Source organism: Perca fluviatilis, chromosome 13, assembly GCF_010015445.1.
Source record: "Perca fluviatilis chromosome 13, GENO_Pfluv_1.0, whole genome shotgun sequence".
Classification (NCBI taxonomy): Eukaryota; Metazoa; Chordata; class Actinopteri; order Perciformes; family Percidae; genus Perca; species Perca fluviatilis.
This window is the reverse complement of record NC_053124.1, coordinates 19,243,114-19,531,471: the sequence shown is the minus strand read 5'-3', so window position 1 is coordinate 19,531,471 and position 288,358 is coordinate 19,243,114. Positions and strand designations below refer to the sequence as shown.

The 288,358-nt window shown below is 38.5% G+C and overlaps 15 protein-coding genes and 1 non-coding gene across 26 annotated transcripts in view; 5 read left to right on the top strand and 11 right to left on the bottom strand.

Moving 5' to 3' along the window:
* Positions 1-7,294, top strand: part of tshz1 (teashirt zinc finger homeobox 1) — a 165,829-nt gene extending 158,535 nt beyond the window's left edge. For both annotated transcript variants that reach the window (XM_039820951.1, XM_039820950.1), the window contains one exon: positions 2,686-7,294. In XM_039820951.1, coding sequence (XP_039676885.1) covers positions 2,686-6,029 — 3,344 coding nt within the window. In that variant the 3' untranslated portion in view covers positions 6,030-7,294. The remainder of the gene's footprint in view (positions 1-2,685) is intronic.
* A 51,063-nt stretch (positions 7,295-58,357) lies between these two features.
* LOC120571714 (zinc finger protein 516-like) lies at positions 58,358-76,732 on the bottom strand. The gene is made up of 5 exons (XM_039820790.1): positions 76,458-76,732; positions 65,612-67,139; positions 63,238-64,515; positions 62,630-62,694; positions 58,358-60,867 (listed from the first exon to the last, which is right to left on the bottom strand). The coding sequence occupies exons 2-5, from the start codon at positions 66,954-66,956 to the stop codon at positions 60,817-60,819; spliced, it is 2,739 nt and encodes a 912-aa protein (XP_039676724.1). The 5' UTR covers positions 66,957-67,139; positions 76,458-76,732; the 3' UTR covers positions 58,358-60,816.
* A 10,169-nt stretch (positions 76,733-86,901) lies between these two features.
* LOC120571723 (relaxin-3 receptor 1-like) lies at positions 86,902-89,556 on the top strand. The gene is made up of 2 exons (XM_039820796.1): positions 86,902-86,975; positions 87,929-89,556. The coding sequence occupies exon 2, from the start codon at positions 88,028-88,030 to the stop codon at positions 89,240-89,242; it is 1,215 nt and encodes a 404-aa protein (XP_039676730.1). The 5' UTR covers positions 86,902-86,975; positions 87,929-88,027; the 3' UTR covers positions 89,243-89,556.
* Positions 89,557-108,264: 18,708 nt separating this feature from the next.
* LOC120571458 (ras/Rap GTPase-activating protein SynGAP-like) lies at positions 108,265-160,473 on the bottom strand. Of its 7 annotated transcripts, none has more exons than XM_039820401.1 (21): positions 159,454-160,473; positions 159,182-159,302; positions 155,464-155,567; positions 144,999-145,087; positions 144,638-144,768; positions 135,906-136,059; positions 135,075-135,173; positions 134,727-134,966; positions 134,298-134,633; positions 134,010-134,154; positions 130,890-131,034; positions 130,128-130,364; positions 126,938-127,139; positions 126,022-126,212; positions 123,288-123,492; positions 121,693-122,277; positions 119,056-119,727; positions 118,741-118,902; positions 117,620-117,831; positions 114,850-114,922; positions 108,265-113,017 (listed from the first exon to the last, which is right to left on the bottom strand). In XM_039820401.1, the coding sequence occupies exons 3-21, from the start codon at positions 155,561-155,563 to the stop codon at positions 112,982-112,984; spliced, it is 4,014 nt and encodes a 1,337-aa protein (XP_039676335.1). In that variant the 5' UTR covers positions 155,564-155,567; positions 159,182-159,302; positions 159,454-160,473; the 3' UTR covers positions 108,265-112,981. The 7 variants fall into 7 exon arrangements, with proteins under 7 accessions (XP_039676335.1, XP_039676336.1, XP_039676330.1 ...); XM_039820396.1 differs by lacking the exon at positions 108,265-113,017 and having other exon boundaries at positions 113,389-114,922; positions 159,454-159,668; positions 160,120-160,473; XM_039820397.1 differs by lacking the exon at positions 108,265-113,017 and having other exon boundaries at positions 113,389-114,922; positions 159,454-159,668; positions 160,279-160,473.
* Positions 160,474-171,669: 11,196 nt separating this feature from the next.
* On the bottom strand, positions 171,670-182,261 carry vps72a (vacuolar protein sorting 72 homolog a). Its single transcript, XM_039820403.1, has 6 exons — positions 181,787-182,261; positions 177,620-177,772; positions 177,146-177,266; positions 176,486-176,662; positions 173,052-173,196; positions 171,670-172,880 (listed from the first exon to the last, which is right to left on the bottom strand). Exons 1-6 carry the CDS (start codon positions 181,901-181,903, stop codon positions 172,490-172,492), a joined length of 1,104 nt encoding a protein of 367 aa, XP_039676337.1. The 5' UTR covers positions 181,904-182,261; the 3' UTR covers positions 171,670-172,489.
* Positions 182,262-183,796: 1,535 nt separating this feature from the next.
* Positions 183,797-191,181, bottom strand: LOC120570778 (leucine-rich repeat and immunoglobulin-like domain-containing nogo receptor-interacting protein 1). 3 transcript variants are annotated; one of them, XM_039819303.1, is made up of 4 exons: positions 191,134-191,181; positions 190,997-191,036; positions 188,479-188,683; positions 183,798-186,436 (listed from the first exon to the last, which is right to left on the bottom strand). In XM_039819303.1, the coding sequence occupies exon 4, from the start codon at positions 186,422-186,424 to the stop codon at positions 184,595-184,597; it is 1,830 nt and encodes a 609-aa protein (XP_039675237.1). In that variant the 5' UTR covers positions 186,425-186,436; positions 188,479-188,683; positions 190,997-191,036; positions 191,134-191,181; the 3' UTR covers positions 183,798-184,594. The 3 variants fall into 3 exon arrangements, with proteins under 3 accessions (XP_039675238.1, XP_039675237.1, XP_039675236.1); XM_039819302.1 differs by having other exon boundaries at positions 190,997-191,179; XM_039819304.1 differs by lacking the exons at positions 190,997-191,036; positions 191,134-191,181 and having other exon boundaries at positions 183,797-186,463; positions 188,479-188,846.
* Positions 191,182-193,727: 2,546 nt separating this feature from the next.
* Positions 193,728-200,963, top strand: LOC120571929 (procathepsin L-like). The gene is made up of 9 exons (XM_039821081.1): positions 193,728-193,853; positions 194,655-194,775; positions 195,466-195,588; positions 197,968-198,120; positions 198,217-198,441; positions 198,716-198,881; positions 199,852-199,957; positions 200,079-200,207; positions 200,943-200,963. Exons 2-8 carry the CDS (start codon positions 194,656-194,658, stop codon positions 200,176-200,178), a joined length of 993 nt encoding a protein of 330 aa, XP_039677015.1. The 5' UTR covers positions 193,728-193,853; position 194,655; the 3' UTR covers positions 200,179-200,207; positions 200,943-200,963.
* On the top strand, positions 200,961-203,464 carry LOC120571928 (cathepsin S-like). The gene is made up of 8 exons (XM_039821080.1): positions 200,961-200,999; positions 201,467-201,594; positions 201,902-202,024; positions 202,159-202,308; positions 202,422-202,646; positions 202,740-202,905; positions 203,015-203,117; positions 203,296-203,464. Exons 1-8 carry the CDS (start codon positions 200,990-200,992, stop codon positions 203,393-203,395), a joined length of 1,005 nt encoding a protein of 334 aa, XP_039677014.1. The 5' UTR covers positions 200,961-200,989; the 3' UTR covers positions 203,396-203,464.
* A 2,844-nt stretch (positions 203,465-206,308) lies between these two features.
* On the bottom strand, positions 206,309-225,644 carry LOC120571733 (synaptic vesicle glycoprotein 2A-like). The gene is made up of 13 exons (XM_039820807.1): positions 225,290-225,644; positions 220,173-220,919; positions 219,323-219,503; positions 218,285-218,436; positions 216,903-217,036; positions 216,624-216,713; positions 215,826-215,933; positions 214,831-214,919; positions 214,570-214,734; positions 214,283-214,416; positions 211,820-212,026; positions 211,568-211,727; positions 206,309-209,447 (listed from the first exon to the last, which is right to left on the bottom strand). Exons 2-13 carry the CDS (start codon positions 220,780-220,782, stop codon positions 209,264-209,266), a joined length of 2,214 nt encoding a protein of 737 aa, XP_039676741.1. The 5' UTR covers positions 220,783-220,919; positions 225,290-225,644; the 3' UTR covers positions 206,309-209,263.
* A 1,064-nt stretch (positions 225,645-226,708) lies between these two features.
* On the bottom strand, positions 226,709-231,833 carry sf3b4 (splicing factor 3b, subunit 4). Its single transcript, XM_039821154.1, has 6 exons — positions 231,740-231,833; positions 230,543-230,671; positions 229,873-230,415; positions 228,947-229,114; positions 228,071-228,232; positions 226,709-227,038 (listed from the first exon to the last, which is right to left on the bottom strand). The coding sequence occupies exons 1-6, from the start codon at positions 231,771-231,773 to the stop codon at positions 226,869-226,871; spliced, it is 1,206 nt and encodes a 401-aa protein (XP_039677088.1). The 5' UTR covers positions 231,774-231,833; the 3' UTR covers positions 226,709-226,868.
* An 844-nt stretch (positions 231,834-232,677) lies between these two features.
* On the bottom strand, positions 232,678-240,874 carry lix1l (limb and CNS expressed 1 like). Its single transcript, XM_039819739.1, has 6 exons — positions 240,312-240,874; positions 237,821-237,984; positions 237,378-237,518; positions 236,742-236,837; positions 236,356-236,433; positions 232,678-235,541 (listed from the first exon to the last, which is right to left on the bottom strand). Exons 1-6 carry the CDS (start codon positions 240,655-240,657, stop codon positions 235,290-235,292), a joined length of 1,077 nt encoding a protein of 358 aa, XP_039675673.1. The 5' UTR covers positions 240,658-240,874; the 3' UTR covers positions 232,678-235,289.
* LOC120571040 (type-4 ice-structuring protein LS-12-like) lies at positions 238,336-248,668 on the top strand. The gene is made up of 5 exons (XM_039819740.1): positions 238,336-238,352; positions 245,688-245,770; positions 247,389-247,457; positions 247,548-247,671; positions 248,313-248,668. Coding segments are annotated over exons 1-5 (486 nt in total). The 5' UTR covers positions 238,336-238,350; the 3' UTR covers positions 248,521-248,668.
* Positions 248,669-248,863: 195 nt separating this feature from the next.
* Positions 248,864-257,533, bottom strand: pabpc1b (poly A binding protein, cytoplasmic 1 b). Of its 2 annotated transcripts, none has more exons than XM_039819736.1 (14): positions 256,843-257,533; positions 255,432-255,625; positions 254,849-254,964; positions 252,746-252,885; positions 252,517-252,611; positions 252,111-252,248; positions 251,640-251,735; positions 251,166-251,532; positions 250,942-251,052; positions 250,671-250,816; positions 250,467-250,551; positions 250,014-250,144; positions 249,616-249,715; positions 248,864-249,257 (listed from the first exon to the last, which is right to left on the bottom strand). In XM_039819736.1, the coding sequence occupies exons 1-13, from the start codon at positions 257,033-257,035 to the stop codon at positions 249,623-249,625; spliced, it is 1,905 nt and encodes a 634-aa protein (XP_039675670.1). In that variant the 5' UTR covers positions 257,036-257,533; the 3' UTR covers positions 248,864-249,257; positions 249,616-249,622. The 2 variants fall into 2 exon arrangements, with proteins under 2 accessions (XP_039675670.1, XP_039675671.1); XM_039819737.1 differs by having other exon boundaries at positions 250,671-250,813; positions 256,843-257,035.
* On the bottom strand, positions 251,853-251,989 carry LOC120572103. The gene has a single exon (XR_005641358.1). It is a non-coding gene; the product is annotated as a small nucleolar RNA SNORA5 (small nucleolar RNA).
* A 1,285-nt stretch (positions 257,534-258,818) lies between the features above and the next one.
* Positions 258,819-270,006, bottom strand: ywhaz (tyrosine 3-monooxygenase/tryptophan 5-monooxygenase activation protein, zeta polypeptide). The gene is made up of 6 exons (XM_039820687.1): positions 269,871-270,006; positions 267,560-267,870; positions 263,973-264,096; positions 262,052-262,215; positions 260,509-260,604; positions 258,819-260,315 (listed from the first exon to the last, which is right to left on the bottom strand). The coding sequence occupies exons 2-6, from the start codon at positions 267,854-267,856 to the stop codon at positions 260,241-260,243; spliced, it is 756 nt and encodes a 251-aa protein (XP_039676621.1). The 5' UTR covers positions 267,857-267,870; positions 269,871-270,006; the 3' UTR covers positions 258,819-260,240.
* A 5,046-nt stretch (positions 270,007-275,052) lies between these two features.
* On the bottom strand, positions 275,053-278,256 carry znf706 (zinc finger protein 706). Its single transcript, XM_039821206.1, has 3 exons — positions 278,135-278,256; positions 276,202-276,347; positions 275,053-275,978 (listed from the first exon to the last, which is right to left on the bottom strand). The coding sequence occupies exons 2-3, from the start codon at positions 276,334-276,336 to the stop codon at positions 275,883-275,885; spliced, it is 231 nt and encodes a 76-aa protein (XP_039677140.1). The 5' UTR covers positions 276,337-276,347; positions 278,135-278,256; the 3' UTR covers positions 275,053-275,882.
* Positions 278,257-288,358: the final 10,102 nt, after the last annotated feature.

The following is a 288,358-nucleotide window of genomic DNA, read 5'->3' as shown; positions in this document are numbered from 1 at the left end:
GTCACCTGTCTCCAGCAGGAAATCCTGGACTCTGGGCACAACAATAGTGACAGGCTCCTCTCCAGACGCAGATGGCTTCGCTTTCCCCCCGCCAGCCACATTGCATCCCTGCATGCACCTGACACACCGTGACACTTGACACACACAAGTGATCAGCCACACCTATCCTACACACACTTACAAACGTGCGCAGCAGAAATTTCATTACTTTCTCTCTCCTGATATTTTGTACATAGTTTGTTGGCTGTTGTTTAACTTGTTTCCCTGTCACGTGAAATATGTGCACACACCACACACATAATACACACCTCTTGTTCGCTGGCCTAAACACATCTTTTCTTCTCTCTTTTCAAAACTTCCCCTCTTTTCCCTATCCTCCCTGACAGCACAAAGTGGGCTTACGTTTTTGACTGACAACCACAACAGACACCTTCCCCTACCCCCCCCCCCCTCGTTTTAATCCTCTCCCTCCCTCCCTACCTCCCTCTCCTCTTCGTCTTTTGTTCTGTATGACGCTCGAAAGCCGCCGTGTCAGCATCTTTTCCATCTCTGATTGCCTTATTAGCCGGCGGTGGCACCCGCAGCTTTTCTGACACAGATGGTGAAGAAGAAGCTCGAGCAGGGGGGTGAAAAAAATGGCTGACTTGTGTTTGTTGTTGTTACTTTCCCCTCCCACCTCTTCTTGAGCTTGTTTGCGTGGACACTGACACCTTGGGCTGACACTGACACACTCCTGACACTGATGCCTGTCAAGGCAACATACGGAGGATGGCAGGGAAAGACTAAAATTTAGTGTCAGTGTTTCCGTGTGTGAATGAATGTGTGTGTGTGTGTGTGTTTGCACTGCTGTCAGGCTTCTCTCACTTTATCAGCCAAGCTGCTTTGTCTTTAACTACTTTCACCACATTGACTTTGAATAGGTTCAGGTTGGCATGGGCTGCATCTTGATAGGGAGGACTAGACAGGTTGAAAGAAAGCTGTGCAGCTGCATTAGCAAAAGATTAAAATCTTCTAATTTAGTGACTAACTGAAGTAAATGCTTTCCGTGTAGCCTGTGTATAATTACAAGCTTACAGTTAAGAGCAAAACTGGCACAGGAATAGTTCAATTAAGAAGAGGAAGGGTGTACATTTGAGCATGTACATTCTCTCTCACTCACTCACTCTCTCTCTCTCTCTCACACACACACACACACACACACACACACACACACACACACACACACACACACACACACACACACACACACACACACACACACACACACACACTTTCACATACATACGAGGCTGAGAGTTGCAGCTGTTGGACCTCAAGCTTTTCCCAGGCAGCAGTAACTGGCACCTCGCAAACATCAGGTATTACGTCCATTCCGATTATGGGATAGAGAGCTACATGCTGTTTGAAGCTGACAGCACATCTGCCTCCTCACTGGAGACTGATTCTGGCACCTCAGACAAGCATCTTACAAGGAATGGATTGGGGGAGCTGCCTTAGCATATTTAACCCTCTATTTGTCCCTCTCCCTGCTTCTGTAATATTTCTCTCTTAATCTGGTTCTTCTATTGTAGAGAATTATTCCTTTTAATTTATAATTTTTTCAGTTTAAAATGAATTGTAATGCAGATTTTATCATTTTCTAAACTAGTTATTTGTAAAAACAGTTACCAAGAGTGGGCAGCCATTTTCCATTGATACTCTAAAGCTCTCTCTTTTTTTTCTTTTAAAATGGCACACTTGAAGCTGTGGGTACTCTGGGAGCATAGGCAGTAACAACACGGCTTGTCATGTCCACTGGCCGTTTCCTAGCATCACGCTGTGAGGACTTCCACAGCCGATGCCAAGTTGACTCCAGCCAACCATGGCTTGGCAAGGCTGATGCAGCTGGCATTTTCCTCCACTATCTCTTACTTGTGAATCCATAGTATGTGCGGCATGTTGGAAGAATAGAGCAAATCAATGTCAGGAAAAGATCTATGTTGGTTATACAGCAGCAAAATAGACAATGAAATACTCTGAGTATGTAGCTGTATGTAGACTGCTCTGGCATTTCAATTTGCTGATAAGGGAAAATGTTTTATATTTGATAAATATACTGAAATGTTTGCACCTATGCAGTAAATTTATCTTATTAATTCATTTTTAACACTCAGTATATATTGTGAACGAAACATCAAAGTGAGTCTTTAACAGCGCAATAAGTGAGGCATGTTTTCCTCTTTCCTGTTAATTTTTTTTTCAATTGTGAAGAGACAAAAATATCTTCATATTCTATTGGGATCTAACAGCTCTCACCACATGATTAATAAGTATCATCTTCACTGAGGATTTGTTCTCTATATAATTTGAAATGTTGCTTGTTTTTAGTTTTTAAACTAAGCGGAAACATTTCTGTGTCTCATCTCTGCTCTCTACCCTTGCTGAGCTGTAGTGTTCAATAGCTTCATTAGGCAGCGCAGTGAAGAGGACTATCCGTCATTGTCAAGATATGGATGTTTGCCACTTTATTATTTTAAACCTGTGTCCTCTGCTGGGACAATTGACAAAAATCTATTTAGGATTATTGCACATACCACCTTCATACAGTATGAGGGATAGATGCATAACTGATGTAATTCTAATGTATAAAAAATATATTTATAAACAATATTTAATGTCAATTTCCTGCTCTTTTGTGTTTTCCAGCTTATGGACCTGAAGACGAATTTAAAGCGGATAAGATTGATGAAGAGGAACATCTTCAAGATGATGGCCTTTCCCTGGATGGTCAAGATGCAGACTATCTTTTCAATGATGACGAGGATGCAGGAGATCGTTACAGCTGCCAAAACTCTCCACTCAGCAATGGCACCAACCCAGACGCTGGGTACGCCTCTCCACTCAGCACCACCAGTGATCATCTGGCCGACCTTAAGACCATGTCCTCCTTTAATGATCAGGACAAGGTAGGGGAGAAGCTAGGGGAGAGCACGGAGTCCATCAATGGCCTCTCACTACAAGACAGTCTGGCAAAAATGAAATCTGTCTATGCAAACCTGATCTCGGATGCCTCCTGGTCCAGTATTGCTCTGGACATGCTTAAAAGTAAACAAAGTAAAAATTACGCAGCTAACAACGACAATGGGAGCAATCACAAAGAGAGCAATGGGTTCCTTAACAGTCACAGCCCAGGCAACATCCATCTGAAGAGCAGATGTAGTACTAGCAATGCCTCAGCCACTACTAATATTACCATCAGCAGTACCACTACCAGAGCAGTGTCAAGCAACAGCAACAGTGGCACCAGTGTAAGCTCTGGAAGCACAGGAGGATTATCTTATGATTGGCACCAGGCAGCATTGGCCAAAACCCTACAGCATACCCCATACCAGCTCCTTCCTGAAGCAAGCCTTTTCAGCACTGTGCAGCTTTACAGGCAAAACAATAAGCTCTATGGCCCTGTGTTTACAGGTGCCAGCAAGTTCAGGTGCAAGGACTGTAGTGGCGCATATGACACTTTGGTTGGCCTGACGGTGCACATGAACGAGACGGGCCACTACCGTGATGACAATAAAGATACTGAGGATGATCGAAGCAAGAGGTGGTCCAAGCCACGTAAGCGTTCTCTGCTAGAGATGGAAGGCAAAGAAGATGCCCAGAAAGTTCTTAAATGCATGTACTGTGGCCACTCTTTTGAATCCTTGCAAGACCTTAGTGTTCACATGATCAAAACTAAACACTATCAGAAAGTGCCTCTAAAAGAACCAATGCCAGCCCTTACCTCAAAGCTGGTACCCCCAACCAAAAAAAGAGCATTTCAAGACTTGATGTCCCCGAGCTCGCCAGAGTCTGTCTCATCTGGCATACTCTTGGGAGAGTCTCCCAAAGACCAAAAAGTGGCCAATCCTTATGTCACTCCAAACAATCGATACGGTTACCAAAACGGTGCCAGTTATACTTGGCAGTTTGAGGCACGCAAGGCACAAATTCTCAAATGCATGGAATGTGGCAGTTCACATGACACCTTGCAACAACTGACAGCCCATATGATGGTCACAGGGCACTTTCTTAAAGTAACCAATTCAGCCTCTAAAAAGGGTAAGCAGTTAGTTTTTGATCCTGTCATTGAGGAGAAATTTCAGTCAATTCCTCTGCCACCGACTACAACAAGACTACCAGCACCCAATGGGAAGTCACAGCCTGACTCCCCATTGCAGCCAACTAGCCCTGAGGAGAAAAACGAAGAAACAAATGATGAAGAGGCAGAGGAGGAAAAAATGGACATGATGGAACCAGAGAAAAAAATAAAAGAGGAGAAAGAAGATCTTCCTGAAAAAGCTGATAAACCTAGAAAGGCCAGATCTTACCAATATCTAAGAGAAGAAGACTTGGAAGAGGCGCCTAAAGGTGGCTTGGACATCCTAAAATCTTTAGAGAATACAGTTTCAAGTGCAATCAGCAAGGCCCAAACAGGCACACCAACCTGGGGTGGATACCCCAGCATTCATGCCGCCTATCAGCTCCATGGATCCTTGAAGTCTACTTTGCCGTCATGTGCACAAGTTCAACCTTTGTTCAGCAGCAACAGTTTAAAGTTACTGTCCTCTGATTTAGGCACTCTGATCCATTCACCAAATAGCCCCTCTCCACCTCCCAGTCACAAGAGCAATGTCCTGGCCATGGAGGAGCTAGTTGAGAAAGTGACAGGAAAAACTTCTGTAAAGATTGAAAAAGAAGAAAAACCTTTACAGAGTAAGTGCAGGTCTGCGAAGTCGCCATTGCCAAATCCTAAGGACAAACATGCTTCACCCAATCCAGAAAACCGCTCAAAGGCAGTGACAAATCCTGTAGTAAAGGACCAGAGTCGAGGCAAAGAAGGAGAGCAGACAGAAAGTAAAGGAGAGACCCCAATAAAGAGTGAAGTCGATTCACCAAAAAAGCCTGTAAGCAACGGCTGCAATAACCTGAGCATCATCACTGATCACTCACCTGAACAACCACTTGTCAACCCTCTCAGTGCTTTGCAGTCTATCATGAACAACCACTTGGGGAAAGCTACAAAAGCGGCCACCCCCTTCGTAGACCCCTTTGCAATGCTTTATAAGATCAACAGCAACTCTGCTCAGACTAAGTCAGCAGAGCCTGTGAGTCAGTACTATGATGATGATGATCAGCCCATGGACTTGACAAAATCCAAAAACACCAATGGAAGTACACCTAAGGGTACTTCTACAACAAACAACAATGGCAGCATAAACAACAGCAAACCAGCCTTCAAAGATTTCTCACAGTCTTCATCTCCACCTCTACGGGAGAATGCGTTGATGGATATTTCAGACATGGTAAAAAATCTGACGGGCCATTTAACACCAAAGTCTACGACCCCTTCTTCCATCTCTGAGAAATCAGACATTGATGGCTGTACTTTTGAGGACAGCTTGGAGGAGCTGTCTCCCATCCAAAGACGAAAGGGCCGACAGTCGAACTGGAATCCACAGCACCTCCTGATTCTCCAGGCCCAGTTTGTCTCTAGTCTTATGGAGACTCCTGAGGGAAAGTTTGTTATCAGTGACTTGGGACCCCAGGAACGAGTCCACATCTGTAAATTCACTGGTCTCTCCATGACTACTATCTCACATTGGCTGGCCAATGTTAAATACCAGTTAAAGCGGACAGGTGGCACAAAGTTCCTAAAAAATATTGACTCTGGCCAACCTCTGTTTTTGTGCAATGACTGTGCTTCCCAGTTCAGGACTCCTTCTTCCTACATTCACCATTTGGAGTCCCACCTTGGGTTTACCCTGAAGGACCTCTCAAAGCTTTCCATAGATTTAATAGAGCAGCAAGCAGTCAACAGAATAGAGGACAAGACTTTCAGTTCCTCTGGACTTACAGAAGAAGACACTGGCTCAATATATCAGTGCAAACTGTGCAATCGAACATTTGTGAGCAAACATGCAATCAAATTGCACCTTTGCAAAACACATGGAAAGTCGCCAGAGGACCATCTTATCTTTGTGAAAAAGTTGGAAAGGTTTGACAAACAATGAAGCTAAAGCTGATGGCATGACAGATTACTGTTGCACTATAACTCTAAACTACATTCATAGCTACAGTCATAACAGATAGTGCCACAACTGTATTGAGCATTGTTAAGACAGATATTGTAATGAAAACATGGTAGCTTTAATACCACATTCTGTAATTATTCAGTTATCCATAAATGGCAGGGCCTTGCACTGCAGAGGCTCAAAGCTACATTGTAGGAGTTGAATTTTTGGTGACAAAAACGTACCAAATTGGTGCAGCAGCCATGGCACTATATAGTCACTGACTGATTCTTGCTTTCCTAATGCACTGCATCTCATCTGAGCCTTTGGGAAAAGTCCATCTGTTGTTTTAAAACTGGACCACGCTCTTATTTTAATCACTCATTTTGAATGATTTTTTCAAGATGAATATATTTCAACACAACTTGCATATTATTTATGAGACCGTTTGTGCATGTTTTTTTTATGTAAAACAGTGAGCATATTATGTCTAATGAACTTTCAACCAGGAAGAAAAAACTGATATCCCTGTTTAACAAATTGCAGGTATAGCCATTTATATGAAGGTATATGGTTGTAGCTATGTGAAAGAAAATATTAAGATGACATCAGCACTTTAAGGAAGTGTAAATTGATGAAGAAATGTGTGGGTAAAAATGACAACACATCACCCTTTTGAGTTTTAATTCCCTTGATTAATATGGCAATTTGGGGGTATAACTATAATGTTGTTTTGTATTTGCCATTAAATCACAAAAATTCTTACAAAATGTTTAGAATATTTGTTTCTCTAGTAAAATATAATTTCCTGGTTGTTTCAACATGTACAGTATTTGCGTTAGTAGGCTACCAATTTTATTATTGTGAAGACAGTTGTAAAATAATGAAGTTTAAAAGTTATTGTATGAATAATCAGCAAGTATGTATACATGTATGTCAGCATATCTTGCTCTTTACAGTTCAACATTATTTGTACTGTGTGCATTTTTATAATGTTATTTTCTAGACAAATATGTATAAAACTACAGAATATTGTCGGACCACAATGTCATTTTTCAGTGAAAAGTAGGTCCTTCAATGTGGTTTACATAAAATGACACAATTTTACTGGCATCTGCTCTGATGCATGGTCCTGTACATACATAACATTGAAAAAATAAATTCTCACCGAATGATAGATTTCCAGGTTTTATCATCAACCCAATTATTCAGAATGGCAATCTGCTATCCTCAGTTGTAAAATAAACTCCATTTCCTGGATTAAATTGTCGTGTTGTTTGAGTGATTTTGGGAGATTGTGAAATCCAGACTGACCTAAAACACAATATCATACTGCAAACTCTTGCCAATATTTTTTTCCAACAATGTTTGTTCTGTTGTCCTTTTAAATGCTTATTTTTAGGTGCTATGAATGGTTTTCTAAATAAGACTTTCTTAGAAGATTTTTAACAGACAGTATTTCTCTGCTGCATTTATATATTTTAGGACAAACTATATGACAATATCCGAAGTAAGTTCTGTGAAGCTGAAAAAAACAAGTTTATTAGTTAGTTTATTAGTTGTGAGTTGTTGCTTTATGCTCCACATCAAAATCATAATCTTTTTGTATTTTATACAAACAGGTGTCAAACAGACTTTTTCTGGATGTGTGTATAATGGAACTCTTCCTGGGGGATTGAAAGGCTCAAAATGGGCGAGTTTGAACAACTCTGGGCATTTTGGGGGAGGAACACTAGGTTCATATCTGGCATTCACCCCTCCCATTTTCAGGTAGGATTTAATTGCAATGCACCAAGAGAGCCACCTTCTTGGCTGGCTTTATTGGGACTAAGCAACAGCTTAGCTGCAGCTTTTCCACTGTAAACCACAGCTATTCTTAATCTGAGCAACTTCCATAAGAACTGAAGTGTATTTGAAACCGTGTCTCCTGCAACAGTTTTCAAAGATCACCCTGCAGGCTTGTGATCTTTGACTCTGACATAGTTACGAGTTCAGTCTCCTCAGGTGCCAGACAGAGCTTGAGTCCCTTGGGTGAGGATGATAGCAGCTTCTTCCAGACTGCACACCCTCATTACTTTTTAAGGGGAAGCAGACTGCAGGGTTCAAGTCCACTGCTGTGCCACTGAATCAAAGCTGAGGAGGGAGGTGAGCCAGCTCAGAGCTCCAAAGAATTATCCACGTCCTTTTAAAATTACGTAACTAGCAGAGGCCATATGCATGAATATGGACGGTTTAAACTAAATCCATTTATTTCAGGGCTGTCGATTTTTGATGAATCTTAAGTATCTTTCAGTTAACTTTCAGAGTAATTTAAAAAACCAACAACTTTTTTTTTTTTTTTTTTACGGGAGGTTATGTGCTGGACTATTTCTTGTCAAGACGCAGTGACTTCCTGGAGTGTGGTATCCATCTTCTCATCTAGCTCTCGTAAAGAAAGCTAATAAGCATATTTCCCAAACTGTTAAACTATTCCTTTTTGGTATTAGCTTTCTGTTTTTTATGTTGGTCTGTTACAGTAATGTACCGGCAGGTGCTACGAGAGAAAAGGCAATTTTGCAAAGTATATGAAGCAGACATCACTTGCTGCATTAATGAGTAAGCAAAATTATTAAATTTTTGCTTTTACAGGGTAGAGCAAAATGTCTAGTTTAATGGGCTGGTAGGATGATGGTCAAAAATACTCTGTAGCATATACAGTATATGCTCAGCACAAATGCTCTAATGCAGCCTGGAAGCTTGTGAGAACGAACATCTTTTGCATAGTTCTTTTACTACATGGCATCTTGTTAGTATGACACATTTTGTGAGCGAATGTGAGTTTTTTTAAAAGTTCAGACACTATGATGAGCCCCAATTCAATGAATGTATATGAGCAATTTCAAATAGAGACATAATAATTTTTAGGGGAAAAAAAGTGAATAAAACATTGTCATAAAAAAACAGGATTTGACTTTATGGTTTAACATAGAGCTAAGCTTTATAGTTCAGCTAGTGAGACACCTGATAAGAGAGGCCATGGCATGTCTCCACTGAAGGTATTTAAGTCGACATGCTCCCACCCTACGCAGCTCTTGAACACTAGCCTAAGGCATTTTCCCCAAGAAACAATAGCGTTCCAGTGCCTCACAGCGCGCTCTCTGTGGCAGGGAAACATAAGAAGCAGCAGTGAGAAATACAGAGAAGAGTCACATACAATAGAAGTCACATGATAGATGATAGACTGCAGCGTGCAGGAGCTAATGTACAGAAAATTAACAAATGTGTGGAACAAGGAAGACTGATTACCAGAAACATGATACAAAGGATATGAAACGATTTGGGAGGACCTTCAACTTCTTTTTCATTAATTCTTGTCTCTATAAAGAAACTTTGAAGTTTAGAAAAACTTCAGACAGTCAGAAAAGAGCATAATCCACTTTTAACTTTGAGGCTTTTTCTAGTTTACTTTTTGTGCATGACTTTCTCCATTTATTTTTTATTTTTTTATGTGCTGTTGGGCTGAATTTTGCAGTGAAGACTGTCAATGTGGCAAACAGTATACATTTAAAAAACACAAACAAAACATGTTTCAATTTACATAGAAATGAAAATCATTGATTAATTGATCACTTTTGAATGAAAGAATAATTAGTTGCCACCTTGACCTTCAATGACCCCTCTATTTTGCCTTTATAATCAGGCAAAAAAGTAACTACAAGGCTTATAAATTCAAAGTTTGAACATGTAGTGCACATACTACACCATTACATAGGATTACACACAATCTACTTTATAGCTGCTTTGGTAGAGTAACTACTTTGAGGTGTCCGATTCAGGATTGTTCAGTCAATACGTTTATTATGATGTCGTCTCATACATGGTCTCTAAAACAAGCCATCTTTGTCTTGTCACAACTGATAGAAAAGCTCCATGTACGACATTGTCAGGCAATCAACGTTTTGTTTGTTTTCTCTCGACTCTCGTTCGCTTTAAGAGCAAACACAAAATAAATTGGCTCCATGTCATCACCATTATCAGGTGAGCAGAGGCTCACGAGACAGCAGCACAAATCTAAACTTAAACAAAAGGATGTTTATGACAAGAGGTGTCGTGATGCAGGGTGTTATCCATGTATAATAGCCATAATGGAAAGCTTCGAGTCGCAGTAAGCTGCTCTGCTACTGAGTGGTAACATCTGTACATCCATGAAGTATTACTTCACACACGATGGTGCGGGGCAGTGTTTGAATCCTTGTGACATGCATATTGTGTGTAATCATGCCGACAGCAGGGATTTGATGAATTGGCATCATGCTCTCTTGTGCCCCCTCACTGCTTTCTGGACAACTTTGTGTTGATCACAGTTCTTTACAACAAGACCTCACTTTCAAAACATGTGTGCTCTCTAGAGGGAAGGATATCTAGAGACATTTCTCTCCTGATGTGGAGAACATGCGGCTCAACAAAATGCTTTCATATAAGCTGTTTCAGAGTGAAAAAAGTTTCTGGAGCCAAATGTCTGTGTTTCTAATTCTTCTTTTAGAGCTAGGCTATAAGCTATTCAGTAATGAATCAAGTACTCGTCAGCACTAGTTCATTCTAAATAAGCATTTATCTATTATTTTATTGTCAGTGTTCGTTGTTCTTACTCTTGCTGGTTGCTACGCTCAGCCTGTAGTCAATAGTCTGGTGGTCAAGCTAAGTGTTAAAGAATATTCAGCTGTTGTTGATCGTTCATTCTTTGATATTAGCATGAATCACTTCATCCCAGGTGACGACTCTACCTTGATGGTGTCTGAAGTTGTAAGGCGTCAGTCAGAAGTGAACTTACTTGTTTCTCACATAAAAAAGTATTATTCCTGAAGTGGCAGACTCATTTCATTTTGCTGCAGACATTCTGACAGCAAAACAATATAGCACCTTAAATTTTTGTAAAAAACATTAAGCAGGATTTGAAGAGAAGCTGAAGGTTTCAAATCACCCGAGACATCTCATCATGGACAGAGAGTTCAATCCGATTGCTTGTTGACACGTTTGTCCCCGCTGAGATCTGCAGGCAGTCAAAACCGTCTTGTAAAGTGTTGTGTACCTGTCAGGAATGAGCCTTGTTTTGGAAGATACAGACGACATAATTCATCAGGCCGAGGGAGAGGCTCTTGAAGAATGGAGAAGTGACAAAGTCGATTCTTTCGAGAATAATGACGGCTGCCAGCATGCTGAATGGATGGAGTGTCTTTTAGGATCTATCAAAGCCTTTTACCATTGCTGTAAAGCCCACAGGTGTGATGTGAAGCGCCGTCACTGTTGTGTCAAAGTATCTGAAATATTTAGACATTATATATAAATGCATTGTTTTTGTGGATGCCGTAATTTCACCATTATATCATTTCATTTAATCATTCGATGGAGTGGACCTACTGCAAAAAAGTGGGCACACAATAAAAGAGCACTTGAGAAAAGAGCTGTAGTGGAAGAAGTATTTAAATCACACTATAAAAATACTCCATTACAAGTAAAAGTACAGAATTTAGCAACAAAATGTACCTTAAGTATCAAAGCCCCTGTCAGTGTTATATTATGCATAGCCATATTATGCGCCATTATTATGAATAAATGTGTAAGAGGTACTTCAATGTCATAACTTAGTAAGTTAATAATGTTAACTACCTCATGTACCTTAGATTGTATTTAGTCATATCATTGTTATGCAAACTGTACATTTTGAAAAGTAACTATAGTTGAAAAATAAATATAGTGAAGTAAAAAGTACAATATTTCTCTCTGAAATGTAGTGAAGTAGAAGTATAAAGTACCATAAAATGGATTTACTCAAGTACCTCAAATTTGTACTGAAGTACAGTACTTGAGTAAATGTACTGCTTTCACTGCAAAAGAGACACTTCTTTAGTATGGTTTCCACTACAGGGTTAAACAGATCTGTTTTCAATTTGTAAGACTTCTTCATGACCATAACATAGGTTTGATTCCATCTTCTTGCCAATATATACTGTATTTATTTCTTTATATGAGCTAAAGCTATAAAAATGCTTTCTATTTTATGTGATTTACAATTTCTGAATCAGCTTTTGTGAATAAAGGGTAACTCTCTAACAGCAGGGTGCATGTGCTTCTATGTGTTTAGTAACGGACTCTGCATGTTCCTATTGGAGTTCGGCTATGTGCTCTTTAGGACCTAAGAAAAAGTAAATATTAATGTTGGAATTTATTTCATCTTGAGCTGTGGGAGAACCCACTGTCATGTGGTTGGGTTTAGACCCGTGGACAGTGTGACGAGTCTCATTCACATTCTGTCCAAACCTGACATCATTTGCATGAGAATAAGCCCAAACTCTGCAAACGTGACACTTCCCAGACAAGGGATCACAACTTGGCTGTCATATTAGGCCGGTAAATTCAGGTGACACGGATCCTGTGTCCTCATCTGGGCCAACCTGACAGTGGTTCATGTTCCCTGCTGTCTTTTTCTGAGGGGCTTTGTGAGGAGGGGGTTGCTTTTAATCAGCATGACGAACCCTGCCACCCCCTGCGCGCGAACAACCACACACACACACACACACACACACACACACACACACACACACACACACACACACACACACACACACACACACACACACTCTTACATTCACACACATATGTGAGGGTGGGCATATGCTGAGGGGCAGTGGGCTGGCCGTTGTGCCATCATTAGTCCAAGCCTACACGGCAAGCTTCTGACACATGTCGAAGGCGCTTCATTCGACCTACAGAAGGTGCATCCGCATTATGCAAAGGTAGCAGTGTCTTTATGTGCAGCACTACTGTCAGAGGCTCGAAGGAAGAACTGAGGAAGGAAGTACAGGGACCTAAGGAGGGGGTGAGAGAGAGAGAGGGGGGGGGGGAGGAACAGACATGGAGAGAGAGAAGCTGAAATCAATGAGAGAAGTGGAGCGATCTGTTTTAAGTGATAATTATGTGCTGCAAAATCATATTTTATAAATATATGAAAATAAATGGCTGATTTCACTTGTTTCTGATTCAAATAGGTTAAACAATATTCTTGAATCCAGTGAAACACAAATTATACCTTATTTGAAGGTGTTATTTTAACAGAGCATGAAATTATCTATCCTCATTGTCTCAATTTCTTTAGACTTTTGACTCGAGATTGGACTGAGGGTTCTTTTTTTTAATGATGTAGCAGTGAGGGGGCGTTTGTAGTGGCGAAGACAATAGGTTTGTTTTTTTTTGTCACCTGTGCCCTCTGGCATTTTGATGACTCACTCTGAATTGGACTGTGTTCAAGTTACAGGCATAGTAGGACACGTGTCAGTGATGATCAAATGCTGCAGTGCAGCAACATTAGTGTCATGGACTGCATGACGCCTGCTCACGCCAGGGAAAAGTGCACACGGTTGTGTTTATTAAGTATTTTTGTGGCTTTAGTGTGTAATACATGCATGAAGCAATCTTATTGGATTGCTTCCAGACTATTTGTGATCACACTTGTATCTCTTCAGCAGAAAAATATGACCTTTCTTATTGTAATTGTATACATACAGTATGTGGCTGTGACCCAGCAATATATAAAATAATTAACATTAGCTACACCTTTACCAGCTGCAAGATGAAAGTGATGTACACTTTAAAGCGTCAATAATTATAAACCAGTTATATAGTGTGTACGATTCTGAAATGGGTCATTCTGCATAATTAGTGTAATTTTGGTTCTTTTACTTGAGTACGATTTTGAATGCAAGACTTTTATTTATAAAAGAGTATTTTTTCACTGTAGTATTTTTACTTTCAATTAAGTAAAAGATCTGAATACTTCTTCCACCACTGCCTACGACCAACTATTGCAACACGTTCTCATACCTAAACGACAGAATAGGTATTCGTGGAATATTTACTTTAATGTAAGGTGCTATTCACTTCTCATCCTGCATGGCCCAGTGCGCCTTGAGTGTCTTGAACTATGGACTAAACTTTGCATTATTTCATATATATATATATATATATATAAACACCTTTTTCTCATCTTTTGTAGTTTTTCCAACACTGTCCCTTTAAAATCCATTTTAATTTAATGAACAAGTTAAAAGCAGCTACTTTATTTGGTTATTTTTCTACTGTTCTATTTACTTTGTACAAATGAATTATTGGCTCACAAAGAACATTTCTTACTGTAATATCATCTTACCAATGAGTGCATTTGTAAAAGAACATAAATAAGAGTGTCACAGATGTGAGGCTGCCTTTGTCGCAGTAGACGCTGATAATTACAAAGTCTCTTTAATTTTGATGCTTTTTTTAAATGATTGGCTGACTGGAGGTCGACTGCCATCCCATCTGATGCATGCAGGACAAAATGCTCTCATCTGTACAGACAGACAGGTAAAAGTTTAAAGGGGCAAGAAGCAAAAGGAGTCATAAATTATCACGTCATCTGTGTTCCTCTTTCGCCTGGCTTCAAACAGACGCTCAACGACTTACTCGTCTTTAAGAGATGTGTTAATAGAAGAACCAACAATCCACTTAATGCCCAAAGTGAAGGGTAGAGTCATTTTACAAGTCCAGAGATGAGATTCTGCTTTCATTGCCCACGTCAGTATAATGATTTAGTACCAGGCCCTGCCAGTCCTTTGTCACTTGGGCACTGCAATCTTTCTCTGTCAGTTGCCAGGGGGAAGGACTGAGATTCCGTTTTTCCAATAACACTAAATGCATCGCCAACAGTGCATGGTCCAATACCTCATGAATATGAATATACATATAAATAGACAAGTTGAGGAGGCGGATGGATGTTGGCCTGTCACTTTTGCCTTGCCTAACATCTCCACTGAGGGTAAGTTGTGTCCTGGATTCACAGCAAAACCAACTTCCTGCAAAGGCACACCAAGGCTTACCTCCTTGTCTCTTGTACTGTGTTAAAGGCATTGCATGTAGCACTGTTTTATTTTCACGCCCCAAATTAAGTTACAATCATTATCAGTGAGTTAGTCAGCTCTTTAATTAGCAGTTATCCAACAATCATGATCACAGTCGGAATAGAGTGATAGAGAAATGACAGGAGGAGAGCGGTGGAGGAGTGACACACGCTGTGTGGACTTTGTTCTAAACTGTATTAATATGATGAGTTAGTTTGATGAGCACACCCAAACACACCCAAACAGCTGTTTTCATACAGAGGGGCCGCCTACATCTGGGTGGATCTAATCTGAGACCATTACAACCCAGATAAGAGATTGAATATGAGATGTTTATATTGTGACTTAAGGGGAACTCCGCTTTATTAAAGAATGAGAACTGACAACTAGTGTGTGTGGGTTTATTAGATTAATTACTGTGTTGTGCTCTCTCTGGGAAAATTATGTTCATCTTTCACTAGTTTCTTTCTTCCTCACATGAGAGATTATATTACTAATTTGACAGCTAGTCTATACTTTTGGGAATCCAGTTTCCTCTTTTGTGTATTAATTCATTATACAAAACCAAATGGCATCTCATCTTTTTCTGATATGTAATCAATATCAGTAGAATCACTTCTTTTTTTTTCAGTGAAGACTCCAAAGAACATCTCCTGTCTTCACCCTGTTATTGGAAGTGTGTTTAGTTACTGGGTAACTGGGCACTTAAGCTAAGCAGCAATAAATTAATTTCCATCCAACTGTTTTTTTGCATATTCATATTCTCAATTTATGCATAAACAACCTGAGTGTTAATGCAGAAAAAAAGAAAATATCACAAAAACATATTAACGCTTGGCTGAGGTGGTGAAGTTGGGGTATCAATAAAAAAATCAGAACAGACTTATAATAAATGATATATGTCTATTTAAGTTTAGGCTTTACTGGGGAGACGAAAAATAGCAGCAATCGAAAACATCAGATCTGTGTGGACTGACACAAACATAAATGCCATATTTTCATCTTGTTTTCCATTGTTTAATGTTGACGTGCTTTTACAGTAATTATATATTCTAGTTGCACCACCTCTTCTGCAATGGATTAATGGCACCTGACTGAAAAATTAGTGCCACCAACTGCTTATCTCGATGTGCTCAACATAATATTCTCTTAAAGCTATAGTGCGTATTTTCTGTCACCCCCATAAGGAATTCTAAGTAATGACGACAACACTGTCGGCGTGTCCGCATTATACAAGCCTTCTGTGATCGCGCACCACCCCCACCCCTCCTCCACGCAGTTGCTAGTAGCCAAGGAGGACATGGAGGATTAAAAAAAACATGATGGACTCTTCAGAAGAGGTAATTATCTTCACTTGAGGTTCTGCGTGCGAAAGTCGCCTGACGACACAATCTTTTGAACATACTGAGAAATACAGAGAGAGTTGCGTGAAGCTGATAGTCTAAATTAACTATGTAGCAACTAATTTGGCAATGGCTTGAATGTAACGGACATTTATTAATATCAAAAGGTTACGCACTAAAGCTTTAACAGCAGCAGATGGAAATGCACATTAATTAGCCTTTTCTTTTGCAGACCTTATGAAAAATGTATTAAAATGTGCGCTTCATTTGGATGAAAACCTGGCTATTGTAACAAACCGCAAGTTTGTTAGAACTTATGTCGATGAAGCTCTGTCATTTGATGAATGAAAGGAAGTCTTCTGAAGGTCCTATAAATAGATATTGCAGTCATCTCTGTTAGATGGCCTATAAAGGCTTAATTTGATGCTATTCAAACAGCGCTGTTCAATGCAATGTAGTACACTCAAATTCAGACACTATGTATGTTCTCAAAAACTGATGAATTCCTGTCTGTTGATCTTTGCCAGGATGCTCGTTGAAAAATGTGTAAATTGATAACATACTTTGTTCAAAAACTATGCTGCAGGAGAGGATAGTAGTTGACTAATTCAGAAAACTTAAGTACTAAAATTGCAGAACAAAAACATAGCTTCTCTATAGATCACCTGTCAGCTCCATTAAAATCCTTTATCAAATTGGAGGGCATCGAATAGTCGTAACACCACTCAATCCTCTGAATAAAAGAGGAACTTTATTGTGAAATGTATCTGTGGGTGCACCGGTGAAGCTTTTGATTTGAGCCTCCTTCCAGTGAAACTACACATATTGCTCTTGTCATACCTATCCAGCACACAATGCAAGGAGAGCTTTGTTTGTCAAGACACTCACCAAACTTGGCTCTCCAACTCCTGGTTTTACTCCCACACTGTCACTATCTGGCTCGCTTCTCCACCGCCGTGGGAGTATTAACGCGTGACATTTACAATGGCCTTAACACAACACGCTGAGATTGAGTTCCTCATTCTGCCTATACGCGTCTCCTCTTACCTTCACTCTGAGTTAGGCCAACCCCACTGCTGGGAAAGAGATGTGACAAAACCAGGGGGAAGGCAAGTGGAAAATAAGGAAGCGCCAAAGCCTAGCTGCCACTCAGCGACAGGCGTTTTGACAATCATAGGCTGTCATCACTTTCTGATCAGACCTGTCAGCAAGAAATGCGGCAACAAGACAGCGCTGCAGAAAAGAACATCCGCATGTCTCCCTCCTTACTGTACACACACACACACACACACACACACACACACGTTCAGAGTTGTGTTATTTATGTACACACACATCACACCGAGACATGCAAACATCAAACGTTTCAGAAAGTGCTACGTACCGACCCTAAGAATAAAACAAGTTTGGTTACACAGTGAATTGGCTGCGCTTCCTGCCAGTGCTGCAGGGATTTCCCCCAAAAAAAGCCCAGAAAGGCTGCGTACAGTGGCTTTGCAAACTGACAGCTGATGAAAAAAAATATTTTTGATACAATTGGAAGAATAATTTCAGTATTGAGCTTGATTAATGTGACACTATGGTCAGCAATCAACTCCATGAATCCTTTAGGTGCAGCTTTCTTACTTAAGACATATTTAATTGAATGAATCCAGTGTTGGAATGTAACTAAGTACATTTACTTAAGTTCAAGTTTATTAGCCATTTCAACAATGCAGCTGATAGGAATTTATCTTGGTGTGCCCACATATACCACCTCATTGACAACACCGACATAACAACACATTGCACACATTTACCTCACATATTGACATCAAATGCACAGACATAAACTTAAACAACACATATTGCAATTTAAAGTGTGTAAACGGGTTGTGGACCAGTCCATAAAGTACTTGGTGCAGGAGGCACAAGCCAGAGCTCATAGTGCAATGGCGAGTACTGTACTTAAGTACAAATTTGAGGTACTTGTACTGTACTTGAGTTTTTTTTCTTTTCGTGCCACTTTCTACTTGTACTCCACTACATTTCAGAGAGATATATTGTATTTTTTACTCCACTACATTTATCTGACAGCTTTAGTTACAAGTTTCCTTACAAATAAGATTTTTGCACACAAAACACATGTATTTATTTTATAAAATATGATGTTTTATTACAACTTAAGCTACCCAACAATATAACAGCCTACAAGTCCAGCTGAAAATATAGACCACACAGTTTGGATCGTTTCCAGTTTCTAAACTGTGAGTACTTTTACTTTTAGTAACACACTTAAAGTACATTTTCCTGATGATACTTACACATATTTACTTAAGTAACATTTTCAATGCAGGACTTTTACTTGTAACAGAGTATTTTTACAGTATGATATTAGTGCTTTTACTTAAAAAAGTAAAGGATCTGAGTACTTCTTCCACCACTGAGTGAATCACATAGAATCACTCTCTTGTGCTTGTTGTTCTCTGTCTTAGCCACAGTGTTAAATCCTGAAATTTAAAGAGTAACCAAAACGCTGCAGCAGTTTGAAAACAAAATAGAGCTAAAACAGACTTATGAGGCAAACTGAGAGAGTTGTACGAAATTCCATCCAATAGATCCCATTATCATTCTCCGTCCAAACAGAGGAAAACAAGAAACAGAGAAATGAAATAACATCTGTCATGTCATCTGAGTCTAACTGCCAGTCAAAGGAGCCAAGCTGCCATCTGCGTGAATAATGGAAATGAAAGGGGATGTCTAAAGCATTATTTATTTGAATTTTTTTTAAAGACACAAAGTGGCGGGAGGACATTGTCTCACTTGCTTCATCATTTATTAAGAATTTAAAAAAATGTGAAGAGTCCATCATTACACTGCAGCTATGGCGTTTTTGAAACCAGTGATGACATCAAAAGAGACTCCAGCTTCATGATTTATATTTATTTATATGCTGCTGCTGTTCATTAGCTGCACATATGTCACTGCTGATGATCATTATAACACTAACTGCCACTAGAGCTGGAAAATTATGCTGGAGCTCCGAAAGACATCAGAGAGGCCTGAGTGGCAGCTGTCAACCCAAAACGACATCTGAAACGAAACAGTCTTAACACACAAGTCATGTCAGCGTAAAGTGGTTTACCCAATGAATAAAACACTAGAAGTGTCTAATGTTTGGATCCAAAGTGTGCTTTAAACCTCAATCAGCTTTCCCCTTTTTTATGGTTGAAATGACAATTCAGTGGCCGGGTTAGCTCAGTTGGTAGAGCAGGCGCACATGTACAGAGGTTTACTCCTCGAAGCAGTGGCCGAGGGTTGGACTCCGACCTGCAGCCCTTTGCTGCAAGTCATTCCCCCTCTCTCTCCCCTTTCATGTCTTCAGCTGTCCTGTGGAAATAAAGGCCTAAAAATGCCCAAAAAATTATCTTAAAAAAGAAAAATAAAGACAATACTATTAAACTTGAACTTTAATAATGAACTCATTTAAGCAATCATTAAAATGTAATATAAAATGCATGGTATATCTGTGTAACAAAATTAAGTGCAGAGATTCAAACTTAAAAATCAAACCAGCAAGTTTGTCTGGCTTCTTTCTTATTTTCATTTGTTGTATGTCAACACCAGTATGTCAAGCTGCCATTTCTTCAACAAAATCCTTTGAATAAAAAAATCTAAATAAATACAGTGTACTGTAAATAATATTTTCTGAGTTCTTGGCACGACTCATTGGATTTTTTTTTAACCCATCTTTTATTTATCTCGCTTTCTTTATTTTGCACACCATACTAGATCTTTTTATGAAACATTGAGAGGCATAAATTCAATTCAAACAGAAATGGTGCTCAATCCCAAACACAACATTTAAAATTTACAACATGTGACCAGACAGTTGATTTCTTATTTTCTATAACATTAAATATTATACCTTTTTCATTCAGCCCTTCTTGCACAATTTCCACTGTCACTTTTTTCTTTTGTTTCCAATGTTATATTATTCCCCTGCTGGTTTTGTCATTTGCACAACCTCGACCTGGTTCGGAATCTAATGGGGTCCTTTAATAAACTTGTTACGTCTTTACCATGTAAATTATGGAATAGTTATTGGAGATGGAATAGAGAGTACATTTCACACTAGAGGTTAACAGAGAGAAAATAAAGCAAATAGTGCTGATGAGTTTGCACTGTAACTGTACAGGACTAGGGGTATTAGTAAAGTATATTACAATTTGTGCAGATAGATTGTAAAGAACAGGTGCAGATTAGGGAAGTTTTTTGTGTGTTAATTGTATGGTCCCATACAAGGAGTAGGATATACATGTCGGGACATTTTTACCAGCTCCTGAGAGGAAAGGTTGTATCCTTGTCAGAACTCTCATCTTTCTGTAAGTAGTTTACTGCAGATTGTGTCATCAGTGCAAGCTCAGGTGTACATACAGGTGTATACTTTTCTTAAAATAAAAAAAATATGTAATTTGTCATTTGTTGTCCTCTTCAAGCTGCTGCAGCTACATTGTAGAAAAAAATGACTTTTCACTTGAAATCAAGGTGGTTCTTCCTGCCAACTTCACATTATTAGAAACCTCTTTTCCTGGGCGCCGCGAGCCTGCCTCGGCCCGAAGCTCCACACGGTACTGTCCTGGATTACATTTTTCACACACCCACCCCCCCGCCATCCCATGAGGTACCATTGTGCTCCAGGATGATTATGACAAGAGAAACAAGGAAACAAGAGGGGATGGTCCAGTGCTGTGGCAGGCGAGGACCAATAGTCTTTCCTGTCAACATCTAGCAGGAAATAAACAACAAACAAGACAACACTGGGATGATCTAAATCAGGGCTACTGCAACAGCTTCCTGTTCTTGTTTTTGTTCCTTGCACTAACAACTAAACAAACACAGCTCCCACAACCTTGTGAGTGACTGTTAGCCTTCATCGTGTTTCTCTTTTTTCTTCTTTAGCTCTGTTCCTCCCACTCAGACATCACTCCGACACACATCAGTGTTGTGTAACTTCCCTGCTGCTTGATGAACCCATGGTAAGTGTGCAGCATCTGAGGACGTGTTTGTGGCAGCTCTTGGTGTCAAGGTGTTTGCAGATATTAAGTGATTGTTACACTAGACTAATTAAAAAGGTGCATTTCAAAAGCAGTAAATGAATATGCAAATGGTTTGTGTCTGCGCCTCGTTTTCTGAAGCAGTGATAACAATGTGGCTCTAAGCTCTTCTCTTAACTGTAATTTCTTGATCCACCGTGACAAACAAACAGAAACGATAATCCTATTATATTTTTAATGGTACAGTTTTGTTTTCTCGAGGCAGTCTGTGAGAGATGTTGTGTTTTTGTGTGCAGTTGTGTTCTTCACCGTCACTGACAGAACTTGAAATCAATTTTCAGCCACTTCTGTTTGAGTCTGCACAGTTTTGTTCAGCTTATTCCTGCTTCTTTATGTCTTCATTGTTGTGATGTGTTTACATCCTTGTACCGGTCAACTAAAGAAAGCACCGTTTTCTTCTCCAGGGCAGAATTTACATTAAGTAGCTTAGCATCACTCTGGGTTTATTATATGCTGCCATTTTTCATTACTGTGAGAAAGATACGTCCATTTGTTTTGGAAGGTTTTACAAAAATTGACATTTGGAATATTCTGTTGTCTTTCTTATTAAAGCATTTGAATTAATGTCTCTTCAGTGAAAAGTTGTTTTATCCACATGATGCACTCTGCTTTATTAACATCAAACATAACAGGCTGTGTTGTGTACTTGTAGCTGACAAGAAAGTCAAACCAAATATAATTCAACTGCCTCCCATTGCTATACATTAGAGGCAGGAATAAGCCATCTGTAATAGTGGTGGAGAAATAATTTACATTTTTAACCTGCATGGACTATAAATTATCTACTTATACCATATTATAGCTATGTCATAAATTACTGCATATTAGAGGAATGTGCAAATTATTCAAATGTAGTAAAATGTAAATATATATATATATATATATATATGCATACTGTTGACGAAAAGAATTCAGCCAGTCAAAAAAGTAGTCAAAGCATCCCAATGTGCACCGCATCAGTTCCATTGCAACAATCTAGTCAGAGGACAATTGTTAAATAAGAACAGACAACAAGGTCAGAGGTAAGTGTTGTTTTTTAATATTCCTGATAAAGTACGCTTTAAGCAAAGTAAATGATCTACTGTAAATCAGAAATTATTTATCTTGAGAACAACATTAAAAAAGAACCACTCCTTTTAAACCCAAATAAATGTTGATTCCTTCCTACATTCTTTATTAAACATAAATATATCACAATTAGCTGACCTGCTGTGCACTGCCTTCTAAGACTCCCTAGCTTACATTAGCAATGAATTTGGATTATTATTGATAGAGTACCTTTTGGACACTGTCTCTATTTCTACCCATAATTAGTACCCAATTACATTATTCTTTCAAGGAAATTGATTATTGGGATTTTTTTTGGAAAAAACAGACCCCTAAAATAAAGTGTTAACTTGACATTTATGTGGTATTGGCATCTCTTAATAATTACTCTGATAATAAGCATACATTTGCACATTCAATCTGTGGTTCTGTACAAAAATACCAGCCCAGTATAAGAATTACATCTCACTATTTACATCCAATGTCAATTGTTAGTGCAGGAAGTAGTAATTTGCGCTAAGTGACAGAACAATCTCAGGGTCCACTTACTGGCAAGTTCTGGAGCTTTTAACCACATTGCACGGTCTTCATCAGCAGATGGAGTTTGCTCAGACTGCGTGATATGGCTGAAGTGGACCTTGGGTTGAGATTGTTTCGTCAGACTGCTGTTTTAAAAGTCAAGATAATGTCAAAACACTATGAAATGCCATCATTATTTGTCAGTATTTTTCCCTGAAGAACTTTTCTACACCGTATGTGCATCTCTCTCTCCTCAAACCAGGTTTTGACAGTCACCTCTCAGCCTGCCAAGTTCATACAAATGGCCACTCATGTTTGCATTCAGCAGCACCAGTCACAGCTGCTTGGACGTCTGACAGGCCGTCTGGAGTTCAGCCACCCTGTCTGTGTTGACAGCTTCTGCTATTAAGGACACCAGCAGTCCACGGCTTCCCACTGAGCTACTGACTGGTTAAGAGAACACCGTGTGTGAGTATGTTTTCCTTCTAAACTCTCCAGCTTTAAAGTCTTCAACGTGAAACTTGAGTGCAGTTATATTATAATATTTGTCTATCTGCAGCGAGGTCAGAGGTCATAGCTGGATGAAGGATTTTGTTTGCTTAAAGACACAACAGACAGAAAAAGAAAGAGAAACCCCAGGTCTTTCAGATATAAGTAACTTTCAGTGTGTGCATTAAGACCGAGAAGAGCTAAAAATGGCAAATTAAGCACACAATGTCAACGCTATAAGCAGGATAGCTTCAAGAAACAACTTTGACAACCAATGGCACATTCATTTCCCAACTAATACCTGAACTAAATACCCTATTCCTCTTAAACTCCAAAGGCGTATTATGTTTTTTTATGCCATGTGTCCTAATCAGTGAATAATAGTAAAAAAAAAAATCATCTTGAATAAACAGCACAGGGTACTTATGTTGACAATGTAGGAGTTTTATTTGAAAATGTGTTACCTTCTCCTCTAGCAATCAAGAAAAGTCAACTTGTAATTATTGTGGAAGTGTTTGTTTGAATCTTAGTCGACAGAGGTATTTAAGAGTCTGAGCCAAATCCTCATGCAGTCTCCCTTGAACCCGACAGAAGACACCGAGACCCCTTTAATCTTGGCGGTAATGCACTGACAAGCTCTTCTGACGCACCTTTCATTTGAAATGTTTTAATGTCTCTTCACATTCTGCTCCTGTCGTCTTCCTCTCCTTTGCTTCTTCATTCTCCTCATCCCTCTTTCTGGAGGTAGGCGTTGTCAAACATATGAAAAAAAAAGAAGTTTGAACTAACTTCTGAGGAGCATCAGTCCAGCTTTAATCAGAATTTAGTGCAGCTTTTTTGGAGAAGTTCATTTATTAAAGTGATGGCATTTGTAACATCCTGCTCTGCACCTGTTTTTGCATTCCCAAGAGAGGACAAACCCAATCATTCCCAGTTCTCCTCCGTTAGAAGCTGGCATGTACAGTATTGTATCCATTGCATGAACATCCAAGCGCAGATAATGAGATAATGGGCCCCTGGGCACAGACATGCAAAAGGCCCCACCATCTTCCCAACATAGACTTTGTGATGCTTTTGCCTTTCTTTTCTTGTTGTTTTGCTTTGTAGTCGTGTATTTGTGGTTTTGCGTCTCTTTACAGTCATTCTATGTTTCATTGTGCTCATTTTGTGTCTCTTTGTGGTTACTTTGTCCCTTTTTTTTAATTATTTTGCGTTTCTTCGCAGTTGCTTTGTGTCCCCTTGTATTCATTTTACGTTTCTTTTAAGGTCATTTTGTGTTTCTTTGTGGTTGGTATGGGTCTCTTCGAGTGACATTTTGCAGGTAAAGCCCAGGGGGCACCCTTGGGTCTCTTCAAGTTACATTTTGCAGGTAAAACCCCATTTTTGTGAGTGGTGAGGGTCAGGAGACTGGATGTTTTTGTGATGCACAATCTCATGATGTAGTCCTGCCTGGCATTGGTTTAATGCAAGGCAGCCAAAGATTTATCACAATTTCCATTTTCGCCATGTGTCTATCCAAGAGGCTTATTGTGTAGTGGTGTAATAATGGCTTTTGTTTGGCCATTCCAATCTTCTGTCTGTTTCCAGTTATACTTTTATGAAAACCTTTAGTGCAGTATGAAGCTTTGAAGATGATTAGATTTTTCTATGATGAAACTATAAGCAAAAGAGAAAAAGAAAAGTTTCAAGGTTTACTTTTCTCTTGTACTAATAAAGCGATGAAATTGACCTATAACATTAATTACCAGTCTCTGTTTCCTCCCTGAGGCTACGTAATGTACTTATTAAACAGTGATCCTTAATCTCATGCACTTTGTTAATTGGAGCTTCTTAATTGTCTGTTTCTTTTCAGACATCAGACTTGTGTAAGAGGATTGAAATCCTTCACGTACTGTACTTTTGAAACTGATTTGTCTTAATACCAAACTAGACAGCTGAAAGATTTTGAGGGCTGTGTAGCTGAAGGTATGAGGGGTTATGGGGTCTAAACTGTCAGCGTCCCACTGTGTCCACCACAGGGGTGCACAACTTGCCATATGGAGAGGAATTCAGATGTTTTAACATGAGACATTTGGATGCTGCTTTAATCCAAAGCACATCACAGTATTATAGTGATATATGGAGGGTATCAAGAGTATGCATAGCTGCCAGGAGAACCTGGGTTCATTCAACTTTTTCTCTTGACTGTATGAGGATTTTGATGTTCATTTGGGCCCTCAATTTTCTCAATACTTTCTTAGTATTTTCCAAGACGTAAATAGAAATAAATTAGAATTAATTAAATTTTACTTGAGTGTAAGTGGACCTTTTCTTTCAAGTGCATTGCTATTCCCCCTATTATTTGTACCATATCACATGGTTCTTTTCAGGAAACTGGAAATTATTCCTTTCCCAATTACCTTGTGGTGAAAAACATAATCCCTGCCTGTATATTCCGAGGTAACATTTTCTTTTGAGTGTTTCGGCAGTACTTTGGTTAAGGTTGGGGAAAGATTGTGGTTTCAGTTAGATGTTAATAAACACATTGTACTTTTTCTGTATTAAATATTAAACAAGACCATGATCTTCGCTTATCTTACCTATCCTATCCTATTTTTAATACTATCCTAAGTATTGCCTAAACAAACATAAACATACCATATAAAAGTTTAATAATTCTGTAATCACTATGAGCAGATATTGTATTGCAAGATCAGATAATTGGGCAGAAAACCAATTAAATACAGGAATTACCTTACCTTCAAAATGTATTTTAAGTTGTTTTAGTTGGTTGTTTAGTTCTTCTTTAATCAATACAAATATTATGTTGGAGTCAGATCAGCTACAGCCAGAGTCAACACACAGAGCAGTGACATTACTAGAAGTGTATTGTGCTTGTAGACATCGAATTTCTGCAGATTAGAGAGAGACAACCATTAGAATTTGTGCCTCATCCGCTCTGACCTAAGCAGAACCATGTACTACAAATATAGATGGTTTTACTTTGTAACAGTAAGGATAACGATCCAATAGTTCAAACACGTTACACTGTATTCCACAGCTTCAAGTGTCATTCCATTGTCATTTTCTATGGTCATAAATATTGATATACTGCAAATCCTGCCCATTAAGAATCTGAAGACACTTAAGAAAGTTAGATCTCTGAGCATTTTGTTGCACAATAGTTTATCTTTTAGTGCTTGTAGGAATCAAAACACAACTGATTTGAGGCCCTCAATGCTGCCCAATAAAACTTGTTGGAACATTTTTACAACACTCCCTGCCTTGAGAAGTTCAAAAATAGAAAATGTTATATCCTGAAGACAATGATTGTTGGGCTGATGTAATTTAGTGGCAATTAAAGGCTGTAGCATCTTGACCTCGTCTGCAAACATACACAAATGCACAGATGCACACACACCCACACACTCACAAAAGCATCATTAATGTATTTCACTTCAAAGTCTTGGCAATTTTCTGATGACATTCACACTCCTCCAGGGTCAAACAACATCTCACTGACTCCGTATCAATTATTAAATATTTTAAGCAGCATCCCGCCTCCACCTCCGTCACCCCCTTGAGACAGATGCCGTTATCATTTTTGTCACAGTCACTTTCCATCTGCATTTGTCATCCCCGCACACATTTACGAGTTATCAATCGCTGTGTCAGGATGCAAAATAACTGATGTTCTTTGGGGCGGGACTGGATGGGACTATCTGGGGCTTTCAATCAATGCATATTCTCTCTCTCTCTCTCTCTCTCTCTCTCTCTCTCTCTCTCTCTCTCTCTCTCTCTCTCTCTTTTCCTATGCCAATACTCCCTCATAAATCTCAAAGCATTGTGGGGCTGTAATGTATTTGTGGGGGGTGGAGGCTCGGCTGTGGGGTGCAGATGGGGTGGGGGGTCCTGGTGACAGAAGCAGTAGTTATATTATCAAACATTACACCTTAGGGCGAACACGGTATCAAGGGCTTTCAGACTGTGTAAGCTCGGCACGGCGGCAAAGGAGGAGGCACAACTACAGCACGCAGGACAAGAAGGGATTACTTTCTGTCGTCCATAAATCAACTCTCCAGCTAAACTAATCTCTCTGGCTGGATGGCAGAGTAAATACTCAGGGTATAGGGATGTAATGTGTGCTTGATGCATCTGGTTATGGCTGCCTGGCTGCACACAGGAAGGGTGAGAAGCACTCCGCAAGCAGTTACAAGTTTGTTAATGTATACTTTCCTGCCTGCTATATCCTTCTCTATCTTGTTTTAGATGATTGTGGTGGGTCGGCCAGCTGCACAGTGGTGATAGTGTGTGTGTGTGTGTGTGTGTGTGTGTGTGTGTGTGTGTGTGTGTGTGTGTGTGTGTGTGTGTGTGTGTGTGTGTGTGTGTGTCATCTCCCATTACTGAATATTGGTAATATATAACAATAAAGCATTTAAGCTGTCCAATGAGTTGATGATGATTTGACAGGGCATGCAGATGACCGGATGATGTTGAATGAAACGTATAGGGAAAATTCAGTTTTTGCATGTATTGTATGTATTTATTTAATTTAGTTATCACAACCTCAGTACCTCAGGCCTCAGTACGGTAATTCAGACAAAGTCTATATCTTAGCTGAGCAAGTTGTCCGCTGGTTGCTGGTAACCTCCCTGTGAGAACAAGACTCCAGGAAGTAACTTTGCGTGGCCCATGTCTCCAGTCTTTAAGCAATGCATGCTATGCTATGCTAAGATAAACTAAACCATATATTGGCTATAGCTTCTTACTTGAAATATAATCATTTGTTCAGTTTAATTATGGCAAAAAAATTGATTTGGTTCATAACTAACAAGATTGTAAAATTGTAAGTTTTTGCAATAATAATATCAGTCTGTGCAGTGTAAAATGTCCTTCAAATGTAATGTCGCCATTTTTAGAAATTTTCTAAAACTGTGCTTCTCAGCTTTTACTTCTCGTCTGCTTTATGATGACCTGGAATTTAAAACGTCCTCAGCAGTTTGACAGATGGTTGCATAGTGCATAGTACAGCAGAGTACATGAGGCTCCTTAATGTTCGAGCAGTAGGAGGGGCAACATAATGAGAAGCCAAGCCGAGTCTTCACAGTAGCAATTTAAGTTCAAATCAGACCTCAGGGAAACAAAGAAAGCCCTGGTGACATGTAGCCCGCTCAGAGTAAATCACCTCTTACATTGTGTCTGGGCTCACCTGATAACTCGGTAGGTTTCTACATTTCCCTTTTGAAAAGGATTTTGTCACTCAGGTTGAGGACACCACTGGGGCCTCAGAACCCTAAATGACTATTTGAAATTGTAGCACGGACAATTGTGCATCATTTTGCACTCCCTGTGGAAAACAATAATTGACCCAGAAGATGCATAAATGACTGAATGTTTTTTGTTAGAAATGATTTGAACAGATGTACAGATGTATTTCATTGTGTCTGGTTCAGTTTAAAATCAAATAAACCAAATCAGAGTTACAGCTTGTGTTACATTGTAAGGAGCAGACTTTAAATAATTAGTTGATTAATTAATTAGGTAACCAAAAGAAGATTAACCGTCATATTTCAAGCAAAAAAATAATGCCCAAAAAAGCCAAATGTTTGATGGTATCAACCTCTCAGTTATGGGGAATTGCTGCTTTTTCTTGTCATAAATGAAAGTAATGTGAATATCTTTGGGGTTTGGACTTTTGGTTGGATTTCACATTAGCCTGAAAAATTACCTTTTTCTTACAGTTTTTTGACATTTTATAGACAAAGTGATTAATCAAGATTAATTGGCAGATTAATTGATAATAAAAAAAAAACATCTGTTATAAAAACAGGATGGACTATTTATGGCATAGAGCAGACAAGGATGGTTTAGCATTAGTTTAACATGTTAGCATGAAAACATTTGCTAGTTGCACAACGTACAATTGAGGCTGATGGAAATGTCATTCATTTTTGGTTTAAAAACCAAAGTACCCAACAAATTCAAATTTGATAATTGCGCTAGAGGAATCACAAACTGATTCCAGGGGATCACCGAAGTCATTAGGAAGTTTTAGTTAACATTTGAAATGTGTAGACAACATGATATTGGATGCTCTTGAATGCAGGCTAAAAGGATTTCGGGAGCTGGGAACCTACACTCCCCCTCATCTTTGCCTTCTCTGCTGAACTTTTGCGAATACTAGTTAAATGCTGTCTGTACGTGTGATATTATTACGAGTGATAAAATAGACCAGGAAGTGAAGCATCAACATGGTCTCCAGGACACTGAGATGTGGCATATGCTGTAGTGAAACCCCAATAGCATCTCTTGACCTTCCTTGTGAATGCTAACACGCATTTACCTCCTTTTCATTCCAGCAAACAGAGCTGTTTGCTTGTATGTCGACTTATATATGTCTGAATGTCACTGCCCAGATCCAGCTGGCCAGTCGCAATATTGCATTATTCATAAAACATAAACACACAAAATAGATTCCATTGGTCCACTCCCTCCAAAGTCAGAAGATTAATGAGTCACTCTTTAGGTTATAATTCAAAGTTCATCCTCACATACATCATATTTTGAAGCACATAGATTATAAGAGAGAGAACATTTATCATATGACAGGGCATACACAAGCTCTCCTGCACACGTAACACACACTCAGACATGCACACACAGGACTCCCGTCTCCCGCTACACACACACACACACACACACACACACACACACACACACACACACACACACACACACACACACACACACACACAACAGACGCACACACACACACTCATGCACACACAATTTGTTTTAACACAAGGCCCCACCAGAGTGAACCTCCTCTTTCACATCCAGTTATTCTAATTTTATTCAGACACATCGCCTCTGAAGCATTAAAGTGCCGTTTGCAAAAACAGATGAGAGATAATAGTCTAAGAAACTGGTCATTCCTATACTCTGCTGCCCTGTGAGAGCAAGAAAGATGATAATCATTCATCACAATAATCAAACCATGAGACAAACGCAGGATTTGATGCAGCTCCTGCAACACCTGAATAAATACACTGGCACTTTTAAGTTAAGAATGTATGAACAGAAAACTGCAATTTGCCTGTGGAATAATTTAAAATAAAATGCAATACAATGCTATTTGTAAGCTTCTCTAGCCTTGTGTCTTTCATAGCATTTGCGTGACATGCCTGTTAGCAGCCATTCACATACTGTGTCTATCTTAATGTCAGTACAAAGAACTGTTCCTTAAAGTTTTCTTTGTGATTGTATGTGTCTGTTATGCTGACTTGTTTTAGTAACTATCTGGTAAGTAACTATTTCCTTGCTGAATTTCAGTTTAGTTGTCATTGTTTTATTTCAATTTTTTGTGAGATGTCTTTATAAACCAACATAAAGGCATATTTGTTAGAGAAATAGTTAGACATAGAAAGGGCGGCTGTGGCTCAGGTGGTAGAGCGGCCGTCTACTGAAGGTCGGTGGTTCGATCCCTGGTCCCTGCAGTCTACATTTTTTTTAGATTCATTTTATTTAAAACAGGGACAATGCACAAGTTAACATTAACCTTGTATAAAAACAAGGAGAGATGCATTGTGCCAGGTTGTAGCACAAGTGCTATTTTCCGCCCGTAGTCCCTTAACAGGTCATTAACACAATAAAAATGCCATGAAAGTGAAATACAAAACATTAAAATATACAATTTTACAACAACAATTGTTCCCCCTTACTAAAACCAACCCCCCCCCCCCCACACACACACACACACACACACACCAACAAAGCTATGCACTCAAAATCCTTATATCTCCCAACACACACACACACACACACACACACACACACACACACACACACACACCTTCCATTGGCCCGCTGAGGCTGAGGCACACACACACCTCATAAATTTGTGCAATTTTGTTGTGACAGTAACCATGCTTTTGTCAAACTCGAAAAGGTTTGAGAATTTGTACACATAATGAGATGTGTGGGGAGAGTATTCCACTGACTTACATGTTGAAGCGTCCTTGGGCAAGACACTGAACCCTGAATTGCCCCCGATGTTGCGCCATTGGTGTATGAATGTTTATCTAATAAGCAGGTGGCACCTGGTATGGCAGCCTCTGCCACCAGTGTATGAATGTGTGTGTGTGTGTGTGTGTGTGTGTGTGTGTGTGTGTGTGTGAATGGTTCCTGTAGTGTGTAAAGCGCTTTGAGTAGTTGTTAAGACTAGAAAAGCACTATATAATGCAGTGCATTTTCAAACTTCAGGAAATGTGCATATTCTGCGTAGACTGGAGGAGTTAAACACCAGCCTGGCTCTGTCCAGTGTGCAGTGACTTCCTGGTTGTTTGGCTACTGCTCCCGGCCAAGTAATAGTGCAACACTTAACTAACTTAAAACCACAATTTGTCAGATTAATCAAACAAGATACAATATGTTCATTTGTGAGCTTTAGAGGTGGTGAAAGGCGGATCTTGTTACCATTGGACATAGCCAGGGTAGTCTATATCCTCGACGTTCCACTTCCGGGATTGCTCCGGTGCTGCAAGAAATTCTTGCTGGATGCATGTATTTTCGCCGATGTCCGTTTCCTTCCGCTTTCTTTGTGTTGGAATTTTAATCTCCGGTGGATTTATGAGGACTATGGTTACCTGCTCCTCAGATCTCTGCAGGGTAAATCCAGACAGTTAGCTAGACTATCTGTCCAACCTGAGTTTTCTCTTGCACGACTAAAACAACTTTTGATCGTACACGTTACACCAAAACAAGTTTTTGCAGTGGCTCCGCACGGAGCTTAGCGCCACCCATGACAATTGTGATTGGTTTAAAGAAATGCCAATAAACCAGAGCATGTTTTTTCTCCCATCCCGGAATGCTATGTGGACTAGACTCTCCTTCGCACTGTGGAGGAGAGTCTGGCAAAGCGAGACTGCAGCCAGGGTAGCGGTTTCCCAGCATCAAACTTCTCATCTAATTCTTGGCAAGAAAGTAAGGAAGTGTATTTGTAAAATGTACCATGTTGTTTGTAAAAGATCCATATATTTTTGGAACAAAACTTAATAGTAGCAGGCATTGAGAAAAAAATGGCAAAACCCTGACAGTGACAGTTACATTCATGGAGCGCATAAACATGTATGAAAATGACAAAAAAGGGATGACAGGCTCATCAAAAATAATTCATCTCAGAATACAAATCGGGTACATTGGATTAACTGCTGGTCACAAATGAAACACAGACTTCATCAACTTTCTAGCAATTTGTACTGACAGCTGATAACCTCTCAAACATCCGAGCAAACATTAACCCTGCCTCTCAAAATGATAGACTGTATTATGTTCTAATCTTCCCTCAAATACTTGATAAGAAAGGCTAATTTGAGTGCTGATGGAGTTGAGAATACAGCTGAAGCTCAAGAATAAATACAGATATCGTATCATAATCACAAAGAGGCCTGACTGCACACATTTAGAAACAAATTGGTCTCTTCACAAGTCCAATCACAGTTTTAGAGAGTTGATGCCGGCAGATTGAATTCTCTCTAAATTGGCATGGCAATGTCACAGATGCCACTTCAAATGAGGTTTGAACATATATTCATTCTGTAGCTCATTGGCTCATGTTAATCCTCTCCATTTGCCACTTGTCAGAGGCAAGTGTCATTTAGCGTTGCCATCATCGCACAGTATTTCAGCCTTTCATCAACTCACACAAGACAGTGTCAGTCTTTCAATCAGGCAAAGAGGTTTCAGATCAGCTTAAACTTTTTTTGGACACTGATTAGATAATAAATTATGCCAGAAATGTATCCTATTTGGCAAAATATGAAGGCTTTGTAAAATGATTTATAGCTCAAGAGTTTGTGGTGTTTGGATGTAGTTTACAAATCCTCAAGCACTGATGGACTTCTCCACACCACCATACATACTACAAGGGCATGCAACTGAGCATACTCTGTCCTTACTGGCATATACTATTAAAAAATGTGCCTTACCACAATGTGTCACGCTGCAGTGGGGGCAAATCGGCTCTGATTGAAAGCTCCAGAACAGCTACTAAATGGACCTTGAGGTGAGATTGTTTGGTCAACTCTTATTTCTAAGGTCAAGAATGACATTTAAAACTCAACTTGTGAGCCCACATGGTCGAGAACAAGTCCTTAAAGTGCTGAAATTTGGAAAATGTTATTTTTGTGGGAATTAGACAAACTCCATCTGCTAATGAAGATCATGGAATGGATGTTAAGGGAGGTATAAAAGAACCAGAACAGCTACTAAATGGACCTTAAAGTGAGATTATTTTGTCAAGGATCCTTGTTCTGCTCATCCAACATCACACCTATCTGCATTGTTATCCCCATCATGGCACTTATTATAGAGCTCACCAGCTCCAATGAGAGGCTCCAGAGATGTAGGTGAGAGAGACTAGACACAGTACATTCAACCCCAACATCAAACAGAAGCCAAACAACAGCAAGCACATTGTGAACCAACTCTTGCAAAACACATCATCCCACACAAACATATGCTACGTTTAATGACCTGACGCCTGTAAGTGCACTTCAACACTCACATTACAAACTCTCCTGGCTGCAACATAGATTAGCCTATATCAAATTACTTCAAATACTGCTAAATATGCTGTAAAGCTGCGGCAACTCTTGCTGTTGTTTATACAGCGTTTCTAAAGGAATCATGTTTGCAAACTGTGCACACATGTCACTTTAGGGTTGCTTTCGGAAGGAAATGTTACCGTTTGTTTCTGGTTCTGAAATCAGCTGAAGGCTTCCCTAAACACTTCAAACCACTAGTGGAGTTTTTTTTTTTTCACTCCTGTCGCTGCAGAATGGGATTACATAATATCAGATCATACTCTACAGCTTCCCTTCATAGATGTAGGCTAAGTGTTTGCTGCTCCTGCTAACATGCATATTGTGAGTTGTTCTCTTGGCTCTGTTTAGTTGGTGTTTGCATGCAGGAACTTGAAGCTATGAGGCTGCTGACCTGCTGATGTGCTCTTCTGACATCTGACGTCTGCTGTGTATTTCTGCTGTCACGCTGCTGCTGTCTGTGTGGATTATTTTCTTCGGCATTATTTCTTTGGTGGTGGTAATGTAATGTGTTGCAATGAAAAAGGAAATTCACATTTGAGTATTCATAATGGGTTGTGTGACATATTTGCTCCTTGGCTGCTTGCTGTTTTGCAGTTTTGCTATTGTCTCAATGCAAACTTTGAGTTTCCAGTAGAGGATTTAATTGTATGTTGGATTTAGGGATCTAAATATAAATATTGTTTTGCAGCATTTTTTCCTGTGATGTGTCTGGGGAAACACTTTTTGACACTTTCTTGATTCTACCCATTTCCTCCACCTCATGTTCAGTGAAGTATTCGAGAAACATTCAAACTCAAAGCGTGGGTTGTATGTCAGCTTGCTTTATACACTAGGTGCATTTAACTGATGAGCTCCTGATCTGTGCTTTATGCTGCTGCTAAACCCAGCTGCACTCATTTCTCATTTTAAGATTACAGTATACCCATGTACTCTTGGTCATCTGATGCTTATTTGGAGTTTATGAAGTTTATAATTATCTGCTGCATAATTGATGCTTATGTCTTAGCCTGCTGCTGCTGCATACTGTACCAGGTCAAGATCTTTCTAACTCCATTTACTACACTATATTCCTATTCAATAGTTGGAAGTACTTTGTTAGGTAATAGCCACATAGATATTACACATAATAGTTGATGTTGGGCTTTGTATTTAATGAGTTATGAGGTAGATATTACATTCACAAATATTAAAGGTGCTCTAAGCGATGTTGTGTGACGTCACTTCTTTTGTCAAACAAAACGGAGGCTAGCTCGCCCCTCCCTCCTCCTCGTCCCGTCCACTCCCTTCCGCGCACTAACCCCCCACCCCCACCCCCAAATCCTTCTAGTCGGTTATTGGCTGGAACACTGTTATGTTTCGTGGTGCAGGTTGGCGCAGTTTGTTTTTCTTGCCGTTTGTGGAGCCTGGGCTGTCAAGAGACCGCGTTTTTTTTACAGTGTGTTCAGGGGACCGGCAGCTCGTGGATAGTAAGGAGAGGTTTGCTGTATGTGACAAAAAAGGTTGTTGCCTAAAAAACGCGTGACATCGCTTAGAGCACCTTTTAATTTTGGACATAATAGATCTGTTCCACATAAGTTAAAAGACAAGTTAAGTTATACGGAAGCTGTCTTTTCTTCACACATGTAATGCTTCCTTTATTTATTTGCAGTTTATATCTGTAATGGCCAGTTTAGTCAGTCTCATGCATGCACTCTAACCACAGGATTATTCGTGAAATCTGAAATTCATAAATGTTCAGTTTGCCGCGTCAAAACAAACCAAACAAAAAAGTTATCAACAATCCAAACATTTCCCATCAGTTTTTTTAAAACAAAAGCAGGTGGCGGCTGCCTGTTAACTGTTTAAATGTTGTTACAAAAATTAAGATTATTTTCTTTTGGTTCATATCTCAGGATTAAACGTCACAAAACATAAACTGTTCAGTTCAGGCTTAAACTTCAATCTTCACTCTCAGCATGAGACAATAAAGGCACAAACACAGATCATATTTTTGCTATTACAAACAATTATCTTATTATTGTAACACGTATCTCATCTCGTTTATCCGGCCTGCTCAATGAAAAAATGTTTTAATTTTTTCCCCCCATGCTTTCATTGGCTGCCTCACACACTTGATTGTGCTCCTCAGTTCCCCTGAGGAGCATTGTGGGTAGGTCATGTGATCTCGCACTACTCATCATCTTCCCTTTGATGAACAAACGAGAAGTCCTGTGCCCTTTGAAGCATTTTTGTGTGGCACGTTCAGGCAATTAATGCGCACGTGAAAAGCCAAAGTGAGAATAGATGAGACACGATGACGAGGACGCAGGAAGGAAACGAGGGACGGGTTTCAAGCTTCATCATCTCTTTCCAGGTGTCTCTGCCCGCATGATTTCATCTGTGAACTGCAATCAACTTCCGTAATGAAATAAGTAATTAACATATTATAATTGTGCTACAGTTTGATTTGACAGAAATCATTTTCCATATCTAATACTATGCTAATTTAATCTGTTCCTTACTCGCCAACATGACCTTTTGTGATTAAGTTTCATAGCAGATTTTGTGTGTGTGTGTATTTTAGAGATGGAAATGTACAGATCTTACTACAGCAGATGGATGTGTGTGTGTATGTATGTATGTATGTATATATATATATATATACACATATATTTATATATATATTTTTTTTAATCTGCGGAGAGAGTGTGAGATAAACTAGCAGATTCTTTTCTGTACGTTGACTAGTATCTCCTCCAACGAGTGTACATTAATCACATAGTGGATGTTGGGATCGGTATCCATGCGAGTCTGACCTTTTATTAAGCAGGTGAGGTATTGGGCATATACTTGATGTAAATTAAATGCACTTTTTCCATCTATGTTCATAAAATTCAGTGTTTCCACTATCAGTTACATTTGTTCTGTCATGACGGGCCACTGACTTGTAAAGAGGTCAAGCCACAGCTGATACTGTCTCATCACACCAGCATGTGCTTTATAATGTGAAGTGAGCGTTTTCCAATTTAGAGTGATGTACGGACATTGCCTCTCTTGGTTTGATCATTTTACCAAACCTTTTCTAAAAACACAAAAAAAGGAAAGAAATATGCCTTCATCCATGTGCACGGTGTGGCTTAATACAATCCAATTCCAGACACTCCACCAGGCAAAGCACTGATGTAGTTTTAATATTATATGGGCCATATTCATAATGCACTGGCCCATATCAATTAAAGGTTTTAAAAACTTTTTAATCAGACTCTTTAGTGACTAGAGATTTCTTTCATTCCACACCCTAACCATGGATAAAGGCATATTTTCTGCTGTTTTTGTTGAAAGTCATTTTGAAATATTATTGGAAAAAATATATTTTAGTAAAATGTTTTGATAAAAGAGTAAGTCGGAGATTAATGAGGCCTGATGTTACATGTTATTCACAATTTGTTAGTTAAAGAAAAGAAGCAAAAACTGGGCATGTTATATATGGTAAAAATGTATTGCCAAAAAAAAAAAAAATAGCCAGCATCACTCAGATTTGGAAGGCCGCTGTTTGTTTCCTGACTGTCAAGGTTAGTTTCTTTTAAACGCGATCGTTTCCTAACCGGAACCAAGTCGCTTTTATTTTAACCATGATGACGGATTAACTCAACCAAGTTGTTATTTTGCCTCAAGCTAAACAAACCTTTACTGTAGCTGTGTGTGACTTATAAAACATTTTTATTTTTGCAACAATGATTTGTAAGGATTTTCAAAGGCACAGAAAATTGATGTTGTCTTGCCGATAGGGGCATCCAATCAGAAAAATGTGTCATCCTGGAGGGCAATTACAGATCATGTATTTATTTCTGTTGTCAAAACAAATACTCTGCAAAAGAACACATTGATACAAGATCAAAAACACAAGCGATAATGTGACTACATCTTAAATATTCCCAGGGTTTCCAGACAGCAGCAGAGCCCCCTTCCTCTCCTGGCTGAGAATCAAACTCATCAGAGTCCGTTCTCTCTGAGAAAACGAGCTGCCTTTAGCTATGAACACTAGCAATCATGCTCATGAGAGACTGTAGTCATGATGATCACATGAGACTCAAGCTATCATGATCACAAGTTTTCATGTTCCTGAAATTTACCCTCCAGAAAGAGCAAAAATAAATATCATTTTACATAATTACAAAAGGTCAAGCAGTCTGCGAAGGATGCAGGAAGTGGAGAGGAAGTAATCAGAGCAGCAGTCTGGCATTAGGAAGACTGACAGAATATGTGCCAGCCAGTAACGAGACAGCGCACCGCAGAGCTTCTTGTTTTGCTGTATGATGGCTCCAGGCCTCGGGGTGCACTGACAACATTACCATACTCTTCACCTCCTGTGTACAATACTCGTGTCATCATCGCCTTGGTGTGGCAATGCCCATTTGAGACTTGACACTGTTGCTATTTTAGAGTGTCACTTAAGGTTTCAGGCATGAGCTTATTAGTTCAATCAGACTCAGTGTGGATGCTTAGTGTGTGCCAACTTAAAATCAAATCTGAGCATGTTGCTCTTGAATGCCAACTTCTCCCTGTGTGGCTCTCACAGTTAAGTGTAAAATCTGATTTCTTAGAATAGAAGGTGGTTTACGGCAGTCACAGTGACGGATTTGTTGGAGACTTTTAATTTAATATTGTGTTCAGGGAATGTTGCATTTTTAGGTAGATTTTACAGTTAAGAGAAGATGCAAAAGGTAACATTCATATTACTGAGGCACAAGTGTCTGCTGTTGTCATGCACAGTCTGTCCATTTTGATTTGTGTCTGCTTAGCGTTATTCCCCAGGGATTTCCTTTACTGTCACAATACTTCCTTTCATCTTCCCCATTTCTCACTCTCCACTTTCTTGCACAGTTGAGTCAGTCGCCACCATAATCACCACCTGGCTTTTAAATCTTGTGTGAATGCGACCAAGCCAAACAACCAAGGTGAAAATAAATTTGTTTTGTGGCTGAGGCAAAAAGCTCGTATCTGCAGGCACATGATTTATTTCTTTCTACAAACTGTGAAAACTGCTTGATTTTATTCTTTTTCCAGAGATGTCCATGTCATATTAGTTTGATTCCACACACACACATATATATATAAAACCTACAACACTATTTATGTCAAGCACCATTTACTTTAAACTTTTTATTGTGTTAAACAATTGGAATATAAATCAGACCCAGGCACAATTGTAGTAAATGGCCTTGCTTTAAAAGCTTATTTGATGATTGTGTGGGTTTTCATAGAATTCCAAACATGCCAGAAACATTATTATTATTTATAGACTTTATATTATTTAAAGACTTCCCCCTGACATCTCACCAGTTCAAAACTGATATAGCCTACCAGAAATAGAAGAAATATTTTAATACACTATCATAGCAAAGTGTGGCCCTATAAGTACTAATGCTCATACTCCCTATAAGTGTGAGTGACAAAATAATAGTAAACCAAACTAGGGCTGAAACTAATGATTGTATTCTTCATCAAACAGCCGATTATTTCCTCAATTGCTCGTTTAGTCTGTAAATGTCAGAAATTTGTGAAATTTATTCATCCCAGTTCCTCTGAGTCTATGGTTACATTTATATTTTTTACATAAAGCAGAGTAAATCAGCAAACATTCACTATTTAGAACATTTTTGCTTGAAAAAAAAATATTTCAATGATTGATCTATTTGCAAAAAAAGTTGCCAAATATTTTTCTGCCAATCAGTTAATCAACTAGGCTATTTATTTATTTTTCAGCTCTACACCAAACTGAATACAAAATGACACACAGTGGTATGATGGCAACCAAAAACCTTTTCTGGCCATGATGAAGATTGGACAGGAGCCAGTTTTTTAACAAGAGAGAATTTCTAAATTGTGTTACATTATAATCAATATTTCAAAATGTAGGAATCACTGACCTTTTTACATCCTTTAGGCTAGTTTGCTTTCATTTGGCTCTTACTTCAAACTGAAATGTAAAACTGAAGGTTGTAGCTCAGTTTGTAAAGTGAGAGATTAATCCCAAATGTACATTTCTATACATAAGTTTCAGCCAAAGGAAAAAATATCATCTAATATATCCAGCATGTTGTTGCCCTCTGCAGCGGTGAGAGACATGTAGCTCAGATGGAGTTTTGTAGACGGATGCTCTTTATTTCCATCATTTACTGCAAAATATGCCAACTGAAGTTTGACACCACTTGGCTTGAACTGTTGATGCATGATGATACAGACGTGGTGTGTGAAATGCTTTGCTTGCATTATCCTTGCTCCATTTTGCATTTGCATTATTGGCACTGACAGAAAAGCAGGTGCAAGCCAACAAGCCCATCAGCATTTGTCAACGGCAGAGCAGAAAGATCTTCTCTCTCCATCATGCCAGTGGATATATTAACAATCTTTTGATAATGTAAGAAGCATTAATGCAGAAAATTAACGCAAACATTAACGTATTTACATTTATACTCCAGCCTCTCCCATTTTACATGCAAAATGATTTTGTTGATATCAGGGATCAGACATTGCCCTCTGATGCATCCTCATATTGTCAGAACTGAGGACTGTAAATATCTCCACATTCACAAGTTGAATGTGTTGGCATGAATGTTGGCATATTCACAACTATCATAATTATCATGACAACATGTTAAAACTTCTGGCATATAAGTGATCAAGAAAACAAAGAGTGTTTGATTAATAAGCACACATACCTAAAATAAATTACTGAAGAACTGGAATCTCACTTTCAATTTCACATTTTGCTGCTCATCACTTTGAGTTCCTTTTAGGTCACCTGCAAAACCTGAGCACAAATAGATCATTAAATATGACTAGAAAGTTTTGTCCAATCTGTATGTTGTTGGTAATAAGGAGTTATTATCTATATTAAAAAGTAAGATATTTATGTCTGTAATTGTATTAGAAATGTTGTTGTTTTTCTTTGCAGTACTGTGTGGGCATGTGCGTGCGTGTGCTTGCGCTCACTCACTTGTTCATGTTTGTGTCTTGGAAAGAGAAAAGAGCTTCAGGTTGGCCTGACAAAAGCTTGTTATTCTACCCAGCACTCAATCACACAACAGCCCCATGAAAAGAGAATAATGCTGGAGAATCATCCTCCTTGGCGCTTTCCCCTTCGTCGACCTCTGATTTTCTCTCTCTCTCTCTCTCTCTCTCTCTCTCTCTCTCTCTCTCTCTCTCTCTCTCTCTCTCTCTCTCTCATCTATCTCTCTCTCTCCCTCCCTCCCTGTAGCTCTCTCTCTTCCTCTCTCTCTCTCTCCCCCTGCGGTGTGTGTGAGTGGTATCCATCTGTCAGTTGTCAGTGCCAGGGAGTGATACAGAGAGCTGTCGCTTCTCGTCAGCCCGCATTGGTGAGGCCTTTTGCAGCTGCCCTGCTTTCCTCGGGGCTAGAGGAAGTGTGTGTGTGTGTGTGTGTGTGTGTGTGTGTGTGTGTGTGTGTGTGGACACAAAGAGAGAAGGGTATTCAGAGGGCAGTAAAGCATTTAAACTGGAGACAATTGAAGGAAAGCTGGAGATAGATTGGAACCAGTGCAGGACACACGACAGATTGTAAATATCACATTACCTTAATATGTTCAGCGCTGTATCACTATGTGCTCTACAGGAAATGAAGTCATCCATGACCTTTATCAACCTCTGTTGGTGACCAACAGGAAATGCAACAACACTTAAAGACGCTGTGTAAGTGTCTGGTACAGGCTAAAAAATGTTGATTCTTCAGGTTGCAAACCTGACATTTCTTCTGTGCAAACATACCCAATTAAATTTGAAATACATTGTTAGCCTAATCACTCCTCGCGTCCTCACAATATTTTACAGGAGCTTATGTATTAATTGATTTAGAGGTACAATGATTTTAGTAAATGTAGTGTAACTCATGATTTTAGTAAATGTAGGGTAACTCATGATGCTAAATGTGGAGCAGGTGGAAGTGTGGAGACCATACCTGTCAAGTATCCCGTTTTGGCCGGGAAAGTCCCGTATTTTACCCTTCTTTCCCGCCGTCCTCCCGTATTAGTATTTTCCCGTAAATCTCCCGTACTTTAACCTGCGTTATTAAAAAATAATACCCCGGGCCTGGGCGGAGTAAAACTAGTCACTAGCCTCGCGATAACTGCCACCTGCAGTAGCCTACTACAGGTAGTGTAGGTAGCAGTTGTCGCGAGGTTAGTGTGTGAGGTCAGATGATGAGTGACAACCTGTCTATGGTGACAATGCGGGGAAAAAAAAAAAAAAAACAGAGACGGATGATGGACGCTACGACAGAGACGGTGCGCTGCCAAAACTTATGAAGGCTTTACTATGCATTCCCCATAGCAATGCAAGTTGAGAAAGGGTGTTTAGCATGATACGAAAGATTGTTACAGAGAATAGGAAGACGTTAGACAACAGAACTGTTTGCGCTCTACTCTCATGTAACATGAACCACTCTGGCCCCGCCCACAAATACACTCCTTCCAAAACAGTCTTAAAGAATGCAAAGTCTGCAACACATTTGTACAATAACTCACTAAAAGAGTAAAGAAAAGTTATGTGAAATGAAAAGAAAAACTGTAAAAGAAAAGCAATATGAAATGAAAAGAATGTGTGGAATGAAAATAAAATAAAGACAAGCAATGTTATAAATGTTTTCAGCATTCTGCATCAAGTGGTGATTTTAGCTGTAAGGGATACTGGAGCTTGGTTGGGGTGGTGGGACTGCTCGCGGTGGGCGCCGGAAAATTTCCCTTATTTTCAAATGCAAAACTTGACAGGTATGGTGGAGACTGGGAGTGACCTGACATTCAACTAGTTTGTTCTAAAAAATTAAAAATAAAGTTGCAGGCATTTTTGACCATAAAGCTCCAGAAACTATGGCACCAGTGGAACCAAACTCAAGAATTAAAGCAGGAACTAAAAGTCCCTTCTACACATTTCCTGTTTGCATTTTCATCACACCTGAAGAACCATAAAGATCAGGCAAATAAAAAAAATAAAAAACTGCAGCATTTATAACCCAAAAAGAAAGAAATGTCTTTGTACTGTATGTACTGTTGCGCAACTCTTACTCTATTTGAGTTGGATGTATTAAAAGTCCGACATCTTAGCACTCACATAAAAAAAAACCAATAATCATACTCACTTTTTACATTAAAGCAGCATGACATGCTGGAGGTTCCTGCTGCTTGTAAAAGGGAAAAGACTGAAACAACATACCCTAATATATCTATTCTATACTGAGCTTGAATGACCAGTATAATTTAAAAGATTTCATGTTTCCGTGTAAATGAATAGGACAGACTAAACAGCCATGCGACAGTCCTCCTTGTTTAGCTTCTTTTTTTGGTAACACTTCCGGGCTTTCCCCCGTGTTTAACATCACAACGCTATGAATTGTGGGTTATTCCCTCAGGCAAGGTCTGCAGAAATGAGAACTCACAGAAAGTGTGCATAAAGGGCTCAAAATTTCTCAGAGGGAGCCCTCAAGCACTTGACAATTTGACAGAAGTACAGGCCTAAGCCCTCGCAGACTTACCGGGAACATGCCTTTAAAGTCCGTGAGTGTGGACATTGGGATTGAGCCGAAGGCTGGAGTAGATATAGCATGCTTTGTATTATGAGCTGTCCAAGACAGCCAATATGGTACACACACTTTAGACAACAATAATAGTCTTTGACTATTCAGCGTCATTCCTTGATTTGTCAGCGTCACTGTCTCTTAGAAACAGCTGCATGACTCAGATGACATTTATACTGCACTGCAAAAGATATTTATTAGATGAAAATGAACAAAGTTTGCTGTGTTTGACTTTTTCTAACTTGTTTTCCTCTGACACAAATCCAATATACAGGACAAGAAATTACAAGTTTATTAGTTTTCATATTCATCACGTTTATTTAGAAGAACTACACACTGTGCAACATGGACACACTCACACAAATCATGTGAACAAGCAACATGAATATCTTTATTATGAGGATAGATACATTAGTTTTTTGTACATTGAGGATAATGATTATTAGTTGGCGATATAGTTTCATTTACAAAACTGTTACTTGTACATGCTTGACAGTAGATCAATATTAACCTTAAATACTACTTAGCATTCAGTATTCATTTTATCTGATCTCATTTTATTAAATGTTCTCTTTCTTAAACAGCTGTCTACTTGTGCTTGTAGACGCGATTGTCTTTTACATGTTAGACCCTTCGTTCGATAATTGCAAGTAAATCAAAACAAATGTGTTTGTTTACACGCACATAATAGTGATGATATGTAAATGGCTCCATCTTACATTGTGATTCATTTAACACTCTGACAGCAGTGAATATTTCTTCACCTCTTTCCCTCCTGGCCTTTCAGAGGAAGCAACCTTCAGCAACATTGAAATGACGTGTCCTGTGTCCTGTTGAGGGATCCGAGAGCCGTGCCTTTTCTTTCACTTTACCTTTCATCTCTCAGATGAGTCATTTCAAATTACGATCGATAAAGAAACAAAGATAATCTACAGCTGCTACAGCTTCGGTATTGATTGATGTAATGCAGTTTAAAAACAGTTGCATTGATTTGCAGTTTCACTGAGAGAGTGTGTGCAGAGACAGAGAGAGATGTGCAGGGTTTCTTTTAGAGCGATACTGAATTCATAAAGAAGTGCATGGATGCCACAGCGGAAGCTCTTTTCTGCTGAAGTGAGACTTGTGTTGTCATTCTTTGTCCTTTCACCTTTTCTTTGTCAAATTAGGATGACTAATTTGGCAACATGATTGCCACCTTCAGCAACGCTATAATTCAGGATGGAGCTATTATGGTGAACATTTCAGGAGAAAAATGTCCACATTCAGGCAAAGTGCAGACTCAGCAGAGTTTATGAATCATTTGGTAACAGGAACACAGTCTGAGCACCTGAGTTGGACAGCCAGAACTCACCGCTGTGATGAATAACACGTATCAGGGGAAAAATGTGTGTTTATTGTGCATGACCTGGAAAGTGTATGTTCAGTAGTGTTTTATAGTTGGGTCAGAAGGACATGTTTGCAGGAAAAGTCTAGAAACCACGCAGATTTGTGTCAAATTTGAGAGGTTAACAAATAAATGTAGAGTTTATGATTGATTGTGTAACGTGTGACGCCAGCAGGCCCTTTTCAACATAATTCATTGCTTAATTTAGCTGGTTGATGGAAATGCAGCAGGCTGGCCACGAGCCATCTGTTCCCATGCAGTTTTTCTCAAATCACAAAATAGAGGTGGAAAAGACGAATCACTGATTCTGACAGTCTTCATTTCAGTCATGTTGCTTGTTCAAACTGCAACAGAGTTATCTATCACGATTGTTTCTGTGGCTTTCAGTAAGCTTTTAACCAGGAAGTAATCAGGGCTGAGCTGACGACGTGAGAAGCTCCACTTCTACCCAGTGGTATATGCTGTATATTCTGTCTTATCATTTCTCTGATCTAAGTATGTTTTTGAGCGTGTGTGCATTTTTGTGTGTGCGCCTGATACGTGACATTAGTAGGATAAATAAAAATCAAATGCTGTTTCGACACAAGAAAAAAATTGCACACCTTTTTAAGAAAACTCTCTTCAAAGCCTCACCACCAAAGCTAGAAATTCCTTCCTGAGGCAGCAGTGAAATCAAAAACAACAAACATCGCACTTATGCTCCTCTTTAGTTACTCAAATGTTGTTTTTTTTCTGCTTAAAAGGAGCTATGCTCAAACACTATCAAAAAAGTTTCAAAGCACAAACACGTACACCCCACCCTGTAAAAATGTATCTGTTTTTGTCTTTCTAATCTCGGCGCGCTCAAGGCAGACGCATGCAGAGTTTGTTTTTTCTGCAATGTGGATTTGTGACAAAAGGTTGGCAAATTTTGACAAATTGCTTTACCCTGAATTTACCTCGTCTTTGTTGGGTTGCACCAAAAAGAAAAGATTTTAACTAAAGATTTGTTTAACTATGCTTTTAAAAGTATACATAATTGTATAACATGCTGTGATGCAAGAATTTAGATTAAACCATGTCAAACTTTTATAAAGTTACATTTTCTCAAGCAACACTGTGCAGACTGGAGTTTGTTTCAGTGATGGAGAGAAATGCTGTTACATGTGGTTACAAATAGAGAGAGAGAGAGAGAGAGAGAGAAAGAGAGAGAGAGAGAGAGAGAGAGAGAGAGAGAGCTTCTCTTTGATTAGACATTTTGTCATGTTTTTATACCATTCAACTAATAAAACACAAGTCCTTGAAAGACTTGGGACTCCCTTATGGACGTCTGCTCTACATTGGCAGCAATTGTTTTCCTTAAACGCACACTCTCTTCCCACATCGGCAATTACTTAATGCACTGTTTACTGCCTAAACATGTTCATTTACCATACGTTAGGAATACTTGATGCTGTTGTAAATGATGATTTTAAATCTCACCATCCAAGACAATTAATGCCATTTGTTCTTTAAAGACATGGTTTGACTGTTTTAGTTACTTTCATATAAAATCAGTCTCATATAAAATCAGAAAAAGCTGAACAAACTTACCGAAGACATTCCAAACAGAGATGATTACTTTGTTACTTTTTTAATATAAAATCTGCTTCTGTAATGATGGAGGGGGGAAAAATAAGACTTTAAAACTTAAAAAATGTACATGAACAGTTGTACTTAAAGGTGCAGTAGGTAAAGCTAACTTTCTGTCATATTTGCATGAAATGACCCTATGTTCAAGTAGAACTACATGAAGCAGGTCATTTAAAAAAAAAAAAATCTGGCTCCTCTGGCACCACCTACAGCCTGTAGTGCGATTTGCAAAAATCAGCTCCCTGTTCAGATGCAGCAATCAGGGCCGGGGGGGGGTGTCTAACTGTGTGTCAATCACTGCTCATGCACACACATTCATTCTCCCTTGTGGGGGGGAGGGACATAGGAGACTGTTTTGGGCTTTAGCGGAAAGGGGGAAGGGACTGAGAAGTTGTCGATGTTCAATTTTTTGGTTAAGTCCTGGATCTTCGCAATCCTACCTACAGCACCTTTTAAACAACACTAAGAGTCTACAGCCATGCTAACAGCTTTGTGAGGTTATGTTTAGGCACAGCGGTGCTTTGAGCTACATGCTAATGCCAGCATGCTACCATGCTCACAATGGCAACAGTAGCACGCTGATCTTTAACAGGTATTATCTTTACAATGTTTACCATCTTAGTTTAGCGTGTTAGTATGCTAACATTTGCTAATTAGCACTAAATGCGGAGTACAGTTAAGAATGTCAAGGGAATGCCATTGGAATTGCAGGTATTATGTCCTAAACCAAAGTATTGGCAAAATACAAATTTCATTACATGCAACACATCTTTGCTTTATACTAATTAAGACACATTTTAGGGACTACAAATGTGAATGTATTATCCTGAATCCGTAACACCCACGGCGGTCTCGTTACCTCTCAGGCATTTTTAAAGGTAACGAAAAAAAAAAAGAGACTTGAATGGTGTTTAATAATCAAGAACACAATATTAAACCGAGATGGAAGATCAATACAGCAAGGTAGAGAGGAGGCGCATCTCTGTCACTGTGATGTGTTATTAGTGCCCGACAGTGGCGAGATGGCTTCTTTCCAGTCCCTGGGCCTTGTCGTGTACTTTGCTCTACAGCAATTAAACCAAAACCCCTCTTTCCACTCTGTGCTACAGATTCAAAGCCTGTAAATAGCCATTTCATAAATTACAAAAGCATTAACAAGTGTCGGCGTGCAATCAGATCTTTGACATAACAAATAATACCTTTAGCTGAGAGATTTATTTTGGCACCATCGAGATAATATTCTCTGTCTTTTTAACAACGGCAGTATATGACTGCGATACCTTCAAGGTCTTGGATGATGCAGACAGACTCTCTCATATTCATGTCCACAGTCAGTTTACTTTTTATCTTGTTAGAGATGCTATTTATTTCTCCACCTATTGTTCCTTTAACAGCCAAATGCATCTCTATTCCAGAGTTCCTTGAGGTGAAATAGTGCAGTGTTGTGGAGTAGGCTAACTGTACATTTAGAGTGCCTTACATGTTGTTAATATTTTCCTAAATAAATGAGTAGTGCTTCAGCAAGCTGGATAATGTCTGCATATCCACTCTTTTTTTCACTGAAAACGTTTTCCAGCAGTGTAAGAGGAAAGAGTAGTTAATGAAACTTTAAAAGATGCAAATCACTGAAAATGCATTTTCTTTTTTGTCTTTGATTTGAGTGAGTGCTCTAAATTGAGATGACCAGCTGTTTAAAGGACAATTCCAGCGCAAAACGAACCTAGGGGTTATTAACAGATGTGTACCCACTTGATTGCTCTCTGGGACATGTTTTCATGCTAATCAAATGTGTTTGTAGCTTGAAAGAAGCTAGCACGGAGCGCTGATTAGCTTACAACGCTAGTATTCGGGGCACAGGGAAAGTAAAATTATTGATACCACTAAAAAGGCTCAAAATATCACCAAACTTCAACTGTAGCATAGTGAGGGTCCCTAAATGCCGCATATTAACTTGCATGTATACGAGGAGCTAAGAAAAGCTCAGAGAGCAAGAGTAAGCTCCATTATGTTACAGTCCCAACCTTTTTGTATGCAAAATGTTTGAAATGGGTTCTTCTTTTACAGATATTGTTGAACAAATAGAACTTTTCTTCAACTTTTAGTTCATTTATAGCTCTGGCATGTGTTTTGAAACTGTGGAACAAAAATGATATTCTGCTTTCCTCAATGTCACACTCGTTCAATTTTCTGTTGTCCCTGACTTTAAGAACTTATTGCAACTGGTCTATTTTGTTACCTTTTCAGGAACTGCTGAAGGAAGCAGAATAAGTAATGTGTAGCAAGATGGTGAATTACACAGTTCAAGAGCAAGATGAAATTAATTTCCAATTTTCTCACCTCAGGTCGATCACGAGTGAAACCACACACTTTGATTATACTGTGTTTATACAGTTGTCTTACCATGCACATACCTTAAATAAGTATTTAAAAAAAAAAATTAGATATGGTGATGTCTTGTTAATTGAAAACTTAGTATAGTGCAGTATATTCAGGTGCTTCATCTAACTACAGTTATTATGTAAACATTCATCATGTTTTTCACTTTTAAATAACGTTTTACACAAATTAACTTACAGATATTTTCATGTGTGGGATACATGAAGTGCATTGTAGATAACTAGAGAGTGGAAATTGGCTGTTATTTGAGAGTGTCTTATGTCTTATGACCAAATATGTGAGTGTGTTTTACAACTTGAAGATTAAAGCAGGACTAATTATAGTGACAGTATTACCTCAGGTTAAAAAAAAAAAAAATTATTTCATTTCTCCCTATTGACACAGGGAAATAACATTGGTTTGGGCAGAAACAACAAACTCGGGACATGTTTCATTCAAGGAAATCACCCAAAGATGTACAATACAACATTGAGTATCTAGTGTGCTGCCGCAGGGTTTCTCCTACTACATAAATCTAAAGCATGGCCTGTGTTGTGTTTCACTGTCTTCTCACTTCCATGTTTTCCAACAGTATATCACTGTCAACTATAAAATAAAGGCAAAATATGGTTTTAAAAATGTTTTAAAAACAATAAAATAGTATATTTAGACCCAACTTTAAAGAGATTTTTTGTGCTTTCGGAGTTCCATCTTAGTGTATATGAAAAACCAAACACCACAGTATGATACAATACGGCCAAGTAAAGCAGGTCACAGTATAATTCATAGTTCTGTACTATATTCTATAGTTTATTGGCACAAATACGAAACGATATAGGTCAAAGAGCAAAACTCCTATAAACACACAAATATATAGGCTATGAGCATTCAAACAAAAACCGAGCATGCCAGGTTGCTTACAAGGGATCGAGATCAACAACGGTTAAAGTTACCCATCACTTACAGATGAGCACAATCATTTCTCAGTACAATTAAGACAACAAATGTGAGGGTCACGTATCAACAAACCAGACTAGATGGGAACATCTTTTTTTCTTTGAGTTTAAGTGAATAAAGTTTTTGTTATTGCGATGCCACGCTTCGATGGTGATGGCAGGAATAGCATGCATGCCAGTATTTTTAGTGAATTAGTGATTAATCACCCTCATGCATGAATCATACATCAAATATAGTTTAAATATACACATGATTCCTGATGATGATGATGATGAAGATACAGAAAAATAGAAATGCATGGCAAAAATATAGCATATTGTCAATATTTTATACCATGGTCTGGATGAATACTCGATTCGGATTGGCTGCAGAGTGTCCATAAAAAAGTGATGTAGGACACTTTCTAAAGGAGTTCTGGAAACTGACTGTTTACTGTTCTAAATTAATGCGCTATATTAAAACAAAAAGGAAATGTGAATCTGTTATTTTTAACACTGTGCTGCTTTAGTGCCTCGTCCTCAACACCAACGGATGGCGCTAACACACACGCTGTAAGAAGTAAGTTATACTGCCCCTCTTAACTGACTTTGTTTCACAGCGAATAACGTTATCTCACATCCCGTTCGCTGTTCAGGTCGCCACTTCAGGCTGCGGCCGACAGTAACGTTACACATTGCGGATAAAATTGTTCGTAAAAGTCGTTGTATTGTTTTGGGGATAATGACATGGCTGAATAGCTAGCTTGTCTTGTTGTTCAACATACTGTCAGGTTATTTTACTGATTGCCAACTGTACACAATGTAATTGACTTCGGATCTTGCTAGCATAGCGTTAGCTTTCTGGCTTTTGGCTGAGCGGACTATAAATATCTCCCGTTGCTAAGGGAGGCAAGTCGTATCTAAGGTCCCTCCTAGTTCCTGGAGGAGTGAACAACGTTTGCATTGCATAAGAACCTTAGCAAGGGGGTAAGTGTCTATCCACAACGCGTACCTCCTATGGCGCCATTTTGATGCTAACAAGTACTCACCCGCCGTTAGCATTCCAATGATTGCCATTCATTTTGACATAATTTTGACGTCACTTTGACAGCAAATAACTTTACATTTAAAGCGTTTAAAGACTTTATTTGTCCATTGTTTATTTCTAAAGAAGCATGAAAATGTATAAAAGGCTCCATTATCTTGTATCTCACATTATGGCTCCGTAGCAGACGTTTTTGTAAAAATAGGCTAACTATTGTGTCATAACCACGTGCCTTACTGTCGCATAGTAGAGGAATTACCGTATAGTACTATATAGTAGAATATATATAGTAGAAGCTCGCAGGCAGTTTCGACTCACATTAGCTGTTTAAGTTTAATTACTAATGTTAACTAGCATTTTAGTTAGCAATAATTAGCCTGTGCCAGTTATAATAATAATAATAATAAATTGAATTTATATAGCGCTTTTCATGGACTCAAAGTCGCTTTACAGGGCAGGGTACATTATAAAAACATAACAAAACAAAACGAGCAAACAAAACAAGTAGAACAAAACAAGATTCGAGATCTTTTGAATTCACCCTAGGGTCCTTTGCACCATGACCTCGAGCCAAACACCCTCCCAGAAGCTTTTTTCACCTGGGTCTAACATTGGGAGAGTTAGCTAGAGTAGCGTTATCAGCTGAATAGCTTAGCGCAGGGGCTAATGGACCCACGTTTGTATCTTGTAAGTTACCCCACTAATAATGCCCGAAATGATACCAAACGTCTACAAGTAGTACAAATAGGTTATGCTCTCATAAAACAATTGATTGGAAAGTTTGTAAGTACACCAGAAGTTTATGAACACTTGCCTGCTCTCTTCAGCTCTCTGTTGCTGCTCTGTTAGGGCCGTCTACAAATTACTACACTGAAAAGAGTTACAACAAAAATATGTATTAATTCAATGCTTAAATAATAATAATAATAATAATAAATTGAATTTATATAGCGCTTTTCATGGACTCAAAGTCGCTTTACAGGGCAGGGTAGATTATAAAAACATAACAAAACAAAACGAGCAAACAAAACAAGTAGAACAAAACAAGATACAGATGAAAAAGGGAGGGGGGCAGGTGGACTATGGGTAGGCTGAGGTGAAGAGATGGGTCTTGAGGCGGGACTGGAAGATGGTGAGGGACTCAGAGGTGCGGATCTCTTGGGGGAGGGAGTTCCAGAGCCTGGGAGCTGCTCTGGAGAAGGCTCTGTCCCCAAAACAAGCGCAGGTTGGACTTTTGGATGGAGAGGGAGACCGGCTGAGGTGGATCTGAGGGACCGTGAGGGTTGGTAGGGGAGAGGAGGTCAGTGAGGTATGAGGGGGGCCAGATGGTGGAGGGCTTTGTAGGTGAGGACCAGGATTTTGTAGGTGATCCGTTGGGAAATAGGAAGCCAGTGGAGTTGTTTTAGGACTGGAGTGATGTGGTGCCAGGATTTGGAGCAGGTAATAGAGGGCGGGGCTGAGTTCTGGACCAGTTGGAGTCGGTTGATGTTGGTAGAGCTGATGCCGAGGAGAAGTGAGTTGCAGTAGTCCAGTCGGGAGGAGATGAAGGCGTGAATGAGTCTTTCAGCAGCGGGGGGTGTGAGAGAGGGTCTGATTTTGGCGATGTTGCGGAGGTGAAAGAAGGAGGTTTTAATGACTTGACGGATGTGAGGCTCAAGGGAGAGTGTGGAATCAAAGATAACGCCATGGTTGCGGGCCTGGGGAGATCGGGAGACAATGGTGCCGTCGATGGTGATAGTGGGGTTATTGGTTTTGCTGAGTGTGGATTTGGAGCCGATCAGAAGGAATTCTGTTTTGTCGCTGTTGAGTTTGAGGAAGTTGTGTTGCATCCAGGTTTTAATAGCTGACAGACAGGAGTTGATGTGGGAGAAGGGAGGATTGTGGGGGGATTTGGTGCTGAGGTAGATCTGGGTGTCGTCAGCATAGCAGTGGAAGTCCAGGTTGAAGTGGCGGAGTATCTGACCAAGAGGGAGGATGTAGATGATGAAGAGGAGGGGGCCAAGTACGGAGCCTTGGGGAACACCTTGAGTGACTGTGGCTGTGGCAGAGGTGTGGTTGTGGAGAGAGATGAAATGGGATCTATTGGAAAGGTAGGAGTGGAGCCAGCTGAGTGCAGTACCTTCGATACCGAGGTCTTTGAGTCTGGTGAGCAGGATGTTATGGCTCACAGTATCGAAGGCTGCACTCAGGTCGAGGAGGATGAGGATGTTGAGGGAACCGGTGTCAGCAAAGGTGAGGAGGTCGTTGAGGACTTTGAGGAGAGCGGTTTCTGTGCTGTGTAGGGGGCGAAAACCAGATTGGAGAGGTTCGAATAGGTTATTGGCATGAAGATGGGTTTGTAGTTGTGAGGCGACTATGCGTTCCAGATAAGGTAATGTCTCGTAATGCGTATCCAAATAAGGTAATGTCTCCAAACTTACCTCAATTATTACTTGTCTCCTGCTAGTTATACTACAGCACTTACTTAAAAAAAAAAAATTTAATTAATAAATATTTTTGTTGCATCTCTTTTCGGTGTTGTAATTTGTAGACGGCCCTAAGCACTCGTCTTACAGCAGCAACAACAGCAGAGAGTAGAAGCCAGCAGGCAAGTGTTATTTACATAAACTTCTGGTGTACTTACAAACTTTCCAATCCATCGTTTTATGAGAGCATAACCTATTTGTACTACTTGTAGACGTTTGGTATCATTTCGGGCATTATTAGTGGGGTAATTTACGAGATACAAACGTGGGTCCGTTAGCCCCTGCGCTAAGCTATTCAGCTGATAACGCTACTCTACGCTAACTCTCCCAATGTTAGACCCAGGTGAAAAAAGCTTCTGGGGGGGTGTTTGGCTCGAGGTCATGGTGCAAAGGACCCTAGGGTGAATTACTCCGAACCATCACTTTAAAAGGAGCTAAGCTCTCCCTGGCTGCCCTGTTTGCACCCAGACCTTATCCTTTGAGGAAGCCACATTACTACTGGTTCTCTATCCAACAAGTTGAGTACTGCAGTGTTCACCTTGTATCCTGGGTGCAAATCATACCTGATTAGTAGAAACCATACTGTGCTAGTGGTTGTACAAATGGGTATTAATAAATACATTCTAAAATATATAATGTAATAATCCAAGACATAAGAATAGTATATTTTAGGTAAGATTTAAGCTTTTACAAGACATGGGTGAAGGTTTTAGCATTAAAAGTGTGATTATCAATATGACTTTCAAAGTAGCTGAGGGGATTCAATTTGAATTTATTGTATGCATCTTTGTCACCAAACTGCATGATATTGACTTTGCCAACCAACTCTATAAGTGATGAATGTCTATGATGACTGTCTGGCTTTGATATCTTTTTGTGGGACCGTGAGTATCAGTATTTTTAATGGACTGTTCGGACATTTGTGTGTGGTGTTGTGGCGGCGATCTATTTGATGAAATGTAAGGTTGTAACATGATTTTAACCGTGCAGTAACATTATACAACAAATCACTGGATTTTGTCTGTTTGTTGTTGTATTTTACCATCTTGAAGCCGTGCCCATTGATTTTCTTCTTCTTCTTTAAAAGAGTGTTGTAACTGAGAGTGCAGTTACTGTGCGAGTTTGTCCTCCAGATGTCTCTGTGAACTCCAGATGCTCTCAAACGCTGTCTCGTACAATCATCCTTCTTCATTCCCACTAACAATTAGGTAATGAAATATTGATTTTTAGTTAGATTCATATTGATGCTATTAGCTTTGCATTGATAAATCACTGATCCTGGGAGCCAGACCAGGAAGACATTACTGTGTGTTAATCTGATGGATATGCCTTCTTCTTCCTGCATGTCTCTCTCTCTCTACCTGGGCTGTCACACTTCATCTTTACGGTTTAAGGTTTAAAGCAGGTTCATAATGATGCTCTCACAAACTTCTTTTCCCACTATATCTAAGGTATCATTCTTGGTTGTGAAATGATGATTGACTTTTTGATGAAGATGAAAACTTTAAAAGCATTTTTAATATGAATTGCAATGTTTGAAAACGACAAACAAAAGTACCTGAAATTTATATGTGAGAAAACGACCTCTTCTTAAGCTTATAATTATCCTTAATTTGATATTTTCCAAATATTTCTTGCAATAAATAAATGATATTGCATTTAGTGGTTGCTTGTATTTAAAGCATCATATTTTGCACTGGCGCAGGTAGGAATCTTTGACCCTAGCAATTGTAATGCCATGCTCTAACAATCATAGTATACAGAACAACATTTCCAGTCACATGCATGCTGTGACTGCTGGGAAATCTCCTTATCACCAGTGTCCACCTGTCTGAGACGGCGCTCAGAATTTCAGCCTGCTGTCTAATCATTACTGTCACAGTAGGGCCTCAGTATCGAAAACCTGAGACTGCAATACACTTTAAGTACCTGAAACAAATTCAAATGAACTTTTATATGGAAATATAACTACATGCATAACTAAAGAAAAAATATACAGATTTTTAAATATACCTATTTTAAGAAAACACATAAACATATGGATATTTGATGAAAAGTAATGTAAAGCAGTCAGAGGTAGAAACAGGAGGTCGGTCATTTAATGCAGAAGGTCGACAGCTTATTAAAAAACGTCTTATTACGACCCCTCGTGACAGAGTTGAGTGTGATTTTTGCCTTCTTAGATTGCTTATTTTAATATATTGTAGAGGTCTGAGGAGGTAAAACTATAAAGCTATCACAAGAAGAGAAAATAAGAAAAATAAACAATTTTGTGTAGGAGGACTCCTGTCCAAGGTTTTTTGTTTTTTGAGTTTCTCATTACCCGGATTTAGGGTCTAAGCATTTGGATGTTTGCCCTTTTGAGGCAAATTTGTGATTTTGGGCTTTACAAACAACACTTTTTAACTCATTTTAATGTCCCATCCTGAAGGAGAGCTGTAGCCTGAATTTTAGAAATACTGAGACTTTAAGCTCAATTTCCCCTCCGCAGAGCCCCACCCACCCATGACAATTTTGAAAAGCCACGTGCCAAACTCTATTTATGAACATCACAATTTATACTGATTCTAAATGTATTTTCTATCACATTATATTGTGGTGTGTAACTGGCAGAGAACGATTCCTTTCATTTTAATACAATTTAAATATCATTTTGGCCAAAAATAATATTATATTATTTTTATATGCGTACAAACTCCTATTCATGCAATGATAAACCCCTCAAAATCTCCTGTGATATTACTAAGGACATGACTTCAAACTACCTTTTTGCTTTTACTTTGACATTAAAGCCAAATCCTAATTCTGATTTATCTCCTAAACCTGAATTCTAACCTTAAAGCACACCGTAAGTAAAAAGTAAAGACCACCTCCCAAAATAAGGTCACTTTACAATACTGTCTTCACTTGCGTGTGCGCACACACACACACACACACACACACACACACACACACACACACACACACACACACACACACACACACACACACACACACACACACACACACCGTCTGTCCTGACAGCTGTCACTCCAATCGGCCACTAGTCCGTCTCTCCTCTCCGCTTGACAACAGCCAGTCGTTTCCCTGTCATACAACATATGCCACTGCAATTCTCCTGCTCCCAGCTGCCTGACAGTATCCACTCCCAGACCCTGTGGCCGGCACCAACTCTCAGCCCTCTTGCTGGTGGCGCTGCAAACTCTGTGTTTCAGGCAGCTAACTGATGCTGTCACTGAACGATCTAACACGACCCACTGACAAACACATTGTGACAAGGACATACAGACAGAAATGCGCTCAGTTGCACAAGTACTCATGCCTCGCCGATGTGCTACACAACAGTTGCTGCAAGTACAACCTTTTACAGTATTTATTTTCTTCTCTGGGTTTAAGCAACCAGATACGGTCAGCTGCAAATTATGTCTACAGTCAAACAAAAAAAAAAAACAGTTAAACTGCTTTTTTGTGATGTATTTAAAATGCCATAAGTTGCCTGTGGATTCAGTTTGGCCAAACTTTGTGATTCACCACGTGATAATATCTCAATCCTGCCTGCAGGCAAGTAGCTGTCTGATGATGGGAAAAAATGTCTCCTCCATAATTTGAAGCTTTGTCTTTGTACTATGTCAATCTATATAGAGGGTCAGGTTATAGAGGAGGTTTTAGTGCAAACAGTTTAATGGGTAAGTGGTTAAAAACAGAAGAAATACAGTATAATGCCACATTAAGAAGTCATATAGCTAGCAACCCCCCAAAAGACAAGGGGCGGATTTGTAACAAAACAGCGCCTCTATTTAGCTAATCTATTTCTTGGCATTGCCTACCATCTACTGGTAGAAGCTGTAAACTGCAGCAAGGATAAGGCCAGATTTTTTTTATTATTAACTTTATTTAATCACAGATCAAAACCCGGGCTTTGGGTATTGGCCGATTCTAGTCTTTATTGATAAGCTGTATGCCTCACTGTGTTCAAGTGTCTGGGAACATCCTTTACGTGTAAGCCAACATCAGACTTCACTTTAACGTTGATTTAAACAAATAAATACATAGATATAAATTTACTGAATTGTTTATTATTAAAATGATAAATCATGCACCAGCAACTTTGTAAAAAAAAATCTTAGAAATGAACAGGAATTACAATTCAAGTGTAAACCTTTCAAAATCCAGCAACAAATCAGTCAAAAAAGGAATTACAATTCCATTATATAGTATATAAACATAGAATTGAATGGATCCCCCTATTGCCACCGATCTATTTGTGTCAGCTATTTAAGTCAGTATCGTCCCATCCATCCATCTTCAACCACTTATCTGATATTGGATCGGTGCATTCTGGGTAGTTAGTTTAGTCAGTCAGTCCTGGGCTCTGCTCTGATGAGCTGTGGTTTTAAATGTTAGGAGGGATGTGCATTAATAAACAAAAATAATAGTATATTTATCTTGTTTTTCATAAAGTACAAAGTGATGAGTACAGTATTTATCTCCTGTAATGCAACAAAGGGCAGAGTGGTAAACTGCATCAAGTTGTTTTAAGGTGGAATGAGCATATTCAGCTCAGATGTCCTGTTTGTTCAGAAAGCATGGTCTGAATAATACAACATATTCAATCCTTTATTCCTCTATTCTCTATGTAAAAGTTACTGTCTAGATTCTACTAAAATAATAATTTGAAGTTAAGTGTGACCGCTCAAAATAAACCACAAAGAGGCATTTTTGGCTTTTGACCCCTTAAAATGAAGCAATGTCTATGTGCAATGCCTCATCGTAGTTTGCATATGTCTATTAGTGGTGGTTCAACCAGAGTGGATCTCAGGTTGGTTTATTTAGCATTTTGGGCACATTATGTGAAATTACACATTAAATCCAAGTAAAGAGCAATTATTAGAAAAAATAATGACGATCAGAATCTGTGGGTGTATGTGATGCGCGGTAAAAACAACACTAATACCATGATATAAATCTACATTGACCAACTTTATTTGTATATTGTAACAGTCAGACAAAACGTGTAACTGGTGAAAATAGAAATTCTGATACCAACATAATTATTAACAATGTTAAAACTGTTTTGTCTACATAGTCACAAAAATGAACCCAGTGAGAGCTCAAATTTAAGCTTTAGGTTTGCATAAAAGTTCAGGCTTGCATAAACATCGCTGTCTCACTGTTTCCTGTCACTCCTCTGCTAAGCTGTCTCTTTACAGACAGCTCTTAGATCACAGGCTCAATGCAGGAGCATCACTCCTTACTGACCCTGCACTCTGACCTCAAGTGTGTCACTGATTTCTTTTTTCTTTTTTTTTTTACATTTTCTGTTGTTACTACAAATATCAAGTACTTAGGAGTGTTACAATTCAATTCTTATCAAACAAAAATACCATTAAATAAAACAATCATTTACAATATTTATCAAAAAACAGGTTTTCCGCACCGATCAAAGTCAATAATCAAATAATAAATTATGTATTCTCAAGATCTCCCAAGAATCCATAAGTTGATGGCTTTTTATCAAATGCATAGACTACTTCTCTATGGGAGATGAATACACTGAATCGGAACTAAAATATAGACATGCTAAACAAATCTGCAAACAGAAAACACACAATAACAAATTTGAGAACGAGGTGAATTTCAAAAACAAAATATTCTGCAATCTCTTTAGTAGCTTGACTGGCAGATGTAAGTCAGGGCCACGTCAGTAGAAATTGTTATCGCTACAGTTTCTACATCTAAAAATCACAGCATTAAATTGCTACATCACTAGCACAATGTGAAATGAGTGCAGATGTTTACTTTATATTTCTGATATGAGAAAAAAAAAAGGACAAATTATAGCATTTAAATTTCAAAATTGGAATCATAAAACGGGACACCACATTTCCTTGTAAATCGGCACATTTGTACACACACGTTTGACAGACTGGCTACAACTATGGCCACCAGTTTAGGTATATTTCTGTGGTTTTCTCACATGAATTGATTATCCATTCTGGATCTTAGGTTTGGCGGTAGCTATGGATTTGCCATAGAGTGATAAAGACCATGGTGCTGCTCCCGCTGTTTGACATGGATATAAAACCGGTCAAAAACACAAGGAGTGGTGTAGTGGTATAATCTATAGAAGCTGTAAACTGGAACTGGTTAGTTAACTTGGTCACTAGAACTGCAGATTGTAGCAGAAGACAACTGATGATGCCCTTCAGCATGTATGTGGGTATATTTGAGTATATACTAATCAAGAGTGAATTTACATGAAGAAAATCCAATTTCCTTGAGATGTTCATTTTCTGTCAAAAGTATGACTATGTTTTGTAGTATACCAAGTCTCTGTGTAGCAAACGTAATTGAAATATTTCTGCCAGTTATTTGAGTTGAAGTCAATCCACAACTTGTGATTGTGGGCTGAAGAGCTTTTAGATCACAACATTTTCTCACAACTGTTTTCTTAATGTGTGTGGGGTGATGAGATAATAGTGCTAAAGCCTGATTTAGCTCTAATTAAGCCACCCCATAGTGACTTACAGAGGGATCATTGTTCATTTGTAGTTGAAAACGGTGAAAGCTAACTTTTGCTAGACTTTGCTTTTGATATTACCGGCACTATACTTGTCATAGCATAGTGATGGATGACAACTGTCTACTGTAAGATCAGGATTTTAATTATTATGTGAATATGGGCTTAAAACCGAAAAGTGACAACAAGCTGCAATTTATATTTAATTGCTCCACTGCATATTCTGTCTATATCTATGTTGAGATGATCAAATACAGTACTAACCTAAAACCCAAAGCGGACATTTAATAAGCTTGTAGATTACATAAAAACAACAAACTGAAACTTATATAGAGAGGTAAAAGTGAAGTAAAATGTTCAGGTCACAGTTTACATCTTTGAAGTACTTCTAAATGTTTCTAGTGGCATCCTGGTTTTTCATGTTTGATGGTGAATATGGAGGGGGGAGGGGGGGTTGTATTGTTTTGCTAGATCTCACCAGCTAGAGCACTTTTTTTTTTTTTTTTACACAAAACCAGCAGTTATCTCCTGCGCTTTAGCCAATATGTCCTCTTTATCCTTTAGCAAATGTAGCTTCTCATTTCAATTCCACCGACATCCCCCCTAAATGTTTATGTTTACAAAAAGCTCAAACAGGTTTACCTCATTTCCATTGAACATATCTTCATGTGTGTTTTGGTAACTAACATATCTACACTCTTAACAAACAAAAACCATGCGTAACACTTCAAATTAAATCATATTACAAAATAACAGTCCACCTCATTGCTTTGCATATAATGTGCATTATCCAGTGCCTCTGTCCTTTAGGAGTTATGGCTGGTTCCTTTTTAAGAACAGCAGGCCTCTTTGATCAGCAGTATCATGCAGGCTGGAAGCCAACAGGAACACAATGTCACTTCACGTTCCTTTGTGAAGAGACCCTGAGGAGGAAGTGGAGCGGCTATTCACCTGCAGGGAGACAAGTGTCAAGCACACTAGTTAGATTTTATCTAACAACACTGAGGGGAATGTGTGTATATGCACACTGTTATACTATCAGTTAATGAGCTAGCAGCGCATAACCAAATATTTGAATGTTCAAAATCACACACAGTTAAAGGGAAACAATGCTATCTGAAATCACAATATTTAGATTTCTTAATATCATTACTTGACAGTTTTCTTTTGTTCATAACAGCTACTCGGTTATCATTTAATGACTACATGAATTTTCGACAAGAGCTATCAATTTGAATCAGAGTTACTTATTATGGCTTAGAATATTTAACTGGAAATTTATTTTACAAAGTTTATTTTTTATTTTAGAATGATATTCCTTTCATTTATTAAACATGTAAAGCAAATTTAGCGTCACATGTAGGTTTAGGCTTATACATTTAAGATTTTCTGATGAATTTTGCAAAACAACGTACATTTTAACAACACTGGCTAACTTTTTGGCCACCATATAAAGAATAATGACTACCTGCTCAATTTAAACAACAGAACTAAATACATGGGGAATTGTTTACTGATTAATTTGTGTTAATGCTCTTAATTAAATACCATATAAATAACCAGTTTTGGGATATGTGGTGCAGTATACCTCTACACTTAGATGATAATCGAATGTCTGATGACATGATGTTGTCTAGTGCAGGCCCTGTCACAATATGCTAATATTGTATGCAGTACCTATAGATATACTACTTATATTATGTATAAGGTGTCAGTAATGTAGAGCTACACATAAATAGGCTTCATGTTGTGGTATATGCGCATATCATGGACAGAGTGAAGCTGGTGCCTTCTTAAAAATGAAAGTTTAAAGACCAGAAGACAAAAGAAACAATGAAAATGAAACTATAATTTCTAATTTGTCAAAACAAAATATGGTTTAATATAACTGCCCCCACCATTTTATCCATATTGGATAATCTGATTTGTAATTCCTCACCCAGATTGAGCTATTGCCCATCTCTCGTGTTTAAAAAGTTGCCCACATATTACTCTAGGGGGAAAGAGGAGGAAGCAAGAACTGTTGTAGATAGCATCAGGGTAGGCCTGACTGACACACCATATGGAGATGCTGGGCGAGTTTTACCCTGAGGGGGACAACAGTGTTTTTGTTATTTGTTTGCCTCATCCCTGTCAGCCTCTCTTACGGAAACGAGAAGGAAGAGACAGCCAGGTTGGGGAAGTTGACAGCATTGCACGCAAACGCATGAAAATACGCAGACGCACGTGTGCACAGAAGTGACAGACTGTATTCAGACAAGGTACAGAGATGAGGACAGGAACACAGTTGGCGAAGACATGCTGTACATTGTAAATTGATGGATCTTTAGAGTTATATATTTCAGTTTAACTGTAAATACGACCAACATCTCTGATGTAAATTGACTGGCATTTCCTTTAGTACAATAACATACAGTAAATGACAAATTTAAGCTATAATGCTTTCTTACACACTCTAGGAAACCCTGGCAGCAGTTACAGGTTTATATTTTCAATTCTGTTAACTTTAGGAACTTAAAATGGTGATTTTTTTATCTAAATGTAAAACTCTTCAATTATACATATAAATATATCCATAATATAAATAGTAAAAATGGCATGATTTGGCCTTTTGTTTATTAAAATAAAGTCTGCTCATTTACTTGTCTGTAGGCTGAAGACTAGGACACAATGTCTTACAAACTACAATATCAGTGGCTGCAAGACAACATACTTGTTTGGAAGCTTCAGAGGTGGGGTGGACTTCTTTTCCAAAATTTTCATTTAACTGCAACATTGCTGTAAAAAAAAAGAAGCATGTAAACATAAATATCATGGTCATGTCTCATTCTGATTTGCACAAGACATTAAAAGGCTACTGCTGACTCATCCTTCAGTGTAAAACATCATAACATTAGAGGTCCCTTATCCTGGGTTGCCAGTGGGTAAACAGGAATTGTTGTTTAATCCATTCTAATTTTAATTTTAGCAATCAGACAGCTTGAAAAATCAATATTCAGTTGTTCATCAGCCCATTAATATGGAATCCCATTTCCACCAGTAAAAGAAAAAAAATAAGGTTAAAACGTAGCCTTGTGTTGAAGAAAGAAAAAAAAAAAAAGATCCTGTCAGTCATTATGAAAAACCTTCTCAAAAATAATGACTTAGTATGTCAAAATAAAAATAAACTTTAATCAAAAGTTATTATTTTTTAGATTCTTTGTAATTATTTCAAGAAGGTTTCTCATCTTGAGTTGAAAGATCTTTTTCCCATCACAATGGCGGTAATGGGCTTCCATACATTTACAGTAAATTTATCACAAAAACAAAGCTCCTGCTCACCTTGTGGATCAATCCTGGGATCAACAAACCCCCAGTGCTGGTAAAGAGCAGCCAGATCGTGGGGACTGTAGTTTTTCAGGAGACTCAAAATATCAATGTCCATTGGCATTTCTCCTGTTGATTGATTTTTTACCTGAGCAAAACGGAGTGGTTCTAAATATGCTTTGTGGCCCCACATGTTCATGGCAGCCCACAGATCAGGATCCTTAGGAACAGAAGAGGAGTCGCATGACAGCCTGCAGGGATGGGGTCTATCTGCAGAAGCGTTAGATGAAGTCCCGCCATGATTTCTGGCCAACATGAAACCTAAACCCTCCTGAGGAAAGTTTCCTTCCACTGCAGCTCTGTGGCTTCTGTGTTTAGGGCTGCTTGTAGGCTGGGAACTAGGGGCACTCTTGCTGTGCACAATACTGCTTGATGAAGTAGCTTGAGTGCTGGAGCTTTTACTTCCCCCCTTTTCTGCCTGGTTATGTTCAACAGACTTCTTCTGAGGTAGGCGTCCCATCCTCCCACTAGACTGTGTCCCATCTGAAGAACGTGAGTCCTTAGACTGATGCTTGGACTTAGGGACGATTGATTTGGTCTTGGGGGCTGAGTGCTTGCTGCTGCTGCTGCCGCCAGTTGTCAAAGCTGGAGGCTGTGTGCGTTGAGTTCTTGGAGCAGGTAAAGCAGGGCAGTCCTTGCCTTCGAGAAATGGTGGCGGCCCTGTGCGTCTCCACTGGGTAGCACCTGCCTTTAAAATCTTGGGGCTGTTAGTGCAGGGTGCCCACTTGGGTGCCATGGAGCTGCTGTTATCCACCCTGTGTGCAACCCGCTGGTGGATCCACAGTACTTCTGGGTAGTTGGTAGTGTGGGAGCAGTATGGGCACTGATGTCTCACCAGGCCCTCTGTCTTTATTGGATAATTTACAGTGCCGTCTCCTTCACTTATGGGTAATGAAGACAGATTAAGAAGACTATCAGCATCATCAGTAGTATGTCCCTGCCCTTTAAACTCAGTACCATTTGACTTCGTTTTAATGTTGGACTCTGCTGACCCCTGGTCAGGCGGACATGTGTAAGGATTCCAGAATGGCTGACTGAGCAATTCACTCCTGTTTCTGAGGTAGTCCATGTATCTTGAGGCCTTGGAACCACTTGGGTTAATGTTGTCCAAAATGGTGCTTTGTTTGCAGTAGGGACCCAGGAAGTCCTGGTGCTGCCTGTGCAGGTGAGACCTGAGTAGTGAGGCGTCGACAGTGTGGAAATCACAGTGCTCGCAGAAGTATGTTTTTTTATCTGTAGGTAAGAGCAAAAAAGAAATGTGAAGGACATACATAGAAATTAAGTGTTGTGTCATTATGTGTATGCATGTGCTTATACGATGCCCCTATATGTGTGTTATGTTTCACCATCCAATTGGTGTCTGCCTGGTCTTACATTTTTTTTATTTATTATAATGTCAAGAATTTGGCTTTAAATTCCTGATTATTGACTTTTCTGCATTGAGACAAAATCTTTCAAGATAGAACCGCAATGCATCTAAGAATTTTTTTTCCCACCCCTAGTATATAACATAATCATTAGCAGTAATTATATTAGCAAGAAAAGCATTGTTTAGGCCATCAGGGGTCTGAAGTTACATTGGCTTATAGAAACCATACTAAGAAACCATAGTAAATTTCATAGTGAAATAAACATCTGCTCTAAGTACATGTGAATGAGTAAATATGTTTCATTGCTGACATTGATGTTAGCTCTTCATCTTAAGGTGGCAGATTTTGACACATTTTAATGAACCTTTTGAAAAATATGAATAAATCTGGGTCTTATAATAAATGTTAAATGTCTTAAGGCACCTGTTCTCAGTACAGCTGTTTCAAGTGTTAAAATCATCAGATCTTTAGCTAACAAAACAGCTAAAGGTGCTAAACTTAATACGTCCCTTTAAAATCTTCTGAAGCAGGAGCCTTAATGGGCATGCATTTTCAAAGTATAAACAAGTGCAATAACAGTTGCTGAAATTCAGTTACAAATTCACTAGAGGTCTCCCTTTTCCATAGTACAATGTTAAATTCTAACAGATTTCTTAGTGTTGAATTTCCACATAAATGGCCTGGTAAGTTTAACTGACCTGGCAGCAATATCAGAGAGTCTGATCTTGGTCTGTCTATATTAAAGTCAGCTGTTTACTAGCAAAAGTGGCACATCCGCATGTCCACAAACAAAACCTTTTGATATCTTAATTTAAATAAAAAGGGTACACTATTCAATACAAAGCAAATGCCCACCTCACAAGCTGGGCCTGGTAATTTATTCCTATTTTCAAGGTTTTTCAACTGTTGTCTTGTCTAAACTGTAGCACAGATATTGTAGTGTGGTGTATATGGCTTACCCTCCTGGTCTTGGCTCCTGGTGCTGTTGGTCTGTTTAGGTGTGAGGTGAACATCTTTGACTTTCTTAGTCTGCAGTGCCTCATAAAACGCATGGCCAAGTCCGTTCAACAAAATACGGTCTTTCTGGGAAATCTTTTTGTCAACACCTTTAGTGTGAGTCAAGGTGTTTGATGTGTGATCAAGGCCTGTGTCACCCTTAATCTTCTTAATGTTGGAGCTGGAGGTGTGGATTTGCTTCCTCTTCTTCTCCTGCTTCAGGGGTACATACTCGCCCTTTTCTGTGTTATATGCCACCTCAGCATCTGCTAGCCTCTCCTCCCATCCCAGACATTTCTCTGTGGCCTCCACTAGTCGTCCTCTTGTGGCCAACTGCCACGCTTGGTAACTGCAAACTGGATCCAGCTCTGGAATTCGCCTGCCCAGGCTCTTTTCCTCAGGAGTTTCCCTTGGTCCAGCACATGTGAGGTTCAGGCTTTCCAAAAAATAACTCTTAGCAATGTGCAGCTCAGGGGCTTTAATGTCTTCCTGTGGTGGCTTTTGTGTCTGAGTGCGGCAGTGGTTCGGTTTATGTAGCTTTTCATGTATTCGTAATGTCTTGCGGTCATAGAAGAAGTTACCACAGCCAGCACAGAGCTCATAGAGGCACTCTTCATTTGTCAGCAATGCTGGGTCCTGAGGAACTCCATTGATGGTGGCAGGCAGCTCATTGCTTTTGCCACCTCTTAGCTGGGCTTTGACCCGGTGAATGCGCATATGACTTTGGAGGAACCATGCTTGGCGGAAACGGCGTCCGCAAATCCGGCAACCGTGATCCTGGGAGCTGCGGTGCCTTTTCATGTGAGATTTAAGGAGTAGGAGCTGAGGGAAAACCTGGCCACAAATGCTGCAGGTACAGGACCCATCATCAGCCCCATCACCGGCCTCAACACCATCTTTACTCTTAACTTTTTTCTTGGTTCCTTTCTTCTTCACTTTCCCGTTGACATTATGAACTTTGTCAGATGTGCTGACAATTTCAGGAGGGTCAGGTGTCTCAGCGTTATCTTTCTGCCCTTGATCTCTTTCCTTCTCCTTGTCACTGAGGTTATGGCTGAATAGGCCCAGTTTATGGCTTCGAATGTGGGCCTTCAGACTGCCCTTCTGAGCCGTTCTGTGGTCACAGTATGGACACTTGTACGGCTTCTCCCGTGTGTGTCTTCTCATGTGCTGCGACAAAGAGCTGAGAAGAGGAAAGCTGCGGCCACACACCCCACAGGTGTGGCCAGAAGTCACATCTTCCTCTGTCTCTGCCTTTATATTAGCTGTGGCTTTTTTTGGTACATCCTCCTTCTCTTCTGTCTCCATTACTTTTCCTGGAGCACTGGTACGTCAAAAGCCACAGCTGTGTTATAAAATCCCCTAACTATGCAAAGTTTATCTTCCAAAAGTTAGTGAGTTCTCAGAAAAGGCATTTCACAGCTTTAGTGTCCATCCTGATTTTTGAAAAGATGTTCTTTTTCAGGTTGCATACTGTTTTGGCAAGAATACCTGAAAAAATATAAAAAGAAATTTAAAAATTACACTTATGATCCAAATTCCCAAATGACATCAAAAAAGTCAATCAAATAATATATATATATAAAAACATTCTATAATATGGCTAAACAAATCTCTTTTTAATAACGATGAATGCCAAAATCATTAATTATTAAAACACATCCTCATATATGCAAAGTTAAAATAAGATAGGCCTAAACCTTTTTGAGCTTAGTTTAACTGCATTCCTCCAGATATACTTAGCACTATACAATAAAATACATACTTTGCATTATGGCAATGTTTATACATTCAACAGTAAAAACCAATAAAACCACAAAGAACATACAATTCATAAAATGTAAGCAGACAATACTTATGGCAACCTTTTTGGCGATAACTGTAAAAAGCTGGCGCTATGCAAAGAGCACCGAACTGTTATTTATTTTTAACAATGACAATACATATAAAGAGTATGATATATGTGGTGCTTTCAGCACACTACAGGCTGTCATGCCTATAAGCTTTAAAGTCACCTTTCGAATTCAGAATAGTAAGAGAAATGGTGACAATTCTGCCTAAAACGCACTGTTTTGTTTTCCCAAATCAAAGAACTGCGATTGATAATTTTCTGTCAAACACTTATTTTTTTGTTTCCTTTTGCTTATACGTAGGTACACAGAACCTATCCAGATAGGCAGAGACTGGTTTAGCTATGAATAAACTAACAATGAAAGCTAAAGTTGCTTATATGTAAGGTAGTTTCACCCAGTATGTGTAAAAACTACAAACTGAGGCCATTTGCATCACACAGATTTTAGAATAACCTTTGTCCCTCAGTGGATGAGCGACGCCTGTCTGTGCATATTAGAGCGCGGGTCAGTGTCTCAACATGCGTGTGTGTCAGTCCTTTGGTTTACTATGCCTAAATTGAGTGTGTGAGGTGAAGCATGAAGAGATGTATTCATTCCTGGCCAACAAGGATGAGCCCTGAGGGGCAGTCTACTCTAATTCACGATCAATACTCCATTATCAACAAACTTAGCTCACATCAAGGACACACACAGCCCTGATTCTGGGGTAAGTGCTTACATAAAATTGTGGGTAATGGTAACAAGGTACATTTCTAAATATTACTGATGACGAGAAATATCTCATTGTCACTAATTGTGCCTTGCTTATGACAATGTGTGTTAACCTTTATCTTTTTAATGCTATTGCTTTAACATTACATTTAAATGTAAGGAAACTCACTGAAAGCCAGGAAGAAATTATATATATGAGGCTCTAATAGTTCTTGAACTATTGTACTCTACATGGAAAAATAGTAAATGGCGCAGGCAGGGGGTGATGTGGTTAAACATGTTCCTCAGGCAAACATGAATATTTGTTGGATTTTAATGGAGAAAGAAAGTACTCGATGGCATATAGCCAGCCAGGCAGTCAAAAGAAAAACCTGCCATTGTGTCGGCCGCACCAGAACTGTCACATCGCCTCATGTCTGGCCCTCCACCCCTCATTGGGAGGTCGAGAGAGTTATTGTTAAAGCAAGGAAGCCTGGGCCTACACATCCCTGTCTTCGAATACATGTCTGGGCAAAGAGGCAGGACAAAAAGAGACTCTGGTTTGTCTTGTCAGTCTTTGAGTGTGAGGAAAAACTAGGTGCACATAACGCATAAAGGCTAGAAAAAGAGATGGTGACTCTGGTATGATTTTCAGGGGAATGAGGTTTGCTGTCTAATTATCTGTATCTGCCTCCAAGGTCGCATCTGCCTGCATGCATGCCTGCCTGCGGTCATGTGTGCTGATCCGCTCACGCTGGAATGGGTGTTGTATCTGGAATATGGGAGGAGTTTAGAAGGTTTTTCGGCACATGGCAGGTGCTTGGTAGGCAGACGCCATCAGATTAGTGCATGGGCAATGTGGCACACTGTCTCCAAGAGGGGGAGGATGTGCAAGGAAAACTGAAGGGTGGCAATTAAGGGGTTAAGGTTAAGGCGAATGTAATGAGTTAACACAATGGGGATGAAGTCAGAGAGCTGAGGGCAACAGATGGGAATAAACCGGCCATTAGTATGGAGTTAGCCGCCTCTACAGTATGAGCTTATGCCTTTGTCAAAGCAGCCTACGTGCTTAGCGTGTGCTATATATTTGCATCTGCAGTATTCTACTTTTGCTCAATCACACAAAGAAAATGCATTTGAAAAGTGTTTGTGTTAAATAAGAAATTAGTTTACTGCATTTCTTACAAGAAAAATCAATCTTATGGAATAATTTGAACCATCCAGTTTTCTCTTTCTTCCCCTCCCCTCTCTGTGTGTCACTATGTTTTCCACCTTGTCTGCTTTCATCCCATAACTACTGAAAGCCATTTGGAAGATCTGTTAAGTAATGCAAATAGCCAAACATGTTGCTGCAGGGGCTTAACTCATTTCTTTTAGAATCCCTCGCTCCCTTTTTCTCTCTCTTTTCTTTGGCAGATGAATAGGCATGTCCAGTCAGCTGTCCTCGCATTGATTCATCCTGACGTCCCAACCAGCTCAGCACAAACTCCCTATGGTCAGGGCACTGATGCTGAGAGTGTGTGCCTGTGTGTGTGTGTGTGTGTGTGTGTGTGTGTGTGTGTGTGTGTGTGTGTTTGTGTGTCGTGTGTGTGTGTGTGTGTGTGTGGGTTGTGTCGGTGTGTTTATCCACTGTTGGTGTGTCATATGTGGGTGAACTGCCTGTGTGCCTGTTTGCTGCACCGAAACTGTGGGTGTAATTTCCTGCCGGGATCTGGAAATAGCATTTCCCCAGAATTTACTTGGCAAGATACTATAGCATCCAACACAAGATGCTTTCTAAGCAAGATATGTCCACTTAATAGCTAATATCTGCAAAAATTCTGCAACTGTAGACTGGTAGAAGCAAGTATGTGTGAACCCCATGTGTATGTGCCTGAGTGTGTGTATGTGCTGAAGTCATCCAAATATTCTCAACAACCAGCAACAAGCATGTGCCAACATACCCCTGACTGGAGATAGCATGTGACTGTCCTTATGCTAGTGTTCAAAGCCATAGTCACTCACTAAGCCTCAGCTCGCATCTACCGTTTTGTGTCCAATAATCCTGTCTGTTTCCACCAACTACAAACACAACTGAGGCATAAAACAAAATTATTACACAAACTGAGGTTTTTTTTTTGTTTTTTTTTCCTGGGCTGGTTGAAGGTAGTAATTCGTTAAACACAAAATAAACTTTTAGGAAAACTTTATAATATTGTTTCAGCTATTAAATAATTACAGAAAATATTCAATCATAAAAATGGCAAAGTCAAGTTCCTGGAGGGGATGTTCCAGAGAAAATATTAAACTGCATACTGAAGGTAAAGTCACCGCTAAAAAACTAGATTTTTACTGATTTCTAATATTCTGCCGGGACATGTTGCTGGTTACAATTTAGAGTAGGTGATGTGCAATGGTTAATTCCTATTTTTATAGCAACTTCCATACACTGTATACAGTATGCATTCCCTCACTCCAAAGTGTGGAGCATCATTATATTTACTGACAGATTTAGTTGTGTGAAAAATCTTTTATTTCTCTTTTATATTCAATGTCTGAAACACATTTGTTTAACTCTAGCCTGCATTTTAACCTATAGTGTGCCTAAAGGACCAATAACACATGAGCTTTCTGAAATAAATCATAAATCCTTTATTTTTCAGTAACTCATACTGGACCATCTAAAATAAAAGTCAGAGACTATAGCCATATTGAACATCTGTACAGAATGATGCTCTAGCAAAGGACAAAATGTGTTTCTTTGTACTTGTGTTTTGGAGCAAGTATGCAGAAAATGTAATCTTGGTTTATGCAGTTGACGACGACTCCTTCCAGATGTAGGGGAGTCGACGCACATTCCCAGGTGCTTGCATAAGACGACATGTTTAATGACTATCCAACAACACAAGTTAGCATGCTCAGCATTCAGGTCTGTAAGCTAAATAAGCTTCCACTTGAAATTCACAAAAAATGACTTGTATTACTGTGTATTACTCAAAGACCCCACTGTCAAGGTAATGTCCTTACAACATCCCTATGACCACAGAACTATGTTATTATATGTTAATTCAATAATCTTGCATTATTTCCATTATTATAAGACACACTGTTCTGTGTTGTTCATGCTGACAATATAATGAGCGCAATTGATTTGACACATTTTAATATACCTGAACAGAACCTGGTACCAGTGTATGATTTAGGCATAACGTGTATTCAATACCAACACTGTTCCAAGAATGAGTTAGCCTAATTGTATAAAAAAAAAACACAGTACTGACTAACCGCCTAATGTACCTAAGAGATTAGACATCCATCACCTCAACAATCACAATCATGGACAAACTTACGCACATTCGTACCCATCCCCCTCCTTGTGCAACTCTGCACTCGGTTACACAACATATACAGGGATTACTCTTCATAGCATGAGATGAGCTGCTCAATGAGTGGCCTTTTATCATGGATGCCCCTTGGTGCTATAAAGCACACACAGGGAAGGGAAACTGACAAAGCGAAGAGAGATTCTTGGCAGAGATTTTACCTGTTGTGAAAATGTGAACAGTTACTCTAAATAATACACAAGATGTTGCATGCAGGCCCAAATGCAGACATCAAAAACTAACTGAACAATGCAACTGAAAGCAGAAAGGCAAAGATGAAGAGATGTGATTTTTGGAGACCTGTTCAAATGACTTGTAATTTTAGCTTCTATTTATGATGTTAATTTATCTGCTATGGTAAGCCTGAGAATCCACTGTGGACCTACTCTCTTTTCAGTGTGGATTGGCTAGTGTTGGAGACACTGGAGTATAATCTGCTGGCATTAACTTGCTCTCTAAAAAAAGCACTCTCGACAGGGATTAGATTATCATTGCAAGGTCAACTCAGACTTGCTGTGACTGTCTCCCTTTATGTCTTTCTATCATTTTGCTTCCTGTCTTCACATGATCAGTTTTTCTGTGATCCTGTGTTCTACCTACTACACCTCTGTCAGGTGTAAATTGTAAACACTGACATTCACTTCAGTCTCACCTTAAGTATAGAGCACGCTGCCAATGCAACATAAAACATACCAGATTAACACAGATTAAATATACAGGACGTTGTAGTACGTGTCCTCCTCCAAAGCTTGACGCCACAGAAAAACTAAAACTTCAAATACCCACACCATGTTTGATAGATTAAAGTGAGATTAGATTACATTAAGAAAAAGTTGTGCTTATTTGGTTTGACCTGGAAAATGAGACTGGTAGTCACACTTAATTATTAGCAATTCCAGGATTAAACCCCTGATGACACCTTCAGTTTGAGTGAAAGTTCTTGATGTTGTCAATTTGGTTGACATGGTAATATAGCTGCAGCTGATGGTTATTTTCATTATCTATTAAAATGCTGATTATTTTTTCAGTATATTGTTTGGTCTACAAAACATAAACAAATTCACCAGAGCCCAATTTGACACATATAAATAGCTTTTGTTTGTCTGACTAACAAAAAGTCCAAAACCAAAGGTTTTCAGTTTGTCATCACGGCACAGAAAGAGGCTGGAACAAGTCATGTTTGCTCAACTTCTTTTAAATTTTGATCGACTCATCAATTGATGAAGTAATTGTTTCAGCTATACATGTAAATTAAGTATCGAACCTTGAATAGAAATTGCTTAATTCAATATGTTCCTTTTTATCTTAACCATCTTGATCTTTTGTGATATAGGTATTTCATCTCAATAGTGGGCATAGGCTGGCTGTGGTTTACACTCATAAAATACTAGGTAAAGAAAACTTTTGTCACACACAAAGGTAATGTGTCAATGATTTGAGCGTTTACACTTCTCTCCTGAGATTTGGATAAGAATTTCATGAGGACAACCGGTACTTGTAAGAAGTTTTGAAATTGACTTTGCCTATTAATTGCTCTTTTGTGATATGTAGATTTTGCACAAGATGAATGCACTAGATCAAAATTCTGAAATTACATAGAAGAAGTTGAGTTGTAGTACAGAACAACGTGTGCAATTTCCTATTTCCTGCTATGATTAAGGTAAGGATTGAAGGGTAAGGCGATACCTGCGATTTTACCCTGGAGCAAAAGAATGACAGCTGGCAGCAGGGTCTGGATTAGGTTTCCCATAGGGGGTATTGCATCTTTTACACCACCGCTCCTTTGGAGTAGAATGGGCCCATAAGTAACCTGACTCCCTCAGACTCATCCAATCTCGTCTCCCTCTGTCTCAATGGGGCCAAACAGAAGGGATCTGTGAACGCCTTACTCATCCCTCCCATCTTCCATCTGGACATTTTGCCAATGTTTGCACTACAGTTCCTCCACTGGAGCCTTAAAGGGCTAGTTCTTTTTTATCTGATTCATCACAAAACCTATTCAGTACTTGCACTATATTTTGTTTTGGTGGGTGAGATGTTTACAAAAAAGCTGCCTCATGACCAGAGAGGAACACTGCACTGTATTAGTCCAGTACCTTACTTTAATTAGATTACAATGCAATTCTTAAAAACAAATACTATTGTAATTAACAATGGTAGGCACACACTGTTTCACACACAGCTTCACACACTGAAACAGTTCCTACAGTAAATGCAAATGTTCCCCATTTTCAATATACACAGAGTAGTTATTTTTGACAGAATGTATTGACAGATCTTAACATTAACTAGAATACCTGTTATTTTTATTAGCGGATAATTCTAATTTCTTAACTTAATAGATCGGTCTATCAAATGCCAGAAAGTAGTGAAAAAGTGCCAATGTCGGCATATTTAAACATAAAAATGCAAATATTCATATTTAGAAGCTGAAACCACAGACTGATTGTTTTGGCTCTAATTAAATCCAATTGCTTTTCATGGCATGCAGCAACTAGGTAAATCCTCTTTTGTCATTCAAAAAGACATTATTTTTTATTTTATTTTTTGGAGTGCTTCCATTCGCCTTTGTTTACCTGTAGTCACTTTAAGTTGTTTAATATGTTAGACTCCCCAAGGTCCAGCTTGAACAACACACCCCATACAGACAAAAACAACATGGGAGAGACAGGTAGCATATGTTAACATTGCACTAAATCCAGTATGTGGTCCATCTGTATGCTCTGCTGTTAGGTGATAACTTCAGAAGAGAGGATGCACACTAAGCAAGAATGTCCACGTTTTCCAAAATTTGCAGACTTGTGGCCCTGTGCAGTTAAATTTAAGTGTAATTATTACTGTTTAAAACATGATATATATTTAGTATTGAACCTGCTCATGTTTTTTATTGTAACTTTGCTTTTGATCACAAAAACGACACGAGACAGGGAAAACATACCTCAAGATATAAGTGTAATAACAAAGGTATTCAACTGTTAAATACTTAATAATTACAGTAAAATAAATTAAGCTTTTGAGATATCGGCAGCAAGTGTTGACCTACTGTAGCTTTTGAAGAAATCAATTTTGTTGATATAATGGCTGTAACTGACTGGGATGTTTGTGCTTTCAAATGGTGATGGATGAAAAAAAGAAGATCGGTATACAAGATATTTTGAATGTGAGCCACCGGCACATGCTGTGTTTTAATGACTTCACAATGCATTCACAGGAACAACAGCACAATGACTCTGACATGTTTTGAACACCGATTTCTCTGGGGTTTTCTCCTTTTACAATGCCCTCTCCCTGAAGTGCCTTGCAGGACTTTAAAGACTCAAAATGTAATTTGTCGGGGTCGGTCATCTCCACAATTTCTTTTTTTGAGAATTTTTATTATTATTATTAAATGCTGTTAACAAAGCTGTTTTCATTTACTCCAGACTAAGGAGAACAAAATGTCTCAGCCCATTGTCACACAAGGGAGCTGCCCAAAGTAGAGATGGCCTTACCCCCTCACATCTTCCTGTCTGCGCCCCTCCCCCCCTTCCAGCAACAAGCCCCTGTCCAGACCCCAGTCTCCTGACCTAATCTAGATGATTAAATCATTTTTCTTTAGCACAAATTTTGTCCCCCGCTACTCTTGTCTAATAGTCATCGCACACCCTCCCCTATTGATCGTCATGCTGAGGAGATTACCCTAATAGCTGGGATTACCTCCCCACATGTTGGTTGGCCACATACAAGGGGGGAAGGGGGGAGAGCTGGGGATGGTGCATGTTGTGCATGATGTGCAAGTGTATGGAAGGAGGGTGGGAGGGGTGGAGGAGTAAGAAATAGAAAATCTGGGTTTGTTTATTGTCTTTAAGTACTAGAACATAACAGAGCTACAACCTCTATCATGTGTGATTGCCTGTGGGATGTAATTAGACTTTTAACAGCCTACATAATTTATCCTTCAATGCTAACACTGATGATAAGTCATGAGACAACAGCAGGCAGACAAACAACACCCTGAAGACCTATTTGACAAATATTGTCCTCTGTGCTCATTAACTCTATACATCCCGGGTTTAAGGGCCAGTGGCATCACCTTGCAATGCTGCTTACTGGATATGAAACAATTGGTAGTTGATTAATCGAATGACAGAAACTTAATCACCCACAATTTTGATAACTGGTTAATCGTATCTTTTTATAGACTAAACAATTAATCAATCAATAATTAATATAACTTTTACTTAAAGCCCTACATGGCCTCATGATAATAACTACAACAATATGCTGTCCAGCTCTATCCCATCCACGTTTCACAATGGCTCAGCTGGACATCTCTGGTTTGGTGGCTGCTGGCTGTGAGGTGTTTTAGTTTACTGTTTCTAACAAGTGCCAGCGGTGGAAGAAGCTAGAAATCAAGATGTTATACCCACAGAGGGAGGCAGGCAGTGTGAGAGAGAGACTGGAGGCCATTGAGACAGTGCAGAGAAAAGGAATTCCGTTAATCCGCTGCTGATCTGGTAGGCTACAATGGCAGCCTTGTTGTCTGTCCCGTTTGCACTCACTTACCACAAGTTTGCGTGCGTTGACAATGTTCACTGATAGCCAGTTCACAGCCGTGCCAAACCACAGTAAAGATTATAATATTAGCACATGGTGATGATAATGTGGGGAGCGAGGAGACTTGTCGTTAGTAGCAGCCTGCTGCAACACGAGATCCAGCGGACACTTGGCCGAGTGTTTTACTATGAATGACATCCATATTACTGACTCACTAACCGACGGGATGTTGTAGTTAACTTTCGCCACATAAACTCCTAAAAACAGAGCACCCGCACTTACAACACACTGACTGAGCCACTAGAGCACCCTACCTATCCTGTGTGCCACACTATCTTTTGTTAGTTAACCGTCGTTTAGCGTCTTACCTTAGAGGGGTTAACGTTTGGCGGCAGGTTGCTCCCGAAGGCATCCCATCACCGATAAAAAACGATGGCGAGCTTCGTTTAACAGATTAACACTTGTCGAAATCAGGGCGCCTTCCGTCCGCTGTGGGTTCATCTCTTTTCTTCTCGGTAGCGTTAAAACTTCTCCGTCTCTCAATGACAGCGGTGCACCTGGACCGCAGTCCCGTCCTCCTCCTGCGCAGCGGCAGCAGTTGTTGTTGGGGACATGAGTGACGCGAGAGATAACGTTATTAACGTTAATAACAAGTGACGCCGAGTGATCTCTGCGTGCGCGCGGCTCTGCCCCATTCACTTCAACTGAGCTGGAGGTGACCAATGGACGCGCGCGCGCGGACATTATCTTAGATTGTATACATTTAGTCGTAGCCTAAATTATACAGTATAAAGGTGAATGTGCTCTAACAATGACATCCAATAGATTAGGCATGGAACAGGATGCGAATACAGTAAACAAAGTCTAATCAAAACCATAAGTAAAATAATTTTAGTTTAAGGTTTTAGACAAGTACACAAATTCCTTCAATGTCGCGTGACTATTCATGGAGGTATACAAATGGCAACATAAGCAGTGGTGGAATGTAAATTGACTCAAGTAGCCTACTGTAGCCTACTTCAGTATCCTACAAATTTGAGGCTACTTCTACTCAGCTATTGTACATTTTGAAAACCAAAATTGACGTGTTTACTGCACTTTGTTTATTTAAACAATTAGTTAGGCATACTTAGCAGATTCAGATTATTAATGCAAAATATAGGCTAAATCAATACATTATTATTGATTAAGCTACCAAGCAGTATATAAAGTTGTTAAAATTAGCACCATTTTTTACCAGCTGCAACATTAGTGATGTTTCCACCTGAATGCAGGACCTTTACTTATAACACTGTGGTACATAAATTACCGTATGGGAGCCACAGCATAGGGAGAACATAGATAAATCCAAATGAAATGAGCAAAGCATCATCAGCCCTTGACCAGTGGCTTCAAAATAAAAGCAAAGATCTGACTTGGCTTCCTTTTTATAATGTGATTTAATTTTAATTTTCTCATATAAATGGGAGATAAACAACAAAAATGAAGTAATATGAAACAGAAAATCATAGGCAACAATAATTCAATTCAATTTTATTTATAGTATGAAATCAAAACAAGAATTGTCTCAAGACACTTTACAGATAGAGTAGGTGTGGACCACACTATAATTTACAATAGACCCAACAATTCCAGTAATTCCCCCAAGAGCAAGCATTTAGTGCGACAGTGGCGAGGAAACACTCCCTTTAGGAAAAAACCTTGGGTGGTGAGTAAAACTTCCTTTTAGGGAGAAACCTTGGACAGACCCAGGCTCTTGGTAGGCGGTGTCTGACGGTGCCGGTTGGGGGGCGTGATGAACAGTGGCAATAATAGTCACAATAAAGATAATGTAACTATGACTGGAAATAGTAGTTGTAGTAGTTAATGGCGTAGCAGGGCACTGCAGGGCATTACAGGGTGTGGCAGGGCATAGCAGGACGTAGCAGAGCACTGCAGGTCAAAGAAGGGCATAGCAGGGAACTGCAGGGCATAGCAGGGTGTAGCAGAGCATAGCAGGGCGTGGAGAAGGACCACGACAGCTGCAACCATGATTTAGGTGCCACCCTAATCCAAGGAAAACTGCTGGACGAAAAATACATAAGGACTCTGGAGAATAAGCTCCCCAGAGCTAAGTTAGTAACAAGCATTTCTGGGACATGGATGCACACAGATGGAAAGAGAGAGGAGCTCAGTGTGTCAAAGGAAGTCCCTCGGCAGTCTAAAACTATAACAGCATAATTAAGAGCTGGTGCAAGGCAAACCTGAGCCAGTTCTATAAGGGTTGGTAGATGAATCTGACTACTATGAAGAGAAGGGGTGCCGTTTCTGAAACTATACACCCTCCCCCGCCGGTCTAGACGAACACTGCAACTCCTCACTCCCTAACTATAAGCTTTATCAAAGAGGAGAGTCTGCCTCATGAACCCAGACTGGGAGCTGGTTCCACAGGAGAGGAGCCTGATAGCTGAAGGCTCTGGCTCCCATTCTACTTTTAGAAACTCTGGGAACCACAAGTAACTCTGCATTCTGGGAGCGCAGTGCTCTAGTGGGATAGGGTGACCAGACGTCCCGGTTTGACTGGGACAGTCCCGATTTGACCGGGACAGATTTTGAGTTGCATGTCCCGAGTCCCGACAAAAGCCTGTCGGGATGCTAAAATGTCCCGGTTTACACCAACCACTATGAAATTGTCCCGGTTGTCAGCGATTACATAGCCAACATGGTCTTATTATAGCCCGATCATTAACCTAACCCATACAGAAAGATGTCCAGAGCGTCCAGTGTATGATTTTTGTGTGTGTGTGTGTGTGTGTGTGTGTGTGTGTGTGTGTGTGTGTGTGTGTGTGTGTGTCAGTCAATCGTAGCGGTCTGTGTCTGCATAATCTGTGCAGCCAGCATTACAATGTACAGTATATTTGTAAACATTGTTGCAATGCCTCTTCTTATCTGTCTCGTTTTAACCATAGACAGTGAAAGGGTTTTAACCTGGCACAAATGCTCCCATTGAGCGGATCTTTTCGCTCATGAAAAATACATGGACTGACGAGAGGAACCGCATGACCATTCCCACCTTAAAGGCGCTACTCGTCACATTGGCCCATTTTGCTGACACCTGTGCTGGTTAAAATAACACTGGTAACACTTTACGGTAAGGGCACACAAATTATCATGAATTCATGCATGAATTAATTGATGTATGTATTATTATGCATTTTGTAAGTAATGATTTATGTATTACTGCATTCATTAATATCCCATGAATCATCAGGAATTAACGTGAATACATAGTCTGTCATTCGTGACCTCATACATGAACAACACAACTAAAGCATTAGGTAGGTGGAAACATCATTATGAATTATGATCATGATTATTTATTTTTCTGCAAATAAAATCTGAAAAAGAGAATGTGGTCCTCACTGCGCAAATTCTGATTTGAACACAACTTGTGGATAATGATGTACCCACCTTACCTCATGCTTTAGTTGATGTGTTGTTCATGCATAAGGTCATGAATGAGAGGCTATGAACTCATGTCAATTGCTGATGATTCATAAGATATAAAGGAATGAAATAATACATAAATCATGAATTAATTCATGCATGAATTCATAATTCATGTACCCTTACCGTAAAGTGTTGCCATGACTTTAGTTCAAGCCTGTGGCAGCAGTTCGATGGACTAGTTTTTCAGCATGTTTTGAGACAGGATGTGCCTAATTTTGACAATGTTACAAAGGCGAAAAAAGGCTGTTCTTGGGGTTTCTTTTAAGTCGGCGTTAAAGGATTGTGTGTGTTCTTTTTTATGTATGAGCTATTCTTTCCCTGAGCAACGTCTCTCCCCATCATAGAGTAAATGGGCTTGTTGTTAGGTCAGACATCTGTCACCAGAGGGCTCACTTTCAGAGAGAGACGTAAACATATAAGGAAGCCTGTTCCAGACCGCCTCCTCCACTTGACACAGTGTGTTAAGTGTTGTATTCTTACTTTTACAAAGGGTGGCGACAAAGTCACATCACTACAATTTCACCCTTTTCATAGACCTCGCTAATTCACCATGGCAAGCAACACAACTCAGCTGGTATGCTCATGCACACACCATGGTGGTGTAGCATGAATCCAAGTATGTAATCCATTTATAAAAGTGGAACAGATACATCGGACCATCTCATTTGTCTTTTGCATAAGTAAATTTATGACATGACTGACCCAACTGTGGGTTTCAATTAGCATATTTTATTAAATTACCATATTTGTCTTTGTTTAACATTTTGGGTGTTTTTTTATAATTTATTGACACTTACAGTTATTATTTTAGAGGTGAAGGGGCCTTTACAGTGATACATTGTCAGAAAAAACAAAACATAACTTTGGAGACAAAAGTCAAAATCACTATTTGTTTTTTGAGAATAAGATTCAATGTTGACCTTACCATCAAAAAAGTGAAGCTGTCTGTTTTTCTATTTATATATATATAAATGCTGTGTCCCAGCATCTAAACGAGCAAGAAGTTTATCGGTGTTTTAAGGCCCCAACGTCTCCTTCCAGGCAGGGCTGCCTGGAAGGCACTAGGATTAGGCAATGGTTATGGTTATGGTTATGGTTAAGGTTAGGGTTAGGTGCCTTGAAGTCAACGGTTGCAGCTCTTCCTGGAAGGAGACGTTGGGGGCTTAAACACCATTGAGCTCTAATGAATCATTTACAGATAAAATGAATTTATAATAAAGGATTTATAGCATTTATAAAATGTAGTAATGAACACCCCACAGCTGACTCTGTTTCACATCTTTTAAAGCAACACTAAGTAACTTTTCCCACTTCGGTCCCTCTACAGGTTGGAAGCAGAATTATCCATTACATTACATTGTGCAAGTTTGCCAAATCGGGTTGCCTCGGATCTGAATGTTCAAAAGAACTGGACGATAGTGTTGCTTTAATCAAACATTTGTGGAAGATCATAATTTTCTTGCAGGGAAGAGTCATAATGTTAAAGGTGCTGATGTTTCCACTCTTGGTGCTAAGCTAGCTGTTTTTTTTGTGTGTTCGGTGTCGGTGCTTAAAGTTGAAGACTAAAATATCAAATTCTTGTTTGTGTCCAAGTAGTTGCAGTATGGTAAAGTAAAAACAGGGGGAATGAGAGCAAAAAGCCAAACTGTTACCGTTAAAAAAAGCACAATGCTGAACAAGATAATAATACATCTGTCAGTTTGTAGATGCAACAAAGATCATCGGGTCAAAACATCTGTTTATTAAATAAAATGTTGCAAGTTAAAATATTTAGACAGTTTCTTCATTATGATAAAGCTGTGCAACAGAGGAAAACATTCAGTTTGGAATTAACCTATTTTTTAGCCTGTTGTTGCCAATGAAAACATGAACACTCGGGGAGTTGCATGTTTTGTTCAGCAGGGCTATGAAGATGGCTCAGTTTGGACAGACCAGCATTCATCAACTTCCCCACTCTTCCGCCTAATCCAAGATAATCTCATTTAGTCATTCATTGCTGATGTTCTTTCCACTATCAACGATTTATAATGAAGAATCATCTCTGCGGGTCAATCTAATCTTGAAGCAACGCCCCACATATAAATAGAAGAGAAAAAAAAACTAATTGGCTTTGGTCCATTTTTATTTTCTGTCAAAGTCTTCTCATTTTTTCACCTGCATGTAAGGTCCAAGTGCCTTAACACTACCATCAATATGTTAAGCACATTGTTACTTAAAGCCTAATTAAACCTTTAATGTGAACTGTTTTCCCTGTAGAAAGAATTGTAGTATGTGCTCTATTTAATTAGGTCAGAGGCAAATAATAGTAAGCAGTAAATGTTGAAAATGTAGTAACAACCTTCATTAACCTTTCCTGACAGATACTGAACTAGATTTGATTTGTTTTAGTCAAGACTAAATAATACTTTTTGAGAAACCATATAAAAAGGGATGGTTGAATAAGGACAAGAAAAACTGTGATTTTCAGTTGAACAAATATAAAAAATTATAACAGGATTAAATATCCAAAACAAAAATAAACTGGACAAGCCCCCCTCTTACTTTTTCATTTTGTCATGTAGCACTTTTCAAAACACAATGTTACGAAGTGCTTTACAACTAGATAAAATCAGACAACAAAACCAAACCCAACAGTTAATTAAAGCTGCACACAGCGATGGACGATGGTCGGGGTTACTGCCGGACGCCGCTCCTTGCGACCGTGCATTTGCGCGGCACTCAGACACTGCAAATCGTCAACAATGAAAAGGGAACTCCCTGCCGAGTTCAACGATACCTCACACAAGACTCTACGTCATACAGTTCATTAGCTGTGAAAAGGGGCGTGGCTAAAGCATAGGGGGCGGGCCAAACCATCACCAATGAATAAGGAAGTCTCTGCGGAGTTCAATGATACCTCACACAAGACTCTACCTTAAACGGTTCAAATGTTATGAAAGGGGGCGTGGTCTGAGTAAGTGGGCGTGGTTAAAGTATAGGGGGCGACTCAGTATCACATGTAGACCAAACATAAGTTTCATGTAAATCGGATGATGTTTGTCATATAAGGCACATTTCCTGTTGCCAGCGGGGGGCGCTATGACCAAAAGTCAATTTTGGCCTGTAAGTGTCCTCAGGCCTGGACCCTTGTCAATCGTGACAAATTTTGGGCAGATACGACAACGTACACTCAAGTTACAACAATTTCTTTGTTCATCGCTAAACACTCAAAATGGCCGCCACGCCACGCCCACACCGTCTGATGAAAGGTTTTTGTTTTAATAACTTTTTATAACCAAATTTGAAGTCCATCGGATAAAATCTCTAGGAGGAGTTCGTTAAAGTATAGCACCTTGACTTTTAGGCCTACTTCCTGTTGCCGCTAGGGGGCGCTATGCAGAGCCGGCCCTAGACCTTTGGGGGCCCTATGCAAAATTTGGTTGGAGGCCCCTTTGACCATTTTAAGTAAGGACTAAAGAAATGCAATGACTACCTAATAACAATACGGTACAATTTATTATTATTATATCTACTATGTTTGATGTCTAACAGAAAAAATTATGATACCACTGAGCTGAGTGGCAGTGCAAGACTGAACACACACTGATGAACTTGCTGAATAAAAATACTGATAAAGTGATTTTTACTGACCAAATATACATTTTTAACTGACAACAGTTTAAGAGGCACAAGCATATATAATTTAAATTAAATAGAGCAAATAGAATAACATTTAAATAAAATATTATATAAAATAATAAATAGAACATTCAAATGTTAGAATTTTTCAAATAAACAAAACAATAACATCTAAAACACCACAAACAAGATCAATAGTAACAATAATAATATATAACTGGCAGTTGTGACAGCCTCAGCTTTCGAGATCCTGTGTATTACAGTTTCTCTCATTGAATTGACCATCACAACTGTGCTCTGAAGCCACAACTCCATAACAGAAAGCATGGCAGAGGCACCTTCAGTAAAGGTGGAGATGGCCATACTTGCTGCTGCCTCAAGCTTACTTTCCCCACAAAACAGCCCCCTCAGTCAGCCGATGGTGAAGCTAACTAACCAGGCTCCCATCAGCACTGGTTCATAACAACACAACAGAACTAAACTAATTATGAATCATTCAAAAGACCAATATTTAGAACATTGGAGAAAGCAAACAAAGTAGACTAAATTGTTATTTGACCACCAACTAGGTCCGACAGAGATGCATTTCCTCCTCCACTGGGAAAAACTATCTTCACTAAGAGAATAAAATAAAACTTCCCAAAGTTAACACCAGAAAAGAAGCCGGAAGTTCTCCTTGGAGACAGCAGCTCCACTGACAGCTAAATATGGATCTGCCTGCCACAGCCTGAGGGACTCACAACCACTTAGGATCCCAAAATTACAGATTTGTTTAGTAGCCTATTATATAGTAATTATATTATACAACAATTTTAACTGTTGTGTAATGTAATTGTTTTGTAATATAGTGTGTTGTATCGCGATCAGTACAGTGTAGTATATATGTGACACATATGACATGTAGTCTAAACTGCTTTGAGAGAGAGAGGGTCTGATTACCTCCGCTGTTTGAAAACTCCTGTTTTCTGAAAGACAGTTTACACATCGACGTACTATGTGATGGCATTTCATCATCTGCTGTCTTAGTTTGTAATCCCCTGTGTCTTCTTGCTGATAACAACTGTTTTCGTCTTCTCTGAGGTGATTTTCGACCGTTTTCGACGCACTTCTTTCGACATTCTGAACTACTGCAGAAATGTCAGAGCACGTCACGTGATGATTCTGAACGAATCACGTTGTCAGAAATTGGCATCAGGGTGCAGACAGCGATCGCGGAGCAGCGGGATGATTTAGAACGCCAACTAGCTAGCAGTGACTCTAGGGGGCCCTCTGCTGGCCACAGGGCCCTTTGCAATTGCAAAGGTCGCTTAGTGGCTGGGCCGGCTCTGGCGCTATGACTTTGAGTAATTTTTGTCCAGTAAATGTCCTCAAAGGTTTCGAGCCAGTTGGACAATGTACACTTGAGTTACACCCACTTCCTGTTTCGGCGGCGAAACGCACAAAATGGCCGCCCCGCCACGGCCACGCCCTATGACGAAATGTTTTTCTTTTAACAACTTTTCATCTTTAACATCTTAAGATGGAACAGAACGAGGAGGAGTTCGTTAAAGTACGTCGTGGAAATGGCCAAAATCGCACTAATTTCGAACTTTGAAATCACAATGGCGGACTTCCTGTTGGGTTTAGGGTATGGCTCTAATGTTTTCTAATGTTTTTTATACGTCTTGACTAGGGCTGTCAGTTTAACGCGTTAACGGCGTTAACGGAAACCCATTTTAACGGCGACAATTTTTTTATCGCACGATTAATGCATCATAGACACTTAAAGAAGGATTAACATTCTTTCGGATCTAGCTAGACCGGAGGCAAAATTACGAATCCCACTTTGGCCACGCCAAGACCCGCCCTACGAAGCAGCTCGATTGGTTGGGGTTAGGCATTTCACCTCGAGTGGTTAGGATAGCGGATTTGTCAGGGGATAGGACCTGAACAAATGGGGTTACGTTACCTTGGACGTCTGGCCAATAGTAGTGATTGAAAGGGTTCTCGGCGTGGCCATAGTGGGATTCGTAATTTCACAGAGCGAAACAAAACAGACACACGCGGCCCGTTCTATATAGTAAATGCCGCGCGCGACACACTTGTTTGGGCTTTATGCGCGCCGCGTAGCTAGTAGGCTTGTCACGGCGATTAGCTTTGGAGCGAGTAGTGACTCTACAGTCATAGTGAGAGAAACAAAGTTGTCCCCCTGTTCTTTCTGACCACGGTGGGAAACTCTGTAAAAAAAATTTTTTTTTTTTTTTTTTTTTTTAAAAAAAAAAAAAAAAAAAAAAAATAATTTCTCATTCAATGCGTTTCCTTTTTATTTTCATGACTATTTACATTGTAGATTCTCACTGAAGGCATCAAAACTATGAATGAACACAAAAGCAAAGGGTGGCTACTTTGAAGAATCTAAAATATAAGACATGTTTTCAGTTATTTCACACTTTTTTGTAAAGTACATTCCATATGTGTTCATTCATAGTTGTGATGCCTTCAGTGAGAATCTACAATGTAAATAGTCATGAAAATAAAGAAACACATTGAATGAGAAGGTGTGTCCAAACTTTTGGCCTGTACTGTATGCCAATGTTGTTTTCAATAAAAAAATCATTTGCACAAAGCAAGCCAATCCACTTTTCCATGTTGATAAGAGCATTAAAATGAAAAAATATAATGGGACAAAAAGAAATCAAGGGACATTTAGAATAGATAAAAATGTGTGATTAATTGCGATTAATCGTGAGTTAACTTTGACATTAATGAGATTAATCGCGATTAAATATTTTAATCGTTTGACAGCACTAGTCTAGTCTAGTCTAGTCTTGACATGTTACGTGTACCAAGTTTCGTGAGTCTATGTTAAACGCACTGCAGGGGCTCAATTGTTTTAACTTTGTAGGGGGCGCTAGCGAGCCATTTTTGTGCGCCTATTCCCAAAACCCTTAAAATACGTACATTTTCACCAGACTTGATGCAACCGCCAATTTTGGTGAGTTTTTGAATATGTTAAGCCCCTCAAAAAGGCAATTCATTTGCTGTAATAATAATAATTCCTTCAGTTTCAATAGGGCCTTTGCCGCAGGTACAATACAGAAAGTTACAATAAGAAAGAAGGAAGGAGGGTCAAAGTACAAGACTAGACAGCACAAAGAGAGCATTTAGTGCTTTGTACAGGTGAGTCAGACTCATTACAACTATGATGTGGTCATTTGAATTCATCCAGTTGCTGTAGCATAATAAAAAGATTAAAAAATGCCGGCATATGACACGATTGCTTTAACTATGCAACTGTGTTTTCAATTGCATGATGCATTCAAGAGTTAAAGAGACCGTGAATTCTTACCGGTTATAAGAAAACTATGGAATAACAAAAAAACTTTTAAAAAAACAAAACAAATCCATAACATTTTGTTGACAAAATTTGATGACAAAAATACATCTGAATCAAGGAATCCAAAAAGAAAGATCGGTTTGTCAGAATTCAACAATGAAGTTATTTCTCTTTAAGGTATTTTGCGGTTTATTTGGGTTCATTGTTTTTTCTTACTGTATCATTTCACCTTAATCTCTTTTGTTTTTTTTATATTTCAGTAGTGCCATTATAGGTGATTTCCAATCTGAAATATGCAGAGAGAAAAATATGATGGGGTGGAGCATGAAATTAGGGTGGGGGACATCCACAATGTTGCTGTTGTTGTTTTCCACCATTGAGATAATCTCATGTTGTGCAGCAGAGCTGGTGGCTACAAGAAAACTGTTGCTACCTGAATATTTACCTCCTTTATGATATTCAGGTAAGATTAGTTTTTCTCCATATGGCTTACAATATATGTATAAGAATTAGACAAACAGCTAAAGTTGATTTTAGCTTAAACAGGCAAGAATATTAAGTTTACTGTTTATGTCTGACAGTAGTTATTCCTAAGAAAAACTAGCAAATCACAGGGTGCTAGATATCTTTGTTACTTTAAAGTAAAATTAAAAGAGTTTAGATTTGGTTGTTTATTACACTGTTTATCACAAGTTTAAAAATATATGGAAATATACCCCTGAGCTAATGTATCTGGCACATTTTGTTTCAAAATGTATTGTTGTCTTTGGAGTTTACAGCCTCAGATCTGATGGTTTTCAAGTGACTTTTTGATGATGAAAACATACTGACAAATATTTGAGAATTAGGCAATTTGTCGGTGTTCCAATCTTTTTTTTTTGCCTTTTACTTATAAGTTATGGTTAATACAGTTACAGTAAAATGTCAAATTATTGGCAATTATTGGCAATCTGATCTACAGTAAAGAAGTTCCTTAGTGAGTGCACCTGTATCTTGCTATTTATTCTCTCAATTTCCCAGATTTGATCCAATGCGTGTTAATGTGTAACAAATCAAACATGTATATTGTTTCTATAAACAATATCAATACTTTGAATGCTTAGTAGTATTATATTATAATATGCTATTATATTAATATAGCTTATATCAATGTAGATTAGACATTGTAGATATAATAGACTGAAGGAGTGGAGGAGTCTTAACAGGCTTTTCCACTTCAAAGGGTGAAATTAGTTTAATCACTTCATCTTTTTATTAATGTTTCCTCTCAGAGAAGTTCTTCGAAATCTAAATTAGATTATCTAACTCTGTGGGTAACACTTAAGTGTAATTTGTTTATCTGACAAGGCTAATGTACTTATTTGCTCATAAACTGCAGCTCCTATTATGTAATAATCATTTCCTCTTTCCTTACAGGGATAGATGACTGTCAGCTAATTAACAGACAACCAGAAAATAAATATAAAATAACAGCTGGACAACCTTAACCCTCAGGATTACCTTCAGGGTAGCAAAATGTCAAACACTGACTTCAACGTACTAGAGCTCTTCAACAGTATCATCAATGGTTGCAGTGTAGGCTCATCCTGTAATTACTCCCATTTGATTTTCCACAACACAAGCCCTGACAATGAGCTGGAGATTCTTGATGATGATGGATCCCCCTGGCTAAGAATAGTTATCTCTGTGGTGTATTTTGTTGTGGCTACAGCAGGAGTGTTGGGGAATCTGCTAGTGATGTTCCTGCTGTATTCTACTCACACTATCACCACAGGCACCATCAACTTCTTTGTGTTCAACTTAGCTTTGGCTCACTTGCTGTTCTCCCTGGTCTTGCCATTTTGGGCCATAGACATTGCCCTGGACTACAGCTGGCCCTTTGGCTTAGCCACATGCAAGGCTGTGTCCTTACTCACTGGGCTCAACGTCTTTGCTAGCTGTTTTTTCCTGACAGCTATGAGTTTGACCCGGTACTTTTATGTGGCTACAGCTCTCAAACCAAGCACCTCCCTGTGCAGTAGATCTTGCACTTATCCAGTGACCACAGCTTTTATCTGGGCCGGAGCACTTGTTGCTGCGACGCCCAGAGCTGTGTTTGCAGACCTGAGACATGTGGGCAGTGGCAACGACACAGCATGCTTGCTCCGTTTCCCAGATGGTACAGCCTGGCTTGGAATGAACCAGCTCCTGCGAGTGGTACTGGGATTTCTGCTGCCCTACGCCATTATCATCCTATCCTACCTGCTACTGCTGCGCTTCCTGTGTCGGCATAAACTAAAGGGAAGCAACTCTCAGCGAAAGGCTGATATTTCAAAGTCTGTGGCAGTGGTGGTGCTATCATTCTGCATCTGCTGGTTTCCCTACAATATCCTCACACTTTGGGGTGTCCTGATCCAACTTGACATCGTTGATATCAGCCCCTCATTCTACTTGGCTCAAACATACTTTTTCCCTCTGGCAAACTGCTTGGCTTTCACCAGCAGCTGCTTCAACCCTGTCATCTACTGTCTGGTGAGAAAAGAATACCGTGTGGCTCTCCATAACGTGCTCTTCAAATTGAGCCTAGCTATTATGTCAAAGATACCCTATGGTATTAATTCTGAGGAAGGGTCAGGACAAACTGGGCAGCTGGCCATTCCACTTAATGACATGTACAGTGAGACATTTCAAACTGACACAAGGAACTATGCACCTCTGTCAACACTTCCAACAGTGGTGTCCCACCTCTAAAGCCACGGCACAATGATGAAACAAGGATGGTGTATTTTTATTTTAGATTGTGTGCTTTGTAAGGATGTAAAGTATGTATATTTCAGATCTGTTCTCTCTCTTGCTTATGTGGCTCTTGTGTTTTACAATTTTAGCTGTCTGAATTGATGTGAGTCTTGTTCAGTGAAGACATAATAAAAGTTTCAACTTTGAAAGAATCCTTCACTAATTCACTACAAATTTGTTGTCCAAGATGTCTATCCTATTCATTTTCTTCTATCTTCTTCATATTGTTGTATTATTGGAAAAACATCATGTACAAATGTCTACTACTGCAGTTTTGAACCATTAAAATGTCTGCACTGTATTTCTGGATTGTGCTTGTATTGTCCAGGTGTGAAGTTAATTCTGTCATTTGTTTGAGTAGAAAGTAATAAATAAAATTGTTTTTAACCTGAACTTTTACTACTTATTGTCTTTTTGCATCACCCAGACCCAAGTTTGCTCCTTATAATGTGCAGTAAAGCTTTCATGCATGATGCATATTTATTAAAGGCTTGTATAGGCTTTCTGTGACATTGTTTTTTGTTTTGTTTATTTGCCTTGTGATACTTTGACACCCAAATTGTTGGCCACTGTCTTAAAGGTGCCCTGCCATACAAAACCGTTTTTACTTGCATTTTTTGAAATATGTTAGGTCCATATGTGTTTGTGTTATGTTGTGAATGTGAAAATGAACTGCTACCTCCTTTGTCAGCTCTAGCCACTGAAAAGAAATAAGCAGAGAGATCAGGCCAATTACAAAAGCTGGTCAGTCTGACATCATATTGCCTGAGCTCATTACTATTTATGAGCTCGCCCAGTTGGGCTGGGTAAAGGATTCTGACAGCCAGGCTTTCATTAGCTAGCTGTTAGCCAATCAAATTCAAGCTTGTTGAATATTAATGAGAACTGGCAGAAATCGAGCTGAGTCTTCATGTAGGCTTTCTATACCACACACTAGAATGTCTTGAAACAAGGTCACCAAGGCATTTTTTCCACAAAAGATGTTACAGAGTCCATGGTAGAACTTCAGACATTACCACAAAGTAATGAAATACGTGTGGCAGGGCACCTTTAATGATGGTTGGACAGGTTATTCAAATGTTATCATATATCAGGATAAACTTCATGAGATGTTTCATTCTGCCTCAAAGGTTTCAATACTGTTTTGCTTAAGTTTTTGTCATGGCCAAATAACACAATATCAAAAATTTAACTATACCATACTGTCAGATTAAAGACTTTATATCTAAAAAGCTATAATTGCTGTATATTGCTGCAGCTTTATGAGTGTTGACATTAAATAAACAGTCTGAAATGTTTCATTCAATACTAAAACTGAAAAATACTGTTATCTGCTGCTTATTCGGCCTTCTGGGACCCAGTACACCACAAGATGTTGGTGTTGTTCAACAGCTTTTAAAACTGAAAGAGGCTTAAATTGATTCCACTCATTATTGTAGGGTACAGATAAATAGAGAAAGTAAAATAAAAGAGGTGTATATAAAACTAAAATAAGATATAGAATAATATTATAGATAAATATAATAAGATATATTAAAGCTGCAAGCAGCAATGGACGGGCCCTCGCGCCTCGCTCCTTATAAAAAAGGGCTACAGCATATCATCACCAATCATAAAGAAACTATCTGCTGAGTTCAATGATACCTCACACAAGGGTCTACCTTAAACGGTTCAAATGTTATGAAAGGGGGCGTGGCCTGAATAAGTGGGCGTGATTAAAGTATAGGGGGTGGCTCAGTATGTAAGAAAACTCAGTATGTATAAGACTGATATAAGACTGATTTCCTGTTGCCAGCGGGGGGCGCTATGACCCACTTCTTGTTTTGATGGCGAAACGCACAAAATGGCTGCCCCACCACGGCTATGCCCTATGACAAAAAGTTTTTCTTTTAAAAACTTTTCATCTCTAAGGTCTTAAGATGGCACAGACCAAATTTGAAGTTGATCGGATGAAATCTCTTGGAGGAGTTTGTTAAAGTATGACGTGGAAATGGCCAAAATGGCCAAATTTCGAACTTTCAATTCAAAATGGCGGACTTCCTGTTGGGTTTAGTGTTTGGCTCCAATGAGCTTTTATGTACGTCTTGACATGCTACATATGTGTACCACTATTGTTAGTCTACGTTAAACCTACCACAGCGGCAACATTTTTAAAGTTTTGTAGGGGCCACTAGCAAGCCATTTTTGTGCGCCTAATCCCGAAAACCTTAAAATACGTAAATTTTCACCAGGCTTAATGCGACCTCCAATTTTGGTAATTTTTTGAGTATGTTAAGCCCCTCAAAATGGCGATTAATTTGCCGGAAGAATAATAACTCCTTCAGTTTCAATAGGGCCTTCGCCGCTGTCGGCGCTCGGGCCCTAATAATAGAAGAGACAAAAATTACAAGGGAAAGTGACAGTGACCGCCGCATTTTGATATACTGGAGACAAAAAGACAATAGCTCTCATCTGCACTATGACTTATTATGATATACTACACTATGACTTTTTCTTGATTTCTTTTTTTATGACACGCTATTGTATGCCTTTCATGACACACTATACTATGACATTTTTATGACAGCCTATTATGACATTTTTTATGACATTTTTATGACATACTATACTATATTTTTTTAAACATTTTATGACATACCTAGACTGTGACATATTACGACATTTATGACTTTTTAAGATATTACGACATACTATGATATTGCTTTCTTGACATTTTTATGACATACTATAATATGACCTTTTATAACATACTATACTATGATATTTTCATGACTTTTTTTCAGCATACTATACTGTGACTTTTTCATCACTTTTTTCAACATACTATGCTATTGCTTTTTTATAATTTTTTCAACATACTATACTATGACTTTTTATAAAAAAAATTCCGCATACTATGACTTTTTCATCACTTCATTCGACATACTATAATATGACTTATGACTTTTTTTCGACATACTATATTATGACTTTTTAATTACTTTTTTCGACATAATATGGCTTTTTGTCACTTTTTTCGACATTCTATACTATGACATTTTTCAATAATAAATTTTATTATATATGGCAAGGTCGCCAGGAACACACACACAAACACACTATGACTATTTCATCACTTTTTCCAACATAATATACTATGACTTTTTATCACTTTTTTGACGTACTATATTATGACTTTTTTCAACATACTATGCTATGACTTTTTATCGCTTTTTTGTCTTACTATACCATGACTTTTTAATCACTTTTTCCCCACATACTATACTATGACTTTTCATTAATTTTTTCAGCATGCTATGACTTTTTATGACTTTTTTCAACAAGCTATACTATGACTGTTTATCACTTTTTTTTCACAGATTATACTATGACTTTTTAATCACTTTTTCCCCACATACTATACTATGACTTTTTATCACTTTTTTTTCACCAAACCCTATGACTTTTTTTATAACTTTTTTTCAACATGCTATACTATTGGCCCTATTTTAACGATCTGAAACGCAAGTATGAAACGCCAAACGCAAGTATCTTTGTGGGCGGATCTCGGGCGCTGTTGCTATTATACCGGCGGGATAAATGACTCTTGCGCCCGACGCAAATCTAAAATGGGTTGGTCTGAAGTAGCTAGGTGTGGTTTGGGCGTAACGTGAAAATAAGCAATCAGAGCGTCATCTCTCATTCCCTTTAAGAGCAGGTGCGCTTGTTCCATGGCGGACTGCTATTATGATGGCGGATTTGCTCTGGCGCACGCCAGCGGGAGCTGTCCGGGATGTGGCAAAGTAATAAATGCCCGTCTTAGCCGGGTGGCGAAGTTGCTGCGGCCTCTCAGGCGCATCTCCTCAAGTCTGGAGAGAATTGCTGCAGCCATGGAACGTGGGCCTCCTAATGCACCACCTGCTCCTGTTGTGCCCCTTCCTCCTCCCCCCACTCCATCTCCGTCTACCCGGTCCACCAGGACCGCATCGCGCATTACTCCCGGACCAGATTCCGCCGGACTGTCTAATCCCACCGTAGTTCAACATCACGTCTCCTTAAGTCCTCTAATATTTCCTCATTTATGTCATCAACACATCCATGATTCATGGAAATGTGTAAAACACAACAAGCCACAAAGAATGCTGCGACTTTTTGAGGATTGTACTGTAAAATGCCTCCTGATCTATCCAAACACATGAAGCGCATTTTCAGTAATATTTTTCTTTGTAATTATGTATGGTTTTCAAAAATGGGAACTGCTGTAGATGAGAGTGTATGCGCGTTGTGCACACGCTACATTATGGCCAAGCATGCGCCCCTAAAATAGCATCTGAATAACGCGCTACTGACTTTAGACTAGCGCCACTGACTTTAAACCAGGTTTTTCCTGGTCAGTGGCGGAATTGTTTTCTGAAACTGCAAAATAGGACCACATAACGTTTGCGCCGGAACACACCTCCTCTTTTCGCTGAACCGCCCCCTGGAGCGCAAATACATTCCCTAATTTACCGACGTGCGTCTGTGGAGGGAAAAGTCCGCTGTGCGTCGGGTGCAAAATAGGAATGATACATGCGTTGGTGTACAAAGGCAATTGCGCTGAGTGCAAGATAGGGCCCTATGACTTTTTTTTTTTTTTTTTTGACATACTTTACTATGACTTTTTTTATAAATTTTTTCGACATGCTATACTTTAGTTTTTTCATCACTTTTTTCAACATAATTTACTATGACTTTTTTATCACTTTTTTCAATATGCTGTACTATGACTATTTATTACTTTATTCAACATACTATACTATGACTTTTAAACCACTTTTTTCAACATGCTATACTATGACGTTTTCATCACTTTTTTGACATATTATACTATGACTTTTTCATCACTTTTTTGACATACTATACTATGACTTTTTCATCACTTTTTTCGACATACTATGCTTTGACTTTTTCAATAAACTATACTGTGACTTATCACTTTCTTTCGTCATGCTATACAGTCCACATGCTATACTATGACTTTTTCATCACTTTATTCAACATAATATACTATGACTTTTATCACTTTTTCAGCATGCTATACTATGACTTTATATCACTTTATTCGACATAATATACTATGACTTTTATCACTTTTTCCAAATACTATATTATGGCTTTTTTATCACTTTTTTCGACATACTGTACTACGACTTTTTCGTCACTTTTTTTGACATACTATACTGACTTTATATCACTTTTTTCAACATGCTATTCTATGCTTTATATCACTTTTTTCGACATACTATACTATGACTTTATATCACTTTTCTTCAACATACTATTGAATTTTTTTTACATAATATACTGTGGCTTTTTTCATCATACTATACTATGACTTTTTATCACTTTCTTTCATCATACTATACTAAGACTTTTTAACCACTTTTTCCACATGCTATACTATGACTTTTTATAACTTTTTTTCCACATGCTATACTATGAGTTTTTAACCACTGATTTCAACATACTATACTATGGCTTTTTTCAACATGGTATACTATGACTTTTTCGTCCCTTTTTTCAACATAATATACTATGACTTTATATCACTTTCTTCTTCATATTATACTATTGCTTTTTTCGACATACTGTGGCATAATATAATATAATATACTATGACTTTTATCACTTTTTCCAAATACTATATTATGGCTTTTTTATAATTTTTTCAACATGCTATACTCTGACTTTTTATCACTTTCTTTCGTCATACTATACTATGGCTTTTTTCGACATGCTATGCTATGACTTTTTCGTCACTTATTTCAACATACTATACTATGACTTTATATATTATTATATGTTATATAACAAAAAAGTTATAAAAGGTCAAAGTATAGTATGTGGAGAAAGTGATAAAAAGTCATAGTATAGTACATTGAAAAAGTCAAAGCATAGTATGCCGAAAAATGTGATAAAATGTCAGAGTATAGCATGTCGAAAAAATTATAAAAAAGCCTGAGTATAGTATGATGAAACAAGTGATGAAAAAGTCATAGTATAGTATGTGGAAAAAAGTTATAAAAAGTCATAGTATACTATGACTTTTTATCACTTTTCCACATACTATACAATGATTTTTCAACCACTTTTTTGACATACTATGTATTTTTTATCACTTTTTTTGACATATTATACTAGGACTTTTTCAACATACTATACTGTGGCTATTTTATCACTTATTTCGACATGCTATACTATGACTTTTTATCACTTTCTCCACATACTATACTATGACTTTTTATCACTTTCTTTCGTCATACTATACTATGGCTTTTTTCGACATGCTATGACTTTTTCGTCACTTATTTCAACATACTATACTATGACTTTTTATAACTTTTTTTCCACATGCTATACAATGACTTTTTAACCACTTTTTTCAACATACTATACTATGACTTTTTCATCACTTGTTTCATCATACTATACTATGTCTTTTTTATAATTTTTTCGACATGCTATACTATGACTTTTTATCACTTTCTTTCATCATACTATACTATGACTTTTTAACCACTTTTTTTATCACTTTCTTTCGTCATACTATACTATGGCTTTTTTTCGACATGCTATACTATGACTTTATATCACTTTTTTTGACATACTATACTATTGACTTTTTCATTAATTTTTTTTTCGTCATACTATACTATGACTTTTTATAACTTTTTTCCACATACTATACTATGACTTTTTTTATCATTTTTTTTCTGACATACTCTTGACATTTTTATCACATTTTTCGACATACTATGCTTTGACTTTTTCAATGTACTATACTATGACTTTTTATCACTTTCTCCACATACTATACTATGACTTTTTATAACTTTTTTCCACATACTATACAATGATTTTTTAATCACTTTTTGACATACTATACTATGTCTTTTTTTTCAACATATTATACTATGGCCTTTCCCACATGCTAATTCTAGGACTTTATCACTTTTTTGACATACTTATACTCATTTTAACACTTTTCAACATATCTATACTATGACTTTTTATAACTTTTTCCACATACTATAGTATGACTTTTAACTTTTTTCCATCATACTCATACCTGTCTTTTAACCACTTTTTTTCAACATACTATACCTCATGGCTTTTTTTATCCCTCTTTCGACATGCTATACTATGAGTTTTTCGTCACTTTTTTCAACATGCTACACTAAGACTTTATATAACTTTTTTCGACATATTATACTATGACTTTATATCACTTTTTTTCGACATACTATACTATTGACTTTTTCATAAAAGAAAATTCCGTCATACTATATGACTTATATGACTTTTTAACCACTTTTTTCAACATACTATACTATGACTTTTTCATCATTTTTTCAACATGCTATACTATGACTTTTTATCACTTTCTTTCATCATACTATACTATGGCTTTTTTCGACATGCTATACTATGACTTTTTTGTCACTTATTTCAACATACTATACTATTACTTTATATCACTTTTTTTCTCAATACTATACCTATTGACTTTCATAATCTTTTTTCATTAAACTTATAACTATTACTTTTATAACTTTTTTCCACATGCTATACTATGACTTTTAACCACTTTTTCAACATACCATACTCATGGTTTTTTCTGACATTATACCTATTCTTTTTCTTATTTTTTTTCACATACTATGCTATGACCTTTTGATAATTTTTTCCACATACCATACTCATGACTTTTTATAACTTTTTTTCCACATACTCACTTCTTTTTCAAACTTTTTTTAATCATAATTATACCTCTTTTTATCATTTTTTGACAGTGCTATACTCTGAGATTTTATCACATTTTTCTCACATACTATGCTTTGACTTTTCTAATGTAACTATAATATGACTTTTTTATCACCTTTCTCACATATACTATACTATGACTTTTTATAACTTTTTCCACATACTCATACAATGATTTTTTATCACTTTTTCAACATATTACATCATGGCTTTTTTATCCCTCTTTTCCACATGCTATAACTGTGAGTTTTTCTCACACTTTTTTCAACATGCTACACTAAGACTTTATAACCTTTTTTCACATATTATACTCATGACTTTATATCACTTTTTCTGACATACTCATAACTATGACTTTTATAACGTTTTCCACATACTTATACTATGGTTTTTTACTTTTTTCCAACATGCTATACCATGACCTTTTATGACTTTTTTCAACATATTATAAATTATTGACTTTTTCTCTAAAAAATGTTTACACTTTTTTATCACTCTTCTCAACATACTCATACTCATGGTTTTTTCACATGCTATGCTATGACCTTTTTTCATAACCTTATTTCAACATACCATACTTATGATTTTATATCACTTTTTTCACATAACTATACTCATTGACTTTTTCATTAATTTTTTCATACTATAACTATGACTTTTTATAACTTTTTCCACATGCTATACTATGACTTTAACCACTTTTTCAACATACTATACTATGACTCTTTTCATCACTTGTTTCATCATAATACCTATTATTACCATTTTTTCAACATGCTATACTATGACTCTTTTTATCACTTTCTTTCATCATACTCATACTATGACTTTTTAACCACCTTTTTTCTCACTTCTCTTTCTCACATAATTATATACTCATGGTTTTTTCTCATCAAGTACTTTTGACCTTTTTTGTCACTTATTCTCAACATACTATAATTATTACTTTTATATCACTTTTTTTCGATACTATACTATTGACTTTTCTTATAAAAAAATTCTCACATAATTATACTATGACTTTTATAACTTTTTTCCACATACTATACTATGACTTTTTCATCACTTGTTTCATCATACTATACTTTGGCTTTTTTATCATTTTTTCGACATGCTATACTCTGACATTTTATCACATTTTTCGACATACTATGCTTTGACTTTTTCAATGTACTATAATATGACTTTTTATCACTTTCTCCACATACTATACTATGACTTTTTATAACTTTTTTCCACATACTATACAATGATTTTTTTATCACTTTTTTCAACATATTATATCATGGTTTTTTTTTATCCCTCTTTCGACATGCTATACTGTGAGTTTTTCGTCACTTTTTTCAACATGCTACACTAAGACTTTATATAACTTTTTTCGACATATTATACTATGACTTTATATCACTTTTTTCGACATACTATACTATGACTTTTTATAACTTTTTTCCACATACTATACTATGGCTTTTTTATCATTTTTTCGACGTGCTATACTTTGACTTTTTTGTCACTTATTTCAACATACTATACTATTACTTTATATCACTTTTTTCGACATACTATACTATTGACTTTTTCATAAAAAAAAATTTCGTCATACTATACTATGACTTTTTATAACTTTTTTCCACATACTATACTATGACTTTTTCATCACTTGTTTCATCATACTATACTTTGGCTTTTTTATCATTTTTTCGACATGCTATACTCTGACATTTTATCACATTTTTCGACATACTATGCTTTGACTTTTTCAATGTACTATAATATGACTTTTTATCACTTTCTCAACATACTATACTATGACTTTTTATAACTTTTTTCCACATACTATACAATGATTTTTTTATCACTTTTTTCAACATATTATATCATGGCTTTTTTTTATCCCTCTTCACATGCAACTGTGGTTTTTCGCCACTTTTTCAACATGCTACACTTAAGACTTTATAACTTTTTTTCACAATTATTATACCTATGACTTTATATCACTTTTTTTCACATACTATACTCATGACTTTTTATAACTTTTTTTTCCACATACCTATACTATGGTTTTTTATCATTTTTGATCGCTATACTTTGACTTTTTTGTCACTTATTTCAACATACTATACTATTACTTTATATCACTTTTTTCGACATACTATACTATTGACTTTTTCATAAAAAAAAATTTCGTCATACTATACTATGACTTTTTATAACTTTTTTCCACATACTATACTATGACTTTTTCATCACTTGTTTCATCATACTATACTTTGGCTTTTTTATCATTTTTTCAACATGCTATACTCTGACATTTTATCACATTTTTCGACATACTATGCTTTGACTTTTTCAATGTACTATAATATGACTTTATCATTTCTCCACATACTATAACTATAACTCTTCCATATACCATACAATGTTGTACACTTTTTTCAACATATATATCATGGTTTATCCCCTTCGAGCAATCGGTTTTTCACCACTTTTTCAACATAACACCCTAGACTTTTATAAACCTTTTCGACATATTATACTAACTTCTAACATTTTTTCGACATACTATACCTATGACTTTTATAACTTTTTTCCACATACCTTATACTATGGCTTTTTATCATTTTTCCGACACATCATACTATGACTTTTATGACCTTTTTCAACATACTGTAACTATTGACTTTTCTCTTAAAATTTTTAACCTTTTATCACTATATCTATAATTATGACTTTTTTCACACTTATTCCAACATACACTATACCTATACCTTTATACTACATAACTTATACTCATTACCCTTTACCATTACACTATACTCATGACTTTTTATAACTTTTCCACATACTATACCTATACTTCATCACTTCACCATATTATACCTAAGATATTTTTTCTAACATACAATACTCATACTTTATCACCCTTCTTTCTCATACTTATATACTTTGTTTTTTTTTTCACGTAATACTTTGACTTTTTTCAATTATTCAACATACCATACCATTTTATATCACCTTTTTCACAACTATACCATTATTGACTCCTTTCATTATACCTTTATACCATGACTTTTATTACTTCTTTTCCACATATACCTTTACTAGACTTTATCACTTTGTTTCCATACCATACTATGTCTTTATCATATTTTCGATAACATATACTATGACTTTTATCACTTTCCACATAATTATAATCATGACTTTTTCACTCATACCACATACCTACTTTGACTTTTTATAACTTCCATACTATACCAGACTTCATCACTTTTCATCATAACTCATACCATCTTTATCTTTTTCATGCCATACCAACCTTTTATACCTTTTCAACATACCATACTTATTGACCTTTTCTAAAATCTAGTACCTTTTATCACCTTCAACTATAACTACGACAAGCATGACCTTTCGCACTTTACTCAAACATACCTATACCTTATGACTTTATAATCCTTTTCACATACCTATACCTATTGACTTTTTCATAAAATTATTTTATCTTTTATTCTCATTATACTATACCATGATTTTTTTCAACATACATACTATGACTTTCACACTTTTATTACAACATACCATACTCATGACCTTTATATCACTCTTTTCACATAACTATACTCATTGACCTTTTTCATAAAATTATTTTATTACTTTTATCACTTCTTTCATCATACTTATACCTATGGCTTTTTCAACAATACCTTGACTTTTTCACAACTTATTTCAACAAATACTATGACTTTATCACTTTTTTCAACATACTATACCTATTGACTTTCTACACTTTTGTCTCATACACTATTCTATGACTTTTAACTTCCATATTTATACTATGACTTTAACCACTTTTTTCAACATATTATACTATGACTTTTTCTACTCACCTTTTTCCATCATACTATACTATGCCTTTAATCTTTCTAACATACTATACTATGACTTTTTATAACTTTATTCCACATGCTATACTATGAGTTTTTAACCACTTTTTTATCACTTTCTTCATCATACCATACTCATGGCTTTCGTTACGATATACATATTACTTTTCATTAATTCTTTTTTCGTCATACTATACTATGACTTTTTATAACTTTTTTCCACATACTATACTATGACTTTTTCATCACTTGTTTCATCATACTATACTTTGGCTTTTTTATCATTTTTTCAACATGCTATACTCTGACATTTTATCACATTTTTCGACATACTATGCTTTGACTTTTTCAATGTACTATAATATGACTTTTTATCACTTTCTCCACATACTATACTATGACTTTTTATAACTTTTTTCCACATACTATACAATGATTTTTTATCACTTTTTTCAACATATTATATCATGGCTTTTTTTTTTTATCCCTCTTTCGACATGCTATACTGTGAGTTTTTCGTCACTTTTTTCAACATGCTACACTAAGACTTTATATAACTTTTTTCGACATATTATACTATGACTTTATATCACTTTTTTCGACATACTATACTATGACTTTTTATAACTTTTTTCCACATACTATACTATGGCTTTTTTATCATTTTTTTGACGTGCTATACTATGACTTTTTATGACTTTTTTCAACATACTGTACTATTGACTTTTTCTTAAAAAATGTTTACACTTTTTTATCACTTTCTTTCGTCATACTATACTATGGCTTTTTTTGGCTAAGCAATGACTCACTTCACTTATTTCAACATACTATACTATGACTTTATATCACTTTTTTCGACATACTATACTATTGACTTTTTCAGTAATTTTTTTTTCGTCATACTATACTATGACTTTTTATAACTTTTTTTCCACATGCTATACTATGACTTTTTCATCACTTGTTTCATCATACTATACTATGGCGTTTTTATCATTTTTTCAACATGCAATACTATGACTTTTTATCACTTTCTTTCATCATACTATATACTATGGCTTTTTTCGACGTGCTATACTTTGACTTTTTTGTCACTTATTTCAACATACTATACTATTACTTTATATCACTTTTTTCGACATACTATACTATTGACTTTTTCATTAATTTTTTTTTCGTCATACTATACTATGACTTTTTATTACTTTTTTCCACATACTTTACTATGACTTTTTCATCACTTGTTTCATCATACTATACTATGTCTTTTTTATCATATTTTCGACATGCTATACTATGACTTTTTATCACTTTCTTTCATCATACTATACTATGACTTTTTAACCACTTTTTTTATCACTTTCTTTCGTCATACTATACTATGACTTTTTTCGCCATGCTATACTATTACTTTTTCATTAATATTTTTTTTCGTCATACTATGCTTTGACTTTTTATAATTTTTTCCACATACTATACTATGACTTTTTCATCACTTGTTTCATCATACTATACTATGTCTTTTTTATCATTTTTTCGACATGCTATACTATGACTTTTTATGACTTTTTTCAACATACTATACTATTGACTTTTTCTTAAAAAATGTTTACACTTTTTTTATCACTTTCTTTCGTCATACTATACTATGGCTTTTTTCGACATGCTATGCTATGACTTTTTCGTCACTTATTTCAACATACTATACTATGACTTTATATAACTTTTTTCGACATACTATACTATTGACTTTTTCATAAAATTATTTTACACTTTTTTATCACTTTCTTTCGTCATACTATACTATGGCTTTTTTCAACATGCTATACTATGACTTTTTCGTCACTTATTTCAACATACTATACTATGACTTTATATCACTTTTTTCGACATACTATACTATTGACTTTTTCATAAAATTATTTTACACTTTTTTATCACTTTCTTTCGTCATACTATACTATGGCTTTTTTCAACATGCTATACTATGACTTTTTCGTCACTTATTTCAACATACTATACTATGACTTTATATCACTTTTTTCGACATACTATACTATTGACTTTTCCATTAATTTTTTGTTCGTCATACTATTCTATGACTTTTTATAACTTTTTTTCCACATGCTATACTATGACTTTTTAACCACTTTTTTCAACATATTATACTATGACTTTTTCATCACTTGTTTCATCATACTATACTATGTCTTTTTTTTAATTTTCAACATGCTATACTATGACTTTTTATCACTTTCTTTCATCATACTATACTATGACTTTTTAACCACTTTTTTATCACTTTCTTTCGTCATACTATACTATGGCTTTTTTCGACATGATATACTATTACTTTTTCATTAATTCTTTTTTCGTCATACTATACTATGACTTTTTATAACTTTTTTCCACATGCTATACTATGACTTTTTCATCACTTTTTTCAATATGCTATACTATGAATTTTTATCACTTTTTTGACATACTATATTATTGCTTTTTATCACTCTTTTCGACATACTGACGCGGTCCAATTGGTCATTAAGGACAGAAGACAATCAACTTCTCTCATTTGAGGTGGTTTATTATAGCTGGAATAATAAAACAAAAAGATTACATGACACACATCGCTGTGGACCACTCTACTTCACCCTGGGGCTCCGTAGAATGGCCACGATTTCCTAAATCAGACCGTTAATATACTATTCTACTTGGCCATAGTCTTCGCCCATTGGTTGGCTGGGACCAGGTCCTTTTGGCCCCCTGGTGGCGCTCAGGCGTGTCCACGCCTCTTAGCGCTCTCCTGGTCCAATGGTTCTTCAGTCGCTCTCATAAGGAGGAGCATAAGTCATGCAATTCTTACATGACTTGTCACATTACCACACTATAACAGTTGTTTCACAACCTATGTCTCTTGGTATACTAATGTACCCTGTCAATACCAGCTCATCATGTGTTAACAATAAGGGTAAATATCTAATCAAGCTTACACACATATTGCACAGAGCACCATTGATTATCTACTAAAGCATACTCACACACATTTAACATGAGCACAGTTGCACTTCTTAGCAATGTCATTATCATTTTAAGGCACTTTAGGATGTTAACTTTAGTTATTTCTTCACAATACTATACTATGGCTTTTTATCACTTTTCGACATGCTGTACTATGACTGTTTATCACTTTTTTGACATACTATACTATGGCTTTTTTCGACATGCTCTACTATGACTATTTCATCACTTTTTTCAACGTGCTATACTATGACTTTAAATCACTTTTTTCGACATACTATACTATACCTTTTTCATAAATTTTTTTCGATGTACTATACTATGACTTTATATCACTTTTTTCAACATACTGTACTATACTATGACTTTTTCATCACTTTTTTCGACATACTATACTATGACTTTATATAACTTTTTTCGACATTTTATACTCTCGCTTTTTTCGACATACTATACTATGGCTTTTTTGACATATTCTACTATGACTTTTTTCATCACTTTTTTCGACATACTATACTTGACTTTTCATCTCTTTGTTTGACATACTATACCATGGCTTTTTTCGACATTCTATACTATGACTTTTTCATCACTATTTTCGACATATTATAATATTGCTTTTTTCGACATACTATACTATGACTTTTTAGCACTTTTCCACATACTATACAATGATTTTTCAACCACTTTTTTGACATACTATACTATGTCTTTTTTTATCACTTTTTTGACATATTATACTAGGACTTTTTCAACATACTATACTGTGGCTATTTCATCACTTTTTTCAACATACTATACTGTGGCTTTTTTATCACTTTTTTGACATGCTATACTAAGACTTTTTATCACTTTCTCCACATACTATACTATGACTTTTTATCACTTTCTTTCGTCATACTATACTATGAATTTTTATAACTTTTTCCCACATGCTATACTATGACTTTTTTCATCATACTATGCTATGACTTTTTATAACTTTTTTCCACATGCTATACTATGACTTTTTATCACTTTTCCACATACTATACAATGATTTTTCAACCACTTTTTTGACATATGTCTTTTTTTATCACTTTTTTGACATATTATACTATGACTTTTTCAACATACTATACTGTGGCTATTTCATCACTTTTTTCAACATACTATACTGTGGCTTTTTTTTTTATCACTTTTTTGACATGCTATACTATGACTTTTTATCACTTTCTCCACATACTATACTATGACTTTTTATCACTTTCTTTCGTCATTCTATACTATGAATTTTTATAACTTTTTCCCACATGCTATACTATGACTTTTTTTGTCATACTATGCTATGACTTTTTTATAACTTTTTTCCACATGTTATACTATGACTTTTTATCACTTTTCCACATACTATACAATGATTTTTCAACCACTTTTTTGACATTTGTCTTTTTTATCACTTTTTTGACATATTATACTATGACTTTTTCAACATACTATACTGTGGCTATTTCATCACTTTTTTCAACATACTATACTGTGGTTTTTTTATCACTTTTTCGACATGCTATACTATGACTTTTTATCACTTTCTCCACATACTATACTATGACTTTTTATCACTTTCTTTCGTCATACTATACTATGAATTTTTATAACTTTTTCCCACATGCTATACTATGACTTTTTTTGTCATACTATGCTATGACTTTTTATAACTTTTTTCCACATGTTATACTATGACTTTTTATCACTTTTCCACATACTATACAATGATTTTTCAACCACGTTTTTGACATATGTCTTTTTTATCACTTTTTTGACATATTATACTATGACTTTTTCAACATACCATACTGTGGCTATTTCATCACTTTTTTCAACATACTATACTGTGGCTATTTCATCACTTTCTCCACATACTATACTATGACTTTTTATCACTTTCTTTCATCATACTATACTATGACTTTTTATACAACATACTACATGACTTTCCATCACTTTTATGGCATACTATACATGGCTTTCCTCTAACTCTTTTAGACATACTATGCTGGCAGCATAACTTTTCCAATATACTTTTGGCTACTATAACTATTTACATCTTTATTCAACCTTATACTATACTATGACATTTTATCACTTTATTCAAACATACTATACTATGACTTTTTTTTATCACTTTTTTTCTGACATACTATATACTATGACTTTTCAACTTGTACTACATGGCTTTTCAAACTTTTGCGATCATACTATACTATGACTTTTTATCACTATTTTCAACATACTATACTATGGCTTTTTCCTCACTTTTATCGACATACTATACTATGACTATTTATCACTTTTTTCAATATGCTATACTATAACATTTTATCACTTTTTCTTCACTTGTTTTGATTTTTTTTCAACATATTACATGGCTTTTTCATAACGTTTTTCGACATACTATACTGTGACTTTTTTATCACTTTTTTCAATATGCTACAATGACTATTCTTCACTTTTTTCAACATAATATAACTTTTTATCACTTTTTTGACATGCTATACTATGACTTTTTCATCTTTTTTTCCAATATGCTATGAGTTTTTATCACTTTTTTGGACATATAACTTTTCATTACTTTTTTGACATACCATACTGTGACTTTTTCATCACTTGTTTTGACATACTATACTATGATTTTTTTCAACAAACTACATGGCTTTTCCATAACTTTTTTTGACATACTATACCTTTGACCTTTTATAATTTTTTTTTGACATACTATACTATGACAATTTTCGTTATACTATCTATGACTTCTTTTTGATATACTTTACAATTACCTTTTTAATTACTTTTTATCACTTTTTTTGGACATACTATGAGCTTTTAATCACATTTTTGGCGTACTATACTATGACATTTTCCAACCTATTTTATTTGGTAGCACGGTGAATCAGTGATTAGCACTGCTCCCATTAACAGCAGCAAAGAGGCATTGCAGACTCTGACCTTAGGTTCGATCCTCAGTCTGAGCTGGGCTCTTTTGTGTAAAGTTTGCATGTTCTTCCAGTCTTTCTTTGCCATACTATGGTATTACTTTTTCGACATACTATACGGTTACTTTTTATGACATACAATACTATGACCTTTTTATGGCATACTATACTATGACTTTTGACAGCATATGTTTACAGCATGCTTAGATTCATATTACACATTGATTACATTTACATGATTTAAACAAACTATGTAATCTATAAAATATACAATTTACAGGTAAAGTGGATGCTTAGTGTTACAGGGTTATTGCACAGGAATTTTCCTTACCCTGAGACTCATAAGGACAGCCTGTGGAAAGAAACTGTTTTTGTGTCTGGCTGTTTTGGCGTACCCTGTTCTATAATGTGTACCAGTGGGGAGAAGTCAAAACGGGTTGTGTGAAGGGTTTGCAGTGATGTTTCTGGTCTGTTTCCTGACTTTGGAGATGTCTACGTTTTTATGCAGTCCTGATTGTCCATTGTAGTCAGTTCCCTTTTGGTTGCTGATCCAAACCAAACAGAGATGGATGTACAAAGAACAGACTGAATAACTGTGTTGAAGAATTGGATGAGCAGCTCCTCAGGCAGGCAGAAATATAAAATAGTACAAACATAAGAGTTAAAAGTAATAAATAAAAAAGCTGTACAGTTGGTGTGACAGATGTAATTGTGAGTTCTAAAAATGTATTGCATTTTATCAGAGTTACAGAGAAAGTAATTGTGAGTCCAGTTTGAGTTGGTGTTAGATTCAGACTCCCCATCGGCAGGAATCACCTCCTGTGCCGCTTGGTGGAACACCTTCGGGGTACGAGTCTTGCGATTCTTGCTGATGATGCTCCTCTTCTCTTCCCTTCTTGTAGTAGTTAGTATAGTATAGTATGCAATATAAAGTCATAGTATAGTATGTCATTAAAATGTCAGTCATAGTGTAGTTTCATAAAACGTTGTCATAGAAAATGTCATAGTATATAATAAAAAGTCATAGTTTAATATGTGATAAAATGTCAAAAAGTCATAGTATAGTATGTTATCAAAATGTTATAGTATATAGTTTCTCAAAGTGAATTGCGGCAAAAATGTCAAAGTTATAGAATAGCATGTCATGTAAAAGTCATAGTATTGTATGACAAAATTTTTTATAGTATATAGTTTCTCAAAGTGAATTGCGGCCCTCAATCATATTTCCATCAAACCCCCCGGAGGATCTGGTCAAGTCCTAGAAGGTAGTACAGTATATAGTTACCTGAGCTAAAAAAAAAAAAAAAATAGATCTTAGTTAGGGATTTATTACTTTATTTAAATCACTCGGAAAAATCACCTGAAAAATGAATACATTCTCTTTGTTTAAACAAAACAAATCATATCAATCAAGTATACTTACACTAATAATAATAATTACAAGCGCAATCATACCTACAATAACTACCATTATAAATAAAACTACCAACATTTAACATCCACCATACAACATCAGGGGACCGGGAGGATATGGCTTATCCATGGGGCATGGCTTTTTTCAAAAGAAATGTCAAGTAAATTAAGGTATACATCCAGTAGGCCCGATTCAAGTCAGAAATCCCACCAACTAAATATGTGTGACACAGTAGATCAATTGTGCAGAATAGCTGCCAAGAAAAATACTTTTTTTCATTCCATAATGATATACATCCATTTTAGTAACATAAATATGTTGAAAGGTATTAAATACCCTTATTCAAAATATACAAGATATCTCTTTTCATTTATAAGGTCCTGCTTTAGCTGCAGCAAAGCAGCAGTTATTCTCCCCTGGATCAACAAAGGTTCATACATCCTCTAAAATCTCATGATTTTGTAAACATAAAGCACTTCTTCCAACAGTAATATAATAAGTTTCAGCATGTTTTATTATGCTGAAGCATTTGTCACATTTTTCATTTGTGCCAAGAAACCAAACTTCTGTTCCCTTTTTATCTAACATATAAGGTGTAAATTAAACTATTTATAGGGATGAGATGTGGGCCGGGAACCAACCAAAATAAAGGGCGAGTAGTTGTCTTAGCACAAACTCCTCATTTTATGTTCTTTTTCAATTGTATTTAGCTTTAATAGTCAAACATTGTGTCTCAATATTTTTGTGCATTTGGCATTGACAATATCAAAAGTTCTTGTTAGCAATATCTCTGTTTCTTTTAACACCTGTAAAGAGTCTGGTGAATACCTGGAACATGATCAATCTCATCCTGTAATTAAAAGGAGATTTGTATGAATATAATGGTAACGGCACTTTAATACAATAGTTAACAGGACAAACTTTAGAAATGGCCCTGTGATGGCAAAATTAATATATAGGAAATCCTAAAATAGCAATGAAAGAGCAACCAGGATAGAAATTTAAACAGAGGTTTTCTAGCCACATGGAATAAAGTATCATCTCAGGTAGTAGTATGAAGATTTCAGAGGTAGCACACTGTACCACTGCAGTTAACACAAAGAAAGTTAGAATACATGGGCATATCATAGATTTGGATGTCTTTATAAACATGTCAGATTATGGATTGCAGCTTCTCATAAAATGAAAACAGAAGTGCAGTATAACATTTTCAAAATACTGTATTGCAATGCAGGCCTAATAAATAAAATCTATATATTTCAAAAGATTACTTAAAAATGCAATCCAGTATTGTTGAAAGCACCACTGCTGTTTTGGTAACACAAAAGTAGGTGAAATACTTTAAGAATTTATCTTATTATTCCACAGGACAGAAATGTGCTATGATTGGAAATTATTTAGCTTTCATCCCATGAACACGTTGCTCTCACGTAGCACTGTAGTTTCTGGATTGCAGCATTAAGAGTTAATAATATAAGAATCAATTGTTACCACAATTTCAACATGCCTAAAGGCCTACCCTTGATTTGAATACATATAAGAATAGATATACATTAAGCTATTTTATACATTTCTGGTAACATAAACATATAACTATCATTTTATATTTATCTTTAAAGAAAATGTATTTTTAAAGGCAGGAGGTTAAGATAAATTATATCAATCATGAAATTTGCAATATAAATGTTTCTGACTAACATACAGAGTTAACCAACACGCTGCGTATTAATTCATCACCTGACTACAAAAAAAGACATTTAATGTACAAAGTTTACAAGTTTTTTTGTATTGGCATTGTTATTTTGGGCCTTGTGGCACAGACTGTAAGGCAGTCAAATCCTATGCACATATACTACACATCCCTGCTTGGAAACTCTTTATTGTTCTGTTGTTTTCACTGTCGCTCCTTTTTTTGTTTTCTTGTCATTTCTCTCAGTACTTTCATGTTGTATAATGCAAAAGGCTGAATGCCACCCTCTTCTGAAAAAACGGAAGAGTCAGCAGGTTGAATAAAAAAAGATGCCTTCCAATAAGAAAGCCATGTCAAAGGTTTTTTTTGTACATTAGAATAATATCTGACAACTTATCAACTTACTCGTTCTCGCATTTAAAAAGCACATGCAGAACTTTTGCACACCTATGCTTCAGAAACATTAAACACAACAGATGAGTAATTGACTACTTGCTATTATATGATTTGTTTCCAGTTGCACATAATGTTTATAATCATAGTTATTAAAAAATGTATTCATACAGCACTTTTCAAACCAATGATACAAAGTGCTGTACAACAAAACATGAAAAGGCTAAAATGTTAAATATTGAAAAAGGGTAATTTTTTTTTTAAATGTCCAGGTCAATTCATTACTTTTGAGGCTTGGTTAGTTTAGATTGGCTTTAGACTAAACTGTCTCTCTGATGTAACATGAGACAAACTTTCCTTAGGAACTGTAAACTTAATATGAGCTGTAGCCCTGATGTTGCTTCTTGAGGAGCTAATCATCTTTCAGATATTTCTGATCACCTTTCTTAAAGACAATGTTAAATAGAAAAAAAAATGTATATAAAGGGGGGAGGGAGCTCTGCCATACTCTACTTTTTTGGTACCTACATACCCCTCAGTGTAGGCGGGTTTCTCTACTGATCGCCACTCACTGATTCCTTTCATTGGCAACCAATTCAGTCAATCATACACCGTAGTCTATTACATGATTTTACGCACTGCCATTTTTTTTTTTAATCTGGGTTGAGTGAATAAAAGAAAATTGCGGTTGCTATTAACAGTAGCTTGGCTATTTAAAAATCAGGGGTTTTGCATGATGTCCTGTATCACGATAGTGACTGTTCTCTCTGACCAATCAGTGGCCTGCAGTTCCAAAAAAGATACTATCCACAACCTTTGCAAATGGAAAACCAAAAAAGAGCGAGTGGAGCCATACCATGCAGTGGAAAATGGCATTAGAGGTCTTGTACTGTAAGAGACAGATTATAAAAATGATCAAAATCATCTGAGATACGCCGAGATATCCAGACTCTTCGATACCATTTACACCTGGAATTAACAAGCGATCTGTATCTGAATGTCTTTTCAGGGTATGGAAAAACACAAGATGTAAATGCACATTATCAGAAAGTGATCAGATTGTCCAGACCACATCTGTCGCAGGTCAGGCTTGCAAAATGATCGGATCCTAACCAGGTGTCAATGATATCCATATAGTGTGACCATGTTATTAAGAAAAAAACTAAACAAGTAGTAGCAGTAGCTAGTGAGTCTTCCCATGCAAAAAGTAAATTAGTAACACCCGTTCATGGCATGGCTTAGCATACCAGGTGTAAATGCAAAGACCCATGGATTGGATGCCATTATCCAGATAATGTATCCAGCTAGAGATCACATGCTTATACCAGGTGTAAATAGAGCCTTATGATCAACCCTACATTTCCCATAATGCAACCAATAGCATATTTTCATCCCTCCTTGGTTAATGTCCATGTCTGTCAAACTCCACACCCCCAGTTTGTAACGCAGACTTTGTGTTATAAATTTGGAGACTCCAAGCCCAAGCTGAGAAATAAAACAGTTTTCATAGGTTGAGTACCGTAGTACTGGGTAAAATTGGTTGAGTTGCCCTTTTAAATTCAATATTTTCTTACATGAGATTTTTCTTTCATTTCAGGTCTTTTAAAAAGCACTTTGTATCACCGTTTTGAAATGTCATATATTCTTTATTATGATTAATATTATTATTACAGAGTGAACAAAACACATTATGATGTCAGATTACTTATGTCAAGTATTTAAATTTTAAGTTAGTAGTTTTAAGAAATACTTCTTCTATACACTGAAAGTCAAGAGACCATTGTTCTGGCTTTACACTGAGTGCCAAAGGAAAATCAACTGATGAGAAGTTTTAGATTGTTTGTGAAGCAGTTAGTTGATTGTTAGATTTGTTTGGCATCTATTCAAATGGGATGGCTGTACTATAAAGATGCAAAAATCATAATGATAAGCAACTTTTGTAAGTAAAAATACTTTTGCAAAAAGAATATGTTACTAAACGATTTATTCATAATCAAATAGTAATATGGGTCTTTGCTTGGGCTCTGCATCCAAGGATCATAGATGGCAACTGATTAACAACACGCTTGTTGCTTGTCACAGGCGTCACCATGAGAGGATATTGTGCTTGTAAAAGCCTTTTCTACATGTTGTCTGCAGCCGCTTAAGTGAGAAGTGATTGTGCTGCTTGTCGCGGGGGAAATCATGAATCCATCGTCATCGCCAGTGTTTAACACATCTCTTCTCACTTCTTCTGATTTAAATAAAGAAACTCATTAGGTTCAGTATTGCCATTGTTGTGGCATTGGCTTACATTTGTCAAAATGTGCAGACAATTCACTGCACACATTGGTCCTCACGCTAAACTGATTGTCAAGTTCTGGTACAGGCAAAGTTTGAATATGTGTAAAGTTTTTTTTAAGAAAGTTGTGAGATGAAGCCTCCAGTGGTCCTGCTGGATCCACTGCAGAGCTTCTCTTCATGGGTTTTGTAGGATCTGAATCTGTCTTCTTACACGCGAGTGACCATCATGAACTCTGGTCACTTTGGAATTGACAGTCAGGATCCGGGGTGGCCATAGCCCTGGTTGAAAGACTGAAGGGAGAGAAAACAGATGAAATAACATTTTGTCTCCATTTCCAGCTTCATGAGGGTGCAAGTCTAAAGGAAAATAGGTTTATTTTCTCTTAAAAATACTACTCTCATGTCTGTAACGGTAAACATGTAGCATAGCTTAGCATAACAACTGGACACAAGGGAAAACAGGCTAGCCTCCCTCTGTCCAAAAGCAACAAAATCTGCCAACCAACCATTTTACAGGGTGCTATGTGCTGAAGTATTTCTTGGCTGGGAGCAACTAGCTGAGACTCCAGGAAGTTACTTCTCCTGTCCAAGAAACAGTCAGTAACCACTGTGAAACAGCAAATTGTTGTTTTTACACTTAAGTTCTTATACTTAACCTTTACACCTACGTTTGGACAGAGCCAGGCTAGCTGCTTCCCTGTTTCCAGTCTTTGTGCTAAGCTAACCAGCTGATGGTTCCAGCTACATATTCAAAGGGGCTATACTTGATATTCAGAAAGAAATTGGTCTAGGATTGCTTTCACACGGCTCTCACAGACGGTTCCCCAACTTGCCAAATACCAACGCTTATTCACGGCCCTCTGCATCTGATACTGATGCACAAGGCACTGACATGCACCCACATGCTTTAACATGCACAAGCGGATCGACCGGCTATCAAAAAAAAGAACAGAGAAGCTCAGATCACAACACACACAGTGGGAGTGTGACTGCATTATCTGCTCAGGACACCATTACACACATTTATTTCTTTACATAGATTTGTTTGCTACTATATTCATGTTCTGTATGACGAGTACAGACCCTTCAACACGTATTGATCTTCGCATCTAACTCACAGCAAAAAAAGGAAATTAGACGTAGTTCCCAAAATGCTGAACTATTCCTTTAAATCTTAATTCTCTGTTTTCTGTCTATGGGAAAGAACTGTTCCCACTCACGCACCGTAATTAACACGACTTTTCCAATCGGAAGGAATAGCATTTCTTAACATTTACTTGGACTTTGAGTGCAATAGCGGAAACATTTAATATCATGAGAGTTAAGTTTGAGCCAAAAAGGACGGCTTGCAAAATCATCCTTCACTACACTCTAAACTGGGCTGCTGAGTTTATATGTCTATTCTAATTACACACTCATTTGTTTAAGTAGTCTGTTGTAAAAACAATTACAATCTCTCAGCAGACGCAGTGGAGAAACACTTCTATATATGGTCTGAGTTTTCAAGAGGCAATTTAGTCTACCATATTTGCTCTTGATTTTGAACGCTGAAAGAAGGTGACAGCGTATTTGAGCGCTGAAAGAAGGTGACAGCGTATTTCAATGACAGCAAATGTTTCTCCTAAGTTATTTCCTCTTCACCTGCATCACAATCCGGCCCACATGGTGCATTCACAATGTTGAGCCCTGCAGAATTACTGTGACGCAGCTGATGAGTCACACAGTCAAGGTTTTCTAATGATGAATGCGTTCTGTGGTATAATAATCATCTTTTTGTAAATCATATTCAGTTTCAGTGTTGAAGACTTGCTATTCCTTCACAGAACTAGATTAACCTCTGTACATGAATTTAAAATCAATCCAGCTCCTTATTTTTAGGAACAGCACTGTGTTGTCGCTCTCCTCTCAAGCGTGTGGAGTAAAATGGTGAAATGTTCATTCAGATGTGACATAAACGTACTTTTGAAAGATGGGATAGGTGAAGAGTATGACAGCTGCAAACTTTTCCCCTGCACTGGCTTTGGCAAATGCGCTGAATGTGATGTAAGAATGATGCAAGCTATTTTAGGACATGACTGGTTTAGCAAATAGGGATGATAAAAGATGTAGACACAGGCACAAACCTGGTCTGTGAGGATTCGAGGCTTAATATCAGGTATGGCACCCCCTCTCAGCTCATCTTCCACAGCCATGAGTCTGACAACAGGGAAATAGAAACAAACATACCGGTTGACAAAAATAGAATCTGGAAGCCGGTGTTCTTAAAATTTACTGTAGGATTATGTGGCCATATGATGATATTAAGGTCTTAACACATTTCTGGGTGCCATCAGCTATCCTCAGAGCTTCCTGAAACTGAATCTAAAATGCCTTCAGAACAATTCAGGCAGTTTAAATTCAGCTGTTCAGATACAAAACTTGTACAATTTTGGCAGGATAGTTTAGTGTGCACCCATCTGCTGTATCTGTATTCAGAGGAAATGTTTACTTTAAAAGGAACTATGTGAAGCAATTTACATGTATTTATCGTTTTGTATTGCCAATGTGTGGACATACTGTAAGGTGACTTAAAAACCAAGACCTATAGTTGGCTGAAAAATCCAAATGATGTGACGTTTATGCACCCTCCCAAGTGCTTAGCCTCTCTTCCCTACAGTGCCAACAGTGTGCAACACCAGCTAACGTTAGCTTAGAAATGGAGTCCGCTGGGAGACACTGGTAGCTCACGGGTTACAGCGTGTACCATTAAGGCTGAATCCTTACCGCAGCGGCCTGGATTCAAGTCTGTCCTTTGCTGCATGTCTTCCCCTCTCTCTCCACTACCTTTCATCTCTTTCTCTCTCACTATCAAATAATTCAGAAATGCTTAAAAAGAAAGGAAATGGAGTCCGCTAACGTTATCACACATACCACAACAGTGTCCAAAACAAAGTCCACATAAGTACAAAAAAAATGGGTGAAGCCCGTCTGGCCAAACGGGAATGTGACCGTCGCCAGGGGGGAAAACTAGGGTCAACATCAGTAGGGCATTCAATTGATCACTCGCGCCTATGAAGTGTGAACGTAACAGTTGACTGCAGTTCACCTAACGGCCACCGGTGTCATAAATAACAAGGATTTTCTGAAAATTACATGAAGTACCTTTAACTCAAGGAGGCTTTCTACCAAATGAGATGAGATGTGTAGAGATAGATACTGTATACTCCAACTATACAAAACTTTGGTTTTTGGAAATTAATTGAATGTGGTACACTAGGCATTTCATTGGGTAGGAATCCCACTTTGTTCCTTGAAACATTTCCTTCAAGTATAGCTAGCATCTGTTTTTTTCCTTTTGTCCTTGTAATCAGGTTACTGAAAAAAATAAAATGAATCTGGTGAAGTGTTTCATATTAAAAGTATGAGCCTAATGGGTATGATTTTTGGTATTAGTTGTGATATTTAAATGAGCTACATTTAAATGAATAGTTCCACATTTTAGGAAATATGCTTATTTGCCTTCTCTCTGAGATTTGGATGAGAAGGTCGATACCACTCTTATGTCTGCGCATTAAAAGGTACCCTGTGGAGTTTTTGACTGCTACTGGGGCTATGGAGAAATGGGTCGATGAGTAGTTCCATTTCGAGTTCTACAGGGTTAGGGTTTTAGAAAAATCTGCAAAAGAAAATGTGAATTAATGTGTGTTTCCATTTACCACTGTTATGAAAATATTAGGAGTTGGGTTCATTGAGATGACTTTTTAAAGAAAAAATAATGTAAATATGGCATTTATGCTTATTTCATGGATTATTTGACGTTACTTTCTCATCATTGCTCCACACAGATCTGATGTTTTGGTCTGACGCCATGTTTTATCTCTTCAGTAGACGCTTAAGTTAAAAGTTTCATGTATGTCATTGATTTATGGGCCAAGTCATTTTCCATTGGACTTTGTTGCTCGTTGCTTTGATTGATACACCAACTTTTCCACCGCAGCCAAGTGGTAAAATGTTTTTTGTGATATTTAATTTCTTTCCAAATGTCCTGTATTTTCACTCGTTTTTTATACACAAATTGAATATGTGCATCAAAAAGGTGCATATAAACGGACATAATGATGCACAGAAACGCATGGACTTGGATAACACAATACAAATTGTTAAGTCAATATAAACTCCACAGGGTACTTTATGTCAGGAGCTAAAGCCAGTAGGTGATTAGCTTACTTTAGCATAAAAACTACCAGCAACTCTAAAGCTCACTAATGAACATGTTGTACCTCATTTCTGTAATCCAAATATAAACAGAAATGTAAAAACAACAATTTGTAGCTTTAAGGTTAAGAAGTCAGCTAGCCTGGTTGTGTCCAAATTAAAAACAGTTTGCTTCTGCTTCCAGTTTGTATGCTAATCTATGCTAATTTCCTCCTGGCTCCAGCACAGATATAAGAGTGGTATCTTCTCATTTAACTCAAGAAAGCAAAATGGGGTATTGCGCAAAATGTTGAACTATATCTTTAAATATTGATAGATATGACATCATGCAAGTTGCATTTGAGTGGAAGACTTTTACTAACATAGTTTGTTAATCATATGTTTTGAAGGTCTTAAAGTTTAGGAAAGATTTGCGCTTAATACTTCTTTCTTAACAAAGCACAGATGTGTTTGTCTGAGTACACATACAGCAGACCAAAAACAATTCTTTAAATGGGCAATTTATAAAACCTCACCCCTTTTAACCACCTTTACTTTGTATACAACTTTTGTATACAAATTGTATAACTTACTAAACTTTAACTTGTTTTCTGATTATAATTCATTAACTTTGTAGAAATATATGTGTGACTAATTTGTTTGGCATAGAGAAAGCCAAGCAGTAACCGGCAGCTCTACTTCAACCTGAACACTAATCACCTGTTGATGATGCCTTTAATTTGTGAGTCCTTTTCAACTTGCTGCTGCTTTAGACGGCGCTCACTGTCTTCCAGGCGGTTCTGATACTGCATTAGGATCTTGCTTGTCTGCTGTTCCTGTGACGCAAGTCTCTGCTCATATTCTTCAAGCTTGCGATGAGACATCTTCAGCCGCTCCTTCAAGGAATATATCTCTTCTTCGTACTCTTTTACCTGAAATAAAAATACAGTCACTTCACCAATGTCTTCACCAGTGATGGAATATAACGATATATAATTTGATGTACTTGAGTCTTTTCTTTTCACTTTTCATTTCTTGCCACTTTCTACTTCTACTCCACTATATTAATCAGACATCTTTAGTTACTTTACAAATTAAGATTTTTGCATACAAAACACATGTAGTTTATAAAATACATGTTTTATTATAAATTAAACTACCCAACAATATAATGGCCTACAAGTACAGCTGAAATTATTAGCTGATTAAACGCAGAACTGTTTTGTTCGTTTCCAGTTTATAAAATGTGCTGATTTTGCTGCATTGAGTACTTTTACTTTTAACAGACTTTTAAGTACATTTTCCTGATGAAACATACTTTTGCTTAAGTAATATTTTCAATGCAGGACTTTTACGTGTAACAGAGTATTTTTTACAGTGTGGTATTGGTCCCTGGTATTCAGCAATATTCCTGAATGACGATTTAATCAATATAGACACTGCTCTGTAGTGCAGCTCTCTTTATGCTTTATGCAGCTGCATGTGGGAAAGACCAGACAAAGCTGCAGTGGAACTGTGGCCAGCTTAAATGTGTGCAACAAGCACTACATGGACATGTGTTTCTAATACAGGCAAGAGTGTGGGAGTTGTTCATCATACAAAATGTAGAACAGCCACCATTATGCAACTCATGTATTATTCTGTTATAGCTCTAATTTATAGTTGAACTATGGCAGAACAGGTAGAAACAGTTTCACCTCAGTGTAGGTGATGCACATGTGATTAGAAAAAGCTCAACTGACCAGATGGAGACTTTTTCCTCACACTATTTGGCCTAAAAGAGCTTCTTTACTTTTTATGAGTTAGCTTTTTTAGAAGAGAAAGAATAAATAAGTGCTGACCCTCTCTAATCGTGACTCATCCATGCTCTTGGAGTACTCTTTCAGCTGTCCCTCACGGTCCGGCCGCAAGCTTTCTATATCAGCAGAGAGATGTGGCATGTTGGACACCCAAGCGACTGTCCGTTCATTGAGGGCCGGGGTGCTCAGGGTTGATGGAGAACCCTGAAACAACAACAACACAGGTGAGTGATGGTTTAAATTCATGTGTTCATATTAGAAATGCCTTGAAAACATGGCAAAATACTTGCATGCTGTATAAAATAAGACACTAAAGAATTGTCAAGCTTTAAATTAAGAGACTGTAGTTAGATTGACCTGTTTATTGCCTGGTTTGAGCAGATGCTGCTGTGGTGGCTGCAGTTGTGTCTGTTGAGACTTCTTGGTGCTTTTTGTAGGCGTGTCTGTTGACTCCTCTGCAGCTGCCTGCGGGACCGGGTTCTCTTTAGCGGAGCTCGTCTGGTACGGGAGTCCGGGAGCTGGACTGTCTGTCACCGACAGCTGGGATTCCTGTTGTTGCTGCTGAAGTTGCTGTTGATGTTGCTGCTGTTGATGTTGTTGCTGTTGTTGCTGTTGCTGCTGTTGATGTTGCTGCTGTTGATGTTGCTGCTGTTGGTGTTGCTGCTGTTGGTGTTGCTGCTGTTGGTGTTGCTGCTGTTGGTGTTGCTGCTGCTGATGTTGCTGATGTTGTTGCTGCTGCTGCTGATGTTGTGGCGGCTGCTGAGAATGGCGCGATTTCGGCTGACTGCCGCTGAAGTTTGTGTCAGAAGAGTCGAGGAGGAGGTTCCTGCTCTGCGGGCGAACCTTTGGTGGCGTGGCGGTGGCTGGAGTGTTAATGGATCGCTGTGACTTGAGATGTTGTGGAGGAGCCATGGATGACTGACGGCTTGGGTGCACTGTAGTAGGCGGTGTGGCCAAGGAGGCAGGGGTGCCTGTCCCAGTGGCTGTCTGAGATACGACTCCCATCAGGTGCTGCTGCTGGAGAGACTCCTGAGAGAAGAGATTAAGGTGAGAGACAAAAATTAAATGGTCAAAAAAAAAAAAAAATGTGTAAAGTTTAAAAAAAATAAAATCTAACTCTGATGCCCCCCAGTGATTTGACCAAAGATCAAAACAACCCAAAAATTAAAAAAAAAAACAAGAATAAAAGCAGTTGAAGCGGACATCGGGTTTTCTGGGTTTGTTCCAGATATGTGGTGCAACAAAAACTAAATGATGATGTTTTGACAGAAGCATACCTGTCTGGATGGTCAGACATGCGTTTTGGCCTTAAACCATTTAGTGCTTTATAAAACTAACTGTAGAATGTATGAATACATGTATAGCTTACTGTGTAGATAGATAGATAGATAGATAGATAGATAGATAGATAGATAGATAGATAGATAGATAGATAGATAGATAGATAGATAGATAGATAGATAGATAGATAGATAGATTTCTGACACACCATCTGTATTAATAAACAGGAGGCTTGGGATGTTTTTTATGTCATTAATTCCCACACAGCAGGACAGAAATAGCTCAAGACTACATGACTGTATCATTAAAACACTATATTTTTACACGGACATGCTGTAGTAAACGAGCAGTCCCTGGTACATCATCAAGTCACAGCCAAAAAGGTCAGTTTATATTCAATAAAAGCTGTAAATCCAACTGAATTCCATCATCAAACAAGTGACAGTTTAATTAAAGTTTATAATGTGTGTTCCCATGTGTTTAAAAACCGATTTGACACATTATAATTGCATATTTATAAAATCAGCTTTCTCTGGAAATGCTCAAACTCCAGTATAGTGTCTCAAGAGATCAAAGTCTGATCTTCAGTACACAGCGGGTTAAAGTATGCATAATATAATGATGTGTGCTGTATCAACAGTTATGACCTGCCCTGTTGAAACAAGGACACAGTACAATTGATGTTGAGCACCCTACAGAGTTCAGCAGACCAGTGAATGATCCTACTTTAGTGTGTTGTCTGTAGCATAGCAAGTGTCCCTCAAAAGTGCCTGTTACAGTTAGTACTGTTAGATTTGCATATTCTGCTGCTCATGAGAGTGCCATTCCTATTTTATTTGGAACACAATAAAAACAAAAGTATAAGCAGGATCTAATGAACTGCGAGGGCGAATCAGAATTCATGCAGATATTTTTGTTGCTCAACCAAGGTGTTGGGCAATTTGGCTTGAAATGGAAAAAAAAAACAATCTGGGTTATTTTTAAGAAATTAAAATACATTTGAAGTAGAAACAAATTAGGGGCATAAGCCAGGATATCCACTGATATGTACAGCATAAAAAGAAGAGGTATGTGCAGTTTCAAGCTTTTGGTTTTGCTCAATAGAAGTACCTCATGGTTTCAAAGTAACCCGGAGTAACTCTTATATGGGGATATCCATTCTAATCTACTGTGTATACTGTGAAAGGTGTGACAGCCAGGCAACAGCAATGGCAATGTGAACATTGTGAGTTTATGGACAAGTTAACAAGTTCTCCACCTGGTGGTGCTCTTTAAAACACAATGCCATTCTGGATATTCAGCTACACTTCAGTATGTAGACCAATTTCTGTCCCGATGGAAATGGTCTCTTCCAGGTTATACACTCATTAACAGACTGAGAAATGTTCTGTGGCTACAAGTTGAGGTTTAAAATCTATGATTTCAGTCACCTCAGTTATGGAAGGTTTAGGTGCAACATCAAACTGCACTGTCCACTGCTTTTACCAAAACCCTTAATTATGGATTCCTACAGTATAGAGTGGTGTTGCATCCATAAATATAATTGTAGACACCAAACAGTTAAGGTTTCTTTATACTATGGGGGTCCCCTGTATAGATAAAATGGTACTATTATGTAAGATTTGCAGATATTTGTGAAAAATAAGGTTACTCTTTTTAAGCAAAGATATTGTTGCATATCATTATGTGTGAAGATAAGTTAGAGATTCCTACCTGCACCTGCAGTGACAGCTGGTGCCAAGCGTAGTCATTGCTCTGATTCTGCCGGGTGAAATCATCACTGTAACTGTGTGAGTGGACAATGCTGGGCTGCACCAGACTGCTTTGTGACCGGAGGGCGGACAAGTCCTCACTGCGGGAGAAAGCACTGTTGCCAAAGGGCGGTGCATAGTCGTGGTGGCCATTCTCGGGCTCGGGGGCGAGGAGGAGAGGAGGGGGATGAGGCTGAGATTGAGACTGAGCTGGGGAGTTCTGGGCGGCCAGATGGAATAGCGGGTTCTGGAAAGACAAGGGGAAGTGCATGGCCGCTGCTGCCTGCTGCTGCTGTTGAGAGATGGATTCGGTGGGCCCCCCTATGTGGCCCATCTGGCTCAGCCTCAAACCAGAGCCAGCGGAGCCTGCTGGCATATGCCCTCCCATACGAAGAGGACCACAGAGGTTCCCGAAGCTGTGGCCCAGCCCGGCGATGGAGGCTTGAGAGGAGGTGAGCATGTCTCCCACAGAGTTCAGGTTGGAAATGCTGTTCATTCGGGAATCCTGAAGATCCATCATGGACACACTTTTGTTCACACTATGGACCTGAGAGAAACAATAGAAACATTTATTGTAGCAGGATTTTGTTATATACAAAACAATGAACATGACAGAAAATACAGATGCATTTTATTCAGTGTACAGGAAATGTGTTATTTTAGTTTTAAATGTATTTATTTTTATAGTGATATTGATGCATTTAGACAGCTAAATGCATTTATACAGTTATGCTAGACCAATGTTTAACTCTTCTGTTTTTTGTTTTATTCCATTTTAGCTTTTTTATTTCCTTGTTTTTCTGTGTGCTCTACAAATAAACCTGCCTTTCCGAATTTTTTACTTAATAACTACTTCATTTGCCTTAGGTTTGTAAAATCAGCACACCAAAGTCATATCAGAGTTAGACCATGTTGTATTATTTTGTATAATTTTTTAATGGTATTTTATAAAACAAATTATGTTCTGATACTTGCAGAGAAGGCTTAAAACTACATTGTGTAACTTTTTGAGTTGATTCTTAGCAAAAAACCCTTTGTTTTTTCACAAATATGTACTCATTCATGTGTAATTGCTTCCACCAACTAATCAAAGTATTCTCGTAAGCGTAGGATCTGCCATTCAGAATCATTCAGAATACATACGAGCGACTTGCTTGAATGACGGCAGCCATGTAGCGCCTCCATCTTTAATATACATTAGCCAAAGAGGGACATACCTCCGCATTTCGCCCTCTTACACCTAGTGGCACCGTGACGAATGCAAGGGGGAGATTACTCACCAGGGAAGCGAAAAAGAGAATTAAAACGACAACGTGACACGCAAAGCAACAAGACCAAAGTTAATATTGGAGTGGCTAGGACTGCTGAGTGTTAACGATGGAGAGCTAATTTCGGGTTCGGCCACCGTAGGAGGAAGGGCTAGAAAGTAATATTCAGTTTGTTTGTCATTTACAATTTCACCTCTAGATGGGAGAAATTCTTACACAATGTAGCTTTAAAAAGCTGCAGAATTAAGACATAAATCAGCAAACAGAATCAGACAATTTGACATCGTACCTTTGGATCGGGTTCAGTGATGTCCGAGCTGCTCGTGCAGTATGCAGGACTGGATCGAGCCAGCGGTGGACGGGTCACGTAGAACACTTCCCTCGACGAGCGGAGGTCTCGTTCTGCGTGACGCCTCATGTTCAGATTCGACGAGAGGGATTCTACAGCCGAGACTCCAGTCGTAGGCGATGGGAGGCGAGAGATGTCTATTGAACTGAAGATACACAACAAAAAACAGATGTTACAAAATGCTTTCATGGGTTTATTAACACTGTCTCATTAATATTTTATACTTGATTCTATTTTGCATTATCCCGATAATTTTAAACAATGTGGGCCGTATGGAGGGAAATAAAAGTGTAAGCCCAGCTGCTCCCAACCCTTTTTTCACCCTTTAATATGAGGCAATATCTCCTTGCAGTCCCTCATCATTGCTTGCATGGCATTGCAAGTTGTGAGCATTTTAATCAAAGTGGGTTTTTTAGATTAATTAAAAGTCAAGACTGCCTACAGGGAGGAAGTACAGAGACTGACAGACTGGTGCAGAGAGAACAACTTGGCACTTAACACAAAAAAAGAACAAAAAAAAGAACTGATTGACTTCAGGAAGAAACAGGTTGATCACCAGCCACTGTACATTTAAGGGGATGGAGTGGAAAGAGCATCTAGTTTTAGGTTTTTTGGCACTCACATTTCAGAAGATGTCACATAGACAATAAACACAAACTCACTGGTTAAAAAAGCACAACAGCGACTCTACCTCCTGAGAACACTCAGGAAGGTAAATCTGGTGTCTTTCTGCAGTTGTTCAATTGAGTGTCCTGACCTATGGGAAAATTTTATGGTATGGCAACAGCTCTGCATAAAATGAAAAGGCTCTGCAAAGAGTCATAAAACCTGCAGAGAAATCACCAACACTTATTTGCCTACTTTAGAAGACATCTGTACCTCCTGAAGCCTGCGGAAGGCATTCAGAATCACAAAGGACTTACATCACCCAGCACATGAACTGTTTGAACTCCTCCCCTCTGGGAAGAGATACGTTCAGGGCCATCAGAGCATGGACCACAAGACTGATGAACAGTTATTACCCTGAAGCCATCACCACACTGAACTCTGCACTGAAATCAAAGACCTTATAGACCCAACTGTGCAATAGGAACTTTTCTTGCAGTTATCTTTTATTTATTATTACAAATGGTGCAATACACAAAACCTTTTTACTCTTTTAACTGCATATGTTGACATTGTGTATGAGAGTTGCATGTGTTTGAACATGAGATGTTTTGAATAGGTATATTTAATGTATGTTTAAAGGATATTTTTGAGCACCGTCTCAGGTAGTGCACCTGAATCTCATTGTATGTAAATGCAATGACAATAAAATTAATCTTATCAAGCAGCATTTTACAAGAAAATACATTTATCAGAATTAGTTATTTTCTCATTTCCCAATTGTCTTACAACTCAGTAGATTAATCTTGTGACTCCTAGGAGTCCTGACCATGTCACACCTACTTTAGCTTGTTAATTGTAAATTCAATTTCAGACAAAATAAAAAAAGGTAAGTTTGGTATCATTAAATTATAAAGATGAATTCATAATTTGAAAAAACAATGGTTAGCATCATTCCTTTGCTATTCTAATGTGTTTGTTACTCTAATGTTTCATTCTTCATAATGAAACATGCAAAGAAACCATCAATTTGTATTCACAGTAAAGAGTTTTTGATCCTATGCACCTGTCTAGGCGTTTTAATGGTGTGCAAGAACTACACTACTTTCATTATGCCATTGTTGCATGAAGAAATATTTGGAAATCCAGTAAGGAAAAGGCATAACCTCCATACTGTCAGTTGCCTGATACCTCTGGGGTTAGAGCTACGAGGAGTGGCAGGTGTGTTGTTTCTTGTGTTGCTTTTCAGCTGTTTCATCACTGTCCTTCTCTGTCATTCTCATTCAATTACATGTTTACTGCTGCAGATTTTGTTCCAACAGACTAGTGCTGGGTATGATAGTAAACATGAAATAGCTGCAGTGGAGTCCTATGAGATTACTTACTGTTTCTCTCTTACTTAAAGAGTTCTTATTTAAACATTTATGCTGTAATGAGAGCAACTGTCTCTTGACAATATGAGAGTGCCGACATGAATTAAAACACAGAGGAAAGAGGTTTGGGTAAGAGAGTCTGGGAACAGATGGTGCTGGCAATTATCAATTGATAAACTACTTAAAAAGCTTGAAGAGGTGCATTAGCATTAGCACTATGGGCTCTTAGAAATATGCCAGTGTTTTGTTTTGAGCTACTTAATTCTCATTTATTGTGTGCCCATGTGAAACTATAATTCCTGTTTATGTCTATATTTGTCATTATGACCATTCACATTATTTTTGATAAAGTCACAGCACGGATCAATCATCTATTCGTTGGGTGGTGATGGTGCAGTGGACATGACACATTCCTTTGGTGTGGGAGATCTTGGTTCAATTCCCGCTGCGATACATCAACCAATGTGTCCCTGAGTAAGACACATAGTAACCATAGAGTAACCCATAGTAGCATGCGACCTCTGACAGTATATAGCAATTGTAAGTCGCTTTGGATAAAAATGTCAGCTAAATGTTCAAATGTAAAAGCATAACCCATCTTGACGCAGTCCTCTTTAAGGACATGCAAATCCAATTTCACATGTAGAAGTGATAACAACAAAAATACATTACAAAAGGAAACCATGAGAGGATACCTGTTTAAGTCACGCATCATAAGGCTTTGGAAGTCAGAGGACATGAGACGATTGAAAGATGGTCGCGAGAAGAGTCTGTCCTTCGGTCGGTCTGGCTGGTGATTTGTAGGCATGTGGAGCTGTGGGTTCCTCAGGGCGACGCTGATGTCATTCAGCAGCCGTGGTAGGGGTCCGAGTTTGAGAATAGCATCCTACAACATAGAAAGGTTCATGGAAAATCAAGAAAATCCAAAGCTGATATGCCTTATACCAGGAGTTCCCACCAGGGACCACTTTATTATGTTGTAGCTCTAACAGACAAGTGGGGGAGGGTGAGGTGAAACAGATTACCTCATGCACGGGTGACCTACTTTAGTTCAAAGTCATTATCCTGCTAATATATGTGTTATAAATATTTAATTTTGAGATTAAAGAGAGCTTGGGTCTCAGTATTGGCAGGTATCTGAATATGTACTGGGAGAGATATTATTCAGCGTTTTATGCAGCCCAGTAGAAAATGTTCCATAGCCCAGTACTTGTCCGTGCCCCACCTCTGCTTTATACAGTATTATTCATTTATTCATTCATAAAAGTCAAATGTCATTCAGAAAAAGCAGGGAAAACATGAAACAAAAAATACAGCAATTCAAAAGCACATAATGTTAAGACAGTTTAGGGCCGAGCATAAAATATGTATAACTTTCATTATGTTACAACTACAGTACAATTTCAATATATTAACAGTGTAAGCCCTAGAGATAAATATTAAAATACTTATTCCACCTCAGTTTTACTGGAGTTCAAATAACATTCATCCTGTGTTTGATAGAAAACTGTAGAACCTCATTTTCCAACTCTCCTCTCTACATTCTTCAGTTAGAGAAAGAAATCATATTAAAATGTTACATTTAATTTTTCAGTGTGTTATTACACCTACCTTGCTAAGCTGGCCCATGACTTCCCACAGCAAGCTGTGGAGCATGGACAATTCTCTACCGAGGTCAATATAGCCCTCAAATCCTCCAGCGTTTCCTCCGGCGTCCATGTTGGAAATCTCATAGAGAAACTGCTGCATGGAGCCCCACTCCATCTCCAGGAACTCGTTCATGAAATACATGTATTCCTCCTTGGGTCCAAATCTGCAGAGACAATAATGACAGGATACATAAAGGCAGAGAAGAAGATGGAAACATTCTGTACAGTGCACCGTGGAGGTGGAAGGATCTTATATTTACAGTTCAGGGGTCTCATTTATAAACGTGGCATACGCACAAAACGGGGTTGAAAATGTGCGTACGCCACTTCCCACGCAAAGGTTGTGATTTATAAAAAACAAATATGACGGGAGAATGTGTGGTCCTCCCGCAAATTCTGAACCATGCCTACGCACATTTTGGAGACAAAATAGGAATTGGCGACGCAGATGGTGAGGTGGTGAACTGAAGTCAGACTGCAGAGAGTAAATGGGAATAAGATTACCGTAATATTTTCTAGTATTGATGCCTCACGCACATTCTTTCACTCCATATCATCCATGAAGATGAAATCCAGCAGTGTTATTTGCGCTTGTACTGAGTGAGAACTGTTCCATAAACACCTCCAACTCAAATCTTAAATAAAAATGTGTTCTTAATATTTAATCGGCGCTGTCTCGCCGTCACATTGTCCGCTACGGAGCGCAGGAGGAGGGGATGGCCCGACTGCATGGAATACAGGATAGCATCAAATACCTTAGCATTAGATAACAGCAGAACACAGTGTAAATAACTAAATATCTGTCTTTAAAACTGTGCATATATCATCAAATGTCAAAGTCTGGAAATACAGCCGTTAAGCTCTCGCGCAATCGTTACCCTTAATGTCCTCGTTATCGGTCCAAACTTTAATACTGTTCATAACAAAACTTGCATGAAGAAAAGTGTGTTTGCCTATTACATTTCATCTTCAAATTGTATCTCGGGGTGGGGGATACCACTAGTTGATGCTGTGATTTTAGCAAGGTGTTAACAATCACAAATTGTTGTAAACATATAAATACTGCGGTGAACCCGTGCGTAATGCTGCATGGTGGCACTGCTGGCCCTGCAGGAGGACTCTGCTAATGGAAGAATCAGGAGAGAAAGACTTCAGGGACCAGGACGATGACTGGCTAATATGCTGATTTAAATTCCCTAAAGCTGCGCTCTTGGATCTATGTACTGAATTGGGTCCAGTAGAGAGGGCAACGCACCGGAACCGTGCCATATCCCGGTCCAAATACAGGAAACCGGCTGTTTCCAGAGGGACAGCTAAGTGTTTTTTAAAATAAATATTATATATATATATATATATATATATATATATATATATATATATATATATATATATATATATATATATATATATATATATATATATATATATATATATATATATATAATCTTCAACTTTATCACTAAGGCTTGTTTGGATATAATATATAGTTCTGTTAAATCTTATTGAATACATCTATAGGTGGTATATCGAAGCTGTCCCCGAGTGCTGTAATGCCTGCCGTTTTGGAAGATTTTATTAATAAAAGGTAGTCTATAGATCCGGCTTCCCTACACTGTGCGACAACAGGCTGAAATTCTAATTCAATTGGCAGCAATTCCCGAGCATCTGAGAGGTTTTTTGCTTTTTCTCCGCCAGTCGTCATGATTCGGGATGATTCAGTGTAACGAAAGAACAACTGCCAGGGTCATTAACATACTGATCAGCATTCACGAGGTGCTTTGCATTGACTATTTATGGTTAAAAATGGGCGTGTACAGGGCGGCATAAGAGACTGATCCACGTACGCACATTTGTCGGCAATCTGTGATTTATAAAGGGAACACTGCTTACAGGTGTGGTTACACACGGTTTTATAAATCTGACTTTTTTTCTGCGTACGCCATTTTGGGCTTTTTGCCGTACGTACACTTATAGTAAGGATCCTATGCACAGTTTTATAAATGAGACCCCAGGAGTCTGTAGGAGTTGAGTTAAATTTAATCTCATATTTTGTAAATTAAAAAGGTATGTGGACAGTGATTGTTCTGTACTTTTGATGTCCTGCACATATTCATTATGTAAAACAATATATACGCCTATATACTGTATATGCCTTCACCATCCTGGGAAAAAAATACTTGCCATTGGGAGCCGCCCACTTTGAGCTTCATTTTGGCTCTTCAGAAACCTATGGTGACATCACGGAGACTACGTCCATATTTCATACAGTCTATGGCTCAAACTTATAACCAGGAAACTCCAAAAACCAGATCATAACTGAGGTACTAATGTGCATGTGAACACATGCCTGAGTATTTGGACATGTGAAAACAGGTGGGCGTATATGAGAGGGAGATTGTAAATCCTGTTCTTTTTGAAAGTTTTCCAGATGCTTTATCAATTAATCATTTAGTCTATAAAATGTCCGAAAAAGTTAAAAGTTCCCAAGAAGAAGCCCGAGAAGATGATGTCAAATTCCAAAAATATTATCTGAACAGAGAAAAGCAGCGAATATTATCATTGGAAAAGCTGGAACCAAGTTTAGATTTTTATTTTATTTTTATACATAACTTCTCTTGTTTTTATAATTGATAAATAAAATTGTTGATTCATTTTCTGTCAACCAACTGTTTTAACACTATAAGGGACCTTGAGTAAATATTATTTAATCAAAATACAACATATGCCTATGATAATGATGACCTACAGTACATTACATACTTAATGTTTCAGGATGCCAAAAGTATATATGTCTGATCATTTGTATCCAATGTCACTGAAATGCACAGTCCATTAAATTACCACCAAACGTTCTGTTTCAATTATACAGAAGGTGCATATTTAAGCAAATAGAATTGTTTTAATATTCAAGAAAATGTCAGTAAAGGGTACAAATTGAAGGTAGGAGCAAATGTGTCGCAGCTGAAAGCCTTGGAAATAACTGTGGGTGAGTAACAGTTTATACCCTCACAGTCAAAACTGCAAGCCTCTATTGATGTCATGTTACTCTGCAACATGCATCCCACCTTACACAAGCGTTGTCTTACAAATCTAAAAATGAACTGACTTGAATTTACATTGGTGTAAGAGGACAGGTGCTGACAGGGACTCACTTGCTGAAGCTGGCCAGGTTCTGCATCACCTTGGCTATGAGCGTGAGTGTGCGGGACGTGCGCTCAGCGGGGTACTCCTGCATTAGGTTGAACAGGGAGGGGGACATGATGGCTGGGCACATGAAGCGAAGAAATAGGGAGGAGCTGATGAGGCTGTCGGCGAGATCCTCTCTTCCACGCTCAGCACATCTGGCTCTCCACGAGGCAAAAACTTCCTTCAGCTCCCGGGGAAATATGCTGAAACAAGAAAATGTTATTACCCCATTGTCAAGGAGAATGGCAAGATCAAATCCAGCAGCTTATCCACAGCCTTCAAGAACTCAGCAAGGTCAGGGAACTAAAATATACGGAAAATGACAGGACCAGCTCAGGATGGAGAATGTGTTTATGATTACATAATGTTGATGATTTTACTGATTACATCACTGGATGGAAAACCATCTAATTATTAAATGATAAAAATGTTCAAATTCAGTTATTTCAGTTTCAATATCAAAGTTTGCCTAAATAAAGCTTTCATATTGTTGTTACCACGAAGAAGAATGGGGGCCAAATGTTTTGTAAATTGAAAAGACAAAAATTGTAAATGTAAAGCTGAATTTTGAAACAGAAAGCTAGATCATAATCCCTGGAAAAAAATGGAACCAAAAAAAAAATTATTCTATTTTGTCCCTGGACATTACATGGCATCAATCAATACAGATTACCAAAACAGATCAATGTATGCAGTTTTATGAGGGGTATAAATGGGGAAAAACTAACCAGAGAGAGTTGATGATCTTGCAGAGTAACAGCTCACAACACATTCGTAGGTTGGCTTGATGGTCAGCGAGGACTGACGGCGGGACACGCATGGGATCCACCTCACAGTTCTCCTCAGACTCATATAAGGCTCGAATGAAGTCACCTGTAAATTGTAGATCACACAGTCATTATGTTTCCCAAAATGCATCATCCAAATGTTTAGCCCAAAACTGCTTTGACAGATTGATCAGAAGTACATGATAGCGCACGATAGTGCATATGCTGTACCTCTCACAATGCATAAAATAAGGAAATTACACCATGTAACATGATTATGAAAATGTTAAAATGACCTAAAATGTACATATATTACCAACCCAAACAATGGCCGTTTAGAGGAAGTCAATATTAAAAATGTAAAAAATATACAGGATTCGTAATAAATAAGAAAAATGTGAAAGATTACTTATATGCCTTTGTATTAATTACAGTATGCTGAATTGCGTGCATCAAGATAAAAACCTTAGTTAATCCAACTAATCTTTCCATTTTTCTTTAAATGTATGAGAGAATAAAAGAATACATTAGCATTTTATGAGGTGACAGAAATGTTACCAAAGCACAATTCCTATTTGTTGATTTAGAAAGGTCTTCATAATATAATGATGCTACCACAATAAATGAGTTATTTGGAAAAATGTCACATAAGAATATCAAACAATCTCAGAAGAGCAAGATGGCGCTGTGTCGTGCGGTAGCCTGTTGCAGTAGTTCCTGATGTGGGTGTGTATTTTGTGTGTTTTAAGTTAGTTTTTTGGTCTTTAAGTTCAGTTCTTTTTTATAGTCACTAAGAACATCTGTGTAGAGATGGCTTCTGCCAACTTTGGAATTTTTCTCTTGGTTCTGTTCTTACTTTGGACGTCTTTTGTAACTGCGTGTTACGCTCAAGGCAGCGGGACAATTGTTTACACACGCGATCAGCTGATAGCGCTGTGTCGACCTGTTCTTCTGCCGGGGGACAAGCCTGAAATACCGAAGGAACTACAGAGGAGACACTGTGGTTGCAGAGTTGGATTAAAACGCAAAGCAAAAAAAAGGAAACATAAGCCTGCCGTCCCAGCGATCATTATGGGGAATGTACGGTCTCTGGGAAATAAGATGGACAAACTGGCGGCGCCAATTAAAACACAGAGGGAGTTCTGCTAGTGCAGCATACTGTGTCTTACCGAGACATGGCTGCATTCGCACATCCCGGACCATGGCGTGGCGGTACCCGGCTTTCTGACGGTTCGGGTGGACAGGGAAGTTATGGAAAGCGGTAAGAAGAAAAGAGGGGGGGTTGCACTGTATGTGAGTGAAAAGTGGTGCAATCCCGGACATGTGAATGTGAAGGAACGTTTCTGTAGCCCAGACATTTAACTGCTGGCTGTGGGGTTTCGCCCGTATTATCTTCCAAGGGAATTTACGTCCGCCATAGTGCTCGTTGTTTACATCCCACCATCTGCTGATGCGGAGGCAGCTGCTGACGTCATCCACACTACTGTGTCACAACTTCAGACGCAACAGCCCAATGCCTTCATGGTTATTACTGGGGATTTTAATCATGTTTCACTGGATAAATCCCTCCCGGACTTTCAACAATATGTTAACTGCCCCACAAGAGACAATAAAACTCTGGACCTCCTGTATGCAAATGCCAAGGATGCGTACAATGCCACTTCCCCCCCTTGGCAAATCAGATCACAACCTTGTCTTGCTGTCTCCTGAGTATGTTCCTCTTGTACAGCGGCAGCCTGTCCAAGCAAGGACTGTAAGGAGGTGGACTCAGGAGGCTGAGGAGGCTCTGCAGGACTGTTTTGAGTCTACAGACTGGGATCCAGTTTTGACAGTTTGTCCGTCTGGACCGTGTTCTGTCTGATGTGGTGGTGAGTGGTACAGGGGCTCCACAGGGGACTGTGCTGTCTCCCTTTCTGTTCACATTATACACCACGGACTTCCAGTACAACTCAGTCATGTCACCTACAGAAGTTCTCTGATGACTCTGCAGTTGTTGGGTGTATAAGGGATGGACAGGAGGGAGAGTACAGAGCGCTGGTGGACAACTTTGTGGAGTGGTCTGGTAAGAATCACCTGCTGTTGAACGTGGATAAGACCAGAGAGATGGTTATTGACTTCAGGAGGAAGGGAACGGCTCCGCAGCCCCTTTGCATTCTGGTGGAGATGTGGACATGGTTGAGGAGTACAGATACCTGGGTGTCAACATCAACAACAGGCTGAACTGGAAAGTCAACAGCACTGCTGGGGATGAGCAGTCTCTATTTCCTGAGGAAGCTGAGATCCTTCAGCGTGTGCAGCAGAATGTTGGAGATGTTCTACCAGTCTGTTGTGGCCAGTGCTCTGTCCTCCTCCGCCATCTGCTGAGGCAGCAGCATCAGAGCCAGCGATACAAACAGACTGAACAATCTGATCAGGAAGGCTGGCTCTGTGATTGGCTGCAAACAGGACACATTTGAAGCTGTGGTTGAGAGGAGGTCACTGAACAAACTGTTATTTACCATGGATAACCCTGACCACCCTCTCCACCCCACACTGGTCTAACAGAGGAGCACCTTCTCTAAGAGGCTCCTACAGCTTCGATGTCGCACGGACCGCTACAGGAAATCATTCCTACCACAGGCAATTAAACGTTTTAACACTTCATCACTGAGTGTGAGATAAGACTCATATACATCACAACTGCACTGAATGCACCTTGCACAACCTTGCACAATAGGTTTATCTACATCCCATCATTACTAGGGAAACAGTTGTACATTTTATTTACAAATTGTATATATTTTAAATATTGCTCGTGTAGTATTCAATTATTTAATGTATATTGTTTCCTATTATTTAATGTATACTCTGTATGTGAGCTGTGTGTCTGATATTTTGCTGCTGCAACACCGTTATTTCCCATTTTTTGGGATCAATAAAAATCTATCTATCTATCTATCTATCTATCTACAATGTTACAGTAATGTATTGCTAAATGACATATGTTTATGCTGAAATTTAGTCTGACACAGCTTCAAATACTCCTTTCATCTGATTACATACACAGTGATGTGCAGTTGGGTTTATCTACAGCAGCCTCACCTATAGCATCCTTGAGGTATCGGTGACCTATCAGTTTGAGGTACTCTTCCACAGCTTTTGTAGCTAGCGTGTTCTCACGAAAGATCAAGTGCTCACGGTCCATGAACCGATCCACCTCACACATCGCCATGTCAGACAGGAACTCCTAAACAGGGATTAAAAAGGGTAAATCTTACTTTGATTTTAATTATTGCTTATTGCAATGAAACAAACCTACAATTCATACAGATAAAAGCAATGATTTATGGGAAAACAACATCAGCAGGTTACATTTCAACCCTTGTTTACCTTTGTCTTTCCTGTGCTTTGCAGGATGTGCACCAGAGCAAACGCCACCTCCTCTTTGCTTTTCACACTCAACAGAGGCTCCAGAACTGCACACAGTGTTCGGTAGTTGTTGGTAATGTACTCAGCGAACTCCTTGTACAGCTCCATTGGAAGGATGTTCATTGTCTGGTAGCGAGACTTGACACGTAGGGAGGCATTGATTGCTTTGGTACTTCCAACACCACCGCTTTTGGCCAAGACACTGGACTGTACCACCGGGTACCACTGCTCGACAAACTGCCGCCCAGTGATGCTGGAGATGGGGATGCTGACAAGGCCAAGATATGTGCTTTTCTCCTAGATTACCAAGCAAAACATTTATTTTAAATATTTGCACAATAAAACATTTTTTGACAAAGGTTTTTTTTATATCAATAAACAAGACATTACCTTGCGTCTTTTTTTATCAGTTTCCTTGTAGAGGTGCAAACGAAGGCTACGAATGGTAGGCAAATTGTTAAATTCAAAATGCTCGCCCCAGAAGACTGTGTCAGTCCGGGGTTTGCTTGTGGTGCGAGCGTACAGCATGTCATCCAGACACAGCTCACAATAATAGCGTTTCTTAGCCGGAAGGTCTCGAGCTTCAATGATCCACAACTTGAGCACATTGTCCACTCGTCTGCTGTTGTCCTGGAAGTAAAACGAGGAGTTCTGTTACTGCATTATAACAGTCCTTATTTACATCAGTCCTTAATATTACTACCTAGATCTTGTGATGAAATAATCTATTGTATCTACTTTGTTAGGTTTGACAGCGCGTTGCAGATTTTCAATCCACTTGTCTCTCTCAGAAGCTGAACGGCAGGCAAAACATTTTGTCCCTGAATTGGTGGTCACCTGCAGACAAAAAGTTTTGATATATTTTATTATTGTAAAATATTCCTGTAACTAACAATTATTTTCAAAATTTTTTCCCAATTAAAGGTGCCGTAGGTAGGATAGCGAAGAGCCAGGACTTAGCCGAAAAATGTGAAGATCAACAACCTCTCAGTCCCTCTCCCCTTTCTGCTAAAGCCCAAAACAGTCTCCTAAGCCCCTCCCCCCAGAAGGGAGAATGAATGCATGTGCATGAGCAGTAATTGACACGCAGTTAGGCACCCCCCCTGGCCATGATTGGTACATCTGAACAGGGAGCTGTGGATTGTTGCAAATCACACTACAGGCTGTAGGTGGTGCCAGAGGAGCCTGATCATTTTTTTATTTTTTATTGCCTGCTTCATGTAGTTCTACTTGAACATAGGGGTCAGTTTCAGCAAATATGACAGAAAGTTAGTTTAATAAGTCTTACCTACTGCACCTTTAATCTGTTAGTCTATAAAATGTGCTATAGATTAGGTAGCATCTTCAAATTGCTTGTTTTGTTTATAACTCAAAATAATAAATTTGCATTTATATAAAAAGGGTGAAACAGCAAATTCTGAGAATTTGATATTTTTACATACTAAAAACATTTTAAAGAATTGAATTAAATTGGTTGGTTGGCTAAAAAAAAAGTACAATTAGTATTAAAAAATATGTCCATTAGAAGGCAGGTAAAGCCAGGGAGAATGAAACAGTTATACAACACACCTCAAAGCAGTACTCTTGTCCTAAAATGCTAGAGTGGACAGGTTTGATTATGGCATCTTCATCCAAAACTAGGTCCAAAGCCTCTGCAGCGCTGCTAGGAGAAAGTAGGGATTCATGGGAGTGGGATTCTTTGAAGCTCTGCATCAAGCGTGTCCTGGTGAGAGAATTCAGAATTCAGATATGATCATATTATAAGCATATTTTATTATATATATGGTCTATATAAAATCCAGAAATATTTTTATATACCAAAACATGAGTCACTGCAGCTCAGAAATCCTCACTTCTGCAAATGATTTTTGAGATCTGATCCTTTTATAATGAGTTTATGGAAAAGCTAAGAATACCAGATTTTCAGTTCTGGTGTTTTCAGTTTGTTCTGTTGACTCGACTCATGTGAGTCATACTGCATGTTAGAGAAATTGGCCAGCAGTGTCTCAGTTCGTGGTGTTGTCTGAAAAATGTAATGTAATTCTTCTAATTTCATACAACTGAAGGAATTAGAATTTTAAAAGAATTTAAAACAAATGCAAATGTAATGTTGGTATTGCCTACTTTGCAAATGGGGGGCTAGTCTGCAGAAATACTGTAGTGCAGTAAAAGGCACAGTGGATTAGACCTGATCATTGGGTTACAGGAAAAAGAAAAGTGGCGGTGGAAAAGGAAGCAAAAAGTTGAGCATAAGCTCCCTCTCAGGTGAATCAAGGTCAGTGGGCCAATTGAAAAACAAAAATGTAGTGAAAAAAACACTTTGCTTTTAGAGTTAAATGAGAAGATCGATACCCTCTCTGCTGTGTTAGATGTGAAGCTGGAGTCAGCAGATGATTAGCTTAGCTTAGCATAAAGGCTTGAAGCAAGGGGAGCTAGCCTGGTTCTGTCCAAAAGGTATAAAAATATGATTTCCCAAAATGCGGAATTATTTCTTTAACATTTTTCTGAAACTATCTTTGAAGAGGAATGAGCTATAAATGTTGCGATCATCTGGACTGAGAAACTGGAGCTAGCATGCTGCATTATTAACATTGGCTTTGAACACAAGAGAAAAATATATAGGATAGAAAAAGCTTTGAACGGCTTTGAAGGAAACACCTGATAATTAAGCAGCAAATGAGGAGCAGAAATTTAAGGCCAGATTTAATGTTGGTCAGAGTTGCAATGAATCGTCTAGTTTGAGAAACAGTGCCATCGCAGAATGCAGAACATGATAAAGGCTTTGGTACACTGACTTGGCAGCAGAGGTAGAGCAGCTGCGTTGGAAAGCTAGAGTGTGAAGTTGGACGCAGAGGATTTACAGCAAAGTCAACTTAACACTACTGAATGAATTAAGCGTGTGTGGGCAGAACTCAAAGCAGGCTGTGAAGGCAGCTGTCTGAGGCAGCGGTGGGAGCTGGTGAAGGCTGTGGTTAGAGGGGAAAGCACGCTGAGACAGTAAGTTACTTTAACCCAAACACCATTAAGCTACCTCCACCACCTTTAGTGCTGCCTCCACACAATACATTTCTAATATAATTTGTTTTAACATTTAATCTAGGCTTTTATGTTTGCACTCACCCTGCATTTTACTAGAAAGGGTTTTTACATCCTGTGCTTAACGAAACATTCCACATCTCTGAGCATCGGACATCCACAACTGCCCTGAAAATGTATATTATGCATCTCCTGTGGCGGGAGGACAGTGTACTGTCAGCGTTACGTTTTTTTCCTTTCTGCATCTTTACATCTCCCATATGTGCATCGTGACTGGATTGTGTGAGAACTGCATAAAATTTTGGTCACAATGCAAATCTGAAATCCCCAGGGGTGTGACCTTAAGTCAGTATACAAAACAAGAAAAAAAGTCTTGAGAGCATGTAGTGATGTGCAAGTTTTTGCATCCTGATGATCGGAAAACAAAAATCACGTGATAAATGTAGGCATACATTTTACTTGAATGTCCAACAGACAGACCGTTGAAATTAAGATATTTTACCAAGATGACAGTCATGACAGTTTTATGTAGTTTTCCCTTTTGGTCACTGATGAAAAGTGTACCACCTGCACACACCACAAATGATTTTAAAAAGACGAGGTTTCAACCCCAGTCGGACTTTTGTCAGTTCAAAATTTTTAAAACAGGGTCACCATATACGTATACACCAATAGGCTGATAGGCTTTATGATGACCGATGTAATTAACCATCCAACCCCCCAGGGTGCCTGAAAGCTTCGGAAAAGCTCCAACCATCTGTCAATGTGTCACTAAATGCAATGTCTTTCATTCTGCAGGGCTTCGCTTTTGAGTGGTTGATGAAAAGCCACAGTTCAGGTGAAGAGTGTGAGATTTATTCACATTATGCTTACATGTTAAATTTGTATCAAAATCATAATCATCATCAAAAAATCCTCTAATTTCTTTTCCTGTAAAAACTAAAATAATATATTTTTGATGTGCAGTTACATAAATGTATTCTATGGAGTTATATTCCTATCTTTAATCAAGAGCGCATTCTTTCAATTTGAGAGCATTTCTCACTGATATTACGTTCAGATTTTGTAATAATTTCCCTCAAAACCTTGCTCTCACACTCAAATAGTCACTGCTCGCGCTTGGATTTGCTCTGCTTGTGCTCAAAGTTTGTGCTCGCGCTTGGATTTTCTCTGCTTGTGCTCAAAGTTTGTGCTCGCGCTTGGATTTGCTCTGCTTGCACTCAAACTTTCTGCTTGGACTCAGATATGTTGTTGTTTGGACAGATTTCCTGCTCTCAGCTTTGAACCTTCTCCTCGCACTCAGGCTGATTCTGCTCACTTGCAAAGTTTCTGCTCTCGGATTTCTCCTGCGCGCTTGGATTTTTTTGTGTGTTATAACCCTATCAAAAGTCAACAACCAATAGAATGCCAGCTGTAGTGTTGACCAATGAAATGATCCCAACCCCGTTGAGGGTGCGTTCACTTTACTTTAGAACGTCTGTTGAGGGCGGCTGCACTGTAACCTGACTGTAACCAAGTTTATATATCCCCGCGCCGTTTATAGCTTTATTATAAGTATATGTCAACAATGTGCACAGAATGGTCGACGCACTTTCACCTGCACCCGGCCAGGAAACGGGAGAAAGCTTTGAAGTGGGACGTATGAAGTTATGTCCACAACTACGAGGGTGAGTAACATAACTTAAGCACCTAGCTAGCTAGCTAGCATATGGCGCTAGCATATAGCCTAGCTTGATGTCCAGAAACAAATATATGTTCTTTATTGTATAGCTAGCTAGATTGAACGACATATGACGGACAGTGTGTGTATATGTGATGACCCTACTTTGTATTTTTTCCTCGTTTGGTTAACCATTGTTCCTGGGATTTGGCTAATTTCATGTTAGAGCCAGTAGTAAAACATAAACTGTAATATAACTGAAAGAACACAAGAAACTGGATTGTTTGTGTCAGTTTTTGCATCACTGTTGTTTGTTGTTCATCAGAATTTAGTCTTCATTCCTTCATATAACATTAGTTTGAAAATAGATTCATAGCAATCTGTATAAAACGTAATGTTAAGTTCAATTTTATCACTATAATAAAAACAGATCTAGAAATGATATGGTTTCTTATTTGCTCCTTAAATAGCAGTTATTTGTTTAATTGATACAAAGCAAACTGAACTGAAAAAACAAGTATTTTGTTTTACTTTCTTTTCATCCAGGTGGGGCTGAGGGGTTTGACCCCTGTTGATCTGTGTGTCATATCACCAACCCATGATAGCTAGAATTCACCCTGCTACTCCAGATCTACCTACTGTACGGCTGGCTACAGACTACAACCATCTGCTCCAGATCCACCTACTGTACGGCTTGCTACAGACTACAACCATCTGCTGCAGATCTACCTGCTGTATGGCTGGCTACAGACTACAACCATCTGCTCCTGATCTACCTGCTGTACGGCTTGCTACAGACTACAACCATCTGCTCCAGATCTACCTACTGTATGACTGGCTACAGACTACAACCATCTGCAAGTTTTGTTTGTAGTGAACATCATCAACAGCTGCACTTAAAGTCTCTTGGGTTCATATGGGACTTGGTTGTTCTCCATACTGCATCAAACACTATATTATTTTTTTGTGTTATATTAGTACAGACAACAGTAAGTATCATTACTTAATCACAGTATATATTATTCTGGTGTACACTGTTGACTTGACTCCATGCTATTGACTATACTTTAGCTTGCCACCTCAAAACTTTACCATAATTGCTCTTGTATAGTTAATTTATCTTCTACTAGTTGTACATACCTCCTATTTAATTGAATTATTCTTAATTTGTGTTGCCATACCTGAATCATCCCTCTTGTGAACACTAGGCCTATCTTATCTTTATTCATAACCCTGCTCACAAACTCACCTGAACCTGGGTCATCTGTTTGCCAATATCAATGTTCCTGCTACAGTAAATCCTATAGGCACATTGTACTGCTTCACCGTAGTATGAACCATACACTTTTAAGGTTTTGTGTCAAATATTGTGCAATTTGTTATGAATTACTCATTGTTTTGACAAGGTAAATTAAAGCTATTTACCAAGTGTCAGCTCTGGTAAATTTAATTGTACTGTTTTTTTTTTTATAAATGTTATGGAACATGAAAAACAATTTGCCTTGATCAGGGTTTTTAATTTGTTGCAAATGTGAACATGGTTTTAATAATCTGTATCTTATTGCTCTGAAAAACTACAATGATTTAAGAAATAGCAGTGATACTTATCAACATTTATTGAATTGATTGAATATATGGACAGACATTACAGGCACCTATTCATGTCAACAGAGAAAACAATAATTTGTTCTCTCTTTTATCACTTTGATTATACGCTGATGGTGCAGAAAAGGGTGAAGTCCTTGTAGATCTCTGGCACTTTGAGGACAGACCGATCCAGGAACTCTCCACTGTTGTCTTTGTATAGTATGCTCCTATTAAAGACAGATTCATAGACATCAACACGTAATATATTAGGTGTACATAGCTTGCTTTAACATCATTACTATCTTACCTTACCTTCTCTGATTTGGTTTTGTGGACATCAGTAATTTTCTCTGCCAGGCCTGGTTGTGCACCCTGTGAATTTAAGCAAGAAACATAAGTGTATGTAACATGATTTTACTATTATATTATTATTATTTTTACAATTGCATTATTATCAGACTTGCCAACCTTCTTGGTTTGTGCTACTGCTGCCTGTCCTCTGCACACAGGTGAGTGATGTGCTGACTGGCACAGGTCCATGCACATAGTGCAGCTGTGATGCAGCTCAACGGGTACTTAAGTCACACCTGGAAGAAGAGAAACAAACCAACAAAATACTTGTTCTTTCTGCTCAGTTTGCTTTGTATTAATTAAAAAAATTACATTTAAGTTGCAAATAAAGCATATCATCTCTAGATCTGTTTTATTAGTCGTGAAATTGTACTTAACAGACTGGGTCCGTGTACTTTTTCGTTCATTTGATTTTCATTTCATAAACAGGTATTAAAAAACAAATGGTTATTTGATTTTCGTTTTAAATCATGGGGATCAGACCTCCGGTGCTGGGTCTAATATTCTAATATTAGCTGCTGCAGCTAGTTAGCAGCTAGCTACCAGCCCTGTGAGCTTGGTCCCCGCGGTTCGCTCCCCGGTGCTGACTGACTCTGGTCCGCTCGCAGAGCGCGTGCCCGCTCCCTAGCTGACCTGGGAATCTACCGCTCGTGATTTATTCATATTTTATTTACTTTGCAGTGATATGCTATGCACTGATGTCAGGCAGGCTTGCTGCTGCTTTTAGTCTGAGCCTGTGAGATAACTAAACTTCCTTTGAATATAACGTGCATATAAATAGACGGAATAAATAAAAGTCCCCGGAAATAAATATAAGTAAAACATATGTATTTAGGCTATTGAACTATAATGACTAATGCCTATATATGTATTGCCTCGTTTATGTATTTCATGTTCCATTTCATAGCCATATTTATTATGTAAAGGGGGCAAAAATGGACGATCAGTCGCTCAGGAAGTTATAGACTACAGTTTCCCTCAACAGCAGCCGGGACATTCTAACGCTTAACGTGAAAAAGCTTAACGTGGTAACTTAATGTACCTAAACAGTGATCAATCAGATATCAATCAGTTATCAGTCACATAACGTCCATAATAATTGGACTTTGGGTTAGATTTTTTTGACAGTTTTCAGTGGTTATGAGGAGCAATATGAGAGAGAAATTTGGTAATCATTGATCATTGTTTAGGTAGCTACATTAAACCACCTCTATTTGTTTCTGGACATCAAGCTAGGCCATATGCTAGCTAGCTAGGTGCTTAAGTTATGTTACTCACCCTCGTAGTTGTGGACATAACTTCATACGTCCCACTTCAAAGCTTTCTCCCGTTTCCTGACGGGTGCAGGTGAAAGTGCGTCGACCATTCTGTGCACATTGTTGACATATACTTATAATAAAGCTATAAACGGCGCGGGGATATATAAACTTGGTTACAGTCAGGTTACAGTGCAGCCGCCCTCAACAGACGTTCTAAAGTAAAGTGAACGCACCCTCAACGGGGTTGGGATCATTTCATTGGTCAACACTACAGCTGGCATTCTATTGGTTGTTGACTTTTGATAGGGTTATAACACACAAAAAATCCAAGCGCGCAGGAGAAATCCGAGAGCAGAAACTTTGCAAGTGAGCAGAATCAGCCTGAGTGCGAGGAGAAGGTTCAAAGCTGAGAGCAGGAAATCTGTCCAAACAACAACATATCTGAGTCCAAGCAGAAAGTTTGAGTGCAAGCAGAGCAAATCCAAGCGCGAGCACAAACTTTGAGCACAAGCAGAGCAAATCCAAGCGCGAGCAGTGACTATTTGAGTGTGAGAGCAAGGTTTTGAGGGAAATTATTACAAAATCTGAACGTAATATCAGTGAGAAATGCTCTCAAATTGAAAGAATGCGCTCTTGATTAAAGATAGGAATATAACTCCATAGTATTCAATCAAACGTGATTTGTGGTGCTAGGTAACCCCACCAATCATATCAAATTCCAGGCCCCCAGGAAGTGCTTTCAGCCTTGCAGACAATTTTTTCCAGTGGCTACTCGCATGATTGCGACAACAAAAAATCCCCCTGCGCCAAAAAAGGATTTTCCCCATAGACCACCATTGTAAAAAAGATGTCTGTAAAACTGTTGACAATACACCTTGAACTGCAAACCAGTTATATATATATATATATATATATATATATATATATATATATATATATATATATATATATATATCCATGATCAATCCGTGCTTGAGTATTAGCTAGTAGGTAGCTAGCAAATTGATATAATAACAACATAGGTGAATGTTTGGATTTCAGCTGGAAAAAGATTTGACTGACAGAGCGAATTTAATCGGATCATAAGTAGAAAATAAACTCAGTGATGTCAGTTATATAGCAATGTCTAGCTAATGTTTGTTAGCGTTTACTAAAATTGGCCACCATAAGCTACTGGTCATACCAGACCAGGCAAGGCTTTAACAGCAAAACACAGAGTGTATTGAGATGAGCAAGGTTGTGTTTTTATTGCTTATGAATTCAGCTTTTTATTTAGAAAAGGAAGAATGTAATATTTCTTCTTTCAAAAGTTACTTAGACTAATTTGAGGTAAAACATGATGCAAACATAACAATTTTCACAAATAGTATCAGTACCCTGAGTAACTGCCACATTCTGCTTTACACATCATTACAGTTAACAATCAGCTTGTTCTGCAATGAGGGGCAACCTTGAAGCTAGGTATTGAGGTTAGCAATGTTCTAGCTGCAGCTTAAAAAGAAATGTAGCCTTCAGCAGCAAAAGTTAGAGCTTTCGATGCAAAAGCAATTCTAGCGTAAGGTATTCACAGCTAAAGTACACCCAGTACAGAGCGGCATGTCAACCATCCAAGCAAGAACAGATCTGATTGTTGATGGGTGAGTAGCATCCAAAGCTTAAAGCTGCCCCAGATCTAAGTGCATAAATTGTCTTTTTTAAGTTACATGTACCATGTATATTATCTTTGTGTTAGTTGTGGGGCAGAAATGTGGCTCAGTGGCTTTACACCATCACCTCACAGTAAACAGGGACACCCTGGTGGTTAAGACGCACACCAGCCACAATGTTCCTTGACTTGATTCCATCTGGGAACATTTGTTGCACGTCATACCCCTCTCTTTCTCCCCACATTTCGTGTAAGGCTCTGCAGTGTCAACTATCAAATAAAGGCAAAAATGCCAAAATGGTCGCCGGTTCTTTATGCGTGCAGTTAATGTATTCTCCCTGGCTTTGTGTGGGTTTCCGCTGGGTGCTCCAGCTTCCTCCCACAGTCCAAGAACATGATCCCGAGGAACACAGAATCCATGCTGCAATTATTTTTAGGTTTTATTTTTTCTTGATTCAAATACGTATTGCATGATCTTGACACAACAAAAACTTTAACATACAGTCATGTCTTATGTCTACTGGTTATAGATTATTACCACATTATAAATCCATGCATTTCAACCTATTGCTCATGACAAGACAGTTTGGGTAGAATATATATGTCAGACCTGCGATAAACTGGCAACCTGTCCACTGTGTTTTCCCGGCTTTTGCCTGAAAACATGCTGACACAAACGACAACCCCTACGTGGTACTAAATAAGAAAACGGTTGGTATTAACTTGAATAATATGAACGCTTTATACAGTAAAGGTTACTTACCTCTCTTGGTCAGCACTTCGAAACCGGGGCAAAATCATTTGTCTGAAGCTGCTGGTCCGGTCAAGTTTGGGCTGACTTTTGGCCCTCTTGATGGAGCCCTTTAGCCTTCGATTGAGAAAACTCTTAAGTTTCAGCAAAGGGAAAACAGAAAATAATAAGTAAATAGTAAAAACACTATATACATAAGTAATAAAGTCAGTATTGGTACAATTTTAAATGTGACTTAACTTTAACAATGCAAGACAGACAAAAACAATGCAAGTGTTGATCTACTCATAATAACAAAGAGATGTTAGGGACTTTACAAGATATCTAATATTCTATAGATAACAAAAGACAATCTTCCAATAATAAAACTCACCGGCTGTCTAAAGGGCTGTGGGGTGGCATTGGGAGGGGTCTCCATGCTTGACTGTCTTACAGAGGCAAAACTTGCCCTGCGAGATTGGTCTATGAGAAGAGAAAGAAAAAATAGAACATAGACATTAGAGACATGAAATCATTGTCAACAAATGCATGTGTCCAATATTAACAAATGCAGCTGTTCAACCTCAAAGCACAAGTTCAAGTAAATATATTATTCTAACGATTTTCTTAAGGTGTATTATTTTTGGAGTATACCAAAATGCTGGGAATATTAGGATGTTCATGATGAACTGTGAAAACTGTCTGTGAGTCAGACTAATGGCTGCTGAGTTATGGCCATTTAAAATTAGCATGTTGCCGTAGGGCTGTTGCTGAGTAAATTTCCATCAAGTTTTGCAAGATTGCTAAGACAGAGTGTATCTGTGTTTGTGTCATCTAAATTAGGAAGCAATTACACAATGTGTAACAATTATGACAATTTAATGTCTACTTTGGAAGACAATAGTAGGAAAATGGTATGGAATAAGAAAAAAATACTTTTTGAGCTCATACTTTTTTTTTTCCTCCACTTTGAATGACAATTACCAGTGTGTGTTGGCTTACAAAGTGCTCTTGTGAGCTTTTTAAAACATGAGCCCATGAACAATTTTACAGAAATGTTATGATGCAATAACAAAATGACACAAAATGTCCCTTGAAATGAGTCACAATAGGAATGAAACACATTAGTACAATATTGCAGCTTAACTGATAACGTTGTTAGAATGTTGAGTTGTAATAACCTGAATTGTTATATTCTTTTTCTTGTAAATTATCCAAGTAATATTTCTTGACGTTATTGTCACATTATCACTAAAATGTACAATATGTCAATCAGTTAAGAGGGACATTTAATTACATTTTGGCAAGTTACATTATCTTATTCATAGCTTGTGTCATTACCTTGCAGCTGCTTTGGTAACATACAGAAAGGGAATTAGCATTGAAAAAACATGACAAACACATAATAATCACAAATAAGCTATCAGCACGTCAACAATGCAGAATAGGAGGTGTAAGGGAAGCTCACCAACAAGGACAGACAGACACAAAGAACAACATTGTGATAGTCTTAGACGCTATTTATCGCCCCTCCATTGGAAAACTTCCTGTATCCAAGGCCACTGGAAAATGATTAAAAAACCTGATGTGAGAACTAAATTGGACATACTTCTTTATATAGTGGGAAGAAGTAATGATGAGTCATCTTGAACTTCATGGTCTTTGACTTTGGGCTTGTGCAAACTGGAACATGATGATGGATCTATAAAAGTATAGACTGCTGTCTGTAGGGAATCAGATCTGACGCTTTCTCTACATGACTGTGTGTTGGCTATGGAAGATAAAGCCAATGCACAGGAGCATCCTTCAGAGGCCGAAATCCTTGTCTCTCCATACGAACAACAACAGAAATGGAAGAGGGATTTTATAAACAGATCTTTCTATTTTTATGGGACGTAAATCTTCCCTCCTGAAAAATTGTCTTTTTTTCTCAGCCTGGTTCCAGACATGGATTAGACATTGCCAGTTAGCTACCTAGATACATTTAGTAAATAAATAGTGACGGAAAAAATGGTGACGAGCGTGGATGAGATGGACGTCGCCCTGCACGTCGTTGTAAATAGAGTTACAGAAATGACAACTCTCAACTCTCGTTTTTGTCAAGTGAAATATGACATTGGACTGTTACAGTATGTCACTTACTACAGATACATTAGGGCAAAACATAACACAATAATCCCCCACTTAAGAAATCAGATAACATGAACACAATGAAAAAAAGCTTGACAAAATGGTGCGATTATCAGAGACTGTCCTCCCCCAAAAAACGCCCACAAGTCGTTTGTTCAAGCAGCAATTACATTGATATTTACGTTTATAGTGGCAGCGCCCTCTAGTGGCCATAGTAATTATGACGGAAGCAAAGCAGGAAGTAAGGAGACGTAGTATAGGAGCACCAAATTCAGCGTAGGGAGGTAGGTTGGGGTCGTGGATGGTTCAAACAATCACAGGAATTTCACCCAAAAGACAAGGGTTCTTGTACTGCTCCGTTTGTTCTGCATCACATGCGTAACTGGAAGATGAAGTAACGTCACATTTTAACTCAAATCACAACCTTTTTTCCTAAACTTACTGTAACTAAGTCATTTTGGTGCCTAAACCTAACCAAACTCCAACCGTTTTAAAATCCAATCCAAATTCCAAATTAATTTATAGAGCACATATAAAAACAAGTTGACCAAAGGCTGTTAACGATGTGTTTCAAACCACAACCGCCACGTTAAATGTTTATATATGAGGAAGAAAAAATGGGTCCAATTAGAGAGTAGAAATAAACAACCTATATAAGCGTATGGTTTGGAGGACTTATCAGGCTACCAATTTCCAGCTAAACACAGTTCATGGTTTGGAAAGACAGCGATACAAGCGGGAAGGAAGCATGTCTAAAGGTAAAACGTCGCCCTTACTTGATGCCAAAGACAATTTTCTTTTAGCCCTGGTCATACAATAAAGCCACATCTTATTATATATTCATTTATTGTTAGGATGTTATACATTTTCTAAGCTGGTTGTGTAATCATACATTGTGATCCTTTGAAAGTGTGCCATAAAATGTCAGATTAATCCGTAGGTTGGTCTCTAAAAGCTGAAATCCTGATTACGTTTCATGTTGATATTTATTCTGCTCTTCTATTTTTGTCTGTGATTGATCCAATGGAGCATTTTTTTTTCTTTTTTTAAATTCCCCAATTACCCAAAGGAGCTGGTTATTTTCCCTTTGCAACATGGAAACAAGACACCCTGTCATCCTATGATTTCCTCGCTCCCAAAGCCTCTGAGTAGGCGACTCTCAAGGTTCTATTCTGATTCCAAGCTAATTGTTTGGTATCCATGGAAACAATTCCAAGGGCTCCTACTTGAACTGTAGAAGGTATTGGCACAAAACTGCACAATACAGATGATGAAAGACACAAAGTAACATGCTGACAACACTGTGTTTCTGGTAACAGTGAAGTGGGTGAACTGATCAGACCTATCTTCCTCATCTGAAGAAAATATTTCAAATTATTTTGTGTCTCATGTGGGGCTGAATCTGCAGGATTATTTAGCATATTTGAAATTTTGAACATCACTGCTATTAAAACTGCCACCTGCTTCATGTGGTGCTCTAAGTAAACGTGACATATTATAACGCATGGATGCGATCACATTGACTATTCTGAATGTAAATTGCTGTCAGGACTGAGTGTGTGGGTGGCAACAGCCTCTAGCTAACTGTGATACAGAGGAAGAGAAAGACAGAAAGAGGAAGACTGAGTGGGTGTTGGAGAAACATACTCAACCTTTAGTATGTATGTATATATATATATATACACACACACACACATACATACATACATACATACACATACATACATACATACACACACACACACACACACACACATATATATATATATACATATACATACATACATACATACATATATATATATATATATACACACATACATTTATTTATTAATACACATTTGAAACTTTACTTTTTTAATAAATTGGCTAAAATCATAACCTTTTTTCCACAGGATTGATTTGTTTTGTCACAAGCATAAAAATAGAAGCAGTATTAGATACTATGTGCCAACCCTTTGAAGTAATCATGGCATAAGCAGCACTGCTAAATACCATCTGTGAAATAGTTTTTAATAACAATGAAATCTCAAAGCAGCTATTAATTTATCAAAAGATGTACTTAATGAAAACTGACCCCAACTTTCCATTTAACTCACGGGAAACAAACAACAATTACTACAATTAGAGATGCACCGATTCAATCCGCCGGATCGATATCAGCACCAATACTGACATTATTAGCCGGACTGGGTATCGGCTACGACACCAATCTACATTAAATACATATACTATTAATTTCATTCCACCGAGATGCATCACAGAGCACCACAGGAAGTAATTTCTGCCAGTGGCCATCAAACTTTAAAACTTCAACAAGAGTGTCTGGCACTCCAGACTGGCCCTTGGACTTATTTCACCTAAAGCAACTTTAACTTTTAACTTCTTTAATCTATTTATAATTTCTGCACAATAATAATTAATGTGCAAATCTCTGGTATTGATACTGCATTTATACTGTACATTTATTTATACTATTCTTGCATTTTAAGACAATCATAGATCCATTTTTCAGAATTATTATTTACATTGTTTTTTATATATATATATATATATATATATATATATATATATATATATATATATATATATATATATATATACACACATATATATACACACACATACATATATATATACACATATATATACACACACATACATATATATACACATATATATATATATATATATATACACACACATATACATACACACACACACACATTTTATTTCTTATTTCTATTTATTGCTTTATATATTGTAGTATAATTTTCATATTGTTTAGATACTTATTTAGATCTTATTTCTATGCGTCTTATAATCTCTCTATGTTTATCTGTCTTTTTATTCTAGAATGGGAGCAACTGCAATGTCACCCAATTTTCCCCGGGGTTCAATAAAGTATTTCTGATTTCTAAACCGATTCTGATTCATTCAGTCCAAGCGGGCTGCCACCATAACTATTCCTGGCCTCACATTACCTTACATAACAAGACAGCACTTCAAAAACACTGCTCCATAGCGCTATTAGTGTTCAACAAGAGTCCACAGTCCTGTTAGCGGCTCTGTTAGCCTGTAATTAGGCACAACAGTCATTTGTGCTAAATGCTAACCCCAGCATGTTAACAACCAATAGCATGTCCCAAATCCATACTGCTTCTAAGCAGGTTTTGGGTATTTTTTTTATTTATTTTTTTATATATTTTTTTTTGTTCACTATAAAAGTGACAAAATGAAGTACAAGACTAAATAAGGTTGATTTTTAAATGTGCTGTTGATGGAAACTATTCTTCCGCAATGCACAAAGGAAATGGAGGCACTACTAGCAGCTGGGGAAAAAAATAAATAAAGTGTGTGGTGGTGAAACAGCTCCAGAAAGATCTTGGAAAACTAAACAAAAAACGTATTCAATCTTATAGTTTGTTTGTAAAGATAAATTAGCATTGACAAAGTCGTAGTTTTATGGCGACACTTCAGGTGAGCACAAAAGTCATTGAGAATTATTATTAAAAAAAAGCCTTTTAATTTTTAATTTTTTTTTTTTTTATCAGGAGGACACAACTATGACTGAAAAATAAGCATGGTCCAAATTCCCACAGAGAATACTGCCGGGACAGTATACTGTATACTGTAGATATCAGGGTAGTAAGTTGTTGTTATATAGTACAGTGACTTTTCTAACTGCAATATGAATGCTTGTATTATGTATTTGAACACCTAAAATCACGTCATAAAAATCACTCACTTTTTGGATTGGACATAAAAGTATGACTGTAATAAACAGCAAAGTTTAAATGAAAGATTATGCCAATACAGATACTTTTACTGATGCCTCTTTGCATCCCAAAGAAAAAAACAATGGGCCTCATTCACCAATATCTTCCTAAGTTTTCTCTTAAATATGTTCTTAAGAAGGTTCCTAAGAAAAGTCTACGCCGGATTCATGACGTGTTCTTAAACAGCAGAATTGTTCGCATCTGTGTTCTTAGGATTGATGAATCCCACGTCTTCGTAACTGAAAGCGCGTGCCAGTTGTTCCTAATTAGCATAAGATAACGCCCCGCAAATTCCCATATAAGGACATGACACTTCCTGTGCACCTCCTGGGAGACAGGTTTTCGGAGATTGTCGGAGCCGCGGTGGAGGAAGTACTGAATCTCAGTACTTAAATAAAAGTACAAATAACCAGAGACATATTTACTTTAGTAAAAGTAGAAGGTGTCCACTACCACAAACAAGGCCTGGCTTTTAAAAGAAGTTCCTATCCTAACCAGCATAAAACGGAAATGTGTTGTTAGAATCGGAATGCGGTTGGTTTTATTCATGGATGTATTTTATTTTCTTTAACCATGCAAGTAAGCAAATAAAGTGTGTGAAGCGCAGCAAATGGGGAGATGTGAAGAGGTCCAGCCAAATAAATAAGATATGAACGCTGCGACGCTCTCGCGGGCGCGGAGTAAACGACGCTGTGGAGAGAAATAGATATAGCAACTTTGATTTAAAAACAAGAATAATAAAACAAACGTTTTTTTTTTCTGGGGCTGTATTACCGAGGGTCAGCGGGGGCGCTACGGGCTCTGGAGCACGGAGCCGGCTTAGGATCAGCGGTGCCCCATATATACAGTATCTACGGCAAACAAACTTTACTGGTGAGACAAACGTGTGACGGTCAGGAAGACGTTGTCGGGGAAACTGATCAGAAATGTAACGGAACATTGTAGAAATGTAGTGGAGTAGAAAGTATAGATAATTGCTGCAAAATGTAACAAAGTAAAAGTCAAAAGTAGGCTATGCACTATTGAGTCTACTTAAGTAAAGTACAGATACGTGAAAAATTTACTTAAGTAAAGTTAGGACGAATTTGTACTTTGTTACATTCTACCACTGCATTTTGGCCATATAAATAGCGATCAATCACCAAATAACGCAAGATTTAATCAGTTTAATTGCTAATGTAAATTGCAGTGTTAGTGTTTTTTTTGTATACTATGATATTTTTTTCAACAAATGATCAGAAATACATTACAGTACAATACTATCATTGTAAACGACTGTAGAATTAAATAAAATGCAGTAAGCAATCATTTGGAGCAAATTGTCATCACTCAAATGTGCGTAAGAGTGCTTTTCAGTGTTCGTAGATTTTGTTCTTAGCTAAGAACAAATCCAAGTTAAGAAAACATTAGTGAATGCCAGAATCTTCGTAAAAAGTTCATAAGAAGGGTTTAAGAACACATTTCTTCTTAAGAACGGTTGGTGAATGAGGCCCAATTATCCTATCTCTTATCATCATTTGCATTTTCACTCGAGGAGAATCTGCATTGCTACTAAATAAGGCGGTGTCCTTTCTGACAGATGTTCTGTTTGTTTAACGTTACATGTGTGAGGCCTCTTTGAGATTTACGTCTCGCAATTCGCTACATTGAGGGTGGGAGCTGAGGAGAAAATTGAGTGAGCTTATTTTTATTGAGACTGTCCACAATGTTGATGGTGCAGCAGTCCACTCTGTCTTGAGGTGACTGTGTTTCCAGTTACAGATCACACACACAAGATCTCGTTATGTCTGTCTGCAGCATCTGACAACGAGGAGCCTCTGGTGACTCACAGACAGGCCTGCTGAGGCAGATGTCGCATTGATGTCATATGGAAGCCTCCTTAATTGCCATATTCCAACTAGTAAATACTGTTCATGTCAACAGCAAAATGGTAATTGTGGCTCGGAAGTTGTTGTTTTTCCGACAGCTCCAATATGTGCATAAGTCAATGTGTCAAGGTATCCTGATGAAATCTTAATTTAATGCTGTTATCAAGCACACTTTTTACCCATACTGCATAATCTGCCAATCATAAAACTGTTGTTGAACATTGGGGAATAGGTTATCAATTAGGCCTGCACGATTCGGGGAAAAATATGAATCACTATTTTTTAGCTTAGAATTGATATCACAATTCTTTGCCACGATTTCTTTTCTCACGAAGTGTAATGTTTATTGCACACATGAACCATGACAAAACAAAAGAAATTGGCAGTACCAAACAGATTTTTTTTTTGGCACCTATAGCACATTGCACCACAAGCCTGTAAACATAGAGGCTTCGAATAAAGAAAATAAAGTACATACTGGCCATTTAAGTACAGTAGGCTACCAAATATATAACACATAAATATGGCCCTGATACAGGCTCTATCTGAACTCCTTGAACATTTCTCAACATAATTAAAAACATGTTAATGTCAATGTCAAATGCTTTCAATAAATTAATTGAAGAAAAATATATCTAAGTCGTTTAAAAATGTAATCGCGATTTTAATAACGATTTATCATGCAGGCCTATTTTCAATTGAATGCAAGTTTAGCTAAAGGCTGAATGTGGTTCAGTTTACAGTTTGTTTCTGTATTTCTATTCAAAGGAGTCAAAATTTTACGCTGTTTGTATCAAACTGTTTTATTTCAAGCATCCGTCAATACAATGGAGGTTAAAGGAATTGTGTTTTAAGGGCTTAAAGAGTAACCTAAAGATAAATGCACTTTTCTTGAATTAGTAAATAATTACTTTATTATACTACCAATAGATTAATCAGTCTTTAGTGTATCTTGCACCAGCAGTTGTTCCAGGAAACAATCTTGAAATTCTGATCCTCTAGACTAAACAAAGTAATGTTGTACTCCATGCCCCAGGGCATAGAGTACAGGGGAAATTATTTTTTTTCAATTCAAATTTATTTATAATTAAATAGATTTGAATCAATATCTTTTGTATTAAAAACTGCTTAAACAGGGTGTTAAGTCACACTTTAAAATCATCAAAAACTTGTATATATAGCAATAGAGGCCAGTGAGAAAATATATTTGTTTTTAATTTGGGTGAATTGACTCTTTTAGTCAGTGCTTAACTCTGCCATCCTAAATTCATCACAGCTGTTGAAAAGCCACAGAATGTGTGCAGAAAGTTAAGGTCATTCATCAACAGAGAGCTGTCCAAACAATCAGCCTGCATGACTGACAGACGCAAAACCTCGCTGTATTAACCTTGTGGCTCTTTGACAAGCCGACAGCATCGCCAGAGGAGGTTTGACATGGTTTAAGTGCGAGCAGCGATTTACAAAAACACAAAATAACATTGGAGATGCCGAGCACACAGAGACGTACACTGCTGAGAATCAGCTGCTTGATGAAATAAACTCTTGTCTCTTGCAATGCTGGGTGCTTTTAAATGCAAGGTGAATAAACGTCAGGGCTATTGTTTAATACAGTTAAGCTCGAGCTAAACTTGAGCTCAACATATACATTCAAAAGACAAGGGCACTAAAAAGTGACTAGTGTTAGTTAATAGTGTTTTCATTACAAGATGTTTAAATAGGGCTATTGGGTTTACAGTATGTAAAGAAAAGTTGAGCAAAAAAAAGGGACAAGTGACACTCCTGACTGTTCAGAGCCACTCGGTGCTATGTTTAGAAACAGCACAGTAGTCGAGTAAATGTAAAATGCACAGAAGAGGTAGAGCTGCAGCATTTGAAAAGAGAGGTGGGTGGAGGGGTTGAGGAAGCAAGGGCAGTGTGGGCGTGAGGGAGCCGCGGGAAAGAACCTGAGATCGGCTTGATATCTTTTTGGAGGAACAGAAAGAAAGTGCAATGTAACCTCGATTTCTCAAGGCCTAGAGACAGCCATTTTAAAATGTAAATACCTTTCGTGTGCAGGAAGGCATAAGAACAGTAACCTTATTAAACAATCTGAAGATGTTCTCTCTCTCTCTCTCTCTCTCTCTCTCTCTCTCTCTCATGTATGTTTTCCAGCATTCCCGTCTCTCTCCTGCCTGTCCCTCTGCCTGTGTGTGAGCGAGCCAAGGGGAGTGTGGCCTAGTTACCATAGGAACATGTTCGCAGCTTGTGCACAGCTCTCCATCAAACTCCCTTTTTTACTACTGTATTTAGAAACATTACTGCTGTGCTTGTAAATGACCAACAAGAACATGAAATTAAAGATCAAGCAGAAGCTCTTAACACCGACTGTACAGAGATACTTCTGTATTACTGTATCTCATCACAATTTAAAATGAGGTGATTCTCAACTAACAACCCCCTACAATATGGACTGCTTCTTGTTTGTTTCTTCCCAACACTTCAAAACATTACTGCGTAGGTCTTAATGTTTGAAATGAAACAACAGCTTTACACGCTGCGCTAACTTACAAAAAATGATTTCCCTTCCTGTCCCTGGAGGGAACAGAAATGGCTGCTTTCATCTAAGGAAATAAAAAGAGCATAGAGAGGAGAAAGACTTGGAGTGTATCAAAGCCGGAGTAAAAGGCAAATACCGTAATCAAACCTAAAGGATATCAAAATAAAGCTCTGGGAGTGTGACAAAGCAGGGCTCAGAGGGTGAGTGATGCTCCGGTGGAGGATTGAGCAGTAAAGAATCCTCAATATATGGAGGTACTTTTGTAAAGCTTTATAGGGCTGAAAAGGACTGGAAAGCCATGGCAGAGAAAAAAAAAAAAAAGAGCAGAATGCCACAGCAGAGCCCTCCATTCACACCGTACGTTAAACCTTTCATTAACAATTGGCAACAGTGGTGTCGATGGATGTCAGAGAGAGCAGCGGGATTAGGGGGAACATATAAAAACATATAACAGAGAAAAATCTCATTGGACCATGACAGACTGGAGAAGAGGCTGTAAAAGTTAGGTACAGTTGACAGCAAAAGTAGACCTCTAAACTGACTCACTTGGGGTTAAAACTCCAGGTCCGCCACAGCAAACCTCCGCTTGACCAACCAACCCAAACTGACTCTGATGCGGCAGCCACGTCTTTGAAGATGTGTCCATGCAGCTATATTGTACAGACACAAGTTTTTTTAGTTTTTTTTTTTGATTTATAGACTGATAGTCACTTACAACAACAATGACATGGAAAATAAACGTTATTGTGCATGTTTAAAAAATAACATTAATGTAGAAAAATATGACCAAAGATGAAAACAAGACTTGATAATTTTGGTTCAAATCAAACAAGGAGAAATGCAACTACAATTTTGGTTTAGAATAGGGAATAAAGTGGCAAAATATTTTTCTATCATGCAGCAGGTGGAATATTTGAGTCTTTGTGGATTCTGGAAAACCTCAAAAACAGCAGTAGGTGTTGTTAAATGACCCTATGGGTTTTCTCAAAGATCAACAGGGATTTATCTTGCAGAAAAAACTCATTTTTAGCTGTGTGAATTGAATGCAATACATATAACAGGGAGGCCCGATCTGGGACTACTGCAGAGAATATGAACACACTCACAAACTTGTATACGTCTTGAAACATCTGATTTTTACCCCCAAAAAAGTTGTGCAGGTTAATTGTCATAACTTCACTCACCATAGAAAAACTGAAGGCCACAGTAAATGATATAGCAAGATTCAACTTATCATAGCTGCCCTTTACAGCCTTGTAGACTAAATGTCATGATGCTGCTTAACCACAAGCTGCTACTATGATTAATTATTAAGCATTCCTACCGACACATCAGTGTTTCATACCTTGTTCTCTGATTGGAATTTCAGTCATAAAACAGCCCCCCATCCAAACAGGGAAATTTTGGACAATCTGAGGTGGCATTAATTGCGGTGGCACATGGATTGTTTTTTTGCAGCTGCTGCCACGCCCTTCTACGCCGTGCACTGCTACTACTATTATTTGTAGTCATAGTTCTATTATCTTTATTGGTACTATAATTGCTAATGTCCATCATACCAACTGCTATAATTATTATGAATCATGTTTCTCAATATCTGTACATCTGTATCAGTGTCTGTGTGTCCCAACTGGCAGCGGCAGATGGCCGCCCACTAGGGGCAGGGTCTGTCTGAGGTTTCTGCCTGTAAAAAGAACGTTTTTCCTCACCACTGTCGCACCAAAATGCTTGCTCTTGGGGGTGGGGTGGGGGGGGTTCTTTGGTAAATTAGTGGTCTAGACCTACTCTATCTGTAAAGTGTCCTGAGATAAATCCTGTTGTGATTTGACACTATGAATACAACTGAATTGAAATTGAATTTAGAGAATGTGACTATGAGGAGTTAGGCAGTTCTGCAAGAGAAAACAGAGGCGTATTATGAGGCAGTATGTTGTGAGACTGTTAAGTGAGACCAGAGGTTTAGGATATGGAGAAGAATTACCAGAAGGGTAAAACTATATTGTGTTTCCTCTGTTGGGTTGCTAAAAGAAATGAGGATGGCAAAAGAAATGAATGGCCTGAGGCAAAAGAAAACAATTTGAGAAGATTGCAGGACAAGAGCTCGCTGACAGTAGTACCTACTTTTTTTTAGAGAACATTCTGACAAACAGCCTGACAAAGCCTTTCTGTCCTTGGCAGCGAGAGAAAGCCCCCTCCATGCGTTGCATTAAAGATGGCTGAAGAGGAGCAGAATTATGACAGAAACTTGGGTGTTGGAGTAGATTCAGCTCTTTGCCGGCTGTCAGGCGCCCGACTGACAACTGTGGCAGAGAGGCAAGGAGTCCAGATTCTCAACAGTTCACGAGGAACAGAGGAAGATTAATAAGACATCCACGACTCTCGCCTCTCTATTTCAGCTAAACGAAGAAAATAATTTCATGAAGAGATGTATGAGATTCATATCTTATAGGCATTTCATGTGGAAGAGGACGAGGAAATCCTGCGAGGGCCAATGAGTCAGAGTGAGCTGGACTTATCTCGTTTTATCAAGTATGCAGCCTCAGACATTTCATTAACTGAAGCTATTCTCTCTCCCACTCCCTCCCTTTTTTTTTTTTTTAGCTGTATGCAAGAGACTGCAGTGCAATATAATGGACTGTAAAGATAGTGGCCTCCAATCATACCGGCGCTACATTACAGAGTGTCCAAACATCAAGTACATCTGTTTTTGCCAGCTGAGGAAAAATTCACACAAGTGTATCTTATCATCCAAAATACACAGATCCAGTGCAATGTCCAGTGAAAGTGGGAGACTTTTTGCCAAATGTTGGAGTCAAGAGTAAATTAATTCGAAAAAAATAAATAAAATAAAATAACCCTGCAAACTCCCATTTGGTTATTTAAGTCAAATTCAAAAATGACCAATTTGATGACTAATTTGCATATCCCAGCTTTCAGAACCTCCCTGTAGACTCTGCAGTTGTTCAACACTCAGAGATAGCTAATTAGCAAACAGTTACCAGTGCCAAATGGCAAGAAAGTCTGGTTGACTTCACAGAAGGTAACTGCCAATCAAGCAGGTCCTTACACTGACTTCACCTGTGGAGGGAAGAGTGCAGGGACCTCATTTAAAAATCTCTTGAAATAAGTTAATATGAATAAATAATATTCTAGGTCCAATACACTAAGTTTCACATGCTGCATTTTGTGATATATCATAGGTAAGGTGATATTCATATGTATGTGTACAGAATGCATCTTGGGCAAGCGATACTTTATGAAAGCAGCTTTGTGTCAATTAGCAGACATTTCATGCAAGAAAATGCAGCTGTTCAAATTCATGACACTTGTGTGGCTTCAAATGCCAGAAAACTTGATAAATTAATTAATTGACTAAAACATAGTGGTACAACATAAATTGAGGGCATGCAATTAACACCTGACCACACACACAAATGCTGGTAAATTTTGCCTTTGGCAGGTGAAACTGTCATTCTACCTGCCAATGAGAATTGAGTAATTGATTTAGTTGTTTAGTAGTTGTTTATTGCCATTGTTCTTTCACATTCAAGTCCACCATTTCCTCTTTTGTGAACTCAGAAGAGTCAGTATAGTATGTCTGTGACAGGGGAAATGAATAAATAAGTAATAAATAGAAAAAAATAAAAAATATATATTCTAAGAGTCATGACTTTAATTAATTTTGGTTAATAACTTGACAGCACTTAAATGTGTATTCTTAACAAGTTCAATAACGATGCTCGTGCATTTCCTGTATTTCACCTATATGAGGCAAAAAGAAATTGGATGGTAAAAACGTGTGGCTAGTGGATTTTAAAATCCAACTGCCACAGTGGCTGGTGCCCTGCATGCATTGTATGTACTGTATTATGCTAATGTAGCATGTAATACTTAATGGCCTCGTATCCTGCAAAGAACATGGTGCATAATCAGAACTTTATATGTGGAAACCCTCCATAAATTGTCTTATCAAACATTCATCAGGCCGACCCTCGAGGAGGCTCCCATTCTGCAATGCATCACCTTAAAACTCAGTGAGACCATGAACCTGAGCAAAGCTGGTGAGTATTAACAGCAGGTAGAGACTGTGCTGCCTGTTGCGGAATAATATTCAGGCTGTAAGGTGGACTTCAACACTTCAATTAGTAAGCCTCTCCAGGACAACTGTCACTAACATTTGGTGAACACTTCACTGTAAGATGGGGTATATATCTGGCAGTATGTCACTGTACTTTCTGCCTGAACATGTGTATACAACACTTACCCAAAATCACAGGACTTCCTGGTGAAGAAATCTTGACAGCTTAGTTACATCTGTGGTTGCAGACAGAATCCAGTGGGTTTCCAGGGCACTTGGGAAGGGGCTGAGGTTCCAGGTTTACTTGCTTTTGGGGACAAAGGTAGAATCAGTGTGTGCAGACCTGAGAGACTGTTTCCAAATAAATGGCCAGGTTTTGTCCTCTTTGAGAGATAGTTGTATTTCAATCATTAGGCCAATTTGATGTGTTCAATGTGGGCAGCTCCTCTTGATCTCACCTATGCTGCAGTGTGTCCATCCATGCCGTTGTCAAGTGTGGAGGCTCTTGAGGAACACGTGAAGCTGGCTGTCACAGGGTGTCACGTCACCTTCAGCTCAGTCCATCACTGAAGCCAAAGCGTGCCTATCAGCAGTGGCTCTGTTGTGCAGCTCAGCAGCTCTCCTCTGCTTCTTCTCCTCCCTCTCTTCTTCCTCTGCTCCCTGTCCTCCAACTCTATTGCAATACAGGAACGGAGATGTGATACCAATGCAGCTTCCTCGGTAATAAAGAGAATCTCTTCTGAGGACGGTTTTTGTCATCTTAATTGTTTGTTCTGGGCACATGTGACTTCAAACAGCCCCTGCGTCGCCTTATTATCTGGGAATGATACGAAGTCCTATTAGCGCGTTTGGTCTAACGATCCACAGAGCCAATTAGTTAACCATTTATTAGTTAAATTTACATTTAAAACACTGTACATAGATTTAACAACACAGGTAGCCTACTGCGTGGTTACAACTACTGCACGCTGCACACGAATCACGCTGATTGCCGATTTTGAAATGAGGATAATGATCAAGGTGATGTGGGCTATGCCAACTCCGAGCACACAAACGTACTGCACATTGTGCGCGCTAAACCCACAAAAGCATTAAAAAAAAATCAACATTCCAAAGGTGTTTACTGTTGAAATCCCAAAGATGTGCAGCAGCATCTGAACATCTGATTCATGCACATTTTTTTATGTGCTCCTTGCTTCTAGTTCGGGTGATTTAATCTTGGAAAGCGGCTGTAGTTCACCCCGCTTGGCATAACGACGTCCCCACAATCCAGAGATTCATACCGATTAAGGGGAATCCGGTGCTATATTAACGCCGTGTGTCCTTTGCGCTCCTGCAGTCCGTCACACCTAATTTTGATGTGCGTGAAAAAAGGTGCTCGGTAAACGGAGAAGTCTCTCTCTTGAGGGCGGAGATAGTGCGTAAGATAGACAGAAACAGAAACCAACGCCTCCGAAGGCAGCTCGAGTCCGCCCTGCGCTGTGCTCTAGCATCTCTGGAGTTATAACACCCGAAAATAAAACGAAACGATGACGGCCGGCCGCCCAATGCGCCGAATAATTACGATTGGAAAGAGGTAAGGGAGTATAACAAAGTTCAATAAGTCACTTCTTAACTATGTAGAGTGGGCTTAATGTCTCACACAGTCTTAAAGTAGGGGTGCTGCACTTTTAATAAGGCTCAAGCTTGCACACCTGAAAGATTTCCATAAACTTATTTTAGGATCCTTTTTATAGCTTTAGGAACTGTCTAAGTGACATTTCATGTTAACAACGTTATAATAAGATCTGCTCTCAGCAACTGCAAGGTGTAAATGGAAACCATCAGGAAAATGGACCGACAATAACAGCTTATTGTGTATCAGCTGGTCATTGGCATTACAGATTTCTGGTAACAAGATCCCCAGGGGCCCCCAAAAGCATCAGGGCCACTGTGTAGAAATTGCTTTGAGGAAACTTAATTTTTTTTTTTTTTTATATATAATATGCACTAGCTACTGAAGCACAACCAGCATATTAAGGGACCTTGCTGTGCCCAATCTTGAGGCCTTGAGAGTATCAACATCTAGTTTTAGGATATTTATGTCAGCAGATACAATGCTTACATTATGCATATTCCTAAATTAGTGTAAAATATTTCAGCAGAGGAATAATACATAGCACACTTATCTGGCCATGGATAGATCTGATTTACATGTAGAACAGTTGCTACTCAAGTTCATTCAAATCAGCCACAGAAACAGATTAAAGGACAGGTTCAGATTTTTTAAAATCCATCTTAATACAATACTCACGTGTACACTGAAAGAGTTATTGATCATTGTAATTGTTTCTCCTGTTCATTCTGGCCGTAAAGAATGCCCAAAATGGAAGCAGCAGAGGCAGAGATATCCAGACTTTTAGTGGGCGTTCAGACTGATATCAGCCCTGTCTTAAAACAGCACAAGGGGTTGCGTTGGTGGGGGCATGGTACTTCAGGTACCAGTGAGAATGATGTACGATCAAGTCCAGTTTGAGTAAAAGATCTGTGAATTAGAAGCCTTCTCAGACGCCAAAACACTATTTCTTAATTTCTGGTAGGTTATCACAGCAGTAGAAATACAGCATTCACACTACAAGGTAATCCAACCAGGAATTTGTAAATGTAAATGGACTGTATTTATATAGTGACTACTTAAAGTGCTCATATTACGCTCATTTTCAGGTTCATAATTGTATTTAGAGGTTGTACCAGAATAGGTTTATGTGGTTTAATTTACACCTGTTAAATTTCACCTTAATGAAATTATCTAATCAACCAATCACATGGCAGCTGCTTCAATGGATTTAGGGGTGTGGTCCAGGTCTAGACAATCACCTGAACTCCAAACTGAATGTCAGAATGGAAAAGAAAGGTGATCTAAGCAACTTTGAGCGTGGCATGGTTGTTGGTGCCAGACGGGCTGGTCTGAGTATTTCAAAATCTGCTCAGTTACTGGGATTGTCACACACAGCCATTTCTAGGGTTTACAAAGAATGGTCTGAAAAAGGAAAATCATCCAGTATGCTAATGCTAATGCTAGAGGTCAGAGGAGAATGGGCCGAGTGATTCAAGCTGATAGAAGATCAACTTTGACTCAAATAACCACTCGTTACAACCAAGGTATGCAGTAAAGCATTTGTGAAGCAACCTTGAGGCGGATGGACTACACCAGCAGAAGATACCACTAGGTACCACTCATCTCCACTAAAAATAGGGAAATGAGTCTACAATTTGCATGAGCACATCGAAATTGGACAGTTGAAGACTGGAAAAATGTTGCCTGGTCTGATGAGTCTTGATATCTGTTGAGACATTCAGATGGTAGAGTCAGAATTTGGTATAAACAGAATGAGAACATGGATCCATCATGACTTGTTACCACTGTGCAGGCTGGTGGTGGTTGTGGTGTAATGGTGTGGGGGATCCCTTTCGCCTTCAGAGCTGCCTTAATTCTTCGTGTCATTGATTCAACAAGGTGCTGGAAGCATTCTTTAGAAATGTTGGGCCATATTGATAGAAGAGGGTCAAACATGGTATTAGTATGGTGTTCCTAATAATCCTTTAGGTGAGTGTATATAACACAAAGGTAAGGGGAAAAGCCAAAAAGCATAATATGAGCACTTTAAAGCACTTTTTATTTTTTTTACAGGCAAGAATTGACCATTCATACACATTCATACACTGGTGGCCATACAAGGGGCCACCTGCTCATCAGATAAACATTCACACACCGATGGCGCAGCATCGGGAGCAATTCGGAGTTCAGTGTCTTGCCCAAGGAAACTGCGACATGGGACTGCAGGGATCGAACCACCAACCTTTCGACTGATAGCTGACTATCCCCACAGTGCTGTGGAGATAGGTCTGGCAATGCGGGAATACTATGACATGGAGTTATGTAGTTTCTTAAACTTTGGAAAGCTTGCACTAAAGCCAAAGAAGAAATTATGACAACTGTAGTACTCCCCTTGACAAATGAACTGATCCTCATGCATAAAAGCAGCGGGGTGTCCCTTTAAGTGTAGCTGAAGCTAACAAGGTTTCAGCAGTCTAAGTTCAAGCGTTCAAGCAAGTATGGAGGAGAAATAGTAACAAAAAACATCTCTTTCAATGTGTACATGGGCATGTGACTTACTTGAAAAAAATGTGAATCTATTCATAAGAGTGCTCAGTGATGGTTTTTTTAGCCCATACACAGGAGAAGGCAAAGTCTGTCGGTGACTCATTTGTATTTTAACAGTCCATAATCACTTTTATTGTGGTCACTGAAAAAATGCCAGACAGTCCAATAAACACTGTCCATATAGACGCAGAAGTGTGGAGGCACCAGCAATTGTTTTGCATTTTTATTTTGATATCTGCTATGTAAACATGTTACATAAATGTGTGTTGCTAATTGTTAAATCCTGAATGTGTCATAGATCATTACATTGGCATATATAAAATGGTGTTACATAAATCCCTGTTAAAAAGGGTGCAACCCAGTTATTTCTTGTTTCCTGTGTCTCTATATCACAAACATGAGGCTGGTGGATATAAAAAGGTTAGAAAACTGAGACATGAGTAATGATGACCTTTTTCCTAAATGGTAATAATCCTCTAAATAAATCACTAAAGGTTGGATCTGTTACAAATACACAGAAAAACCAGGCTTTAGAACTAATGCATTAAAACAGAAAACATTTATCTTTCAAGTATAAATTGGAGGTTTTTACTATGATTATTTTATTGGGATTTAAAGTGTGATCCAGCTGCATTGAACAAGAGCCAAAACAAATGTATAGACTGCAAAAAAACGATTTGATGGGGAGAAGCAAACAGTGATGTTACTGAATGTCAAAGACTAACTTGGGACACTGGACAGCACATGCTGCCATCAAAAATAAACCAAAAACATAAACTGGAAATGAAACATCCCCACTTTTTCACTCACCCTCAACCCTTACTCACACACAGAAACACATACTCTACATCTCCATGGCAACTGATAAAAGAATAGCTGGTCTGCAGAAAGAAGCGATTGACAAAGCATATACAAGAACTGGACGGTCAGCAAGAAACAAATGTATGGAATGAAGAATAATCCAGAAATTAATTTAAGGGATCTAAGCAGAACAAAGGCCGTCAGTCATAGGATATGAAGAAGATGCTAAATTAGCTATGTCAAAAAACTTGATTATAATATTCATGTAAACCTTTTGAATCCACAAAGAGTAAAGCCTAACACTCTCTCAAACCAGTTGAACTTTCTGGCAGTTTGCTGTTTTTGGGGGGCTTAATTACAGGCTATACATTTAAAGCGAGTGTGACTCACACTGAAAATTAGCTCAACGCAAATCCAGAAGGAGGATTTGGGTCAATAAGAAGGAATGAAAGTTACGCGGATGTTGCAGATAGCAGAACAGAGAGGGTGGGCAACGAAAGAGGGGAGAGGACAAGGGAAGGAGTACAGCAGAGTACAGCACAGTACACCACCTACACTCGTCTCCATGGCAACTACCACACTAGAACGAGAGATAATGCAGTTTCCTCTCATCCAATTCTGAAAACTGTTCAATTGGTACCATATGCACTGTGCGGTATGTAAGAAACAAAGCTTTCAGTATTCTGTTGTTGCATATGATATGAGAGATGCTTTCGATGTAATGCTTCTAAAACACTACTGGCTAAATATTTGGACTGCATACGTTACATCCATCTATCCACCAGAGACGTTGGCTTTAGCCTGACACTGAATTCATCATCATCGCTTTAAGGTATAACTTGTTATTTTTGAATTAATGTTTCCCCCCCCCCCCCATCTTCGCCAAAGCAAGTGGCACAGTGTGTGGGCAGCAGTTGCTTTCAAAGAACAAGTACTGAGGTTGATAGAATTGAAAAGACATAATAAAATAAAAGCCTTTTCTCAAATCTAGCTGCTGCTCTTGATGCCACTGGTGTAAAGTGACATTATAACGATTCAAAACCTTTAGACATGGTTTTGTCCAACATGTTATTTGAAATCTGTATCCTCAAAAAGTAAAGATGCCACTGTGCGCTGAATACAGTTCGACTTGGGGCGGAAGAGTGTGACAACAATGTGTGCTAAATGATATATAATAACCATAAAAAGGCTGGTGAAATTCTTTGAAACAGTGTGTCTTTGCTACACCCACCACTTCTTTTTTAGCCATCCTTCCACAGGCCTTTCATCCTATTTTGGTTTAATTGTGTTGTCTCAAAACTGCGTGTTTAACTGCCAACGCAGCACTGTATGCTGCGGTTAGCAAAACTGATATTTGTTCATTCTGTTACCAGAAGAATTTTGTGGTGTTTGGTCACGTCGGTTGGATTTTCTTTTTCTTGTCTTCTGTAATTCGATAACATGATTAATATAAAGTCTGTCACTATTAAGTCAGTCAGCATATGACAAATACAGAGCAAGTAAGACGGCCCACTAGGAACACATGACAGAGACCATCTGACTGCCTGAAGAGGGAAGTAGATTTGATCTTTATTCCTGGTGTCATTTGAGCAGCCTGTTTTGTTACAGGAACAATGGCCTCACCACTGCAGGTACAGCCCTCAATGTGACAATTTATGATGGCATAAAATCAATGTTCATATCTGTGTGAATGCTTCTTGTATAATGGATTATTAACTTATTCCTTTTAGATCAGTATCATAATTAATAGCACTTACTGTTCACCTACACTTGTGCAAAGTGACTATTTTAAAAAGGTCCTCATTGACATTGTGTTGGCTATCCATTAACACATCCAAAGCTTAAGCAATTTAAAAGAGGGTTTTTATCATGAAAGACAAATCTTACTAAGACGGTCAACTATTTTCACAATTAATCAATTGGTCTACAAAATGTCAGAAAATAATGAAAATTGCCACTGATGTCACAATTTCCTAAAGCCCAAAATGACATCTTCAAATATTTTGTTTTATACGATCAACAGTCAAAAAGCCAAAGACATTAATTTAACAATGAAACTAAATACAGCAAATCAGCAAATCTCACAATTGACAAGTTGAACGTTTGACATTTTGGCATTAAAATGAATCATACAAGTAATTAATTATAATTATAATTAAATCTATCTATAAATTGCAGGAACGTCTGTCTGTCTGTGTGTCTGTGTTATGCGCATATCTCTCGAACAGTTAGTCCGATGGATTTCAAACTTGACAGGTGTCTTGCTACGGACACGAGTAAGTGCGGTGCAGTTTGACAACGTTTGGATTAGAAATGCAAAAGATATCGTTAAATATATATCGGTAAAAGAAGCACACATTGACTTTTGCCACTGGCCACTCCCCCCTCACACTGCACACTGACTGAGCACAGCACAGGACCAGAGACAGAGAGGGTCGAAGAAAGCAGCGGCACTTTGGCAGCTAAAATGTGACATATACCTCAGACCCACAATAATGTGCAAGTAGCACTACTCTTTTTCTGCTTCCAACGTTAGCTACATGATTGCTGGATATACCAAACTTACTTTTCTTCACTTTCCTGGAGCACAAGCGGATAGCTGAAAGGAACATCGCGACTGTTGTGTGGAATAAGGTTGGCGAAAAAAAGGCGCTACGCTTTTCCGTGTCTATTTTTTCGCTAAGAGGAAACTCAACAAAAAGCCATTTGCCAACACTAAATATCAAACAAAAGCCAGACACTATATAGTATTAAGTTGCTGTGAGCTGTAGCCTACATTCACCACTAACCAGAGGCAGAATATAAAGTAGACCTCTACAGTCTACTGCTAACTAGTAACATTACCGTCACCAAAATACCCCCGCGAATCAAATCCCCTACTTCACGGTTAACTGTCAAGCCACTAAACCTGTATGGAAATTAACACCTCTGCTGAAATGTTAAATTCGTAAACGATCATACGACTCACTCTCTCTCTCTCTCTCTGCGCACACAGACACACAGACACAGACAAGACACACACACACACACACACACACACACAGTCCGGTTCTGGTGGTTGATAAACGCAGATATGTGCTGATTAGCTCTCATAACGGGCCGGGTGGGTAGCACACTGCAATGAGTCCATGACGCTCCACATTGTCATTGTGATATTTTGGGATTACATTCTGAATCTGCAAAGTTCTCTGTCAGGTAAATCAGTAAGTTAGTAGTAGGGTATACAGGGGAGTTGCATATGAAGTGGTTTGGAGTCCTTCTGTAAGTAATTTTGGGGTACAATTTGGTTTTGATGAATTCTACAAACAGCAATACCACAGGCCAAGTATTCGGCCCATTCCAAATAATTTTCAATTATCAAAGAAATTGAAAAATATTTTTAACAGCGAGTGTTTGGTTTATAAAAACAGAAAATGGTCAAAATATGTGAATTACAATTCCCTAGAACGCAATTTAACATGTTCAAATTGCTTGTTGCCACCAGTGAAAAACCAGAGACAAAAAGACATTTAGTTTTCTGAAAAATAATAAAGGCAGCAAATCTTCATATGTTATATCTGTTTTTTTGCTTGAAGAATTATCAAAATTGTTCCCGTTACATTTCTGCCGACAGAATGATTAATCAATCAACTAATCATTTCACTTTTAAATCTGTCTTGGTAAGTTCATTCTGGATGTTATGTTTCTACTTTAAGTTCCTTTTTGTATCACAGAATTTTTTTCATCAACTACCAAAACAACCTGAGTTTACAGGATATTTGAAGCAAGTAGCAGAGGTCAGGGGGCTAGGGGCCTTTTTTTTGTATTCCATTAATCAAAGACCAGCTGACAGATAAGAACATCAAATGATGCTTTTTTGCATCAACAGCCTGGTTATTTATGACAGAGAACAAAGACATGGTTGACTGCTTAGCGAGATGCTCTGCCCAACATAATCAGGACACTACAGGAACAGCAGGAGAAAATCCACTTGAGTGCAACCTGATCCTTTTGGCAGCAATGTCAAATCTGAATTTTAGGAGCTTTTCTTTAAAAGTTAAATTTCTGCCTGAACCATTTGCTGAGGGCCAACTGATATGAAGGCAGACTCAGCAGGATTTGTACCTGAAACTACACTGTGTTCTAAATTATTATGCAAATGATATTTTACACATGTATTCCTAATATATATATATATATATTTAAAATATATATAAAAAAAAAATATATATATATATATATATATATATATATATATATATATATATATATATATATATATATATATAATCTAATTTTCAAGTCACCAACCATTAGGGTGTAAGTCGAATTTCATGGAACCACCCAATGAAAACAGTATTTTTTCAAAAATAAAAAAACTCAAAATGCACTGTTCCAAATTATTATGCACAACAGAGTTTCAAAACATTTTATAAGTTGTAAAGAACTGAAAATGGTCATTTGCTGAATTTGCAGCGTTAGGTCGTCATATTTACTGAAATCAAAAGCTATTTCAATCAAACACATCTTAACAGGGCAAGCTACATGTTAACATTGGACCCCTTCTTTGATATCACCTTCACAATTCTTGCATCCACTGAACTTGTGAGTTTATGGAGAGTTTCTGCTTGAATGTCTTTGTATGTTGTCAGAATAGCCTCCCAGAGCTGCTGTTTTGCTGCCTCCCACCCTCATTGATCTTTTGCTTGAGGATGCTCCAAAGGTTCTCAATAGCGTTGTGTCAAACTCAAGGCCCGCAGGCCAAATCTGGCCCGTTGCCGATTTAGATCCGGCCCGTATATCAATTTGGGTTCACAATAAATTCTGGCCCTCCTAGTTGTGCGCCAAACCAAAAACACAGGAAAGTATTTTTTAAACTGCAATTACCTGACATTTAGAGCAGAATATGGCAGATTTGCCAACCCTGAGACTCAGAAATTCCCCCAGAGGCAGCAGAGCGTTTTCATATTCAGGCTGAGAACAAGTTGTCGTTAAAAAAAATGTATCTTTGTTTTTGCTTGATTTGCTAAATTCTATGATGGCTAAGGAATTTAGGGTTTCATGTCAACAGAAAAGCAACAAATGTACAAAAAGGTGACAAATGTCTGAGAAAGCCACAAAAAAGTCAGAACCAAATCAACAAAAATGAAGGAAAAGCTACCAAAATGTTTAAAAAAAAGTGACATGCAGTACCAAAAGCACATTAATAAACTGTACATGTCTGGCCCTTGGTGGGATTCTTTTTTTCCAGTGTGGCCCTCTGAGAAAATGAGTTTGACACCCCTGATCTAGACCGTCCAGGGTTGCACGGCACTCATCAGTAAATAAGACTGTTTGAAAATTAGTCTTCATATATTTCTGGGCCCACTGCATAAGTTTCTGCTTGTGAGCATTGGTTAGGAGTGGCCGAATAGTAGGTTTATGCACAACTGCAAACCTCTGGAGGATCCTATACCTTGAGGTTCGCGGGACCAGCAGCTTCAAATACCTGTTTGCTGCTTTGTAATGGCATTTTAGCAGCTGCTCTCTTAATCCGATAAATTTGTCTGGCAGAAACCTTCCTCATTATGCCTTTATCTACACAAAACAGTGTGTGCTCTGAATCAGCCACAAATATCTTAATGTAACTTGCCCTGTTAAGATGGGTTTGATTGAAATAGCTTTTGATTTCAGTAAAAATGACCTAATGCTGCAAATTCAGTAAATGACCATTTTCAGTTCTTTACAACCTATAAAATGTTTTGAAACTGTTACATAACAACATAATTTGGAACAGTGTATTTTGAGTTTTTTATTGTTGAAATAAATACTGTTTTCATTGGGTGGTTTGTTCACTGAAATTCGACTTACACCCCAATGGTTGGTGACTTGAAATTATATATATATATATATGTATATATATATATATATATATATATATATATATATATATAAAATATAATTTTCATATATAGGAAAATCAGTGTAAAATATAATTAGCATAATAATTTGGAACAGTATAGTGGCTGAAAAACAAACTAATAATAGAAATAATGTGGAAGCTACTCAATGTATTTCAGGAGCATGTTTTTTTACCCTTGAAACCTGGGTGACTAAACATTTATATTATTTTTGTTCCCCAGCGGGCTTTTACGTAACACAGACTGGTCGAGATGAGCAACAGCTGCAGGACGCTGTGCAGGAGAGTGATTCCTGTTCAATGTGCGAGGGGTCAAAGGTGCCACGCTAGTCAACCACTCAGAGGTGTTCAGGGTGACTCTGTTGCTCTGTGATTGTACCCTGAGAGAACAAATATAGAACACATAATTTAAGGTCCTAGAGGGATCGACGTAGCAGTATTGTTCGCTGTGACACTCGAGACTGGAGCTCAAACTATTTAAAATAACACCTTTTATAAAAGCTTCACAGCTGGCTCAATCATATTTAAAATAAATCGACTGTCTGGCTTATACTGTAATGTGATTTACAGTGGCAAGAAAAAGTATGTGAACCTTTTGGAATTTAATGTTTTTCTGAATAAATGTATCATAATATGTTATCTGATCTTCATCTACATCAAGGGTATTGACAAATATGTGTCTAAAATAACAATTTTTTTTATCTTTCATGTCTTTATTGAGAACAACCAAAAAAACCTCATAGTGCGTAGAGGAAAAAGTATGTGAACCCTTGAGTTAATGACCTCAAACAAAGCTAAATGGTGTCAGGTTTTAGCACATCTGGAGTCTCGTTGAGATGAGTTTGGAGGTGTGGACTACAGCTACTTTGACTGATAAAACCCTCTCAAACTTTTGGAGTTTGCTCTGCACAAGAAGAACACGCTTATGTGAGCCATGCCTCGCCAAAAAGAGCTTTCAGAGGATCTACGATCAATAATTGTTGATTTACATAAAGCGGACAAGGGTTACAAAGTTATTTTAAAGACTTTAGAAATTCATGAACACATGACACTGTCATGACAAATGAACCCTAACCATAACTTGTCATGACAAAAACCGAATGACACTTACTAAAAGAAGCATTATGTCATAAACGTTTATGACTTGTTTATAAGGTTTATGACATGTTCATGACAGTTTCATGTCACTCTTGTGTAGATGCCTTCAAGTAAAGTGTAACCAAAAAGACTTAAGACAGCCAGAGATATTATACGAGGCAATTGGATGAAAACACGTTAATTCAAAATCTACATTCAACATTTGCAAGTAAAGTGTAACCCTATTTTCTTTTCCCTTGTCCCCCTGTACTTGTGTAAAGTGTCCTTGGGTTTCATGAAATGCGCTATATTAATCTAAGTTATTAATAACGTTGGTCGCTACAACAAACTCTTATTGCTTCGGCTCGTGACACAGTGACAGTGATACCCGGTTTAGCTCACGATACATCCAGATTAGGCTAAATTACCGGATGCAACACTTGAAATGCAACGATGCATCTGTAACGTATTATCTTATTGTAAATGAATGATTTTCTGTCTGAGCACAACATTCATCGCAACTATGACCTTCCCGTAACGCTAACTCCTAGACCTTTACAACAAGTGTGGTAAAAACACTACCGCTTTTGTCCAAATGGGCCGCTGAAATCAACAAACTGAAGGTTACATATAGCCACTTTAAAGTTTTTAAGTTTTTAAAAACAAATAGGAATTTTTGTCATTTGTCTTCTTGGTAATCCAAGGTTAAATTAGTTTCACTGACTGACTCACTGTATGGGTAGATTCAGGATGGATAGGAGGTTGTGAAAAGCATTACAGATGGAATTCATTTTAATATGATGGGGATGGGGTCATACAAGCTGTAAATTATGACTACAGAATAAAAACAATTAATGAACAAAACCCTCAAGAGACAGACTAATGATTGTGTTTTAGTGTGCTGTTCCACAGTAGTCTTTCCAGTGTAGCAGTTGTTTCACTGTTTGATGTTTGTGAAATGTGTTATAAACCAGAGATAGATATAGTAAATATTAATAAATTTTTCAAGTTTCAAATATTTATTTTTGTTGAGAAATATGTAGAAACCATATATATTGACAATAAAAAAAAGGCATTTCGTCTAAGAAAAAAGAAAGAAATGCAGATGGAGACTTACTTTGCTTCCAAAGCCAATCAGTGGTTTTTCATCCACTCAAACCTGGTTTTTGATCAATCAGGGTGTTAATGTTCAAAATTCATTTCTGTACACAGAGATACTTTTTTTGTAGTTTAAAGGTAATGCACCAACTGATTTGGTTATGGTAATGTTTGTTTTTTACTTACTAAGTTCTTTTGCTTCTTGTAATTTCATGCTGTGTCCAGTCAACAGTAGCACTGAAATTATGCCTTTAACTGCTTCCACAACTGTGGCGTATAAATCACAGAGATGCTGAATCCCAAATTGTCTGCAACGAACAATAAATCTCTGGTGCCAAGGATATTTTGTATGGATGGAGATTAACTAGATTTAGACAGTCCCATGGTGGAGGACAGAGACTGGCGGTTTGTCGGTTTGTCCTCATGTCACTCAATCAAATCGCTCTGCCCAAACTAATCCGTTGAAGAAAAAAAATAATATTTTTTTAAAACTAATCTATGTTGCCATAGCACTCTGCTTGACGACCATTTTCTGGCGGGAACCCTTCGTTGCTGAGGAGTCAAGTCCCGTCACCCCTCCTGAAGTGTTTGGAAATCCGTGAGCAGCCACGTATTTACGGTACGCTTCTCGGATGATGCGGAAGGCTCGTGCGTTAGCGTAAGGTATATCAGTGACCGGGTCTCGATACAGTGCGGCCTTGTGGGTGACAGGACAAACCTCCTGGACGGGCAGTTGAGGACTCGACTGGGCGCTGTGTGGAAAGGCCACCTCAAAAGCTTCGTCCTCACTGAATGTTATGTAAGTACGAGAGCACAGGCCTCCGGCAGGCTGCTGGGACGGCGTCGTGGGATTTTGTGGTGCAGTTTGAGGGACGTCCTGATCCAACCTTTGGAAAATGGGAAAATTACTATTTTTACACAAACAGACTACATGCATTTGGTCTATCTAAGATTTGCCTACTTAAACACATACTAAAGTTAACTGCTGTTGAAGTAGATTACTTCAAGCAAGCTAAAAATGGAAACGATGGTCTAGCAGAAGATCATACGTAACGTACCCTTCAACATCCACGTTTTCTTCTTTTAGGAGTGAGTGAGAGACTAGTGGCATCAAGACTGAATGGTAACGGATGGTTGGTCCTTCAAAACGCCGCTTCTTGTGGACCTGTTTCTTTTTGTCTGCCTCCAGACGTTCATAGTTCTCTACACACAGAAAGTAAAATAAATAAGGTTATCTTTATTTCAAGTGGCAATAGGTGAAACAACTTAAGACATCTTGAGACAATTGATTGGTAAATGTGTAGTCAGTAGCGATTTAGTAAAAACAATCACTAGACAAATTAATCAATCATTATACAATATTTACTATAATTCTGTGTATCTCTTCGCCAAACAGATGGGCTGCATTTATTCACATACATTCTGAATACAGCTAGAGGCCTCCGTTCCAACACAAAATCAACTATTTCTATTTATACTGTAACCATCAACAGACGCACCATTTGTGTCTCATACAGCATAACATATGTTAAAGAGGTTATGGACATGACAAAGCAACTAACTACATCAGGCCTAATGTCTGTTAAGAGGAAAAATTACTCATCTTACTGTACTTTTTAGAATCCTTAAGCTTAATACTAGAGATGTACCGATTACAGCTTTCTAGGCCAATTCAGATTTTCTTTGAGTTAGGCCAGCCGATACCGATTTTAGCCGATTCCGATTTCATTTTTTCTAACCACTTTATAGCACACACAAATATAAATTTTCTATCTTTTCTTTAATAGAACATTTTGATCAGAACATAGAAAAAAATTTTAACAGATAATGGATCACTATAAAATAGAACTATATAAATTACTCCTGGTGTGGGAAATTGTGTGCACACACACAAACACACACTGAAGAATTTCCAAACAGCTGACATGTTGCAGGTTAATTCACGAGGTTCCCTACATGTGTGAGAATAGCGCGGACACGCGCTTCACACCACAAGCGGGTACGCGCAACACACGGCGGAAAAGTTTAAAAAAATAAAATAAAATGAGACTGTGCTGTCGCGTCCGTGTGTGCGTGCATCCTTGAGAACTGTAACTTATATAACTTATGTTGTCAGTTAATTGTAGCATTGACCGACATGAAATCGGCATATATCAGACTGACCTGCCGGTCGCCGGTCTTGGCCGAGCACGTGAAAACCGGCCAACTCCGGTCACCGGCCGGTCTATCGGTGCATCTCTACTTGATACAATTGTACAGTATACTTAATATTTCTATTGTCATTTATCTTCTGTCAATGCAATATTATTTGTGTGACTTATGCTGTATTTGTAATAAAAAAATAAAAAAAACTACAAAATAGTTACTATATACAGTACAGGCCAAAAGTTTGGACACACCTTCTCATTCAATGCGTTTTCTTTATTTTCATGACTATTTAGGCTACATTGTAGATTCTCACTGAAGGCATCAAAACTATGAATTAACACGTGGAATTATGTACTTAACAAAAAAGTGTGAAATAACTGAAAACATGTCTTATATTCTAGTTTCTTCAAAGTAGCCACCCTTTGCTCTGATTACTGCTTTGCACACTCTTGGCATTCTCTTGATGAGCTTCAAGAGGTAGTCACCTGAAATGGTTTTCCAACAGTCTTGAAGGAGTTCCCAGAGATGCTTAGCACTTGTTGGCCCTTTTGCCTTCACTCTGGGGTCCAGCTCACCCCAAACCATCTTGATTGGGTTCAGGTCCGGTGACTGTGGAGGCCAGGTCATCTGGCGCAGCACTCCATCACTCTCCTTCTTGGTCAAATAGCCCTTACACAGCCTGGAGGTGTGTTTGGGGTCATTGTCCTGTTGAAAAATAAATGATGGTCCAACTAAACGCAAACCGGATGGGATGGCATGTCGCTGCAGGATGCTGTGGTAGCAATGCTGGTTCAGTATGCCTTCAATTTTGAATAAATCCCCAACAGTGTCACCAGCAAAGCACCCCCACACCATCACACCCCCTCCTCCATGCTTCACAGTGGGAACCAGGCATGTAGAATCCATCCATTCACCTTTTCTGCATCGCACAAAGACACGGCGGTTGGAACCAAAGATCTCAAATTTGGACTCATCAGACCAAAGCACAGATTCCCACTGGTCTAATGTCCATTCCTTGTGTTTCTTGGCCCCAACAAATCTCTTCTGCTTGTTGCCTCTCCTTAGCAGTGGTTTCCTAGCAGCTACTTGACCATGAGGGCCTGATTCTCTGTGTCTGCTGCTAGAACTCTGTGTGGCATTCATCTGGTCTCTAATCTGAGCTGCTGTTAACTTGCGATTTCTGAGGCTGGTGACTCGGATGAACTTATCCTCAGCAGCAGAGGTGACTCTTGGTCTTCCTTTCCTGGGGCGGTCCTCATGTGAGCCAGTTTCGTTGTAGCGCTTGATGGTTTTTGCGACTGCACTTTGGCACACATTCAAAGTTTTCGCAATTTTCCGGACTGACTGACCTTCATTTGTTAAAGTAATGATGGCCACTCGTTTCTCTTTACTTAGCCGATTGGTTCTTACCATAATATGAATTCTAACAGTTGTCCAATAGGGCTGTCGGCTATGTATCAACCTGACTTCTGCACCATGAATGAACACATGTTCATTCATGGTTTTGATGCCTTCAGTGAGAATCTACAATGTAAATAGTCATGAAAATAAAGAAAACGCATTGAATGAGAAGGTGTGTCCAAACCTTTGGCCTGTACTGTATATATGATTATTTTTTGGAGCGATGTAAAAAAAAAATATATTTATATATATATATTTTTTTATTTTTTTCTTTCTTTTCTTTTCATTCCACATATGAAGTCAGACATATGTTCGTGTTAGTCATCACTGTAACATTCAAGATGTGACAGCTTTTGTGTGAAACTATGATTTATTTTTGTTTTATTTGAAAAACACAGCACAAACTATAATCCCCAAACAAAAAATATAATTACCAAAACACAGTCAATTGTTCATTTTTGGTCGAATCAGGCAAAAGTTCAGAGATATACAAAAAAAAAAGCGAGCTGTCAGCAGACGGATTCACTTCAACGGGCGAGCCATGCAGGAAATACAAAAACACAGTTAAAACAGTCAGTCTGCAGATCGGTACATTACTAGTTTTCCCGTCAATGGCCACGTTTCATGTTCCTTGATCTCTGCATCTGTCGGTTTGGAGTGCTGGTTTTGAGTTGATCGAGGGACTAAACTACCTCAACATTAATTCTAGCTGCAGTTGTGGCGCTATCTCACCGGACCGACTATCACTCCACTAGGATCTGGAAGACGACTCTCCCGTGACGTCCGTTTAAAGTGACCCGGTGATCGGCAGCAGTGGTAAACTAATTGTGATCGTTACAGAGTGAATATAATAAAGCTTAAGCAAAAGCTTTCAACGGCAGACAGAACATTTTGGAACCAAAACTCTCTTTACATTTGAGTAACTTGACCAACATGTTCTTACCTAAAGATCGAATGTTGATCTCTGCTGTTATTTTGGCCTCAGCCAGCAGTTCTTCCTGGGTAAGGGGCCGGTCCCGATGAGCACCTCTCCTTCTCCGAGGGGCATCTTGACGCTCTTGCAAGCGTAGATTGGTCTTTCGGGTATGTTCACTGGTAGACTGTCGCACAGACTTCCGAGCTAAAGAGTGATTAAGCATACATTACCATATCACTTTCGCATATCCTTCATCTTACTTACACATCACTTCGCACCGGCTCTGTAATGCCTACTTAACCTGCACTTTGTGTAGCCTTTTGTATTCTGTATTCCTGTATTGTATTGAATGTGAAACTGTATGTTGTCTTGCACGCTTACGCTTTTCTTGGCCAGGTCGCCGTTGCAAATGAGAACCTGTTCTCAATGGCCTACCTGGTTAAATAAAGCTTAAATAAAAAAATAAAAAAGCATCATACAGCTCAAAAAACCCAAAAGGAGGACAAATCCTGTTCAAAAAATTATGTTCAAAAACTGACCCTCTAATGCAATTGTGATGTAATCATCATGTGCTTATGAAGTGATGGTTTATGTGTTAAACTGTTTAAGTTAAGTGTTTTTGGATAATTACGGGGGATATCGGAAAACGGTGTGTAGCCATTGGTGGGAGGTTTGTACCAATCTTACTTTCTGCAAAATCTTGGAATTCTTGTGGAATCCTCCTTTTGAGCTCCACTTTAACTTTCTCAGTCTTCTTCTGTTCCTCGGACGGCCTTTTGGGTTTGGGTTTTGCCACCTTTATTGGTTCCTTGGATTAAAAAGAGATAAAAAGCCTATTAACTGCAAATATATTTAATTCTGAATCAAATCACCCAAAATACTAGACTGAGTAAACCCAGCCTGATCTGCTGGCGAGTTGATTTCGCCCTGCAGCTCAGGCTGGAAACCTGTACGTTTATCTATCCTGCTTCAGTTACAATTTTGCGAGGACCAATCACAAACTGGCTTATCCACCTGGTGCGCTATTGGCTGGTTTAACACAATGACGATAGAGAAGCGACCAAGCAGCTTCTTGTTTGAATGTAGACTGATCATTTAATTCACTTATTAATGCAGAAACGTCATTCAAAGTCGGATCACTCTTGAAATAATTGTCGCTACCTTATACGCTTTAGTGACCACCCGACTTTTCCGCCGAGGAGCATCCTCCTCCTGGTCGCTGTCTGGCTCATCACCCTCATCGATGTCAAAGTCGCTGTCCACCTCATCCTCTGTGTCTGAATGTTCTCCATGATACTCGTCATCTCCCGATTCCTGGAAGGAAACAAAAGGGCATGATTTAGCCAAACATCTATGAACACAAAAGATATTGCCTGTTAATGCAACAAGCTTCAGAATACACGCTAGAGTCAGATTGGTAAACCAAAATTCCTCTTGAGGTTTTCTATAGGTTGAATTAAGACTCTTTGATAAAGTTAATACAGGTGACGTGTCAACATTTTAAAGCGAAATAGGCCAAGGGTACCATAGTGTATTAGAGTTAAATTCTGTGATGGGCATGTGTGCTAATCAAGGTGTCATTAAGCTATGAGATTTAGTAAGAATGTCTCCCGTAGAACGAGCAGGTTTATTTTTTAATACTCAGGCTACTGACACACTCCCAGATCCACAACACAAACATACAGAGAGGCAGCTCTCTCTATGAGTTTGTGTTGACACCAAGCAAATCTCAAGGTGATACAGCAATCAGGCTCGGAGTATACTTACTATGGGTAGACAAAATAATACCAACACCTTATGTACAAAACATAAATTCTGATTGAACTTCATCATACAACACAAAAGTGGGTCATTTAAAGCTAAATTTTAATCAGCAATAGGTTTTAAAAGAGTCCTGGAAATCTGCAATTTTTAAAAGCATGTGACAACTAATAAACATCTAAAGAAGAAATATCAGTTTTTAAATACTAAGTGCACAGATAAGACAAAACCTGCAAAGTTATTTAATTATGACATGAAATTCATGACAACACGCAAACACAAACAAACTGCAATGACAAAGACCAACATCGGTCACCAGTTGAAAATTACTCAGACATTTTAAGTCACTAGCCCTGAAATTTAAGTATGTACACAGGCATGTCATACTGTTTTTATGAAAGTGTCTCAGGATTTGTCGATGATTTGTTAATCTACTAATCTTGTCAACCTCAGCTGAGACTAACGTCAGAACTGCAAGAGCAGCCACTGCCAATCCCCAATGTTGACACTTGAACCAGCATCTGCTTGAAGAAAATTACTTAGACTGTAAATTGAGGATAAAACTCAGCATCTTAAAATGTAAGCCTTAAATTAAGTTGCTACAATATCGAATAATAGCGTGTAATGTTCTGACAAACAATATAGCCTTAAGCCTCTATAGCTTTTCTCTCTCTTTGAATGTGACGGAGAATGGGCTGGCAATCTTATCCAGCCTTCACAAATTTGAAAGCTGTCAAGATAAACTGGGCCAGGAAATTTCTTCACGAGCTGTGGTCACAGTTTCGAATGAGTCACATTGGCATTGTGGGTTTTAAGGCCAGAGCTGCTGCAGGCCTTAATTGCAGGCACGTTTATAAAACTCATCCTTTAGTGTGTCCTTTCCATGTTGGTGGTTAATATCGATTGCATCTTTAAGCTTGTACAGTACAGGCCAAAAGTTTGGACACACCTTCTCATTCAATGCGTTTCCTTTATTTTCATGACTATTTACATTGTAGATTCTCACTGTAGGCATCAAAACTATGAATGAACACATATGGAATTATGTACTTAACAAAAAAAGTGTGAAATAACTGAAAACAGGTCTTATATTTTAGATTCCTTAAAGTAGCCACCCTTTGCTCTGATTACTGCGTTGCACACTCTTGGCATTCTCTTGATGAGCTTCAAGAGGTAGTCACCTGAAATGGTTTTCCAACAGTCTTGAAGGAGTTCCCAGAGATGCTTAGCACTTGTTGGCCCTTTTGCCTTCACTCTGCGGTCCAGCTCACCCCAAACCATCTCGATTGGGTTCAGGTCCGGTGACTGTGGAGGCCAGGTCATCTGGCGCAGCACTCCATCACTCTCCTTCTTGGTCAAATTTGGACTCATCAGACCAAAGCACAGATTCCCACTGGTCTAATGTCCATTCCTTGCGTTTCTTGGCCCCAACAAATCTCTTCTGCTTGTTGCCTCTCCTTAGCAGTGGTTTCCTAGCAGCTACTTGACCATCAGGGCCTGATTCGCGCAGTCTCATCTTAACAGTTGTTCTAGAGATATGTCTGCTGCTAGAACTCTGTGTGGCATTCATCTGGTCTCTAATCTGAGCTGCTGTTAACTTGCGATTTCTGAGGCTGGTGACTCGGATGAACTTATCCTCAGCAGCAGAGGTGACTCTTGGTCTTCCTTTCCTGGGACGGTCCTCATGTGAGCCAGTTTCGTTGTAGAGCTTGATGGTTTTTGCGACTGCACTTGGGGACACATTCAAAGTTTTTGCAATTTTCCGGACTGACTGACCTTCATTTGTTAAAGTAATGACAGCCACTCGTTTCTCTTTACTTAGCTGATTGGTTCCTGCCATAATATGAATTCTAACAGTTGTCCAATAGGGCTGTCGGCTGTGTATCAACCTGACTTCTGCACAACACAACTGATGGTCCCAACCCCATTAATAATGGAAAAAATTCCACTAATTAACCCTGACAAGACACACCTGTGAAGTGAAACCCATTTCAGGTGACTACCTCATGAAGCTCATTGAGAGATCACCAAGGGTTTGCAGCGCTATCAAAAAAGCAAAGGGTGGATACTTTGAGGAATCTAAAATATAACACGTTTTCAGTTATTTCACACTTTTTTGTTAAGTACATAATTCCATATGTGTTCATTCATAGTTTTGATGCCTTCAGTGAGAATCTTCAATGTAAATAGTCATGAAAATAAAGGAAGCGCATTGAATGAGAAGGTGTGTCCAAACTTTTGGCCTGTACTGTATGTATCTGTCTCCTCTTACTATGCCTTCAAGCACATTTGACAAGCCCATAAAAAAAGGACCATAAAACACAGGCTAATGGGTATTTGTCCCACTCTCCAAAACCTGTATACTAAAGGAGCCATATTTGAAAAGCCTGTGCTATGTATAGTCCATGATCTTCTTAAATATGGGCTGTGGCATTAACTGCAGAGATTATGCAGATAAATGGGCATCACTTCTAACACTGCAGAGACTGAGATGTAGTGCTGGGTGGTATGCCGGCTTAAATTTCCCACATGTTGTGAATTTTTCATATACCGTACTGATGCATAGCTGAAACAATTGCTGAAACTTTTCAATAGGCCTACATACATATACACATATATACACACACACACACACACACACACACACACACACATACATGCATACATACATATATATATATATATACACACACACACACACACACACACACACACACATACATACATACATACATACATATATATATGAAATTGTTCACTGCGAAGAGCGCTACAGTCTGGGGAATGCTCCGATTGTATTGATTGGGGTATGCCTATTGTATTGGCATACAACAAGTTGTGACACTAATAATTGTACATTTACAAAAATACATTACACATGTTGTCAGTCTACTCCTGACAGTAGAATAAGCCACTATAAACCTACAATAAGACAAAGTCATACAAAAAAATACCATGATACACCGTGAAAAAAAAAAAAACTAAAAATGTTTTTAAATTAAATAATTTCACTACCTGTCAGGATTGGTCTGCTACTTTTAAGTAAACAATCAATTAATCAAGACATTATTGTGCAAGACAATGAATTGTCCTGCGTGACCTTTTTGTGGCCACTGATAACTTGTGATGTTTTTTTTTTAATGGTCAATGTAAGGCAGTGCCATGTGTCCCTTTTGGATTATAATGAAAATAAACCGTTTTATTAATTAAAAGGAGTAGTCAGTCTTAGGAACATCTTTTTTCCCCATGTCATAAGACTGCTAAATAAATAACACACAGAGTGCAACCTGTGCAATACAGTCTCAAATGTAATTCAACCCACTGTGCAATAACTGTTATTCCGTTTAATGGCCTAGAATGTATATACTTCTTTTATTGCTTCTTATATTTTATTATAATGCATGTCTTTTTATTTTGACAGTTTTTTCCTTTATTGCCTCTTAGGTTTGTTTTTTACTTATTTTATTATATTTGTGAACATACTGAATCTTCAACCAATAGACCAACTCAAGCTAGCTGGGAGCCAATGCTAACGTATTAGCTAGCTAGTTCACTTTGGTTACTCACATCGTTGAAGCCTCCATACGTGGTCTTGTAGAATTCATCCTCTTCTTCAGCATCCAGTAACTTTGACAAGCGGTTACCCGCAGTCTTTCTGGGTTCCCGGTCAACTGCCAGAGTCATGGCTGTAATCTCTAACAATGCTAACAAACGTAACGTCTGGGTGTCTAGCTAGCTATATCGTTAGCTAGCTAGCGTTGTGCTATTGTTGTGCTAACTTGAGCCGGTATAACGTTAGGGTGTTTTGGGGGACCTTTTTTACCTCTCACTGTGCGTACTCAATTATCTGTTCGTACCCACATTTATTTAAGTTATGAATACGCTTTAAATTCACGTTAATATGCAAAAAGAATGTTCCTTATTAGCTAGCGACCTGTAATAATACAAGCTAAGTACACAGCTAGCTAACCTCTAATACTATGTAATACTAGCCGCTGCCTATCGCTAACCAATACATCCGGAGCAGTAGATTTACTTCCGGGGGTACGGTGTTGTGTTCAAAGCATAGACTTCAAACAAAGAATTTCTAATATTCCTAAAACGACGCAATGGCTGTCCGAAATCAATACATAATAATAATAATACATTTTATTTATAACGCACTTTACATTTAAAACAAATCTCAAACTGCTATAGGGTAAAAGCATCAGTATAAAAGACAGATAAACACATAAAAACGGGAGACTAAAAGCAGCAAGCAGCGAGGTTAATTTAAAGTCATAGGTCTTGCTAAAAAGAAAATAGTTGGTGTGGCCCTGACACACCAACCCTACGGACGGCCGACTTGACTTGCTGGGTCGGAGGGCGGGCAGTCGGACTCAGTGCTAACCCGGAAATAACGAACGAGATGAGTGTTGAACGCCTCTCAAAATCTGACGAAAAGCTTTTAAACTGACCTTTGTCGATCTGAAATGAAAACCGATTCAGCAACTGTATGTCCTATTTCTCGCTTAAAATGTTTTCAGAAACACGTTTCAGTGAACTATTTTCGTAAAATACGAGATCGTATTTCGAACAAGCCGCCATTACTATCGGCTGGAGAAGCCAGACCCACGTGACACGTTGTCATTTCCGGTTTTCATTTTCTGTATTACGTCTTGCGCACGCGCAGAACGTACGCTCAAGACTGCGTCGCTTCGGTGTGTTCCAAGGCACTTTTTGGACCTCGGGGAGCCACCTGATCAGTCCGACTGCCTTTTCTGTCGACGGTCAGCCGTCGGGTTGGTGTGTCAGGGGCTTTAGGCATGAGGAGTAGGGATTGGTTAAGGTTAGGAATATCAGGGTAAACCAATCAGAGGCTGAAAAAGGCAGAATAAGGCGGGCCACGAGGCACGTCCTTTGTCGTCGCTGTGTAAATACCTAATATTAGCAAAAGAAAATATTAATACATTATGAAATTATCTTAACTTCCAAATCATTTGGCTGGTACATTTACAATGGCGGCCACACAATATTTTATACTGTTGTCATAGAAACCAGTGGAGCACTAATGTATTGCCATGGCAACAACATAATTTGGACTTCCTTGTGGCAGACCATGATGAACACATTTTTGTAAGTGTTGGTTATCGGCAAAAATTTATGTTACAAAGATACAAAGTGCAGGTGGTAGAGCTTTGCTGCATGTCATTACCCCCTCTCTCTTCCCTTTCATGTATTCAGCTGTCCTGTTGAATAAAGGCCTAAAAATGCCAAAAAATGTATCTTAAAAAAATAAATAAAAAGATACAAAGTACTCTTTGTGTGCTCACTGCATACAATTACACTATACTTTAACTTAAAGACCTTTGTCTGTGCTTGTGGTTAACAGTCATTGATATAGTGTTAAAATAAATATTTAAATATTTGCCTATTTAACCTGTTTATCAAGCATTCACAAAGCAAACCCAATGCTTACCGTTACCGCTTCAGATGTTCTGATGTAGGCCTACATTTTTTGACCAAGAACCACCAAATAAGCACACCAAAAAATACAGTTTTGAAAGCACAATAATTTTGTTGTGCTACTTTTAGAAAGCAAACTTATTAAGTGCTTTATTGGGAAAGAAAACATACAATCCACACATCCATTAAATAAGGATTGCAGCAGTGAATGTGACAATATTAGAATACCAGCAAAAGAATTTTCGTTTTAAATTAAGTAGAAATGACATAAATGCAAGTCATGTGTACATTAACATAGATAAGGTTAACATTGCCATACTACATTTTATCTCACGGCTACCATCTGAGGTCCATCATACTTATTTCATTTAAAAAGTCTATCATCTGTTCTTTCGAAACCAAATAGACAAAACAAACAAGTTCTTAAATTGTTTATATATTAACATCAACAAAGGCAGTATAAGCAACACACAATTTACTGAATAATTTACATCTCTACATAGTACATGCATTATGCTCATTAAATATTGCTTACTTTGGTTGTTTTACTTTCAGGCTTTGTTATAGTGTAGTTTTCGTCTCATAAAAGTAAGACAGTATATAAGTAAATAAAGCTATAATTAAGTCAACCTCTAGGTTATACTGTATGTTCCTAAAATGTAACTTAAAATCGTATTAATGTCCAGAAGGGCTTATAAGTATGGGCTTCTTAAAATTTCCATTATGTCTTGTCTTTTTTCACTATTGCACAACATAGGCTAACATGCTTTAGTTTATATGAATTAATCAACAGTCAGCCTCTCTGTTGGAAACAAGTTTACATGCTCTAAAATTAAATTAATTATCACTAGTAATGGAAATTAAAATACAAGTTTTACATTGGAATGTACTAGGTCAAACCAAGTGAAAACAGGATTTTTACTTATAGACTCATATTAGTTTCATGGTGAACCTGCTTGTCTCCATATAGTTGCCTTTCCCTCCATTACTACTTGACACAGCGCTTCGTGGCACATATGCTATTGTGGCTGTGTGCTTTATTTGCCCTTTACTCTTACTCCAGAAAAACATGAAGACGAAACAAACGCTCACAGAGCTGAAAAATGAAATCAATCCAATGGTTGCAGCTACCAGTAACGTCTTAACATCTAATGCGATATTCTGATTTCCATTCATGCCTGGAGAGGCAGATGGAAAGGCAAACCAACCTTTAAGATGAAAGGGTTTTTTAGAAGATGATGGAAAGGCTCGGACATGAATGCTGACGAGCAAGCTGTCATTTCCTGCCGCATTAGATGCCACACAGAGATAAGCACCGCTGTCTTGAGGTTGAGCATAGCGAACCTCCAGCGAGCCATTAGAAAGAGCCCGTATTCTACCAATAGGTGACAGAGGTTTTAGCTGCGGGCTTATCCAGGTGACAGATGGCAGAGGGTCACCTTCTGCATTGCAATAAAACACAACTGTTTGTCCTTGATCTACTCTCACTTCTTGAGGTTTAGGGTTTAGAATACTAGGCTGCCGACATGTGAGCAGGCCTGGGAGCTCAGCTTCAGTAAAGTCTAGAAAATACCATCCCTGCAACTGGACGGAGGTAGCGCAAGTCGGAGGATTTCCACCAAAGTCCAGATATAGTCGCCTTTGCACCACCCACAGCAGACGGCAGTCGCATGCTAGTGGGTTGTTATCAAGTCCCAGAGTTCTTAGGGCGTCCACCGAATGGAAAGCTCCTACCTCTAGTGTGGTGAGAAAGTTTCTAGATACATTCAGCAATTTGAAATGTGCCAAACCCTTGAATGCTCCGATTTCGATACGTAGCAATGATCCCCCCACCAGATGGAGCTCTTGGAGCCGGAGCAAGTCTCCAAACAGGTTTTCATGAATGTAGGTGATTGGGTTAAAAGAAAGGTCAAGGTACACAAGATATACAAGATGATGCAAAGAGATGTAGGGGACAACACTGAGGTTACAGTGTCTAATGGTTAGGGATGTAAGATTTAGGCCAAAGAGACTGTTTCCTGACAGGTTCTCCAGCCAGCGGCAATGACTAATGAGAAGTTCCTTCAGACGCTCTAGGTGACGAAAAGAGTAGTTTGGCAGCGTGGTGATGCCCATTCGGTAAAAATGAAGACTTGTCAGGCTCCCGAGCTGTGTGAGTGCCTCTGTTGGCACAGCAGTGAGGTTGCAGCCGTCAAGGCGCAGCTCTTGCAGACTGGTTAAGCCAGTAAAAGCTTGATGAGAAATAAAAACTAAGTCATTATCTGCTGCTATAATGAACTGCAGTGCAGTTAAGTCACGGAAGGTAAAATCTAGAAAAACAAGGATCTCATTGCTGCTTATGTCCAGTAACTTCAGTTTTGGCAAACCAGCAAACACTCCGACAGGAATAATCTTCAGGTGGTTGCGGGCAAGACGCAGAGTTATCAGACTTTGCAAGCCGAGAAAGGCTTCCACTTCAATTATTACTATAATATTGTCACTCAAATCCAAATCCAAAAGTTGTGTCAAAGTAAGGAACTGCTGGTGCACTAGAGTCTTGATCTTATTATGTGTTAGGTTTAGTAGTTTAGGGTTTTGTGGGAGACCGTTGGGCACAGTGGTAAGTTGGCCATCAGAGCAGTTCACCTCCAGCAGCACGGTGTTGCAGCGGCACGACTTTGGACACAGCCAGCGTGTTTCAGATGATAATGCCACCCCCGCTGCCAACAGGTAGAGAGTTCCCCAGCACAGCCATTGGTGTACGGCAATCCCCTCAAACATCTGTTGGCCTGTCTGCACGTGTGAGAGAGAGAGAGACAGCTGAGAAAAGAGTGAGAGAATTGATATTTACTGACGTCACAATAGTGAAAATTGGGGAAGCGTGACTTTCTGCAACACATAAATACAAGAAGGCTGATAGGGTTAAGGTGCGGCCTAGTGAATTCATCTGTTCTTTTTAACTGAAAATAGTTTAATGTTTTTCTCATCTCTTGGATAACAGGAAGTAGATGTTCATAATCAGACAGCTGCTGATGGAGGGTTCTGTCTTTATAGACTTACAAATGGCCTACTGAAGAAAAAAGACAGAAAGCAAAGGAAATAAGGTGAAATGCTGTCAGATGGGGGTGCTGAATCATCTTCGTCAAACTATGAGTGTCAATATTTTCAGTTTATATTTACAGTATGTTGTTTACAGTGCTGCAGTAATCCAAGATGATAAGATACAGAGGTAACAGCTGTGTCATCCATCCTGAAACAGCCTACTGTCTCAGACAAACCAAATCAGTACACATCTTTAAAAAGCAGCTAAAAGCTCATTTGTTTTATCTGGCAATCTCTTGATTGTATGCCCTATACTATGTGTTGTAGCTGCACTTAATTTATGCTTTTTCTCTCTCTTTATCCTCCCTTTTTACCTTTTCTTCTTCCTTTGCAACTTCTATTTCAAAAGTGTTCGATAAATAAAGTTTTCTTGCTTGCTTTCTTGCTAAGAAACTTCCATTCACTGACCACTATCAGAGGCTGTTAAAAGCTCAGTGGTCCTTTAAGGACCTAACCGCTCAATTATCTGTTATCAAATATTGTAAACGTCATCTCGCTGGGCACAATGTAATGTCAGAGAAACACATAATCCTTGGCTTTTATTACATTCAACATTTTTGTTTTTGATTATTTTGATAACTAGTTACTATGGAAGCAGATTGCAGGCTTTTCTCTTGGTCTATTTTTTCACTTTGCACAATTTACTGTAAAATGTGAGATTTGAAACTTTGTAGCTTAATTTCAGCAAAGGAAGATGATGTGTAAACACAACCAAGAGAAATATAATCACACTTGGTCTATTTTAGTATTTACAAAAGTCTTAATTCACACCTTATGCCTGTCCTAAAATATGGCCACTTTTTGTTAACCTTTGAACACATTTTCTATCTTCCAAGCACCATACAACAATAATATTTGGCTGCAGCAAAACAAGCAGAACAAGGTCTAGATCCAGAATTATGTGACAAAGATGTACATGTACAGTATATAGGGGGGGTTGTCACTACAGATCATCAAAATCTCTCTCTTTATATGAGCCATTGCTAAATCCACCTCTAGAGGGAGGCAAAAGCAAAAATATGACGAAATTTATGTACATTATATGTCCACTGGTTTTATAACACTGCTTGAAGATTAACTGTAACTGGGGAAAAAGTGTCATTGCTATCAGTAATCACACAATAACTCTAAAACTAAAATAATCCATGCAACAATATATATTGGCATGTCATGTGAATATATATATTTGTAATCATTGCTTTTAATATGGAAACAAGAATATTAGGTAAACCTGTAAGCCTGTAAAAATGACTAAGGGATCAGCTCATCAAAAAATGTGTGACTTGCTTAAACGCGCTGTTTAAATTGCCAAGGGAGTGTCAGAAGGGTGATGCCACCCTCAGATCTCCTCACGTTGTTCTGCTGAACACTGCAACACTATAACATGTGAGATGAGGGACGGAGAGAGAACGACTACAGTAGGACCGAATGAAAAATGATATTTTTAAGGTGGTAATTGTATATTTCGGTGTGTAGCTGGGGAATCCTGTATAGCCTGACTGCTGGTGATAACAGCAGCTCCCCAGAGCAGTGAGTGATGGAGGCTGACTCCTCTTAAACTCCTCTAGGAGCGTACGTGATAGAGAGTGAAAATAGTGTACAAAGGTGAAATCACAGTTATTTACTGGGGCCTGACAGCTTCAAGAGCTCAAATACAAAGCATAGTGTTATCAAAGGCTCAGCATTATAGTGATCTTATGGGAGGGGGGAGAAAATCAAGTATTGCAACTCACCGTCTCTTTAGTCTGGAGGGCTGGTCATTGTGATAGCTCCATTTTCACAATTTTGTGGTTTAAAAAAACACGAGTGTATTTGCAAGTGGGTGTTATGTTTCTGAATAAATTGTTGACACAAGGAAAGAGAATTCCAAGAGCAGATTAAATCTTTTTTGGTCTGTCAGGTCCACCTCTGTTGCTCAGAAATACATCCAAATGAAACCTGCAATGTGAGAGAAACAGACAGACATATCATAACAAGAAAGCTTCATCCTCCCATTCTTAGATATATTCAAGCCTGGAGGAAGCGTGTTCCTGCAGCTCGGTTTCCCTGTTGCTTCGCTGTCCTCATGGCAACAACAACCTGGCTCTGGACGGGTGGGAGTTCGGTGCATGCTGGGGGATTATATACACTAGCTTGTGGACTCCATCCAACACACTGTACTGGATGACAGGAGGCAGGCACACAGGTCAGCCAAATACAGAGATGTAGGCGCAAACACCAGATGGGAATGAATTTAAGCACTGACACTTAGAAATAAAGGCATATCTTTTCAGCTTTCTGGTCTGTCAGATTTGAAAGTTTGATGAAGACACATTAGCTGTTTGATTTGTAAAGGAGGATAGTGTTAAGTTGAAATAATTTGTCCAACCTGTAAGATGTTTGCACCTTGTTAGTATTTAGATCTTTAAAATGTAGTATTACAATTCAAAAACTCCATCATAACTACTCGTTTAGTACAACCTTAACATAAATCTGTCACGTCCAAGTTACTGAGACTAATTTATGAAAAAGTCCTGAATGAAAGGCGGCATTGGGAACAGATGGAATTATTGTATCTTACCTCATTGGCAACATTAAAAAAAAGAAAAAACAAAAAAACTCAAAGGCAACCATGACACAAAATGACTAGATGGCTTTTGTAGCATGCACTAGTGAATGGTGTATAACCCTGAGTTCTTGATGGTGTATGTACTCCAGTCAGTCTAGGCTGTGAGTGATAAACAGGCCATAGTGTCTCTTTATAGATTTTATGAGAATAAAAGTTACACATCATAAATGAGTGAGGTGAACTTAAATAATTAAGGATCTAATGTGTGGTTATAGTAGTATTAGTAGGCTATGATTTGTAAAAAAGACTTGCGTTATTTGCGCTGCAAGTACACAGGCAATCGAACGATTAAATGAGGAGATGGCATGTCATGCTCGGAGGTCTTCTGTTGACCAACTTACGGTACACTCAAGATTAAAGATAAAAGTAGTGCAGATTACACAACTTTGTATGACTCATTACTTTATAAAATACAGAGGTGTTTTACAATGGAATAAGTACATACACCTGACATGTAGCTTATCCTCCCTACCTATAAATAAAAACGAAAATTTAAAGAAAAATTCTACTCAGGGGATGTCTAACCTCCTGACTGGCAGCTATTGAAATGATTTACCAGCTTTTTTAACTCTTCTTCGGTTTTTATTATTCAAATCCCCTGCCTTTTTCTTTGAATCATAAGTCTTGTTATTTTGTTCCTTTTATCATCATCATTTTTATCAAATTGAGTTTAAGCCTGTAATTATTTTTTTTATTCTAATTTCGCCATATTGAGTTTATTCCATGTCCTTTGTTTTTATTTTTATTTCCTGTAAATTAGGTCGTAGTGACCTGGTGAGGTTTGGCTATAAGCCCCCGACAAGTTTCTGACCTCTCCAGCACACACTTTTTCTCTTTCTATGTGAAAGAGATATGTTGCGATTTATGTTCTAATGTTATATTTTTTTAATGAATGTGTGCAAACCAATAAACAAACAAACTAACAAAGCTGCAATGCCAGTTTTCATTTATCAGATATGCAATTTCTTTAAATAGTCTTGTAAATAGACTTAATTATGTGTTGTGGTGTCTAACTTGTCCCAGGACCATGGAAGAGAATTGGATACAAGGAGTTGGTATATGACGAAGAACATGAAGTCTGTGAATGGGTTTTCTGCAGGTCTGACATGAAAACTAAAAGGGTTAAACTGGTTTGGAGTCACAGAAAATGATGGTTAGCAGACAAAGTACCATGGTAATTTTAAACCGCACCTGCAGGGTGGGATTTCGCTACAACTGGTGTCACAAACAGGTTCCAACAATCGTGATTTCCACATATTCAGCATCAATGAATGATCAGAGTAATGCATTAGTATTTAAATTGATATTTCAAGGTTCAATCATAAGAAGTGGGCAGTAACATGCATTTAAAATTTGCCAACTCTGGTTTGATTTTGTTTTCTTTCCCCCCTGTGACTGAATGATCTCTCATCTCATCCCAGGTCTCTAAAATACTTGAATTATTGACTGTAATTTGTGATTTAGCTGCTCTGTACACCTACACTGCTCCCTTTGTTAATTTGTTTCATTGGCAAACACTCACTCCAGATTTAATGAAAGTTATATAAAAACAATTACAATTTCCTGCCTCTCTGCTCAGCTGCAGGATTATAAGGTGTGTGCCACACCACAGAAGAAAAGCTGATGCCGAGTCAGGAACTTACCATCTGGTACCTCAGGAATCCTACGTTCATCAGCGAATCTCTGTCCAACCCCCGGAGAGAAAATCAGTTATGAACGCCAATTACAGCCTCAGCCAAATCAAAGATCCTAATTGCATAATATCCTCTTGTATTTTTACCATCGTGTTTTTTCGTCATTGCTGCTCCCTGTAGTGGTGACTGCTGTGATGCCTCTGGGTAATTATCTTGCTGGACATCTTATGCCTTTTATTAGAGTAGTAGAAAGCTGACAGAAAAAAAGGGGAGGGAGAAATGGGGGATGATTTGCAACAAGAGTCAACAGCCAAATTTTACCCAGGGACACTGCAAATTACATAATCAGCAACAGTTTTTTGCTTTTCTGCCAAGAGTTACATTAGAAGATTGATACCATACCATGAAGCTGCAGTACAGCCAGCAACCATTTAGCTTAGCTTAGCATAAAGATAAGAAACAGGGTGAAATAGCTAGCCTGGCTCTGTCAGATAATAAAAATCTGCCTACCAGCACATTTAAAGCTCACTAATTAACAGACTGTATCTCATTTGTTTAAAGGTCCCATGACATGGTGCTCTTTGAATGTTTTTATATAGACCTTATTGGTCCCCTAATACTGTATCTGAAGTCTCTTTCCCGAAATTCAGCTTTGGTGCAGAACTACAGCCACTAGAGCAAGTCCCACAATTAGCTTTCCTTAGTATGTGCCATTTCTGTGTCTGAAGCTATTGAGGAGGAGAGAGGGGGGGCAAGGTGGATGGTGGGGGTGTGGCCTTGACCAACTGCCACTTTTCTCGTTTGAAAGCCATGATGTCTCTCTCTCATGGGTTGGCCAAATTCTCTGGGCGGGCAAAGCAGAGAAAGGGGAGGTAACCTTGCTTGTTATGACCTCATAACAAGCAGATTCCAAAACGGTCCATCTGAGCTTTCATTTTCTCAAAGGCAGAGCAGGATACCCAGGGCTCGGTTTACACCTATCACCATTTCTAGCCACTGGGGGACCATAGGCAGGCTGGGGGAACTCATATTAATGTTAAAAAACCTCATAAAGTGAAATTTTCATGCCATGGGACCTTTAATCTGTACAAAAAAACGAGAGAGGGGGGGTTACGTGCCAAAATATTTCTTGGCTGGGAGAAATAACTGCCTGATGTCTCTGATGGTTTCCAAGGCAACCTCAAAGTGATGACAAGATAATGATGTGGGCCATGAAAAAGTCCAACACAATATAGTAGGCAGATTTTGTTACAATTTGGACAAAACCAGGCTAGCTGTTTCCTCGTTTTCAGTGTTTATGCTTAGCTAAGCTAACTAGCTGCTGGCTGTAGCTATATTCATCATACAGACATGAGAGTGGTACCAAGCTTTTCCTCTAACTCTCATCAATGAAAAATAAGCACTATTCCCAAAATGTTAAAATATCCCCTTAGTGCTTATGAGAGTCATGTAATTATTCATCTCTTGTAAATATGTGGTTAACATATGTACTTATAGAAACAGCTGTAAATATGAAGTACTAGGGAAGAGGTTCACACTAAAGTAAACTGAAGGAGAATTTGTTTTTTTACTTCACACACAAACAGGAAATCGTGAGCAGGAATTTATATTATAGCAACACGTTAGCCAAGAGAAAACCACCCCAACTTTTCATCCATGAACAAGAAACTTTCAGTCCCTATTTATTAGCGGTGTTGAATTTAATCATTGCATCGATGCATCGCGATGCGGATGTGGACGATTCTGCATTGATGCAGTGACAGACTACAATCGATTATTAGTCTGTGCCATCTTACGACCTTAGAGATGAAAAGTTATTAAAAGAAAAACTTTTCGTCATAGGGCATGGCCGTGGCGGGGCGGCCATTTTGTGCGTTTCGCCATCGAAACAGGAAGTGGGTGTAACTTGAGTGTACATTGACCAATTGGCTCGAAACGTTTCAGGAATCATAAGAGTTCAACCCTGAGGACATCTACAGGCCGATATTGACTCAAAGTCATAGCGCCCCCTAGTGGCAACAGGAAGTAGACCTACAAGTCAAGGTGCTATACTTTAACAAACTCCTCCTAGAGATTTCATCTGATCAACTTTTTTTGTTTTTGCCTTTTGTCTGTCGTTTGCTGTGTTTAGACACCACTACATTCAAGAAGTGTCTTTTTTCAAGAGCAGATAAATAAAAAGGGTTCATATATATCTGACTGCCGATATTGAATCATATCAAATCGTTTACAGGATAATCGTAATCGAAACGTGAGACCAGTGAAGATTCCCACCCCTAAGAGCCTTGATGAGGAAGTTTCTTTTCCTCAGAAAGTTGAAGCTCTCATAACAAACTGAGAAATGTGCATCATTAGCAGTAAATGTGACTTGTGGTTTCTTGTGTTTGCCAAATAACAAGGTTAGCCCATGTGACAATGTCAAACATAATTCAGCGAGTTGTTGAAGTGATTATTACTGACCTAGAAAATGGTGATGGATGGTCTTTTCTATCAATTTATCACAGTTTTATGATCACGAATCATCTGTGGATTTACCAAATTATTTCTAAATGGAGTACTAAACATTTATTTTCACAGCTTTCTTTTCACATGTATTTTCCTCAAAAAGCACTTTAATCACGTAACTTTTGTCACTTTCAGCTCTGGTACTGTAGTTGTATTTTGGGCCCCAGCAGCTGGTTGTAAATTAGTTTCACATGACGAGCCAGAGAGCAGATGCACTGAAAAAGAGAGTGAAAAAACAACAACAGCGTGTGTATGAGGAAACTATACTTCCTCTTTTAAGCGTGAAGGTTCTCTAGTCCGCTAGAAACGGGTGCACTTTCTTGCTGGGACAAAATAACCCTGCTGATTATTCTGCAACAAGGTGAATGCTAACTCTTCTTAGTAATGCACTTAGATGGTTTACTTAGGCTCATATTCTGAGCAGAGATCAAACGCTAATGGCTATATGGTGTGTGTATGTTGTGGATGAAAAGGCTAGAAACAATTTGCTAAGCTTTTTTTTTAGACTTATGCAATGCTAGAAAACAGCCTGCTGCATTTCCTGCTTTCAAATCAAAGTTTAACAGGCTTAATTTGCTCTGTGTTAAATCTTAAATGCAGTATAATATAATGTTGTTGTTGTTGTTAGACTAGGCTAGCACTGTACACATACTATAATAGTCTTTAATATAGATTAATGTGCATATGTGAATATTTCTTTGCTGCAAAAAGTTATCAGTAAGAAGCCAGTCAGCAGGGACTGATGCTATGGGGCATATTTTGTAAGAATTGGGTAGGGCTGCAACTCACCATTGGTTTTTTAAGGCCTCGGCTACAGTACACTGAGGTTTTGTCCTCAGTGTTTTTTGTCAGAATATGGGGGTTTATCAACATTGTACAATTGAAAAGAAACACTTGGTGGATATTTTCTAGGCTAACAGCAGTATTGCTTCTAGTATATATACTTTAATATATTTAAATATGATTCATTTAGGTCCAACAAAAATACAAAACATCAAATTGCTTGTTTTGTCCAACCAACAGAAAACTGAAAACCTGAAGATATTTTCTATTTTTGTTTATTAGTCGACTAATCGTTTCAGTTCTAGTAAGAATTACACAAGGGTCATGTCTGCTCATACTGTATACAGTAATGTGACAAGTTTTGTTTTCTCCTCTGCAGGATGCACATTTTGTGTGGTGTGTTGCTTTTGGTCTCTCTAGTTCTGGGCCACTCTTGGTCTGCCTTAAATAAAGAGTGGGAAGAGTGGAAAATCAAACATGGCAAAGTTTCTGAAAATCAAGTATGGAAACCATTTCTCTGTCTTCGTCATCATACACAGACACACCTACTGTATTATGGGCTGAAATATGTGCCACCAGAAACTGAATTTGAATCATTTACATTTGAATTTGAATTGCTAAACTTGAATCATTGCATTGAAAAACTGAATCTGAATAGTATAATTTGAAATTGAATTTATTCGTTTGTAACTGAAGTCCAATAAAATTTGATCCTCACTGAAAATTCAACTCTCTATATATCTTCACATTCAGTTCTCACAATTCAGATTCAGTTCTCAAAATTCAATATCAAGTTACTGTGACAGACATCCGGGTAGTTTGAGGATGAAGGAAGAGCAATCGAACGCAGATCGATAGGTAGAGTTCAGTGGCGCAGATACACAGGACTCCATAGCTGAATGTGAAGATATATAGAGAGTTGAATTTTCAGTGAGGATCAAATTTTATTGGACTTCAGTTACAAACGAATAAATTCAATTTCAAATTATACTATTCAGATTCAGTTTTTCAATGCAATGATTCAAATTAAACAATACAATTTCAAATTATATGATTCAAATTCAGTTTTTCAATACAATAATTCAAGTTTAGCAATTCAAATACAAATGATTCAAATTCAGTTTCTAGTGGCACATATTTCAGCCCATACTGTATACCCTCAGATCATTAAGTCAGTGTTTTTGTTTCAGACTGAGATCGTTTTCAGGAGAGCAGTGTGGGAGAAGAACATGCAGTTGGTGTTGAGACACAACCAGGAGGCTTCAGCAGGAAAACAAAGCTTCACAATGGGACTCAATCATCTGGCTGACATGGTAGGAATCCGCTCCAAAGCAACAGTTTGGGTTTTCAGTCTCCTGCCCAGAAAACCTCAATCCTAAATAAGACAGACTTAAATGCCTTACATCTTAGTCTGGAGTAATTCATCAGTAACATTCTAATGGCTTTATTGCAAATAGTCAAAACTGTGCAGGGATGTATCAAAGTATGAATGTAGGTTTAGCCATGCAGATCATTTTGTTTTTTGTCACAGCATAATGACTGAGATAAATCCAAAGATAACTACCAAAAATATGTTGATGCTCATTCAAATACTTATTTGCTTGCATCATATTACAGATGATTAATAATAACCCAGGGAGGTTTTTCGGCTGTTGCTTGGCAGGGAGTTGCAGTGGGTTTGAACTAGTTAAATCCAGTGGCGCTCAGTCAGAAAGAAAACAAGAATTACATATTTACCTGGTTAGCAGTATTTCTGGTCAATAAAGACAACCACCTCGACTTCCACCAAGCTAATCTTCACATTACTCGCATCTGTTAGGAGAAGAAAATGTACAACATGTTATTTATAACTTCAATGTGTTATTTATTAGTTTTGAGCTGCACATTTAGCACTATACAATCTAATTAATTTAATCCAGTATGTCTGGGCCAATCTGGACTACTATGAAGTAGAGTACATCTGGGAAGGCTAATACATTTACATAAACAAATATGTACACACAAACTAGTTTATATAATGTCTGGAATACATAGAATAACAGTAGGCTACTACTGTGGTACAAAAGGTTGTGTCTTGTTTTCAATTCAGTTCTTTTTAATCTGAGTAAAACAATACCAGCGTGGCTGTCGCGTCTGGTAATAATTTCACAAAATATTGTGCACAGAATGCAAGTACAGCAAAATGAAAGAAAATGCAGTGTAAAATCATGGCATATAAATAAGAGGCACATTTGTTATTACAGACAGATTTTTTTAATAAAGGTTTGAGAGTTAAAAGCTTGAAAAGAAGGGGATTTATGAGGCTGCACTGGAATATATAGTAAGAAGGAGGGTTTTATTTTGACAATGGAGACGACAGGAAGCCTGAGCAGTGACGCCCTGGATGGGTGTGACGTGTCAACTCTCTGCAGGATCCTGGTAGAAATGTTTAGGACACATCTGAGCTTTTGGACTCATGTCAACCAAAGGATATTGTGTTGTAGGCTAGTTGCTTTGGAAATAAATGTGAGGACAGCTAAAATGTTTTTAATTGTTTGAAAAAGAAAGTTTTACAGAGTTGTTATCATTTATCAAATTACGGCAAGAGTCAAATCTGACACCAACACAGCGGGATTGTACAGCAAAAAAATGGGAAGATGTGAGACGATGGACCTGGTGTGGCGTTCTAATGAATAAAATAGAAACATTTTCTGTTTTGTTGTCTTTCTCCTAAAGGCAGAAGTTTAAATTTGATGAGAATCAGAGGAACTTGTGGTTCATTTTATGATTGCTTGTTGGTGTCACCAAGGCTTAGGGACACCATGTGCAATACAAAAACTTTGTCCAAAGATGTGAGACTACAACTATTTCTAAATAGAGTCATAGCCTGGTGGGGGACTGGGAGGTTGGAGGAACCAGCATCGTATATGATCATATGAGTAGAGCTGTTTCAGTGCAAAACCTTTGAGAGGAACTTATAGAAGAAAGTTAATTTTTGTAGCACGCTGTAATGCTCTCATGTATTTCATTATGTCGTTAAACTGCTGTAGGCCTAAGTACGCATTATTGCAATGTTAAAACTGTTAAAAGTCAGCAAGAGCACTGCTGAAGAAACCATCACTAATCTTTGACATTTTAAAGGTCCCATGACATGCTGCTCTTTGGATGCTTTTATATAGGTCTTAGTGGTCCCCTAATACTGTATCTGAAGTCTCTTTCCCGAAACTCAGCCTTTGTGCAGAATTACAGCTGCTAGAGCCAGTCCCACAATGAGCTTTCCTTAGGATGTGCCATTTCTGTGTCTGTAGCTTTAAATGCTATTGGGGGGGGCAAGGTGGAGGGTGGGGGTGTGGCCTTGACCCACTGCCACTTTGCTTGTTGGCCATGATGTCTCTCTCTCTCTCATGGGTGGGCCAAATTCTCTGGGCGGGCAAAGCGGAGAAAGGGGAGGTAACCTTGCTCATTATGACTTCATAAGGAGCAAAATTCCAGAACGGCCCATCTGAGCTTTCATTTTCTCAAAGGCAGAGCAGGATACCCAGGGCTCGGTTTACACCTATCGCCATTTCTAGCCACTGGGGGACCATAGGCAGGCTAGAGAAACTCATATTAATGTTAAAAAAAACTCATAAACTGAAATGTTCATGCCATGGGACCTTTCAAATTTCCTTTATGTGCATTTCATATATTTACCAGCCCTCCTTTCTATTAAGACATCTGAGGAAATCAATGAGAAGCTGAACGGCCTGAAGCGGGAGGAGCCTATTCATTTCAGAAATGGCACATTTAAGGGCGTGAGTGGCTTATCGACACCTCAGAGTGTGGACTGGAGGAAGAACGGCCTGGTCAGTCCAGTTCAAAACCAGGTAAGCAATAAGTTGAGATAGCTATTTTAAAATGCGGAAATGAGAACAACCTGATAAATAAACTAGTGGCTATAAACATCATGTCTCTTTTTCAAGGGGTTATGTGGGTCGTGCTGGGCCTTCAGCTCTTTGGGAGCTCTTGAGGGCCAGATGAAGAAGAGAACAGGGGTCCTTGTTCCCCTGAGCCCACAGAACCTGGTGGACTGTAGCACCAATGATGGAAATCACGGCTGCAGAGGAGGATACATCTCTAAATCCTTCAGCTACATCATCCGCAACCGAGGCGTAGACTCAGAGCGCTTTTACCCCTACGAACACCAGGTCATCCTCAGCACAAGTCAAGCAGCTTTTATTGTTAAATTAACTGGCTGGATGATTATTTGATTATTTGCTGGCATTTTGTTTGTTTGTTTCTTGTTTGTCTGTTTCTTTCTCTCTTGTTTATTCGTTTGTTTCATGCTTGCTTCTTTGTTTCTTTCTTTCTCTGTCTGTCTTTCTTTCAATAACATCATTACAGTTTGGATGTGTTCAGTATTTTTTAGAATATCTGCTAAACAGTTTTAAGACAAAGCGTGTGTAATTGTCTTATTTATAGAACGGGAAATGTCGTTATTCTGTCAAGGGAAAGGCCGGCTACTGCTCTAATTATCACATCCTCCCACGGGGAGATGAGAAGACTCTGCAGACTGCAGTGGCATCGGTGGGGCCGGTTGCTGTGGCCGTCAACGCAATGCTGCAATCTTTTCATCTCTACAGAGGAGGTGAAGCTGGGGGCTTCTGTATATTTAATGGTTAATGTGACATGTGCATATAATCTATAAAAATAATATATATATATATATATATATATTATTTGGTTCCCAAAATATTCAGGTTTTTCATTCCATTTATCTCATGGAGAACTTTAAAAAAATTCAGTTTTGCAAAAAAGTACGAAACACAATGCTTAAAGTAGTATGACTTCCTTTTGCTTCATTATTTCTCTTTTATACAACTTGTGAAATTTTTCTGAGAACTTTTTAATGGTTAATGTGACATGTGCAGTATGTTTTATATATATATATATATATATATATATATATATATATATATATATATATATATATATATATATATATATATATATATACATGTGTGTGTGTGTGTGTGTATATATATATACGTGTGTGTGTGTATGTATATATATATATATATATATATATATATATATATATATATATACTACGATATATACTGTATTATACAGTGTATATATGCGTATATATAAGGGTGACATGGGAATGGAATATTACTATTGATAGTAGAAGGAGCAGACGCTTTGGTATTCTCTCTGAATGATGTTTTGATTAGATGTTTTGGGTATAAGGGTGACATGGGAATGGAATATTACTATTTATAGTAGTAGGACTGTGTGTGTGTATATATATATATATATATATATATATATATATATATATATAATTTGGTTCCCAAAATATTCAGGCTTTTCATTCCATTTATCTCATGGAGAACTTTAAAAAAATTCAGTTTTGCAAAAATTACGAAACAATGCTTAAAGTAGTATGACTTCCTTTTGCTTCGTTATTTCTCTTTTATACAACTTGTGATCTTTTTCTGAGAACTTGCATCAAAAGGCCCTACTCTGCAACATGGTCTACAAAAGCTTGCACATCCTAAGTGCTGGACAGAAGAACATGGATTTAATTTCCACTAAATGACATTATCTTTCAGGTGTATACAGCGTACCCAACTGCAACCCAAAGTTCACAAATCACGCTGTCCTGGTTGTGGGCTATGGCACAGACAGAGGACAAGACTTCTGGCTTGTGAAAAACAGGTGAAGTTGTCTCTTTTGTCTACAAAGTTTAACAGGACCTGTAAAATGTGTTTACCCCACATGTCAAAAGAAATGTATGACCAATATTAAATATTAAATGTGAGGGTTTTTGTGATTCCAGTTGGGGAACTGCGTGGGGAGAAGGAGGCTTCATTCGAATGGCCAGAAACAAGAATAATCTCTGCGGCATTGCCAATTTTGCAGTTTACCCTACCCTATAAAATTGTGACCTGTCACCTGAAACATCTTGGTAAAATATAGGTTATTTATTCAATATCACTTGGTATTTTTACATGTAACACTAAAACTGTAGATGCAGTCCTGACTGAAAGTCAAAAACACGGTGAAATTTTTTTGGAAATGTTAAATTCTAAAAATTACTGTATCTGCTTTGGTATTCTCTCTGAATGATGTTTTGATTAGATGTTTTGGGGTAAGGGTGACATGGGAATGGAATATTACTATTGATAGTAGTAGGAGTCATTGCTGTAGAGGTATTTTATTAATAGCCTAAATAAAGTTATTTAATATAATCACAGGTGGTGAGAACAATAAACTTCTTCTGTAATGGATTACTTTTGGTCTTGGTGGTCAATACAGTTTTTCAGTCTAATCTTTTTTTTGTCACCATCAGCCTGTTATCTTGAAAAGAGGTGTACAAAGCATAGACTAATAATATTTTGTCTATGGTACTACTGGTGATTGACGGTTGGTAGCACACAGGCACAGTTAGCAATTAAGCTAACCTGAGGTCAGCTGCATAGACTGTAATGGTTAGCTGGTGGAGCATTTAGTGGCTAGAAACAGATATTTCCCATAGATATTTCCCCAGGAGTTGATAAGAGACCAAAGCAGAGCTAAAAGAGATACACACCAAATGAAAATGTTGCTGAATGTGTAATAAGCAAACAACAAACGCCATGTCAAGATAAAAGGTGATGATATAAAAGTGCTGTGTTTACAGTGTGTGTCTGCTTCCCCCTAGTGGCTAAAACAGTTAGGGTGGTTTGCAGTTTGCAGTTTGCATGGTGCATGTCCTCAGGTTGGTAATATTTTAGCATCAAATGATGATGACTAACATTACTTTTAGGTTTTCTCTAGCAATGGCATACTATATAGCCAAATATAAAAAGTGGGACACCTGAAAGAGTATGGCATCATCTACCAGTAAATTTGTCTAATTATATCAACTGTGAACATCTGAAATTCATTGGAAATAACCTACAATTTTTAAAATGCATCTTCTTCCATCAACTTTTTTCTACACACAACATGCCTTCACTGATTTTGTGTTGTACAAATATCTTTAACATACACTTTACTAACTATGGGTTTAGTCAGGTATTAGTTTCATTGCTTCTTAATGTTAATTGATATCAGCTGGTGGTCTTTCAATGGGAACTGCTGCAGATGTCCAATCAATGCTGAGCAAGGCCTTAAGTCAGATGTAGGACACTTTATCAAAACGTTTGTTTTCTTTGTTTCAATCACAAGTTCTTCTTTCCCTAGATCAAAAAATGTTTCGGAGCCTGTTTCTCACCATCGTGTGTGGATTTGCAGCGGCCGTTATCAATTCAGAACTGGATCGACACTGGGAACAATGGAAGAAGATGCATAATAAAGTATATTCTCACCAGGTAAAACAAAAGTCTTAAAACAACTTTTTTTGAGTGGCTTAACAGAATGTGTGACGCATTTGTGCAGTTAGTTGTGAATTAAATGAATAGCCAGTCAACCCAAACTGAATTTGATTTTAATTTAAGTTGTCTCTTCCTTTATTACTAGAATTCTGTATAAATGCAATACTTTTTTTTAATTTTGTTTTGAAGAAAACTCCTTTTACATGCAGTATGCTTATAAATCATTCACCTCTTGGTATCAGAGTGTGATGATAAATTAACTGTCAAGTATCACATGTGGTTAATGTCAATGCTGTGTTTCCAGGTTGAGGAGTCGGGTCGCAGGCAGATATGGAGAGAGAACTTGAAAATGATTGATGTCCATAACCTGGAAACCTCCCTGGGTTTAGACAGCTATGAGCTGGCAATGAACCACCTGGGAGACCTGGTGGGTAGACTAAAGGCACCCCCATTTTTTTTTTTTTTTTTTTTTCATTTAACCTCTATGTGTAGCCTCAAAGGAACAGGAAACAGGAACTTGGAGATCACTGACTGGTGAGGTTTTGTTTTCTTCATTTGTAGACCACTGAGGAGATCACTGGCACGTTGATGGGCACCATTGTACCCTCTGACCTGGAGAGGGGCCCTTCAAACTTTGCCAGGGTCAACACCTCTCTACCACCATCACTGGACTGGAGGGATGAAGGCCTGGTAACTGAGGTCAAAATGCAGGTGAGGTATACCCTGAAGTATCAGTACACATTAGCATAAAACAATAGGACTTCGTTGTCATTTTGAAGAAGAGGTAGTCTACACTTTAAATATACAACTTTTCTATCTTCTAGGGGTCTTGTGACTCTTGTTGGGCGTTCAGTGCAGTTGGAGCTCTGGAAGGGCAACTCAAAAAAACTTCAGGCGTCCTCATGTCCCTCAGTACTCAAAACCTGTTGGATTGCTCCATAAAATTTGGCAACCACGGGTGCCACAGTGGCTTCATGACAAATGCCTTCCAATACGTCATTAAAAACCAAGGCATAGATTCTAATGCAGCCTACCCTTACGTTGGCAAGGTGAGTTTTCGATACGATGCATATGTTCAACTTTGCGGTCTACTGTGGTTAAACCCTGACTATCAACTTCCCTGTACATCGCTTTCTTTTTAGCGTGGTCCATGCAAGTATAACCCACGGTATCGGGCTGCTAACTGCTCGGGCTACACCTTCTTACCAAAAGGGGATGAGTTTGCATTGAGGGAAGCTCTAGCTAGCATCGGCCCCATCTCTGTAGCAATTGATGCCACCAGGCCCAAGTTTGTCTTCTACAGTCATGGTGATTAGTTTAATCTTATCTAATCTTGGAAGTGAGTTCCTAACATATTTTTTTTGCTTTTTGGATCTGACCTCAGTTTACTCTCCACCTGTTTTGTGTGGCCCCACAGGTGTGTACAGGGACCACACATGCACCCACAATGTGAACCATGGAGTGCTGGCTGTGGGGTATGGCACTGAGGGCGGACAGGACTACTGGCTGGTCAAAAACAGGTGTGTGTGTGTGTGTGTGTGTGTGTGTGTGTGTGTGTGTGTGTGTGTGTGTGTGTGTGTGTGTGTGTGTGTGTGTGTGTGTGTGTGTCACAATGTGAATTTTTGAAAATGGGAAGGATTGTATATCAATGTTTCTTGATTCATTGGAGGGTTTAATTTAAACATTCTTCAATTGTAGTTGGGGTTTACACTACGGAGAGGGAGGCTACATCAAGATGGCTCGGAACAGACACAACCAGTGTGGCATCGCTCTCTATGCTTGTTTCCCCTTCATGTGATTTTTAGGATGTATGTTTCTCAACAGTGGTTGGGACATTTTTAAATAAACAGCTTGATCCTTAACTTGATTTGCTTTTTATAACTTAATGAATAAATCAATGGTTCTCAACCTTTTTTGAGTACTGGAACCAGTGAAGAGGAAACTACTAGCATCCTTAGCTAAACATTTGTAACTTCACTTGTAAACGAAGCCAAATGTTTAGTCATTTAGTCTGCTGACAACATCTGGAATATAAGTAAAGCAGGCCAGCCAGTGGTTTGTTCTTCACTAAGAATGTAGATGTGCTCAAAAGTTCTTTCTCTCAACTTGTTCATTAGCTTTTATTTTCAACACATTTGAAGCCCATACAAAATTAACTAAATGCCATAAGTTGGCTGCTGCAAATAGCATTCACAGACCCCCAGCATAGACCACTCTGAACTGTTGAGAAACTGCACTAGATCAATGGTTCCCACATGGTTCTGTTTGACACCCTTCAATTCAAAGTAAAGTCGACTTGCCAACCTTTTTGTTACAGCTTCAAATTAAAGTGATAAGGGACAAAGTGTGTGTGTGTGTGTGTGGGGGGGGGGGGCTGGGCGATATGGAGAAAATCAAATATCACGATAATTTTGACCAAATACCTCGATCGATACTGCAACAATATTGTAGTGTTGACCATTGGTGCTTTCACAAAATATTTACACTGACATTTTAGATAAATAATCATCAGTAATGTGAATAAAGGCAAATATGGTATGTTCAGAAAATGACATCACTTTACTGTAATGCAGCCTTTAAAACCAGCAAGACTACACTTATGCCATATTACAATATCCAAAATCTAAGACGATATCTAGTCTCATATCACGATATCGATATAATATCGATATATTGCCCAGCTCTAGATAGAAGTTAATGAGGCTTCAGCATTTGGAGTTGAATAAGCTCATATCCCCACTTAGCACAAAATGGTGTGCTTTGTTTCCTTGCTGCAGTGAAGTAAAGGCAACACAAAGAACATGTCCTAACTAACGAAATTACTTTAGTAGACAACCCCTTAATCTGTCTAGCTCAGATGTTGGAAGCCTCATTAGCATGTGATACACTTTTGAATGTATTTCTGCACAGAAATCACTTGCATTAGAAGCAGGTTAAGAAGGATGTTTTAACAGCCAGTATGAACAGGAGCAATGATTACAGCAAGCAAAACCTTTTTCAATGTACACATGGGTATTGAGTATTGTTTTAAGACAGACTTCAAGAAGTTGATCCTATCATTTTTTTAAAGTGAGGAAAAAGTAAAAGGGGGGGGGAACAATTGTGGCATTTAGTTTTTGTCTTTTTCCCTACAATCTTTTAAGTTAATCATGTTAACTTTAAGTGTATCCAGGTGGATAATGTTGTCAAGCATAACCTCCTGACATGTAAAGTTTGAAGAAAAACTCTGAACTTAAGTTGAGTTAATACTGTGCAATGCAAACCATGACATTGGTTTTCTTTCAAGTTTTATTTCCATTATGATTTATCATTTTCTTCATTGAACTGGATAACTGGCACAAAAGTGCAAATCCCAGCATAATGAAAAACTCTCACATAAAATAAATACAGCACCTTTTCAGCATCACTAAAATATTCTCATATCCAGAAGTAATAAATACTGAATTTACCAAGATATTCAGCCTTCATTTACAAAACACAAAGACAACACACAATAGATTTTTGTGTCATATTGAACTTTTTTTGGAATTGTTTTCCTTGATCTTTTGTTCCACAAAGTCCAAACTTGCACGTACATACATCTACAGTTTCTACACACAGTACATTGAATTTTTTTTAATTGAACTCACATTTAGAGTAGAACTTTTATCATTTAATAAACAGGTCAGAGTCAAACTAAAGATAACACAAACATAAATTCCTTCAGTCCAAACTACAGTGAAGGATTCTTTGCAGATGGAGTTGTTTTCTGGCATGGGTCGGCCCTTTTTTAAGGATTTATTCAGAATGGAGCTGTGTGCTCCTAAGAGTTGAGACCGAAACCATGCCATAAAATGTCCTCCATCCTTTTATCAGACTGCCATCATTAAGGGAAGTCTTCAGGCTGGTGTTTGCTAACACATCCCATATTACTGCCGTCATTATAGATACAACTCAAACCAGTCACCCTTTTGATAGTTCATACACATTTCTTTTTATATATATATATATATATATATATATATATATATATATATATATATAAATAAAATATAGAATGCAAATTCTACACATAGTGACATTAAATAGTAAACTTTTACATTTTGGACAGGAGCTTCAATTTGACAGGGGGCTCTTTTGATGAGTTGATAAACCGTGGTCCTTTTGGATTTGACACAGACTTCCTATTTCTTCAGAATTGGGGAAAACCTCCACTGTATTGCTCACATTTATCTCTCTTGAAACAGACTTACATGAACAAATGAGTATTCGTCAATTTGACTTCATTTATGCACATTTTCAGCTCTATTCGCCTTAAGCGTATTGCCCTTTTCCTGCCGTATCTTCTACCTCTGTGACAAGATGAACTGCACGATTACAAGAATCCTCCTCATGATTTCAGGCATATATATATATATAGATATAAAAAAAGAGTTACCTGGGTCCAAGGTAAACAAGGAGCAGTCACCAATAACTTACTTTCAGAACACATACTCAAGTTTCACCAATTTTAACCCCACTTTGATTAAGAACAATCACTGCAAGCAACAAATCTATGTTATCATACAACAATGAAAACACTAGTTCTTGCTTTAGACAAAAACAGCTGGCAAACAGGACGTTCAAGAAGTCAGACAATACGATACAAACATGCGTCACGATTGGTTGAATACATAAGGATTAGAGGGTGAAGTTGTCGGTTTGAATTTCAGCTGTGATTCTTTTCTGTATGTTTTAATACAGAATATATCACGTTATCTCTGAGACTGGCTATCTTTGATGGGATTTTGTCTTAAAGACTTAATTGTATCAGCAAAAGAGCACCCGAGTCTATTATGAATAAACAGCAGATTAAATTCTACACTGCATATATTTGTTGTTTTTTCTTCTCTTAGTGTATGTAAATATATTTCCGTGGTCCCCAACTGAGCTGTAGATTCATCGCAGGGATGAAAACACCGCAACAGAAAAAAGTAGAAAAATATGTGAAAGACTCCGCTTACACACACACACACACACAGGTAGATTAATGACACATCCAAACAGTCTCTCCAACATGAACAAGACGTTCATGTTTTGTTTAATACGCACAAGACCGGTAAAGAGAGATTTGATCCCTTAGAATGCAAGCCAGATTGGACAGCATTAAAGGAATAGTTTTACATTTTGGTAAATGCTCTTTTTCTTAATAAGAGTTAAATTGATACTGCTTTAATGACTGTACACTAAATATAAATCTTAGCTTAGCATAAATACTGGAAACCGAAGGAAACAGCTAGCATGGCTGAATCCAAAGGTAACAAAATCCACTTACTTACACCTCTAAAGCTCACTAATTAACATAATATATCCCTTTTATTTAATCCATACAAAAACTAAAATGTAAAAATAAGTTGTGGCTTTATGGGGGGTTATGTGCCAGACTATTTCTTCAGACTTTGTTGCATTTGAATGGAGCCAGGCTAGCTTTTCCCCCATTTACAGTATTTATGATTAGTTAGGCTAAGATATTCACCTCCTGGCTTCAACTCCATACTTAACACACAGACATGGTGGTATCAATCTTGTCATCTGACTCTCTGCAATAAAATAAATAAGCGCACTTATCAAAATGGTGAATTATTCTTTTAAAGTCTCTCTCTCTCACTCACACACACACACACACACACACTACAATCCAGAAGACGTCTTTAGGTCTAACAACATACTCTACTAACAGCAGCACCCACATACTCACCCGCTGATTGTCAGCACATGTATTGATGTATACCTTTGGAGAAATTATACCTAAGTAGTGATATGTATAAATAATGGTACTCAGTTAGCTTTCCTTTAGAGCGACTGTGTCCAATTTGGACAAAAGTCACAATATTACGAAGGCATTTTTCTTGTGTACTTATCTCATACAGGAACACGAAAGAATGTAGTAAAAGAATAACAGGAACACAAGCCCTTAAAATGAAATTAGAGAAGGGATTTGTAATCTCTGTTTTCCCTTTGTGCTGCACTACCTGATCAATAGGACTCTTTTTTTTTTTTTTCACTGATTCTTCTTCTGTTGGTCCCATTTGATTTGTGCTTATGAGAATAATGAAGTCACGTCATGACTTTCAAGGGACATTAACACAATTTTAAGAAAGAATACTGCATTGTTTGTTTGAGGCCAAACAGGAAAATACAAAACAACCAAATGATAAAAAAAAATTATGTTGAGGTCAATTTAGTAGCTTTTTTTGCAGAGCTTTCATTCTCTATAAACACAAAGCAATCTGCTAAGAAACAGATGCTGTTGAAAGCTCTGCAGAAAGCTTTTTGTCAAACTTCACACTCAATCAAATGACTTGTGTTCACATTAAGGCTAATTAACACAGCTATGCATATCAGATGGAGCTGGAAATTATTTATTTTTAAATCAGAAATATCAGAAAACTATCCTGCATGTAGAATAATTTGTTGGAGTGGCGCTTAAAGATAATACCAGCTCTACTCGTGGCCTAAACATTTCACCACACCTGAGCTACTGCATGAGTTCTATTTGATATAAATTAATTGGGGACCGATGTTCCGTACATTCTACTGTTGGATCTGTAAGTTATGTCTGCACTGAATTGCATTAAATGGACGCTTTCTCTTGTCTCACGTAACAAAGACACACACATGCACACGCACACAACTAATTTAGGCAAATATTACACTATAGTATCTGCTCTGGATTTAGCACAAAATCCGTCCCTCAGACGTCCCTGTGTTGCAAACATGACACCGCCACAGCTGTATGGTTCAACAACAGGGAGGGAAAAACATTAGTTTAACACTAAACACTGAGGAGCTGGATCCCATTTACAACAGAGAATCCTGTGAAATGCATCTTCACCTGTCTGTGTTTTGAGGCTGTCAATAGAGGAGTAGACTGAATTTATGAAGGGACAAGGAAAATTACTTTCTTTGTTTCTGAATAAATCAAGCGTCACTGGAATGTTTTCATATTTTTTGGTAGAAACCGGTCTGGCTCGGCAGTGGTCGAAGGTTATGTGCATTTTTTTTGAGAAAATATATTTACCATGAAATTGTGAGATCTTTTCAAAGAACAACATCATCAAAGCACAAGCATCAGCCTGGATGGATGGATGTGAAGTGAACTGTACAAGCAGCAAATGAAAAAGCAGCACTGAAAGCCAGTCACTGAGGCCGCGGACAGAAGAGAAAGAAAAATACTGCAGTCATATTCAAAAACTGACAACATATATGGACTAAATCTTTTCATGTTCCCCTATAAATGGCTTTTTTTCTGTCTCGTCTCTTCATTTGACATCTCTGTCTTCTCAAATGTGTTTGATATTATCTATGGGCCAGTGAGAGAAAACTCCCAGGAATGATCATGTTATCCTTACTGCACACCAAAATTTGTACTGCATCACCCTGTGGAGTGGAGTGTGTAGTTGTGTTATCATGACACAGATATTTAATTCTACATCTGTGTGCTCTTCTCTTAATCGCTGTGGCTCTGTATAGACTTTGAATGATGCAATCCATATTTCAAAGGATTCTGGGCTTACAATGGGGATGGCAGTCAGCTCTGTTGGTGTGTGTGACGGGCAGCGCTGAAGCTCTCAGGGATGTTCGGGCTCATTAGTTGTCGAACACACACTCTGGTTGTGCTCTGCTGCCCACTGCTGGTCATTTTGTTTTACTGCAACACTAGGCCTCGTGTTTCAGGCAACTTGGTTGCAAGGAAACTACCTGCAGCGAGTGCGCCAGCGGCAAATAAGATGGGTACAGCCTTGGTGATTCCGACGAATGACTGGAAGATGCTGATGCCCAGGACGGCTGCCAGCTTACAGAGGGCATTCAGGAAGCCAAACGCTGTGGTCCTGAGGACAGGAAAAGTGGGAGAAACACAATCACAGTGAAGAAGTTTTAGCAACTGATACAAGATGAGTTTTTTTTTACTGATCTTTAATCCTATTTCAGTGTGCCAGATTACTGTATTCGGACATGCTTAGTTTTCTTCTACAACAACTTCTCTGAAGTAATTTGTAGAACACAAAAATATGAGGTGAATGTAAAAAACAAAAACGTGTGAGCACAAAATTCTATATTCACAATAGTTTTTTGTACTTCTGATGATACTGATAGTAGGCTAGTAGTAGTAGTTGTTGTTGTTTTTTATTGTGTCATGTATACAAGTGCCCAGCCCACATGGACTTATGAGACACCAAAAGATAATGTTGCAGTGGTGACAAAACATTTGTCCGACAAGAAATTAACTTCTAATACATAACACTGCATTGCAAACAAATGTTTTTTTGTTTTTTGCTCTAATCTTCCAAACATAAGGTTCCCTTATTAAAACACAATTAATAGTTATTTATTTTTAAAGGATATTTAACTTAAAAGTAAAGTCCTTAAATAATCAATAAAATATGAAATGGACTTCACCTTCGGTCTAAAGTAAATCATATTACAAGTATAATTGAACATTTGAAAGAGATCTTTGACTCGTTTTTTCTTCACATAGTATAGTTACTTTTTATAAGGCAATATAGTCGGACATAAGGTTTATACCAGACATTTAAAGACCATCACGTAAGTAAGTATCATGATTATTAGACCAAAATAAAGTTTACATGCCCAACTTAAAAAGGACTTTTTAGGAATAGTTAAAGGTTTGACCAAATACCCTTATTCGCTTTTATGCCGAGAGTTACAGTAAGATGAGAAGATCTATGCCACTTTCACGTCTGTCAGTCAAATGTGTAGCTGGAGCGAGTTACCTTAGCTTAACAGGAATACTGGAAACAAGGGGAAATAGCTAGCTTGGCTCTGTCCAAATGTAACAAAATCTGCCAACCAGCACCTCTAAAGCTCATGAATTAACACAAAAGCTTTAGCTCTATTTATAAAACAACAACAACAATGTCTGTATTTCCCAAAAAACTAAGTGAGGACAAAAAGGCAACGCTCCAGAGGTCGAAAACAACAAAAGAATCACCTCATGTATTGATCCTTTGGGTACATTTATTTGCAATCAATAGGTTCACAAAATCTGCTGAAGCATGTTGGCATGGAGCCATCATCAGAGCATGTACGGTATGACAGCAGTGAGCTTTTTTTTTTTTTTTAAAGGAGCAGTTTGTAGGATTAAGTGGCATCTAGCGGTGAGGTTACAGATTGCAACCAATTGAATACCCTTTAATCACCCATTTCTTTCCAAGTGTGTAGTAGAACCTATGGTGGTCTTGTAACATCAAAATGTGAAAGGCCCTCTCTAGAGCCAGTGTTTGGTTTGTCCATTCTGGGCTTCTGTAGAAAACATGGCAATGCAACATGGCGGACTCAGTGGAAGCAGACCTGCTCCCTATGTAGATATGAAGGGCTCATTCTAAACTAAAGAAAACACTACAGTTCTTCTTTTCAGATGATTTTACACTAATGAAAACATAGTTTTGAATATTTTATTCCATTTCTGCCAATATATCCCCCTCAATCCTACACACTGCTCCTTTAAGCAATAAATAATCATTAAAGTGAAATAACTTTTTACAGCTAATCCATATCAAGCAGAAATATGTGACTCAGAAGATTGACAGGAACAGTGTTTAGGCACGATACACCAACACCATCTGTCCACATCTGCTTGGGAAAATTATTGTCACAGTCAACAACCTGAAACAACAGCATCTAACGGGCAGCGCTGTCTTCATCTAAAAGTAATTTGATTCATTGTGTTATTACCAATCAACCGAAATAAATACACCTGTACACCTGCAGGAAACAAAAGAAAAAACCCACAAACAAAAGAAAAGAAGAAATGACATACTGAAAAATGAATACATAGAAATAAAAAATAAAAGAATATTGCCAGGAAAACTAAGAATAACTAATAGAGCCCTATGTTGCATTTCCACCTTATGACTCCCCACAAGTTCACAATTCAACAGAAAATAAACAATTTAAAAACCAAGCCATGAGTTAGTGCATCTCATGTTACCTTTTATCAGAGGGGTAGAGCTCCACTGTTATCACATCCAGGGCGTTCCACGAGGCAATGCTGATGCCACCAAACAGGCACAAGAGGGCGATCATCCCCGACTCACTGTTGCCGAACATCAGGAAGAAACAGCTGACACAAGATATGACACTGGATCCCGCTGACAAGAAAGAGAGAGGAATCAGAATGACATTAAGTCATATAGCCTTTATGTCCATTAGTGAATTATATGCATTGATTAGATTAACCTACCCAGCATCCTTAAACGCCCAATTTTGTCCATTAATAGAGCTGACACGATGTTGCCAGGCAACACCGCCAACGTGCCAAGGAAGTTGACAAAGTATATCATGTAGGCATTGTTGAAGTCATCGCTGAAGTCGAGCATGCAGCCCTCCTTGTTGTGGAGGAACGTGCTGTTGACCAATTTACAATTGACCATCCGGTATTTGAACAAATCTGATGAAAGAGAAAAAGGGAGGGACAGAGAGAGAGAGAGAGGTGTTATTAGTCTGAGATTTATGAATACCTGAAGAATTAATTGACATAAATAAAACTGTGCAATTACCACAAGGGATGGGTTTTTGAAATCACATTTCTGTCCCCCTAACGTTTACAGTTTCTTTTTCAAATGGAGGTTGTTCGGGCTGTATGCAGCCTGAGCGGAGGATTGGAGACACTCAGTAATGGAAAAACTCACTTTCACCTCCTCTGCATGTTTGCTGTGTTCAATTAAATAATGTAATCTACGTTTATATTTACAGTTTATCTTCTCCTAAAAGACGCTAGAAAGTAAATATCAACCAAAGATTAGGACAGTGCTCTTTATAGGAAATATTTTAGTACAGATATAACATAGCAGTCATCACTGCCACTTAACACGACTTTAGGTACATTTGCATAGAATTTAGACTTTTTATTTTATCTTTATACTTTCATTATTATGGAAAGCATGAAAAGCGTTTTATTTTTGGGAGAACATCTGACTTCATTGTTTTCTCCCTGAAACCAAAGCACACACATAAGTTATCAGTTTCCCAAAAACATGGAAGGAGAGGATTGAATGATCTCTCAGCAGAAGAAACCAGAACATTTGCACAGCTACCACACAACCAATCCTCTGTCAGCGGCTGTTTTTAATCAAGATTCCTTTCAGGCAGAGATTAAACATAAAAACAGCATCCATCACTATGAACCTTTCAAAAATAAATAACGGGTAAAAAATAGAAAAGGTCAGAAGAGGTTACAAGGCCTGTTACTTTATTCTCTGTTCATACTTTGTTGCCTGCAGCTGCACAAAAACTACATGGTTAGATTTTCTGATGACACTGCTTAAACTGCTTCCATACCAATAACAGTTTTATGAAAGGGAGTCAGGCATTAAAATGATCATAAAATCTTAGATGTCCAAATGACATAAACATAAAAGAATGTATCATTGGCTTTGGGGATGAGAAGATACTGCTGCTGTAAAAGCTGCTGAGGCGGTTACTGTGGAAGTGAAGATGTTGGGATTTAAGAAACAGCTTTCTCGGGAAGATTCTGACATGTTGATTGAAAGCACAAGCAGAAATCAAATCCATACAGCAAATGCCCTCTATGCACCAAACCCCCACCTCCTTTTTTGTCCATGTGTACAGTAATACACTAATATACAAATCATTGGTCTACTGTAAAATAAGTTGTAGGCTGTACTTGCTTAGTTAAAAGCTGACATTTAAGAACAAAAACATCTCAAGAGCAGCATCAAACATACAGAACAAAAGCACATTGAAGAGAAAAAATAAAGACAGAAAAATCAAGATGTCTAAGAAGAAGCTTCGGTTCTGATTATCAACTTCTAACAATCTGTTTTTTCTTAATTATGAAGCATGTTTGGCAGCTAATCGCATCATTCGCTGTCAATAAGTCTGGCCGGGATTTGTTTATGTTGCTACAGTAACAGTTCTGCTGCAGAGTAACCCAGGGTTACTAGCAACAGAATGTTTCCATGGTTGCAATCCTGCTGAACATCTGTGTTTTATATGTTCTCTATTTTTACTTCAGGCTGCAATTAAACAACCTAAAATTCATATTTAATCTCAAATGAGTTGTGTTTTTGCTGGGCAGCATGTGTAATAACAGTGTAGTGATTATTACATTATAACTTACAGTTGTAATTAAAACTTGAGCTGAAATGATTAGTTGATGTTTTTTTCTCTGTTTTATATCACTTTACAGCTGCAATATTTTAACACTAAAAATGTATCAAATGACTATACGTAATGTGAAAGGATTCACTCACAAATAATTATCACCGGGCTATGCTGTTCCCCTCAAGTCTTTTCTCAGTTTTAATTTATTGAGAGAGCAAGATATTTCCCTCAGGAGGTGGTGGAGACCAAAACAGAACTAAAAGGTAAGTGAATACACTAACATTTTCTGGGTGGCCAGAAATATGACTTCAAATAAATGTTAATATTGCTCTGTGTCTAATGCATGTGTAAATACATTGATGAATGCAGATTTGAATTGAATTTCTTTTTGGTTTTGGACATTTGTTGGATCAAAACAACAAGTTTTCAAAAACCTTCACCTTGAGCTCTAAGTGCTTTTCATAATCATGTTTCATTTTTTTTTTTAACATTTTAGACACTAAATGATGAAAAAATAAAACAATTGACCTTAATGCACTGATGCAATACTGAACACTGATGAATTACTGATCATATTTACCTGTGTTATAGAACAAACTTGCAATAAAGGTGCAGTTTCTGAATATGGTGTGTGTGGAGGTGATGTCCTCAAAGTAGCACTCCTCAAACACTGAGTCTTCAAACACCATGGACTTCATCTTCAAGTTGAGGAACCTAATAAACAGATCACAGGTTTTCAGCAAAACGTTGTGTTCTGTGGTTTTATTATTGTGCTTTATTGTTGATTTAATAGCGTTCAAATGTAAATCTAACTAATGACCAATCCACCTCTGTTTGACTAAAAACTGCAGTTCAAAAAACACTTACTTGTCATTAAAATAGTGTCCTTCAAGATGAACTTGGTTTTCCAGGGTGAAGTTAAAAGTGATATGCTCCACACGTTCCTTACTGAAGGTCTTTGTTCGTGATTCATATTCCTGCTTCTGGATGTACTTGATCATGTCTGGGAACCACACTGTCAGACCGTAATAGCTGCAAAGTTTCAGTAGAGTCAATACAGATGAAATAGGTATCAAAAGTTAACCTGAGTCACCACATAGCAAAGGATTTTATGAGTCTTTAGTTTACCTGAAAGACATGGTAAACCAAACAGCCATGAGCATGAAAGTCGTCCGTTTATATTCTGGGCTGAAGCAGGCAACAATGTTATTCCGAATCTGCAACATGTGAAAAAGAAAACACATTTCTGATAAGATTCTTCTCAGTTAATTTGTTGGATCCAATTATGTTATTTTGACACACATTGCATTATGGTTTTACTTTAATCTGATGGTGATATTTCTGCGCGGTAACATGCAACTTGAAGAGCTAGAATTAACTTTATAAATAGGAGGTAAAATTTGAATGCAACATGACAGCAGCCAGCCTGGTTTTCCCAAAATCTCTGCCTTTCTAAGTCCTGCATGCTTGGCATCTACACAAAACTACATTGTTACATTAAAAGTAGAGACTTTTCTGTAGGCATTAAGAAGGTGGTGATGCAGTAGCAGATTCAGATTCAGAAGAAAATGGAGGGTGCAGGCGTGGAGCACAGCGTAGGCTGAATGCAAATTAAAATTAGGCGCAAAGCTGGTCAAGTTTATGCCTGGAACAATGTTGCTGCAACATTGTGCAACACAATCAAACACACAAGAAAGCCAAATACAAATGTGTTAATTATGTAGTCACAGATGCAAACAAAGTATCACCAAATTTAATTTTAGGAGAAAGTCTGCATGTGGATATGGCTGAAAAAACTTCTAATAATTTGTTGATTTTCTGGTTTAATTCACTTATGTAGTCAAACGCAGGTCAAGAAGGTAAAGAGGTACTTGCATCCTCTTTGCTATTCTCGGCTGCTATCCACGCCTCCATCCACACTGATGCTAGCTCCACTGAGGCCTTTTACTTACAGCCACAAGCTGTAAAACGCCTCAGCCTCATACTATGGTACAATTACTGTAAGACTTTGTTTTTAAAGAGCAGTGATTTCAGACATGATCTCAGGGGTGTTTTATTACATGCTTTTAAAACTTGGTTACAGTTTTGGTTCAGAACTGCCATATCAAATCTCCTTCACTCACCTGTTGGGAGAGGCTCATAATCTTTAGCCTGTAGCGTTTCAGGACTGGAGTATCGGTGCCAGTGTCCACCAACTCATCCATCTGTTTCACCGTCTTAATCGTGGTGACCTTGGATGAAAGAGACGCAAGTCCTTCAGCCAGATGTCATTAAAATGAATTTGGATGGTAACATTTTCTAACGACTAAAAGTGGCATTCCTGAAACTCTTCCTCCTGCTGCTTTGAGTTCTCCATAGAGGAATGTCAGGCAGATAAGACAGTGAGAGGAAAAGGATTAGGCAAACAGAAAGCATAACAATGTCAAATAAAAATGTTTCTTTTTATGAGTTGTTATTGTTGTTTACTTTAATTGTTTTAATGCTGACACTAAAATGTAGACAGCAAATGTGGAAGCAGATGTTTTGACCTTATCCATAAGAATTTTAATGATTTCAGAGTAAAAGCAGAACAATGAATATGCACCCGACTGTTTAGATTTTTATAAGTGAAAATCTACTTCGTCCTGTTTTCATTGCAACAAATAGCAGTTCATTTCTTGTTAATGTACCTACACGTAAGTTGGAGAAGTCATACACCTGTGATCCCAGGGGAAAATTGTTCAAGCTGTGTCGACTAGAGACAAAGTTTTAATAACTGTGCAGCTTACACACAAAAAAGGCCAGTGACCTTTGTTGCATGTCATTCCCAATCTCTCTCTCTCTCTCCCCACCTTACCTGTCATCTCTCTGCTGTCGGCTATTTAATGAAGGCATAAAGCTGATATACAGTATAACAATATTTTCTTACGATAGATACTTACAGAAAACACCTTCTCTGGGTGTCCCTTTGCTCGCATGTTAGTGTCGTGAACTTGCTTCAGAATCATCCAGCCTTCGTCATGTTTGCCATTCTGTTTGAAAGAAAAGTAAACCTCATACTCTGTATAGCCTTTCTGTTTTTGTATGCATTCATCTCCATTCATTTAAACATTCAGAAGAAGAAATTATCTTCATTCAAGATACTTCACGTGTAATAATTCATACATGGGTAAAACCAGCCATTACTGTGAGAATATCTGTCAACAAGCACATCTGCTAACCTCTAAGTAGAAGCGTGGGCTCTCTGGCATGGCACTGAGGGAAGCGATGGCTGCCACAGAAGGAAATGCGCACACTAACACAAACACACGCCAGCTATGGAACTGATACGCCGAGCCCATCTGGAAACTCCATCCTAATAGACAAAAAAAAAAAAACACAGAAATGAGCTCACACCTTACACTTTTTACAACAGATACAGTCAGACAATCAATTTTTATTAAGCTTAGGCAGGAATCTATTTAGTTTGATGTGACACTGTATCAACTATGTTCTTTTTTTTCGTTAAGTCAGATGTCAACCGCTGTGCAGTGTCTCTGGGATGATGCTTTCTAGCAGACAAGCTTAAAGGACAATTCCAGCGCAAAATGAACCTAGGGGTTAATAACATATGTGTACCGAGTTGACCGTTCTCTGGGATATGTTTTTATGCTAATCGAATGTGTCTCTAGCTTGAAACAAGCTAGCGTTGAAGTGTGGTGCTATTTTGAGCCTTGTTAGTAGTGTAGAAATAGTGATTTACCCTCTGACCCGAAGGCTAGCGTTAACAGCTAATCAGCGGTTTGCGGTATCTTGTTTCAAGCTAGAGACACATTTGATTAGCATGAAAACATATCCCAGAGAACGGTCGACTCTGTACACATATGTTATTAACCCCTAGGTTCATTTTGCGCCGGAATTGTCCTTTAAACCTGTATGATTTTATTAGCCGAAACTGAGGCTCAAAATTGTGTTTAACTTTGCTGCATCTATATGTAAGAGTTAGATGAGTAGGTAGGTTGATACCACTCTCATCTTTGTCTGTTAAATATAAAGCTGCAATCAACAGCCGGATATCTTAGCTTAGCATAAAGACTTGAAACAGCTAGCCTGGCTCTGTACAAAAGTAACAAAATCTGGCTACCAGCGCCTCTAAAGCTCATTAATTCACATGTTATATCTTGTTTGTTTAATAAGAACAAAAAACTAAGTGTAAAAACAACAATTCACCATTTTACAGGAGGTTATACACCAGACTATTTCTTGGCTGAAGTGCTAAGAGCCAACAAATAAACAAATAAAATACAATGTGTTATTTAGTTACCTTCACCTTTATCTGGTAGGTAGACAGCTGTTTCCCCCTTTTTCTAGTCTTTGTGCTAATCTAAATTAACTGGCTATAGCATACTAATGGACAGATATGAGAGTAGTATCGATCTTCTCATGTAACTCTCGGCAAGAAGCAAATAAGTGTATTCCCCAAAATGTTGAACTATTGCTATTAACTTTTGCTGTAAATCAAAGGAGGACGATCCGCTAGCTTGAATAGTAGCAAAGGTAGCTAACCATAATCTCATAAATTCAGGGATATGGTCAGGAATATGGATATGGTGACTGTACTCACCATAATGTGGGATTATAGCCCAGGCCATGGCAGATGCGTATATTCCCCCAATCATCCAGAACATGCAGAGCCAACTGAGGTGCTCACCGCGCTTCTCTTGGGACAGAAATTCAGAATAATAGGAAAACACGATGGGAATCGAGCCACCAATCCTGCAAAGATCAGAAAACCAACTGAGTAACTGTCCCTGTGTTTAAGAGTTCAAGCACACAGAGTTTAGGTAGACGGATTATTTGCTTGCATGAGTCCATCACATTGGTGCAAAACTAACAAAAGATCTGTGGAAACGTGATTGATTTGACTGCAAATGGGAATGATTACAGCATCTCAATTTGCCACTTCACTAAACCAGGGAAACTGCTGTTTTTAATGATGTAAAGACTTTACTGCTGGTGCAATTAATATATGTAATTGTGTTTAAATTGTTATGTAATGTTGTTAATTTTATTATGTTAATGTTAAAGTTGATTTTTGAGTTTAACTTTTTGACCCTGCTGGATTGTACTGGATTGTCATTCCCTGTAAACTAAAACATATCCAACCTTAAAGTGAGGCAAATGACAAATCAGATCAGAATAAGTGGCCCAGATTTAAATATATATATATATATATATATATATATATATATATATATTGTGTGTGTGTGTATATAGTTTATTTCTTAAAGTACTGCTTTCTGAGCTCTTTTCCGACCGCTGCATGGGTTAACTCTCTTCCATCATTCACGCAGTATTGCACACGCTCACTTTATTGTCTCTTATGCTCCAATGCATAGTGGCACATAATCTTACCTGCACTGCTGTCATATTTCTTTAATATGTGTTGAATGCTTTTTGCACTATTCCATTAGCACAAACTGAATACAGATTCTGTACTACACATTTTTTGTAGACTCTTTGTTGTATTTTGTATGTTTATATTTTGCGTATTTAACGCGTAACTCTATGTTGTCTCGCACATTTTGTGCCCTGTTTGGCCAGGTCGTCATTGCATCAGCTTACCTGGTAAAATAAAAGTTAAATGAAAAATTCCATTTACCCAACACCTGAGAGAAGTCGGCAAAACAGAAAGGTGCTGTAGCCCTGGACGAAGGAGGAGAAGAAGGAGAAGACACTATTGATGGAGAGAGAGATGAGAAGAGACTGCCGACGGCCTATCCGGTCAGCCAGAGCCCCCCAGAGGAAAGCCCCAACCATCATCCCAAAATATACAATCAGACCTGTGGAGAGAGCAAAGAGAATGAAACTATTACAGCAACAAATGTAAGTCTGTCCTGTCTCTTCATTTCTGCTACACTTCTACTATAAGATCATGTTATGGGGAGCTGACAGCTGGCCTCTCAAGACAGGCAGACAACTGTTCAAATTTTTTTTTTCAAAAGATCAGGCATTATTCTTTATTTTTCTTATTGTCAACAAATTCCATGAAAAGACCAAAACCAATGATGAGTTAGTTCGTCTCTCAGCTCCAAATTTTGTTGTCTACTGAAGACCTAAACCTTTAAAAACAGCTCCCAAATATATAGTTTCTTTTTTGTACGGCTATGTAAATTTCTTAAACAGCTGGGCACTGTAGTTTTTAGCAAACGTTACTCTAACAGGAGTAAATAGTGTATTCGTTGGGTACTATTTTCAGCTGCGAATTATTACACATTTGGCAGCAGGACTGTGTACGTAGGATTGAGTCAAAGAGTTGTCATGTTCATGATAGTAAAAATGTGGATTCACAGCCAATTCTTGTTAGTAGATTGGTTTTGGAGATTTGTGGACAATAAGAAAAATGTAGACTAATAGACAACCTTATCATATAAGCAAATTGAAATGCATTTTGACATAGCCAAACCACAACCTGTTCAACAGAAGGAGGAGACGCTGTAAAAGAGTCTTACCTAGCATGCTTTTGTTAGGTTCAGACAGGCACATATCCTTCTCAGCGCTGGGCAGGACAAACCCGACCACGAAGATCTCCACACCGTCTGCCATGAGAGCCAGCCCCAGCACAAAGTACAGGCTCCACTGGAACTTCCCGTGACCACATTCTTGTAAAATGGTCTCGTACTGTTGAGCCAGCTCTTCCTGGTCTTTCCTCCTCTCGGCCTCGGACACTCCGATATCTCTGAACTGCTGAGCGCCGGCCGTCACTGAGCCCGGACCTCCAGCCAGGCTGCCCTTGCCTGATTCAGCCCGGGGAATTCCTTGGTACTCACCCTCGTAGATCTCATCATCCTCATCATGACCCTCTGTGGAGTCACTGTGTCCGCCCTCATCGTCATTGGCCGCCTGGCTGTCTCCACGGTAATAGCCTCCATCCTGGCTTCCCTGAGTGGGGTAGTCATCATCATCATCCTCTTCAAACCGGTTGTAGGAGCGCTTGCTGTACTGATCACTCACGCGATCCACTGAACGGCCGACCTTCTTAGATGCTTGCCGCTTGACTTCTTTGGCAATGTCTTTGGCGCCTTTTATGAAGGCAGTCCGGTTTTGGTAGCCGTCCTCCATTTTAAAGAGGTTCAGAAGATGCAAAAGTGGTCAAAGATTTAGAGGAGAAGCCACCTGAAGCTTCAGTGTGTTCAGGATACACCTCACAGACTTAAAGAGCTATCAGTCACTTGACTGACAACAGGCTCTTCTTAGGTCTGGGGAGAAAATAAAAATATAAATGAACCAATCTTATATAATTTTCATTCAGGCATGTAGTGGTATGTTTCATGGAAAGGCGCTTTGTTATCAAGAGAGACATTTGATAGGAGCTGTAAAAGCATCGGTGCGCATTTCTGGTGACTCATTACAATAAATGGGCCTACTGGAAACAGGGGCCCAAAGGGTCAGGGGGCTGTTGCAATGTAGTGACATTTCTTGCAAAGGTCAATCAAATGAGTACACAGATAAAGTGACTACAAAGAGATGCTAAATGACTACAATGTGTCTACAAAGAGACTTAAAACATCCAGAGACACAAAATGACTGCAACAAGATGCAGAATGACCACAAAGAGAAAACTGCAGGAAATGAAAACTACTACAAAATGACTACAAAGAGGTGCCAAGTGACTACAAGAAACACAGACGACTATAATGCGACTTTAACGATTAAAGAGACTCAAACGACTACAAAGGGTCATAAAACAACTACAAAGAGACATAAAAGGACAACAAGGAGATGTAAAACTACTATAAAGTAAATACAAAAAAATGTCTTGTTTGTAGGCGTTTAGTGTCTTTTGGTAGACTGGGTAAACCCAGCCCCATCTGCCGGCGATTTGATTTTGCCCTGCAGCTCAGGCTGGAAACCTGTACGTTTATCTATCCTGCTTCCGTTACAAATCCGCGGGGACCAATCACAAACTGGCTTATCCACCTAGAGAAGCGACGGCAAGCAGCTTTTTGTTTACATTCAACATGGCGGCCACCAAAGCGCAGCAACCTGCTGATGCCGCTGTCGCTGCTGTTTTCAAAGATTTCAAAGGTAAGTTTTCTATGAAAACAGAACACAAACTTGCCCTGGAACAATTCCTACAAAAGAAGGATGTGTTTGCTTTACTACAGACCGGCTTTGGTAAAAGCCTAATTTACCAGCTAAAGTACGTCACCCGGATCGTTGGTCTGATTGGTTGAAGGACTATCCAACTGCGTACAGAGTCATTGGAACTATGCCCGTTGAGCACGCCTCTTGTGCAGTAGAAAATACAGAGCAGATTCCCCAGACCAAGCTCAATCTTAAAAGATTGAGCTTGGTCTGGTGATAGCCAGACTAGTAGGAGGGGGGAGGTTCATGCCTATTACTTTTCAGAGACATTTCTTTCTTTGAACTGATCATTCTTTTTTTTCATTCAGCTAACCAAACCACCTAACCAGCCTATAGTGATGTGTTTTAAGACTACACCCGTTGCATTTCCATTATCTGCCCAGCATGTGTTTACTGCTGAGTCACAGATGGGCCTGAGCAGTAATTGCAGGGCGAGACATCAAGCCTTAAATGGCAAGAGTGGTTTTTAATGGTTGTTTCTTGGTGCAGAAGTTCATTGTGAAGAGCTAAAGTACGTGACAAAGACTCAAATAAAATGGGACTGACATAATGCACCAAAGGATCCGTGAAGGCCTTACCGATCACTGCTTATTGTGACATCCCACGACACATACTAACACCTGACCTCTACATTATTTTTTTTTAAAGACTGCTCACAAAATCCTGCACTAAAATGAGTTTTTGAAAAGTTTAAACGATAAAAAAAATGCATTAACAATATTGAAGAAAACCAATAAAGTATACTTCATGGATTAATCAAATGAAGCCATAAAGGATCATTAATTCAAAAACTTAGAGGAGCTGTGCGCCAAAACAAATGAGGCTTGAAATTGAGAAACATAAGCTGTAAAACTGATGTCCATTTAAACTGTCTGCTGCAGTATCACATCCTCTTTTGAAATAAGAACATTTATAAAGGCACTGACTTGTGTAGTTCACCCAGTAAATACCCACATCCATATGCTGTTGTATGTAAGACGCTGTGTGCCACAGGTTGCCTTGCAATAAAACAACATGTCACTTTGATTTTGCGCTGCAGTGAGACAACAGACACAGAATGAGAGACATCACTGCGACGCACACGTTGACCCGTTTCAAAATCAAGTTCTGACAGGTAACAATGGTCTGACGTTTTAAATGTCTGCCAGGTATACAGCATATACAGGGCCAGAGACAGGGTTGACTAAATACTGAGGTCAGGCCATAAAAAGAAACCTGTGAAATTCTGTGAAAGTCTGGTATTAAATTTTTAGTTTCAATTTTCTTTAAATTGTATCTCCCCATGTGATGGTCTAATTGCTACTTCAAAGCCGTCTCCACACTCCCACGGCAAAATTATAATGGTGAAATAATAAATCCCATCATATATTTATTTTAATATTTGTGGACTAAAAACAGTCAAACATACAGTAAATACGATTAAGCTAAAAATGTTAGAATCGTCCATTAAAAACACACTATGTGCAATTACAAAATGAATGACAAAACTGCTCTTTAGGCTCTTTATAAAATAATAAATAAAAGTATATGAAATCCATGTCCAGCTACAGCCCTGAGTTATGCAGACTAGACGGCCAAAATCTATGCTAGCTGCTGTAAAAGGGGTACATTATAAAATGAGGTATGTTCAAAAAGACTATTTAACAGGTTGTTGTATAATGGTTTCATAATCAGCCTATACGCAAAATTAAAAGGATGTACGTGTTTATTTGCATAAAAAGCAGGGAAGTGAGATCCGATCACAAGTGGTCACTCAGGATGCATTTGGAGACACATTCTGCAGCCAGAACACACGTATAGGTTGTTCTGACCTGGTTTAAACGTCTGTCCTGAGTGATCGGTACTTAGAGCTGTCCACTTGGGATCAGGTCACTCAGGATGGATGTTAAAACCAGGTCACAACAGGCCCATAGTTATCTAAGATATATACAGTATACATGTACCAGCATCTGTATCCTGGTCAATGCACAATACACGTTTGGTTTGTTTTTGTTCAATTTAATTCAAACGTCATCTCCAGTCACACTGCCAGCATGATGAGCAGATTTATTGGCACAGATCAAAGGAACCCCACAGGCCTGGTCAGCCAGGCTAAACTATAGACACTAACCTAATAATGCCTTGAACTCAAGCACTTACAGGCCTGTAATCACTGCTCCTTGCAAGCATGAGAACGAAGTCAGAGGGCTAATAAGCCTTTCTCACGGCAGAAATTTTGACTTGTCATGGTAGGAAAAGCACAGGTGTCACTATTGATATTAACGATAAATGTATTATGTACACCTGTGTTCTTCCTACTGTTACAAGTCTAAATCTCTGCTGTGAAAAAGGCCGCCCTCTGACTTCGATGGATATATGGATGGATGGATGGATGGATGGATGGATGGATGGATGGATGGATAGATAGATAGATAGATAGATAGATAGATAGATAGATAGATAGATAGATAGATAGATAGATAGATAGATAGATAGATAGTTTTTACAAAACACAACCTATTTGCAACAGGTAACCTATGCACTTTAATCATTTAATTCCCATTTTCACAAAGATACTAAAGTGTAAAGGCGAGCACGAGACAGACTCAAACAAAGGCTTTAAACGCACTTTTCTCATTTCGTCCCTGTTGTCAAGTTGACAGCATCTCGACAGCGCCTTGCAGCCTGTAACACACAGCTCTGTCAGTAATAAAGAGCAGGATGAGGATGAGGACGATGGATGTTTTTGCTCTCTGGTTTGAGCAACCCTTTTATAACCTTCTATATTTTCTCCCCCATTAAAAAAAATAATCATCAGCAGTAGTTTAGCACTTCCTTTGGCCAAGCAAGGCAGATAGCCATCACATTACAAGCACGCAAGCTTTTTAAAGTAGCTACTGAAGGATTTCTATCAGAATGTGAAGTGTCGTGATGAATAATCTGGACATCTGAAGATAACGTCGCAACACAAATCGTTCTCCTAGTATGCCCTGACAGGCCTATTTATAAATGGGTTATAATAATTGTGCTGTCTTAAATGGTTATTTTTCAGCATCAATTGCCTGAAAGGGGCAGCAAGAATGTGAATTCCGGAATCTGCTTTAATATGGGCAATATAAACCTCCACTACAGTTGTAGCTAATCATTGATGTTAAGAAGAAGAAAAAAGGCCTTGTCGTTAACAGGCCAATTTACACAGCCCAGAAATAATGCCGGATTAAAATATAAATCTGTCACAAATAGCAGCGTGCATCCTGACGTCTGTGCTCATTTACAGGAATCACACTGCCAGCAGCTTGTCACGACTTGGATTAGATTATAGGCCAGCGACTCGATTCACAAAATCGATCTTAATTGCTGTGTAAAGCAAACGGTTGGAGAACACGCCCATCGTCTCTTCCTCACGATGTCTTAATGCAAAAATATATATACATATAAGAAAATATAAGACGACATCAGCCGCTATACAGTTAATTATTATTCTCGTTACATTCAAACTCACCTTTATCCCTGCGATGTGATCCCTCTTCAGCCCGGAGATGGTGGTGATGAGGATGAGGAGGAGTAGGATAATGCCTACGAGTCTTCGCTGTAAACCGAGTGATGATGCTGTGCGGTTAGGAGGAGAGAAGCCCACGCCATCCACACACACTCAGTGATGTGCAGGGGTCCCCTCCCCCAATGCAAACCCTCACGAGCGCACGAACACATTAACGCCTTCATATCTGGAGGGGTTTGGCGTATATCTGCACACAATCTGCCCACCACTTTCCTCCACAATTGCCCCTTAAAGCTCGTGCAATTTACGCTTTTTTCAAATCTAATATTTTGTGCAAAACATGCTAGGAAACACTGAATCCATATTAAATACACACTACACTCTCGCACACATGCATCTGCGATATTTATCTACATAGATACATACATCTCTCTCTCTCTATAGATATTGTCTTTATACATGAATATCACATTGTGTGCACAGACACCACACACGTGCAAGCACACCTGACTCTTGTTGCCATGCCAACCCCTTGCCATGTTCTTGATCCCTTCTACTGAGCATCAAGACCTGCTATGAAGAAACGTGAGCTTTCCAGACAGTGCGATGTCATCACACTGTCATTCAAATAAAATGCCCCCATCAATACAATTCTAGTTGATTGTATTTGTTAACTACGGGGAGCACGGTGTCAAATATATGGGATGGTCCTAGTCATCATCCTGATAGCCAGTGGTGGAAGTAGTAAAAGTAGTATGCACAATGTAAAACTACTCTTAAGCAACAGCCCTGCATTCATGTTACTAAGTTACTAAAAATGTACTTAAAATTAAAAAAACTCATTATGCAGAATGGCTCACTTCAAAGTGTTAAACATGTTGAATTTTTATTAGTGTAGTGTAAGTGTAACATTTCTATTTTGTATAAATTTAGGTGGACTACATCACTGCTTTATGTACCGTTGGGTACTCAAAATATAAGGACAACTACTGCCTATATGGCCATTATATTTGACACATATTCATCTTCTTCAGAGCATGACAGTTCTTCCCCATAACCGTTCCCTATAACCACCTTCGGACAAAAACTTCCACGTATACACAAGACAAAAGAAATTACCCATTTTCCAACAGCAGACATTTTGACTTACATATTAAGAATACTGCAGTAAAACCACAGGTGGAACCAAACAACATTACTGATGACTCCATTAAAGTGTCCCAATAAGAAACGCCAGTGAGTCTGCTGCCAGGGAAATTGGGCCTTAATGAAAAAGACATAAAAACAGCTAATATCAATCACTCCTTTACTTTTCCTTCTGCGTGTGTCAAAATGTCTGCCATGAAAAGGGCCTATGAGATTTACAACGCACACGGAAATCGTAGCATTTGTAGGTGAGGAAGGGAAAAAAAAACATCTAAAAAAATTGTACTAAAAATTTTTATTCGTCGGAGGTCTTCATCTGTACAATCACCGAAAAAACAGGGTTAAATTATTCTCACTATAACAAACTTGAGTAGATCTTAAGAGGTTTTAAAAAAGAAAAGAAAAAGGAGAGCGCGTTCCTGCAGCCTGAGATGGATTACGGTGGCATTGGTGCTCTCATAGGAATGCGGGGCGGGACACCGGGAGGCCTTGGAGGCATTGGAGGTCCTCTCTGGAAGCCAAAAGGAGGACGCGGAGGAAGGCCAGCACCATAGCCAGGTGGAGGCATGGGAGGAGGCCCTCTCATACCGGGAGGCACAGGGTGACCTGAGAGAGATAGAGCAAGAGTCATAACATGAGACAATCTTTACCGTTGACTATATGCTCTCACCACAGACAAAGGTAACCAGTAAACTATATTTCAGCGTTCTAAACAAGAATCATATACAGGGGTTCAGTTATGGTGAATAGTGGGATAGTTTGAAGACAAAAAAGAAAATCCACTTCTGAAATTTGAATTAGGTCGACACGTCAAATTTTTTTATATATATATATATATATATATATATATATATATATATATATATATATATATATATATATATATATATATATATATATATATATATATATATATATATATATATATATATATATATATATATATTCAAGCTTTTTGCCCATCCAATCTAGGAAACCATTTAACGTTTTCTCTTCACGCATTCATGGTTTTGTGTGGTGGCACGTCCTCCATTCATTTCATCATCTGAACTATAATCAAAATTAGTGAACTGATTTCAACTCAGTAGCTTGCAAAATCGAACATTTTAAACACATCAATTTTACACCAAGTCATCAACCACTTTTGGATGCAGATTGGATGACTTTCTGACAACTCACCTCCAGACTAAAGTGAAAGTCAAGTGTGTAAGGGCGCCTATACACTGTGCGATAACAACAATCTTACAGGGTCACTGCATGTCACAGTGTGTGAGATACATCTAATAAAGCCTTCCCGATCTGTGTCAGACTCTATGATATCCATTTTGATGCATGTCACGACAGTCACCTGTTTCTTCTTTTCAGTATTAGAACTGGACTATGGTGAAGGTGCCCTTTAAAGATTTATTGTGTAACAAAATTTGGTTTACCCATAGCACACCTGCCCATAACAGGTAATTTGTCAAGGTATTCATGGCAACGTGGGTATGTGTCAATACTACAAATCACTAAATCTATTTAATCTTCTTTCAATAATTCTTTGAGGAATTTTTCCCACAAAATGACCGAGGTATTATTTTTAGGCTGTAGAGACTTTTATTTGACAACAAAGATTCAAGGAGATGCCGTAGTGCTTACCCATGGGAGGTCCATACGGTGCTCTGTGTGGCATGCCCATAGGCGGGGGTGGGGGCATGCCGGGTGGTAGCGGTGCCCGTGACTGATTTGATCCTGGGGGAGCAGGAGGTGGAGGGACCATGCCAGGAGGACCAGGAGGGGGCATGGGCATCTGAGGCATACCTGTGTAGCAGAAAAAATTAAGTATACAGGCACGCTCGAGTAACAAACTACATTGTTACGGGGGGGTGGGGGGTTTAAGATTATTTTTTGAGGCTTTTTCCCTTTATTTGAAAGTGACAGCGGATAGACAGGAAAGTTGGGAGAGAGATCGGGGATAACATGCAGCAAAGGGCCGCAGGTCGGACCCAAACCTGGGCCGCTGCAGAGGACTCAGCCTACGTGGGGCGCACGCTCTTACTGGGTGAGCAAGAGGTCGCCCCCATTGTTACGTTTTTAACAACACTGATTAACATGTACGACAGAATTTTAGGACACACAGATCTATTACAAATGTCCAAACGTTGTCAGTATATTTTTTAGGGCTGCTCCCTCTTAGTCGATTAGTCGACTAATCGGTCATTTTGGTCTTAGTCAACTCAGATTTCTTTAGTCGATTAGTCATGTTTTATGCTTTTTCATGCTGAATGACTTATTTCCAAAAAACGTACAAGCACATCTCTGGTAAACACAAGAATTAAAGTGGTGCTTTTGCATGACTCTTTGTGGAGAAACTCAGATTTACAGATCTGTCGATTAAATCAACTAATTGATTAGTCGATACAATTGAATGAGTGTTAGTCGACTAAGAATTTCTTCAATCGAGCACAGCCCTAATATTTTTGCACAACTTCCCACTTGCATCTACTGTGGAAACATTTATTTAACAATGGTTACCTGGATGCATGTTGCCAGGAGGGAAGGGTGGTGGTCCGGGTGGGGGCCCACCACCGCCACCCTGTTGGCCTGGTCCCCCTGCATTTGGAGGCATGGCCATCGAAGGGGGCATCGATGGGGGCATAGATCCAGGAGGAGGAACAGGAGGGAAACCCGGAGGTGGCATGCCTGCACAGAAACCAATTGTAATAAGTTATTGTTTTCATATTCTACTGGTACACGAAGTCAGGCTACCTGACTGATACATTATTAAATATTATAGTCATCATTAGGCAGCAAAAATGTATATCATTAGTATCTCATAAAAGGTCTCATTTGTCAGCTGTTCTGTTCACTTTTAGCTACAGATATTGCCTGTGATTGAATCAAATCAATCTCATTATTGCCTACTGATAAAAGACACATCACTCAGAGAAGCACATTTCCTTTCCCTACAGGGTTCTACTTCATCTCATTGCCAGTAATAAAACCGGTTATTTGCTCTCATGGCACTAACTACAATCAACCACTCAATCTATAACCATTCATCAAAGGCAGCTGCTGTACATGTAATACTACAGGGCAGTACAAGAGAAAAACAACACCATTGATAATCAAAAACTGTTATGTGAAGAAAGTGTAGATGTATAACTGACAAATTTGCTGCAGCGCTCTCTCTCTCTCTCTCTCTCTCTCTCTCAGTAAATTAAACAGTTGGCGCAATTGCCATTTTGCTCGTGTGTCAAACCATACAGATATCTGTGAGCATATGACCTGAAATTATAATCTATGTTATTATCAATTGGATCTTTCCTGATGATGGAACAGTGGCTAAAGGTTCTGTGTGCAACAGTGGTTAAATAATGTACAATTGAAAAGAGGGGAACCGCAGAACATCTTATAAGTTTTACCATCTACCCTGCGTAACCACAGTATTTCAGTCATACCTGGCATTGGCATCCCAGCTCCCATTGCCGTTAGAACCGGCGTCGGCGCACTCGGTGGGGGCGGAGCGTCTGCAAACAGCTGATGTGGCCTGTCTGCCTGGGAAAGGGGGTTTTGCGCAGCCAAGAGTCGCTCTGCAGCCGAGCCATGTCGTTCTCCTTTGGAATCCTTTTTGAAGGCGTAGGACACTGTGATGGGCCTGTTACAGAGGTACTGGCCGTTCATGGCCTCAATGGCTGCATCTGATGCGTCAAAGCTGGCAAAATTGATGAAAGCATAACCCTTGGAGTTGCCGGTGTCTGGGTCTCGCATGATCTTTGGTGTCTGGAGGATCACGCCAAAGGCACTGAATGTGTCATAGAGCAGTTTCTCATCTATCTCTGGGTCCAGATTACCAATGAAGATGTTAGCTCCCACATCCAGGTTTTTGTTGTGCGCAGAGGCCTTATTAACTCGAATGGGTTTGCCATAGAGCTTTATCATATTCATGATTTTGATGGCATAGTCAGCATCTTCTTCACTAAGGAACTCTACAAAACCATAACCTGAGAAGGAGAGAATAAAAGTTACTACATGATTGTTATTTATCTCCAAAAGAGATTCTCATGGATACAAAAAGATTTAGGGATGGGGGGGCGGGGGGGGTTGTAGAGAATATTAATGGATAGTCACCTTGATGTTGGCCAGTCACTCTGTCTTTGGGCATATGTGTGTTGACCACAGGACCGGCCTGCAGGAAAAGCTCCCATAGTAATGGCTCTGACACTTTCTCATCCAAGCCACCAACATACACAGTGGCATCTGAAAAAAAGAAATAAGAATAAATAAATATGGAATTTATCTTACATGTCCAAATTAGACAAAACTTCACATGGATTTGGGATTTATGTTGCTTTTCTTTTTTTGCTTAAGATGCATTCTGTTTCTATTCAACCGTATAACCATTTCTGAAACAATTTTCTAAAAATATTAAAAGTTGAATTTCAGTAGCTAAGAATGCAGTTACATAAAAGGCTGCACATTTTCTACAAAGTAACTTATTATGCCTGTTAATGTTATGTTGTAATTTCCCTGAGGGTATTAATAAAGTATAAAGTATTTTGAATGAAAGTTTGTGGCTTTCAGTTCTTTAGAAAATATAGTAAATGCCCTTTTAGGGTTACAGCTGGAGGACATGACACCAATTGTGCAAAAACATCAAAACAATAATACAGAATTAGTAATTGTAATATTTTGATATGGATGTAACTAGATGATGTGGCTATTCTAAAATGTTTTAGTAGAGCCAAATAAAGCTTCCTTACCTTTTGTTGACAGTTCTAACTGATGTGAACAATAATATTAGCTATACAATACTATCATGTTTAGCTAGCTATTTCTACAGACCACCTCTCTATCTTATCAAACGCTGTTTGAAAGCACCTAAAGCTGAAATATGAAAATGTGTGATCATTTGTTAAGCTAGTCAACATGATTAGCTTGCTAGGCTAACTTTAGCTGTTAGCCAAAAGAACGTAGCTCTGCTTCGAACATGCTCACAATCAAACTTAAATCAATCAAAAATCAACGCTGACGTTACATCTAACGTTAGGTTCTTGTGCAGCAAATAGCTAAGTAAAATGGATAACAGTAAATAGAACTTCGCTGAATGGTTAACATTGTTTTATATACCGTATATGGGCTAAATTAGCGGCAAGCTAACAACTGAACACTTCCATGTGAGCAAACTAGCTAAATATTTAAGTTAGCTGACCCAGCGGTCAGCGACGCTCATAAAAACAAGGAGAGCAGTTGAAAGTGTAGCCTACAAACAGATTCATAAATGATTTAAACAAAAGGTTGAAACAGGTTTTAAAATAATCTAGTTACCTTGGTTTCTTTCTGAAATTGGTCCCGCTGCCATGTTGAATGAACAACGGTGGGCAAGCGTCCTGTACTGAGGCCCCGCCTCTTCCTGACTGTGTGCCGGAGGCGGAAGTAAGAATACAAAAATAAAGAAAATTAAATTAAATATAGATAATATTAAGATACAATAAGATGAAATACTATTAAATTATTATGATTAAATAAGACGTAATAAAAAAAGATGAAATGAAATGCAATCGTTTTTAAGAATCTTTTACTTTTATGTGTTTAACAGTAAGCTATTTTCTAGGATTTACCACATAGGATAAAGAATGTGACAGCACATTTCAAGAGCTTGGTTGTAATATAATAATTAGGCTATGCCCCCTTTGGTTAAAGGAGTGAGTAACTTTTAAATCAAAAATTCTTTGTTATTTTTAACTGAAAATAAAAAAAATGAACATATGTTTCAACTGCAAATCCATAACAAAGGCTATGATCATACACATATAGAGTGTGAAGACAAGTTCGCAAGGACTGCAAACTAGCTTCAGCTAGATGCCCCACACTGTATTCATTACATCAGATGCATTATTTTATTTTATCTTTATTGTCCCTGTTAAAAATATTGAAAAATAAATCAAAAATGAAAAAAGAAACTATTTATTATCATAATGTCATAATATTAAAATAATGCGTATACAGCCTGTCTGTAGGATGGCACGTTTAAAAAATATCCTATTATTCATTTCAACTCTAGTCCAAACGTGTTTTGGAGCACACTATCCTTGTGTACAATACATACAATGTGTAAATGTCATTCTAAAATGTTTGTGAAAAGCTCCTTCTTCATTAGTGTAAATTACACGTATACCATTAAACCATTACAAATGATTATCTATTAAGACTTACTTGGTCCTAGTTGTGTACTAAGCAGTGAAATAAGAACAATGACCAATTAATAAACATTTGTATGAGCCATTTTATTACAATCATATAAATCTACTAAAAGTATGGAATACAAAATGTTCATAGAAAATACATACAATAAGGGCCTTCAGAAACACTTCTATAAAACAATACTGAATAGAATATGAAACATATAAAAACAAAACTTAATCAACACATCATGCATCAAAGCCAAAAGATGAAAAGCAAAAAAAATGTTTTTATAAAATCGATACCAAAAAAATATATTGTTTAAAAAAGCCTTCATTGATAATGATCACAAAGAAAGGTCAGAGTAAGAGCGCTCTTAGATTAATGGCTTGTGGTAAACACACACACACACACACACACACACACACACACACACACACACACACACACACACACACACACACACACACACACACACACACACACAAAAAGTAAGAAAAATGCAAATAAAAAATAAAACTAAAAAAACAATACACAATTCAAGATCTCCAGCCTCATTACTGTAACCAGCTCAGTTAATTATTTGTTGATTGTTTTCTCAATAATTACATTTCAGCTTTGCAAATCTCAGCAAATTGGTTCATTGGACAATATGATCACTGATGAATTTAGAAAATGTAACCGGTAGATGAGATTCTGGGAATAGGAGTAAACTAAAGTGAAAAGGAAAATGTGAGATTAACCAGGTTGGAGCTGCAGAATTGTAAGTTCAAAATGTTCACTATATCAGTTGAAAGCTTTTTAGTGTTTACTGAGAAGATCAAATTACTTTTACTAATACATTTTCCTGCTTGTGCTGCACACATATTTTGCAAGCGGAGTACCAAACAAACAATATATAATGATTATAAATGTATACCAAAAGGTAATAAGATTTAATAAATCCTTCATAATCTAATTTCATGTAACATATTTAAGGAATGGTTTGACATTTCAGGAAATATGCTTATTCACCTTCTGGTAGAGATTAACATGAAAACATTGATACCTCTTTGAGATATGAGAGTGGTATCGTCTAACTCTCCAACAGAAAGTGAAAGGCAAATTTCCCAAAATGTCGAACTACTCCTACTGTAACAATTATATATCATGTAATCTGTCATTTTACCTTAACATGGAATAACAAAAAACACATTGTAAAGCAAAGTAGAACGTCCTTTAAAGACCTCATTGAATGAAATGAAACTTTTGAGTTTTTTTACATGTCTAATTGGTTCATGCTACCAATTTCATAAAGGCACAATGATCCCAGGGAAGAGACACAGCAATACAATAATAAAATTGGATCTGACTCCATCTCTGCCTCTTTGTTTTCTATTTACCATCTCCCCAAATTTAGTGTAATCAGTTTCTGCTGTTGACAATCCAGTATTCAGCAGAGAGAATGAGCCCTCCTGCTGTTTAACTTGCATAACTTGCTGCCCACATTTCCATCCAACCAGAGCCACACATTATCAATTAAACTCTCACTTCCATTACATGGGGTCTTTGAAAGGCTACTCACTGAAATGCCTTCATCCGTATAATGTATTCAATACATTTTAGATACATAGAGAAATATAAAGATATCACGTTTACAGTATAAACAAAATCAGGTCCTTCAACATAAAAACATTTGAAAGGTGATAAGTGCGAGTTACATACATTGTTTTAGTTAGCCCATTGACATACACCAGCCCTGCTAACAAACATATTTTGCTTCCAGTATGTCACAAAATACATAACCGAAAGTGCTGGTACTGTTTTGTATTGACTACAATGTCTCACACATAATGAAATCAGCTTGTTAAAAAACAAAAAGATCCCTCAACTCATTTTTTTTTGGCCTTCACATTTTATCTCCAATCACCGCTATTCTTTGTTTCTGCTGAGATCCCGACCTACATTTTTAGTCTACCAAGCAACAACCCTTTTGAACTCCTCTAAATGAAGCACATGACAAACACAACCTGTATCACAAGAGTAATTCAATCGTCTAAATGGTAAACAGCATCGCTTTGCAGATCCTTTAGTTGATAGCACACTGAAAATATACATTCAGCTAGTGTCACGGTTACCAAGCACACAATGTACACTAAAATAACCGTCAAAAGTCTTCACATAAAAAAAAAAAAAGACCCTTACATTTGACCACCAAAATATTGACCGTCCAAAACACTATATGCAAGTAAACACACCCAAAACACGAAAGAAACAAACTTTGATGATCCATACCTTGATCAATTGTGCTTGGTTTGATGTGTCATATTAACGTCTGTCCATTACATTCACTGATGAAAGGCAGGCTGTGTTTCTGTAGGTCTACTTCAGTATGAAATAATGAAAGAACGTGTAAACCCCAGTCAGTTGGAATGCCAAGCAAGTTTACAGGTAATTTTTTACAAAAAAAAGCACTGTTATCCTGTAATCACGAGGCACAAAGAGGTAACGGCTATAGCGGCAAGTGTTGGTTTTATGCACGGATGTGCATACTGTAAGTCAAGGCCTGATTACCTGATCCTCATTAAAAAAAACACACAACATGATACAAAACCTAAAAGTTCAGATGAAGCAACTTTATATCTATGACGCGAGCAATACTGTTACCAGGAATCCTACGGAGTGTGAAGAAATGTTTCCACAATGGACGGCAGGTTTAGTGTGAGGGCAGTGTGGCAGTGTTGGCTGCATTGAGCTGGCCCACAGCTAACATCAGGATGTCTTTCTTCTCTTTGTAAAAACGCAGTTCTCTGCCCGCCAGCCTGGCATCCTCCAGTTCTCTCTCCGTCGACGCCACCTCCTGCGCAATAGTGCTCGCTACACTCTGTTCTCGGTTCACCCAGTCGGCGGCCATCTGAGTGCGCATGTCATCATCCAGAGCCCGGTGGGAATAGTGAGCCAGAACTTCCTGCAAATAAAATAAGAGACAGAAAACTAAGTGGTATTGCCAACTGAAGATCTAGTGAGATTTCAGTTAATCTTTGGCCGTGGCTAAAGAATATAAAGCGTCATAAGATATTGGTGGTGATACAGATTTTTTTATTAGGAAGATTGTGTATCTGCCAGACACGACCAAGCCACATTAAATATGGTTTCTTCGGCATTCTAAAATTCAGTGTTTCGGCTATCAGTTATCAGTTTCGTTGCATATAAGTGTTTGGCACCACAGCGATCCTTGGCCTCATGCTTTTGATCCCACTGAATTCCACACAGTGTATACTGATTTCAAATGTGGTGAGAAGAGAGCACAGGTATTGGATCAATATTGGCAGATAGCCTGAATTAAGATAAAAAAAAGTAGATTTGGCTGTACACCAAGAGGATAAGCTATAACTCAAGTAGAGATTATTTTTAAATCAATGTTTTTGGTAGGCAGTTTGTAGTCCTTGGCAGCGGCCCCGGTTCAAATCCGACCTAAGGCCCTTTGCTGCATGTCCCCCCCCTCTCCTGTCACTTCTAAGCCATAAAAAGCGCCAAAAAATAATCTTAAAAAAAAATAAAAAATGTTCTAATAATGCTCTTCTTCTACAGTGATGATATTTTCCAGCTCACCGCTGCTGTCCAGCAATGCTCCCAAAAATGTTTATTCTGTCTACACCAGTCATGCCATGTAGGGAAAGATTTGACTCAGAGTTTGTTTGTTTAGGAAACTTGATGAAAAGTGCTGAAAACTACTACTGCACTTGCATAATTAAACCCAACCGTGAGATGAATGACAGTACCTGTCGGGAACACTGTCGTTCTCTCATGGCTTTGAGACTCCCATTCCAGTGCAGCAGCTGGAACACAGTCATCAGCTCCTGAAACACAAACACAACCAAACCAGCAGGAATTATGAAGCTCGCTTCAGGACACTCGATATGTAGCTACTCAGTACTGCAAACCAAGCGCGCTTCCTTCAGATTCCCATAATTTCTCTTGTAAAACACATATCTGGTCTCTATTTGTTATATTGTGCATATGCACATTCAAGCTCTGTGCATGCAAAACATTTTAACACAGCATCTGGGCTCAAACTTTGCCAACGCTATTTTCACACTATCCTGGTGCGTTTGGGTAGCATAAAATGCTACTTAACACGACCCAGACATTCCTGAATTTTACACACCTGAAACTCCAGCATGGATTTTCCTTTGTTGGACTCAAGCATGAAGCGAAATGCCCCAATTCCTGTGTTGGGATTGTCAGCCTCTTCTCTGTTTCCCTGGAAACAACAACAACTAGTAAATGTCAGTGTTCTGTGTTGGCCCAGACAACAGTTTGATAAATACTTGAAATAATGAGGATATGTAAAAATGATCTAAATTCATGTTGTATGCAGTACACAGTACACAACATTTTTGGTAGGGGGGGGGAAGTGGCCTGAAATAATGATATCTGAATGTTTCCTTGAAAAGGTTTCTCCAGAGATTTTGTGTCGTGGTTTACAATGAATTTTACATACTAGCAACCCTGGCAAAAGTGTAAGATTTTAGGAGGCAATTCATGCCAAAGTAATCTTCCTTAATTTTCTTTTCAAACTGACAATTATTGGTACGCATTGCGCATCCTTTTTTAAAACATCTTACTGTACTGCAAATAGACATGTGCATGTTGCAAACTGCATGACTTACATTCTTTCATTTTTATTCATATATCTCCACAACATACTGCAGATATACTGTGACCTTGCTTCCTCCTGACTGACAGTTAAGACACACAACTTAGACACACAACCTTCTTTAATCTATTATACGCAACTTACATTGAAGGATGCCAGGGCCTCACTGACGCTTTTCTCGATGAAGTCGTCTGTGATGCGTCGGGAGGGATGTTCATTGAAAACAGAGTTCATTAAGGCAATCTTGGCAGCACTGCGTCTTGCTTCTGCCTTGGTGGGACAGAACTGTCAGAAAACAGAGCACAGAAAAGAACAGCGAAGAAAACATGCATTAGTGGTCAGATACAATCAGAAATACATATATGCAGTCAAAAAGATAAAGACAGCCAGCGTTTATGTGTAGTACAGTGAGCGTCGTTGTGGTTACAAGCATGTTGGAATTTTGTAAGCTTGTAAAACGGCACTTAAGTGACAATTTTGAAAGCTTTTTGCAACATGCACCAATTATCACTATTTTAAAACCCAAGAAAACTCCATCTCTGTGATGATCTTATCACAATCATGCCAAGAAAATGCAGACAAGGTACCTGGAAACTTCCGAAGCAGCTGCCTCCGGGAAGACTGACATAGCAAACATATGGAGGGCTGCTGGATGGGACCATTTCATAAACAACTAGAGCTCCGTTACGCAGGTCGGCCCCTCTGGTCAGCTTCATCTGCCAAAACTCCTGTAAAGCTTCCACCACGTTTACTGGAGGGCACAGAGATAAAAGAAGCCTCGTCACAGTGTGGTATATCAACACTTTCTGAAGTGCCATTAGTCCCTGACTGTGCTCTTCAACATCCTCTCTAAGAACAGAGATGGAAAGGGTGGGAGGAAGGTCATCTCAAGGATGCCAGAGGTTTTTCCTGTAAATATTTAGGTGGCTGCTCAGAGGAAATTCTGCATCACCTCAGAGGAGCTGCTTAAAGAAACACCCCCCCTCAACTCTACATTTTATGCGCTCACGTAAGAAAGTTAGACTCCTGTCCTCTAAAAGGAAACAACAACAAAGAAAAGCAGTAAAAATCAGCGGCTGAGTCAGAAAGGATTATTTGCGTTCTGATCTGCAGGGAGATGTGAGTACAGCCAACATTATTCAAGACTGTTTGACTCCTGTTAGCTCCCACCACTTTGCTGCTGAGCTCTCACTGTTTGAAACTAACACAAGCAGCCTGTTTATCGCTCACGTACAGTCTGGAGCCCGATCAGTGCATTTTAGGGCTGCAGCTTTGCGACTATTGTGGCTTCTTTAAACAAGCCAAGATATATTCTGACATCAGATATATAAATCACTAAACTGCAATCCAAATATGTTGTTATTGCTCTTACTGTGTGTAAAAGTAAAGTGCTCACCATAAACTGTTCTCACTGTTGTGAAAGCCAATCAAAAGTAAATTAATTATGTGCAATTGAAAACAGCAGTTTATTTTTTTTATTGTTCTATTAACAGTGAAATTTGCTCTCTGTGATATTACTTTCACAGCAAATATGACTCCATTGTGTACTCTGTTTAAAACATTGTCAAACATATTCTTCATCATACATATGCTTCCAATGGTTAATTTAAGATGGTACTAGATGTATGATAAGCCATGGGATGTACAGAATATGCATTACATTTTACTGACATTTTTATTTTATTATTATGATTATTATAATTGTATTAGTATTTTTCCCTTGATTAGGGGACACCCACAGTAGGCTCAACAAACCAAATCCAGACCCTGACAAAGTTATTTTTAAGTAGGCCTATCTAAAGGGTTCAGAACAGTGATAAAATAGAATGACAGGAAATATTGGGAGATAGTGGATATACATGTGACAATGGTGCTGCCCCAGACTCCAACTGTGCAAATTAAAGCCTTATACCTAATGGCATAATTATAACTATACCACAGGAAAATGTAGAAAACTCAAATTACAATATAATGTTGAGTAAGTAATTACTGCCAAATGCCCAAACATTTTTTTTCCCAAGAGTAAATCACAAAATTGGAGCTACATTAAGACAAAAACATAAAACCCTGATAAAATAGTCTTTATTGTGCTTCCAAAGTAGACGGTGTTAAGTAGCCTAGAGGAGGGAAGAGGCGGTTAGTCAGGAGCACAGAGGGACAATCTTTTAGAAATAAATCCTATTAGCAGCAGACAGGAACACTTGTATTAGATCCAACAGCCAACATTAGCAGCTTTTGGTCTAAGAGTTTTATGCATAGCCCTTGCCAGTGTGCTGTAGTGATAAACTAAAAGATTTTTATAAAAAAATAAAAAGTGGGTAAACTATGACCACCAGAGTTATTCAATATGAGCAAAAAGTATTTATATTTTAGAACATCACAGTTCAGTTTTTTTCGATAAAAAAATTAAAATAGGCTATTGTGCAAAGTACTTCCATCTGGTACTTACTAAGAGGTGCAGTCTGGATAATACTGAAGATATTTTTAAATATAAAAAGATGGATGAACTCTATTTTGCTCCATAAAAAGTCGATAACCTCATTTTACCCACTACATCTTTGCCTCTGACAACGTGAAAAGCCCCTGCTTTTCTTTTGTTGTTAGTATTATTTAGTTTTCATTACAGGACCAGTATTTTACCGTGTCCAGTGAAAAACAATATGAATTTAATGTGGCTATATTATAGGTATAATAGTTTATTGTTCGTAAATGTAATCCCTCAGAGCTGTGGTACTTAATCCTGTATTTAAGTGAGTGAAACCAGTGTTACTGTATAAACATCAAAGGAAAACTTTAATTCCATATAGAAACATTATGGTGATGTTGCAATAGGTGATAATCACCCTAATACACAGTGAAACAATATATAAAGTCGGTTTATTTGAGACTGTGTAACCAAACATGAATATTACAGGAATGCAGCATGTTTTTTTTTTCTAATCCTACTTCCAAACAAATGGCGCAGCTAAAAGTGGCGTTCTGCTCTTCAAAACTCCCCAAGTTTAAACTGAACTATAATACACAAATGAACACCATTATCTCCACATTGAACAGAACATTATCACCACTGGACATTACCTCTGCCGTAACCTTGCGTGTGTTTGGCGAAGCTGCGGACCACAGCCTCCACCGCCTCCTTCAGCACCGCCGGGTTCCCCGGGTTACAGTGCCCGGTAGCCCCCGGCCCCAGCCCCAGCCCCGCTCCGATACCGCCGTACAGGCTGTGGAGCTGCAGCGGAGGCGGCGGCGGAGGAGGCCCGGACGAAGCGGCTAGAGAGGCCGGGGAGGGCAACAGCGGCGCGATGGGGACGGTAACCCCGGGCCGGAGAGAGGAGCGGAGGGTCCCGGTCGGTCCTAAACCGAATCCAATGCCTGGCTGCAGCCTCTGAGGGCGGATACTGTCCGGCATAACGTTAGATTCCATTGTCCCAACGTAACGTCTGCGAAATCCCGGTCTGGATTAAAGCCGTACCGATCAACCCAGCGGTTTCAGGTTTAAAAATGGTCTCTGAGGACTGGGTGAACAAAGTGCTAGCAGGGTTTTGTCAATCACAGCCGAAAGAAGTAGTCAGCCGATGTTGATTCGATATATCACCGCTGCCGTGCATCCTCACTCTCTGGATTAGACTGCGGGATTGTCAGTCAAGTGATGCATTCAAGGACCCCTCGTACTCTTCATCTTCTAACGATCCATCACACTTTTTGCATGTTTAGCCATTGATGTCTGTGGTTTTATTGCATTAACTACCTTTTACTAAATCCTACATAATGGATGTAGGATGTTTATTAGTCAACTGTGTGCTTTCTTGTAGGCATGTAAAGTGTGTTTGTATTTTACGCATCTTTTCGCTTGTTCTGTAGCCTGTTTATGTGAATGGTGTGCTTAGTTATTTTAGTTCAGGCCAGCGTTAGTTCAGTTTGTAAAGTGTATAATGTTTTTTTTTTATTGACATTAAGTAAGAAAAGTGTAGGCCTAGCCTACTCTACGGTAACTGTTGAGGCCATAACTGGTGATGCTATGTCTATAATCTATAGATAAGCAAATTGCACTACATAGCAGCACACAGCTTGCAGTTAATCACCAGAGATTTCTGGTAGTTGTTTGTTTGTACTATTAATATGTCAATCTCATTGGCAAAAACAGGCCTTTTAATATTTGACTCAATTATAAACTGTACCAAAGATATTCCAATTATGTTGCAGTGATTGCTAATATAAACGGACAATTCACTTAATTCCCCTTTAAAATGGTCAAATGGCAAAGATGGGGAAACAGCTAGTGTAATGCTTTGATACAATTCCTTAAAATAACGAACTCCTTAATGTCACATTTTGGTGACGGGCATCAGAAAATTCCACTTTTTCGCTATGCTATGTAGTGTGTTCAGTTATGTGCATGCTGTTGTCATAACTACGACATTTTCTATAGCACCTTGAATGCAGCAGTGGAAAGTCAAAGAAATATCAAGCCAAGAAATCTGAGCCTCCCCTGTTCTCTGGCACCAACAGAGTACAACTACAGTGGGTTACAGCTCCAGCTCTGCAGCCTGAAGCATGTGATTAAAACTTGGAAACGGAGTAGCTCAGTTTACTCGATAAAAGGGCAAAAACAATGATGATCCTCCTTTGAAACAGATAAGGAAAGTTTGAAGTAACTGGGATTTATTTGAGTTAGTGGACCACCAAAGACTTGAAGAGGAAATGGGACCTCCTCTTGAGCTTCCTAGATGTTTTTTTACGACTTTCTGGAGCTTGTGTAATTTTTCATTCTTTCTGTGGTCTGGTTTGAGGCCAGATGAGTGTGGAGGAGGAACTGTGTAGCATTTGAATAAACAGTACCCTTTTTTTCAAAGCTGAATCTGCAACAAACTCAAAAACAATTCATGTAGAACGAGGGACTGCAAATCTCACATAAATGAAACATTTGAGATGTGGCCTGTTCTTTACCTTAGAGTAAACACAACAGAAAGGAAAATCACTAGTTGTGACAATTGTAGTGAATGTTTGGCTCACTGGAGGGCGTGCTCTCATTTCATTACATCAGTATAACCTCAGCTATGCAGCTGTAACATTTAGCCACTGATGTTGTTCTCAAGTCGTTTTCTATTGCGTAGTGTGTGTGTGTGTGTGTGTGTGTGTGTGTGTGTTATGTGTTACTGTGTGTGTGTGTGCGTGTGCGTGCGTGCGTGTGCGCGCGCGTGTGTGTGTGTGTGTTGCTTGGCAGGGCCATTTACTTTTTCCCCCCCATTTCTTTTCATCTTTTCTTTCTCTCACTGTTGATCAAATTACTATCATTATAACTAACAGTCAGCCTAAACATGTTGTTTTTTTTTCATCACAGTAAGCTGACCTGTCAAATGTCTGACTTTGACAGAATCCAGTGGTGGAAAGTACATTTGCTTCAATACAATTTTGAGTTTTTTTTTTACTTGGGATTTTCCATTTTATGCTACTTTAAACTCATACTCCACTAAATTTCAGAGTCAAATATTGTACTTTTTACTCTGCTATACTACATTTACCTGGCAGCTGTAGCTACTAAGAGTTTACATAAAAACGATTGCAGACGTTATAGTAGGCCTATGAGTTGTTAGCAGTTGCAGCCAAAAGACATTTCCCCTCTAAACCTCTCAGAGGGTTTCAGTTAAATAAAAATTTGAAGCCAAGTAAAATACTTAATAATTCACAAAAAGCACAGATTGGAGCAAATTCCAAAAAGTGAAATCTTCTTTCCGGCCTCATTAATCATCTCACGATTGATCAGATTTATCTTGTGAACCTTTGAGGAGGCCCTGACCCCTAGGTTGGGGTCCACTGGACTAAACTTAACTGTACTATATAGTTCGAACTAGCTCCACATCAAGCAGCTTCAACAGAAAAGTGCTGTTTACACATTCATGCTTTAGAAACAATCTAATAATGTAATATATAGTGTCAGTCACAGGGGCCATTTTTCTGCAGAAACAGTAGCCTACTTTAAGTACATTTTGCTGATAATACTAAAACTACTGTACTTTTACTTCACAGGGTGTTTTAATACAGGACTTTAACTTGTAATGACATTTTTTACATCACGGCTACCAATATGACTATATGTTCCACTATGTGTGTATAAAAGTAATATCTTGGGTTGGTGTCTGACAGCTGTAGTTGCTTTACAGATTAAAAACATTAGAGTTTATAAAATATGATAAAAGATGATTCAATTAGCTCCAGACAAAACATTAAAATGCTACATGTTACTGCAACAATAATAATAATAATAATAATCCAATACTATAATTAAGCACTCTTTCCAGGTTTTTGTACTGCTCTTTGTACAATAAAGGTCCTCAGTTAATGTTCAGCAAAACGACACACTTTTCTCAGCTTTATGTCTTCTCGTTTTTTGCTTTACCAAATTGTTCTTACCACCTCCTCCTGCTGCAACATTTATGTGTAGCTGCTCAGGTCCGTCCGTGTCTTCCTTGCATGCCAGATTTTTTTTTTTTAGAGGATGGGTTTGAGAGACGTAAACAACCTTAGCTGTTTCCACCAGGGGAGTCCAGGCCAGTGGTGAACAGCCTCTGGACAGAGAGAATACATTACCACATCTGGTTTTGATCTAAGCTTTATAGTAAAAATCTGCCTTTTAAAACTCCAGTGCAGGGCTTTCCCACTAGATAAAAAGAGACTCATAGGATTGCCGTTCAAGTTTTATTAAACAGCTCGTGTTGTTTATGTTCACTTCTCCGGTATTTTCCCCGTATTCCTATTTCTTGCCTGTCTTGAACTGTTAATTACTGACTGGGGTGGAGTGGGGCTGAGAATTAATTACTTTATTACTTTACAACAGCCATAAAGATAGACTAGTAGCAATAACACCCTGTTGGATGTAAACCAAAGGTAGAAGGTTTACATCCACATGAATGAGTGTCATACATAAGGACAGCTGAGAGCAGCGTCCATACTGTTTAAATAAAAAACAGTATTTTAGAGAATAGTTGTCAATCCTATACTTTCTGTCTGTCCATTAAATTAAACTAATACGTCTTAAATGTCAAAAGAAAAGGTTTTGTATTTACTAAAACAGGAGACTGGTCTATACCTCTTAATTCAATACCTATTTAGGCAGACATACATCCTCATATTTAAAGATCAAGGTATATATATTAAGTAAGTAAGTAGAAAACAAAAGTCCACAGCCATGTTAGCAGCTCTGTGAGGCTGTACTAAAACAGCTGATTTGAGCAAAATGCTAACGTTCAACACAAAACACAAAGTACAGCTGAGGCTGATTGGAATGTCATTATTTTTGCAGGTACTGGACTCATTGTAATGTTGACCTGATAAGTTATGGGATGACCAAAGTGATTACAGTTCATCCTAAGGGGCATGAATGTCTGTACCAGATGTCATGGCAATCCATCCCATAGTTGTTCAGACACTTCACTAAAAAATACAAATGTCAACATGCTGGAGGCGCTAGATGAAAAGTCAGGAGATCATTAGGATTCATCCTCTGGACACCATGAAAGTCTGTACCACATGTTGTGCCAGTCCATTTAACACTTAGTTTAACAGGCTACGATATTTCAGTCTGCACCACAACTGGCGGACCGACAGATGGACAGACTTTGTTATCCCTAGAGCCGCTGTTAGCATGGCTACCAAGAAAGAATGTTTTTCTGTGAATATGATTTTTTTTTCTGTGTTGTTAAAATGCTGTCAATGCCTTTACAACGATCTCTGAGGAGTGATCATAGATTCCCTTAACATGAAACTTACATTTTTATATATTTATGTTTATTTTCATTGGGACAAGCACATATCATGGACTACTGCCACATACTACAGCATTTGTATCCTAGTTTGCGACATCTAGACAGACTTTAATACAAATACTCATAACTCAACATTAAAACAACACAGATCACCTCAATCAGTTAATAAGAGCTCACTAGTGCTATACAAAAATACCATAAAAACTTAAAAAGTAAATGACTGAAAACGAGCACATAACATCTACATAAATTTTGATTCTATAATAGTAATAATAATAATAATTTATAAGTCACTTTTCTAAACAAAAGTTACAAAGTGCATCCTTTAACATTAAATATGAATTACAAAATATTTTACAACCGCAATAGTTTACTGAAATGCAGAGTAAAAACAAGAATAAATAAAAAAATAAAATCTGATGTCCTATCAGTTGAAGATGATGTGGCAATATCAAAAGTTCTGTCACAATGGTGATGCTGTTACCGGTGATTAAGTGTTTTATTTAATCAATATGATAAGCTGCACACTGATGTTAGACAGTCAGCAGAGGGACTGTTGGACTTTGGTTTAGTTTGCCCAGGTGGCAGAATGAGCAACAAGGGTCAGTGGTGCTGTGACTCCCTTAACGGCACAAACATCCAATAATGTTTTGTGTCTTTATCTTGTCCAATCATATTCATATTGCGACAGGGCTGCATCACCATGCGGGACTATAAGAAGTGTGAGAGTCCTACAGGAAGGCACCATCCGCTCCAAATTCTCCTGCCCTACAGGTGAGTCTAAGTCTGTTAATCCTATTTTCTTATGGTCTTAAACTGCATTTGATACACTGAAACTATTAGTAGTATTTTGAATGTGAAACTGTCAACTGTTACTTAAGACTGAAATGTAACTCATTAAAAGTAAACTGTTTCTTAGTATGACTATGATTTAATGAGGAAACTGATGGCAAAGGGAGGATTGAATTATAATACATTTGAAAGGAAAACAACCAGCTATGTGTAGGATTTGCTCCGAAAGTGTGAATCCCTTTCAATCTATTGTTTTAATCTTAGAATGTATCTATCCACGCTAATTTAATTTTCTTAGTTTAGTTTCATCATCTGCAACAGAGGTTCTTAAGGGACAACACACAAAGCTCAAAAGCAGCAACACATGTTGGTATATTTGTAGGCTACACTAAAAAATATATCTAGATCAAAATATATAAAGATCATGTTTAACTACAGAACAGGGGTAATCATTATGTACCTGTTGTCGTGTCTATTTTTTGCAGCCCAACAGTGTGCTGTACACTTTACATTACTGCCAAATTCCAAAGCATGTTGCAACCTGCTATCTAGAATTTCAACTAATATGCCATTCAACTTAGCTGTGACACTATTATGGATTACATGTGATCCATACTGCTGTCATGATTGACCTTTGACAAGTCCATTTATTTTATTTCTTTAATTACATTCAATCTTAATTAAAGGTTGACAAGATTAAATAAATGAACCAATTAAACATTCAGCACTGAGGTGTTTAGTTTAAAGCAGTAGTATCCAGCATAGTCTAAATTAACACTAAACTAATGGAAGTGATAAGTTCCTTTTCATATTTTATTAGTAAATTATTAAAAAAAAATCTTTTTAATTTTAAAGAGGAACAACTTTTTTAGTGGTGGTATAACACATTCCATTCCAGGCACCTAAGTGGATGGTCAAAAATAAAAGCCTTTAATCGATATGGGTTAGAACATTATGAACATATTCTTTGCTACAGCAGATGAGTATATTTGGGGTGTAGCGGTTTAAAAATCATGTTAGTTTTTCTGCTCTTAAATCAAAGCAATGAAATGGGATAACATTTCACTGGAATTGTACCCCGTACGATTTCATGTGACAAATAAAATTTATTGAAAACACAGAGGTTTGTTATGTAACCTTGGGAACAGATACTGTATCTGTGATAAATTACTCCAAACTCAAGGGTCACATACTAGCTTTGTCCTGGATCTGTGGACACAATGTCTCTGATAAGCCAGATACAGTTTATAAGTTAATACGTGGGCGTTTGGAAAAAACATGCAGTGACTACAAAATATTCATTTTATTACCTCATGACAAAAAAGCCGAGCTGGCATTCCTAGAAAATGTGAGAACGTTTAATTAGTGAGACATCTGACTGCACAACAGGAGGCCTTCCTACATTCAACTTCAGAAAAAAAAAAGAACTTCATGAAACATCTTAATGGCTAGATGTCTTTTTGGTTTTAAAAAGGAAAATTGTAAGGGAAGTTTAAATTGCAAAAGAGCAAAAATGAGACAGAGGAACATGCAGCATTAGGACATCAGGTTACATCATCATTAACCATACAGAATAATGAAATAATGTTTGTTTTTGAAGGTCTACTCCACTCAGCAGCCATGAAATTCTCCCTTATTGCAGCCGTTGTTCTGCTTGCTCTGGCACAAGGTGTGACCTTCACATTTACTTTAACTTAAACTATTTTGTTTATTACAGTTTTAATTAATTACTGACTTTTTTGTTTTTGTAAACCCACAGGAAGCTTTGCACAAGATGTTTCCGATCTTGAAAGTCTCGGTCGGTACTTTGAGGAGATGAAGAACAAGATGGTTCAGGACCTGACTGAGATTATACGCAACCAGGACCTGGCAAACCAGGCTCAGTGAGTAGAGCGAAGCCTCCACACGCAAAGTCACACTTTAGTCATGACTCACGTTCACGATGATGCAAACCTACTTGCTGCTGACCGCAGTGGACCTTGTCCGTTGTTAAAGGCCAATCAACAAGTTGCAACTTCTACAATCTCTCAATATTTATGGAAGGGTATGCACAGATCCACACAGAAAAACCTAAATATTTCAGCATTAGCACTGGATGGTTTGTTGTGAAAGATTAAATTAGAGGTCAGTCTTTAAGTGAGGTCAATTTGAGTAAATGCAGTGGTGGAACGTAACTTAGTTCATTTACTAAAGTATTGTACTTCGAGGTACTACTTGTACTTTAGCATTTCCATTTTAGGCTGCTTTTTACTTGTACTTTCAGAAGGAAAGAACTTACCGAAGATTTAACATAATGTATGTTTAGTGTATGAAATAGGATTCATTATATACTGAACTACCAAGCTGTATATGGAGTAGTTACTGCATCAGTAATAATAAATAATAATATATACAATAAAAATTGGACCTGATTTTTAGTAGCCCAGGACACATGATGCTAACAGAGACAGTACTGTAATGTGCAAGTAAAAGAGGTGCATTTCAGATTTTTACGTATGGTGGTTTATCATGTTCTACCCCACAGGACCTTCATTGAGGAGAAGCAAACCCAGCTGGAGCCCCTGGTCGCTCAGATCCAGGAGCAGCTGAAGACTGTTGCCGCCAGCGTCGAGGAGCAGATCAAGCCCCTGGCCGCCAACGTGCAGGCTCAGCTCCAGGTCGATAACTTCAAGCAGCAAATGGAGTCCATCTTCCAGAAGCTGACAGAGCAGACCAAGGCCATCGGCAACTAAGAGAGATGCAAATGTGCCACCACACCACCATCTTGTATCTGATGGCTGGCCTGAAAGTGGAGGAAGAAGTACAACAGCCTAAGATGTGTTTCAGTGATTGTTGACATTATCGTCTCTGTCTCAAAGCACAATTAAACTTGAAACACAACTTCACTGTGTCAATTTTATGTGTGTGTGTGTGTGTGTGTGTGTGTGTGTGTGTGTTGTGAACACTGCTCTGAATTATTTGGATTAGGCCAACACATTCGGAAACTCTTATCAAGATGGTTAAAGTGGTTATTAGGAACAGGCCGATTGTCAGTATCTGTAATTTCACTAACAGCCAACAACAGACTCATACGGATTATTTTATAATTTTTATTTAAGCAAGCAAAGGTCAAGGGAAATTTGACAATAATAGGCCTCTACAGCCCAAACATTCAAACATTTAAAAGGGATAAAATGGCGGAAAGGAATGCTTTCAATCTTACTTTGCCACAGAATTCTCTAAAACCCCTCATGAACTGATCATTTTTTATTTTAACTTTTTCTCTTTTTTGTGTATTTTTTCTTTTTAACTCAGCACACCAGGCCTGGTGTTTCTGTTCATTATAGACCTGGCTGGAGACTTGTTTCCATTGGTATTTTTTTTTTTTATATATCATTTGACTTCTTTTTACTTTGTTTTGTGTATTTTAAATTTTTTCACTGTTCATTTTTTTGTCCATCGGTGAAGCTGGTCTCGAGGTTCCCCACTCCTGTGAAAACAAAAAAAGACAATAATTCAATCAGTTACACTAATCACTACTTTATACGTCTAAGTTGGGGACAGTTTACAACTCACTGTTAACACACAAAGCTGCTCTGATGTCCTTTGAAAAAAATGTCCACGGGGAAAAAAAAAAAATATATAAACACACAACAACATCAGTCCTGATCACACTACTGAATATTCATTTATTTTTAGAATTTTAACACTTTACATAACTTTTCTTTATAGTAAATGCTAGGGGGGAATTTTTTTTTTTTATCGTGGCAATGTCATCATGAGAAGGCATAATCTCCTGTTAACACTGTCCTCTTCTTGTTAAAGTATCTCTGGAAAACTAGTCATACCTTAGGTTCAGACACTCTGAACACCAGCTGAATTTGGCACGGTCTTCTGGGCCGCCTCTTTTGCCTGGTGGGCCTGAAGAACAGCCACTGCCTCATCCACCTGCGAAAAATAAGTTGTTGAATGTTAGCAACACCGCAACATCATGGTGGGATTTCAAAAGAGCTCTGCTTTCACAAGATCCACCTTTCCTGTATCTTAAAAATGGCTGCTAACTAGTGAAGATGCATACTTGCACTTAAACTCACATCCTTTGGTGGAAATGTTTCCTGGGACATTTATATTAAGAACAGAAAGTGCTCTCTGCACTTTGCGGTCCTTTTTTATATTTAGTCCTGGTGAACTCTTCAGAGAAACAACCAAAGGAACATTGTCAATATTAATGACCTTAAGTACTTACCTTTGAGCGGAGAGACTCTGGGGACTCCAGCATGTGGAGCAGCTCTGAGTTGTCAATTTCCAGCAGCATGCCAGTGATCTTCCCTGCCAGGCTTGGGTGCATGTTCTGGATCAGTGGAAACAGACGCTCACCTAGAGGAGTGACAGATACAGAGGATTTAATACAGAATGTAATCATCACTCCCAAAAGGGCCAGTTGCTGAGACAACACCATGTAAATACATGTGTTATAAACAATATACAGCACAGAAGGTATAGTGTTGGTATGGTTTTCTTAGCTGGGGATAGAGGTAGCACAGACTGCATGAAGGAGGAACAAAAAAAAAAAAAAAAAAAGAAAAAAAAGGAAAGTTGAAATGGTATGGGACATATAGTGTCCAGTGAGAGGCAGGGGATGAAGGTTATGTCAAGCTAACATGATATGTGGTCACGAAGAGCTGTTGCGGACACTTACCCAGCATCTGCTTCTGTTCCTGTGGTGGAGCAGCGGCCAGCATGGAGGCCGTCAGAGGCTCCTGTCCCTGAACATGAACAGCAGGCTGAGGGGAGGGATGCAGGGAATTAAAAGTCCATTTTGAATGCACATCCAACGTTTTCCTCATGTGGAGGGCAGAATTGGTCAGCAAGTCTGGCCTAAAAAACTAATGTGCATTCCTACCTGCTGCATGGTGACTTGTGGCTGAGCAGGCATGTGCTGCTGGGGATTGCGGACTCCTGCGGCATATTTGTACTGAGGGACTCCACGCACAGGAGCGGCTGCTGCAGCAGCTGCGGTGGCTGGCCGGGGGCCCATGGTCTGAGCTGCTGCAAAAGAAGCCAACAGGGGGACAGAAACAAACGCAAAGACACAAGTAGCAGGCTTAGCCACACCGTTGAACTGTATTTGATGTGCAGTTAGACAGACTATTGATTAAGTATAGGTGACTGACCGACACGCTGGGCAGACATCATGCGGGGCACCTGGGAGGCCGGACGCATGGCACCGAAGGTCTGAGGGCGTGGTGCTGAGGGACGCATAGCACCCGGCATGTTTTGGAAATCTATGAACAAACAAAAACCATAGTAGCTTCATGTAGAAGTAGCCTACAAACAAATGGGAAACATTCTATTAAAATACAGAATGAGGACAATTCAGAAGGGACAAGATACTCACGTTGTGGCCGGACACCTTGGTTGGCCCAGCGTGGGCTCGGGCGGAGCTGGGCCATCTGCCCAGCAGCTGGGTAGTAAGCAGCGCGGTTCTGGGCCTGAGGTATGGCTGCCATGAAGTAGCCAGAGGGCGGGGCTGGTTGGTAGGGATTGATGACTGGGTTTGGTACTGCACGCACACTGGCCATGCGCTGCATGTACTGGTTGGTCAGGTGGGCTTGACGCTCCTCTTTCCGCTGGGCCAAGGCCACATACAACGGCTTAGTGGCTACAATGCGCCCATTCATTTCGGTCACCGCTTTGGTGGCCTCCTCTGGGGACGAGAAGCAGACAAAGCCGAAACCTTTGCTGCGCCCGCCCTCCAACATGACCTGAGAGTGAGAGTCAAATGGAACTGATGAAGGAATCTGGACACCGGTGAATTAAAGCGGTTTCTCAGCCACCTTTAATTACAGAAGATTTACAGCTGAGCTCCTACCTTGGCACTGGTTATGGTGCCGAACGGTGTGAACTCCTTTCGCAGACGTTCATCGTCAATTCCATCATCAAGGTTCTTGACGTACAAGTTGACACCCTAAAAATAAGACAAACGTAATGTTAACTTTTGTGTTTTCTTTTGGAAAAAAATTTTAGGCAGAAATAATCCAATGTAAATGGACTGAAAAATGTCACTTTACGGTTTATCTAAAGTATTTGTCTGTAATACATATTTATCCCCAGAATCCATGGTGAAGAAATGTGGGGCCCATGAACTACAGAGTCACTGTTGCAGCCATTTTGGCCAGTGCAACCTACCAAGGAGGGAGCACTGAATTTGACAAAGCTGCAGCCTTTCAATATTGACCAGATGATATAACTGAAGGGATTGATTGGAATAGAGTTATTATATAACTATGGAGGCATTATTTTGGCGCAGGAAGGCCTTGTGAATTTGAAAGAGGAAATGGACCTGGTAGCGAGTCATGCGATCTTGTTTCATTTGCTCAAATTTGCGTTTGAGCTCCGTCTGTCGCTCCACCTTCTTCTGGGCACGGCCAACGTAGATGAGCTTGCCATTAAACTCCTTTCCATTCATCTCATCCACTGCCTGTAGCAAACAAGAAACCAAGTCAACCTTTAATACCTAGTGCAATAAACCTAATGTATAAACTGCACTAATCTGCACCTTCCACCATAGAAAGAATATTGTACACTATGTATGTTTGCATTGATGTAACATTTTTATCTGTAATGTGATGGGTTTTTTTTATCCGTTTTGGTGAGACCAAAGAAGATTTTCCGGCCTCGACTGGACAATAAAGTTGTACTCTATTCCTTTCGGTTTTAACGGTGTTTCTAGGTGGTACAACTCTTACCTTCTGGGCGTCCTCATGCCTCTCAAAGCTGACAAACCCGAAGCCTCGAGACTTTCCACTGTCATCTATCATGACTCTGATACTCATGGAGTTTCCTAGAAAACAGAGAGATGAACTTTAGGGACTATATTTTACACACCCCATGTTTTACAGCAGAGAAAAACACTATGTATGAACAGGAGCAGGCTAATTTCAAAGAGCTACCTGAAATATGGAAACCCTGACTGACCGTATTTACTGAAGACTTCCCTCAGCTTCTCATCATCCATGTCTTCACCAAAGTTTTTAACGTAGACATTGGTAAACTCCTTGGCTCGGGCGCCCAGCTCAGCCTCGCGCTCTTTGCGAGATTTGAAGCGACCTACGAATCTGTGTTGAAATGGACATTTAGCAAAATTTAATTAACAATTATAGGAATACTAAAATGCTCATTAAAACTGCAACGCTAATTGTGTATGTTTTATAGTAAACTGTATGAATCAGACTGTATAAAATGGACTACACGTCTCCACTTCCTCCCAATGTACAAAAGTGAAGCCAAAATGTCCCGGATGGGATATTTCTTTTCTTAGGATGGCAAACGCATGACTCGCCCTACTCTGCCTCCGATTGCCTTACCCTGGTATTCTTACCCTAACCAATCTCACTCCTCATGCCTAAATCTAACCAATTCAACCAACAAAGGCAACCAGTACTAGCCAATCAGAGGCAGAGTAGGGCAGATCATGCCTCTGCCATCCTGGGAAAATGGAAATTTGCACCCCAGATATGGGCACTGCCATCTTGTAATTTTGGAGGCAGAGTCTGTGCAATCGTAGTCTCGCATTGCCGGACCTTCCCTCCACAGTGTTGCGGAAGAGGGTCTGGCGAGTCCACGCAGCATTCTGGGATGGGAGAAAAACATGCTTGGGTTTATTGGCATTTCTTTAAACCAATCACAATCATCATGGGCGGCGCTAAGATCTGCACGGAGCTGCTGCAAAATAGGAACTTGTTTTGATGGAACGTGTACGTTCAAAAGATGTTTTAGTCGTGCAAGAGAAAACTTAGACTGGACAGCTAGCTGTCTGGATTTAGCCTGCAGAGATCTGAGGAGCAGTTTACCATAGTCCTCATAAATAGACCGGAGTTTAAAATTCCAACACAAAGAAAGCGGAAGAAAAATGGACATCAGCTAAAAGACATGCATCCGGCAGAATTTCCTGCGGCACTGGCGCAATCCCTGAAGTGGAACGTTGTGGATATAGACTAGTGCAATCGTGAGCGGACGGTGGAGCCTCAGTATCGAGGCCCCGCCCTTCCAAACGCGAGTCAATCCCACCGGTCAATCATGACATTACACCCCATTTTATAGCATCAAAAAACTAATTAAAACCAAATGTTTCAGTAAAATGAACACGAACAAACATCAGGTTATGAGAACTACCTAAAATGACAGAAACCATATTTTGGTGAAGTTTATTTAACATGTGCTTTCATTTTTTAGTTTAGGCCCATGACCCATCCACTAAAACAGAGGGGGCAGGGTTTATGACCTATACTGCAGCCAACCACCAGGGGGAATGGAGACGTTTTGACTTCAGTTTGGGGAGCTGTCAAGCATCCATCTTTAAATACAGTCTATGGCATGAACTATGACAGCATCATCAAGCCTATTCTAAGTCAGTTTTTCCTGCATAGGGGAATTTTTGGCAAACCCCAAAGACATATTAGCCATCCCCAAAGGAAAACCACCAGCGCCAAAATGATAAGAATTGAGAGAAGAAAAAAAATTTAAATAAAACACTTCAAAGCCTCTCCGACGCTGTTAAATAGCAATTTACCAAACAAAAACATAAAAAGCTGAACATAAACTTGAATAGGAGCGCTTATCTCAGTTTTACCTTCCAGAGTCAGCCTGTGCCTGACTCTCCCGGTGATTTTAACGGTGGTATTTTAATATTAATAATGTTAAGCAATTTTGTTGATTCGGGTTTAATTTTGAGTAATTTAATTAACTCAAGCGTAATAATTTAGTTTGTTTATCAAATTGTTAGAAATAACAGACAAATGCATGCATCAAATAAGTTAACAGACTCATTGCCTTTACTGTACGCAAACTGATCATGCTTACTGTCGTGCAGTTACACCCCCCCCACCTCCCCAAAAAAAGGGGAGTTACGCATATAATAGGGTAGTCTTCATTTGCCACAAAGCATCATTGTGCAACCTTCAATCAGACCAAGAGGAGTAATTGAGAAAAAAAACTAAATAAAAATAAAGTATTTTTTTTCCTCCATTTCACACAGTAGTATGCACCACAGTTCAAAAACTATTTAAAACATCCACTTACACTTTTCGGTCATTCAGCAGCATGCCATTCATTTTCTCAATGGCTCGTTCGGCTGCCTCCTGAGTCTCAAAATGCACAAAGCCGTAGCCTTTAGAGCCATTCTCGTCACAAACCACCTTAGAGGAAAAAAAACACATGCTGCTTTTAAGCCACAGACACACACACACACACACATGCAGTATATTAAACCTGACCTGCCTGGTGGATCACACCTGAAATAATAATAGTTCCCTCTCTGAAACTGACTTTCTAGTGTGATGTTTCTTGTATTGAGAAACAAGTCCAGAATTTCTTCAACTGTGTGACTGTTAAAACCCTATCTCCCATTTCTATCTATTACTTCCCATGAATATAACTTGTTGTAGAGTTGCTTTGGGAAGCAATGTACAGTTGATATGGGGAGAAGAGAGTTTGGGAGCATGTCTTTCACATCTCTATAGTGCAAACAAATCTAGGACATTTACAAAGCACACGCATGCAAATGACACCTGCACTCACAATGCTGTAACATAACAATGACGGTTGATCATCCAGGTTTCAGGTTAGATACAACAAGAAGGGTAGTCGGCCGCTAGTCTTTTACCTTGCATGACAGGATGTTGCCAAAAGCAGAGAAGGTGTCGTATAGAGCCTTGTTGTCAATGGACTTGTCAAGATTCTTGATGAAGATGTTTCCCACACCACTCTTTCTCAGTGACGGATCACGCTGCGACCACATGATGCGCACAGGCCTCCCCTTGATCACATCAAAGTTCATGGTGTCCAGCGCACGCTCGGCTGCGGGAAGAAACACAGGAGCTAGATGATTTAGTATATCTAAATCTTCAAGTGCTGAGGGGGGGTTGAGGGGGTTTCTAGAGCTTTAAGGGTTGCAGGGAATCCAAATAAAACCATTCCAAGTGTCTAAAGAAAAAGATGGCCCACAATTTTAATAGATTTACATGTGTTGATTCTTTAAGGTGTCATCTTGCTTTTTGTCCCTTCCTCCAGGGCAGCTTGACAGTAGGTGTTGCTGGTTATCCATTTTCCCTGGTCTAGAGGTTCAAACTGAGCCTTTCTAGTCACAAGTACATCAGCACAACTGCATTAGCAATCTCTGAGAGCTTGCCAACTCAGATCAGTACACATTTAATAAAGTTTACTTTTTGTTACAGCTCTAGTATTATTCTATGATGCCTCTGAACATAAAATTTAAATACTGTAACTGGACAAGAAATGCATTTCATCGAGTAAGCCATTTAAACTGGCAGTGTGTCAATAAATAAGTATTCATTGATTAACTACAAACCAAGGAAGGGAAGGATAAAAAAATATATATATACAATGTTTACAAAACAATACCAAGTTATATTGATGATATTACCAGGATATTATAAAACTGTAACAGTTACATACACAGACACAGATAACAAGAGCACACAGAAGCACACCCAAGAAGGTTGCAGACATATGCTCCTATCAGGGGAAGGCAGAAAATGTTTTGTGGAGAATAAATACTTGGCTTCTAGGTATGTGGGCTGACATATTCTAACATTTTTAGGAATTACTTTTTTTTCCCCCCTTTACAAATAAAAGATTAATGTTCATATCATAACAACGTTTACTGGCAAGCATTCTGGGGAGATAGCTAGCTAATAAATTAAACTGTTGTCAGCACTTTAGGCTGAACAGTTGGGGTGTTGTCCTGACAGAACAGAGATAGAGAGGCATTTAGTATTCAGCTGGCAGCTAGCTAGCAGTTACTGTCCACTGTTACATTACATGGGGGGCAGGCAGGCTGGCAGGCAGGCTGGCCGGCCAGGGCGGACGTGGTGCTTTTCTGCTACGCCACTGCTGGGAGGTTCAACTGAGGAGACCCTACAGCCTAGCTACAGTCTACCGACAACATGTCGGCCTCAGTCACGTGTAACTTAGTGGTAAGAGGCTAGCTTTCACTCGTCACCGCCTGTCATGTTTAAACTCATTATTGTCGGTATTTTTAATAAATTACCTACCGTCCGCTGGCTGTTGGAAGTTGACATAGGCGTATCCGAGGGAACGCCGGGTGATCATGTCCCTACAGACCCTGATCGACAGGATCGCTCCGGCTGGGCTGAATTTCTCGTACAGCATGGCCTCGGTCACATCTTGATGCAGATCCCCGACGTACAGGGAGGCCATGGGGTAACTGGGAGCACTGGGATTCATTATCGTTGGCCAAGGAGGCTAGCAAAGTACTCGGTCAAAGCCGGATTTTCTTAACGAAAAAAGTTTTCGAATGCTTGGTTCTCAACAGACACTAACGTCACGTCAGTTCGGGGCAGAATGCTGATGGTAACGTTAAACGTTAACTGTTGGCTTGTCAGTTGAAGGGTTTTTGATTCAAATGTAGAAGATTAATATGATAAAATGGCACAATGTCGACTTCTAATTTAAAACTGTCATTCAAATATGACACAATGATAAAAGCAAATTAACGTTACTTAGCCTCGCTTCTGAACCAGTAACACGTCGACTGAAAAAATTTGTCGTTCGTTTTTAACGTTAGGCTGCCCCTTCTTATACGTTACCGTCCACTCCTCGAATGTCTACTCCAGCTTCACCGTTGTTACAAAAAGAAAAATGATTTTTTGGTTTTTTTACGTTTTGAATTTTTTTTGTATTTTTTTTTTTTATGAATGTGTGCCGAGCGAGCTCAGGAGCACACACGCACTCACACAGCACTGACAGCCGGGGTTGAGGGGGAAGAAATCATTGGGAAGTTGTCTAATATATACTAGTGAACGCGTCACCGAAATGGACCAATCATTTTCCAGTGTAGTTGAAAAAAGGCAACAAAGGGGCGTTGACCACAACTGTACGCATGATGATGAAATCATACAGTCTATGGTAAAAAACGTATTGTTAAAGGCTAAAAATCGACTTATTGTGTTGACCACAATACTCATTTGTTTAGTGATGCTGTATGTAAACGACGTGGATTCGGCCGCAGTGGTTAGGATCTGCAGGCGGCCCATAATCACACACACAAACATTCTCGCTGCTAAATAGCCAGCTCAGGGAATGTCATGGGCTTGTCATGCACCGGGAATGACGTTTTACTGCAACACAACGCATGACATTCCTCATTTGATAATAGTGTATAGTCGTTTAGCAATTGCCATGCAGTAATGCATCACATACAAATTGTTAACACTATAAATGTACCCTTTTTACAGAAGTGAGATGTTGAGCCATCACACAGCATATGCTGTTGTGTAACTCATGGGCCTTATCAGCTGCTATCAGTGTGAAAATGAAAGAGAGCCACATTACTCACTTCACGTCTTTAAAGGCCATTGATCAGAGATAAATTGCTCACAGATGTCACTGAATTATATAATGCGATAGGCTTACTATTGCTTATAAAGATTAAGGTTAACAACAGTGTGATAGGATCTGCATGGCTGTGAAGAGTAGATTAGTGTTTGACATTTATGCAAAAATCAAATCAAGAGACCTGGCACCTTGTCATCTCACACATTAGGGTGGACTTGGTTTTTAGTCAGATTTTTTCTCAGGGTTGGAAAAATCATTTCTAGGTTTGTGTAGATAGATTAAAAATATTTTGGTCAGTCATCTTAAAACAAAACATGCACCACAAACATTGCCCTTCAAAGCCATCTCCATCTGCAGAGGGCAGTAAAAAGCTTGTGTCCATCTAAAATCAAACCAGAACTCAGCATCTTTCAAGGTGCTTTACTCCCCTTTACATTTTTAATTCACCAGAATCAAGGTGACGGTCCTCACTTCTTAGCTTTAACATGGGTGCATTTTCAAATCACTATGATCACAGGATGTCTTGATGTTAGCAGCTGACATGGTAAATCTTGGCAGACTGAGCTGATGAACCAACAGAGGCCCAACACAGCTTTTTATATGCGTTAATACAATGTAAAATTGTCATTCCACATGTTCAGAGGGCAAACAAACACATTGAGCACAGCACACGTGATTTTAATGTTTTTAATTCCACTTACATGAAAGCACATAACCAAATAACGTACTTAAAACTTGCAAATTCTGAATCCTGCATCCCACTTTTTTAAAACCAAGATACTGTAATAGAATAAACTGGCACTACTTTGTGACTACTAAATGGTCATAATGCAGCTTTCTACCAAGTTACTTTAATAATCAGTTTATATTTAGCATTGTTTTAGTTTGTCTTTTCACAATGTCATTTCAAGGAAGGTAAATGTTACTGTAAACCACCTGGTTCAAGCTAAATCCTAAGCAAAAACTGCCAGTTTCAAAGCACGGCTAACCCTCACACCATACTACTGAGAACCACATACATTCCAGGAGTCAAATCATGAGTCAAAGGGAATAAAATACACCAAAAGAAAATACAAAACACCTGAATAGAAAGGAGTAGAAAGCCACAAAAGCACATGGCAAAAGTATCCTCTGCACTGCTGAAAAGATAAAATATCAAAAGTTACAGTATCGAGCCATTTTGTCAAGTTGTTCACTTTATCTTAGGCTGTCTATACCTTGTTGTGTGTTATGGAAAATTGCAGGAAATTATAGTCTATACATTTCACTGAGAGTGAAAAGATGTCAGTGAAATGGAATGTAATCCTCTCAACAAAAGATCAACTAAAGTTCAACTACAGTTTTCGCAAGTGGCCTTTCATACAGAAAACCTTTCCAACATCTGAATGCACATAGAACCCATTGAGCCATGACACATGTACCATCCATAAAAATACTACCTGCTACGCTGGACACTGACAGGGCGGGATGGATACAAGCAATATGGTAATAGATCTTTACCAAGGTAAGTTCTGCCATCTATAGGATCACTGCTAGTCTGTCAGATGTAAATTTAGTGAATTCAGACCGCTGTGACGTTTAATTTTTTTTTTTTTTTTTTTACAGTTTACATGCTTCAAAGGATTTTGTAGACCCAAGTGTCACAAAGATTGTAAATGTTGAGTTCAAGTAAAAACATACAAATTATCAAAACTACATTTAGAGGTTTTTTTGTTTGCGTTTCCTGCAACAGCAGTAGTTTGCTACAGTGAATAAAGTTAAAGAGAATGGGGCTGTTTTGGATCTAAGGAGGGATTTCACCTGGACTAAACCATGGACAAAAAGAACAAAATAAACATTCACTGGTTGACACAATGAGTAATGTTCAAAAGAAACAGATCTATTCCATTCTTTTCTCTGTGGAGGTGCTCATACAATTACCACACACACACACACACACTTCAATGTATCTGCACACACATACTGTACTTTACACATTGTGAGTGGAGTGTAAACATACATATCTGTGCATGTATGTGCACACACAACCACACACACAACTTAGGCTGGTGAGAGGTAAAAAAATGTGTATTTTTCTTGTTTGTTTTTCCGAAGTTCAGTTCTTATCAGCTACCTGCTCCGTCTCCTCTCCTTCACCCTCGCCTTCACCCTGGGCGTCTGACATCCACAGCTGCAATAAAGCAAAGGATACTGGGATAAGTGCACACTAAGAACCACGGTTAAAAAAAAAACTCTGCGTCTCAAATATGTAAATAGGAGAGTTTGATGAGTAATGTGAAACTCAATCAAACCAGTACAGAGATAAGAGAGAGCAGGAAAGTGAAAGTATAAGACATGCAGGAAGATGAAGACGAGACACTCACTGTCAGATTGTCACGGAGCAGCTGCATGATCAAGGTGCTGTCTTTGTAGGATTCACCGTTGAGGGAGTCCAGCATGGTAATGGCTTCATCAAAGGCCTGGATGAGACAGACAGCCATCAGTGCTTCCAAATACCATTGTGCAGGTTTCCAAATAATAAATAAAATTGTAAATACACTAACATGAAATTATTTAAATACATTCTGACAGGGCAAAAATGAAAAGACAATGATTTGAATAAAAAAAAATATATATATACATACATACGGTGAAAAGTTACAAGACCATAACAATCCACAACATACAGCATTGGGTTGAATGTAGCAGACAACATAATGTATCTTTGACCAACAACAACAACTCAGGGCTCTGAGATTTTGAAGAATGATGGAGGATGTAAACTTGCCTGTACAAAATGTGTAACAGAAATACACAGTTGAAACACTGAGGTTCTTCTAATGGTTATAACACTTATGGTGGCACAGCCCCATAGCTCCAATCTTTGGGGATAACCTTGCAACTGATACTACGACCATTTATGCTTAATTGGTTTATTTTTTCAGTACACCTGCCCTTTGTAAAACTACAATGAAATGCCTGTTAGGATCGGAGAACGTGTTAATAATAGGTCCTTATACAAGATTTAGGTCTTAAGAACTAAACAACATAAATACACATATAAAAAGCAATACTAGGTCTTATAGTATGTTCTGGTTAAAATTATGCTCATTTAATTGAATTGTAACAATACACTGCCTACACAGTGCATTGTTACCCCCACACTACTGCACCGTCTATTATAGTTACAGGAGATAAATTATTTTATGATTTTACAGTTAACCAGCAGATAGTAGCCCAAAGCACAGAGTTTATAACTTGTTAACACCTTCTTCTAGTTTTTCCTTAGCTAGCTGTATGGGGGTAGCTTGATTAAGCATGCTAATTGAGAAGTTTAAATTCATCTATTTCCATTCATTCTTTATTGTAAAGCATTTATTTTATAAATGTGTTTCACTTTAAACCCTACGTTCGCACACAACCCACATTGTTGCTCACATTTTCCCATTAGTAAACTTGCTAGCTAACTCACCACATGACACATTTCACATTGTATCTATTTGAGAAATGAATTGATTTATCTGGCAAATTATTGGATTATGTCAGTTCCTGTTAATTCCCATGGTATGCTTCCACCTTGAATATTCCTGTAATTTTGTAAACCAATTAGTAGCACCTGTACTTTTGCTACTATGAGAAGTTAAAATTTGCTGTGAAAAAGGCCCGTAGCATTCCTCTTGTATCCAACCCCCATACTGGATGGATACAGTGACTGGAGCAAGTCTCAGTCACAAACACCAAAATGAACACCTCCGCTTTCAAGTAAACTCATTTGTTACAGACCAACAGACCCATGTTAAATTAACCTCATATTATACTTTTCACCAGATTCAGGATGATTCATCTTTTAGAGGACAAAACAAAATGGAAATAGAATCAAAAAGAAACAGAAATAAATCACTAATGTGAGAAGAGGACGGTTCTTACCGCCTTGGCCAGTTTGCATGCCTCCTCGGGTGAGTTGACGATCTCGTAGTAGAAGACAGAGAAGTTAAGAGCGAGGCCTAGGCGGATGGGATGTGTAGGCTGCATTTCCTTGGTGCTGATATCCAAGGCCTGCTGGTAGGCAGCTCGTGAACTACTGATGATTTCTGCACATAGGAAGATAGACCAATCAGGAAGCAGATTTTTCAAATGGAAAAACAATCTCTTGAGGTTTGTTCACATTACTTTGTAACCGCGCCCAGGATAGGAGTACACTCCACTGTGCACCATTTGTGTGTGTGTGATGTTATGTTCCTGCTCCTCAAGCTGCATCATCCAGCGATTTTCCGCAGGGTGGTGCAGCGTTGTGTGAGAGGGTCACTGTAATGACCCATTTCTGACAAGACGAAGCGACTGTGCTTTGTTGTTTGGCAAGCATTCAGCTGTTACACAAACTCCTAGGCAGTTCAGTGCTTGTGTTTTAAGTTTTTTTACCCTCAGTGTTTTAAAACTTTGTTGTGGCAGCGATAGAGGCAGTGCTGTTTCCTGTTTTCTGTAATCTGGACTCTCACACCGCCTCAAAACCGACTGATCGCTGGTTACAAAATATTTTAACCAACTTATCGCCAAAGGCCGCTGCGTTTTTTCCACCCCCCCCCCACCCCCGCGGCACCCACCACCTAAACGCACTATCCCCATTCAAAATAAATGGAAAGACCTGTGTTTTCGCTGCACTGTCTGTAATAAATGAAAAATACCAATAACAATTACCCCTAAACAAAAAATGTCATTATTGTTTTTGTTTTGTCCAACAGTTTAAAACATATGCAGTTTATGTCACGTACAAAAAAGCAGCAAAGTCTCCCAGTGAGAAGCTGAAGCCTATGAATGTACATTTTTACTAGAAAACTACTTTCATTTTCTGTCGGTCAACTAATCGATCGTTTGCCAATAATCATTTGGTGCTTAAGCCACCATTTTACATTTAAGAAAAATAAGTTATTTCACCAACATGGCTCACAAAAAGCAGAAAATAAAACCCCTATCATCAAATAAAAAAAATGAAGAAAAAAAACAGGACTGAATTAAGATGACAAAAATTCTCAAAAATCAAAGAAATATCAAGTGTATTTGTTAGGGTAAAGCCTTTGAAAAATAGAACATTTTAGAAGATCAATATCTCAAGCAAGGAGGGTGTCATTATTCTAGCTACAAACACCTGAAACGAGCGTGGTCTCATTTTAAAAGACTTTTTTTATTTTAAGGACCATTAATTAGGACACATTCGTCCCATCCTACAACAGATGTGCAACAGCCTATCACCGTAGAAACAAAGGGCTGGATCACACAGCAGTGTTTGTTTTTAAAAAGTAGGTGGCACCATTTAAATCTTTGTGTTTGAAAGGACTTGCGTACTATTGATAAACCGATTTTATCGGCCGGACGATATATCGGGCCGATATTTGGGTTTTTACATGCATCGACCCATACGCTGCTGCTGCGTACGCAGCTGCGTTCGCTGATAGATTTTTTTCCCAGCATTATTTACAGACAGGCGTCAACAGGCAGCTCTGTGTTGCTGGAGACGCTGCTGTTCACGTGCAGACAATTGCACTGCCCCCATTTTTATGATGTAAATTGAGGGAGCAAAAGCAGTATCGGCTCCAAATATCGGCAGCCCGTATCAGTCATCGGCTAAGGCTGATGGAAAAAAGAAAAGAAATCGGCACTAAAAAATCCATATCGGTCGATCCCTATTGCATACTGCTGCATGAACCCTGAGCATAATCTCCCTGTGCTGTGCGATTTCCTCGAGTGACTGCACAAGAGTTGGATGGAGAGGCTAATAGCGATGTATGATGACAAAAAAGAAACTTCAAAATGACTGCCACTGTTACAGGAAACAGAGGTCTGCTTTACTCACCCTCCTTTTTTTCTCCAGTGGCCACCTCAGCCAGGTAGCGGTAGTAGTCTCCCTTCATCTTCAGGTAGAAGACACTGCTGTCAGCAGGCTTAGCATTGGGGATCAGATGTTTGTCGAGCAGGTCCTACAAGTGAAGTAACATTAGTGCAACATTAGTGTTTAAATGTGTGGAACTAAACACAGAACTGCCCTAGTAGTTACATCTCCGTTCAAACATACTACAGACCTGTCTTTGTCAGCTCCCCCTGTGTGCTGAAGGTTTACACTGTCCCCACTTACAGGGTTTTCCCTGCCATTATATGGCTTAGGTACAGTGCGTAAGCTTTTTGTGCACCGCCCCCAAGCTTGAACATAAAAACATGTGGACAACAAGCCGACACGTGGGACGGGTGCCTCTCTACTGCACATGTGCCGCATGCTGGTTAAAGAAAGTGAAGGGGGTTAGCCACAGAGCTAGCGTTAGCACTGGCTCACTAAAGTGGACCAGCTATTTTCGTTTTAGTGACAAGCTGCTTTAGTGATCTCTCCATCGCTGCAACTGACAAGCATTAAGCTTTATGCAAGTAATTGCGATGACGTCACTAATATGGAAATTAGTGTATGGCATCATTTGCACCTAATACCTCTTTTACACCAATGACCAGGGTTGAGCCCTGGTTATTTGACCAATGTTCAACCCTTCTTTTGGAAATTCAAACCAAGCCAGTAAACACGGGTATATCCCTGGTCATGACAATTCAGATACGACCTGGGTAACAAACCGGGAGCAATGCATAACAATTACCTTTAGTGCTAGAAATGGGTGGGGCTTTGCACGTCATATTCAGTTAACAGCTAACATCACATAGACAAGACGAGGAGAAAACATTTCTGCTTGTTTGATATCATTAAAATAAAGTTGGGCTTTGCTGTAGGCTTCACGACTAATTCTAAAAAAAAGAGAAAAAAGGAGAGTTTCGCGCTACCCAGCAACCACATTGAACTGCAGTCTGGAAGGGTGTCACGGTCTAGAGCGAGAGAGAAAGAGCGGGCGGTGGTGCTGAAATAATTAAATTCATTTTCATACGTTTACGTTATAATACAGGGTTTATACAGGCAGTTTTGCCTGTAAAACTTTTTGGAGACAGGTACACATCCGGGCACTCAGTCAGCGGACTGTTCTCATTGGGAATGAATTCCACTCTAATGTTGTTGAAGCTGCCTATGAAAACCCAGCATAAAGCGCAGTGAGACAAAATCTGTGTTGTTCTTTTTCAAAGTGGCGACCTGTGACGACTGCCCCACTGTCATTTCCAACCAATCACATAATTTGTCCCGCCCCGGCTGTTAGCGACCCAGGTCTTGTGCAATTCACATTGAAATCGACCCTAGTCCTACCCTGATCCAACCCACCTCGCTCGATTGAATAGGATTAAACCATTCAAATACACAGTCAACCTTGGTATAACCCTGATTGAGCCCTGGGTGTGAAAAGGGTATAAGCAATCCCTGCCTTAAGGCCAATTTATGCTTCTGCGTTAAATCGACGCCGTGGGTACGTATGTAGGTACGTAGGGATATGGACCCTACACCGCAACCTGACGTGCACCTCTCAAAACATGTAACTACATGTCGCGGCAACGCAGACCGCAACAACTGTGATTAGACCTCTTGGCCGTGGCTTGGTAGCGTTGCCTTTCCCCCTACTCATTTCCGGGTTCTCCTCCTCCATAAACATGAAATCAAGGAGAGGGTTAACTTTTCCTGTTACAGATTTCCCACTGTGGTCAGAAAGCACAGGTGAGACACTTCGTTTCTCCCACTATGCCTCTAGAGTCGGTACTCGTTCCAAAGCTAATCACTGTCACTCGCTCTATCACATACTCCCCACGCACAAGTACAAACTTCAGGCCACGTACGTAGGCTACAGCGAAAGCTCTGCGTGGAGCCTTCACAGAAGCATAAATCTCACTTTAGATGCCCACCGCATTCACATAGGCACCATGGCCAACCAGTAGGTGTCATCAGTGCAATGACAAAGGCATGATCCCTCTCTGGCTTCCCATTGAAGAACATTGTGCGTACCTCACACATGGATGTATTACAATACCGGACTCCAAGTTTTCTTGCGTCCTGGTTTGCTTCTGTGTGGTTTTTGGGTTACGGTTCTGGAAACCAAACAACAGCTAAACGGTCTGTAAGCTGTATTTCACTCAAAAGGAATCCAACATTGGGACAACACTCATCAACAGTCTGCAGCTGAAGACACAGAGTAGACTAGCTGCTTTGAGACAGAATGGCCACAGTGCTGGAGTCAGAGAAACAACACCACTTAATGGTGTGTTCAATTGCACCTCGTAAGCTCATGGTGCATTCAATATTGTTGTAAAGTACCCTCCTGCCATCTAGTGGTTCTTCTTTTTGTCTTTTAACAGCAATTGACTGGTGAAGTAAGTTATTGTTATAACATATTGTTATTAAATTTTAAATACATCATTTAAAATTTGACCATATGGCCTTAGCAATAAACAAGCCATTCTTTCATTTCACAACTGTCATTTTGTGTCCTTTTTTTAAAGTATCGATTCGGGCACCGGCACCATATCATTTTAGCACCTGTATTGGAAAAAACCCAAACGATACCCAACCCTTTTTGCAAACATGAAACATTCATGCTGCAAAGAGTGATGAGTGACCTTGTTTGCAGTTTAGGGTGTTCTTTCAATTGCTTTACAAAATTGTATAATAACAATCTATGTGGAAAATGCTTTATGGGCTACAGGGGATAATAGTTGCAGTATCACGATTAGCCACTGCTACAAATTGGCTGCTTGGCTAACTGGCCGCAACATAACTAGCTCCAGACATCCACGCCCGGCCAGGCCAGGTTGCAGCAGTGGTGGCTGAGAACTGTACATGAATATTTACAAAAAGATATTTGGTGGTGGTTTTCAACCAGATTCCCCCCCCACAATAGTTTTCACTGTTTATTTCCACATAGCAACATTTTAATATCTAAGTGGAGTACTTCCTTTGAATACTTGCTTCTCACCTTCTGTCCCTCCCTCAGCCAGAGATCATTTCAGTTCTCATTAACAGCCATCTTCTCTATGCCACCATGAATTTGTTCCGTCTTCCTATCCATCAATCTCGATTTAAACAATTTACTCTCCACTTCCTTCCACCCATCCACTCTCTTCGCCCTCCCATTGTCTCTGCTTCCACACTGATCTCATAAAGTGGCATTTGTATGACACGCCAATTCATATGCCATTTAGGCGTGTTATCAAGATGCATAATCGCTTTTTAGCGTGTTTACAGCATGTGACGTTGGTCACTGTCGTGTTTGTCGTTTTTTTGTGTTACTAAAGCCTTTCCCAATGTTTTCCTAAACCCCCCTTTTTTTTTTTACATGCGTGCGACGTTCTCACGATAGAACAGCACATTCTCGTGGCAACACCACGTGGTGTTTATGTTTACATCCGCTGTATACAGCATAGACATACACGTGGATAGCTCAAAATGCGTACAGATAACATGCCACTTGGCTTTAGGAAAATGTCGTGTATGTTTACGCAAAGTCATGATGCCATGTTGCTGCTTCTTACCAGTACTTCCTTGCAGATGTCATTCAGCTCCTTCTCGATCGTCTCTTTGTACTCCTTGGCCAGTGCACTCTTCGCATCATTATCTTTTGACTTCTGCTCCATGCTGTACACCACCCTCCAAGAGGACCTCCTAGCCCCCACCACATTCTTGTAGGCAACAGAGAGCAGGTTGCGCTCCTCGTTGCTGAGCTCTGTGCCCTCCTCTGTGACAGCCTTCATAGCTGCGGCCATGTCATCATAGCGCTCAGCCTGCTCTGCCAGTTTGGCTTGCTGTATCAGGTCCTCCTTTTCTGCCATGGCTCCTGAGTGGGCTGAGGAAGGAAGGACAGAGGAGAGGTGGTCGGGAAGGACAAAACAAAAAGGAGACAGGAGAAGAATTAGGAAGACAGAGGAGAGAGTGGTGGGGGAGAGCAAGTGCAAGGAGAGAAAGAGAGGAGCAACATGGTGGGGAAGGAGGGAGGGGGGGGATTTGATTATTTAACTTGAATGGAGGAGGACTATAGTGCATGTCCCCCCTGCATAACCTGATTTCTCAGTTTCTGGTATGCATGTATATGTAAATATGAAGATACAGGGAATAGTGTCTTTGTACGTATGTAATGATGTGATGTAATTCAGCTGCCTATCTTGGCCAGGTCTCCCTTGCAAAAGAGATTTTTAATCTCAATGGGCTTCTCCTGGTTAAATAAAGGATAAATAAAAAAAAAAAAATAGCAATCAGTCAACAGGGGGTATATACTTTGACTAGTACTCTACTCTTTTGGAGAATATTACATGGACAAAAGTCCATGTCAAGCAAACATTTGGTACATTGGTCAGTATGACTTGCATCACATTAGGTATCATCACATATTCATATTATTTTGTGCTATAATCTATGAGTGTCTCTCGCAATGCTTGGATTTTTTTCTTCTCAATAGTAAATGTGTCTTTGGTCGGTACACACCAGCTTTTTTTTAAAGTTTTTGGATTTAAGACAGCTTGACTCATCTGCACGCTCTTGATTTATACTGGTGACTAAATTGACTGTAGATTACTTCTAGATTAATTGTCTGGGCTGTGCAATTTAAGAATAGGTAATACAAGATGTTGTGAAATACTGAAAAATAAAAATCATTTTGCAGAGCCCAAGGTGATCTATTCAAGATGTTGCGCTAGCTGCAACTAATTATTTTCATAATCAATGTTTCATTCATCAATTAATCTGTTGATTATTTTTCTCAAATCAAATGTTAGAAAAGAGAAAAACAATTTGCATTTAGCATTTTTGCTTGATAAATGACAGATTAACAGCATGTAAAAAAAACTTGCAGATACATTTTCTGTCAATCCATCGCTTAATCAATTAGTATATTATAGTTTAAAAGATTAGTTATAGCTGATCAGACCCCTAATGACATCCAAGTTACTAGCTAAGTTTCTTAAGTAGGCTACTTCCTAGCTAAGACATTTTACAATATCCATGCTTCATCTCAAGATAACTGCAGGACTGTTGCAGTGCATAAACAATACACTAATTTGCAGCTTACTACTTACTAGCTGCCTTGAACAAATACAGAAACACCAAACCTTGAACACGTTTAAAAAAAAAAAAATCACACAGTGAGTCAGATTTGCAAGCACGGACACACCTGCACCCTTCTGAGGAATGTCGGCCACCCAGTTTCACGTCACTCTCTCACACACTCAGAACACACACACACACACACACACTCAGAACACACACACACACACACACACACACACACACACACACACCTGCCCACCGAGCTCGTACTATATGCGGCGAGCCTACAAACAGCGACAAAATACCCTAGCTGTATGTTTTGGCTTTAATATTTTCAGTGTGTAATGTGAAAAATGCTTAACAGCGCTGCGGATGGACAGATAAGCCACAATAATGGTGTCACCGACTCGATTTAACTGGAATAAAAGGAGCCTAGCTTAATTCAGTCCAAAGTGAACGCCCTTTTTCGCTTCCCGGAAAACAACCCAGAGCTGTTAGTTTTACGAGCATTGAGCATTGATTGTTTTAGGTTGCTCCATTTACAAAAGCTAATGTGGTAACGTTACACCCGAAAGCTGCCTTCTAGACACAGCGTGTAAAAGAAATAGATGGGTTAAAGTCCAGTAAACGCTTCCCATTCAGTAAGCTCGGAACAATGACTGAGCAACGGCGCATCACTGGTTTCCTCTTACGCCCCAACGATTCAAGCAGGATTAAAAGAATCCCCATAACACACGGAGCAAATGTAACGATTTCCCGTCGAAAATACTACCGACCATCAGTGGTAAATAAATATGAACTAACCTGTGAGTGTCGTTAGACGATGTTGTTCCTGATTCCCGGCCGCACAGCTGATGATCTCTCCCGCTCATCCACGGGGTTTCCCTTCAATCAAAGACACAGCAGCAGGGTCGCACTGGGACGGATGACGTCAGACTCGGGTTGCTAGGGCAACCCAATTTAGAGGAAACATTTTAAAGCCATGGAAACTCAGTCAGTGGACAATTTCTCTTTTTTTCAAACATTTCCTTAACATATCAAGCAACAAACAACCTAATGCTATTCTAATTCATATTCTAAATTAAGTTAATGCGTTTAGAACACAATATTTGTGTCAGTCTTCTTTTGGTTCAATGCCCCTTTTATTCTCTGCTTCTAAAATCCTATAACTGTAAATCTAGCTACAAGGTTTGGCCGTTTTATTATACATGCATGGGTTTTGCGGTTGTATGAATGTTGAAAAAAATCCATATTCAATGTAGGCTACTTTTGTCTAACAACGTCCACCAGGACTCATGGGAGATGTAGTTGATTTAGTTCTATCTTAGGTCTAGGCTATGACAAGGAGTTCAAATGTTACTGCTTAATAGTAGATAGTGTGTCGGACAGAAAACATTATCCTGTTTCAGCGTCTCAGAAAGAATTATGAAATAAGTCCTTAATTAAAAAAATAAAATAAAAAAGTGAACAGAATCTCACCAGGAAGTAGGGCGTGATTGGCTCGAAGCGGGTCAGTTGCTATGGAAACTGGGCATATAGATGTCATTATTTTGAATTATCACCACAAGTGAAAAATAAAAAAATGTCCATTTATGACTAGCGAGATGACATTTGATTAATAATAATAAATGAGCATTACTATGGAAGTAATGTTAAATGGTGATGTTGACCTATTAAGCATCTGTCAGTAAAGTAGCCTATAAGGCTGTGCCGTCATATATCTACTGAGCCCTCTGACAGGTGACACCATTTCTAACCCTGAATTTACGAACCTTAAAGGTCCCATGGCATGAAAATGTCACTTTATGAGGTTTTTTAGTTCCCCAGGAACTCACATTATATATGGACCTCCAGTGGCTAGAAATGGCGATAGGTGTAAACCGAGCCCTGGGTACCCTGCTCTGCCTTTGAGAAAATGAAAGCTCAGATGGAATCTTGCTCCTCATGAGGTCATAAGGAGGAAGGTTACCTCCCCTTTCTCTGCTTTGCCCACCCAAAGAATTTGGCACACCCATGAGAAAGAGAGAGACATCATGGGCATTTCTCAATACCAAGAATGCAAAGTACGGACTTGTGTTCTTGGGGAGAACATTCTTGCTGGTTGTTCTTGGAAGAATTAACTCGCAAGTTCACAAGCACAGAAAACGCTGTTAACAGTTTGAGAAGATGCGTTCTTCCTGTTATTGCTCAACACTCCCAGCACAGAAGCTACCTGCAAGGCTCCAAAATACCAGCTAGCAATAAAAACCACAACAATATAACCACTTTGTATTAAAACAATCTCCGGACAAGAAAACCTCATAATGCTACAACTATTGCAATAATATTGAAAAATAAAACTAATTGAGCTTTAATTTTATTGTTTATGGTTTAGCTCAAACATATTTCAGCCCATACAAACACCCCTTACTTATTCAAAAGAGGGGAACGCGATCCCTACTATTATTAGCATATAAGTTTAAGTCAGTTTAAATTAAATAAATAGGCATATGCACTGGTGTGTCCTATGTGTTCCTATTATGTGGAATTATCTTTTCTATATTATTGTAGTGCACTGTATATGCCCAGGGAGATGGAAATTAGAAATTCAAATTATAAAGGTTGGTGTCTCCCCTTTAGTCTACATGTCATAGCATGTTACCACTTTATGTACAACTGTTAATTTATCATAAAGACTGATACTCAACTTCTAATAAATCAGAATACAAATACACCAAAAATATGAACTAAATACAAAATATAATGTAGGCTATAGCCTATGGCATAATTTAAACAAGTCTCCCGAAAAGAAACGGGTACATCTCATAGACTAATAATATACAGTCTATCTATGGTATATCTCTCCTCTGCCTGCTGCACTGTGTGTGTGTGTGTGTGTGTGTGTGTGTGTGTGTGTGTGTGTGTGTGTGTGTGTGTGTGTGTGTGTGTGTGTGTGTGTGTGTGTGTGGTTTTGTTGAGTTTAACTCGAAAAGACAGTTAACCACATGTGTTGTGATATTTAAACAAATGATCCGAAACGGCGAAATAAAAGCCCCCTTATTTACGGGACCGGTCTAAAAGACCTCCGTCTTACAGCGGGGTCTCCGAGTGTGACTGTGTCCGAGCGCCGAGCAAGCGGCCCCGGCAGGCGCAAGCTGGCGGCCGCGTCATTTTATGGAGCTCCGAAAACTTTGGAGCAAATTGTCAATTCGGCAAAGATTTTCGCAAGACTGCCTATATTCGAAATATAAACCGTTCATTTCTCGCCTAAAATGTTCTCAGAAGTGAATTTAGTGATGAATAAGATGGCGAAAATGTTTAAAATTGTCCCGTTTTTGGGCTGTCTATGTACTGGAAATCCAACCATCATTGAATGCCGAAATGAATGTTGGGATACAGGTGCTGCAAAGTTCATACAAGTTACCAACCGATGTATCCTCGGTAAATGGGCGTGTCAAGAATACATCCGGGAATTTTAACTGTTCTTGGCGAAATGCGAACTTGTGTATTGGGACAGTACTTTGGCAACACAAGATGACGTTTCACAGGGACACAAGCACACAAGTCAATAGAAGAACACATATTGGGAAACACCCCATGGCTTGCAAACAAGCAAAGCATGGCAGTTGGTCAAGGCCACACCCCAACCCTCCACCTTAATAGCATTTAAAGCTACAGACACAGAAATGGCACATCCTAAGGAAAGCTCATTGTGGGACTGGCTCTAGTGGCTGTAATTCTGCACAAAGGCTGAATTTCGAGAAAGAGACTTCAGATACAGTATTAGGGGACCACTAAGGTCTATATAAAAGCATCCAAAAAGCAGCATGTCATAGGACCTTTAAAACTGTCTTTGAATCATACCCTGGCCCAGGCAAAGAGATGATACTCAGCTGCTTAAAGTGAATGTACATTGTATCTGCTTGATAGGTAGTTTCATGTCCCTCTCAGTAGTCTAGCCACCATCCATGTTTATCTAATTGCACTCTAGTCTTAGAAATAGTTAGTTCCTCTGGTACCACACATTGATCCTGTCCCTTGACCTGTCTTACACATTTGACATATTTCTGACAACATACAGCTGAGGTAGATGCAACATATACCAGAATGAAAGTGATACTCCCCCAAAATGTTCTCCTAACAAAAAATAATAAAGTAATAGAGGCCCTGGAAGCTCACCAAGTGTCTATCTCAAAAACATCAAGAAAAGAAAATACATAATTTAAACTAGAATACTAAAAGTATAGTCAGCTATTCCAGCAGTAACACGCTCAAGAAGAATAATCAGGTTTTGTCTTGATTCATTAAAATTTGTATGGGGTTTCAGAACCCTGAGTTGTTTTCCTAAAAAGAAAAATGCAGATAAAACAATTATTCATAATTTGGTCTTAATTAACCTTACATGTTAAGACACTGTCACATAATGCCAAAAACCCCAGCGTTTCATTATCACCAGTACAGTGAGAGCAGGCTCTGGTTTCCAGTTGTTTTCATCTCTTCAAACGGAGATATGTGCCTGGAAATAGATGATCTATAGCCGGTGGGAATCTAATTAATTCCTTCACCTAATTAATCCAACTAATTCATTTTGTGCAAGTGCTTCTTTTTCCCATCAGTCTATCTGTGCTTGAATCCAAACAGATGGGCCATAACACACAAAAGAGATCTAGCAGATGTGTTTTTTTTATTCCCAAGTTTACAGATGGGAAAGAAGGAGGTGGATTGTGTGTGAGGAGACAGAGGAACGGTGCTATGACTCATTTAGTCGGCCGCTCAAACCATTAAAAAAAACAAGCACGGCACTGGCTTCATTTTTCGGTTCTTCTGAATAGTCAGAATAAAAGGGAAGACAAGTTATTTCTCATTTTGTGACCTTTGTCAAGGGACACTGAATACAAGGCGAGGTTGTTACACCAGTAAATGGAATGCTGTGGTGATTTAGTGACTGTATGGTAAGACAGTACATCTTTTCAGTCCCTAAGTCTGAGCTGAACTGATGCGTCTGTCACAGCTGGAGAAAAGGCAGCACAGAAAATTAATGCTTTTTGTGACAAAAGAGTCAAAGACATCATTTTTAGCTGGCCAAGTGACTTACGGGTTCAGACAGGATTCATTGTTTTTGTTAATTAAACACACAGTGCTGCTGCCGCCATTGTCACTGAGTCATTTCCGGGTGTCAGCAGTTTGGCTGATACAAGGCTGTTATGACAGTTGTTATCAGGTTCTACATCGCACCACCGATACGTTTCATTAAAATTTGAATATCCCTTTCATATTTGACATTGGTATTCTTATCTGCATCAAAGTCTTGTTTTCCTTGCATAACCCTTTTCCCTTTTCAAAATGCTTAGATTTTCATACTTTCTGTATGTATGTATGTATATAAAAAATATAAAAGTTTGAGTTGTTAATGTTAATTTTTTTTTTACAGTTCTGAACTGTTTACTATAACCTAATATCATCATCATCATCATGTGTTTTGCAATTCAACCCAGAAAAAAAATCCCCAAAAACAAGCCTCCACAATGTAAAGGTTGTGTTTAAACCTCCAAGTGCAGCAAATGTACAAGCTTATACAAATGTGTAGATTATGAACATTACCACCTGGGATGATGTCCAAGTCAGCTGTCAGTTACTCTCTGCGAGTCTTCCTTTCTCTCTCTCTTGCTGCCATAATATTACAGCTCCCGATTTACTAAAATACAATACTGTGTACACAAACATTCATCATTATTGCACATTAAAGTGGCAGTTAAAGTCCTACAAAGAATTCACATTTACATAATGTGAAGAAAATAACCGTTTACACTATGTGAGCAGAGCAGTAGAGATATGCAGTCAATTTGGACAGTAAATATTGAACTGTCAGTAAAAGTATACAGGTCAACTAAACCGTGAAAGCTAGAAGTGAGTTTAAGTCCAGCAAGGCAGAAAAACCGATAAGGGTGCTTCCTACAAAACCCTCAGGCAGAAAATTTGAAAGAAACACTTTGTAGAGAAACGCAGATATACAACAAAGTAAAATTTAATAAAATGCTATAATACATCATTGGAGCATTCATACATTTTCCAAGTGTACACATGTTGCCAACACTCTTCTGTAAAATGTATTAACTTACAATTCATGTAGCAGCTTGGAAATGGCTAGCAAAATTTCACATTTTTAACATGAAATTATGATTAGTGAGATGAAACATTGCAGTATAACATGGCAGACAGCTGTGGAGGAATTCCATATTTAACAACTGACATGAGAAAAAAAAAAAAAAAAAATCACAGCCTCCTTTTAAGTCAATTCTCAAAGCACAAATAGACGATGTCATATTTTTCATTGCCTTGATTGCACCAATTTAAAAATCAGAATTCTCCCACCCAAGCAACCCATGCTTTGTTTAAGGACACTGTATGTATTTACCTCATGTGTCAAGTTTTCTATAAAGGTTTAAATTGGACAGTTCAATCCATCAAAGCTTCAGATAGAGAGGTACAAGAGCTGGCAGCGAGAGGGCAGTGAGGCGTCTGTTCTGAGAAACCGTGTGAATAAAAAGGGGGAAATCCTCATTCACCACTTGGATTGTTACTGGTTTGTACAGTCCTTCAGTGGCCCTGAAATTAAAACCGGCATTTAAATTTTGCCCGTGTGTATTTAAACACAAGCGAAAAGAGGACTGGATGGGAGGAAGCATTGTGTTAAAGGCAACCTGGCCTGTTAAAGCCTAAATGAAGATAAAGACTTCATGTTGGTTACATCAAATCATCCATTGCTGTCCGACTGAGATTGGTGCAGAGTTGGTGCAGGGCCTAGAAGGAAATCGGTTTGGTATCCAAGGTGAGCGTTTATGCCTCCACTCCCTCTAACTCGGGGGGCAGAGGGGATTTCGGGTGCTTGCTCTCAAAGTGTTGCTTGAAGGTTTTTGGGTCGGGCATCTGGGACTGCAGGAAGGAACAAATATAATGTAATATTTTCGGGACGTAGTTGAGGCCTTGTCTTTGGAAAATATAGCTTCTCAGTGATCAAAGGATGTTATACAAATCTAAAAGAAAAAAGGGACCAAACGCCAGCAGAATTAACAAGTTAAAATGAAAAATAAAGCCTTTCCCCATCCTGAGTCAGGTTTTGGCTTCTGGTTTGTCAGAGTTCAGACTTCATACTCACCCTGCACACAGCGCAGGTGAACACTAGTGCTGCCTTGGCTGCTGTCTTTTGATCATGACTTTTGGCCTTCTTCATTTCCGCCTGTTTTTTGGCGTTTTTCTGCTGGGACTGAAGCTTCTGATGCCCGCGTGCCATTCTGGCCAAGCCTAAAGGGTAGGAAGCAATGACAAAGGACTTAATGTTTACGGATACACATCAGTGTTGTGGATAGGGCTGCACAATATACCTTTTTTTTTCTTCTTTTTCTTATTAATCGTCATCACAATATCAAAAGGCTGCGACATATTGCAAAAGATTTATTTGTTAGTTGAAAGAAAATAGGAGTAGAAAACTGCACTTTAAAATGTATCAGCCACTTTTTTTTAGTGCTTACTTTTATATTCAAGTCAATGTTCAAGTTGTTCAACAAAATTAAATTATTTCCTTTTATTTGTTTTAAATTCAACAAGCAGTTTGTTGTATTGTAGCAGAATACTGAAAGCAGCAGAACTGAGAACACTTAAATATATGTTTATCGCAAGTAATATAGTTATTGAAATATTCAACATTATCGAATATCGCATATATTCCTAATATCGTGCGGCCCTTGTTGTGGACATACTTAACTTTTCTATTACTGTTGGTAGCCTACCCATCTACCATAAACAAGTCAGTTAATGGTTATTTTAGTGCCCACAGAGAAGGTTTGCATAATACCATGTTTACTGTCATGGCAAAGGTAAAGTATGAAGAGTATCACAAATTTTGGTCTATGAGACAGGCAATTCTCTCATTATTTTCCATCAATCTTTTGCAGCGCCAATGCAATGCTTTTCTTATAGGCAGCTAAATATTTAATGGATATAAACACTGGAAAAAGAAAGCAAAAAACACCCGATAAGAACCAAAAACTGCCAGTCAGCCAGGGTCAGGCAAAGTAAACAAGATAAAGCTTTAGTTTAACCTGACCTGAAATGTAGGTGCTTTAGATGAAATAGAGGCAGGGCTAAAACAAAACCTTGACTTACATGACGGTAGGTGTAATGGATTCCATGAAAGACATTCAGGACAGGGGAAACTAAACAACAGAACTGCTTAGCTTAGGGGCTGATTCCAGGAAGCAAGTGTCTGGATAATTCTGTTGTATAAACCTGGTTCCAGGTTTTAATCGGCAAAGATAACAAATACGTTTCTTGGAACAGGGCCAGGTTTGGCAGGTTGTGCTACGGATTTACTTGCAATTGGCATTTGAGAGAGTGGTATTGGGGAGGGAAACAAGTTCTCTCTTGCCCTCACAGCTATGGGCCTCAAGATTTTGACACAATGATCTAATGTGAGGTACTAATGCAGCACCCACCTTTAAGCCCTTAACAGATTGTAAACTTTAGTGTTGCATACTCCCAAATCATCACACTCCGAGGGTGACCCTGGAGCTTTCAAGGCCCCTGAAGGTCTAGGGACTTGGGGCGATTGCCCCACTTTGCCCCGTTGGTAATCCAGCCTTGCTTACTAGCAAGGTCTATTAATAGTCAGCAATGTATTCAGTGGTAACTAGCGTTGGTTATCTTATGACAAATATAGTAAGCTTGCTGAGCACTCAGTATGTTAACTTGTGTCAACACCATGTGTTAGCCAGCTGATTTATAAACTAGTTTTATTGGTGCTTAGAGATTGAGGAATATATTGTAAGTAACAATTATATTGAAGTTACCACAGCACATCTGGCTCATCGTTATCGAGGTGACGCCAGATTGTTTCCCCTGCACTAACGTTAATCGAGCTGTTAACGTGGGTTAGCATACATGCTAACTTTAGCTCACTATGGCTATAGCTAGTCAGCTAACCTTAAAATGAATATTCGCGTCAGCATGAGGGTAACGTTAACCGGGAAACGTATCAGCGATATGTTATATCTATCTAGTTAATAACATTTTAAAAGGACAGAAAATCTTACCTCTACACAAGTAACCGTACGTGTCGTTTGCTGGACGCGCGCGCAGACACACAAGTGTGACAGCTGCTCAGTTCTCAGACAGCTGAAAGCTATTGCTGCGTTCAAAGACTCTCGTATAATTCGGCATTAATAGGAATTAAACAGTTTCATGGTTTAAAAAACTTGTACAATCATACGTACATATTTTATATTAATAATGTGTTATGTTAGAAGCAGTTTACCAAATTTAGATTTTAGTGAATGACAGGATAACACAAAAAACGTATCCATATTATGGCTGTGATCATGCGCAGAAGCAGTAATGTAAAGTTGTTTTTTTTATTGTCAGAAAAGAATATTTTGCTAACTGTAGGGAATAAATTAACTAACCGATGGTAAAAGTACGTAGGCGCAATTCAATTTTTACGATTATAGAAGGAATCTATGAATGCACTGGAAGTATGGCTCAAGGGCTCTGGGCTGGCTGATGTAGTCACCATGATGCAGATACAAGACGTTGGCAATGTCGCCCCCATGTAGCGGAGTTTGGTTAGTACACATCCACATAAACTGGAGTAGAAGAAAGTAAATCAGTTTATTTAATTATTTATATATAATTATATAATTATTATTTTTATTTATATATATATATATATATATATATATATATATATATATATATATATATATATATATATATATATATAGAGAGATAAAAAAAAAAAGAGAGAGAGAGAAAGAGAGAGAGAAAAGAGAGAGAGAGAGAGAGAGAGAGAGAGAGATTAGTAAGATTAGTAAACGTGCCTTTGGACCATTGGATGAATGGTTGCTGATAATGGCCAATGTAGATATTGCATTAAAGATCAGCCACTTCTTTCTACAACAGTCGAGAACCCTTTTGCAATTATGTAAACACATAATGTAATGTGAAAACTGCTGCCCTGGTTATTAAAACAATGCAACTGATCTCAGCTGGTATTCTGTCCCTAATGGAGTACTAAGTACTAAGTCTAGTCTTCAGCCTTAGCCTGCACCTACAGAGGGTCCCCGTGCTGTGGAAGACGTCCTGCCTCGTTCCTGTGCCAAAGACGCCGCGTCCCAGCGGCCCTCAGGACTACAGACCGGTGGCTCTGACGTCCCACATCATGAAGACCTTCGAGAGACTCGTCCTGGAGCAGCTAAGGCCTATGGTCAGGCCCTTCACTGATCCACTGCAGTTTGCCTACCAGCCCAGCCTGGGAGTTGGAGGACAGCATCATCTACCTGCTGAACAGAGTCTACACTCATCTGGACAAGCCTCGCGAGCACTGTGTCGAGTCATGTTCTTTGACTTCTCCAGTGCTTTCAACACCATCCGTCCGGCTCTACTGGGTGAGAAGATGACTGCGATGCAGGTGGAGGCCCCCACGTGTCCTGGATGCTGTATTGATTACCTGACGGGCAGACCAACAATACGATGCGCCCAAAGAACTGTGTGTCTGACAGGGTGGTCAGCAACACTGGGGCTCCACAGGGGACTGTCCTCTCTCCCTTCCTCTTCACCCTCTTCACCTCGGACTTCAACTATTGCACTGAGTCCTGCCACCTTCAGAAGTTTTCTGATGACTCAGCAATAGTTGGCTGCATAGAAAAGGGTGATGAGAATGAATACAGGACTGTTGTGGGCAACTTTGTCACTTGGAGTGAGCTTAACCATCTGCAGCTCAATGTGACAAAAACAAAGGAGCTTGTAGTGGATCTGAGGAGGGCAAAATCATCTGGGACCCCTGTTTCCATACAGGGGGTCCCTGTGGACACTGTTGAGGAGTACAAGTACCTGGGGGTGTACTTAAACAATAAACTGGACTGGACTAGACACGCCGAGGCTGTCTACAAAAAGGGCCAAAGTCGACTCTTTTTCCTGAGGAGGCTGAGGTCCTTTAACATCTGCCGGACAATGCTGAGGATGTTCTATCAGTCTGTTGTGGCCAGTGCTATTTTCTTCGCTGTCACATGCTGGGGCAGTGGGATGAAGGTAGCAGACACCAACAGACTGAACAAACTGATTAGGAGGGCTGGTGATGTCGTGGGGGAGGAGCTGGACACACTGATGACCGTGGCTGAGAGAAGGATGCTGTCCAGGCTTCAGTCCATCTTGGATAATGTCTCCCACCCTCTCTATGACACACTGGCCCAGCAGAGGAGCACCTTCAGCAGAAGACTCCTCTCACCCAGATGCACCACAGAGCGCCACAGGAAATCGTTCCTGCCTGTGGTCATTAAACTTTATAACACCTCCCTCAGAGAGTCACACACCCCCTCTCTGTAATCATCTCATCTCAAACATAGACAATAGACAATCACTTCTCCTTTTTTTTTTCGCACTATAATCATCTCAACAGACAATTCATTTTCTCTTTTTTATTGCACTATTTGCACATTATCGCTGTACATTTCATATTTTATATATTATTACTGTATATTTGTTTTTATTATATATGTTTAAAGTATTGATAATATATGTTGTTTTTATTTGTTGTTTGTATATCTGGAGTGGTAACGAAAATAATTTCCCCCTGGGATTATTAAAGTATTTCTGATTCTGATTCTGGAGTGGAATGGAAATTTCTAAGTGACCCCAAACTTTTGACTAGTAGTATATATATATATATGTTTGAATTAAATGCTTCATGGTGAGCCCAAGTTAGAAGTAATTTTTTATCCAGTGTTTTATTCATAATGCTTTTGTGCTTATTATTGCATTATAATCTGCATAAAATGTGCGTGCTGACACAGGCCTGGTAGCCTTATAATACTGTTTCATTATTTGTTTGGAATTAGGAGATTTACCATATCATTATTTGTGTCATAGACTATTCACACGTGTATGGGATTTGAACAGTGTGCTTGCAATCAAAAGAGCATTTGAGAAAGAGATTGTATGCAATAATAACGTTTTTTCATGGCTGTTTTATTGTTTTGTTTGAAATAAAAAGTAAAATAAAAAATAGTTGTCTACCTCTTATTTGCTATTTGTTTTTGTTTTAATTGCAGTTATTGACTATCTTCGACATTAACATTCTTCAAACCTGTACATTTGTGTTTAAAACGAAATATTTCAAAAAATAGTTTGTTAACAATTCACATTGGGGAGGGAAACAAGTTCTCTCTTGCCCTCACAGCTATGGGCCTCAAGATTTTGACACAATGATGAAATAGATTCCTTTTTTGATTTGGAAAAAAGATCACTCTTAGAAGCTATTGTTTATACTGTAAATACGGCAGTTACTTCTTCCTCTACTAATTTCTTTCTCTGCATGTATTTCTCTTTTTAAAACTTATTTTATATCAAACTTTTGAACACTAATATTTTAAAATACTGATGATTTTGTATGTCTACATTTTACATTTGGTATGTCCGTTGGGTGTGGTTTTACAGTTTTTTTCGATTGCTAAACGACAGTGGGCACAACTGGAGTCACATGTGCAAAACTCAAACTACAGTCTGCACTACCTACAGTCACCTGAGCTAAACAGTTCACATCACCTGCAGAACTCATTCAAAGCAACACAACTCTTAACACACGTCTCAAACAGTATGCACAGGCCTCACTGAGATAACACACACTGTCACTCAGAACACACTGAGGGTAAAAACACTAGCATCAAACACTAATACAGAAATTACAAACTTTCTCATCTTTACAGTTTGAACAATTTGAGTGACTTGACACTACTCAACAGTTTATTTAAGGAAAAATATAGATTGTATAGCATACCAATTTTTATATAAGGTAAACAAGAAGGAATGAAAATCAGCAGTTTTCTTCAATAAAGTATTTTGTCTCTAGTAATTTATGGAATTACTGGGGAAAAAAACTAAAGGTACATAACAGTACCAACGAATAGTGTGACTAATCCTGCCTCTCTCCAGCATCATGTGGCAAGTTTTCTTCATCACATTGGATGTCTGCATCATCTCTAAATAGAAATGAATGTGGTGTTTCTGTTGCTTTCACCTCCATTACTTTCTGAAAAACAGTAAAAATGCAGTTTTACTATTGTAAAGATATTGTGTTTTTCACTTTTTTTTATAGCTGTGTACATAACCTCAGACATCTTACCTGGACATATTGGTATCTTTGCTCTTTTACCCGTTTCTCTCAAACAGTACAGTGTATGATTGTTTCATTCTTATTTGGTGTTTGTATACAAAAAAAGACTTTCTGAGCTTTCTTTGTATAAATACCATATATGTTCACTAACTAGTCTAAAACAAGACACCTGCTTAGGCTTTCAGCTAAAATTGCAATCAGCAGTGTTTGATAGGCACCAGACTGAAATCTATTCTGTTTTGAATGTGTGGTTTACAGTTTTGACAGCTGTGTTAGCATTTGAACAAAGTGCTGTAAATCTACAGTGTTTTGCACGTTGTGTTTAAAGTCATGGGATAAGTGTGTAGAGTTTTGAAAACTGTGTTCAAGCAATGAAAAATGAATTAGAGTTTGGTCCACATGAACTGCTGCTGTGCAGACTGTAGTTAGAGTTTTGCACATGTGACTCCAGTTGTGCCCACTGTCGTTTAGCAATCGAAAAAAAACTGTAATAGAAGCCATTAGAGGTTTCTACCACACACTCACATGTGATTTGTATTTATGTAAGTGAAACAAATAAACAAAACATAAACCTTTTACACCTTATTATATGCTATTGTTGGTTTTACTACTAAACTAAACACCTCTTATCTATTGGTATCCCGTTGTTGCAGGACCAAACTCTGCAACACCCATAGATTTTGAGAGATAAATGATAAAACGTGATGTTCCCCCAAAGCAACACTAGGTGGCAGGTATGTAAGACTACATAAAGTATACTGTATACTGGTGTGTTGTGTGGGAGAAATAACTTGTAGTGGTACCAGCATCCACAACATGTGCACACACACCTAACACTAACACATGGCTGTAATGTTAAAAGAGCTATATTATCATTATAACAATCTCAAACTCAAATTCAAAGATTACTGTATACACTGCTGGCCCACTAAGATCTGTCTTGAATGTTAAGCATTTATTCAAATCTATTTTTAATTATAGTTATACAATGTGGTTCATGGGACTGCATCGGATATTTATCTTTTCTATCTGTGACTTTGGTTTTGGGAACAGTGGAGCTCTTCACCTCCGCTCTGTATTTGACTGAATGCAGCTAATATGTAAATTAACTGAAACTCCAGTTAGGACATGATGGAAACAAAAACTCACGTGTTATCCCAATAACATCAAAATATCAATCAGTCTGTAAAAATAATAAATCCTAGTTTGTACGTGTCTAGTTGTGAATTGCATTATTGTAATTGTCTCTATTAGAACGAAAGAAGACAGTCAACTCTGTCTGTGTGTGTGTGTGTGTGTGTGTGTGTGTGTGTGTGTGTGTGTGTGTGTGTGTGTGTGTGTGTGTGTGTGCGCGTGTATGTGTGTGTGTGTGTGTGTGTGTGTGTGTGTGTGTGTGTGTGTGTGTGTGTGTGTGTGTGTGCGTGTATGTGTGTGTGTGTGTGTGTGTGTGTGTGTGTGTGTGTGTGTGTGGGTGTGTGTGTGTGTGCGTATATGTGTGTGTGTGTGTGTGTGTGTGTATATGTGTGTGTGTCTATTTTTATTCACTAACAGTCATTATAGTACTCATTACTGTTGGAAAACTTCCCAACAGTTAGGTGTCATGACTTTCTTGAGAGAAATTTTATCATTGTGAGAAAAGTCTCCAGCCTGCCATTGCGGCCCCCTCCACCTTCCTGCCCCCCCCCCCTCATCATAAGAGAGAGACAATCCTTTTGTGAGGAGGGGGAAATATCTCTCAAGAGAGAAGGATGTGATTATGCTTTCAGAACGGGGCGAAAAGTAAAAGAAAGAAGGGAGAGAAAAAAAGACAAAAGCCACACATTGCTCAAGTTCCCCCCGCCCTGGAGGTTGTTGTGCAGGGACTTGCTAGCTTAGGTTTGGGGTGAGGTTGTCCAGCCTTAGGGCCTGTGTGAAAGCAAATCTTCCAGGTGTCAGCTATTCAATAGTGGAGGAGAATATTATCTGGCTATCCATTGTGTGTATGAATAAGCAGGGGTTTGCCACAGATAGCCTGAGATTACTTTTTCCTATTTGGGTCCTTTAATCCCGCCACAAGGGCTTTCAGGTTCACTTTCTGCTTGGCCAAGTTGTTTTTGAATCCTTTTGGTGTATATTATCTTTCACAGTTTCTGGTTTATGTTTCCCACTGCATAACCACATATCCAGGTTTAGCTAGTTTTCCAGAGGTTAAGCCAGGGTCAAGAAAGATTTTTTTAAGATGCATTGTAGGGTAGCGAAACTGGCAACAAAACGTCACACGGAGAGAGAGAAACAGTGGCTATCAGAGAGTGAGTGTGACCTCCTTGCTTCTCTGGAGGCTGTTGAGGGAAGAGGAAGTTGGATTTCATCTTCCCCATTGGCCGCTTCCTCTCCCGTCGGCTCCCCCTTCATGCTTTCCCTTTTTTTTGTGCCACAGTCCAGTGCTGCTGCTGCACCACCATCACATGCCACAATGTTGCCAGACCAGTCGGGCTGGCTGTACACAAGCCGTGACCCAGTCACAACACATACACATGCTGGTAATTTTCGCTGCTGCCTTTAGAGGCCTCATACCACGTGACGTGATTGACGTATATAGCACACACAAAGGGTTTGTTAAAGCATTTAACTGCTGTGTTTTGAGTGTAGTTTTTGCAAAGAAATATCAAATTAAAAATTAAACCTCAAACATCACACGTCAATCTATCTCTGAGGGTAGAAAAGTTAAAACCAAACTTAATGGCACAAACGGAGTGCTTTTTTTTTTGCAATGCAATTGTATTTGTTCAGTGGTTTATTGAAATTGACCCTGACATGCCCCGAGAAATCACATCAAGAGGGCAAACCATGCCTTCAGGGGAAAAAAAGTTAATTTCCTACCTTGACACACAAACACACACAAAGACACACACACAAACACTTCTACACGCAGAGTGCAACTGAAGGAGAGGCGAGGTCTGGGGTCGGGCAGACATAAGCCGGTCAGACAGAGGCTGATTGTGAAGGTGGTGACAGCACTCACTAACCTCACTAACAGCAGCAGATCTGAAGCTGAACTGTGGCTGTTAGTGAATGAAGTCAACAGCATTGGATCGAATGTCAGTTTTACCGTAACACAAATGTCATGGAATTTATGATTTAGACAATACAAGGTTGGTAGTGATGAGTAGGCTAAAATATGTTTTTAACCATTTTGCATTTGAAACGCCTTGATGCATAACACATAATGTTTTATAGGATATCCTAAACCCTTATAATAAAACAATATTTATTCGTGGCTCATCTTGAGTTACCAGCAGATCAACAGAAAAAACGGATGTATTTTCTTTGTGTACAATAAATATATTTGTCTTTTTTTATCCCTCTAACCACCCCTCAGATGTTTTCTGGGACCCTTTGAGACGGGTCCTGTATCGCAGGTTGGGGTTGATTTTATCTGTTAATTTAGAGAGATGGATATTTATCCGTTTAAATGTGACTTAATCTGCCCGGGCTTCCACTTTTTTTATGTCTGCCGTCATCCCCCCCCCCCATCACACACACACACACACACACACACACACACACACACACAACTCTCCGTCTCTGTCTCAGCTGTGAGTTTGTGTACTCAAACAGGGAGACTCTGACACCTAATCCTGGCCAAGTCCAGACAAGCTGCTTCTCTCTGCGAAAAAACTCAGGTATGCCTTTCACCTCTCTCACAGAGTGGGACACACACACACACTCACACACACACACACACACACAGAGATAGGTATTCTGTGGCTCCTGGCCCCTGACTTTTCTGTCTTGCCCATGCCTGCTTGTGGCAGCTTGTATCATAGCCTTCGCACTAGCTGTCATACCACCACATGGCAAACATTCCAGCTGGGAGAAGTCATGTAGGAAAAGGTACAGATAAAGGGAATCTTATAAAAAAACATTATTTTGATTAAGTCAAGCAAAACATACTTCTCACTTTATTTTCTGAGTAGAGGTAGTTATTCGAATGGACAGATTTTGAGACATCTGTTTTGTAGTTGTTTGATTGACTTCCCAACAAGAAATGTTAACAGTAATTTCAAACAGAGGCTCTGGGCGCAGACCCAGATGCTCTAAGGGCATGTGCTGGGTAGGCCCATTCAATAATCTGTCCATGTTCAATGGAAAAAGTGGTAATAAAGTTTGGTAGAAATATGCTTGGAATACATCAGCTATTCATTTTTTTCTGTCTCCTACTTTAAACCAGGTTTTCTGTTTCTCTTAATCTTTGTTCATCTCTCTGTCTGGGTGTTGTTCGAACTAAAGGACCCCACCTGTATTTATCTAGCAGTTCCATTCAAACACAGAGAGAGCTCAGGAAAGGCCCAGGTGCTCTGTAAAACAAATTAGACAAGGGAGGATAGTAGTGATCGTTGCACATGAACACACAACACCCCTGACGGTTTAACTGAATCTGAAACGTAATTTTTTGATTTCCATATAAGAGTGCCTAAAGGCATTCATAAGCAAAAGGTTTGCATTTTGTCATGCAAACACCTTCATAGGACATCAAACCAGTTTGGAAATTGCAACCCAACCGTTTTTGAAAATTCAACTGAGGAGCAGTTTATCCTTTCTGAATTATTTCTTATATATATGTTATATGTAACTCTGTAGGCGTGGTGGAAGAAGTTCTGAGATATTTTCCAGCTGTATAGTGGAATAAAAAGTACATTGTTTCCCTCTGAAATGTAGTGGAGTAGAACAGTGGTGGAAGAATACTTGGATTATTTACTTAAGTAAAATTACCAATACTACTATGTAAAAAAACTCCATTACAAATAATAGTCTTGCATTCAAACTCCTACTACAGCTGTTAAACACGTACTAGAATAAAATAAAGTACGATATTTGCCTCTACAAAATGTAGTGGAGTAGAAGTATGAAGTAGCACAAAAATGAAAGAGTTAAGTAAAATAGGCCTAAAAACCCCTCTAATATGTACTTAAGTCCAGTACTTCAGTAAACATACTTAGTTACCTACCACCACTGAAAAACTCTGTATTAAGTTTTTATCTAGTATTTTAAATGGTGTTACTTGAGTAACACCATTAAAATCTCTTGAAAATGAACAAACCATATTTTATATATATATATATATATATATATATATATATATACAGTACAAGCACACCTTCTCATTCAATGTGTTTCTTTATTTTCATGACTATTTACATTGTAGATTCTCACTGAAGGCATCAAAACTATGAATGAACACATATGGAATTATGTACTTAACAAAAAAGTGTGAAATAACTTTGTTAAGTACATAATTCCATATGTGTTCATTCATAGTTTTGATGCCTTCAGTGAGAATCTACAATGTAAATAGTCATGAAAATAAAAAGGAAACGCAGGTGTGTCCAAACTTTTGGCCTGTACTGTATATATATATATACTATCCAATATGAGACATTATACATTATCTACTAGACTTGCACTAATAATCATGTACGTGTACTTTAAGTTTCCATTGTGAGTAATTAAATCGTCTATCTATCTACAACAATAATTAAAACAAAAAAATGAATATTTAGGGGCAGTGGTCACAAACTGTGCCCTACCTCAGCAGTGCTCCAACATTAAGACACACACACACACACACACACACACACTGTTTGCTCTGGTAGGTTAATAATCCCAAACACTAGGATCTCCTCATACAATGGCTTCATTAAGGGGACAATGGCATTGTGTCAACTAATGACAGGGCTCCTCCTTGCCTTCTGTCTGTTCTGAGATTACCTGCAATACAGACACTCACAGACAAGTCATTATGAAAATTTAGAGGGGGGGGGGATGTTCAAACATGTGCATGTGTGTCAGTCTGAGGCCACAATGAGGCTACCATTACTCCATTTAGCCAACAACTTTTAACCCACTTGTTTTTATATAAAGCTCTTATTTATTTAGAATAAAATAAAATCCAGAGGCAGAGAAGTTCATTTTAAGCGTGTTTTCTCTGTCATTATGGTGCATTCAAGCCGTCTTTTCCTTTGCTTGCAAGCGAGGTGAGCCTCTACCTGCCTCTCTGACCCACCCGCCAATCAGAGCCCGGCTCAATCTGCAGCAGCCAATCAGCGTCAGACTCGCCCTCACCTTCAATTCTTTTCTTTTCTTTTTATAGTGAAAGAATGTCTTGCCATTA

Bases quoted from the DNA above. Each gene is read 5' to 3' on its own strand.
- pabpc1b (XM_039819736.1), bottom strand. From the start codon at position 257,035: ATGAATCCCAGTGCTCCCAGTTACCCCATGGCCTCCCTGTACGTCGGG. The intron at 255,626-256,842 runs GTAGGTAATTTA...TTCTTCCCGCAG, and splicing joins CTTCCAACAGCCAGCGGACG to CCGAGCGTGCGCTGGACACC. The intron at 252,886-254,848 runs GTAAGTGGATGT...ATTTCAACACAG, and splicing joins CTGCTGAATGACCGAAAAGT to ATTCGTAGGTCGCTTCAAAT.
- znf706 (XM_039821206.1), bottom strand. From the start codon at position 276,336: ATGGCACGCGGGCATCAGAAGCTTCAGTCCCAGCAGAAAAACGCCAAA. The intron at 275,979-276,201 runs GTGAGTATGAAG...TCCTTCCTGCAG, and splicing joins TCACCTGCGCTGTGTGCAGG to TCCCAGATGCCCGACCCAAA.
- LOC120571929 (XM_039821081.1), top strand. From the start codon at position 194,656: ATGCACATTTTGTGTGGTGTGTTGCTTTTGGTCTCTCTAGTTCTGGGC. The intron at 198,121-198,216 runs GTAAGCAATAAG...CTCTTTTTCAAG, and splicing joins TCAGTCCAGTTCAAAACCAG to GGGTTATGTGGGTCGTGCTG. The intron at 199,958-200,078 runs GTGAAGTTGTCT...TTGTGATTCCAG, and splicing joins TTCTGGCTTGTGAAAAACAG to TTGGGGAACTGCGTGGGGAG.
- LOC120571723 (XM_039820796.1), top strand. From the start codon at position 88,028: ATGTCAAACACTGACTTCAACGTACTAGAGCTCTTCAACAGTATCATC.
- lix1l (XM_039819739.1), bottom strand. From the start codon at position 240,657: ATGGAATCTAACGTTATGCCGGACAGTATCCGCCCTCAGAGGCTGCAG. The intron at 237,519-237,820 runs GTACCTTGTCTG...GTTTTCTGACAG, and splicing joins GCTGCTTCGGAAGTTTCCAG to TTCTGTCCCACCAAGGCAGA. The intron at 236,838-237,377 runs GTAAGTTGCGTA...TGTTGTTTCCAG, and splicing joins AGGCCCTGGCATCCTTCAAT to GGAAACAGAGAAGAGGCTGA.
- LOC120570778 (XM_039819303.1), bottom strand. From the start codon at position 186,424: ATGTTTGAGGGGATTGCCGTACACCAATGGCTGTGCTGGGGAACTCTC.
- sf3b4 (XM_039821154.1), bottom strand. From the start codon at position 231,773: ATGGCAGCGGGACCAATTTCAGAAAGAAACCAAG. The intron at 230,672-231,739 runs GTAACTAGATTA...TCTTTTTTTCAG, and splicing joins AATTTCAGAAAGAAACCAAG to ATGCCACTGTGTATGTTGGT. The intron at 229,115-229,872 runs GTATGACTGAAA...GTTTCTGTGCAG, and splicing joins AGCTGGGATGCCAATGCCAG to GCATGCCACCTCCGGGTTTC.
- LOC120571040 (XM_039819740.1), top strand. The intron at 247,458-247,547 runs GTGTGACCTTCA...GTAAACCCACAG, and splicing joins TCTGCTTGCTCTGGCACAAG to GAAGCTTTGCACAAGATGTT. The intron at 247,672-248,312 runs GTGAGTAGAGCG...TCTACCCCACAG, and splicing joins GACCTGGCAAACCAGGCTCA to GACCTTCATTGAGGAGAAGC.
- vps72a (XM_039820403.1), bottom strand. From the start codon at position 181,903: ATGACTCTGGCAGTTGACCGGGAACCCAGAAAGACTGCGGGTAACCGC. The intron at 176,663-177,145 runs GTAAGATTGGTA...ATCACTCTTTAG, and splicing joins ATTCCAAGATTTTGCAGAAA to CTCGGAAGTCTGTGCGACAG. The intron at 172,881-173,051 runs GTACGTTACGTA...CATTTTCCAAAG, and splicing joins GAAAACGTGGATGTTGAAGG to GTTGGATCAGGACGTCCCTC.
- LOC120571714 (XM_039820790.1), bottom strand. From the start codon at position 66,956: ATGGAGACAGAAGAGAAGGAGGATGTACCAAAAAAAGCCACAGCTAAT. The intron at 64,516-65,611 runs GTAAGCCATATA...TCTTACCTACAG, and splicing joins CAGGAGCCAAGACCAGGAGG to ATAAAAAAACATACTTCTGC. The intron at 60,868-62,629 runs GTATGTTGTCTT...GTCTCCCTGCAG, and splicing joins CCTCTGAAGCTTCCAAACAA to GTGAATAGCCGCTCCACTTC.
- LOC120571458 (XM_039820396.1), bottom strand. From the start codon at position 155,563: ATGGACACATCTTCAAAGACGTGGCTGCCGCATCAGAGTCAGTTTGGG. The intron at 145,088-155,463 runs GTGAGTCAGTTT...CTCTTCTCATAG, and splicing joins ACCTGGAGTTTTAACCCCAA to ACCAATCTCGCAGGGCAAGT. The intron at 122,278-123,287 runs GTACGATGTCAA...TGTTTCTCTCAG, and splicing joins TCACTGAACCCGATCCAAAG to GTCCATAGTGTGAACAAAAG.
- LOC120571928 (XM_039821080.1), top strand. The intron at 202,647-202,739 runs GTGAGTTTTCGA...CTTTCTTTTTAG, and splicing joins CCTACCCTTACGTTGGCAAG to CGTGGTCCATGCAAGTATAA. The intron at 203,118-203,295 runs GTGTGTGTGTGT...CTTCAATTGTAG, and splicing joins TACTGGCTGGTCAAAAACAG to TTGGGGTTTACACTACGGAG.
- ywhaz (XM_039820687.1), bottom strand. From the start codon at position 267,856: ATGGCAGAAAAGGAGGACCTGATACAGCAAGCCAAACTGGCAGAGCAG. The intron at 260,605-262,051 runs GTAAGAACCGTC...TGTCTCATCCAG, and splicing joins CATGCAAACTGGCCAAGGCG to GCCTTTGATGAAGCCATTAC. The intron at 260,316-260,508 runs GTGAGTGTCTCG...GCTTTATTGCAG, and splicing joins TGCTCCGTGACAATCTGACA to CTGTGGATGTCAGACGCCCA.
- LOC120571733 (XM_039820807.1), bottom strand. From the start codon at position 220,782: ATGGAGGACGGCTACCAAAACCGGACTGCCTTCATAAAAGGCGCCAAA. The intron at 217,037-218,284 runs GTGAGTACAGTC...TTTGTCTATTAG, and splicing joins GGCTATAATCCCACATTATG to GATGGAGTTTCCAGATGGGC. The intron at 214,920-215,825 runs GTGAGTGAAGGA...CACATGTTGCAG, and splicing joins TTATGAGCCTCTCCCAACAG to ATTCGGAATAACATTGTTGC.